This window comes from Eschrichtius robustus, chromosome 5 (genome assembly GCF_028021215.1).
Source record: "Eschrichtius robustus isolate mEscRob2 chromosome 5, mEscRob2.pri, whole genome shotgun sequence".
NCBI classification, from domain to species: Eukaryota; Metazoa; Chordata; class Mammalia; order Artiodactyla; family Eschrichtiidae; genus Eschrichtius; species Eschrichtius robustus.
In genome coordinates this window covers 72,822,570-73,110,927 of record NC_090828.1, presented here as the reverse complement: position 1 = coordinate 73,110,927, position 288,358 = coordinate 72,822,570, and the positions used below count along the sequence as shown (strand labels likewise).

At 43.1% G+C, this 288,358-nt stretch overlaps 1 protein-coding gene, 1 non-coding gene and 1 pseudogene across 5 annotated transcripts; 1 reads left to right on the top strand and 2 right to left on the bottom strand.

Annotated features, from left to right (window-relative positions):
* Window positions 1-20,484: 20,484 nt before the first annotated feature.
* Window positions 20,485-20,670, bottom strand: LOC137765540 (U2 spliceosomal RNA). The gene has a single exon (XR_011074190.1). It is a non-coding gene; the product is annotated as a U2 spliceosomal RNA (small nuclear RNA).
* A 27,500-nt stretch (window positions 20,671-48,170) lies between these two features.
* Window positions 48,171-287,216, top strand: TANC1 (tetratricopeptide repeat, ankyrin repeat and coiled-coil containing 1). Of its 4 annotated transcripts, none has more exons than XM_068545060.1 (27): window positions 48,171-48,303; window positions 102,917-103,017; window positions 122,074-122,153; window positions 154,156-154,356; window positions 196,551-196,655; window positions 207,859-207,986; window positions 209,023-209,209; window positions 222,486-222,749; window positions 230,030-230,152; window positions 230,967-231,248; window positions 232,019-232,176; window positions 234,484-234,715; window positions 235,862-236,028; window positions 237,422-238,029; window positions 242,739-242,847; window positions 244,105-244,227; window positions 253,016-253,252; window positions 255,092-255,277; window positions 257,727-257,805; window positions 273,397-273,530; window positions 275,111-275,234; window positions 275,565-275,740; window positions 278,504-278,636; window positions 280,029-280,120; window positions 281,778-281,924; window positions 283,181-283,281; window positions 283,952-287,216. In XM_068545060.1, the coding sequence occupies exons 3-27, from the start codon at window positions 122,093-122,095 to the stop codon at window positions 285,387-285,389; spliced, it is 5,595 nt and encodes a 1,864-aa protein (XP_068401161.1). In that variant the 5' UTR covers window positions 48,171-48,303; window positions 102,917-103,017; window positions 122,074-122,092; the 3' UTR covers window positions 285,390-287,216. The 4 variants fall into 4 exon arrangements, with proteins under 4 accessions (XP_068401161.1, XP_068401159.1, XP_068401160.1 ...); XM_068545058.1 differs by having other exon boundaries at window positions 207,856-207,986; XM_068545059.1 differs by lacking the exon at window positions 102,917-103,017 and having other exon boundaries at window positions 207,856-207,986.
* Window positions 82,161-83,942, bottom strand: LOC137765357 (heterogeneous nuclear ribonucleoprotein R pseudogene; annotated as a pseudogene).
* Window positions 287,217-288,358: the final 1,142 nt, after the last annotated feature.

The following is a 288,358-nucleotide window of genomic DNA, read 5'->3' as shown; positions in this document are numbered from 1 at the left end:
AAATTAGAACACTCCCTAACACCATACACAAAAATAAACTCAAAATGGATTAAAGACCTAAATGTAAGGCCAGACATTATAAAACTCTTAGAGGAAAACATAGGCAGAACACTCCATGACATAAATCATAACAAGATCCTTTTTGACCCACCTCCTAGAGAAATGGAAATAAAAACACAAACAAATGGGACCTAATGAAACTTCAAAGCTTTTGCACAGCAAAGGAAACCATAAACAAGACCAAAAGACAACCCTCAGAATGGGAGAAAATATTTGCAAATGAAGCAATGGACAAAGGATTAATCTCCAAGATTTACAAGCAGCTCATGCAGCTCAATAACAAAAAAACCAACAACCCAATCCAAAAATGGGCAGAAGACCTAAATAGACATTTCTCCAAAGAAGATATACAGATGGCCAACAAACACATGAAAGAATGCTCAACGTCATTAATCATTAGAGAAATGCAAATCAGAACTACAATGAGATATCATCTCACACTGGTCAGAATGGCCACCATCAAAAAAATCTACAAACAATAAATGCTGGAGAGGGTGTGGAGAAAAGAGAACCCTCTTTCCCTCTTGCTGGGAATGTAAATTGATACAGCCCCTATGGAGAACAGTATGGAGGTTCCTTACAAAACTAAAATAGAACTACCTTATGACCCAGCAATCCCACTACTGGGCATATACCCTGAGAAAACCATAATTCCAAAAGAGTCATGTACCACAATGTTCACTGCAGCTCTATTTACAATAGCCAGGACATGAAAGCAACCTAAGTGTCCATCGACAGATGAATGGATAAAGAAGATGTGGCACATATATACAATGGAATATTACTCAGCCATAAAAAGAAACAAAATTGAGTTATTTGTAGTGAGGTGGATGGACCTAGAGTCTGTCATACAGAGTGAAGTAAGTCAGAAAGAGAAAAACAAATACCGTATGCTAACACATATACATGGAATCTAAGAGAAAAAAAAAGGTCATGAAGAACCTAGGGGCAAGATGGGAATAAAGATGCAGACCTACTAGAGAATGGACTTGAGGATATGGGGAGGGGGAAGGGTAAGCTGGGACAAAGTGAGAGAGTGGCATGGACATATATACACTACCAAATGTAAAATAGATAGCTAGTGGGAAGCAGCCGCATAGCACAGGGAGATCAGCTCGGTGCTTTGTGACCACCTAGAGGGCTGGGATAGGGAGGGTGGGAGGGAGGGAGATGCAAGAGGGAAGAGATATGGGGATATATGTATATGTATAACTGATTCACTTTGTTATAAAGCAGAAACTAACACACCATTGTAAAACAATTATACTCCAATAAAGATGTTAGAAAATAAAAAATAAAAAAATAAAGATGCACCATAATTAAGCTAAAGCATTCTTGAAGCTATGCAAGCCCATAGACATAAAGCTATGTTAATCAATAACTATATGGGGGACTTCCTCGGAGGCACAGTGGTTAAGAATCCGCCTGCCAATGCAGGGGACGCAGGTTCAAGCACTGGTCCGGGAAGATCTCACATGCCGCGGAGCAACTAAGCCCGTGCACCACAACTACGGAGCCCGTGTGCTCCGCAACAAGAGAAGCCACCGCAATAAGAAGCCCGCGCACCGCAACTAAGGGTAGCCGCCGCTCGCCGCAACTAGAGAAAGCCTGCGTGCAGCAACGAAGACCCAGTGCAGCCAAAAAGAAATACAGTTATTTTAAAAAATAATAATAACTTTATGGTTCAATTTACGATTTATCTTTTTGCAAAATATGTGATGTATTCTCCACTAATCAGAACCACGTTGTGTCAATCAGAGTCCTGACAGGAAACAGACGGCACTTTCAAGTGGGGAACTGAGGCAAATTTAATGAAGGGACCATTTTCAGTGGTGTGAGGTTAAGAGAAAACAGAAAGGGATGGTGAGCATTCTGAGGCCTGCAACACAGAGAACCATGACCCCCTTTAGGCCCCAGGATCAGGGAAGAGAGCAGTTACTGGGCCCAGAGTGTATCTCTAGTTGTCAGAGAGGGCACCTGCAGGAGCCGTGGCTTGACAGAGAGACACAGCCAACCTTCCGCAACCAGAAAGGGAGGAGCTGGAGGAAAACACCTGACCTCACTCTTCATCTTGTATTTTTGTTTGCTGAATCTGGCACCCCCAGGTGAGGAGAAGAGTAGAGTCAATCTGGAGGGACAAATGGAAAATACTTCTCTTATATGAAGAAGGTACATCAGTGTCCTACTTTGCTCATTATTAGCCATGTCTGTGGACCTCAGGGCAAAGCCATTCACCAAGAACCACAGACGATGTATTTATCCAATCATAGTAATGAATTAATTAAGTCTGCTCTGAAAATTGCCCACACATTGGCTTATAATTCCAATTACGTAGAAAAGAGACTACATATAGGAGAGTAAATAAAAATGAAAAAGTAAACTTTGGAGGGAAAACCATCCCCTACCTGCCCCCTCCCATTAGTGTTTAGTTTCTTTATTATTCCAGCCTAGAGGCCTGCAAATAACATATGCCATAAGTACTGAATGGAATGTCTCTGTCCAGGCTCTAGGAGAAGAATTCCATCACGGCTAGAGGTTAAGCTCACCAGAGAATGCAAGAGGGATAACTTGAGCAAAGGATGGAAAACATCCTTACATTTATAATAAATATTAACCCATGACAGAAACAAGATACAAAAAAGAATATGGATGGGGTCCATGAAAAAGCAGGGTCTCCCACAAATCAATATGGTTAAATAGTATTCTGGTAATTCCAAATCAGTGATCTTCTTTAAGAATAAAGTTTATTTTAATTTATAAGCAAATAGAAAAAAATTGGAGATGGAGTGTTTGCAGTTCTTCTTACCTTAAATAACTGATTAGTTGGGAAAACAGAGCCCAGAGGAAACACTGAGATTTCATAGGTCTGAAAATTACTTTTCCCCTAAAACAGTTTTTTAACTTAAAAGTGAGTTTGCACTGTGGAACCATTTCCATAGTTCATCTATTTGCTACCAAAACATGACATTTTTTTAGCGGTTCAACATGTCATACTCTTTATTATAAAATTTGTATTTCTAAAAAGTACTGAAGAGGAAAAATGATTAAGGTTCTGCCTTTGGCTCAACAGCTGTAAAAGAGTTTGAACTCATTTAAATGATGGGCTACCTTTTTTCAGCTTGATGCCTGGGCAAGTCCAAGATTCTGGTTTCCAAATAGTGACCTTCACAGCACAAACAATACCTGGGATGGAACACTTTTTAACATACTCTCTATGGGACAACATTTTTTTTCAGTAATAATTATGAAATGAAAAGAAGAAAAACAGTTTTTAAAAAAAGTGAAAAAAAAAAGAAAAAGAAAAAAAAAGTGAAATTTTTTGAACTTTCTAAAAATAATCATGTCAGTAAAAAACAAATATTGCAGTACAAAAGAAGGATTGAATTAATTGTTTAATTACCTTAAAGTGGGTTTTTTTTTTAAAGGAGGGGGAACACATAAAGAAAGACTTCCAAAAAATGTAACTCCACAAGATGTGACTATAAGGGGATGACACAAGCGTTTTTGCAGTAATGGAATAATTCCATATCTTGATTGTGGTGATAGTTACACAAAACTACATATGTGATAACATTGTATGGAACTGTGCAGGCACCCACAAATGAGTGCATGTAAAACTGATGGATGTGGAATGGTTGTGGACTGGACCAAGGTCAATCTCCTGGTTTTGATATTGCACTGTAGTTATGTAAGATGTCAGCATTGGGGTAACTGGGTGAAGGGTACCAGGATCTCTCTGTACTATTTTTGCAACTTTCTATGAATCTATAATTATCACCCCCCCAAAAAAAATATTTTAAAGGTTACGTACCGTGTGATTCCATTTATTTGATATATTTTTAAAAATAATTTATTTGATTTTTTAAAAATAAATTTATTCATTTTAGGCTGTGTTGGGTCTTTGTTGCTGCTGTGCTTTCTCTAGTTGCAGTGAGCAGGGGCTACTCTTTGTTGTGGTGTGTGGTCTTCTCATTGTGGTGGCTTCTCCTCTTGCGGAGCACGGGCTCTAAGTGCACGGGCTTCAGTAGTTGCAGCACGTGAGCTCACTAGTTGTGGTGCATGGGCTTAGTTGCTCCACGGCATATGGGATCTTCCCAGACCAGGGCTCGAACCCGTGTCCCCTGCGTTGGCAGGCGGATTCTCAACCACTGCACCTCCAGGGAAGCCCCTATTTGATATTCTTGAAAAGACAAAAGTATAGCAACAGAGAACAGATCATTGGTTGCCAGGGGCAGGGGAAGGATGTGACTACAAAGGAGTAGCTCAGAGAGATTTGGGGGGTGATGGGACACTTCCGTATCCTGATTGTGGTTGTGGTTAAGTGAATCTATACATGTGTTAAAACTCATAGAACTGTATACCAAGAAAATGTCAATTTTACTGTATACTAATTATTTTTAAAACTTGTCATTATCTTTTTAAAAATATATTTATTTATTTATTTTGGCTGTGTTGGGTCTTTGTTGCTGCACACGGGCTTTCTCTAGTTGTGGCAAGCGGGGGCTACTCTTCGTTACAGTCTGTGGGCTTCTCATTGCGGTGGCTTCTCTTGTTGCGGAGCACAGGCTCTAGGCGCACGGGCTTCAGTAGTTGTGGCGCACGGGCTCTAGAGCGCAGGCCCAGTAGTTGTGGCGCACAGGCTTAGTTGCTCCGCGGCATGTGGGATCTTCCCAGACCAGGGCTCAAACCCGTGTCCCCTGCATTGGCAGGCGGATTCTTAACCACTGCACCACCAGGGAAGCCCAAACTTGTCATTATCTTAAATATTCTTTGAAAACTGTTGAAAGCTTTGGAATCAGTTAGACTTTCATTTAAATTTTGGGCTAGGGAACTCCCTGGCAGTCCAGTGGTTAGCACTCTACTCTCTTACTGCCAAGGGCCTGGGTTCCCTCCCTGGTCAGGGAACTAAGATCCCGCAAGCCATGAGACAGGGCCAAAAAAAAAAGTTAGGTCTCAGTTATCCTATCTATAAAATAGTAATAACAATATCCATCTAATGATAAAGTATGTAAAGGGCTTAGCACGTTGCCTAGCACTGAGTAAATAGCATCACTTATTTTAATTATTATAATTATTTTTTTATTTTGAGAATTCAGTCTGTAAGGAAATTCAGAATAAGGAAAAGGGCTTCCTGGATGTCTCTAATGGAAAACTGCATTGTCTAGAGCATACCCTTTGCTTTGTCGGAGTCTAGCCTTTTGCTGACTTTGAGCTATTTCATAACTCTGAATTTGTAGATATTTGATAGCAGTGCAAAATAATTTTTATCGAGTGTCATACAAATAAATTCTGTGGTGGAATTATGGCATGGTGGTTTAAACTGACTACCCCACATCCCTCAACTGCACTGCTCCACATCCTAGTGAAAATTCCAGTTTTGTGTCCCTTTGTAAATCCATTTCAACATTTCTTTATTCCATAGAAAATTGTGGTTCTTTTGACTTCTCCTTTGAACCAGTTATAAAGTAATTCCAGTTTCTTCATTGAATAATGAGTAAGTAAAATCTTTAACATGTGTTCATTTTACATCTGCAAGAGAGTCATGATTTTACCTTTTGGGGGAAATCTACCCTTTAACAATTTTATAGCTGGAAAATGCTCAGAGGCAATGGGAAATTGTAATAAAAGCACTAAGCACAGCATCTTAGATGCTAAGTCGTTTTGGCTATTTTGAATTATCTGGAATTTTAGTGTCTTTTAAATAAATAATCCTGATAATCAAATAAAGTTTTTGTTACCCTTGTTAATAGTGCTTTGAACAGAGTAAGTCCTTAATTAAGATTTGCTAAATGAATCAATTGAATTGTTATTTTATCTGAGATTGCTCAATCAGTTGGAAAAACAGACTTTAACTTTTGTCTTCAGGGGCTGAGGCAAAGATTCCCAATGCTCTTCATTACTTATTTATAGTTGTTTCAAATTTTATCAGTCTAGAGGGGCTAGATTGTAACGAATAGCTCCCAAACCTCAGTGGCTTAACATAAAAAAAGTTAATTTCTCACTGTTCATTGCAGTGAGGGAGGGTCTTTTAATCATTGTCACGCAAGGACCCAGGCCGCGGAGGATCTATGTTAACATTTACTACTACAACCACTGCAGCAGCGGGATGGGAATCCGAGGCATCACATGCGGGTTTTTAAAGTTTTCCCTGAGAAATGATACACATCACCCCTCAAGTTCCTTTGGCCAAAGCAAATCGCACGGTCTCACCTTACTTCTAAAGGGACAGGGAAGTACAGCCCCTACCATGTGCCAGGAGGAAAAAAAGACCAAAAAAGCAGTAATGAATCCCACATCAATACACTCAGAGACAAAATGAACACAGAAGGATGGGGTGCCCAGCAAGAGACTTCTAATAATTGTTAATATAAACTGCGGGGATGTTAGAAATTTACTCGACACCTTCCCCCTGCACGAAAACGTTCCCCTGCCAGTGCCCCACAAGAAATCATTCTTTGCAATATTTTTTGTTGTTGTTAGAGTTTACAGAAAAGGAAGAAAACTTTCCTTTTTATTATCACCACCAGAAAATCACTGAAGTCCCTGGTAGAGGTGAAGAGAGCCTGGGGGCACTAATCTAAGAAAAGGAATAGTCTGAAAGTCTAAGGGAAAACTGAATGCTTAGAGAGAATCAAAATGAAATTTCAAGTGAAGAAACAAAGGAGTGAAAAAAAAGGGTTCTTATTGGATAAAAGTAGATTTTTTTAAAATAGATCTTTATTGGAGTATAATTGCTTCACAATACTGTGTTAGTTTCTGTTGCACAAATCAGCCATATGCATACACATGTCCGCATATTCCCTCCCTCTTGAGCCTCCCTCCCATCCTCCCTATCCCACCCCTCTAGGTCATCACAAAGCACCAAGCCAATCTCCCTGTGCCATGCTGCTGCTTCCCACCAGCCAGATCGATGGGTCTGATAAAGTGTTTACCTGATAATCCACCATGGGGGTGGCTGCAGAGCTCTGGTTGATTTTTGTGTACTCTTTGGTGAAGACAGAATGATTATGCCCTGGCACAATTTTAAAACAGGAAGAATGAAGGTTTTAAATCACTGTTTTATTGAAGGAAAAACGTAGCCTGCACCAGAGGACTCAAAAAACCCAGGAAGCGAAGTGTAGCCAACGACTGGCCGGAGGCAAGGAGGGGGTTGGTTCTGTACCTGGATCCAGACCAAGTCTGTTTCAAGTTTATTTGACTGAGAATTTCACTTTGAAAAGAGTACTTCACTGGAACCTTTGGGAGCTGTCAAACTCTGCCCCAGGGGAGAAGATTAACAGCTCTGTGGACCAGCAGGGAGAAGCCTAGTAAATCAGAGGCCCCTTGTCTGTGGGTCTGTGGTTTACAGGTGGCAACATAACAGGCTGTGCCTCTCCACGGGCGCCTCAGGGACTTCACAGTTTGTGGGTCAGAACTTACCATGTGGATGGAAGGGAGCATCTGAATCTGTTCTCCCAACTGCTGATTGAAAAATGGGCTTGAATGAGCCTACAAAAGAAAAGTTTCCTTGAATTATCTATCTTCTGGAAGGATTCCCCAGGAAGCTGGTAACAGTGGTAGCCTCTGAGGAGGGAACCAGCCCTTTTGTGGCTCACGAGGGGGCGGTCAAGCGTAGCGGTTAAGAGCGTGACCCTGGAAGCTTTGGTCTGTCCTTTAGTGGCTGTGTGGGTTTTCAACCTTAAATGGTCTTGGCTGTAAAATGGGGATTATAATAAGGATTAAATGAGTTAATTATTCGGAAAGTGGAACAATGAACATAGTGCTATACAACTATTGGCTTTTCTTATCCCATGTATTTGCATATATTTACCTATTGAAAAAAATTTTTTTTAATTTTATGTTTTTATTGAAGTATAGTTGATTTACAGTGTTGTGCCATGAAAAAAATTTATTTTATGTTTTTATAAAGCATTAGAAATATTTCTATAGCGCAAATAATTGTCTCCTAATCTGCTTTCTGGGATTTTATTTTTATAAATGAAATTTTCTTACAATTACACACAACTATAGTGCCCCTTCCTCCCTCTATCTCCCTTCTTTGCATTTCTTTTCCATGATTCTGTCCTGCACACAGCTGTGCGGTGACCTGGAAGTGTGAGGGGTCATTTCCATCAGTGGTCCCCAGAGCCCAATTCTCTGGTGATCACCTGATTGCTCCCCAGAGAGCTTATCAATAGCAGAGGAAATTAAATAATATTTACTACCCCTCATGCAGTCCCCAAAGAGTGGATGATGCTCTCTTCCTCCGTTTTATTTTGCAATTAGGAAAGGCAAGGGAATGCCTTCTCAGATCAATGCTTAAGGGCATGGATTTTCAGCGAGAATTACCACCCTCCAGTTTTTATTCTTTAAAAATTTCAAATATACAAAAAGGTAGAGAGAATAGTATAATGAACCCTTGTAATATCCAGCACCCAGATTTAACAATGTTAACTCTGCCATATTTGCTCCTTTCTTCTCTTAGTTGTTTTAAACAAAATTATAGAGCATGACTTTTTTCCCTCTTTTGTAGATACAGCTTTCTTGAGACGTAAGTCACATGCCATACAATTCACCCAAAGTGCACAATTCAATGTTTTTTACTATATTCACAGATATGTGCAACCCATCACCACTATCAATTTAAGAACATTTTCATCATCCCAAAAGGAAATCTTGAATCCTTAAGCCGTTAATCCCACTTCCTTCCACATGCCCAGCCCTAGGCAACCACTAATCTACCTTCCATCTTTTTAAATACATTTGCCTATTCTAGACATTATATGTAAGAGGAATCATACAATATGTAGCCTTTTGTGACTGGCTTCTTTCATTTAGCATAATATTTTCAAGGTTCATCCATGTTGTGGCACAAGTCAATACTTTGAATAATATCCCATCATGTAGATATTCCATATTTTATTTATCCATTCATTAGTTGATAGACATTTAAGTTGTTCCCATTTTTTGACTACTATGAGTAAGGCTGCTATGAACATCGGTCTACAAGTAACCTGATATTTTACCCCTAATTTTTTTATATTCATATCTAAAAGATAAACACATTTTCCCACATAGCCACAATGTCATCCAAATTAGCAATCCTCTAATAACCCAATCAAGGTACAAATTTCTTGGGACTTCCCTGGCGGTCCAGTGGTTAAGACTCCATGCTTCCAATACAGGGGGCACAATTCAGGTTGGGGTTTCATCTTTCCCCAGGTGGTATCCAAGTTCCTGGGGGTTTACAGAGTGTGGATGTGTATAGAGGGGTGGGTCTTGGGTGCCTGGACAGCCAACTCTCCATGGCATCCACTGAAGCATTCCCATGGCCCTCTGTCCACTCAGTCCATGCAGATCAGCACTAGATCAGATTCCCCTCAGCCTGAATCTGTTTCCACATCAGGTCCGACTGCTCGCCGCTCAAAAATCAATACCCGAGAGGAAAATGTTGGTAGAGAGGAAAGATGCTTCTAATCAGAACACTGGCAATCTGGGGAGATGGTGGACTCAGTGTCCCCCAAAAACCACCTCTGAAGATTCTGCTCAGCCATGAAAGTTTTTCAGGGGAAGAAAGGAAGTAATCTCAGTTAATCATTGAGATAGGGGGTCAGAGTCATCACCATCTTCCACTGTGTGCAGGCTTGTCCACTTCTTGTGAGTTTTCTTTAGATGCTATCTTGTTCACACAATTTGTTCTTGAGATTACTGAAGGGGAATCTAGGGATGAGATCTGGTCATCTGTTAATTATTTATTCTTCATTTCTACTTCTTTGATCTGCAGAAAGAACCAACAGGTTAGGCAAGGTATTGTGTGATCAAAAGATCTGAAAAGTGTGCTAGGGCCAGAGATGAGTAGATCATGGGGGTGCCTGGTTTAAGGTTAGTGACAAGACAAAAGGGGCCTCCCGCAGAGAACTTTTTCCTGCAAAGAGCTCTTTCCTGCCAAAAGCTGCTTACCAAACAAGATCTCCTTAGGTCACCTGGCTCTTTGGTCCTTGTCTATGATATTCTTGAGCACACAGGAAACATTTTATGTCTCCAGTTCTCAGCTGTGGGATTAGGCAGTCCATGGGGCCATTTTCGGTCTGGTTGTCCAGACCCGCCCATGCTGTCTAGCATGGTCTCCAGCCACAGGTGGCTGCTGAACTTTTTCTTTTTTTTAATTGGAATCACACATTTCTATTCATAGATTATTTTAAAGCAGAGCAATATCACAAGATGCATTTGAGCCTGATGGTTCTTCTCTGAAAATCATTATTATACATTTGCATTTCCTTAAGTACTGATTCCTTTTCTTTTTTTTAATTAATTTTTTTATTGGAGTATAGTTGATTTACAATGTTGTGTTAGTTTCTGCTGTACAGCAAAGTGAGTCAGTTATACATATACATATATCCACTCTTTTTTAGATTCTTTTCCCATATAGGTCATTACAGAGTATTGAATAGAGTTCCCTGTGCTATTCAGTAGGTTCTTATTAGTTATGTATTCTATATATAGTAGTGTGTATATGTCAATCCCAATCTCCCAATTTATCCCTCCTCCCCCGCCCCCCCCCCCCCACTTATCCCCTGGTAACAAGTTTGTTTTTACATCTGTGACTCAACTTCTGTTTTGTAAATAGGTTCATTTGTACCATTTCTTTAGATTCCACATATAAGTGATATCATACGATATTTGTCTTTCTCTGTCTGACACTTAATTGAAATATGGCTAATCCAAACTGGGGTGTGTTGTGACTATAAAATACACACTAGATTTCAAAAACTTAGTACAGAAAAATGCAAAACATCTCATTAATAATTTCTCTATTACATGTTGAAATGATAATATTTGGATACGCTGGGTTAAATAAAATATTTAAAATTAATTTCTTCTTACTCTCTTTAATGTGGCTAATTATCAGAACACTCAAAATTACATACGTAGCTCAAATTATATTTCTGTCGGACAGTGTGCTGGTCTAGTTTTTCCATGTGGCCATTTCTCCCCTACTATGCCACTTCCTCTTCTCTGCCACGAGGCAGGGGGATTCTGGTGTTCTACCTACTCCACAAACTTTATTCTGGAATGGGGTTCAGCAGGGTGGGAGACAGCGCCCAGGCCCCTTTCTCAGGAGCACTCGCCGGTATCTTACTTGTTTCCTTTTCCTCAACTTTCCTTTCTCCTCCCAATTAGACTATATTTAGTCAGGGAGGAGGTAGTACAGCTTATCAGCCTGTCTTCCAAAACTGTTGTTTATACCCCACCTGAGTATTTGAAAGTCAAAAGCCAAGAATTCGACTCTGGTTCTACTGTGTTATTCTTACCTGGAGGCAATCTGGGCATGAAACACTCTCACTACTGCTGGAGTGGGGGAGTCATTACAGAGAAGCAGGAAATACTGGAAATTAAAACTGCATTAGTTACTCTACCAAAGCATTACCCATCATTTCTAGAAACATGTGTTGCGCAGTGATTCTGTCAAATGCCATGCTAGGATTTGGGAATACTGGGATGAAGGAGACCTAGGCCCTACTGTCAAAGAGGACAGGCCTAGTGGGTGATTTAAGTATATAATCCTTAGTTGCAGTGAAATTGTAGAGGCGCTGACGCTGAAGTATCCGTTCAGGACACAGTGGGGCACAAGAAAAGGGCTGACTGGCCAATTCTGCTGCAGGGTGGGGGTAGAGCACCCAGTAAATGCAAGCCAAAGCACTATGGGAATCAAACAGTTTGTTATGGACTCTTCAGGCCTCAGGAAAGTCACTTTCTGAGCCTTGGTTTCCTCATCTGAGAATAATATGGATGATTTTGACCATTTCCTCTCTCTTAACGCACTGTTGTGAAGGAGAAATATTCATTAAATAAATATACCAAAATCTTAGCATGGCTTGGCATTGGGTGGGGGGATTATGGGTGACTATTATTTTGTACTTAATATTCTGTATTACCCAACTTTATATAATAAACAACTATTACTTTTATAATCCGTTTAAAAAAGAACAATTTTATTTTAAATTTTGCCTTTGCTGCCAAACTTTTTGAACTAATGGTCTATACTGGCTCCCTGCACTTCCTCCCCATCCTCTGAATCCAACCATTGTAATCTGGCTCCCACCCCCTCATCAAAACGTCTCCAGTGGCCTCCCACTTGCCAAGGCCAATGACCTCTTTTCAACCCTTGTCCAACTTGACTTCTCTACAGCATTAACACAGCTCCTTAACCTTTCTGAAAATCATTGTTTAAATTATAGAAAGAATGGACCTGTACTACAAAAAACAAAGCAAACTATCATCTACAGTGTCACCACCATAATATAACCAAGGTCACTTTGGTATATTTCCTACTAGTCTTTTTACTTACTTTTTTACATCATTATGGCATGAATGTAAATCCATTTTTGAATTTACCACCTCTTGCTTGAAACTCTCCTTATTTCCACAAAACAACTGTTTCCTGGGTTTTCAATAATTTACTCATCTCTTAAACTTGTACGCTAATGCACTACTTTGCATAAAATTTTCTAAAGTGCTTGTTAAAGTGCAGGTCCCTGGACCCCACTCTACCCCCTCACATATATTTTATTTCATTAGGATTGGTTTGGACCCAAGAGCCTATGTTTCTATTTTTAGTTTTTTAAGGAACCTCCATACTGTTCTCCATAGTGGCTGTATCAATCTACATTCTCACCAACAGTACAAAAGGGTTCCCTTTTCTCCACACCCTCGCCAGCATTTATTGTTTGTCGATCTTTTGATGATGGCCATTCTGACCGGTGTGAGGTGATACCTCATTGTAGTTTTGATTTGCATTTCTCTAATAGTTAGTGATGTTGAGCATCTTCTCATGTGCCTCTTGGCCATCTGTATGTCTTCTTTGGTGAAATGTCTATTTAGGTCTTCTGCCAATTTTTTAATTGAGTTGTTTGTTTTTTTGATATTCAGCTCCCTGAGCTGTTTGTATATTTTGGAAGTTAATCCTTTGTCCGCTGCTTCATTTGCAAATATTTTCTCCCCTTCTGAGGGTTGTCTTCTCGTCTTGTTTATGGTTTTCTTTGCTGTGCAAAAGATTTTAAGTTTCATTAAGTCCCATTTGTTTATTTTTGGTTTTATTTTCATTACTCTAGGAGGTAGGTCAAAAAAGATCTTGCTGTGGTTTGTGTCAAAGTGTTTTTCCTATGTTTTCCTCTAAGAGTTTTATAGTGTCCGGTCTTACATTTAGGTCTTTAATCCGTTTGGAGTTTATTTTTGTGTATGGTGTTAGGGAGTGTTCTAATTTCATTCTTTTACATGTAGCTGTCCAGTTTTCCCAGCACCACTTATTGAAGAGGCTGTCTTTTCTCCCTTGTATGTTCTTGCCTCCTTTGTCATAAATTAGGTGACCATATGTGTCTGGGTTTATCTCTGGGCTTTCTATCCTGTACCGTTTATCTATACTTCTGTTTTTGTGCCAGTACCATACTGTCTTGATTACTGTAGCTTTGTAGTATAGTCTGAAATCAGGGACCCTGATTCCTCCAGCTCTGTTTTTCTTTTTCAAGATTGCTTTGGCTATTCAGGGTACTTTGTGTTTCCACACAAATTGTAAAATTTTTATTCTAATTCTGTGAAGAATGCCATGATAGTTAAGACCCAGCAATCCCACTACTGGGCATATACCCTGAGAAAACCATAATTCAAAAGGACACATGTTCCCCAATGTTCATTGCAGCACTACTTACAATAGCCAGGACATGGAAACAACCTAAATGTCCAATGATAGATGAATGGATAAAGAAGATGTGGTACATATATACAAAGGAATATTACTCAGCCATAAAAAGGAATGAAATTGGGTCATTTGTAAAGATGTGGATGGACCTAGAGTCTGTCATACAGAGTGAAGTTAGCCAGAAAGAGAAAAATGGTACAGATGAACCTGTTTGTAGGAAAGGAATAGAGACACAGATGTAGAGAATGGACATGTGGACACAGCGGGGGAAGGGGAGGGTGGGACAAATTGAGAGATTAGGTTTGACATAAATACACTACCATGTGTAAAATAGCTAGTGGGAACCTGCTGTATAGCACAGCTTGGTGCTTTGTGACTACCTAGGTGGATGGGATGGGGGGTGGGGGAGGGAGGGAGGTCCAAGAGGGAAGGGATATATGTATATATATAGCTGATTCACTTCATTGTACAGCAGAAACTAACACAACATTGTAAAGCAATTATACTCCAATTAAAAAAAAACAAAAACCAAGAGCCTGTGTTTCCTGCTTTCTATAGCAAGTGGTCCAGTGATCCTACTGAGAAACACTGCTGCAGACTCACCCCTCCACAGCAACCAGCTAACCAACCAACTGAAGACCAAAAGCAACTTTGGAAATGCAAACCAGTGCTTCCTAATCATCAGATTCTCTAGGGGTTGGGTTTGAGTATCTGTCTATTTTTTAAGCCCTTCTTGTGATTCTAATGAGCCACGGCCTTAACTACAACTATGTTATTCTATTTGCATTTCCCACTCTCAAGTCTCATATCCTTTGCCTGCATTGTTCCCTTGGCCTGGATTTCCATTCCTCCTCACATTCATCCTTGAAACCCAGCTCAAATGTGGCCTCCTCTGAAAACTTCACAGAGGCTTCTCTTCTATCTCCTCTGTCTTTCTTTGCCACTCACAAATTAGAGTTAGTCCTTTAAATGTCTATGACTTTAGGCTGGGCAACGAGCTACTTGAGAGCAAGTATAGTGGATGTATTAGTTATCTATTCCTGAGTAACAAATTTCCTCAGAACTTAATGGTTTAAAACAACAGTAAACATTTATTATCTCACAGATCTCATAACATCTGCAGTTCAGGAATTCAGAAGCAGCTTAGCTGGGTAGTTCAGGCTTGATTCTCTCATGAAGTTGCAGTCAAGGTGTAGGCCAGGGCTGTAGTCGTCTGAAGGTTTGACTAGGGCTGGAAAATCCACTTTCCAGATGGCACACTTAAGTGGCTAGCAAGTTGGTACCAGCTATTGACAGAGGGCCTCTGTTACTCTTCATGTGGATCTCCTCATAGGGCTGCTTGGGCATCCTCACAACATGGTGGCTGGCTTCCTTCAGAGCAGGTATTCTAAGAGAGAACAAGATAAAGTCTACAATGTCTTTTATGACCTAGCCGTGAAGGTCACACACCATCACTTCTGTAGGATTCTGTTGGTCACACAGGTCAACCATGATACAATGTAGAAGATTATGCAAGGATATCAAAATACCAGGAAGTGAGGATCATTTGGGGTCATCTTTGAGGCTGGCTACCACAGAGAATATCTATTATTTTTGTCTACCAGTCACCCTTTGCTCTGTGTGGGAAACACATTTCATGTTATACAACCAGGTTGAAGCTTCCTCATCTGAGGGGGAAGCATATAACCTAAGCCTGGCCAATTTGAATATTCCATTCCTCTGGTCAGAGTGGTCAGTTAAACAGGCACGTGATCAACTAGAGATAATCAGAATCTTTCTGAATTTTGATATATGGATTCTGAGGGAGAGAGGGTCTCGATTCTGCTATTTTGAGCTCTAAGAATGATCTTAGCAGATCATTCTTAAGAAGCTGGAGCTTTTTTTTTTTTTTTTTTAATTAATTAATTAATTAATTTTTTTTGGCTGTGTTGGGTCTTCGTTTCTGTGCGAGGGCTTCCTCTAGTTGCGGCGAGCGGGGGCCACTCTTCATCACGGTGCGCGGGCCTCTCACTGTTGCGGCCTCTCTTGTTGTGGAGCACAGGCTCCAGACGCGCAGGCTCAGTAGGTGTGGCTCACGGGCCTAGTTGCTCCGCGGCATGTGGGATCTTCCCAGACCAGGGCTCGAATCCGTGTCCCCTGCATTGGCAGGCGGATTCTCAACCACTGCGCCACCAGGGAAGCCTCGAAGCTGGAGCTTCTTAAGGCCATTTGTTCAGGTCATATTGGAGGAAGCTGTCTTTAGTAAGAGAAAATGAGGTCAGCACACAAAGAGAGGCAAAGATGAGTAGAGATGAATAGAGAAAAAGGAGTCCTGATGAAATCATTTGAGCTCCCTTGATCCAGCCATGCCTGAATTTACACACAGACTTTTCAGTTACATGAGTCAATAAATTTCCTTTTTTGTTTAAGCTAGTTTAAGTTGGATTCCTATCACCTGCAATCAAAACAACTCCAACGGATCAGCAGGGTCCCTATCTTATTCCTCTTGAGTTTTCAGCATTGGGTTCCAAGTACTCAACTCAAGTTGGATGAATACATTAATTAATTATTATATTTTTACATAAAAGTAATCTGATACATGCAAACGTTGGGATTTTTTTTAAAAAGAATTGGCAACTTACCAAGTAAGTAACAGTTATGAGAACACTAAAAATTCTAGAACCTTTAAAAATTTGGTGATCTGGCAGCCCACAGAGCCATTATGTTAGTCTGGTGCTCAGTTTCCTAGAGTTCTGTGTGATGTGGTTGAATGAGTGACTGACCAGCATCCTGAGAACATGCAGAGCAAGGCTGAGGAAAGGAGGACTGTGGGAGATGCACACCAGGTTGCCTCGGTGACAGGGAAATGGAAGAAGGCCCTAAATGTACCTCGCAACACTCGGGTAACACTTGGTAAAATTACAGAGTGGGAATTAGAATGAGTAAATCAGCCAAGGACATCCACAGGATGCTGGCTATGGGTGGTGGGTTTCTGGTCTCTCTAAGAACCATGCCCAGAGAGGAACTTGCAAAAGCAAGATGCAAGATCAGATTTATACCTGCAGGTAAAGAGTTCACCAAATGACTGTGCTAGTAATCAGATTATCCCAACTCTTGCCCTGGTTGAGGGACTACAAGGAACAGAGAAAAATATGGCTTCATGAAGGAATGTTTTGCTGTGACTTAGATGTGTGAGCAGTTGTTCTGGTATAGGATGATATAGGGAGACATAAAAGGAAGGAAGCCAAATATGGGAAAGAGAAGCAAATTGTCGCCTGCCTGCCTTTCTCGTCAAAGTCTTCTAATACTCAGCAGCTTTGTTGCATCTAGAAAAACTGTTATACACATCATCAACCAAGTGACAGGTCTTTATTTTTAATTCATCACCGAAGCCCTGCTGCCCAAATGATGCCTGACAGAAAAATCTCTTGTTGGTGAGGGCCTTTTCTCAAGCCAAGGAAAACCTCAGAATTCCTTAGTTTTCCCCCGGGGCTCTTAAAGCAAGTCCAGTTTTCTTTAATTCTATAAACTCCTGTGGCTCCTGGTCACTTACTGACTGCTATTTTTCAGAAAGCAAACTAGTGTCTATAACAGTAAGAGCCTGGATTCAGACTGCCTGGGTTCAAATCACAGCTTCCCCACTCACTTTGTCTGTATCATCTAGGACAAGTCATACTTAGTGCCCCAGTTTCCTTGCCAGTAAAATGGGGTTAATAATGTGATAATAGTATCTCTTTATAGAGTTATGACAAGTATTAAATGAATATATATATGGAGAGAGAGAGTTTAGAACAGTGCCTGACACATAGTAAGCCATTTTTAATTTTTTGATATTATTATTATTATATTGACAAAACCACATTTCTATGAAACTTCCTCAAATCTTTGTCATTGTACATAGACTTTTTTTCCCTATTGGTCCTCTTTTTTTTTTCATTAAATACATCTCATGAGAACTATTTGTGGATCAAATGTTGTCAACTGGCTTAAGCCAGTTTGGTGGCACACAATCGTCAGTGTCCTGGTGGAACCTCTGACAATTTGTCCCCTTAGAGCCTGGAGTTCCATGAACTCGTAGCTCCTGACCAGAACCCGTCAGGAAAACTTGAACTGGACACCACAGTGTTGTAGAGCAGGATCCAGCCACGCGTCTCATTGGATCAGGTGACAGAATCCTGCACTAAGTGGCAAGCACAGGACTAAACAAACACCCGGACCTAGAGCACTGTTCTGGGCTCACCCAAAACTTATGCCCCATTCATTTAAGGGTAAGATGCCTGTGCAGTGCACATACCTCAATAACCATCCATGTCACCAATAAATTATTAAGTTATTTCCAGCATCTCTTATTGCTAAAGAATAAATTCTCTAGCGTAGGTTCAGAAACAGATGGTCAAAGGAGGTGCAGTAGCCACTGTTCCAAGTCCAAGGTCCTGATTATGGCCCTTCAGTGCTGACAGACCACCCCCTAGAGTGTATATTCCCCATTAGAGCACTTTAAAGTGTTCATTAATAGCTCCTAGGGTTTAATAGACTATTAAAACTATTTCTTTAAAGCACACACATAGGGACTTCCCTGGTGGCACAGTGGTTAAGAATTCACCTGCCAATGTAGGGGACACAGGTTCAAGCCCTGGTCCGGGAAGATCCCACATGCCGCGGAGCAACTAAGCCCGGCCACCACAACTACTGAGCCTGCGTAGAGCCTGCGAGCCACAAGTACTGAGCCCATGTGCCACAACTACTGAGCCTGCACTCTAGAGCCCGTGAGCTGCAACTACTGAGCCCGCACGCCACAACTTCTGAAGCCCACGCACTCTAGAGGCCATGTGCCACAACTACTGAGCCCGCACAGTGCAACTACTGAAGCCCTTGCACTCTATGGCCCATGGGCTACACCTTGTGAGCCTGCATGCTGCAACTACTGAAGCCCGGGTGCCCAGAGCCCACGCACCGCAATGAAGAGGAGCCCCCACTCGCCACAATTAGAGAAAGCCTGTGTGCAGCAACGAAGACCCAGCACAGCCAAAAGTAAATAAATAAATAAAATTTTTAAAAAATGACATCAGCTGGCAAAATGCTCTCTTTGCAAGGTACCTTCACAGCTCTTGACTTTATAATCTCCGAAAAATGTGTTTTCAGCTGTGTGGGTGGGTTGTAAGTGATTCTACATGTGACTCAGGCACCAACTAGACCTCCTTAATTCCAAGATTATCAGTGGGAAACAGTTTTCAAAGAAACAGATTTTTGATGAAGCAAGTGGAATTTCAGAACTTAAATATCAGTGTATTGACATGGAAGATCTTTGCAACTTTTGCTGTCTATAGAAAACAACTTTGGTTTACAGTACAAAAGCCATGCAGCCAAAATGGTAGGACAGAGTTCACTGACATGTTTATTTAGGGCACACCTCACCCCTTTGCTTTTGACATTGAACCAAAAGTAGGTCACAGTAGGCAAAATGTTAAAAGAAAATACAGATATTTATTTTTAGTGTCCTTGATGGTACATACGTTTGGCACTAGTTAACTGTACAGAGGGCAGCAGGAGGGCACAGATCCTTTCTGCAGGTTAAGGGAAAGAAGGAAGAAGGAAGGAAAGATTAAGAAGGGCAATTGCCAAAGACAAGCTTTGTCTAGTTTGAAGTGGATGGTGTATCACTAAAAACCTGAACCAAAGCTTTTTGGTTTGGTTTCGTTTTTTGTTGTTATGTTGTTAGGGGAAATGAAGGAACCCTGTGATTTTTTATTTTTATTTTTTGCCCACATTGGGTCCTTGTTGCTGCGCGCGGGCTTTCTCTAGCTGCAGTGAGCGGGGGCTACTCTTCGTTGCAGTGCTCGGGTTCTAGATGTGCGGGCTTCAGTAGTTGTGGCATGCAGGCTCAGTAGTTGTGGCTCTCGGACTTGGTTGCTCCACGGCATGTGGGATCTTCCCGGACCAGGGCTCGAACCCGTATGCCCTGCATCAGCAGGCGGATTCCCAACCACTGTGCCACCAGGGAAGTCCAGAACCCTATGATTATTAAGGCATAGCAATTCATTGGGGTGTAAACATGAAGCTGTTTAACTGCTCCCTGCCTCCTCTGGTAAAATCCCCCCTTTACTCTGGGCAGTGAACTCCCTTATCTTTATGATAAACTCCATCTAATTCCATAACTTCCCAGTCTTATCTCTAATGCTCAGCCCTATTCATATTCAAACTTCAATCTCACAAACAAAGCAATACAAAACTTCAATGTCAATCTAGTGGGAGAGGGGATGGGAGATATGTCTGCTCTCACACCCCCGTCTTCTCCCCCTTTCCCAGACAGAAGCACCCTCGGTTTGGAGGGTGAAATGAAAATCTCCTCCCTTGGCTCCTTTGGACAGGGGGCAGTAGGTGCTACCCCTGAGGTTGCTGCTGCTTCTCTAACGCCAGCAGATTTTCTTCTCCCTCTAGAGCTGCCTGTGTTGGCTCTCCCTAAGTCACATGTCCCAGCCCACAGTCTCCTGACGGAGGGTCTGGCTCAGGCTCAGCCTCTTCTCTCCCTCAGCCCAAGTGGTCCTCTTGTCTAACATTCTCTTGGATGTGAAACTGGCAAGATGGCTCAAGCTCAGCTACTTTGTCTACTCCACTTACAGGAAATCCTATCCTTGCAGTACAAATGGTGGAAATGTAGTCTGGAGCCTCTTTAAGAGTGAATTAGAAAAAAAAAAAAAGGGGGGGGGGGGAATTAGAGCACTTTGTAGGAGGCAAGGGGAACAATAGAAAACAATCTGTCACTAACTCAAAAGACAGGCACCGTTCCTGGAAGTAATGCAATTCCAAGCTGAGGCGTGGAGCCGATTAATTAAGCTACCAATCCATCTCCTAACTCCAAACATTAATGCCCAGTACACAGATAAAGAATACATCAGGTGCTTTAATTGGTAAGACAGATACTATGTTTGATTTTAGCTAATAGACAGAGAAGAGATAACAGTTCTACTTAAGCCACACCCATTCCCTTTCACACTTGTGGTGGAAGCTGATACCTTCAGAGCCCCCCACCCCTCTCCAGTGCACCAAATCTTACGTTGATATTGCTCTAGCCTGATATAATGGTCCTGAAGAAACATCTTCCTCACTGAAAATCAGTTTTGATGTCTTGTTCCTGAGACCTTCTCCAAACACCTCCCTTATTTACTTACTCACTAAACTTAATTGATCAACTCCATCTTCTCAGCTCCCATATTTTCTGTACACCTTGGGGAGTCAAGGGACAACTCTGGGACTCAAGTTGATAGACTGTTTTTTTTTTTTTTATTATGAGAATTTCTAAGCATTAACAAAAGTAGAAAGAATAGTATGACAAACAGGCATGTTCTCAACACCCAGCTCAACAATTATCAACTCATGACTAAGCTATACCCCAACCTACCTTCCCTTCCCCCTGGACCACGTGTCTAAAATAAAAGAACTCTTTTTGTTGTTTTAAACATAACTGCAGGGGTTTCCCTGGTGGTCCAGTGGTTAAGAATCCACCTTCCAATGCAGGGGACGAGGGTTCGATCCCCGGTCAGGGAATTAAGATCCCACATGCCACGGGGCAACTAAGCCCACATGCTGCAACTACTGAGCCCGGGCGCTCTGGAGCCCATGCGCTCTAACTAGAGAGAAGCCCGTGCGCCACAACTAGAGAGAAGCCCGCGCACCACAACAAAGAGCCTGCAGCCCGCAACAAAAGATCCCGTGTGCCACAACTGAGACCCGACACAGCCAAAAATAAATAAATAAATAAATAAAGGTCTAAATCTTAAAACTTAAAAAACTGTAGTACTGTCAACACACCTAAGAAATAAATAGCAATTCTTAATTATCATTAAATATCTAGTCCATTTTCAAATTTCTACAGTGGTCTCATAAATTGGAATCCTAACCAGGTTTATCTTTTGTATTTGATTAAAACATTTATTGCATGAATCAGATTATACTAGGTTATGCTGTGGTAGCAAATAACTCCAAAATCGCAGTGGCTTATGACAACTTGGGTTTCTTTCCTGCTCACGTGAATTTCCACTGTGAGTCAGCTCTGCATCCTCTTCACTCTTGGCCATGGGCTGAAGAAACAGTCCCTATTTGGGATACACCCACTTCCTGGCAGATGGAAATGATGAATGGTTGAAACACAATGACTTTTAAAACTTCTGCTCAGAAGTAGCAACCATCACATCTGCTCACATTTCATTGGTCAAAGAGTGTCACATGGCCAAAGCCAATGTCAGAGGGGAGAAGGGAAGACTAAGTCTCCCACAGGAGAGGACAGCAAATACTGGGAGTAATACAATCTATCATACCTTGTAAGTCCCTTTTGATTTATGGCTTCCCTTTCTCATCTTTTTTTTTTTTTTTTTCCCAATTTACTAGCTGAAGGAGTTGGGTCATTTATGCTGTAGAATTTCCTATATTCTGGATTTTGCTAATTGCATCCCTGTGCACATTTATTCAACATGTTGCTTTGTCACCTCTACTTCTTCTAAACCTGTGTTTAAATATAGAGGCATTATCAGATGCAGGTTCAAATTTTGGCCAAGTATATTTTCTAGGTGATCATGTGTGTTATGTTAATTATCTCTTGCATAACAAATCATCCCAAAATTTGGTGGCTTAAAACAACTATAATCATGTATTATCTCATGGTTTCTGTAGATCAGGGATTCAGAGAGGGCACAGGGGGATAGCTTGTCTCTACTTTATGATTTCTGGGGTCTAGCTGGAAAATTCAAAGGCTGGAGGACTAAAATCCTCTGAAAGCTTGACTGAGGCAGAAGTTTGTTCAAGGTGGCTCACTCACTTGGTTAGCAAGTTGGCGTTGGTAAATTGGTCTTTTCTCTGGGGGCCTGTCCACAGGGCTGCTTGAACATCCTCACAACGTGGTGGCTGACTTCCCCCAGAGTGATTGATCCAAAAGACCAAACACTGAAGCAGCATTGCCTTCTATGACCTAGCTTATGAATTGATACACTGACACTCCCATTGGTCACAAAATCGGCCCTTATTCATTGTGGAATGTCTACACAAAGGCATGAATACCAAGAGAGAAGGTTCACTGGGGGCCATCTTGGAGGCTGGCTACTATACGTATCAAGTAGTTTTTGATGTGAAAATAATAATTAGGAACAATCTATATCATGTTATGTGAGACAATGGTTTCTAGCATCTGGGATGTCATGATCCAGTAGGATTTCAGGTGGGAAATAGGGCCTAAATGGAACTATTAGATCTTTACTTTACCATGTAAAGCCACTTAGAAAATAATCTGTTAATTCTACCGTTATCATTTTATCTTTTTTTTTTTTTAAAAAGGCCTTTTTCATACAGAAGTAGATTATCTCAGAATGAAGAATGATCATTTTAGATGTGAAACATAGAGAACTCTCCTAAACTGCTGATGGGAATGTACATTGGGAATCCACTTGGAAAACATTCTATAGTCCAGTTGAGAATTCACATACTCTATCACCCAACAATTCCACTCCTAGCTATACACCATAAAGAAATGTATACATACACACCCATAATCATGTATAAGAATGTTTACAGCAGCATGTGGAACCTAGAAAAATGGTACAGATGAACCAGTTTGCAGGGCAGAAATAGAGACACAGATGTAGAGAACAAACGTATGGACACCAAGGGGGGAAAGTGGTGGGGGGGTGGGTGGTGGTGGTGTGATGAATTGGGAGATTGGGATTGACATATATACACTAATATGTATAAAATGGGTAACTAATAAGAACCTGCTGTATAAAAAAATAAATAAACTAAAATTCAAAAATTAAAAAAAAAGAATGTTTACAGCAGCATGTTAATAATAGTCCTGAATTGGAAACAAACCAAATGCCCATCAACAGTAGCATAGATATACAAATTGATGTATATTCACACTGTGTGATTCCATTTATATAAATTCCCCAAACAAGCCATACTGAAGTATAACGCTTTGGGATGCAAGCTTAAATTTTTTTTCAAAAAAAAAAGACCAAGAGTATGATTATTATAAAGGTCAAGTCATGGTTACCTTTTGGGGGAGGGAGGGTTTTCTGATTTTGAAGAGACACAGGTGGAGAGGGCTGGGGTGTTGGCAATGTTTTATTTATTGACCTGAGTGATAGTTACACAGATATTGCTTTGATAACTCATTAAGTGGCACATTTAATGTTTTTTTCTGTCTGTGTCTATATTTTACCACAAAAAGGGAGTTTTAAGAAGGAAAATAATAGTCTTTTTAATTAAAAATTTTAACTTTAGGGGAAACCTAAAAAAAAAAAAAAGACCATCTGTTCTTTCTTGGCTCCATCATCCCCCTCCCACCCCTTTTTCCATACGGGGTGTCGGCGGGATCTCTGCTAGTTTCAGCACTGACAGCTTCACACTAGACACTTTCACGTGTCCCTGACTCGGTGGAGCAGGAATGGATGTGGTTACACACACACACACACACACACACACACACACACACTTACACGTGAAGCTTCCCTCCCGGTGCTTCAGGAAGAGGAAGTACCTTCTCTTCCCTGGTTGGTGAGAAGAGGGAATAGCCTCTCCTCAAGGACTCTGCAGCCCCCCACACCTCCTGCCAAAAGTCCCCCACTTGTTCCCAGGCGGTCTGGGCAGGAATGACAGCAGACTTGACGGCTCTTCTGACGGGCACCATCAGCTCGCCCTGCCAGCAGCCCCAGTGCCTGGCAGTGCCCCAGACTAAGACTGAGTGGTGCTTCATGCTATGGTTCTCAGCAGTGGGCCTGAATAGATCATTTTAGTACTGGGCACTTTACAGCATCTTGTTACACCACTGTTGATGGAGCGTCTAGTATATGCCAGGGATTTTGCTAGTTGTTTCACTTCATGCAGTGCTTTACAATTTACAGTATTTTATTTCATGCTCATAACAATCCTATGTAACAGGTGGAAGATATCTAATTATTTCTGCTTTTCACATGGGTCATTGAGTCTCTAAGGTTTGAGTGGCTTAGGTAAAACCACTCTAAAGAGCTAGTCATACCTCTGAATACTTGCCATACCCAGCCTCATGGTATAAAAGTAGCCCTGGGTGGTTCCTCAGACAGGGTTTGTTTAATGCTATCTCCTGACCCATCTCCCACCCCCAGTCCACAGCCGATTTTGCCAGAAGTGGTTGCTTGATTCAAGGACAGCCAAGCTATAGGGCCGAGATATATGGGATGGCCTGGAGAAACAGATCTGCCCAAACAGGAATAATGGTGATTAGGTAGATAATTAGATTATCTCAGAAACATTTCATGAGAAATACAAATTAGGTGTTGGAAAAGGTAAAAGACACCAGAGATGAGAAAATTCTGCACAGATACCACAGGCAGTAGGAATAATCAGTAAACAGAGAGTATGAGTAAGAGTAATATAACTGTGCATAGAAAGGACACTTTTGAAGGGCAGTTTGATAGTACCTATCAAAATAGTAAAAGCAGAAATGTTTTGATACAGCAATTCCATTTATAAGAATATATCATGCAGAAAAACTTAAATAAGCAGGCAAGGTTTTATGTACCAGGATGTGTACTGCAATATTATTCATAGTAACAAAAAACTGTAGACAACCCAAATGTACATCTTTGGGGAAATGATTAAATAAATTATGTTATTAGTATCTAATGAAATGCTATGCAGCTATTAAAAAGAATGAGCTATGTGTTACAAGGAGAAATGATATCCTTAACATATTATGTAATGAATAAAAATTTGTAAAATAATATTCATAGCATTTTCTAAGAATTTTATAAACAACTATAAATATATGTAAAACATGTATATGTAATAGATATACATTCACATGTACCTCATATATATATTTGTATGTGCATAGAAAAATGTCTAAAGCGTTATATAACAATATATTAACAGTGATTATCCTTTAAAGAATAGGAGCACTATGGTAGTTCTAAAGTATGTCTACAAGTACTTCAGTACTCCTGTCTCCAAAAGATGAGGACCAATTTCCCTCCCGTTGAGTGTGGCCTGGATTTGGTGTGTGTCTGTGTGTGATTCCTGAGATTAGGTCATACAAGACTTTCAGCCTCCTCCTTGCCATCTTTTGGATCACTCACCCTGGGCATAACTAACTTCCACCTTGTGAAAACACCCAGCAGCCCTGTGGTAAGGTCCACGTGGTAAAGAACTGAGGCCTCCTGCCAACAACCAGCACTAACTTGCCAGGTGTGTGGGTGGATCCTACCTTGTTAGCGGATCTTGCAGCCCCAGTCAAGCCTTCAGATGACTGCAATCCCTGCTGGCGCCATGACTGCAATTTGTGAAAGACTCTGAGCTGAGAACCACCCAGCTAAGCCACTTTAGATTACTGACCCACAGAAGCTGTGTGAGATAATAAATATTTATTGTTTTAGGCCATTACATTTTGGGGATAATTTTTTATGAAGCAACAGACAACTAAAATGAGTATGAAGAGAAGAAGGGTAACGGAGAACAATTTACTTTAAAAATTTTACTCTAAATTTTTTTAATATTCCTCTTCATTGTTTACATTTTTATAACTAGCATTTATGATTTTTAAATTAAAAAACTTTAAGTTGAAAAGGGTAACCTTTATGGAAAAGTACTAGCTTACATTGGCTAGACCTAGAAAGAATAATATGTATTTCAAAAAGCATGTAAGAAACTTAATGACTAGTACTGGTGACTGCACATATAAACAGGCCAAAAATATAAAAATATCTCCTCTCAGTGATATAAAACATAAAACTTTGCCAGTCTTCGATCATTATGTTTTTCTAACTAAATATTATCCAGTCATCCCTGACTTGCAAAGGAGAAAACCACAGAAGGGCATTTCTCTCTGTTGTACAAATATTTATGTTTGTGTTAACAAAGGACAAAGGACCCCTTTCTGATTTTTTTTCTTAGAGAACCAGTACTTAAATTGGCAGCTTTGATTAATGGTAATGCCACTAGTTAAGACACCAGTTAAAGAAGTTAAGTAAGTATTTAACATCTGCTTCTTTCTCATCAACTCCACAGCCTTCCTCTGGGTTGTACCCATTAGAACTTCAGTTTTTGTCTTCTGTTCACATCATTTTTTATCTCTGCAGTCCTTGGACAAACCCAGAAAGTCAGTCTAGCCAGGTTGCAAAGTAAGAAGTTCCTAAAAAAATACCATTGACTTAACAACGTCCTCTGTTCATAGTTACATTTAATTCCCTTTGAGCTAATGGCACCAGGGAACTGATGTCTGAATCCTGGAGCAAACATTCTCATCATTTCTTCCTCTCCATTTAAAAACATTCCTGGGACTTCCCTGGCGGTCCAGTGGTTGGGACTTTGCCTTCCAATGCAGGGGGTGCGGGTTCGATCCCTGGTCGGGGAGCTAGGATCCCACATGCCTCACAGCCAAAAGCCAAAACATAAAACAGAAGCAATATTGTAACAATTTCAATAAAGACTTTAAAAATGGTCCACATCAAAAAAAAAAAAAAATCTTAAAAAAATAAAATAAAATAAAATAAAAACACTCCTTAGCCCTTACAAAAGTTAAGGGCCCCAGAGTTTTTTATGTGAGTATTGTATGTGCTGTTATATGGATTTTATCCATGTACCAGATTTTTTAAAAGTAAATATTAATCTTGCCTGTTATATAAACTAAACATCTGTAATTTTCCATATGTAATGATACCATCAAGGGAGGAAGGAGTGTAAGAGAAGAAGGGGAAAAGTCATCAAAAAGAGAATGTTAGGCTAAGACAAAGGAATCTAGCTAGACCTAGACCGTCTGCCTCTGGAAAGTTAAACTGTTCAACTTGAATTACATCATCAAAGTTGGGGTGTTCAGGGCCATTCCAGTCACGGCCATTTCGGTTAACCACCCACGTAGTATAAAAACTGCTCTCAACCTGTTCTTATTCATTTTTAGTATCCAGGCTTAATTAGTGTTCAGACAGGAACTTGACAACTATTTGAGTCATTTAAAATATGTTAGTAAAATAATTGTCCCAACATCCTCCCCTAGTCCCCTTTGCTAACACAACCAAAGCATCCACTGTAACATTCCCCAAAGAGAGTCCAGATCTATACTGTTATGACTATGAAAAGCAGGTCTTTCGTATACTGACTGTTTTATGGTCTCATTTGGATTGTGGCGGGCAAATGAGAGTGAGATAAAGTCCAAATAAACTGGCTTTCAAATTCCCATGTTTGTGTGGATTTATTTGGTCCTTTGATGTCTTTTCTGTTTCTCTGTTGGAATGTTTCAAATATGCACTTAAGTCACCCATAGAAAAGGCTGCTAATGTAAATGGACGTGTGTTTAGAATGGGCTGTCATCTTAACCTTCCCAGAGATGCAAAACCCATAAAACACAAGGGGTCAATTGGAATTACCTCTTCTGTTTCTTCTTTTAAATATGAGAGTTTGCAGAATTCAGGTTGCCCTTTCCTTCTTGTCTCTCTGTTTATTCAGGTGACTTAAATTTTGGCTGTTATAAGGCGGGGTTGACCCTCAACTGTAGGACATTCTTCTTAAAATTGAGTTTTGACTTCCATGCCTTACTGATTATTTTAAGAGTATGATTCTGAGTCTTTGATACTCTATCTTCATAGTGATTTCCATTAAAAAAAAAATAGTAATATAGGAGTGTGTAATCTGCAGCATTTGATCTCTTACTGTAAATGCTCTTTTCAAATTAAAAAAAAACATTTTGTCATAAAAGTGTTATAAAAGTAATACTAAAGAAAAATTGAGAGGCGGGGGGGGAGGGGTGTGGGGATCATCTGTAATCTATAACACACACACAAGTGTTGCCAAAATAGACCTAATCAGAGGTGAGGTGGGGCACTGACCCATGCAAGCACTCCAGGTTGGTATATTGAAGCTGGCGAGAACTGGCAACCCAGCAGCTCTAGAACCAATGGCGTTGTAAAAGCGTAAGGACTGTCTTTTACATGTAATATAACATCACAAGCATTTTTAGGTACAGTCTTCACAAGAGGAGGAATTATATGGCTTCAAGTTTAGAATTTTTTTTTTTAGTGTGTACTTAGAGAAATCAAAATCTGGCTATATCATATCCACATCTTCAACTTTGGTTGAATACTTATGGTCTTACCATTAGCAATGGAGTAGAAGTGAGTCACAGTGAAAAAACCATTTTAGAAGCTTAAAGGATCATTCTCTCCTTACTGAAAATGACATCCCTCATAGAAGCTGTTCTATGGTACACAACCGTGCTTTGCTTGAGACTTCTAGATAGAATCCGTATCGCAGGCATGCTTTAGTACCTACTTCAAGTCAAAATGTGAATCTCTGTCAGCATTCGTATATTCAGAGCAATAATATTGATATATACATAATGCTTTTAATGAACTTCCCAAAATTGTAAATAATCTTATGGATTAAGGGTGAGAATTATGGAACAGCCAAGAGAGCTCTTTAAAAAAATGGGGCTTCACCCTGGGTAATACGAGGCATTCTGAAGGGATCACTTGAAGGTTTTTGAGGAAAAGAAATAGCATGATGCTGCCTCTCAATTTGATGGCACTGATTCACTTGGCCTCCTTAGTATCTCCTTTTCCACAATCTCGTTTTAGTCATTTTTTTGTTTCTGTTCTGGTGGGTTCAATTTCAGATCCTTGGTTAGGTTAGTTTGTTTGGTCCCCTCGTGATACTAATGAGGCCACAGAAATATGGACCATTTGGCTTTATGGAGAAAAGTATTTCTTAACAATACACCCTTCTCTCCATTCCCTACCCCCCTATTCCACTCGAACCCTCAAGGTTGTGAGGTTGTGAGGTTGTGAGCAGCTGAACATGTTATACTAGGAGGCTTGGGGAAATAATAGAAAAAGCACAAATTCTGGAATCAGATGAAACTGAAATCAAATCTACATATTAGATGGGACTCTTGGACAAATTACTTGACCTGTGTAAGCCTCAGATTTCTCATCTGAAAATTAAAGTTAATATCAAAATTTGTTATGAGAATTAGATAATACAAGTGCTGTGACACACAGCTGGTATATAACAGGCATTCAGTGATGCTATTTCTCTAATGTCAGTGCAATTTGCCAACTCTTTCTGGTGCTCCCCTTCTGAGTACATGGTAGGATTGCCCTTCAAGGTCCACTTTTGGTTGCCTGGGGCCATGGGACTGGTTCTAGCTATTGAGTTGTGAGCAAAAGCGATACATATTTGAAACTGCCAGTACAAGGTTTTTTCCTTTGATGTGATGACTGGCAACATGCAAGGTGGTGGTTTCTCTCAGCTTGGGTTCAATGACTGTAATGAGAAGAGTGTCCTGCTGACCCATAAAGGCTGAAGAGAATGAACAAGGAACAAATTTTGATATCTTCAGCCACTGAGATTTTAATATTGTGACTGTAGCATAACCCAACCTATCCTGTTGCTTTCCTCTACTTGAACAAGAAAGTATAAAAATGGAGAAAAAGAGGACTGCAATTTAATTAGTGGATTGAGGAGACATCTGATAGGTTCTTTGATTTCACCCTGGTCAATATGATGAAGTTATATTTCCAGACAGAAGCTAGAAATAGCTTTTCTGATGTTGGGAGTGAATCCATATTTCAGTCCAAGTAGAGGAGCTTGAAGAAGCAGAGATATGAGGGCAAGCTATTTATGGTGTCATATACTAACCCTTCGGAAAGTCTTGACAAATCTCCTAGGGCTTTTAAGTAAATTTCAGATTTACTCTTGGATGAATCAACAACATTCTCTTCTCCCTACCCCCACCACCAGTCTTACTTAGAAAGCATTAAAATGTTCTTGAGTCGCAAAGAAACTAATCTACTATATTCATAAATGAAAATAAAGCAAGCATCTCTTGGAAATGAACATTTCTTTCCACCAAACAAAATAAACGTTCATCAAAATATTGCAATGTCCTGGAAAAGAAGAAGTAAAACTGTCACTGTTTGCAGATGACATGATACTATACATAGATAATCCTAAAGATGTCACCAGAAAACTACTCAAGCTAATCAATGAATTTGGTAAAGTTGCAGGATATAAAATTAATGCACAGAAATCTCTTGCATTCCTATACACTAATGATGAAAAATCTGAAAGAGAAATTAAGGAAAAACTCCCATTTACCATTGCAACAAACAGAATAAAATACCTAGGAATAAACCTACCTAGGGAGACAAAAGACCTGTATGTAGAAAACTATAAAACACTGATGAAAGAAATTAAAGATGATACCAACAGATAGAGAGATATACCATGTTCTTGGATTGGAAGAATCAATATTGTGAAAATGACTATACTACCCAAAGCAATCTACAGATTCAATGCAATCCCTATCAAATTACCAATGGCTTTTTTTTTTTTTTTTTTTACAGAACTAGAACAAAAAATCTTAAAATTTGTATGGAGACACAAAAGACCCCAAATAGCCAAAGCCGTCTTGAGGGAAAAAAACGGAGCTGGAGGAATCAGACTCCCTGACTTCAGACTATACTAGAAAGCTACAGTAATCAAGACAACATGGTACTGGCACAAAAACAGAAATATAGATCAATGGAACAGGATAGAAAGCCCAGAGATACACCCACGCACCTATGGTCAACTAATCTATGATGAAGGAGGCAAGGATATACAATGGAGAAAAGACAGTCTCTTCAATAAGTGGTGCTGGGAAAACTGGACAGCTACATGTAAAAGAATGAAATTAGAACACTCCCTAATACCATACACAAAAATAAACTCAAAATGGATTAGAGACCTAAATGTAAGACCGGACACTATAAAGGAAAACATAGGAAGAACACTCTTTGACATAAATCACAGCAAGATCTTTTTTGATCCACCTCCTAGCATAATGGAAATAAAAACAAAAATAAACAAATGGGACCTAATGAAACTTCAAAGCTTTTGCAAAGCAAAGGAAACTACAAACAAGACAAAAAGACAACCCACAGAATGGGAGAAAATAGTTGCAAACGAATCAACAGACAAAGGATTAATCTCCAAAATATATAAACAGCTCATGCAGCTCAATATTAAAGAAACAAACAACCCAATCCAAAAATGGGCAGAAGACCTAAATAGACATTTCTCCAAAGAAGACATACAGATGGCCAAAAAGCACATGAAAAGATGCTCAACATCACTAATTATTAGAGAAATGCAAATCAAAACTACAATGAGGTATCACCTCACACCAGTTAGAATGGGCATCATCAGAAAATCTGCAAACAACAAATACTAGAGAGGGTGTGGAGGAAAGGGAACCCTCTTGCACTGTTGGTGGGAATGTAAATTGATACAGTCACTATGGAGAACAGTATGGAGGTTCCTTAAAAAACTAAAAATAGAATTACCATATGATCCAGCAATCCCACTACTGGGCATATACCCAGAGAAAACCGTAATTCAAAAAGACACATGCACCCCAGTGTTCATTTCAGCACTATTTACAACAGCCAGGTCATGGAAGCGACCTAAATGCCCATCGACAGATGAATGGATAAAGAAGATGTGGTACATATATACAATGGAATATTACTCAGCCATAAAAAGGAATGAAATTGGGTCATTTGTAGAGACGTGGATGAATCTAGAGACTGTCATACAGAGTGAAGTAAGTCAGAAAGAGTAAAACAGATATTGTATATTAACGCATATGTGTGGAACCTAGAAAAATGGTACAGATGAACTGGTTTGCAGGGCAGAAATTGAGACACAGATGTAGAGAACAAACATATAGACACCGAGGGGGGAAAGTGGCAGGAGCGTGGTGGTGGTGGTGGGATGAAGTGGGAGATTGGAATTGATATATATACACTAATATGTATAAAATGGATAACTAATAAGAACCTGCTATATAAAAAAGTAAATAAAATAAAATTTAAAAATTAAAAAAAGGACTTCCCTAGGGGCTTCCCTGGTGGCGCAGTGGTTGAGAATATGCCTGCTAATGCAGGGGACACGGGTTCGAGCCCTGGTCTGGGAAGATCCCACATGCCGCAGAGCAACTGGGCCCGTGAGCCACAGCTACTGAGCCTGCGCGTCTGGAGCCTGTGCTCCGCAACGAGAGAGGCCGCGATAGTGAAGAGGCCCGCGCACCGCGATGATGAGTGGCCCCCGCTTGCCACAACTGGAGGAAGCCCTCGCACAGAAACGAAGACCCAACACAGCCAAAAATAAATATAAAAATAAATAAATAAATAAGACCCGGTGCAACCAAATAAGTAAATAAATATTAAAAAAAAAAAAAAAAAGGACTTCCCTGGTGGCACAGTGGTTAAGAATCCGCCTGCCAATGCAGGGGGACACAGGTTCGAGCCCTGGTCCGGGAAGATCCCACATGCCACGGAGCAGCTAAGCCTGTGTGCCACAGCTACTGAGCCTGCACTCTAGACCTCGCGAGCCAAAACTACTGAGCCCGTGTGCTGCAACTACTGAAGCCCGCACGCCTAGAGCCCTTGCTCCGCAACAAGAGAAGCCACCGCAGTGAGAAGCCTGTGCACCGCAACGAACAGTAGCTCCCGCTCGCCGCAACTAGAGAAAGCCCACGCACAGCAACAAAGACCCAACTCAGCCAAAAATAAATAAATAAATAAATTTATTTTTTTAAAAAAAGAGATTAACCAAGAGGGAAAAAAAAAAATTTCAATGTCCTATTCCCTTCCCCCTCATAAGTCTTCTAGATTTATCAGTAAAATCATCTCCAAGGAGGACTAGCTGAATATAACCTAGCAGCAATTTAAAAAACAACAGTACAATGTCAAATTCTATTTTAACAAATGTTATTATAGCCAGTGTCTCTGAATAATGAGAATGTTTTCCTAGCCGTAGTTGACAAGGGATAACTTTATGCACTATTTACCATAACTAAATTCCAGAGCAATAATTGTGAAACTCTCTTAGTGCTCATCGCCATGACAGGTGACTTATAATCATGACGCTTTACAGAAAAATGAAAAGTAACCTTTATTAAGGTATTACTATTGGCAGGCAGTATGCTGAGTGCTTAGGTCAGGATAGCACTCAGCTGCATATAACAGAAACCCGACCCCAATGGCTTAGCCAAATGAAGTTCATTTTTCTCATCTAACAAGAAGTTAGGAAGTAGGTAGCCCACTCCTGGTACAGCAGCTTGAGAAAGTCATGAAGAACTCAGGTTCCTCCTAGCTTCCTGATCTACCATTCTTAGCACGTAGTTTTTGTTCTCTTAGTTCCAAGATGGCAGCTTTTCTTCCAGGTGTCCCCATTCTATACAGAAAGAAAAAGGAAGGGCAAAGAGCAAAATACACATGCCAACTAGCACTGTCCCTTTTTTTTTTTTTAAATCAGAAACTGTCTCTTTCTTGGAAGCCCCTCCCTGTAGAACAGAATCAGATGGTCACCATAGCTGTAGGAGAGCCTGTGGACAGAGTATTTTTAGCTGGGCACATTGCCACCTCAAACAAAATTGTGTTTCTGTTAATAAAAAAGAAAAGTAGAATGGATCTTGGGTAGAAAACTAGCAATATCCTCCATTAGGCCCTAAGGGCATTATCCCTGATCTTTGCAGCAAAACTATGAAGCAGCTACTGCTATTTCCTGTTATTTTCCCCATTTTATACATTAGGAAACTGAGGCATGGAGGCTGAGATAACTTACCTAGGGTCACACAGATGGTAGGTGGAGAAACTGGAACAGGAATCTAGACACCGTTTGGAAGATGATTCTCAAGTCATCACAAAAGGCAAAAATGACAAGCTGATCGAGTTGGGCGCTTGGTTCTCCTGGAAGGCCTCTAACTGCTTAATCAACCACACAGAGCGCCAACCCAGGGGATGGCCAAGGTCTCTTGGGCAATCTGCCAGCAGGTCCCTGCAGGAGGCAGTTATGCTGTCATACTTTCCCTGCTGTAACCACATACTCTCAGACTCCCAGTTGTCGCGAGGCAGCTGTGACAAGCATCTGTATGAGCCTGTTAATGAGGCAGAGTTCATGAGTGCAAAGTACTTGGCATATCAAGGTTCTGAGAAGCAACATGGGCTGGGGGAGGGGTGAATCAAAGGTGTGGCCTTTCTGCCCTCTGGGTTTAGGGAGTTTTGTTTCAGGCAGGGTATAAGGCACTTCAGGCTGTGCAGGGGATCCGGCAGCGGCAGGGGAGAACAGGCCATTTTGAAGCAATAAATATTTACAAAAATCCGAATAGTCATTAACAGGCTAATGGGTTTTTTGTTTGTTTGTTTTGGTTTTTGTTGTTTTGTTTTTTACCCACCCTGTTATCTTTATTCATTGCTTTAGTTAACTTTAGCAGTTCCTGGCCTGTAGTAAAATACATAAAGTATAGCAACAAGAAGAAAGGCTCAGCTCAGGGCAGGAGACCAGAGGCACTGGGAGAGAGCCAGTCTTCTCAGGTTGTAAAATAAAATCTCTAGACCAATTGGACACTGGCCTCGGGCCATGGCAGTGACTAATGCCAGAGTTGTAAAAAGTGCTATGGTGGGAATGGTTAGCCAGGTTGTATTGTGTGTGTGTGTGTGTGTGTGTGTGTGTGTGTGTGTTGTTGGTTTTTTTCTTCAAAGCAGCTTAACATGAAACACATAATTTTCATTTGGTTTGGAATCTAAATATACAATTAAAGACTTGCTTACTTTTCTTTTATAATTAAGAATTTAAGCAACTTTACAGAAGAAAATAAGCCTAAGAAACATTAAGCTCTAAACTAGTTCCATTACTTCGTCTCCCCTGATCTTTGTTTATGTGCTTTTGTACGTTTTTACACAATTGTAATTATTATAGTACACATACAGTTCTAAGTTCTACTTTTTTCCCTTAAATTTATTTCATGTGAACATTTTCACACTTATTTGAAATACATGGGGTTTTTTTTTTAAGCTTTAGAGTATTTTATTAAATCCATTTACCACAGTTTGCTTAATCATCTCCCTACTGTTGAGTATATGGGCTGTTTTCATGGTTTTGCTGTTATAAATGATGCCACTTTCAACATCTTGGTACAAATTTTTAATTTCTTTTTTGCCTTTAAGTTATTTCTTTCAGTTATGTTCCCCTAAGTGGCACTGTTTAGTCAATGAGTATGAAGAATTTCTTATCTCTAGCTGTGCTCTGACTCACAGTGTTATCAGCAATGTAGAAATACACTTGCTTTTCCAAATCACTGGATCTGCTGACTATTTACCTGCTGTCTCTGAGCTCTACATCAGCCCTCCTATAATCTGCTTTGAAATGTTGGGGTTAAGAGCCTGGAAACTGCATTTCCCAGGCTTCATTTCTAGCTGGCTTCCTGTTAAGTTCTGCCAATAGAAGGTGCCAGCAGAGAATTAGAAGGCATTAGAGGAAAAGAGGGGAGAAGTCATAAGTCTCTTTCTTTCTGTTTCTGGCAGTATCTCTAGAAGTGACTTCATCTCTGGCTGCCCTATCCCTGGTGTTCCCAGCATCCCATTTAGCGCTCCCAGTGACGCAGTAAGAAGTGCAGTCCTGTGCTATTATAGTGCTGCCCCCTCCTCTTCGTTTTCCCACTTGCTTTCTGTCTTCCTGTCCTTCTAATCTCAGGGTTACCTACCTCTCCCTTTTTGACATTTCAGCTATCCCAGCAATATTGTTTCCTAGATGAAATGCCTTCTCTTTGAAATACCTAGCTTGGTTTCTATTTTCCTGACTAGACCCTGACTTATAAGCTGAGTTTTATAATTCAAATATATATGTTATTAAGGTAGTGTGTGTATGATGGCTCCCCAAAGCCTTAAAAAATATTTATTTATTTATTTGGCTGCTCTAGGTCTTAGTTGTGGCACGCAGCATCTTTGTTGCAACATGTGGGATGTCTAGTTGCGGCATGTGGGATCTTTAGCTGCAGCATGCAGGATCTAGTTCCCTGACCAGGGATTGAACCCGGGGCCCCCGCATTGGGAGTGCGGAGTCTTAACTGCTGGACCACCAGGGAAGTCCCCTTTTTTTGCATTTTAAAAAATTACTAATGGAAATGGATTTCACCCATTTGTCATTAACCTAATTGCTCTGCATGTCTTTAACTACAATGATACAAATTTCTAGATGACTACATATATGTGCATTCATTTAATACAATAAATTACGTGTATTAAACAGAAAAAATAAAAATAAGCATTTCATTAGCAAATATAATTGATTTGAAAATTTAAGTCTAGTCTTAGGATCTTTATACAATTTGGTTAGCTTATTTTTCTGTTTTAACAAATATTGTAGTAGGTTGAGGGGCAGCCCTCCAAAAAGATATGTCCAGGTCCAAATGCTTGGAACTTGTGAATGTCACCTTATTGGGAAAAAGGGTCTCTGTGGATATGATTAAATTAAGGATATTGGGATTAGATCATCCTGGATTATCTAGGTCGGGGCCCTAAATCCAGTGACAAGAGTTTCTATGAAAGAAAGGCTGAGAGAGATTTGAGACAGAAGAGGAGAAGACCCAGACACAGAGGAGAAGGCCATGCAGAGGTGAGGGCAGAGGCTGAAGTTATGCAGCCACAGCCAAGAAATGCTTGGGGCCATCAAAAGCTGGAAGAGGTAAGTAAGCATTCTTTCCCAGAGCGTTTGGAGGGAGCAGAGAGCAATGTCCTGCTGACACCTTGACTTTAAACTTCTGGCCTCCAGAACTGTGAGAAAATAAATTTCTGTTGTTTGAAGCCCCCAGGTTTGTGGTAATTCGTGGCAGCAGCCACAGGACACTAATGCAAATATTATACAATTTCAGTATTTATTGTTAACTATCTTTATTCCATTTGTAGTATTCAAAGAATTTATACATTAAAAGGGAAAAAGTTTGCATAAATATTGCCATTAGATAATTGGGTTTCAGATGCTTCTTTACTTGTATGCATCCCTTATTTAGTATTTGTTCCCACCTTTTTTAGGTGAGACTTATTTCAAGTTGTTCTTGTTCTTTTCTTTTCTGTTCCATTTTGCTGATGACTCTAATAAACCTTATAATTAGGCCTCTGTGTCATTTGTGTTCAAGGAAAAAAGAAACCTATTAGCTTCTTCTCGAGCTAAGACTCTTACTATTAAGTTATCTTTGCCTATGTTTTTTCTTTCCAATACTTCTGTTTTCATTTTCAATCCATCTATTATCCTTTTCTCTTCCCTTTGTTTTTTTTTTTCTTGTTATATCTGTGATTCCCAAATTGTGGTAAAAAAAAGCATATAACTTGTTTTTTAATCACCAAAGCTCCCCTTGATTATTTCCCCCCATATAGTTCATAATCTGGAGGATTTTTGCCTGTAATCCATATTTGCCAATTGTGGTAGATATTTGTTTGTTTGCTTCTCCCTAATCTGATATTCTTTGGGGAACTTACCTTTTCCTGGCGTTGCCCACATGCTTCGAGGCAAACTAACCACCTCCTCTTCTAACACCAGAGATATCACACCAGAGATAGGCCACGACTGACTCAGGCCAGTCAGTACATCCCTGCCCTTGTCCACTGTCACTGATTTAGAAGTGGACACTGGACCTCAGACGGTCCAATAAAGGTGACTTTCAGGACTCTTGCTTATAATGTTGGGACAAGAATGTGCGTTCTCTCCTCCTAGATGCAAACAGGGAAACACAGTCCAGTTGCAGTTGGCAGCCACGTTCCACTGCCAAGGGGGAATTGGCTTTAAGGTGAAGGATGGAGGTCACATGGTACATAGCTGAGCAGAGGGTGGAAAGAAAATCAACCTCTGATGACCTTGTTGAGTTGCCGGATCATCCAGTTCTGAAGCTTACTCTACCTGTGGCCTTGCCACTTAAGTGAGCCAGTACCACACTATTATTGGTTAAGCCCTTTTAAGCTTAGTTTTCTCTGATGGCCTTAACTGGTATATCAAGAATAATCAGTGGACTTCCCTGGTGGCGCAGTGGTTAAGAATCCGCCTGCCAATGCAGGGGACATGGGTTCGAGCCCTGGTCCGGGAAGATCCTACATGCCGCGGAGCAACTAAGCCCGTGTGCCACAACTACTGAGCCCGCGAGCCACAACTACTGAAGCCCACGCGCCTAGAGCCCATGCTCCGCAACAAGAGAAGCCACCGCAATGAGAAGCCCGCGCACTGCAACGGAGAGTAGCCCCTGCTTACCGCAACTAGAGAAAGCCCACATGCATCAATGAAGACCCGATGCAGCCAAAAATAAATAAATAAATAAATAAAATTTAAATAAATAAGTAAATAACAAATCTTTAAAAAAAAAAGAATAATCAGTCACTTTTATTAAGACATGTAAAATTTGAATTTTTGATCAATAACTATAATACCTGTGCCATTACATTGAAAAGTGAATACAATCATTGTCATTAAAGTATAATTCGTATGTCAGCTGCAGAGGGAGGGAGAATGGCACAGAAGGACACACAGAAGCAACACATGACTGTAAACAACCTTCAGTTTAGTAATAGGCATTCTATCATTATTATAATGTCCTTTAGCCTCTCCGTTGAAGGGAACTTCTCAGGGTAGTGGGGAGGGGTGGTTAGTCATACACATTGCTTTGCACCTTTTGCTATCTTGCAGTTTCCTCTTACCTCCTCTCCTCAGAAGCAAAAACAGGTTCCTCTTCTTGTCACACTCAGAGCTGTCTAGCCCTTGTCTGTAATGCCTTGCCTCTCAACTTACACTGAGGTCCAAAGTTCTTACCTCCTGACCCAATAAATGTTTTCCCAGTAAATACCTTTTAAAGGTGAATTCTGATGCCAGTTATTAAGAAAACAGTTTCACCTTGGGTTACAAAGAGGTTAAATCACTTTGTCAAGAAGGGGGAACTGGGCTGTGAATGCAGGTCTGCCTGTCTCTGAAGCCCAAGGCCTTTTTATTACACCATGGCCACTCTCAACAAGAGCAATAAAGGTTGCTGTGTGACTTCTGAGTTTGGGTTAGAAAAGGCCACGCACCTTCCACAGATGCTCTTGGGAACTTGTGCTGCGAGCCCTCAGCTACCATGTAAGAGGTCTGGCTATGCTGGGGCCACCATGTGGAGAAACCACGTGGAGACAGATAGAGAGATGTCTCAGGAGCCCCAGCTCTTCTGGGTCTTCTTAGTCCAGGCTCCAGACCCCACCAGGGCCACATTCTGACTGCAACCTGAGTGAGAACTGCCTAGCTGAGCCCAGGCAAACCCTAGATCGCTATTATACAAAGACACTGAGTTTGGGATGGTTTAGTACACAGCAACAGATAACTGGGAAAAAATGCACAACTTATATTCATTCAATCATGCAACATATTCCTTGTCCTTATGGAGCTCGCATTCTAGTTGGGAAAAGCTGTCAGATTCACTATGACCAGACTTTAAACAGCTCTGCCATTTGGTCATCAACATTATTTATCGTACAGATCACTCCTCTCAAGGGCCTCTGGATGGTATGTTTTAATCAACATGTTGAGAATGTCTTTGCTTTTTTTTTTTTTTTTTAAATTTTATTTATTTATTTATTTATGGCTGTGTTGGGTCTTCGTTTCTGCGCGAGGGCTTTCTCTAGCTGCGGCAAGCAGGGGCCACTCTTCATCGCGGTGCACGGGCCTCTCACTATCGCGGCCTCTCTTGCTGCGGAGCACAGGCTCCAGACGTGCAGGCTCAGCAATTGTGGCTCATGGGCCCAGTTGCACCGCGGCATGTGGGATCTTCCCAGACCAGGGCTCAAACCCGTGTCCCCTGCATTGGCAGGCAGATTCTCAACCACTGCGCCACCAGGGAAGCCCTGTCTTTGCTTTTGATACGTTTGTCATTCTGAGTGATGATACACAGGACCTTTTGTTTAATGACACTTTTTTTTCTATTATTATTTTGGTTTTCATCTTCCTGAGTATTTTTTTTTTTTTTTGCCACCTGATTTTTTTAAATTAAACTTTTTGTCTTGGGATCACTTTTTACAACACATGCAATTGTAAGAACTAATATAGAACTTTCCTGTCCCCTTTACCCAGTTTATCCCAAATAGTAATATCTGACATAATAGTAATATTGACATTGACATGGTCAAGAAACAGCAACATTTTCATCACTCCAAGGATCTCTTCTGTTGTCCTTTTATAGCCACTCTGCCCTCCCTCCACCTGGCACCAGCACTGACTCCTCGCAACCAATAATCTGTCCCCCATTTCTATAATTTTATCATTTCAAGAATGTTATATAAATGGATCACACAGTATGTAACCTTTTAGAATTGGCTTTTTTTCATTCAGCATAATCCCCTGGAGATACATCCAAGTTGTGTGCACCAATAGTTCATTCCATTTTATTGCTGAGTAAGTATTCCATGGCATGGATGAACCAGTTTGTTTGACCATCTGTCTGTTGCCAGATGTCTGGGTTGTTTCTACTTTTTGGCTATTACAAATAAAGTTGCTATGAACATTTGTGTATAGGTTTTCGTGTGAACACAAGTCTTCATTTCACTGGGATAAATGTCCAGGAGTGTAATTGCTGGGTCATATAGTAGTTGCATATTTAGGGTTTTTTCTTGTTTGCTTTTTTTTTTTTTTTTTTAAAGTAACTGCTCAATCGTTTCCCAGAGTGGCTGTATTATTTTATATTTCCACCAGCGATGTATGAGTGATCCAGTTTCTCCAAATGCCACCTGATTTTGAATAAGTTAAATATAGCTTCCCAGGTAAATATTAGGACAGTTTTTTTTTTTTTTTTTTTTTTTTAATTGCAAGTACCAATTCTTTGTTAACAAAATTTAGGCCTCTAGCATTCTGGTTGGCTCTTGGGGACAGAGTGAGGGTGTGGAGAATTAGAAAGAAGATGAAGAGCCTAAGAGGACGTCATCTAGTTTTAACCCCCAGTGATTGCTGTCTTCTTTTGGGTTCCTGATGTCTTGTTTTAACCTGTTTCTATTGTAATTGTATCAGTAATCTCTTTCCCTTCAGGTGGTCTTTTAAAAGGCACAGAAAACCTTGAAGAGTGAGAGGCAATAGATTAGCTGTGAAAGCTAGAAGAGCTTTGAATTCACCGAAAGGTAACAGGGCTTTAGCTACAGCTCACTAGGTAGTCAAATCAATCTTTACTAAGTAGCTGATTTTTAGAACAAATGCTCTAGGTAAGGGGTGACTTCTCTAATGAAGCCCAGTGATAATTACATCATGACCTATTTTCTCTTAGGCAGACATGATTCCTGTTAAAGCTATTGAAACATTTAGACATGACACACCCAAAAGATCTAGAGTGCAAAAGTGTAGATTTAAACATTTCTGCCCCAACTTTAAAGATTTTTAATAGACTGTTTTAGATAGAACTTCTAATTATTGTATTAAATCGCAAGACTAGTTTAAAAAATCGTTTTCTAAATGGAGGAATCTTGCTGTATGAACATTTTGGCTTGGAAGTTGTCTCTGTCTATTCTACATTGCCCTTTAGTAGAGAAACCTCTCTCTGTTCTAGGAAATTGATTATCATCATCATCAATAGAATCAATGTTCCTCATCCATTTCTGGGTTAGGATTTTTGATCATCAAAGGGGAAACAGCAAGCTGATTTTTAAACAAAACCGAACTTTCCGGTTAGGCTAGACTCTCCATATTTATGCCTCCTGTTCACTGCCCTTTAAACCAAATCTTGTGGTAGGTGCTAGTGTCTGATTTATATTTCTTCAAATAAATATGCAACTGCAAAGGAGTTTTGACTAGTGCTTGGTGTTACAAAAAATGTTTATACGGGTTGAAGCTCATAATCTCCTTAGTGTATCAGTACTATTTCACAGAATTGAAAGGATGATTATTAGTTATTAATAATGTAAATAAGATGGTAGTGGCACTTGGAAAGAATCTCAGCAAGAATTTTTAAAGAAGAAACATTTCCTTTTAATCAGTATATTGTGTAATTAAGAATTTCCAGGGGCTTCCCTGGTGGCGCAGTGGTTGAGAATCTGCCTGTCAATGCAGGGGACATAGGTTCGAGCCCTGGTCTGGGAAGATCCCACATGCCGCAGAGCAACTGGGCCCGTGAGCCACAATTACTGAGCCTGCGCGTCTGGAGCCTGTGCTCCGCAACAAGAGAGGCCGCGATAGTGAGAGGTCCGCGCACCGCGATGAGGAGTGGCCCCCACTTGCTGCAACTAGGGAAAGCCCTCACACAGAAATGAAGATCCAACACAGCCATAAAAATAAAATAAAAAATAAATAAATTAAAAAAAAAAAAGAATTTCCATATGTTGATTTGCATAAAGTGAGGTCCACCTGTATTGTATACATACTACAATTTTTCTTCCTTGTCACTAACACAGAAGAATAATGAAAATGGCCCCTGACTACTACTGTTTGAGACAAGAACTGCCAATTTACCCCCAGATGAGTCTCCGAGGGCTTGATTGGAGTTATTATCTACTTCTGAATCAACGTTAAGGCACTCTTCCTCTCACATTTGGCAAACGAGGGCCCTCTGGGCTGCCCTGATCAAGTCTCTAGGTTGTTATTCCAATCAAAGTGGTCCCAGATAATGGGGAGGGAAAACATAGCTTATTGTTTATTAAATAAAAATTAGCTTTTGTAGAGCATTTTCTAATTTATTAAGTGCTTTTCACCTTATTTCATTTAATCTTCCCAACAAATCTGTGAGGCAGAGATTCCATGCTACCCTCCTTATTTCATAGTTGAGGGATCGGAGGCTCAAAAAAACTAAGTGAATTGCCAGGAATCACAAACAATAACTGCCAAAGTCAGAACTGGAGTCTAGATATTATGACTGTAATGTCCGGAATTTTATATAACTTGCAGAGAAGAAGGAAGGCACCCCTCACAAGGTGGGGAATAGTAAAATGCATTTGTTATACTCAAACTTAACAACACATTTCTCCTTTCTTTTTAAGCCATCTTAACCAGACTCAACAACGTTTATTGGAGGGATTATTAGCTGATTGCATTACCTTACTCTTCCTGAACACGGGAAATTTCTATTTCCCCCAACAGACCATTTCACCATCAGAATATTGGACTAAATCTATATTTAAAATGTTAGAGGCATGCCATCTTAAACCAGATTCTCCCAGGATTTTAGTTACTCCTATAGTCCAATAAGGAAACGTGAACCCCTGAATCTATCTCCCTACTTTCTTCCCTCAGTGGATTCCTTATCAGTTTAAATAATTCACGGCCTAGCCCCTATTGGATGAGCTTCTACAATATTGGCAGGCCATGTGCTAGACCTGCAGAGGGGTTTGTATGTCCAGTTAGACAATTCTTTTAATTTAACTGCCTGAATAACTGTGCACAAGTATGGCTTTTGATATCCCTGGATGGATGTCTGCCATTAGCCCACATCTGACCATGCGTTGCTATATGTGTGTGACCCTGGATTGTCACACGCACAGGAACTGTGTAAGGGTATGTAATTTCTTTGTTTTTCCCAACTGACTTCTAAATATAACCCAACTTATTTCATTATTCCCCAGGTTTTAAAAAATTTGTTTCCTCCCCAAAACGTTAAAAGGGAAAGGAGGAATGAATGGATCAAAGCAGAATGAATTCTGTAAACATTAAAAAACACTCCAAAGTAGGCAAAAAGTTTTTGTGGGCTGAATTATTTTGAGTCTGGATTGCCTACCTTGCCTTAATTTTTTTGAAGTCCTGTCTCAGTTTTTGCATTTAATTACTATACTGTTTTATTTTTTATTTTTTTAACATCTTTACTGGAGTATAATTGCTTTACAATGGTGTGTTAGTTTCTGCTTTATAACAAAGTGAATCAGCTATACATATATATATCTCCCCATATCTCGTCCCTCTTGCATCTCCCTCCCACCCTCCCTATCCCACCCCTCTGAGTGGTCACAAAGCACTGAGCTGATCTCCCTGTGCTATGCGGCTGCTTCCCACTAGCTATCTATTTTACATTTGGTAGTGTATATAAGTCCATGCCACTCTCTCACTTCGTCCCAACTTACCCTTCCTCCTCCCCGTGTCCTCAAGTCCATTCTCTACATCTGCATCTTTATTCCTGTCCTGCTCCTAGGATCTTCAGAACCATTTTTTTTTTCTTTAGATTCCTTATATATGTGTTAGCATACGGTATTTGTTTTTCTCTTTCTGACTTACTTCACTCTGTATGACAGACTCTAGGTCCATCCACCTCACTACAAATAACTCAATTTCATTTCTTTTTATGGCTGAGTAGTATTCCATTGTATATATGTGCCACATCTTCTTTATCCATTCATGGACACTTAGGTTGCTTCCATGTCCTGGCTATTGTAAATACAGCTGCAGTGAATATTGTGGCACATGACTCTTTTTGAATTATGGTTTTCTCAGGGTATATGCCCAGTAGTGGGATTGCTGTGTTGTATGGTAGTTCTATTTTTAGTTTTTTAAGGAACCTCCATCCTGTTCTCCATAGTGGCTGTATCAGTTTACATTCCCACCAACAGTGCAAGAGGGTTCCCTTTCCTCCACACCCTCTCCAGCATTTGTTGTTTGTAGATTTTCTGATGATGCCCATTCTAACTGGTGTGAGGTGATACCTCATTGTAGTTTTGATTTGCATTTCTCCAATGACTAGTGATGTTGAGCATTCTTTCATGTGTTTGTTGGCAGTCTGTACTATACTGTTTTAAACATTTCGCTTCTCACTATGTCTTCTATACTACACATACCATAATAAACACTGGCTATGATCCTAACTTAGTCTTGCTTTAAAATAGAAGTACTTAAGAATCTGAGCAAGGGAAAATAGCGTACTAACACTCACAAGGCACATTCTTTTCTCACGCCTTCCTCAGCCTATTGCCCTGGGTAATAAATTGTAGGGTAAAATAGCCAGTTTATTTGCTGTGTTCTTTCACTCTGCTGAGAAAAGCTACACTGCTGGCAAACTGACAGAAAATTTAAAAATAGAATCCAGTATATTGTATGTATGCTTGGTGAACGTGTTCAACGTATAACATTCATGTGATCTATATTTCTTTTAATTTTTTTTGACAGGAATTAACAGAAATGTAATGAGTGAGCTTTTTAAACTGGATAGGGTGAGCAGAAATACTATAAGAAAAGCAAGAGGTGATTCTTGCCCTCCCCTCCCCCTAAAACTCAAACAAGCCCTCACCTAACAACTAACCAAAAACATCTTTTATTTTTTTAAGGGAAAAGCAGATTTTTAAAAAGCATTAAAATTAATTTTTTGAACCTGTGTTCCACTAATACTACACTTATTTAGTTGCTTACAAAATGTTCATAAATTTTTCTTGCAGACTTGCTCTTAATGGATCTCCCTTTTTTTTCCTCACCCATGAATTTTTATTACTCTGTGTTTTTGGCCTTGTTTTCTATAAAATGTACCATTTTCACTCACAGCTTAAGACAGCTTTGATGTTCTTAGTATGACATACTGTATGTAATGTTAGCTGTTTAAAGGTGGAGATCAGATTGTGCATAATAACATAGGTAGTTTGGATTATATAAACACTACAGGAAGAAGGGGAGACAGGGCCCTTCTGTGTACAAATTTCAGATTGCTAGCTGTATGCCTGTTTAGAATGTTAAACACTCCTAACTAGGCAGTGATGAAGTTACTTCTTTAATGACTGTGACTTCTGAAGCTATAAAGACAAAAAATTTTCAACTAGAAATAATTTAAAGATGATGCCGGTAATTAGCATATTTACTTTATGTGATTTTCTACTTGCTACTTAGGGAGCTTTGAGGATAGAGGGGAAATAATGAATTTCTTTGTCTTCAAAGCCCAATTTAACAGAGCAATTTCATCAAAAACTTGGAGAATATAGCTTAGAAGAGCCAAAGGCAGAAGAACGTGATACAAATTGTAAATTTCATCCATTTATACATTTCACCTATTATAACGAAGTCGAAGTCGGAGGCAGGGAACTGTACCAGTCTATTTCCCTAGGATTGTTTCTTTTATATCTTAATATTTAAGATTAGTTAGACTAGCGTAGTTTTTTTTTTTTTCTGTAATTTGTGTCATCCTTTTATTACTGAGGTTGCTGTCCTGCTTTTTCATCTGTTGTTGAAAGATTGGTAACTTTTGTGCATTTCAAGAGAAATTAAAACATATTACCATAGTTTTCAGCAATGGGACATTTCAGAGTGAAGAAATAAGTCAACAGCTCTTCTGATTTAGTCAGTTTATATTTTATTTTAAATATTCATATCCTGCTTTGTTTCAGGAAGACTTCAAGCCTGCTGATATGTTTACTGCTCAAATATCAGCACAGTAATAATCAGGCCTTTGAAACTGTGGGTGAAAAATCCAGCAAATTTCAGTCATCTTTTATTTATGTAAAGAGATTGTGTGGCATTTTACTTCCTCTCCCTTTTCACGGGAACTTTACATATGGACGCTCCTCTCACCGGGTATCTTTATGTTGGGAAGCTCTGCGTGAGGTTGAAGTTTTTATGTGGGGACTTGTTTAGAACACAGTTGTCTTTAAAGGCGGATTTGCCACAGCAAGGTTAGGGGTTGCCAATAAATCCATTTATAGCAACTTCTGTATTCCCTTCTCTAGACACACCATTGGGGTGACCCCTGCATGATTCCCGCAGGCCACACAAGGCAGTAACATCCTAGTTGATCCCTCCGTGAACAAGGCTGGTCTAAAAGGCTTCGGGTGTGGAGTAGGCTGCGCCCCCCAGCCTGAATTGCCTGCCTGGGAACCCAGGATTCCCGAATCCATAGGCCCTACCCCGGCTTTTGCTCTGCTGGGGGATAACAAAACATTTTGGGAACTCGGGAACTTAATTTACTGCTACCGACCGAAACAATAATAGAATCTTTGTGTTTCTCTTACCTCCATACCTCCCTCCTCCCGCCGATACAAGCATGACGTTGGCCCTCCAAGGATGTAGCACAGACAACACAGGGCCAGCCCCGAGCGGCTGGAGGAGGCTGTTGGGACCCGGCCCCGGGGACGCTCGAGGCAATCACCGGTCCCCAGACCTCCCTAATTCGCGTTCAGGAAAGAAAAAGACACAGCAGGCGAGGTGCCCTTTACACCTTACATCTGCCTTAGCTCATTCTTGCCCCAGAAAGTGAGTGAGTGTGTGTGTAGTTAAGTGAGGCAGAGAAAATTCAAGAAAGCCACACAAGTCACCCTAAAGCATCCACCAAAACTTCATCTTGGTTAATTGCTCCCATATGTCCTCCTCGGCTGTTTTCAAAATGCAGCAAGGAGGGGAGGCCAGGCCACTTCACTGATTTTTTTAGAGGTTGAAAAAAAGATGGACTATCGCCCATCTTGGGTCCAATCCTGCAGGGACCCAAGCGCAGCCTCGAGGGACTAGCCCCCAAGGGGGAAGCTGGGAACCCCGCAGAAAGTTCGCGCGCCGGGCCCCAGTAGGTCCCGGGAGCCGCCGCAAGCCTGGGCTGGGAGGGGCACGGGAGGCGCGGCCCGGGCGGGCGCGCGAGAGGAAGGTGCCTTCGGGAACACGCGCAGGGGCGGGGATTCGCGCTGCCAATGAGGCCCCGGTGTGGGTCGTGCGAGGCGGGGGGACGGGCCGGAGCGCAGCCTTAGCTGTGGCAGCTGCGGGAGCAGCGGTCGCCTTGGGAGCTGGCGGAGAGGCAGCCGCGGAGCGCAGAGCTGGCCGCGCCCCGAGGCCCGGCCCTAGCGGTGGGGAACCGCACCGAGGAGCTGGAAACTTTCCCGGTAGGTAACTCCCGCCGCCCTGGCGCCGCCGCCGGCCTCCGCGCGTCCCGGGCAGCGCCAGCTGCTGCGGTGCAGAGCGGAGCAGGGGTCTCGGGAGGAGGAGAGGGTGATGGGAGAGTGGAAAGGCATGTGGGAAAGTTTCTGGAGCCTCCCTGCCCCCCCCTTCGCTGGGCACACCCGGGAGCTTTCCGGGGATAGGCACGAACATGTTGGGCGCCTCGGGCCTCGGTCCTGGCGGCTCTGGAGAATCGGTGACTTCCCTTCGCCTCAGCTCCGCGCCGGACCGAGCCGGCCACGGGCGGAGCTGGGGTTCGGGGTTGCCGGGAACGCGCGGCGGCACGCTGGAGTTTCTGGACCACCTCCGCCCGGCGCGTCTCCGCGCCCCCTTTCCCGCCTGCTCTGTTGCCTTCGGGCTTGGCAAGGGCCTGGGCTGTGCCTGGTACCTGGGATTGGGGGAGGCGAGGAAGAAGCGCGCCTGGCACCGCGGGGTCCAGGGCGACCCCGGAGGGTAGGTGAGCGTGGGTCGCGAAGTTGACGGGTGAACTTAGGCCTCGGAGGGAGTCATATTGCCCCACTCTGGGCTGAAAGTATTGCTTCGCTTCCAAGAACACTGCGATGAGTATATCCACGTTATTTTTTGGGGGTTGGGGGGGTGAGCTAGGATTAGACTTTGAGGGAGAGTGAGAATTGTTTCAAGATTGTGTATCACCCCCCGTTCTTGGAGACTGAAGAGTGCTCACTTCTTTGGGGGGACTTATGTCAGGGCGCACGTTCTTCCTGCCGGACTTTGGGGTGCGGGCGCGCAGCGCTGTGGGTGTGACGGGCTCCCCGCTTTGGCGCGGCAGCTTTCCGGAACGGCTGGCGAGGAAGGAAGCCCCAAGGCATTGTGTGCCGAGTTTGCAGACAGAAATGTCTCTGGACCGGCGTTCTCAAAACTTATTTCACTTATTGTGTAAGGCTCCGGGAGGAAATGCGGCGGTGGCCAGGTAGAAATACGGCGCCGCGGCCGGGGCTTCGGAGGACGCCGGGCTCGGCGACAGTCTACCCCTCCCAACCCCCTCCAGCCCACTGTTGGCAGCCCCAGATCCCTGTGTCTCGAGGGATGGGACTCGTCTCGGTAGCGCTGTTCCCTGCTTGAGTCAACTCCGGGAGGTTAGGAGGGCACCTTCATCTTGAACTTGACCCTAGGAGCATCGCCGTCTGGGCGGTTTACAAGGTAAAAGGAAGCTGAATCTTCCCGTGGGATGGGCCTCGAACTCTGGCATGGAAAGGAAGTGACTGGTTAAAAATCTTTGAGGAATGGCCTTAGGACTGCTGAGGTCGTTAACTCCAAATGCCAGACCATCAGACTGCAGAAGTTAATGTGTTTGGAGGGGGATGGGGATAGGAGAGGAAAGGAGAAACCTGGTGAGTTGGTACAGAGAGTTGGTATTTCTGCGTAGTGGAAATGAAGGGAGTCTGCATCTCTGCTTTCACCAGATCCGCTACTCTCTCTCTCTCTCTCCCTTTTTTTTTTTTCTTTCCTTCCTGGGTCATCGTTATTCCTGCCAGCCTGGCACTCCTGGGATGGGGGAGGGGAAGGAGAAGAAAGCAGTTGGGAAGCTTCCCTGGCCAGCTTGGAGGTATTTAAGATCTGCTACTAGGAAGATTCCAGGATTTTAACAGCTGCTTTTTGATTGCTGGGAATGAAAGAATTTATGAGCCACCGAGAGATGTTCATTATAGTGGTAGTCTGAATGTTTTACTCATCTAAGCTACTGAAGATCTCACAAGGGACGTCTCCTGGAGTATGCCAGTTTTTGCAAAATTTGTGTCAGCCAGAATGCTTGGTGGGTGTCAGTCAGAACTCATCGTAAATATATCCTGGCGGTATTAAGATGAAAAGTATGTGGGAGTGAAGGAAATATGGTATCTGACATCCTTCAGGACTTCCTCTTAGGGTTGCTCCTGTTACCTGCCAAGTGAATTCGGTCCAGGCTTCCGGATTGTTGTGATTTGACAATTAGAGATGGGAAATAGTGTCATCGATTTTAGTGGAGGCAGGAAAGTCCAGAAATAAATTTAAGGTCAGTTTTCATGACCCTGTCTTTCAGCTGTGATACCACAAACTTAACTTTTACTGGGACTTGGGAGCCATGGTTTTCCTGCTTTTTTGGTTTAACCACCAGAATGTCTAAATTATCATAATTTATGTCCATCGTGGAACTAAAACATAACTGATTCATAGTCAGCCTTTTTCTGCTTCCCATAACAGCCTGTAGAAAAGAACATTTCGTCTCTTTAACCACACACAATTTATTTGGTGCCATAGTGGGTTTTTGATAGTGGGTGACTGAGGGCACAAATCTAAAGACAATGGAATTTTCTCCATTAAATTGTTCATTTTTAGGCAACACCCCCCTCTGAGTTGCTGATTAATTCTTTATCTCCCAGGAACATTAAAATCAGTATCCCTGGGCTGCTAGAACTGTAATCCATATTATAATGATGCCTGCCAGCATTGCTGGAGGTTCATGTTATGTCGATGTTTCCATTAGACATTTCTAACCCAATTGTAAAGGTTTTTGTCTGGGTTGGGTTACAAGTAGGCTGTGAGTCTCGTAGTCAGAGAGATGGCTTTATTTTTTATCCTTCTGATGAAAAGTTTCTTTAACTTGTAAGTTACAGGAGTAAAGTTTACAAAAGCAAAATAAAGCAGAAGAAATATATGTATTGCTGGGGAGAGATTTGTTTTAGTTCCTAGGATAGCTTTGTTTTGAACCATCCTTTAAAATGCATATTTCAATGGTGGAAAAACTAGAACCTTTTCCCAACCTCCCACCAGTTTACAAATGTTGTCTGTTTACTAGGCTCTTAAACCTTTCTGGGCCTTAGTTTTCTCATTGTTATCCTCCCTGTAATGGGATTACCTTTCAAGCGTAAAGTTCTGTGACTATCCAATAGTTTGAGAAATGTAGGCATTCTGGAGCCAGTGCTGTAATATTAGAATAGTACTTTGGGGTTTGTAAAGGGCTTTACTTACATATTTTATCCTTAAATCCTCAGTTAAGTAAACTGAGGTGGGACAAGTTAGATCAGTTTGCTTGATATCATCTATAAACGGTGGAGGTGAACTTGAACCTAGGTCTTCTGATTCTCCCTATTCCCACCCCCATATCTCTCTTTATTCATGGAGTCACAAGTGAATTGGCTAAAACTTGACAAACAGACTAATGTTAATATGTGGCATTTCATTTATGAGTTATTCGGGTTTCAGAACCCCAGGGTTAACATCTATGCTTTGATGTCAGAGATTAAGAACAGTTCAGTAATAATGGTAATAAAACTTTCTTCCCAAGAGAGTTTCAGAAATTCACATACCTCAAACTAATCATTTGTTTATTTTCAACTTCTTTTTTATTAAGTAGGCTTCAGGGTCTAGTGCGATTTATAATCCGGACTAGTAACCCAGACAGCATTCTTAAGGAAATCACTTCTCAAATCCGTACATCTTTTTTAAAATAAGTAATGAACATATCATTTGCCTTTCTTCTTGGTATCTCTCAGCTGAATTACAAAGCCTGGATAAATGTCCCATTTTTGGTGACATCCTTCTTGGGCTCTTTCTACTGATGTCTGGGTAAGTCTGATTTTGCAGCACTTTCTGTGCTAAATAAATTCTTCCCTTATGCTATTGGCTTAACGGTAAAGAAGTAGTAGGCTGCAGGTGACCCATTTTCACTGTGACTCTAAATGTTTGTACTGTGTCCTGCTTGCCTATTTAAGAGCGCTGAGTGCAACTTGACACTCATCTGGAAGCTGGTATGAATTTTCTTTAAAAGGTTCTAAAATAAAATTATGTGCTAAGCTATAGGCTCTTTTATGTCTGAGCAACCTGTTCATCTTCAGCTCTTTAAACTTATTCTCAGAAGACCATCTTTTTAAAATATTAAGCAATGGGGTTTAAGCCTCAGGAAGAGGATGCATCAATGAGTTCTGATTGTTTGACTATAAAATAAAAAGGCTGCCATTTTCAGGTGTGCGTGGAGAGACAGTGTTATGAAGCAGTATTTGCTAATGAAGTTGGGAGACTTGGTTATCAGTGTAACAGAAGGGGACAAGAGCAGCAAAGCAGAAGAATGGCTTCTGGTTTTTTATTATGAGGAGAATGGATTTTGTAGGTTCGTGGAGGACTTTTGATAATGTAGGCTATCGGGAGACGTTATCTTGTGCAGTGTCGAAGGGGTTCTGGTTTGGGTTGGCTGTGTTACTGATGAGGGATGCCTTTCTAGGGTAGATGTTGTCTTTAGGGGCTCCTGCAGGTGTGTGTGATCAAGGAGAATATTCTGGAAAGAAGAGTCATATAGGTAGGAATGTCAAGGACAAGAAAGGTGTTGCAGAGGGATGGCATAGTCCCTGAATTTTAGCACAGATTTTGCCACTACCATGTGGGAATTTATTAGTAAAAATCTTCCAGTTGCAACTATATAGATGTGAACCCAGGATGTTCAGCCGTACAGCCCGGAACCACGGTGACTCACCACTCACCACCCTCCCTGCCACACCCAGAACAGAGGCTTATTACCTCTGTGAGTTGGGGTCGGAGTTGGGGAAGTCTCTAAGAAACACTTGGCTGTGACCTTTCCATGCATATATGCTCATGCAAAAATGGGATCTTCTATTACGTGTGCTTTTGAAGAGATATGTAAAAGATTCGACACACAAGGGTGCATGTAATGTATCTGCACAGTTTAGAGTACAGTATATACTTAAGTGATGTGTTTTTTCTCCTGTCATATCAGTACATTCTTCTTTGGCACTGTTTTAATGGCTGTTTAGTAAATCCATTACATACATTACTATAATTTATTTTAACCAGCCCATTTTGACATTTAGGTGTTTTGGAAAGAAATATCTCTCAGGCTATCAGAGCCCTTTGGTTCAGATGTGATTTACTCATCATTAAATCACAGGGCCCAATAAAAAATAAATTAAAAAATCATAGGGCCCAGCACACAGGGGTACCTGGCTGCTGGTACCTTGAAAACCTCTCATCATCAAGAAACTGACTCTTTGTTCTTAGTTCCAATTTGAGAAAACCCTGGAGAGAACCCAGATTGGCCTGATGCCAGCCAAAGGAGAGTTACGGTTGGCAGTCCCCATTAGACCCACAAGATGGGACTGTGGGGAGACAAAGTATCCCACAAAGAAGGGGGTTATTATTAATGGAAGAGAGAGGGAGCTGGATAAACAAAAAGAGCTCGCTGTCTAATGCAGGGTATGTTTCCAAAAGTGGTATTGATGGTCATAACAACATACCAATATGCCAAAGAATGTGAACATTTTTAATGCTCCTGTGATATATACCCTATAGTCTTGAGAGTAGTAGACTTTTCCACACTCTGTGGGGATTTGAATTGCTGTGTGCACAGGCACTTGTGTAACAGGATATTGAATTACTGCAAAAAACTCAGAAGTTGGTCATTATTCCCATGTAACCCATTATACTCCCCTCTGTCTGCCATGCTTTATACTAAATTACTTGGGATTAGTAACATCAATTCTTAATGTTTATTGAGTGCTTGCTGACTCTGAACTAGATGATTGAATTTTAAAAATTCTGTGGAAATGAAACAGCATTGTTCTTTCTTCACCCACTGTCCTACATACGTAGAGTGCTGTGGCAGGGATAGTTTCTTGCCCATACCTCAGCATTCCCCATCCTGGTCCTCCCTTCCTTCTTGTGGCTTAAACCAACAACCCTTTATTTGCTTGGGATTCAGAAATTGGAGCTGGGTTCAGCAGGTTGGCTTTTCTGCCTGGGTCTAGGCTCACTCATGCTCTGGTGGTTACATGATTCATAGCAGGGGCCCATTGCTGTAAGAATTTACCACATTGCTTGATAACATAATCCTGCTTTTGATTAGTTTTCCATTGCCCATGTGTTGCAGGGTAAGTTGGGTGTACCTCCGGTCCCAGGGAGTGCATCTTGATTAAGCCAAGTCAACTTTAGTAATACCATACCTGTTGCTAGTGACTGGTTAATGAGTAAGTGTGTGACCAACTATTGGGTCCCACCATATTGAGAACCTAAGATTGTCAGCACAATAAAACAGGTTGACACTCTGAAAATCACAGAGTACAAAGACGGAAGGGGCCTAAGACCACAGGGACTTTTTTTAGCTGCTGAATTAACCAACCCTAAAACCACTGTGACTCAGAACTTCTTATGTGGGAAAATTTTTTTAATTATTGTTCGAGGCAGTGATCTCCAAAGTGGAGTGTGCCAGACCATCCAATATGGGAAGAAAGAAAATACTAAAAGTTTATCTAGAAAAAAAATTAGCTTTATTAATATTTAATAGATGAGTTGACACTGGTTGGTATATCTGAAAGTCTTCTTGTCACTTAGGTTATAGAAGGTCGCCTGAGGGAAGAGGAGGCATTTTACAACCTAGTGGAATTGACAGTGGTACCCTCATTCTTATTCTTTTTTTAAAATTTTATTTATTTATTTATTTATTTATGGCTGTGTTGGGTCTTTGTTTCTGTGCGAGGGCTTTCTCTAGTTGCGGCAAGTGGGGGCCACTCTTCATCGCGGTGCGCGGGCCTCTCACTATTGCGGCCTCTCTTGTTGCGGAGCACAGGCTCCAGACGCGCAGGCTCAGCAATTGTGGCTCACGGGCCTAGTTGCTCCGCGGCATGTGGGATCTTCCCAGACCAGGGCTCGAACCTGTATCCCCTGCATTGGCAGGCAGATTCTCAACCACTGCGCCACCAGGGAAGCCTCTCATTCTTATTCTTGTCTTTGGTGAACTCTATCCATGTAAATGGATTTATGGGTTATATTATCTAGTTTTAAGTAAACTGACTCCAACAAAATAGGCAAGTGGTTTAAAAAGATTCTTGCAAAGAAAGTTGAATGGTAATGATGTAAATCTACAGGAATAAGCACATGTCTTATTTGAGATTAGAAAATGCCTTTTAAATCAAATTTAATGAGTTGGCACCAAAATTGTGTATGGATGTGTATTAATAAATGCAAATAAACCTAAGAATACTGTTTGGATCATTCTCATCCTTTAAAGAGTTTTTGATGGATGTTTTATAATGTACACACTGTATTAGTATACACATGTAATTCATAACTAGTGTTTTAATTATGTATAAATTATTGGGGTACATGTTTAATATTTTTACTGTTAGGGCTGCATGATCAAAAGGTTTTGAGACCCCAGTTTAAGTCACTTATTTTCCCTTATTGTCACGTAGTTTTGGTTACTTGCAGCTGAAAGCACCGTAGCTAATGCAAGGACAGATAAGAGCCCTGGCTGTTCCCCTTTTATTCATAGGTTTCAAGATTCTCTATGGTCTGATTTGTAACTTTCTTTACCACACCCACTTGTCCTCCATGTGTCTCTGCCACTGAGACTGTAACTGTCCTACTTCGTTTCAGTTTTTCCTCTGAGGAGGCTGTCCTTCCCTCCCCCCCGCCACTGAAATTTTCATTGTCCTTCAAGGCCTAGCTTAAGTAAATATTGCTTTCTCATTCACATTTTTCTGATTTCCCCCTTCTGCCTGTAGATGGTTCCTTCTATTTAATCCCCCCAGCACATTGCTTGTACATTGATTGTAATGTTTTTCTCTTTTTGTCTTTTATTAAAAAGTCGTTTGCCTGCTTGCTTTGCCTATGGGTTGTAGGTCCTGGCTTGCCTTAGTCATTTTTTAAAATTGCTTGTTTCCCCTTCTGGGAGAAAGTGAGGCAGGCAGACAACCCGCAGTTGTTAAACACTGCTCTATGCTATTTACCATGGGGAGGGTCTCTCTCCCCCAGCCCTTGACAACCTTAGGAGGTAGAGAGCGCCATGTACGTGTGAGGGATCTGAGAGCAAGGAGCGCACATGGCCAAGACAGGAAGATCCAGGATCCAAACCACGGTCACTTTATTCCAAAGCAGTTTTGTCTGCCCTCATATGTGTTGCCTGCAGTTACACATTGTCCTTCTTTTATGTGGGAACACTGGCATGGGTGAAAATGGAAAGCTCCATGGGATGATGCTACAAAAAATACTACTGGACCCTTCTAGGCAGGTGTAGTGAGTTCAAAGGAGAGTCTACCCTCCTTGTGGAATAATAGGAAAGGCCTGGAGGATGATATATATGAAGATCTAAATGCCTGTGGACAGTTAGCTGTCTGCAAGTACCCCCAAGCAAAATCATGTGTGATAGTCCCTGTGGTAGGGTCTGGCCTGAGCATCCCCACTGAGAGCCGGGAGGTGAGGGACATTACACTGCTCAGCTGAATCAAATTATTTATGCCGACATTCTCTCCATGGTAAGGATAATTGAGGGTTGACAGGTTGTCAGCTTTCAAGTTGAGCCATGTTAGATATATGTTATGATGGAAAACAGGCGTCTCTCCAGGGTTTTGAGGGTCAGATGACGGAATGTATATGAAAGGGTTTTGAATGTTGTAAATTACCTCCTAGATGCCAGGGAGACATCAAATTTGATTCTTTCCTTGTAGTAGTGACTTCTAGCTTAGATTTCTTTGTTAGCCATTTTTGTGTTCTTTTAAGTGAATTTCCAAAGGATTTTTTAAAAGTATTGGGAAGAGGACACAGTTTTTCTCAAATGAACTACAGATAATTCAAAGCTTGCTGTAAAGCTTTTAGCCGTGGAGTAAGTAGAATTTGTGGTAAGGTGAATTCGTCTTGGGATTTAGTTGTTCAAGTACCCATAGGATCCGTTTATAAGAATGGGACCACTTCTGGTGCATAAGGATGGAAATCTGGGGGTCTTTGAGGTAAGTTATTAGGAACCCTAAGTACCACCTGAAGGACTGTGAAAGAGTTTTGATTTGAGGTTATGTTTTGTTCTGTTTTGTGTTTTTTTTCTGTGAAGCCAGTTAACTTATTTTGAGGAGTCTCTGGAGAGGGTTTGGGGAGGGACCCTTTGAAATATCTCAAGATACTTTTGGAAGTGAAAACTAGGTGTGGTTTGAAACTTAAGGATTTGAAATCTATTCCATTGTAGATTTCCAAGAAAGTGGATGTGAATAAGTAAAATTTAAGTCCATTTGAGGGAAATTTTCCAGTGGCAATTTCATATTACAGAAGGAGTATGACATAAATTAAAGCATGTTAACTTAAAGAGTAAATATAATAATTTATAGACTCAAAAGACAGAAAAGGTGAGCGGCTCCTAAGTTGCAAATAGATGCAGTTGTGAATATTTGATTATTCAGGATTCTTGAAGCTTGCACGTGACTTAAGAGAACCTTACCTCAGGGTGGTTTATCTAGATAAGGCAGCAGTTCCCAAAGTGGGTTCCACAGAAGTGGACTCTCAGGAAATTAATAGACATTATGCAGGGAAGCAAGGTTTTATGTTCAAATAAGCAGGAAGATCTGGGTTAACAAAAGTAAAACAGGTGTTTTTGTTTTTAACTGCAGGACTTTTGAGCATCCTTATTTCTAATGTTCATTCTCAATCTCCTTGAAGGGAAACAGAGGAGTTAGTATTTCCCAAGTGCATTGAATTGTATAAGCTGTTTTTGCAAAGCATCTTTTAGCGAAAAGACAACGTTGGATTAATTTGCCGAAATATTTTAAAGCAAATCCCAGGCATCATATAATATCACCTGACAAATTTTAGTATGCATTTCTAACTAAGGACTTAAGGACAAAAATCACCACCTCATTATCACTTTTAATAAAATTAACAGTAATTTCTTACTGTTATCTAATTGTCCTCCAAATGTCATTTGTCACCATTTCTGGTTTTTGGAACCAGGATTCAGTCAACGGTTACATATTGCACTGTGGGTTGTTGCTTTTGTCCCTGTAGTTTTTTTAAATATAGAAAAATGCTATCTTACGACCTCCTCCCTCCCTCTGCTGGCTTTCAGCAGAGAACTTGTAGGATGTACCATATCTGAATTTGTTTCCTTGTGTTGGTGTTTACCTTGTTCGTTTGTGCTCTGTATTTTCTGTAAACTAGAGGCTTTCCTTTAATCTAAAGGTACGTTTAGATTCAGGTTAAATATTTTCGCAAGAATAGGTCCTAGACTGTGCTTTTTTCTCCTTATGATTTGGGAGCAGGCAATTTAATTTAGCAATTCATAAGTCGCTTTCTTTAAAATATAAAGAAGTAATGGGGGCTTCCCTGGTGACGCGGTGGATAAGAATCCGCCTGCCAATGCAGGGAACACGGGTTCACGCCCTGGTCTGGGAAGATCCCACATGCTGCGGAGCAACTAAGCCTGTGCGCCACAACTACTGAGCCTGCGCTCTAGAGCGCACGAGCCACAACTACTGAGCCCACGTGCCACAACTACTGAAGCCCGTGCGCCTAGAGCCCCTGCTCCGCAACAAGAGAAGCCACAGCAATGAGAGGCCCGTGCAACGCAACGAAGAGTAGCCCCCGCTCGCGGCAACTAGAGAAAGCCCACGCGCAGCAACAAAGGCCCAAAGCAGCCAAAAATAAATAAAATAAAATAAATAAATTTATATAAAAAAAAGAAGTAATGGCTTAGAGTTTGTTTGGAAATTTATTAGTATATCGTGGGGGAGGGGTGCAAGTTCAATTTATTCCAGTTGTTGTTGGAAACACCATGGTATTCGGAATAGTTGGCCTGGTTAAATTGGGTATAAGTTCTCAGTATATCTTAAGACTATGAACCATGTGACTCTTGGGTAAAATGGCTTGAGTGTTAAACATTTCTGGTGGTAGAATTTTATTCAGAATGACAAGTTACCTGAGTTATAATGGTAAAACACTGTTCTATAAAGATTTATTTCTAAATACATTAATTTAGGAATATGCATTAATTCTACCTCTATTCGATAAATTTTAACAGACTATTTTTCTGATAAATGCTTATGCTGATTTGAAGTACAGCCATAAATCTAAATACACCCTCAGGGTGATAATTTTATATGTACATTGTCTTGGAAACCCAGACATGTAAATAAAAGTTCGTATCATAACTGACTTTGCTAACTTAATTTGATATTTAAGTTTTTTCCCTTGATATCTTTCCAAGTGCCTGTTGTATGTCTGGGAAAAATCAAACTTAAAGGCGTTTTGTATGTCTTAATGAAGAATAGCATGGTATATATAGAGAAGCTTTGATGGACGGAAGCTATCATTGGCAGTTCCCAGCATATTATTATGTTTACTGCTTAGTGGGCAGGGATACTATTTTATACATTACAACTTGCCTGTAGTGAATAATAAGGTGCCTTGGACAGAGTAGTGCTTTGTACCTATAGTAGTACACTAAAAATATACACATATACACTGCTTTTTTCTCCTCCTTTTTTAAAGATACAAATATATAGGAGATAGTGAAAAAAGCATGATCTTTGAAGCCAGATGAACCATGGGTAGTTTACTGGACCTCTGTCGCTTTGTCTGTAAAATGGGGTAGTAATTCCTGTTTCATAGGGTTCGTGCCAAGACTAAAGGTGAGAACCTACACAAAATATTTTAGCTGGCCAAAAAGTTCGTTCGGGTTTTGTGTAACATCTGACTTACATAGCTATACATAGCAGTGTGCTTGGCTCATAGGTGCCCAAAACAGGTCCTTTACTCCCTTCTCCTCTTAACCCTATTTTTATTTTTTAAAATTTTATTCATTTATTTATTTATGGCTGCATTGGGTCTTCGTTGCTGTGCGCGGGCTTTCTCTAGTTGTGGCGAGCGGGGGCTACTATTCGTTGCGGTGCGCGGCCTTCTCATTGCGGTGGCTTCTCTCCTTGCGGAGCAGGGGCTCTAGGCGTGCCGGCTTAAGTAGCTGTGGCTCGCGGGCTTTAGAGCACAGGCTCAGTAGTTGTGGCGCACGGGCTTAGTTGGTCCGCGGCATGTGGGATCTTCCCGGACCCAGGGCTTGAATCTGTGTCCCCTGCATTGGCAGGCGAATTCTTAACCACTGCGCCACCAGGGAAGCTCCTTAACCCTATTTTTAAATTCAGCTTTCCGGATCAGTGATTGAATGGAAGTTTCGGTTTGTTCTGAGGGTTTTAAAAATTGCTAACTTTAAGGTACTTGTTACAGAAGTCCAGATAAGAGCTTGATTTCAAGATAACCTTTATGCATAATTTCTCAGTTGCTTCTATTAAAACAATTAGACGTTTATATGAAATGTTTTGAACAAACAAGTGGGACATTTTTAGATGGTAATACATAGAGGAGAAGGAACCAGAGAATAAAATGGGTATTTTATTATTGCCATGAGGATACTGCTAACAAACCTTCTGGTTTTAATGAAAAGTCAGTATTTAAAAAGGCCATTTATTTACTAAGCCTGTGAGAACATGAGATGCTCCGCAGACTTATGTAGAGTTTTGCTGGAGTGCGTTTTACAATAAGAAACTTTATTTTATTCAGATGGAGTAATTCTGTAGTGCCACACTCAAGTCCTACGTGTGGTTTATTTATGAACAGGGCCACCGCCCACGTGGAGCGCAGTCTTTCCTGCAGAGGAGAGACATTGGTGCTTCCCTGAAGGGCCCCGGATCCTCACGAGGTGGGAGGACTCTCTTTACTGGCTTGTGCACTATTAAAGACTCATGGAAAGGGAGAATGAATACATCCTACGTTTTGAACAGCAGAAGTCAAGGAACAGCTTGGAGGTTGCTTAAATAGGCATTTATGGGTGAAGCAAGATACGTTTTCTTCTATCAGGTGTTTCTAAATCTTGGGGCATTTGGCTTTGTGAATGGCTTGTGGAAGAAGAGGTCTCACGAAGACAAGGGCGCACGCTGCTCCCTGCCCTGGTAGTACCTGTTCTCTGAGAATGACCTTGATTCCCTAAGGCCACTCAAGTTCAGCTGCACTGGAGCTTTTTTACACTTTTTTTTTTTCCTGCCGTGAAGTAACAGTTTGTTGATCCCTTCCTTTCTGAAATGTTTTGTTTAAGCAAGAAGGACTCCTTAAATTGTCCAGCTCCACATACCAAAAGTCAAGCCAGGAGGAATCAAAGAGCGTGATTGCCCCTCCCATCATGGAAACAGTGATGAGATACCATTTTTAGAGGGACAGTGATTGAGTTCTAAGCTGATGGGATTTATAGGCATTTGACCTTGACAGGGCTTTTTTTTTGCTTTCTTCATTAAGAGCAGTCTTAGCTAGCTCAGAGAATATAATATCCTTAGGAGTTTTAGAAGTAAAAAGTTACCATGAAGGTGTTAACTGTTTGACAAATTAGAAACTGTTTTCACTTGTCAAAGGGTGGCGGAAGTCTTGCATTAATTTTTCCAACAAATACTTCTTGAGGGCTGTCATTGTGCCCTTCTGAGTTTGAAGCCCAGCTCTGTGTCAGTCTGAGGAGACAAGTGCACGCAGAGGACAAATGTTAGAGAGACACGTGCGCAGCGGGAGCCAAGAGGAGCAAGGGGAGGAGGAGTTGGGGCTGGGGAAGGCTTCAGGGAGGAGGTGAAGGATGCCTAGCACTTTGCCAGGTGGGGAAGAGAGTGAGGGGCTTTCTATGAAGGGAGCCTGCTGAGCAGAGGTTGGGAGGCATGAAAATACAAGTCATGTTTGGGGTGTTGTTACCAGAACAGATGGTGCCTGGCATTTGGGTACAGTGGCAGGGAGGGGAGAGCCAGATTGCAAAAGCCCTTGCTTGCCAGGCAAAGAAGTATGGACTTGATCCTGTAAAGCCAGTGATAGCTGTCAAAGGTTTTAAAGCAGGGAGATGATGAAATCAGAGCCGCGTGTTGAAGAAAAGCTTGGGTGGCAGCAGCGTGGAGGAGAGGCTGGCGTGGGGACAGATGGGTGGCAGGGCTCTCTGTTATGAGGCTTTAGAAGTAGGTCAGGTGAAACATGATGTTCGAGGCCTGAGTTAGCGGGAGGAAGAGTATGAAGGTCAGTTGAATACCTTTTAACGTGGATTTAGGGTGCATTAGCTCATATAACATTCGCAAAAACTTCTCAGAGTGCTGTTGTCGTCATCCTCGTTTTGCAGACAAGGAAACGGGCTAAGCCAAGATTTTGAACTCAGGTTGCCAGTCCTCTGTCACCATGCTTTTAGAACAGGGATGAGAACACAGAACGTGTGCATGGGGAGATGATTTTTGCAGTGGAGTGGAAGCTGCTTCCAGAACAGAAAAGGAATACTTGGCAGCTGACTGAAGGTAGAGAGCAAGGCTGCTTCCAGGCTGAGCAGCAAGCTGGGGACGATGAATGATACCGGAAACTGAGAACTCTCTCAGGACCGGAGGGGCAGGTTCAGGGCCCCTCTGGGATACCCAGCTGGAAACGCCCAGTGGGCAGTAGGAAATGTGGTTCTGGAAGCAGCATCCCCGCCTCCCTGTGGAAACTCCTTCACGTCCTCTGGGTGGGCTTGGAGTAGAACTTCTGTGGGTGGAGATGGGTAACAGCTCCTACTCCTGTAGCCCCTAGTTCCAAGCAGTATTGTGCTGCTTCCAAGCAGTATTGTGCTGCACATAGGAATCACCTGGGGCACTTACTCTGAATGCGCATTTCCAGGCCTGCCCGCAGGTGGTATTTCAGTAGGTCTGGAGTGGGGTTTGACAACTACATTTGTATCAAGACCTTGGGGTGAGTGAGGAAGGGTGCAACAGGATCATACTTTTGAGAATGTTTGGCTGTGAATGGTCTAGGCTGTCTTTTTTTTTTAAATAGATGATTCTGTTTTTTTTTTAACTTTTTTTTTTGGGGGGGTTTATTTATTTATTTAATTTATTTATTTATGGCTGTGTTGGGTCTTCGTTTCTGTGCAAGGGCTTTCTCTAGTTGCGGCAAGTGGGGGCCACTCTTCATCGTGGTGCGCAGGCCTCTCACTATCGCGGCCTCTCTTGTTGCGGAGCACAGGCTCCAGATGCGCAGGCTCAGTAATTGTGGCTCACAGGCCTAGTTGCTCCCGCGGCATGTGGGATCTTCCCAGACCAGGGCTCGAACCCGTGTCCCCTGCATTGGCAGGCAGATTCTCAACCACTGCGCCACCGGGGAAGCCCCGGTCTTTTAATTTTAATGTCTTTTAATTTTACTTCTGTCACAGAGCTTTTGAGAGCTCCTTAAACAGCATGGTGCTGATCTCTGGTGAAAAGCAACACCTAGGAAAATTGCTTGTTTTTAGGAACTTATGTACATTCATATTTAATTCTGCTAAGGATGCTTTTTAGTTATTTGGATTAATACTCAAAAGTAGCAAGCCCTCAAAATTAGGTTTGTTTTTGCCTTTTAAGTGGACCTTTGGCAAGAAATTTCTAGTGAAATTAGTTTCTGAGTATTTTTCTTGCTCTTGAAAAATAGGTTGGAGGAGGGAACCTGGGATGTAGAGAGTGAGGAATAATACCATGGGGTTCTTGGTTTGCCTGGGTGTGGCCTAGGTTGTCACAGACGAAAAAGTCACTGAATGGGGATCTGATGTACAGCATGGCGACTATAATTAACAGTACTATATTATAGATTTGAAAGTTGTCAAGAAAGTAGATTTTAAATGTTATCACCACACACAGACGCAAGTGGTAATTATGTGAGGGGATGGAGGTATGAACTAACCTTCATGTGGTAGTCATTTTGCAATACTATATATGTGTGTCAAATCATCATGTTGTATGCCTTAAACTTACATACATATCAATGATATCTCAATAAAGCTGGGAAAGAAAAGTCACTGAAAGGGACTCAACTCGTTGAAATCTGGGTTTTAAACCCAATCAACCCGCTGGTTATTACATTATTTGCTTGTTATTAGTCCTGACCCCAGCCTGGATCCCTCTCCCCTTCTTCTCTGTCAGTTGGGTCTTTTTTTTTTTTTTTTCCTATTGAGATAGAATTGACATGTAACATTATATTAGTTTGAGGTGTGCAACACAATGATCCAGCATTTGTAGACGCTGTGAAATGATCACCACAGTAAGTCTAGTTAACATGCATCACCACACATAGCTACAGTTTTTTTTCCCTTGTAAGGAGAACTTTAAAGATCTATTCTCTTGACAACTTTCAAATATATAATACAGTATCATTAACGATAGTCACCATGCTGTACATTATATCCCCAGGACTTATTTCATAACTACAAGTTTTACCTTTTGGCCACCTTCACTGACTTCTCCCCTTTCCCTCCCCCCAGAGCCCCTCCACCCCCTAGCCCTGTCTTATCATTTTTTTGGTATACGAGACTTTGAAGCCAGACAGACTGGGTTCAAGTCCCAGCTCAGCCCCTTAACATCAGTGTGACCCTGGGCGGATTACCTAGCCTCCCTGAGCTTGTTTTCTGTGACTTTGGAATGCTGGTACTTTTGAAGGTTGTTTTGGGAATTGAGTGACATGGGTCCAACCTGGACCTAAACCCAGCCATACTCCCTAACCGTGGGAGGGAGGGTGGGGAGTGGAGATGTGCTTCAGTCAGCACACTGCAAGTGCCTACTCACTACACTGGGCAGTATATTCAGGGCTGACTGCACAGTGCGTTACTTTACAGCCCTTACCTACCTTATTCCACCTTTCCTCCAGAGTCAGGAGGCATTCTTGTTTGGGTGTAGCTGATGATAGGCGAGAAAGGGTTTTTGGTTTTTGTTTTCAGCCTGTGTGTCTTTTTTGCTGGTGTCTGGTTACCCTTGGGATAAGTTTTGCTTCTTTGTCTCCCCTAGTGAACAAGGTTTGGGTTCATTGACTGCTGCTGATTGGTTCATATTTCTCCTGTGTGGGAGGGGAGGAGCTGCCTCCTCCGGTTTTCCCACCTTTGCTAAATGCCATTTACTACTTCCTGTGTTAATTAGGGGGCTTCTCAGTTGCCTTTCCTTAGTCCCCATCCTGGTGGAGGGAACGGGAGGGGGTCCACTTGCACTCTGGTTGATTTCTTCAGTCACTGGATAGATGCCAGTGAGCCCTTAACTTTGTGCCAGTTCTGTGGTAAGTGCTTATTCTTAAATTACCTACTTTCATTTTCTTAAAGACCTTAAGAGGAAGTAGGTATTCTTACGCTGCCCAGTTTGGAGGGTCCGCATCTGGCCCCAGGTCTCATAGCAGGTTAACAGGACCCTGGTACCTACTCCTGCAGTGCTGCCCTTCTGTCCCACCTCTTGCCCATGATAGGTGTAGCTATCTGTCAGTGCAGAACCAGTCAACTTTTAAATCCTTTAGGAGTGCTTGTGCAAAGGTCAGTTTTAGTAAGTGGTCTGGAGACTTAGGTGGTGCAGTGTTGGGGAGTGGGGAGAAATTTGGGACAAACTAGCAGTGCTCACAGGGAGAGCAAGCTGGTGGAATTAAGTGGGGATATTGCAGTTGCTTAAGTCTGCTTGTTCTCATTTTGAATGGCTCCTGAAAGACTCAGCCTGGGTGTGCTTAGTGCATATTTGTGGATTCTGTAGACAAGATTTACTTGTTCGTAACCCTTTTGTTGTTTTGCCATTTTAGTCCTACATTATAGATTGCTTTTGGCTGACTTCTTTTGGAGGGGGGAACCACAGTGCCCTTAGATTATCCACAATGTTAATTAACATTTCCTACCCTTAGGGACTGCTCATTTGACCTCTTAACTTCCAGCGTCCAAACATGTAGAAGAAGAGCATAATGGAGAGATCAGTGATTCTGGAGTAAAGTAGACTTTGTTTCAAATTTCAGTTCTCCATTAATGCCCTTGGACAAATTTCTTAACTTCAGGGCCCTCAGTTTCTTCATCTGTAAAATGGGGATCATTGTACCCAGTGAGAAATAATGTTCGTACAGTACATCTTGGTAGGGCTTGGTACCTACCAAGCCCTCTTACCAAGGTAAGAGGTGTTCAGAAGTTTCCTTATTCATTTCAGCTTGATTCAATGGGTATTAAATACAGTTAGTGTGCTAGACTTTGTACTAAATTCCAGCAGTTACAGAGATCAGTAAGAGGTGGTTTCTGTCCTGGGGAGCTTAAATTCTAGTGGTCAGGGCTGATGCATATACATTCATCGTGAGGCGGTTAGGTGCCAAGACCCAGGCTAAGGCAGGAACCGAGCACAGGAGCATTTCCTCTGCCTTGAGGGCTGGGAAATCCTTTCCTTCCTGAAGGAGGTTATGCCCAAGCCCTGACTTAAAGGACTGAGTAAGAATTAACCAAGCAAAGGAATGTGGGATGGGTTGCAGCCAAAGCAACAGCATAAGCAATGGATGGACGGAGTATCTGGGAGAAGTGTATGCAGCCTGGGTTTGGCTGGAAGCAGGAAGTACAGGGAAAGGAGCCCCGAGAGCCTGGTGTCTGTGAAGGTGCTGGTGGGCCTGGTATGCTGGCTGAAGGGCTTAGAAGACATAAAATTTGCTAGGATGGAGAATCCAATGTAAGGGAAAAGAATTATGTAAATAGTGGTTGCTAGTTTTGTCAGACATTTTCATAGTGTAGAGTCTGATAAATTCTGGTGTGCCCATACAGTAAAGTGATCTGCAGATGTTAAAAGAATGAGGTAGGTTTATTTGTGCTCTTAAGGAAAAACTTACAAGAATATTACTAAATGAAAAAAAAAATGCATTGGGCATCTTTGGAAGTGTATATGTATTAATAAGCGACTACTTATTGCCTGTGGGAGGGAGCTGGGGGGCTGGGATAGACGACAGTCTTGCATTTTACTGCAGACCCTCTTGTACTGTTTGGCCATTTTCCCACATGCACGCATTTCTTTAAAATAAAGAAAATACTTTAAAGAAATGACTGATGCTGTACATTATCAGGTGAGCTGGAAACCAAGTGGCAGAGTGTAAAAATAACTTGTGTTAGTGCACTGTAATGCCATTATGTGGAATGTTAGATTATTTCATGCTCTGACAGTAATACCGTTCATGGGGGTTTTTAGAGCGTCCCACTTTCACATACATTATTTCAGTCAGAATTAATCACTTCCATCTGTGCTCTCCTAGCAATTAAAATATTTTAAGATTATAAATGTTAAATGGCGCTCTGTAAAGTTTGGGAAAGGGGAGAAAAGAATATTATTTGTTTAATGCAACATCCATGACCTTATTCCCTTGCTTTCTTTGCATATGCCTTTGTAAAAAATATAATTGTAACTAAAATATACATTTACTTAGAGGCTTTTCTGTTCAATGTTGACTTCATGCGTTTTTCCAGGTGTTGTGTCGTTGTTCTCCTTGCCTTTTTGGATGGCTGCTATTTTGTGGTACACCGTGACTCATTTACCCGTGGCCCCTTGAATCACTCACGCTCCTGTGTGCTCTCCTAGCTATGCTGGTTTTCTGGGTTGATGTTCATCTTTCCTAGACCCTTGGAGCTGGGGTGGCCTCTTGTCACCAGTGCAGGGCATAGGGAAAGTGCTATTTTTGAAGGAATGGAGGTTCCTTTTGGGCTTTGCAGCAGCATTTTGAGATAGAGATGGTAGATACGGGTAGTTTACAGCCAAGGAAAGAGACTCGGTAAGCAGTCTTCCCAGAGTCACACAGCAGCTACCTGTAAGTGGCTGAATTCAACCTTGAATTCAGTTCTCCTAACCCCAGCCCAGCAGTCTTTCTACTGATCATGAAATCAGAATTTTCAGCAGGTTTTGCTGGGGGAAGAGATGGTTGGGTTCCATTGAGAGTAAGTGAGTGAACAGGTTTTTGACCTTTGCAAGAAATTTAATTGTTCTACTGTGTGTTCTGGTGATGGGTGAACTGGGTTCAAACCCCAGTAGCATCTTTGACACAGTGTATGGCCTTGGGCAAGTTACTTAACATATCTGGGCATTAGTTTCCCATCAGTTAGACTGCTGGATGGGGGACCTACCTCCACAGGGTTATCCTAATACACATAAACCTTTTAAGATGGCACCTGGCACAGGGTAGGAGCTCACTAAATGCTAATAGAACTTTTTTTCCTGATGGTTTGATGAAAAAGAATAATACCAGTGTTGGTAAGGGTGATGGGGAAATGAGTATTGTCATACAGTGTTGGTAGAATAAATGGGGACATCTCTTCTGGAGGGTAACCTGTCAGTGTGCTAATTTAAAGCATGACAACTCTTTGACCCAGAAATTCCAGCACCGGAAATTTATACTAAGGAAATAATTGTACAAACACGTAAAGTTATATAGATTTTCATTGCAGTACTGCTTAATAGCAAAAAATAAGTGGGAAAACCAAATGTTTACCTCAAAAGGAGCTTGGTGAAAACTTGGTCACCCATACAATGGAATAACGAGCCCTTTTGTACATGGTGAGGGGGGGAGCTGAGTGGAGTGGTGTGGAAAGATGTCTTCTGTCTACTGTTAAGTTGAAAAATAGACCACAGAATAGTATGTATGCTGTAATCACATTTATGCTTTTTTTTTTCCCTTCAAAGTATGTATTATGTAACTGTTTGACACATTTAAGGGTCTACTATGTACAGGTTCTAAGCTGGGCCCCTTTAAATGTGTTTGTGTACATAGAAAACAACTGTGGAAGATCTTTGGATGGTAGGGTTGACAGTTTTCCTTGGTTAAAAAATTACTTTATACCATATTTTTCATTATTTGTTACTTTTACAATCTGTATTTAAAAAAAAAAAATCTTCAAAAAAATAAGAACATCAGCATTTCCTTTCTCTCCACTTCCAAATTTCAACCCTTAAGCTTTCTTGTTAATTAAAAAAATTAATTACTAAAGTTTTATTCTGGTTTGCCTAAAGAGAAGACATTGTCTTTTGTCCTGAATTGCTTTTACTCTGTAACAAATAGCATTTGAGTGCTTCCTGTGTGAATGAATATGCTAAGGTTTGGCAGTGATACTCCAAACATCTACAGTGTGTATTTGACAGTGTCACTCCAAAGCATTTAAAGAGAGCTTAAGAAATTAAATCATTTTAATATGGAAAACTTTTCAGGTGGTTTGGGCAAAGTAACTCTCGTATACCTGACATACTTGGTTTTAACCTTCCAGGGGGGTTTCTATCTCAGGACAACAGAGATTAAACTATCAATGGGTCCTAACCTTTTATATTTCATATTTCATGGTTTATAGATCACAGTATAGAACTTTTGTTTTGCATTAATGGTAGAAGGAGAACCTCTTTTTGTGGGGAGGGGAGAGTAAGTGGAAGGGGAGGAGAAGTGATATAGAGAGGAAGAGGATAATATATTTTAGAATACAAACTAGATTAGTCCTCATTGAGAATAAAAAAGATCAATCTTGATGTTCATGTCTCAATTTGAGATCTTCATATTGCAAAAAAGTTCAGTTTTTAATATTTTAGACATGCCATCATTTAAAAAAAATTTACAACTTGTAATCAAGTTGATTTCTTTGTGGGCTTTGTAATATTGATATTATTTTGCTAAATCATAAGTGGTTAACTTTATTGCATTGGGGCTTGAAAATATGCTTTAGATTTTTAAATTGAATTCTTGGCATCATATATGAATTATATTGTAAAATAACTATTTTGAGAAAGAACCGATCAGATATCTCTTTTTTGTAAACGAGTGATACTAAAGGTATGTTTAAGTCTGCTTTTGAGGTTTGTTGAAACACATGACACCACTCCAAGTGAAAGATGACAGGTTTGGAGCTGGATGGAGCTGAGTGTGAATTGAAGTTTTGCCATTTCCAAACTGAGTGGCCATTTATAAGACTAATCCTTGCCTTGCTGGTTGTGAAGACTAAGAGATAACTTGTGTAAAACATCTGCTGCCTTGTCTAGTTAAATGTTAACCAAATACATGTTCCTCCTGAGCTCTTAGAATTGAGATGCGGATTCTCTGGGTGTGTGGCCCTGCGTTTGTAGAAGGTTGTCCTATAGCTCTTTCTGTGTTTACACCTGTGTGTGATCTGGTCCTGGAGGTGGCTGGCAGGTGGGCACAGTGCCTTGGAAAGTTATAACAAGCTGAAAGTTAGTCATTGTCGCCATTGAACTTTTCAGTGTAATGGATGGTTACCATGTGTTTATTTGTGTTGTTCTATTTTAAAAAGCAATTTTGGGCTTCCTGGTGGTGCAGTGGTTAAGAATCTGCCTGCCAATGCAGGGGACACGGGTTTGAGCCTTGGTCTGGGAAGATCCCACATGCCGTGGAGCAACTAAGCCCGTGCGCCACAACTACTGAGCCTGCGAGCCACAACTACTGAGCCCATGTGCCACAACTAGAGAAAGCCCACGTGCAGCAATGAAGACCCAACGCAGCCAAAAATAAATAAATAAAAGCACTTTTTATAGGGATAGAGTGTAAATTCCACTGTAAAAATGTTAATCTTTGAAAACCCAGAGCTAGGCCCCTGTTATCAGCCACTTGAGTGTTATCCAATCTGCTATAGGCTAACCAGATCCTGTTAGGTAATCCTGCCTCACTCCCTGCAAGCCCTTTGCCAAGAGGGCGGGAAACTTTAAACGGAAGCTCCCGCTGTGGCTGTCATTTCTTAAGGTCTTCCTTGGGTTTTTATGGAATGGGATGAGAAAACTTCCAGGTGGGTGGGTAGGCTTATTAATACCTGTCCCCATTCACACTGCCTCCTTCCTTCCCCCATTTAGATCTTTCCTGTCCTTGAAGGCTCTGTCCAAGCCCCACATTTCTCAGGATGCTTCCCAGACAGCTCTCCATTCCACTATTGTACTTCTGTCTGTAGTGGACGTATTAGCACAGGCACCACTGTCCTCACCTTCTTTATGTTAGTCTCAGATTATAGGTGACCTGAGGGCATCCACCAACTGTGCTTTTTGCTCCCTTTTCTTTGGTCCTTACCCGATATGGAGCTCCAGTAGATAACTCCTGATTTTGTTTCTTCTTCTTTGTCTGGTCCAACGCCTTATGTCTTGGAAGAATCCTCTGTAAAGTTTCCCATGTAGCAAACAATCTTCTCTCCTTTAATTTTAATTAAAAAAGAAGACAGAAAGGAACTTAAAAAAATAATTTTTTGGTATGTTCTTCCTTCAGTGTTTTTTCTTTGCACAGACGTACATGTATATGATAGATGTGTTAAACGATATGCTGTCCTTTTTATTGCATGGTTTGCCGTTTTTAGATACACATAAGGTACATATTATCTCATATTAGTATGTATTTAACAAGTGATTTCTAATGATTGCATGTAATTCATATTCCAGCCTATAGGTATAATATAATTTTATATTTTATAATATAGTATAATTTAAAACTATTTACTTATTATTGAATTTTAAATAACACTGCAATGAACATTCTTCCTCTAAAGTTTTATTCTCTAGCAGTTAAACTGTTACAGTCAATTTAGCATAGTAGTTTTAAAAAATATATTCGTAGAATCTGTTCATTTTATTAGTATTTGAGTAATCACTGTGGTTCAGGATTATTATAGGTGTTGTGGGATACACTCAGATATAAGTACTAAAGTACTAAGGATAAAATAAAACATGTATACCAATAGAAAGTGATGTCCAGTATTTAAATAGACTATTTATTTAGATTGGCACTAAGGAACTTATGCAGACAACCTGTGTCCGTCAGTGGATGATGGATATTAAAAATGTGATATATATACACAATAGAATAATATTCAGCCTTAAAAAACGAAGGAAATTCTGTTATTTGCGAGAACACGGGCAAACCTGGAGGGCATTATGCTAAGTGAAATAAGCTAGATAGAGAAAAACACTGCATGGTATCATTGATATGTGGAATCATTAAAAAAAAGAAAAGAAAAAAGGTTGAGCTTGTAGAATGAGACTAGAAAAGTGGTTGGTGGAGACGAGGGAAATAGAGTTTGGTAGAAGGGTACAGACTTTCAGTTATAAGATGAATAAGGTCTGAGGATCCAGTGGCGACTATAGTTGACAACACTGTATTGTATAATTGAAATTTGCTAAGAGAGCAGAACTTACATGTTCTCACCAAAAAAAAAAAGTAAATATGTGAGATGATAGGTGTGTTAATTAACTTGGGTGGGGGAGACTCCTTTCACAATGTATATGTACATCAAAACATGACCTTGTGTGCTGTAACTATCTTACATAATTTTGTCAATTATACCTCAATAAAGCAGGAAAAGAAAAAGAACTTTAGGTAAGAAATGTATACAAATTAAAAACAAAAAACTGGAGGGTGTGTGGGTGTGTGTCCCAGGGTGAATGCAGACTTTGGCAAAAGAATCTCCCTGTATTACAATTGTATGGCATAACCTCACTGAAGGGGGTGAGGACAAAAAGGCATAAACCTAAGTAACTTTGGAAAATGGTGTTTTGACTAGACACTGTAAGGCTAAAGACAAAACAAACTGTATATCAACAATGTACTCTAGTTGGTAAGGTGGTTTCTCATGGGAGTACATGTTAACAATTCTGAAATGTATTCAGGGGTCAAACAAATAAATAAATGGATAGTGGAAGGTGGAGCCAGATTTCCCACCGTTGGAGAGAGAATTTACAGATAAGCAAGGGCAGAAGGCTGCCAGGTACCATGCAGTACTGGATTAGAGTTGGAGACATCACTGTGAACTCAGTATGAACCTATGTTTAGCTTCATGTAGATAGGTGAGTGTGCATACGTGGGTCAGTATACATACATGTATTTTCTAGATCTGTTCACTGAGAGGGCTTGGAAACAATGACACCCCAGTAGCCACAGTATACCCAGGTCTTGGTTTCTAAATACCATTCTTCAATAAAAGTAATCAGGACTTCTTGGAGAAATGGATAATTATAGGTCTAGAGCATCTTGTATTACCAGAAAATAAGGAAATGCTCAAAAAACAAAGGCTGGGGCATGCCAAAGGACATAGGAGCCAACCTCAAAGAGCTCCTAATAGCCAAAGGTGGCACAACTTGAGCAACAAAATAAATAGAGTGGTACTGCATTGTAACCCAAAGATTAAAGTAAATATACATAAGCTATGTAGGGAAAAGAGGTGTCCTCATTATAGAAGAATTCCAAATGGTTTATTTAGATACTTACCCCTTCAGGAGCGGGGGCTTCATTTCCCCCCGCTCTTGAGTGTGGGCTGAATTTAGTGACTTGCTTTTAAGAAATAGATATTATAGAAAGAATGAAAAAGGAAATTTACAGTCGAGAAAACTCATAAACACTACCTTAACCAAATAATCAAGGTTGATATCACCAGTGGTCATGCTGAGAGCATGCACCCTTAATATGATGTGATGAGAAAGACAACTTACCTCCATGGTTCCCACTTCAGAACCCATCACCCCAGTCTAACTGTGAGAAAAAACATCAGACAAATCCGAATTGAGGGATATAATACACAGTACCTGCCCAGTATTCTTCAAAACCATCAAGGTTATGAAAAACAAGGGAAGACTGAGAAAGTGTGACAGACCAGAGGAGACTAGGGAGATAGGATGAGTAATTTGCAAAGTGGGATCCTGGATATGGATCCTGGAATGGAAAGAGGACATTAGTGGGAAAGCTGGTGAAACACAAACGAAGTCTGGAATTCAGTTAATTTTTTAGAAAGGCACTAAAAACATTTCCCTCCAACATTTAATTAAGAAAATACTCAAACGCCAAAGAGAAGTTGAAAGAAATGTATAGTGAACGTACCCACCACCTAGATTCTACAATTAGGATTTTGTGGTCTTTGCTTTATTACATACCTACCTATCGACCCACCTTATTCTTACAAGTATTTCAGAGTAAGCTGTAACGATCAGTACGTGTAACCCCCCTCTTCCACAACAACAACAAAAACCCAAAACCTGTTTAAAATGTAATTTTTGCCAAGGTTGTGGTCTGTCGCCTACCAGGCACTCACAGTTAACATTATGTCTGTGGTTGTGCTCTGTGGAGAACAGAGGCGGATGAAAAGTTGGGAGGTTATAGGTTACGTATGCACTTTCAGAGGAGATCACGGATGTGTGTGATTCGGGGACCATGCTTGACTGAAGTAGACCTGTGCTAGCGGGCACTGGGGTGTTGGGGGGCGGTCTGTGAGCATCCAGGAATAGCAGCTGGTTTCCTGCCACGTGTTTTCAATACCTCAAGTGGCGTTAACCAATGGGGGAAGCTTTCAGGGGCTGGAAGGAATGGCACGTCTGGACTGGGACAGTTGTATAACTCCTGAGCATTTATGTGGGGATAGCCCAAGGCCGCCCTCCCCATGCCATTCTCCCCTCCCCTCTGGTCCCTGGGAAAATAAATTGAGCGGGAAGAGAGAGGCTTTCGCTCTGGATGGGGGTAGGAGGACTGATCATCTCATCAATCAGGAGAGTGTGTAATTATGCGGAAAGGACAGAAATCACTCCCTGAAAACCACAGACTTGGGGATTTGCCCAGAAGAGAACCTTACAGCTGCTAACAGTAACCCTATTCAGCTCGGGTGCATAATGATTTTAAAACTAATCAGGAACCAAGGCCAGAGCTGGGGACAAACACAAATATCTTGTTGACAGAGCAAACGTCTAGATTTTGTCGGATAGGAAGTTGCTGAGGAAGGTCAGAGTGATGTAATGGTGTGCGCCAAGCTTTCATCCTGAAACAGATGGGCCCCTGAGGTACCATCTGCAGTGCCCCAGGGCCGTTTGAAATCACTTCCTATAAATTAAATCGTCGTAAGTTAGTATCAAGAAATTAGTATGGAAGCCATACCTGAAGTGAAACTAGACAAAGGAAGGAAATTTCCACTGGAGTTACTTGCTTCCTCTTCCTTCCTTGCCCTACAATAGACCCAAGACTTATCATTTTGGTCAACTCTCTTGTTTAGTACTTGAATCTCATTGCCTCTCCCAAATAGCCGTCCAAAGTAAACTTCCCTTTCCCTTCTTAAGCACGGACAACCGTACTTATCCCTACCTAAGCCAGTGTCAGCTGGATATTTTTCATAAACTGTCTTGCTATTTTAGGTTTTCTCTTTTGGTTGAGGAGGAAGTAGTGTTTTGTTTCTGGTTCTTTCCTTCATCAAAGGAATATTTGTTCTGGGCAGGCAGGGGGAAGGGACGCTTCTCAGTCTAGATCAGAGGAAGAAAATATATGGCATCATATGTAAGTGACTGATCACAAATCTTAATTGGTGATGTTTCTAATAAAATATTTAATAAAACACTTCAGAGCAGAAAGCAGGATCTGTTGCCCTTATCCTTTGATTTATTCAGCAGTTACTGCTACCCCTATGTGCCAGGCACTGAGAATGTGCAATGGACCATGTACCTCTGTCTCAGGGAGAGACAGAGTCAGAAGAAATGGCAATGTGAAGTTTGTTGAGGTGTGTGTGAAATATTACAGGAGTCGGAGGAGTGTGGGGAGACTTCTTGGAGGAGGTGATTTTTGAGCAGCATCTTAAGGGAGTAGCGAGGTGAGGTGGCGGTTGGGTGGAGGGGACACAAGCTGAGGTGTGGAAGGTAAACAGTGGGGAACAAAGTAGGTAAGTGTGAGGTAGGTGGAGCGCAGGAGGGTGTTTGTAGCCGAGGCCGGTGGAAAGGTTGATTGGGAATAGGAGTGAAGAGGAAAGGCCAGGGGAGGTGCATGTGGATACATTGGTGGGTAAAGAACAGGGGCAGGAAATTGGGGTGTTAGCATAGCAAGCCTGCTTTTCTGGGTTTCTGGGTGAAGTGGGAGGAAAACTAGAGCAGGGTTGAGGAGAATGGTGATCAAAGTTTGAGATAGTTATTTGGGGAATGGGAGGGACTTTTTTAGGATACCGGGAGCCTTTTTGGGTAGAGATATTCAAGTGTAGTGGCGTGTCTCCATGCGAGGTGCCACTTCTCTTTGGGGACTTCTGGGCCTAGGGCATAGGTGTGGAGAAGCTGAGTAGTGGTGTGGATTCCCATTGATGTGGCCAGAGAAGAGGGGTGCAGAGCATCGAGGGTGCTGGTGAGGGGGTTGGGTCAGAAGGTCACCCTCAATGAAGAAAGAGGCACACCCAGGGACATTGGAGAACAAGTACCCTGGGGATGAGGGGGTGTGAGAGCTGGAGGGACAGAAGGTTGTGGTCACCAGCAAGAACAATGAATTGTGCCCTCTGACTCTAAGTGTGGCCCTGGGAATGGCGTGGACTCTAGTCCACTAGAGTCCAAGGATCAGAGGCTCAAGTGCAGTGACGGTGATAGTAACTGTGTCACGTCCTAATGCTGTGTGCTAGGCACTGCTCTCAGTGCTGTGAACTGTTAATTCAACAACTTCATGATGAAGTATTATTATTCCCATTAATAGGTGAGGCAACTAAGCCCAGAGAGGTTAAGGTGTGACTCAATGTCACACAGTTAATAATTGATGGATTCCAATCCAGGTTGTAAAAGTACCTCCTCCACCCCCCAACCCATCTGCTCTCATTCATTCCTTTGGGAGCTGACTGTTGGCTGAAGAGATGATTGTGAACTGAGCCCCTTCCCTTTTGCCTGGTGAATGAGGAGAAGTTACCAAAAATAGGTAGGTGACAGCTGAGAATTGGGGTGGAGGGTGGTATGACTGTGAGTCGTGAGCGCCTCAAAGGAGGATGAATTTTTTACATGGGATTGAAAGAGAAGCCCTCCACCAGCACCTCCCAGTAGAGAGAGGCTCTGTCCAAGGCGGGGAAGGGGGGATGGGGAGTGACTGTTTAATGGATACAGAGTTTTAGTTTGGGAAGCTGAGAAAGTTCTGGAGATGGATGGTGGTGAAGGTTGCACAACAGTGTGAATGTACTTAGTGCCACTGAAGTGTACACTTAAAAATGGCTAAAATGGTAAAGTTCATGTTGTGTTTATTTTACCACCATGAAAAATAAAAAGGTGCGGGGGTGGGGAGAAAATGATTTATGATTTATTTATGGTTTATGATTTGCCTGGTACAAAACGGGCACTTATTTCATATTTGAAAGTGTGCGGGGATTTTGCTAAATGCTTTATGTGTATGTTTCATTTAATCCTCACTTTCCGAGATAGGTAAACCCTGCTGTACTGATGATGAATCTCAGGTTTGAAGACGTTAAACATCTCCCATCCGGAAAATGGCAGAGGCTGGGCACTGCCAGATCCCCTGACTCTAAAACCCTTGCCAGTAATCCCTAGGGAATTTAACAATGGAAAGAAGGTTCCAGAGACTGGGTGGAGAGGGAGAGGGAAGGGGTTGTAGGTAGAGGGAGGACTGGAATAGGGAAAATGCTGGATGAGGAAAGGAGGGTGGGGGATGGGAGAGAGGACCATGGGGATGAGAGGTCGGATGCAGGAATGCAAGGACTTGCATGTCCAGATCAGGCATGAGCTGTGATGGAACTGATGGGAAGTCCAGGTAACCCTGACCTGGTCTCAGGAGGGGGTTGGGGGCTACAGAGAAGCATAAGGGCCCAGTGTCGGGGGAGGTACCTGCCCTCTATAGACAGTCTTGTAGGCAGCAGGCTCTTCCCAGATTGGGACCTGCGGTGGGAGGAGCTGGAGATACGGGCAGTACAGAGTTGGGGCTCAGCCCATACCCCCGTTCTCATCCCCTACCTCCCTCCATTCCTCCCTTCCTCCCTCCATTCCTCCCTTCCTCCCTCCCTCCCTCCCTTCCTCCCTTCCTTCCTTCCTTCCTTCCTTCCTTCCTTCCTTCCTTCCTTCCTTCCTTCCTTCCTTCCTTCCTTCCTTCCTTCCTTCCTTCCTTCCTATTGCCTGTTGAGTCTAAGTCTGCAACCTGATGTTGAATTTCAGTGCATGAATTTGGGGAGGAGGAGGCTGCGGGGGTGAGGAAGATTGGCTGTGTTTCTGATGCTGACAGAGCAAATACCAAGGGTGAGGTCAAATCATGGCCAACTACCTGGCCGACCAGCAAACTGCAAAGATTGTGCTGCAGATTTTTTTTCTTTTTAACAGAATAGGGTGAAACATATATATTAAGAAATAGATTTTACCTGGCTCCTCAGGAAGTGTTTGAGGTTGTAACCTAAACACCTAAGGCGCATCCTGTCTTCAGTGGTGGCCGGTGGCATTTGTGACCTTCACCCCGACCCCGCCCCGGGTGGAGATTCGGGGCCTGACTCAGATATTTGGATTTAGCCAGGTGTTTGCGAAGTGATCTAAGCTGTTTATAAGGGAAGTGCTCTCCTGAGAGTTCCTGTTATCGTTTTACTTCACGTGTTTACTTTGGATTCAGCAGAATTCATTTATTCTCCTGCTGGTGGTTTTAGATTCTGTGCTGAAAGACAGGCTGTTTTCTGTGCATGGTGACCATGGCAAGCATGGCCTGTGATTATATAATAATTTTGAATAAGTAAAAGAGATGTTCTCATGGCAGGTCTTGTAAGGGCAGCCTGGAAGCTGACATCATGAGGGATTAAGTTGCACTGCAGTGAAAATTTGCAGCTGTCAGAGGTGCAGCAGCACATCAGCTATAACCTCCAGGTGTAAATAGACCTTCATCAGCATCATTGAAAAGTCCTGGGAGGACCCAAAGCACAGCGGGATGCTGTCCATCAAAAGTCATTTGCAGAATCCTGTTCCTGGCAGTGATATGTTTTATCCCCAGTAGTTGCCTGGATCTGTAGCACTTTACAACAATTCTTTTCAAGGAAAGGTAGAGTTTATATGCTTGCTGGTACCAAATTCTGATGAATTATTTTACTTTTCTGCCCTTTTTCTCTTGCTAAGAAACATTTGGGGGCTAGGTAAAATAAGGCAAATGGGAATTTATTTTAACATGAAAGTAGGACTAAGATAATGATAACTAAGGTGATCCTTAGTTTTGAGAAATAATGATGACTGACATGATGTGCTGTTATCTTCTGGGCCAGGTGCCATCCGGATATTACCTAATCGGCTTCTTGAGAACATGATCTTGTCTTTTGTTCACAGACGTATCCCCCAGCCCAGAACGGTGTCTGGCACAGAGGAGGCACTGCAATGAATGAATTCAATGCAGATAAGGATTCTGCATCACAGGGTAGTTAAGTTGCCTGCCCAAGGCCACACCATTAATAACTGGGATTCCTTGACAATAGGTAGATGAAGAAAGTGAAAGGCACAGAGAATAATGATTGGTCTTCAGAACTCTTTCACTGAAAATATTATTTACTATGGTTTTAGAGGTGTCTTGAGTTTTCCAAAAGAAAATTTCTCCATCTATTAAAATATACTAATTTTTATAATTAATTTTATTAAAAATAAATATGACATAATTTTATAATTATAATATTATGAGGATTAAATGAGAAAGAATTTAGAACAGTGCCTGTACTTTGTAAAGCACCATATGTGTGAAAATTTGCCTTGGGTGTCATCTATCTTTTAAAGGATGTTTGATCATTTACTTGGTTTTAATTTTGAAGTAAAGATAAAATTTTTTTTAACTATGGAGACTGTCTTTAAGAGTACACCTGAATGAGAAAATATAATTCAGAGATATAATAGGAAAGCCAAGAGTGAGGTCTGATTTTAGTAATGAGAATATTGTTACCATCTAAATACTACATGAGGGGCTTCCCTGGTGGCACAGTGGTTAAGAATCGCCTGCCAATGCAGGGGACACGGGTTCTAGCCCTGGTCAGGGAAGATCCCACATGCCGCAGAGCAACTAAGTCCGTACGCCACAACTACTGAAGCCCATGCACCTAGAGCCCATGCTCTGCAACAAGAGAAGCCACCATAGTGAGAAGCCCGCGCACCACAATGAGGAGTAGCCCCCTCTTGCCGCAACTAGAGAAAGACTGAGTGCAGCAACAAAGACCCAATGCAGCCAAAAATAAATAAATAAACTAAATAAATTTTTAAAAATAAATAAATAAATACTACATGAATACACAATATTTTCTTAGCCAAACAACTAGAATACAGCATTTTAGTAGGACTTGTCCTTAGAGCACCAAGAAGTGTATTATAAGAAAGTGTTACTCTTTAGTGCAATAGCCTAAACATTTTTTTTTTTTTTTTTGGCTGCGTTGGGTCTTTGTTGCTGCATGCGGGCTTTCTCTAGTTGCAGTGAGCAGGGGCTACTTTTTGTTATGGTGCGCGGGCTTCTCATTGTGGTGGCCTCTCTTGTTGCGGAGCATGGGCTCTAGGCTCACGGGCTTCAGTAGTTGTGGCACACGGTCTTGGTAGTTGTGGCTTGCGGGCTCTAGAGCACAGGCCACAGTAGTTGTGGCGCACGGGCTTAGTTGCTCCGCGGCATGTGGGATATTCCTGGACCAGAGCTCGAACCCGTGTCCCCTGCATTGGCAGGCGGATTCTTAACCACTGCGCCACCAGGGAAGCCCAGCCTAAACATTTTTGACATAGCAGTTCTATCAGTAAAATACTTTCTGCTCATATCTGCAACATCTGTATATTTATGAATTATAATATTATTAAATCCACAAAAATAGAAATAAAAGAATGAGACAAGTAAACATGATTAGGCATTCTAATACCTTTTTTCTATATCCAAGAGATCATCTTGCACCTTCTACTTTTGGTCTGGTTTAGAAAGACTGAAAGTCATCTAGACGAGAAAGCACATAGCTTTTTTTGAAAGAGGGCTTGGTAGATTTTTGGAGTGGTAGGTGGATGAGATATTGACAGAGAGGTACACTGTCAGGCAGATTGCGTGTAGGATGTTTTGGGGGGTAAACCAGAAAGCTGTCCCTGGCCATCTGCTAGAAATGTTGGTGAGGTGGTCACAAACCAAACTCCTAAGGATTAAAGTATCCCCATTAGATTGGTCACATCACTTCCCCATAATGGATTATGCTGGGCACGCTGGACTAGAGGAAAAAATATAGTTCATACACAAGGTTTGCAAAATTGCTTTTAAATTTGAAAGGTATTTCAGCTCTTTGAAGGGAACAGACTTGAATGGAGCGGTAAGGAAGGCAAGTTAATCATTTAGAAGTGAGAAAGTGGAAATAACATGTTACTGAACACAAGTTCCTGTGCCCGAGGCACAGTGAGGCCAAACAAACCAAAACATCAGAGTTTGGAGCAGAGAAGGGTTTACTGTAGGGCTGAGCAAGGCGCACAGATGGCTCACACTCAAAACCCCAGAACCCCTAGATGGTTTTTGAGGAAAAGTTTTTATAGGCAAAATTTGGGGTGAGGGTTGCACTGTTGTTTCTTGACTCCTCCGCCTTTGTTTCTGCATCCCCTCCCGTCCCTGATCAGCAGCTGTTTAAATCTGCCCCTTGGAACTCAGGGAGAGTCAAGGAGGCTGAATGAAGCCTATTTCCTGCAAACAAGAAACTGGGGACGTGGAAAGGATTTGTACCAGGGAGGGCCCCGCAGGGTCCTGCTCCATTTCAGTAAGATGAAGTCATTGGATTTGACCTTGGCAGGAGGGATGGGTGGATAGAGAGGCAGTGAGGAGGGGACTGATCACCACGCAGTCCCCAGGAGAGACCTGTGTGGAGGCTGCCTTAGTCTTTGGAAGGGCAGGAGCAGAGCATAGAGTTGGGGCCCTTTTTGTCATTATTGTGGAATATTTCAGGTAAATTAGTCTTAGTTTCCTCACACATTAACACTTTCTAAGATTGTCAAATACTTTACCTGTTTCTGGACTTAAAAGATTGTGTGAAGGGAGAGTATCAAGTTAACAAACTGTTGCTTGCTTACCTGGGGGAGGGTGCTGTAATATGGCTCCAAGGTAGAGCTCATCAGCCTGGCACCTCAGACCAACAGGTGGTGATGAATATGAATTTAATACGATGGTGGTTGGGGTGGACTGGTCATCTGTGATTTTCTGTTGATCTCTGGGACTGGGTTTAACTACTGGGATAAACTGGGAATTTCATACAGATTTAGAATTCAAAATTACTGTTTTTTTTTGTTTTTGTTTTTGTTTTGAATAAATTTTTGAGTTTTATTGAAATCTTACATGAACAAGAAATTGGAAGTACAATCACATCAAAGAACAAATTGTCATGGCTTTGACGTTTAAGCCAAACAAATTTTGTAGGGCAGATTTCAAAAAGGTGTGAAGTTATAACAATTTAAAAACACAGTTGACCTACTTCTAGGAATGCAAAACATACAATCATAGGTTATTTTCAATGCAAGAAAACTTAAATTTGTTTGCTTTAATTTCTTAAAACTACTAAGACAAAGCACTAGCTTGTATTTTTTTATTTACAGCATACTCCATACTGCTAGGTAATCTATCCCAAATCCAAAAAATGAAGCTGTCCAAAACCAAAGGTTCTGCAAAATCATGATTTAACAGTGTGCTCAGCTTGTTTTGAAGCTAAAATGAAGCCTGAAAGGATAAAAGCATTGTAACTCCCAGAATAAGGGAACTCTGCAAGCCCAATAATGTCCAAGAGCATTTATGAAAAGAGGAAAAAATAAAAAGACTTGAGTATATACACAATAGTGATTTCTTCAGCCCAATACAAATGGCAGCAAATTGCTACTTAAAGATGAAACAGATAAGCCAGTTTTTTTTTTTGAAGGATGTAGATCTAGAGCCAATCGTGTCTTGCCAGTATCATTTTCAAGCCCTCACTTGTCTATTTCCACTGTTGCCCATAAGTATCCTGATAAAATTCCTGGTTGTCATTATTGTAACCATAGTTACCAGAATAGTCACCACCTTGCTGAAGCGGCTGTTGAGCGATGGGCTGGGAACCCCAGTTCTGTTGGTTGTTGGTCTGACGGCACTTGGAATCAGGTTGGTTGTACCCATCTGCCTTTCTCTTGCCTCCTACATTGCCCCCACGGTTGCCCCGAGATCCACGGGCACCACGGCCTCTCTGCTGTTGTGCAGGACCCCCTCTGCCACCCCTAGAGCCTCTTGGTGGTCCCAAAGGTGCCCCCCTTTGTGAATAGCCAGCTCTACCTCTTGGAGGTGGTGCTCCGCGCCCCCTTGGTGGTGGTGGAGCACCTCGCCCTCCCCTTCCTCCTCCTCCTCCTCTTACTGCATAGCCATCATCATAGCCGTAGTAGGGATCTTCATAGCCTCCACGATAGTCGTGATAATCATAACCATAGCAATCATCATAGTGATCTTCATAGCCATAGTAATCTGGAGGGTAGCCATATCCACCTCTCCCCCCACCACGACCCCGACCTCTAATTGGAGGTGGCATACGAGGAGGAGGGTGATAGTAATAATCTTCATACGCAGTGCTTCTGGAGGCCTGTCTAGCAGCTTGGCGCTCTTTCCTTTTCTTGTCTGGTGGCTTGGCTAAGACTATTTCAATTTCTTCCCCTTCTATTTCTTTGCCATTCATTTCATCCGTGGCCTTAACAGCTGCTCCTCTGTCTTCGAAATGAACAAATGCATAATCTTTCAACTTCTTCACTCTTTCAAGTTTTCCGAATTCAGAAAACGACTTTTCCAATATTTCTTCTGTCACTGTAGTAGCCAAGTTTCTCACAAATAAAACTTTCACCTTAGCCACGACTTCTGGATCTGGTTCTTCCACAGGGTCAGCCCATTCAACTGTAACTGCATTTCCCCATACTTTTACTTTTCCACTCATCAGCCGGCGTCTGGCTTGTGCTGCTGACTTGTGATCCTCATACTCAAGGAAGCAGAACCCCCGATTCTTCTTTTTGTCATCGGGTTGATGATAGAGAATAACGTCCACCAAACCCTCTGTGACTTTACTGAATTCTTCCAGAGTGTTTTCTTTAGTCTTATTCTTCGGAATTGATCCAACAAAAAGCCTGTTGTTTGCCACAGAAATGCACACTCCAAGGTGTTTACCAGGGTGAATTTCATAGCTGTCACACAGTTTAACAGCTTCCTGTGCAAGCTTCCTTTTCACAGAAGGTGATAAATGCATCCCCTCTGTTCTGACCAGACAGTGGATGCATTATAAGACGTAGATCCCAAATGGGACCAGCCTTTTCAAAAAGGGGCACCAACTCATCCTCATATTAATCTCTTGGTATTTTACCTACAAAGACTTCTGTTCCAATTCCAGGTTGCATGTCAGAGTACACATCGTCTGGTGGAGGACCACCATACTTCCTCTGTCCTGTGGTTACATCCAGGGTATAACCAGTCCTCTCAAGCAAGGCCTTGATCTTTGCTTCATCGGGTCCCTTTGTAGACTCTTGCACCTTGCTCCCCTGTTTTTCCCTTTGCCTGTAGGTCTTCATAACTCCACATAAAAATGCACTTTTGTTCTGAACATGTGATAAGTCACTTTCCTTGAACTGCTGTAGTACAGACAGAGCTCCTTCTTCATTAAATTCCCTGAGAGCATCAATGGCTCTTTCATCAAGATCGACATAAGCTACCAATCCGGGGCAGAGCTGGGGCCGGCGGCCGGGCGCGTGAGAATCAGCGCGAGGCGCTTTGAAAACGACTAGAAATGGCGCGCGCGCCACCCCATCCCCCCCCCAAAACTACTGTTTTTTGAAGAACTAAAAGCAGACTGGAGAAGTACCTGATGGGTTGCCCAAAGCTTCATTTTCATTTGAGAATGTGCAAAACTGTGTACTTAGTACTGAATGGAAAGTGGAATTTGATAGCCTTTCAACAGTGATGCAATTTATTGATTACCCACAAGTAAAATACTTGAGTGCTATTCGCGTATTTTCAGCATTTCACAAGAGAGAGAAAAAGGCCTCTTTTGGAAATAGGTGGGCCAGATGTTAAAGAACCAGAGGAAAAAGCAAATATGGTCCCTTGGTGGGTACCTTCCATTCATTCCCTTAGGAACTTCCTTGAAAGATGGGATAGATAGAGGGACCTAGTCTTTGGCAGCATTCAGCTCTGGAGAAGTTTTCTTAAATGGTAGTTATAATATCATTCAGAAAACACGGTAAATATTCCTGTCCTTAATTTTATATAAAAAAAGGCTTAGTCACTCGCATAAATTATTGGTTGATGTGTTTGTGGCTTAGATGGAGAATTTGAGGAACTGTGATAATAGGCAAATACTTAGAAATGACAGAAATAGATTCAGAAACTGATAAAATAAGGATTTTGGGTTGCTGGGAGCCATTGAGAAAAGTGACCTCACTCAAAGAGGGAATGAAGGAAGAGTTAGGCTGATTCCAGAAACATGACTCATTAGGGGAATGCAGCCGTGCCCTTCCCTGCTCTTTCAATGAAAAGGCGTGGGAGCGTCCGGTGGTGGGCCTGGCCTAAGGGCAGGCATGCCCATAAACCCTGTGAGTCTTCCTCTCCGTCCTTTGTACAGTAAAGGAAGATCCAGTACTAACACGTGGCTCTGGTGTACAGGTTGTAATCCACCAAATCCTATTTCAAGAGTGTGGGAAGGGAATAACATTCAGAAATAAGTGTTTAGAGAAATGAATGAAAAGCTTTAGATTTTTTTTCTCTGAGTGACCTTTGGGTCGCAATTTCCTCATCTAAAAGTAAAAGAAAGGTTTATTGGAATAATCTCCTAAAGCCCCTTCTGATTCTCAATGAGTGTGTCCGTTTTGAAGAGATGAGCCTGGGAGATGACATTTATTTAACACTACCTACTATGTACATTCCAGGTGCTTTATGTACAAGTTCCTTTAATCCTCATTATTTCGGTCACTCTATAAATTATACCCACAAGGTAGGGATATCACTATTCCCGTTTTATAAATGAGTGTGAGTAATATGGGTAAGTTCACTCAGCTACCTCTAATCACTGGCTGAGCTGGAATACAGCGAGAATTGGTCATAATAATAGTAACAGTGATTCGTTGTCAGTTTTGAAGGAAATGGAAAAAAGTCAGTGTTTTGGGTTTTAGAGTTGTTCTATTGTCTCACAGGTTACTAGAAGTAAAATAAACTTTTTAAAGAGAGTAAGATCTCAAAGTCTATCCCTTAAACAGGAAAACTCATTCTTTGTATTGTTGGGATTTGAGGGAGGGGCGCTAAATGACACCCCACTTTTTCCTGTCAGTCTGAGTTCTGAACGAGCTCTCATAGAGACAGGAGAAAGACAACATCAGGAATTCAATTGTACCTTTTTTTTTTTTTTTTTTTTTACTGATGGAACTAATATTGGAGAGTGTGTCTTAAATGTATGTCAACAGTAGGCTTCCTAACCTGAGCCCCACAGTAGTCAGGCTTGTCTGGCTGTTCACGTGGTGCTGGACCATCAGGGTTTCCCCACGCGGAGGCCTGTCCCCATAGAGCCAGGATGTTTAAGAAGACTTAGATGTGTGCCTCCAGAGAGTAGCTTGGCATCCAGGAAGCAGAAGATGGGAGGGGCTGCGTCCCCATCCCCAGTTTCTGTTCCCAGACTTCAAGGATGAGATATTTCACTAGGCCTTCTAGGAAGAGGTGAGTGTAGGGCCAGGATGGTAAGCTAGAAAGAAGCCTGCTCTCCACCTAAAAGGAGCCAGGAACCAGGCACACACCCCCCTTCCCTGAGCCCCACCCCCCAGTAATGAACGCTGTTCTGTTTCCCAAGGCCAACAACATTCTGGATAAGTTTTTTTCTACTTGAGATACTGGCTTTTGTGAAAGTGAAATTGGATTTAAAAACAAAACAAAAACCCCCAGACCATATTGTTGCTGAGGCCAATGCTGCTGCTGTTTGCATTTTAGTAGATGTCAAAGTAAAACATTCTGGCTTATATTATTCACTCGATGTTCTAAGAAAGTCACTGTAACTGATTGTGCTAATAGTAATGTCTTTGAGAAGCTGAATTCAAACACGTGCCTTTGGAACTTTAAAATACCTTGGTACTTCTTGGCTTTTTTTTTTTTTTTTTTTTTGGAGATGGTGAATAGCTCGAAAACTTCAGGTAAACAAAAACTGCCTCTTTCCATATGGCTGTTGAAGCCCCTGCCGTGCCAGAGACCCAGTGTTAAAGTTGCTCTCTCCCCTCCCATGCTATTTTTTCCTAAGAGGAATGGAAGATGTTCAGACTGAAAATTATTGTAGGCAAAACTGGCTTGTCATTTTCTAAAGTAACATTTTTATTCAACAAGTAAAGCAAATTTGCCCAACTAAATTATTCATAGGAATTACAAAACTTGTCATTTAGAGTGGATGTTGGGATATTCAGGTCATTTAGAAGACTGTGGTTAAAAATAAAATGACCTAAATATATAGCTCTACTTTTTTTTTTTTTTTTTAAGGGAAGTTTAAGCTTTTAATTTTTTTTGACATTGGTCCTAATTCTGTTTCTGTTGGGAATGTAACTAGCTACTCATTCAGTGTTCTAAATAAAGACAATTCCTTCTTCTCTTCTTGTTGGTTGTTTCTCATAGTATAATATATGGCTGTTTTTTAGTCAAGTTGTGTAAGTTCTGGATCCTTTTTGATGCATGAGGATGTACATGTGAGTGACGGAGAAACTGGAGAAATGGCAAGCAAATGACTCCTCCAAGGAAAATTGAAGAGAGTTCGTTAACTGTTCTGATCACTCCTTTTGCACTTGAAAAGAAGGAGCATTTGCAATGTGAACTTGTCCCAATCTGCTTTGGGGCAGTAACTGGAGCATAAAATGTTGAAAATCAATTATGTATTTAGGGAGGTAAAACAGGCTGACATATTGAAGGCATATTATGTTCTGTTTGGTGGACAAAAGCAGGGCAGTGACGTAATATTCCTGCAGTAAAATTGTGTCCCAAGGGGGTGAGACACAGAGGATAACACATCTTTATGTATCCAGACTTCACAGAATATGAGAGTATTTATGCTGTATTTGCCATTTGTCCTGGGAAAAAAATCCTGTCTTAAAACTGACTCTGCTTTTTTTGGTGGTGAGCTGATAAGTATAGAATTTGCTTTTTAAAAAATACATTCTTGGCCCTGATTTATAGTGGTGTGGTCAATTTGCAATGCACTGTACATTCCTATGCCAATTAGGAGAGGGTAGAAAGAGTTTTAGATTTCTTCTGTAACCCACTGTGCCTTAGAGTGCTGACTGCTACATAGCCATTTGTAGATTTGCAAGATATTTGCATGGGTGTTGTCTTATGTTCACTTGATAGGAAAGGTCCCTGAGGACTGGGTTGTGTTGAATCAGAGGCCGTATGTGTTGGTAAATAGTTGTATTAGTTGGCTAAGGCTGCCGTAACAAAGTCCCACAAACTAGGTGGCTTAAACAACAGAAATTTATTGTCTCAGAGTTCTGGAGGTTGGAAGTCCAAGATCAAGGTGTTGGCTCGGTGCATGTGACCACCTAGAGGGGTGGTATAGGGAGGGTGAGAGGGAGACGCAAGAGGGAGGAGATATGGGGATATATGTATATGTATAGCTGATTCACTTTGTTATAAAGCAGAAACTAACACACCATTGTAAAGCAATGATACTCCAATAAAGATGTTTAAAAAAAAAAAAAAAAAGATCAAGGTGTTGGCAGGGTTGGTTCCTTCTGAAACCTGAGAGGGAAGGATGTGTATTAGGCTCCCCTCCTTGGCTTATAACTGTCTTCACATCATCTTCTCTCTATACATTGTCTGTCTCTGTTTCCAAATTTCCCCTTTTTATAAGGACACTAGTCATATTGGATTAGGGCCCCCCAAGGGTCTCCTTTAACTTGATTATTTCTGTATAAAGACCCTGTCTTCAAATACAGTCACATTCACTTAACTGGGAGTTAAATCTTCAACAAGAATTTCAGGGGGACACAACTCAGCGCATAACAGCAGCAGATCTGGGGTCATACTCTCTTTTTGTCTTCTAATTCAACAACTCTCCCAGCCCTGTTTAATACAGATTTGTTATTTGGCGTATATGCAGCTTGGACAGAGAAGGCCACGTTTTCTACTCACAAAAATACCAACTCCTCTGCTCACAGTTTCCTGCTATGCTGGCTAGTAAATTGAAGCCATTTCTTATATGGAGACAGTTTTGTTTGAGGCTGTTTTTTAGTGAGTTTTTAAAACATTTATCTTCTCCGCCTTTGATCCCTGGAGTATAAAAATACTTGTCATTTGATGCACACATTGGCTTTAAAGAGATATAAAATGTGCACTTTGCCTATGATCTGTTCCCTTTTTGTCTTTCTGGAATACTTTTTTTTGGTCTTAGCAGGGGAAAATGATCATCAGTGTTTGAGGGTTTATATATAGGACATATAGTCACCTGGGTTGGTCTCTTAACTCTCAGGCGGCAGTGGAAATCATGGTACCAGGTAGTTCTCCCATCCCAAGTTTGGGTTGGTACTCAAAGTGTAATATTTAAAAGATAAAATATATTCTATCACTTTGATTATTCAGTAGTATTTAGAGGGATCTTTCCTGCCAAACAACATTGCTGCCAAAAAGGCATCAGTTTAGTTAAGAAATTTCGAAGTACCGTGCAGTTTCTTCTTAGAAGGAGCTAAGTGCAGTTTGTCTGACTCAAGATTGTAAACTCATGGGGGGTGGCCCTGTAAATGTTAGGAAATAAATATTTGCAGTGGTTCTGAGTTGGAAGACTGCAAATATATACTGGATATAATGTGTGTGTGTGTTTCTCAGGTTAAATGCAGTTTTCAGAGTTTTAAATTTGCTTATATTTTACGTACTTTTTTTAAAAAATGAAGGACCGATGCCACAGAAAGCAGCCACATATAGAAATTAAAAAATAAGACCCTGATTGAAATAGTTTGGGGCATTCTCTTGTGCTTGTTGATTTACAGCCTGGCAAGGCTCTTGTTGTGTGTGAGCGTTTTGAATGCTATTGTAGAATAGGCATGGAGATTAAAACGTCTTGTCACTGTTACCCGGCATCCCACAGTTCAAAGGCAGCCAGTTCCGTAGTACTTGGCAGGAAGCTGCCCATTTTGTATATTTTTGACAGAAAAGAGAGAATGAGGTGTCTGTGTGCAGCATTTTATAATGAAGGAAGAACAGCCCGACTGCTGTAGACAGGTATTAAAAGGCTATCCCACTGGCCTCATAACTGTATCTGCTACAGATGCATCCCCATGAGGCCTCCAGATTGAGAAGAAAGCCCACGGTTGTGCTGCACAGCTGTTAAAAATAGTTAATACAGTTCTTCCTAAACCATTATGGGAAATGCAGTACTTGGCTTTTGAGAACATGAACTTGTAGTGTATTGGGGGTCTTTGGGATCATTAACAACTTGATTCTAGCAAACAGCAGCAAAAGAAATTATGTCAGCTCTGTCATTCATTGTTTAAAAATTGTTTTAAAGTATACATAACAAAAGTTACATTTTAACCATTTTTAAGTGTATAGTTCAGTGGCATTAAGTACATTCCAACTGTTGCACAGACATCACCCATCTGTCCCCGGTACTTTTTCATCTTCCCCAGGAGAAACTCTATACCCATAAGATACTAACTGCCCGTCCTCCCCTCCCTCCTGCCCCTCCAACCTCTATTTTACTGTCTGTCTCTGTGCCTTTGCCTCTTCTAAGTATCTCATGTGCGTGAAATCATAATATTTGTCCTTTGTGAGCAGTGGGTCTCATAATGCTTAAGCTGTATCTGAACAGCTTTCACCATATGCCATTTTCTTTTTGATCATAAAATAATTTACTAGGTAACCTTGGACTATTAAAGCTCTAGGACAGAAGTTTGAAACTGACATGCCTTCAGGGGCCAGAGAGTAGTAACATCTAATATTTATAGAGCAGTTGCTGTGTATGAGGCGCTTTGCAGGTAATGACACATTTCCCCTCACACCAGCCTTATGAGGTAAATACTGTTAATACCCAGGTTTGCAGATGGGAAGCTAAGAGATGAATTACTTGCCTAAGATAATGACATGGCTGGTATGTGGCAGAGTGGAGGTGCCAGCTCAGTCGTCTCTGCTCCAGAGCTCTCGAGCTCTCCTTGATTATACGCAGGTGGAGGGAGCAAAGGAAAATGGGATCCTGAGCCAGCGAGGGAGTGAGCTGAGGGGGAAGGCTGAGCCTCAGCCCCAGTGGTGGGGTTAATTAAGGGAGTAGTGGAGGTCGAGGGGCTGCACTGCTGCCGTGGGGTGTCGCAGAGTAGGAATGCGGGCTCAATACTGCTGGCACTCCCAAACTTCCAAGAGAAGCTAGACCATTATTTAGGGATGACCTCTGGATTTCTGAGTGTTTTGCAACCTAACTCAAGTAGAAACTCCAACAAAGCGTGTGGGCCAGACAGAATATCTGTGGCACACTAGTGTGAGACCTTTTTTTCTGGAAGCCTTGTACTTATCCAGACCCTTCAACAGTTTGTACCCCTAGGACACTCATCACTTGCCATTGTTTGGACCCAGAGGCAGGGTCTCGCTGATCTTTGCTTCCCCAGCTGCAACGTTGATACAGCAGTTTTGAGTTAATGTGTGCTGAGCCAGTGAGTCTTGACCGCGCTCATGATTTCCTCCTGCGTGCTGCCAAGAGTTCACCGAAAGTCTAATTCAAAACAAAACAAAGCCAGTTGATTTTGAGAGGCTCATATCCTCTCATGTAGAGCTTCATAATTTATTGTTTCATTGGGGGCTCCTTTGATTTAACAATGCTGATTAAAATAGGACTTTAAAGTGTGTGGTTTTTTTTCCTTTAGAAAATCCCACCAAAGATACTCAAATATATGCTGTGTACAACACATACAAACCTGAACCGCCTTATTTTATTCACAGCCGCCAGCATTTGAGACATGGGTACGGCGTGCTCGCCACTGTGTTAAGGATTTTACATGCCTTATTTTGTTAAATTCGGAGTTAATTAATCAAGAGTTTGTGGACTTAGATTGAATTTTAGTATCGGAAGGGCTTGAACACATCTAATTCAATTTGCTGACTTTGCATACGAAGCTGGTCAGGGCGAGCAAATTAAGAGACTGGTTCAAGGTCATCCATCTGTTGTATGGTATAGCCAGAACCCTTTGGACATACACATCTGTTGAGTGGTACAGACATAACCCTCTCGGATATACATATCTGTTGTGTGGTGTAGCCAGTGTCGCCCCCCTGCCCGAAATACTGTCCAATAGTCTTTTTTCTAGACACCATAGTGCTTCTACTTTTATCTCTCTACCAACTGTGGGAAACACAGGGCTTATTAAGTTAAAGTGTAATAATTTGTTACCACTCATATAAACAGCTTCTGAACTATGGATCATTACCAGGGGATTTGAAGTTGTTTGCTAGTACAGGTGTGGTTTTAGATCATCTGTTGTGCCTTTGTGAAATGCCTGTAGTCTGGAGTTACATGAAGCTAAGAAAAGAGACTCAAGTCCTTACCTCATTAGCCCAGGACCCCAAACTAAAAGAGCTGATCATCTTACAGATAATACCGTAATTGACAATGTGCGGCGAATGGTTAACTTAAAACAGGTTATTTACAAATGAATGATGCAGTAATCATCATATTCATCTAATATTTGACCCTTTGCCCACACTTTGGTAGTTGCCAGTGGTTTTTGAATCCATGTTCTCAGCCAGAGGGCAGGGTTTGGGCCCTTCTCGCGTTCAATTGAAACTAATTAAGGCTTTTCTTTTTAAAAGTTGTTTTCCCATTGACAGAAGCAATCTATATTCTGGTACAAATTTCTTTAAAAGTACAGAAAAGTAATTTTACCATTCAGAAATTTACTTCAGACATTAAAATAAAATAGTTTTATTTAAATTGAACAGAATATAACTGAAATTAAAACTGAAGGACTTGCCGAACTTAAGATGAATTTTTTTCAAATTTAATGTCCCCCCACACACACCTGAAGAAGATTGCTCTAAAGTTAAAAAAAAATATGAAAAATACTGGCAAGCTAGCACAAGAATCCAGATTACTGTGACTTCAGATTTCCTGTCTTTTCTACTTTACCATATTGTCCACATATTAGAAAAGGATAAACAACACAGAGTGGCATATAATTAAGGGCTAGAGTGTGAGATATAGGCCATAAGTCAAGTTAAGGGCTGGAGAGGGGACTTGGAAACTCCTATTTAAAAATTAGGGACTTCCCTGGCAGTCCAGTGGTTAAGACTTCACCTTCCAATGGAGGGGATGCAGGTTCGGTCCCTGGTCAGGGAGCTAAGATCCCACATGCCTCAGGGCCAAAAAACCAAAACATAAAACAGAAACAATATTATAACAAACTCAATAAAGACTTAAAAAAAAAAAATGGTCCACATCAAAAAAATCTTAAAAAAAATTAAGAAAACTAAAGACAGCTGAAAATTTTTCCTAGAGAGATCAATATCTTTTTCATCATTTCAAAATTGTACAAGAAAAATGTTCTGCTACTTAAAAATAGGTTGGAGGGAGTTCCCTGGTGGTCTAGTGGTTAGGATTTGGAGCTTTCACTGCCCTGACCTTGGCTCAATCCCTGGTCGGGGAACCGAGATGATTTGAAAGCCCTGGATATACGTTATTTGGTTGCTCAGACAGCCTTTTGAGGTGTTTGTACTTTGATCACTGAAGTCTGATCATTTTAACTCAGACTGACCCTGATAGAGGGCTGTGCCTTATAACTTTTTATATTGTACTTATTTGTCAATAGCAAGGCCTTTTCCAGGATGCAAAAAACACTCAACTTTGGAAGGCTAGATTATAAATGGCTTAGGGTACTCTGACCAGTTCCTTTGGTTTTGCTTTGATTTTTAGCCCTCTGTGTTTAGTTCACGAGCTGGAAGCATGGAGTTTGTTCTACATAATGCTACCTTTGCAGCCTTTGAAAGCGATATCCTAGCATGCCTTCTTAGCTTGGACCAGCCCAGTGTTTGCACCCAGATGCCAGGCTTGTTGCAGTCTCCATGGGTTCAGCTTGACCTTCAGGGGTCGGCCTAAGTTGCCCTCTACTTTGAGGCTTTCCCCAACTACTTCAGCCTTCTTTGGTTCCCTATCCCCTCTCCTTTCCTGTTACCCTGCAGTTTAGCCCATAATTATATGCTAATCTATGTTGTTTATGCTTCTCTTGCAAGTAGGCCATATGAAGCAGTAGAAGGGATGGGAGCTTTGAAGCCAGCATAATCTGAATTCCTGAGCCTGTTTCCTCACTTGCAAAAAGTTGTGGTTTAAAAAAAAAAAACAACACTTAAAACTTAAATTTGCAGTGTATGATCCAGTATTGTTAACTATAAGCACAGTGTTGTATAGCAGATTGGTATAACTTTTTCATCTTACATCACTGAAACTTTATATTCATGGAATAGCAACACCCCATTTCCCCCCCACTCCCCACTCCAGCCTCTAGCAACCACCATTCTACCTTCTGCTTCTATGAGTCTGACTGCTTTAGATCCCTCATATGAACTGGAATCTTTGCAGTATTTGTACTCCTGAGATTGGCTTATTTCATCGAGCAAGCATAATGTCCCCAAGTTGCATCCATGTTGTAGCATATGACAGGATTTTCTTTTTTTGAAGCTAAATAATATTCCATTGTACAGATGTGCCACATTTTCTTTGTCCATTCATCTGTTGATGGACATTTAGGGTGCTTCCAGTCTTAGCTATTGTGAATAAAGCCGCAGGGAACGTGGGAGTGCAGAGAACTCTTCGAGATGCTGATTTCAGTTCTTTTGGATAAATACCCAGAAGTCGGATTGCTGGATCATATGCCTCATTTTTTTTTTTTTTTTTTTTTTTTAGGGTTTGTAATACAGAATTTGTGCACCATGTAATGCCTGGCACACAGAGTGGGTCCTCTCCTGTCTGGAGTCCTTGAGCAACCTCTTTTGTTCATGTGTTTTCACTGTGCTTTATTATAGTACTTTATCATAGTACTTCTTGATTTACTAATGCCTTACTGTTTTTGACCATGTGTTCGATAACTTTGAGAATTATTTTGGAGAGAAGTCATTATCCACAGCTACCCCCTCAGCCCCTGCCAGAAACGAAACAAAACAAAACAAAAACCCAACAACAAAAAAACCCAAACTTTTATTCACTGGTCACTCACAGCAGCTGTGTCATTGAGGAAACATTGATACTGCTTTTGGTTTTTAAATGACTGTGTGTTATTCCTTCCCAGGACTGAAAAAATTGCAAGGTTGGAATTTTCAGGATTGTTAACAAGATCAAAAAGCAAAGATATAATGCCAAGGGGGAAAAGTCTTTCTACAAAATAGTGGTAGGAAGCAGAAAATGCTAGAATTCTGTAGAAAATGATAGGTGTTGCAAAAATAAGCTTTGACCAGAAAATGAAGGTTGCTGTTTTTATGTTATTTTGAAATGGAAGACAGTTTAGCCATCTAGAGTTTTTAATGTCTGATTTTTTTTTTTAAGGCTGTGGATAAAAATGTCCATATAAATTTAGCTTTGTTAATAGCGTTTTAGAAGATGACTTGATTTCTTGCAGAGAATTATCTAGTTATTTTTCATATTCCGTATTTCATATTCAGTAGCCATAGATGTTAGCTTTGAAGTGGTTTATAAGTCCTATGATTCCTCTCCACCCAGGGAAGACACAGCTGCCGCCATTTCTCTGATTTTCCTCGGGTTTCATCTTAGAACTAGTGAACAAGGGTGCCGTGGCTTGAGTACCCACAGGCAGCATGGGGGTGCTGAATTCTCAGCGAACAGATATATCCTATTTGCTTTTGCTTTGTGGATGTCTCATTGCTGAGGTTTTAATTTCTGATAGGTTAAGATTCAGATCCCGTGACTTATTTGTGTTCTGGGCAGAGGACCCTCGGCTTTTTGTGATATGAGTCATTTCCTTGTGAGGCCCACTTTGGGCCAGGAACCCTCCACCCGGAGGTGGGGACAGCAGCGCTGGCACCTGCAGCTGGAAGTCCTGTGCGCCAGGAGGAAAGAACGGGAGTCTGCAGTGCTGGTGGCCTGGCAGGGAGCGGCGCAGGGCAGCAGAGTAGCCTGACAGAGCACCTGTGTCCCCTGACCAGCTGCAGCCCAGTGGGTTCCGGGTGCACCTCTGGTCCCCTGGAGGATTTTCAATAGCCAGGCAGCACCTCAGAGCCCAAGGACTTACAGGTTATCCAGCGAGGGGCCCGGGCTCAGTTATCAGAACTGAGCGAGAGGGTCACTTAGGCCTGTGGATTGCAGGAGAGAGAAGCCCAGTTATTAGACACAACAAGGCCAGGGCTCGTTAAGCAGCAAGAACAACTTGGCTTGAGCTGTTTAAATCTCTTATTCTAGAAATTCCCGCTGGCTCACGCCAGGGAGGGGAGGGTGCGGGCAAGGGTCAAGAGGCTTCAGCTGTGGGGAAGGAAGGATGGGCTGTGGAAGCTGGAAACAGCAGGCCAGGCCTAGAAGACCTGGACAGCCCAGACCTGATGAGATAAGCTTTCGGTGCTGGGTGAGTCGTTGTAGCTTGTTCGTAAACGGACGGGTCTTAGAGTGTAATTAGCGTATTCAACAGTGAGCTTGAAACAAAACTGAGAGTTACTTTTGTGAATCTGGACATAGATTGAGGTTTTAACTCAGTTTAGATAAAAAAAATTCGTTGAACCAAGTATAAATCATAACCTTATGATTATAGAACTACCAGTTAAGTTCATTACTCTCTTTACTAAACCTAAAGCAAATCGGTACTTGAATGCTATTACGTATCAAGACATAAATACGAAGTTACCCAATAATCAGTTCTGAGTAGGTGAATGATTGAAGCCATTTGAGGTTAGGTTTCCTTTAGATCAAGGATAAACTCACCCTAACCTTTGCGGTTCAGATAGGCACATGCAGTTTGGTGCAGAATTTATGCCTGGGCTCTCTCTGTCCTGTACAGATTAGATTGCAAAGTAAATCGAGGCTTGCCCCATTGATCACAGAATTCTAACATTTAAATGTGTATTTTTAAAAACTCTGTCAGAAAGCAGGAAAACCAATACCTTTAAAGACTATAGAAATGCCTGGGCTGTTTTAAAACAGCTCATTTAGATAGCTCCTTCCTTAAGATCATCTGGCTGTAGGGCTTGCAGACAGTGTCAGTAGGCATCCGCTGTGAGATGCAGAGACGGGGGGCATGGTGTCCATGCAAAGGTGCAATCCCTCTGCTCAAGGAAGTTTATGATCTGGTGAGCAGCTTCACCCACAAGTACCACAAGGAAAGGTAGATGGGAAGTGGTGAGCATATGGCAAGTGTAAGAGTAGCCAGAAGGAAGGTTCCCAATCAGAATGGCAACACCGAGGGGTGTGTGTGCCTTTGAAAGTCTGTCCTGATGGTCACTGGTATTGGAGACCACATAGGGACAGTGCATTGCAGTTGGATACAGTGCCCATTCCTTTGTTGTTTTTTGGCCTCATCGCGCGGCTTGTGGGATCTTAGCTCCCCGACCAGGGATCAAGCCCTGGCCACGGCAGTGAAAGCGCTGAGTCCTAACCACTGGACCACCAGGAATTCCCAGTGCCCATTCCTATTTTTGAGAACACTTGGTTCTTAGGGACTGAGGTTGCCTATGTGGGCATCTTCTCTCCTGAATGTAGTTACTGGAGATCCACTGAAAAGAAAATAACCTTCTCTTAGTGCCTGGGGTGATCTCTCAGAGCCACTGATGGTGCTATTTTGAAATGCTTTGTTTAGGTGTTCTTGGACAGTTTTGGGGATTGAAAGGCTATTTAAACTATAATTGCCTGTAATCTGCTGTTTGGGATTTTATACATTGTCTCCTGTCAGTCATAATTTCTCAGGATTTTCATTGTGCCTTGATCTAGCAATCGCCCTCCACCTTCTTAATTTATGGTGACCGGGAAAAACATATATTCCCCTCCTGTTAGAGTTGTATCTAGAAGAGGAGTAAACTAGCTCTCAGAGAGGGCCTGGGAAGGAGGTGTTGGATAAAAATGGGAAGAAGCTGGGAAGTTCTCTTCTGAATTGTGTGTGAATTTAGTTACTGATTTTGGCAGCTTCAGAGACTAAATAGATCTTCTTGGTTTCTAGGTGTTTGCTGGAGAGTTGAGGTTGCTGGCTTATGACTTTCACCCCCTCCCCCACTCTTTCCCCACTAGTATGTAAATCTTTTCTCCCACCTTTGCCTGAATCAGTTTTGTTATGGAAAGGAGAGAATGAAAGTTTTCTCAGGGAGAATGAGAAGAAGGTGAATGAAGGAAAACCCAGGGCTGAAGCAAGAGCTTGGTCTGTTAGTCAACCACTGCTCTTGAAACCTAAGATGTACTGGGCCCTGTGGAAGATACAGAGGGATGATGTGGGCCCTGCCTTCAAGAAGCTTGAGGTTTAGTTGGGAGAGAGGACGAGCAGACCTGAAACCCTCAACTGAAATTGGTAGAGAAGTTTTGCATCAGGTGTGCGTTCAGAGAAGCGTGACTTGAGTCGGGAGCTTTGAGCCAGCAGTGGTATTGAGTAAATGGCCATGCAGTGTACCTTGGAGAGACCAGATACCCTGGGAGACCACGGAGGAGGGTGAGTTAATGAAAGCCCAGTTAGGAAGTGGCAGAGGTTATGGAGAGATTTAGCAGCACCTCTGATAAACCTATTTCAAAGGAGGAATTGTTGAGGGTTTATGATGGGTTCACAGACTGTTGTGTCTGTGTGGTTGATTAAAATGCAGACTCTTGGGCTGTACTCCAGATATTATGAGTCCCTCCGTATGCAGCCTGGGGTGTCCAGGAATGGCCCAGGTCCTTCTGGTACAGATGGCCTGCAGGATATACTTTGGGCAACACTGGTAATGGATGGATAATGTAAAACTGATTAATTCCTCCATGAGAGACTGAAATTGGGAAGGAGGCATCCCAGCTGGACAGCCTGATTTTTGTCCCTCTGTTACAGGACAGGTAGAGAGCAGGTAGCCCTACGAACTAAGGAACAAGGAGGTGAGAATAGAATTAGCTCTCCTCAGCTGGAGACGGTGTCCCTGCAGTCCTCACCCTTCCCCCAGGTACCCAGCATCTCTTATCCACGCACTGTCACATGTGAGAGAACGTCATGATGCTAATTGAGATCAAGTTTCGATTCAGCTCTCATCTGAGCCTAGGAAAGCTTTGTTCTTTGGGCATTGTAACTCCAGGCAGTTACCCTGTAATGAGGGTGTGCTTTGTCAGATTTAGTGAGCAAGAAAATGTGGGTTATCAGTTAAAAGAAAAAAACCAAACCTGTTAATACTGTTACTGGAAGAACCAGGAGAAATCAGTGGTAAATCCAGGTCTTCACATCTGAAAACCATCCTATTGTAATCACTTCTCACATAGCAAACCCTTGACATAGGGATGGTCTTTACCAGTGAGCTGTGAATTGCTACCTCTCACCAACTCCATGACAGTGCCTATCCAGGGCTTACTTAGGGAATGACCCGGTCTGTCCCCCTCCCCATCCTCTCTCTGGGGAGTGTGCACCCCCAGGCCCTACCTTGCACCCACTCCAGTGATCATCCCCTGCAAGGTGTTATTCACTGCAGCCCTCTCCCTGTCCATTTGTGTTTCTTCTCCCACCCCCCCCCCCTTTTTTTTCTTTCCTAGAAGTGAACATTGTAGAAGTTCTTTTTTTTTAAACTTTTGAGTTTATTTATTTATTTATGGCTGTGTTGGGTCTTCGTTTCTGTGCGAGGGCTTTCTCTAGTTGCGGCGAGCGGGGGCCACTCTTCATCGCTGTGCGCGGGCCTCTCACTATCGCGGCCTCTCTTGTTGCGGAGCACAGGCTCCAGACGCGCAGGCTCAGTAATTGTGGCTCACGGGCCTAGTTGCTCCGCGGCATGTGGGATCTTCCCAGACCAGGGCTCGGACCCGTGTCCCCTGCGTTGGCAGGCAGATTCTCAACCACTGCGCCACCAGGGAAGCCCCCACTCCCTTTTTTTAGGCATAAATATTTCCTGCTCCCCACCTGCCACGACAGAAGAAAACACCCTGAGGATAGGTCAGGAGCAGTGGTTCCAAGTCCTGGCTATGCATTAGAATCAGCTAGTTAGCTTTAAAAAGTAACATTTGGGTCCCCAGAGATTCTGTTTTAATTCTGGGCATCAGAATTTTTAAAGCTCCCCAGGAGATTCTGGTGGGTGGTGGGGATCAAAACCACCTCAGTGTACTTGATAGGTTTAATGGTACTAGCACTACACCTGTATTAAGGAAAATGGAAGCCACAAGATTTGAAATGGAAATTAAGTATTTTTATATAATGCCTGTTGCTGCTCGAGTCCCAGATGGATGCCGAGTCCCCAGAGTTTTCCTCCTTCCTATTTTTTGCCTTTATTTAAGCTTGCTTTCTATTAAGCACCGGCATTCAAAATGAAACAAAACAAAAACAAGAGCTTTCTTTTACTGGCTTAGGGATTTCTGTGGTATTGTTTTCCACTGTGTTGCATGAGCTCTCAGAGCGGGGTGTGACCCAATGAAAGTTGTGGGCTTCCCCACGCTGGTCACCCTCTCTGGGCCTCACCCTCTGTGGAGTAGCATTCAGTGCAGCAAGACCCTGTACCCCTGGAGGACTTGGACTGTCACACGAAATCGCTGGACACATACTTTGGACGATAAACACAAACCCTAGTCTTTGTGGTCCGAGGATGCCCAATGCTAGGTTTCTGGAAGGATACTTAAGAGAAAAGAGCTTATTTCTGTTGGATAAACAACTTTAAAGTCTCTCTGTTCATCTTTGAAACAGAGTGATGACCAGGAGGTAAACCCTAATAATTCTCCTCAAAAGCCTTTTAAGGTTTTATTTTTAGGAACTAATTGGAAATTAGATCCATGAAAATGAAAAGGTAGTGATTGGCAATTGAAGGTCGTCATTCACCTGGTCTCTGAACTTCTGTGTTTTAGGTTCCATAAAAATTCCTCCTGTAAGTGTATGTTGTCTTCTTTTGCAGTTTACATGAGAATATTTTGTGGCATAATGCTTGTTTTTCAAAACTGTCTTGGGCCCAAATTTTGGGCTGTGCATTGAAAATGAATGGAACCCTTTGGGTGGAGGAGTGGTGAAATGAGAAAATGTAAAAAAGTAAAAAGTTCCATTTTTTTCTCATCTAACATTGATTTTAAAGGACAGTTGAAAACTCGAGGCCTAGTTTCTCTTCCGAGTCTGGTGGATGTGTGATCTAACTGTAGTTATAAGTAACTTCTCAAACACCACTCAGAGTTCCTCTGGTCTCGTTGACCTCCCTTTTTCCTTTCTGCAATTACTGAATATGGCCCTTAAAACCCATGTAGGACTGAATACAGAATCTAGACTCTGTGATCTCATCACCACAAAAACAGACTCTAGGGACAGTCCTTCTTGCAGGAAGTCACCTCCCCTTGGGACTTCTGTGACTCTAATTTACAGAGCTGTCTTTGTCATCTTAAACTCAGAAAGGACTGCCCCCCCCCCCCCCCCGCCCTTACAGAGGTAGTAACAAATGGGTTGCTGTAGGTGGAGAAGGGGCCAGAGAGAAAGCACGTGTGTGCATCACCTGTTAGAGATGTAGTCATAAGAGTGCACGCAGGTCCTTGGGTGCTCTGGGCAGAGGGTCTGCATGATAGCGGGCATGTTGTGGGCTGTGATGGCTGCTCTTTTATATTTGTCTGTTGGCTGTGGTTGGGACAGTAGAGGCGACTGCCTTTTCTGCTGAGGTGTGTTTTGTGGAAGGAGGTTGGCTGAAGTCCTTGTGGCAGCTGCGAGATGGATTCCTTCCCTGGCTGCCAGAGTCTCGGTGAAGAGGCAGGTGATCCCTTTTATGAGTGAATAATAGGAGGATGCCTCAGATATTTGAGCTGCTGTGCACCAGGTGGTGCTGTCCTGCAGTGAATGCTTAAATACTACCAGTGAGGTCAGCAACCCGGGGAAGGAAAGACCTGGAGCGCTCAGAAGCCTTGGCAGAGTTTACGGGCTGTCGCTGAACATGAGGTGAGATTTGACAGGGTGACCACCTGGACCGTGTAGGTTTCTCCTCTGCGTTCTCCTTGAATGAGACCTCAGCTGTCCTGAAGTGGGGGGGTGGGGGGGGCAGACTGGACCTGTGCCCTGCCTCGGTCCCTGGTTTCCTCCCAGAGAAAAGCTCCCGTGCTCCGTTCTTATCTTTGAAGTCGCAGTGGGTAAGGGGGGCATGTCTTGTAGAGCTCATCAAACAGACTTAAAAGGGAGAAAAGGCCTCCACCCTTACTTTGCATGCACAAACCTATTACACTCCCGGTGCCCTGCCAAGGTGGTTTTGTTGGCCCCAACGTGACTACACACAATCCGTCCTCTTTGGCAGTGAAGCCCGGCAGCATTGCTGCAAGGGGATTGACTTGAGCCAGAGCCCGGTTGTCGGTGTGTTTGAGCATGGATAGCTCCCTTGAAAAAGAACATCTTCCAGAACCAGAGTAGCAGTAAAAAAGAATATTTCCCAAGGAAATGGACTCCGAGTCAGTCATGGAGAACCTCTTGTTGGAATCCTTCAGTGAACAAACATGCGTTGACATCTGCCTCTACTTGTGATTACAGCAGGAGGGTGATGTAGGCGACGGCAGGGAAGACCAGCCCTTGAGAAACGGGGAGGAGGGGAGGTCAAGGCAGCAGGAAGCAAATGCTAGAACGCAGGTACCCTCAAGGTGCTTTGAGTGCGGAGGAAGGACTGGCGAGTTTCCTTGGGGGTGGGGTGGGCAGGCAGGTGATACTTGAGCTGTGCCTGGAGGATGACTCATCCCCAGAGTGGGGGAGGGGTTTCAGGATGAGGGACTGGGGAGAGCAGAGGTGTGAGATTGGACGGTGTGTTCGGAAATGATGAGTCGTGTAGAGAGCTGGGACCTGTGAAGAGTGAGGTAGGAAATATGGGAAGAAAATGTTCTGGAGAACTTGAGCGCCCTGAGTGTTTTGGAGGGGTTCTTGGCTCGATATCTCAAACCTTTGAAACATTTGTGCGTTGGGCTGCAAACCCATTAGCGTCACTTAAAGAGAAAACCCCACATAGAGAAGGTACACTGCAGTACCTTGCTCAAGACAAGGGGCTTTCAGTCAATGTCCCTGGTCACTTGGACAGAGGGTATCGGGAGAAGGAATGAGTTTTCTTGCATTTGCCAGCCCATCACCCTGTTTTTTCCCCTGTTAAGAGTATGTAGATGCTGGCGGCTCTTTCCTCTCCATCACTGCTTTGTCTGGAGTCCTGGTTGTAGCTGGTTTTATAAGCTCTGTGCTTCTTGGGTCGGAGGACGAGTATGCTGACCGGTTTTCTTTTTTGCAGTTCTCTTCCCAGCTTTCTGTGGTCACAGGAACTTTCTGGGTGCCCCCGGAGTAAGACAGCGTCTCTCTGTTGCCAGCAAGTAGAGTCTGGGGTGAAGCGAGGTGAGTGAGACCCAGGGAGAATTCGTGCTCTGACAGACCAAGTTTCCCAAGATATGTTACTTTCTGAACAATTTTGAGGTCTTTGAAAGTGAACTGGGATTTTATTCAAAGAAATTTAAGAATAATTTTTTAAAAATTCGTGACTTAATTACGATGTTAAAGCACTCATTATTAATAATAGGGATGCATTGATTCATTCTTTTAAAACTTTGCTGACTTTTTTTGGTGCCCGTTTCAGGGTTTTTTGGTCTCTATGGTGCCTAGCACAGTGCTTTTCCACTAAAAACATTTAATATATGTTGTGTGACTGGCTTAATATCTTACAGTTTGCAAACAAAGAAGTAGAACTGATAAACATTTTCAGACTTTTAATACTGTCAGACTGGCTGTCAATTTTTTGGCTATTTTTTAAATCGAGATGTAGTTGGCGTGTAACACTATTAGTTTCAGGTGTACAGCATAACGATTCAATAGATGAATATATTGTGATGTCTCTTCTTTATCATGTCATTTTCCTGTTCCCCAATCCCCATGAAAAGCTTTTCAAGTTTAATTACAAACCTCCCTTTAGTTACCGAGACAAATAAGGAAATGTTTTCACCTGCCTTACCCAGCTGCTCTTCCCAGGTTGGTTTTTTAGGGCCACACCAGTTACAATGGCTTGGGTTCCATCTCCCATCTGCTCTACATACTGCCTTTTTTTTTTTTTTTTTTAATATATTTATTTATGGCTGCGTTGGGTCTTCGTTGCTGCACGCGGGCTTTCTCTAGTTGCGGCGAGCAGGGGCTACTCTTCATTGCAGTGAGCGGGCTTCTTATTGCGGAGGCTTCTCGTTGCGGAACACATACTCTAGGCGCATGGGCTTCGGTAGTTGTGGCACGTGGGCCCAGTAGTTGTGGCTCATGGGCTCTAGAGCGCAGGCTCAGTAGTTGTGGCACGCGGGCTTAGTTGCTCAGCGGCATGTGGGATCTTCCCGGACCAGGGCTCGAACCCGTGTCCCCTGAATTGGCAGGCAGATTCTTAACCCCTGCACCACCAGGGAAGTCCCTCTACATACTGTCTTGTTAACCTCTTCTGAGTGTGTCCTTCCCCTCCTGGGCCTTAGGAACTTTAAGCAAGTTGCTAAACTTCTCCTGTACTATGGTTTTCCTGTACTGCAGTCTTACATGTAAATTGTGAAACAAAAATACCTACTACAAGGGGTTTGGTGAGGCTGGAGGCTCCTGATGGTTAAGATTTTTGTTCTGTTTCTCCTTTTTTGTTTGTATTCCCTGTCTGCAGTGTGGAGCATATAGTAGGACTCAAATATTCCCTCTTTCCTTTAAGGAGAGAGAGAATTGGCTGAGAACTGAGTCTGTAATCCCATCCTAAGTGTGCACAGCTTGGAGGACTGTTGCTATCCATGCTCAGGTGCTTACAGTCGAGGCTGTGGCGCAGGAATCCCCAGGAGGTCCAGGACGGAATGGTTGACTAGGGACATTGAAGGCTCTGCCCTGGATCTCTTTTCTGTGGGTGCTGGAAATGCTCCTCCCTAGGAGATGGGGTCAAGGTTAAAGCTGCTTCCAAACCTCTGAGTATTCTTGAGACATCCATGTGACGCGCAGGTGCACTCTGCCATCTGTCCAGCATGGCTTGCTCGCAGGATTTCATATTCTGCGCTCACCCCTCCTGCCATGCCTTGCTCATCCATGAAGAACACAGTGGCCAATTGCCCCCCACCTCAACTTTGTGGGAATCCTGCCAAAAGGTAAAAGCTTCTCAACAGGAGCATGGCAGGGGAGTACACATCATAATCTCCTGTGAGGTTTTAAAGATTAGGGCACCAGGACTCACCCTAGGTCTGCTGAACTGGAATTTGGGGGATGGGGAGGGCTTCCCTGCTATCTGTGTGTGTGTTTTAAGAAGCTCCTCAAGAGGTGATGGTGTGTAACTTCTTGAAAGATATTTGTATGTGGAGTAGACTTAAAAAAACAAAAACCTCTTTCTGAGCCTGAGCAGATGTTTGGGGGCATTATTTTTGAACTCTGCTAACTAGTTTAACCGGTTTATACTGCCAAGCTGAACAGTCCCTTGTAGTGCCATAATTTGCATCGTAGAACCATTTTATAACTTTTATTTAAAATTGCATAGGACAACACTTTCTACGGCTGTAAGTATACGAGGAATGAGGAAAATGACATTGAAGAACAATTTACTAAATTTAACGAGAGCTTAGGCTTATTTAGAAATCCAGGTGGGAATCTGCTTAAATGGAATTTTTACCACTGTATGCAGGGATTTGCATATTGAAACCAAAGCCTTTCCGACTCGTGGTAACACATTTCTCAAAATAATGTTGAAATAGCAGTTTATATGCATTGCCCTAAGAGAGTTATTGGACAGGAAATTTATCTAGTAAGTTAGACATTTTTTCCTCCTCCAGTTTTTGGGTGGTAGAGAATTTAAGCTAATTTTTCTTTTTTCTTTCCCTGGGGACCAGCTTCAAGGAAATAGGAGCTTAATAGCAAAGATCATGTTAAATGGCTTTTGTGGTTTTTAACTATGTCTCTTTTGCAAATTTCCCTTTCTCTGGGGAAAAAAAAACTCTGCAATCTGTTGTTGTTTGAGGTTTTAATAACTTGATGGGTTTGGAGAACGGTGAGTGTCTATTTTGAAATCAAAGGATCTTACCGTTTAAGGAGAGACCTTACAGATGATCTGCTATCTGGTTTCCAACACCTCAACTTTATAGAAACTGCTCCTAAGGTCACAAATGGCCTCTAATCGGACTCGTGACATGACTTTTCTGTAGCACTTGATATATTGATCACTCCTCATTTGAAACTTTCTCCTTTGGGTTCCTTTGCATTTTTCCTACTTTTCTCCTTTCGTTTCTTCCTAGGTCCTGCTCTTCCTGCTGTTAAATGTTCATGTTCCCTGGGCTTGCATCCTTGGTGGTTTGCTTTTAGTCTGCTCAGCCTCTTCGGGGAGCTTCAATATTCCTGTGGCTTTAGCCACCACCCACATGTTAATGACCCCCAAGTCTTTCTCTGAGTTCACCCTTGTCTTAAACAATCTTTTGGACATTTTCTACTTGGATGACTCATATGTACTTATAACTTGAGTTATCCAAACTGAACTCATTTTCCTCCTAATTATTGCCTGCTTTCCACTCTCCACCTCCCAAAGTTCCCTCACCCCCGTGCTTCTGTCTGTTTTTCCCACTTTGGTCATTGGCACTATTCAAGCCAGAAATGTGTGACTCATCCTTCACCCTCCCTCACTCAGTCAGCTCCATATCGTAATTGGCGATTAAGTTCTATCATTTTAATATCCCAAATAAGAAAGGAAAAGGCCATTCCAGTGACATTTAATTGGGCCTTAAAAGTTGTAGTTGGGCTGTATAAGCAGATGTAATAACATGAGACGGTCATGACCATTTATGTCATATACATTTCTTGCTAGGCAGAGTCCTAGGTACTTATCATGTTGTTTCTAATTCTTACAGTTATTTTGTAGTATGTCATCTCTGTTACAAAGGAGGATTCTAAGGTTTAGAGAGTTTAAGTTACGGGCCCAGGATCACAGGGTAGGTAAAGCATGGTGGGTTAGGATTGGGGGATTTTAACCCTATGGATTGGTCTGCCTGCCTCCAGAGCCTTTACCATCATGTCATTCTGTCTTGTTCTGTTCCCATGATGCCACAGATTTAGATTTCTAGTGAGTAGGTTGACTGTGTTGAAGGCAGGAGCTGGGTCTTACTCAAATTTCTGTGTGACCGTGTGTTTGTATGTGTGTGACCGTGTGTGTGTGTGACCGTGTGTGTGTGTGTGCATTTTTTTTTTTTTTTTTTACATAGTAGGTGATAAAGACAAGACTCTTATATGGCAAAACCATGGTCTATGTCTTCTGTGGCTTCATCTGGGTTCAATCCCTTGTTTTCCTATTAGCTGTGCACTAGCTGGGTAGCCTGAGATAAGGACGGTAGCGTCAAGCTGCTTATCCTTGCAGGGTTTTTATGGGAAAGTGCTTTAAAATTCAGGGACATTTTTGAGAAATTCTGTTTAGTTGTGGAAGTTGATAGTTGGCCAGCCCAGATGAGCCTCATTTTTTGGTTTTAAATGACAGCATGTGAAAATATAAACTCTTCTGGACCTCTGGTCATGCTGATCAAATCATTCGTGTGCTTGCAGTAATAAAGGCAGAAAAGTCCCTTCCAAGTAAAAACCTTGTTAATGAGAATAGTATATATAGATCTGATTTTTTGCTCTTAGTTCTGAATATAACTTTTGGAACAGATGAGGCTATGATCTGTGAAACCAGATAGTACATATTTAGGTCTAGGCAAGTGAATTAAAGCAGAGTCTACTGAAGTTTTTTCTTCTGTTTGATTGATCTTAGGAGGATGGACTTCAAGATGTGCTGTACCGAAACCATCCCTAAATCCTGGCACAGACGGTTCTGCATTTTGTTTCCTCATAGCTCTCTCCTTTCGCCCTGTCCTGAGAAGGAAATGCTGTTTGTTTTCCGTCGTAGTTCTCCCTTTTCCATCATATTTTGGTAACAAGGTCCTCTGAGGAGAGGGTCCCCTTTAGTGAAGGTTTAATGGTTTCTAAATTCCACAGTGACAAATTGGTTTTATATATTCTGTCTTTAGGCCCCATGCTGTGCAGTAGAGGCTGGTCTTGTACATCATTTAATTTCAGGATCCAAGGCTTAGGGTGCCAAAAGTGAGGGTCTAGTGTTCTTCAAGAGAAGAAATGGAGTGCCGTGTTAAGAGGGAAGGTGTGGCCTGGGCAGGCTACGAAGTTTCTCTGACTCTCAATTTCTTTATCCCCTCCTTTCATCAAAGAGGACAATTACAGTCCCTACCTCCTCCTTGCTGTGAGGACTAAACCAGACACTTCACAGTGAAAAACGTAACGGTGCCTGCTACTGGGTGCATTTGTGTCCCCACCTCTGCTGTTATTTTTATGGTGGTTTGTTGGATTCGTGGAGTAAAGGTCTTCTGTTTGTTACAGATTTACAGTATTGATAAGAAGAGATAATCGTAAAAAGTCATAACATAAGTCTGAGTTGGAGATGAATGGCTTTGTGGTTTTCAGTGAGTTATCAGTACATTGAAATATGGGCCTTATTAGGTTTGTGAGAAGGAATAAGGGAATTGGCTTGGGAAGTTGGACTACATAAAGACAAGGGCCAGGTATTTATTATTTTATATCCAGCCCTGTTGCAGACTTGCATATTTTTCTGTACCAGAAAGATGTTTCAGTGAGACCGTGACAACTTAGTACATCTGTGCAACATCTTCATTTTATCTAGAACAGCTTCACATCTACTGTCTCTAATTCAAAGTCATTCAAGAAACATGTGTTCTACTGGGTTCTAATTGGGCTGTTTTTCCTTTAAGAAGGCATTGGGCCCGCACACACATTTAGGAAATAACTTTGTAACTGTGTTCATGTACTGTGTATAAGGAACCTTTCCAGTTTGAAGACTGTAGTTTCTGCAACTCATGCCCTCACCCCCCAACTTGAAAGGAGAGTGATCTCTGTGTATATGTATGTGCATGTGTGGTTTCCATGCCACTTCACAATACGAATTTTGTTCCTTAGGTCTGAGGTATGTTTCATACTTGTCTGTATGTGTTGAGAGGTGGTGACGGAATCCATGATCAAAGGTTTCACTTGCAGAGTTAAAGGGCCTTAATTGAACCTTTCACTGTGTTTTAGAGAAAAAAAAAAAAATCTGATGTTCATACCTGGCATGTCACATAACTTCAAGTGTAAAGCTCGAACTTCATAGGTTTGATTAAAGTTTTATCTGACTTCTAAAAATAACGTTTGTAGTCTCCATGCATAGGAATTCTGTAATTCAGAACTTAGTCGATGTGTTTTTTGCTGTTGGGTTGGGGTTGAATGCCTCCAGTTTAGCTCAGAGCTACCATCCCAGCTCTTCTGGAAACTGCACAAGGCTTTCATCTTTCTGGGAAGTGTGGCTGGTGCCACAGCTGTAACAGTGAGCCAGATTTAGGTAATTTTATTAGTCTAGAAAAAGTATTACACTTTTGCAGCTGTTGTTGTATGTCCCTTATCATGGAAACAAAAACCGTCTCGGTTACCCAGGATCCATGAGAAATTGGCAATGGCCCAGTGTAAGTCCATGTATTTTGGACTCTGAATTATATTTATCTTCATAGGGCATCCCCTGTGAAGGCATGCAGCTGGGGAATGGCCTGACTGTATGAAGCAGAGAGGGCAGAAGAGGCCAAGCCTTGGGTACCAGTCTCACTAGGAAGCCTGATCCAGTTAACTGGAAGACTATACTTGCTAGACCTTAAATACCTTTTAAAAGGGTAAGAAGAGCATCCATGAAAACAATAAAACCAACGTAAAACACACTTGTCCCCAGTATTCACCCTGGCTTTCCCGGTTTTGAAATATTGTCTCACGCTGTAAATTTCTACAGCTCTCTCTCTTGCAACGCCAGGCTGGCTATTGTGAGTGAGTTAGTAATTTGGTGGTGATGGACTTCCTTTTTAAATAGAACTTTTACAGACTACTCTGAAAACTAATCCTGGAACTTGGCATTTAAATGTTAAGAGTGGTGCATATGTGGAATACCCAATCTTGCTATGTGTACCCATCAGTAAGTTACCATTTAATTTCCTGAATTTCAGTTGTTCCATGAGTGGTATAAAACTGAGCTACTGTTTCTCTAGAAACTCCTGGGCTATTAGCAGAGCTTTTGGCAAGTCTGAGTAATTGTTCTGTTGGGACTGACTCTGATTCTCTGGGTCAGGGTCCCCAACTCTTAGGGTCATTGGATGCACTTCAGAGGGTCTGTGAATGTGGGTTGGGTGAGTGGGTGAAGAAAAAAAAGTACATTTTTATTTTCACTGTCCTCTAGCCAAAATGTGTTTTTTTTCCTCCAATCATGAAAGGGGCCCATAAACCATGTACCATCAGCACCTGTGGCCTTGCCACTTACAAATTACAAACTTTTGTATCACACTGTGAGAGATAGTTTAAGCTATCAGTTATGCCTACCACTGCTCAGAAAACTACAGTAGCTCTTAGACCTGCTCTTGGGTCATGTTATTTATGCATTAAGAAGCACACATTATTATTATCACAGGTTGCTTTCTAAATATTTTGATGTCTGTTTCAATATAATTGATTTTCTTTGTAATCGCATTTTCTATGTCAAAATCACTCAGGAACATTCTGATTGGAGGGTCTAGATTGCTGAAGCAGCCCATGGCACTGAAAAGGTCACATGCTCCTGCCTTGGATGGCACCCTTGTATTATCTTGCCTGTCTTCCTTTGAGACTGGATTTGTTAACATTTAAAAAGAAAAAACAAACCTCTACATGTTTGGCTTTTATTTCCTAGCATCGGTTGTCTTTGACTTTTATCATCTAGAGCTCTGGTATTCCCCCCATTTTGGGGCTGTTGGAATGGATTAAAAAATAAAGCCACCACCCGTTCCCATGTGATCTTTCTCATGGGCCCCCGTGGCAGTCGCACTTGGAGATTGCTTACTGCAGCCAAATGTTTATGGCCCAGAATGGTTTCCCTTACAAATTTCAGCTAAGAACATAGTGATCCATGTGTTGAGATATTTGCTTTAGCTGTGGGAAGAGGTGATCCTGTGGGGCTCGTATGAATTTGATTCAGCTCTCCACTGCATTATCACTGCAGGCATTCCCTAATTTATTTTAGAACTTGATGTCCAAGGTTAAGACCATATTACATTTATTGGACTGTGTAAAACAGCCCAGAGAAGGAAAGCTTGGGCACCAGGCCATTCCCTGCCCCAGCCCATCACCTTTTAATAAGCTTCATACAATTCATTCTAGTGAGAAATGGGCAGCTTTTTTGTTGTTGTTGTTGTTTTTGAGCTCCTCTTGAATAACGTAGTTCCGAATTTCCGGGTAAGTGTTAGGAACAGGGGAAGCATTGCCCATGTGGCACAGAGGTCTCTGCCCCCAGATAATCTTCCTCGTTGGCAGTACGGCCCATCTCCGTGTTCTCCCCCTGTGAGCTCATGAGTTGAAGAGTGCTCTTTTTGTTGCATGTATTTTGTTGGTGTGATGCCTCCAGATCATACACATTGACAACACTGTAGTTTGAAGTAACTCTGATAAGGTTCTGATGAACTCAGAACTTGAGGGAGTGGACAGGAGGTGTCTTTCAATAGAGGTAGATTCTCTTTTTCAAGATAGATTGAGGCATGGGATGCCTCTCTGGGGGTGGCGGGGGGGTTGTGTTTGTGTGTGTGTGTGTGCACGCGTGTATGTGTGGCCAAAGATGATTTTTTTTCCCCCCTATTTGACAGTTTTGTCTGTTTTACCACCTCACCAGGCCCCTGGGAGCTCATCTCTCATTTTTATCCAAAAAAGTAGGCATAGGATAGGGACTTCATGGTCAGGCTCTGGAGCAAAACTGCTTGGATGGGCCCCCATGAGCTATGTGACCCTGGGCAAGTCCCAGCCTCTCTGTGCCTTCGCACAATGGAGATATTAGTAGTACCTTCCCTAGAGGGCGGTGGTGAGGATTAAATGACTGTGTGTGTGTGTGTGTGTGTGTGTGTGTGTGTGTATATATATATATATACATACATACATGTGTGTGTATATATATAAAAGTAAAGTGCTTAGAGCAGGGCCTGGAATATAATTAGTGTTAAATACATGTTGCTGGCTGCACATCAGAATCACCTGGGGGAGTTTAAAAAAAAAAAACTACATGGGTATTGAAAACTCCCAACTTAATGAAATCAGGGCCTGGGGAGGTTAAAATCTTGTTCAGAGCATCATAGCAAGTCACTGACAGAAGTGGAGGAGGGATTTTGACGTCTCATATTCTGGGGCTTTAAGAGAAAGATCCATCTGTCAGCTCCGTAAGCAAGAAATCTTTGTGTAATGAATAGCTGCCTTTCACGGGGCATCTTTGAAGTTGTCTGACCTTTTTCACTTTGAGGCCAGATGCAGTGCAGTTTAAAAAATTTAATTTCTTTAGATTTATAAAACTGGGCTTCATTCAGCTGGCACTGATTGATTGAGTACCTTTACACTTTTTGAAAAATGGACTTTCTGACATGTCTTCAAGGTCTCTCCTCCTTTCATACTAAAGGCTTATCATCAACCCATGCCATAGACTCCTCAGGAGTTCCTTTTTCATCTGTGGTGATGGTTTATCAGCTACTGTGATTACAGTGGCCCTATGAACAAGAAATAAATCTTCCCCCTTACAGTGATAGCACCTACAGGTGGAAGAGACTTGATATTGTCCTGTCAAACGGGAAAGGGAGCAGTGTTCCTGTTAGACAGATGAGCCCGGGAAGGGTGAAATAACTTGCCCAAGGTCATTTTGTTAATGTAATGCCTCCTACCTTTACTCCGGGACCTGTAATTGTCACACATCAAGAAGGTGGTCAGGTTCATAGCTCTGTTGTGTGATACAAGTGGAAAACTTAACGGGAAGGAGAAGGGAAAAGAAAGGAGGATGTAATCAGAGGGTGGTTGTTAGGGAGCTAACTGCTGTATGAGGGTTGGGACTGGGGTCTCCAGTCGCCATAAACCTTCCACAGGGGAGCATCCTGTGATCCTGGTCACATCCTGCACGGAGCTGTGTGAGAAAGGATGGGACCACATGCAAAGTCTGTGGTTCATATTCAAACCCTAGGTGGTTCTCTACGGGCTTTTGGCCTCATGGCCGCTGTGGCTCAGCGTTGGCTTTCTCCCAGCTCTCCTCAGCTGGATCCATAACAACGGTACTTTTCACCCTCATACAAAAGCCACTTTGTCCTTTAGACTTGTATTCTGTGCTCTCCTGGTCACCTCCCTGTCCCACCTTCCCTCAGTTCATTGAGGACTTTGGAGGCAGCAAGTGAGAGCCTGAGCTTTCAAGTCAGACCTGGGTTCAAGTCCCAGCTTGACCTTTACAAATTGTGTAACCTTGGGAAAGTTGTTAATCCCTCTAAGCCTTTGTTTCCTTATTAATAAAAAGGAATCAGTAAAACTGGTTGATAGATTATTTTTTTTTTAAGGATAAAATGAGATTACATATGAATGTAAAGCTCTTCCACTTACCTGATACACAGTAAACACTTAGTAAATAATAGCTGTTAGGGTGGTGGTTGATATCCCTAATCCTGCCTCTGTTACCGTAGGAAGCATCTGAATGGCCCTTCCCCAGACCGAGAATCAAGTGCCTTGACTTGTTTGCTTCCAACCTTCACTTGAGGACGTTCCACTTCAGCAAACCATGCTGTTGACCATCATGTGGGCTTTAACATTGTCTGGAATTGTTCCACATCCAAAGATTTAAAATTAAGAAGCCCAGACAGCCTTTTTCAGCTTCCTCATTCACTTAGTGTGACTGTATTTGCTCTTTGATCTCTTGGAGACACCATCCCTGCTCGCTCTGGCGGTCCTTCCTCTCAGGCCTCCACTTGCCTCCTGTCCAGCCTTGTTTCCATAGCACATCGCTCTGAGTACTCTTGTACAAGCACCCTTACCAATCTTGTTGCACCTGTGCTGCAAACACCCGATTACTGATCAAGCCTCTTGTCCTCCGGATGGTTCTTTCTTGGGGCTGAGCATCAGCGGATGGGGTTGCCCACTTTCATCATTTGGTGCTGTGTCTTGCTCTGCAGCCTTTTTGGGCAGTCAAAACTGTCCAGCTGTCCTTCTCATCTTGTGCTTGCCTTTCTCTCCTCTACAAGGACTATTCTGAACCTTCTCTGCTCCTCTCATACCGTAGTTTTACTTTATAGAGAAAATGGAGGCATGGACTTGTAGCTTCCTGCCCATGTTTGTTGACGGTGTTGTCTTCCTCCTCCATCATATTATACTTTGTGCTCCTCTTTGGTTGGCACAGAGTTGATACTCAGTAATGTGTGTAGAATGAAAAACCTGCAATTGCTAGCCCAATGCTTATTCCTTAATTGGGAAATTGGGTTGTAACCCTGTCTCTGCCATTTGCTGGCTCAGGAGAGTTGAGACAAGTTCCTCCAATGCTCAGGGCCTTGCATTTTATTTTATTTTTATTTTAAATTGATTGATTGATTGATTGCTGCGTTGGGTCTTTGTTGCTGCATGCAGGCTTTAGTTGCGGCGAGCGGGGCTACTTTGTTGTGGTGCACGGGCTTCTCATTGCAGTGGCTTCTCGTTGTGGAGCATAGGCTCTAGGTGCGTGGGCTTCAGTAGTTGTGGCTCACGGGCTCGGTAGTTGTGGCTCGCGGGCTCTAGAGCGCAGGCTCAGTAGTTGTGGCGCACGGGCTTCGTTGCTCTGCGGCATGTGAGATCTTCCCGGACCGGGGCTCGAACCCATGTCCCCTGCATTGGCAGGCGGATTCTTAACCACTGTGCCACCAGGGAAGTCCCATGGGCCTTGCATTTTAAATGAGGATGTTACATTTACTTAAATTTATTAGGCTGGCAGTGTGTTTTGAGGTACAGTTATTTCCTTTGAGAATTATAGGTGGAAAAATTATGTTCCTCCCCGATGTATCCATTGACATTGAAGTGAGAAAGCATACTGTGCTTGCTGGTGAAGCAGAGCAAGGTCTGGCCATCCAGAGTCCCACAGACTAGTGGAGGAAGCAGGTGGGTGAGCAATTAAAATAAGACCCAGAAGGCTTCTAAGAGGAAGCTTTTGAGGTGGGTTTTGAAGTGTGCTTGTGAAGTGTCTTTGCTTTCTCTAATAGATTAAGTATCTATGACTGTCTAGATGGTGGTGGTGATGGTAATAATGTCACAGTTATTTTGTCCTCTAGTTAGGTAGTGTCTTGCTGTTAGGTTGGGAGGTGGGTGCTTGGCTGAGGAATGTCCAGGTGAAGACAGCTTCTGGATGAGCAGGGGCTTTCTGCAAGACTGGTGCTCAATCTTGCTCCAGAGCCATCGGCCTGGGAGGCATGATTATTGCCAGGAACGCTGCCCTTGGTTATTTCCCTGTCTGAGCCCTTCCTGGTTTGAGGCAGAATGTATTGCTTTCAGGTTTTGGCTTTTCTGTTATTATACTTATCCCTTCTGTATGCATATTCGAAACGCCAAAATATAACCTGCCTGCAGCTGGTGCTTCTGAAGGCCTGATAACAGAACAGGTCCTGCTCTGGAGATGTACTATTCATCGTGTATAAGTCAGATAACTTTGGCCATAAACTTGGAAATTAGTACTTGGTATCAGAAGAATTCTTACATTATTATTCCAAATCCCTTGTGGGAGAGAATTGCTATTGATTTTGATTTCCCCTCCATAACAACCCTGCTATTCTTTCATTTAAGGAGATTTATTTAGTGTTTGTTGCAAGTAAGGTACTTTTTTAGGTGCCATTGGGGATTTGTAGAGTTCAACATTTTTTTACTGTGATTTTGATTGATAACCATCTGTAAGTACAAAGTGGGATGTGGAATTAAAGATACCTTTTGACTGTCATGGCCTGGGAAGGCTTTATGGATGAGATAGTGTTCAAAGTTGAATGGAACAAATCCCTTCACAATCTAGAAAAATGTCTCTTGTAGCCAGAAACAGGTAGCTTCTTCATATTTTCTTCCACAAGTGAAATTTCTTTTTTGTCAAGTGTTATCAAAGTGAAAACTTCTTTAAACAAACTTGTATATAGTAATTTTTTAGCAACTTGAAATACTGGCTTAGGAGAGTCAGATTTTTTTTTTTTTTAATAATGAGAGCCTCTGGGAACTACAGTTTTGTCTTTTATTTTATTTATTTATTTATTTATTTATTTACTATTTATGGCTGTGTTGGGTCTTCGTTCCTGTGTGAGGGCCCTCTCTAGCCGCGGCAAGCGGGGGCCACTCTTCATCGCGTTGCGCGGGCCTCTCATTATCGTGGCCTCTCTTGTTGCGGAGCACAGGCTCCAGACGCGCAGGCTCAGCAATTGTGGCTCACGGGCCCAGTCGCTCCGCGGCATATGGGATCTTCCCAGACCAGGGCTCGAACCCGTGCCCCTGCATTGGCAGGCAGATTCTCAACCACTGCGCCACCAGGGAAGCCCAGGAGAGTCAGATTTTTAAGGACACTTTTCTCAAAACAACTTGTATATCTTTCTACAGAGTATTTTAAATATGGGTTGAAAATGATTTCAATCTAATAGGGAATTTCCACTTAATTTTGTGCATCCGAACTTAAACATTTGAGTTCAAACTTCATGCCCAGAACTCTTTTACATTCATATTACTCGTGACTGTAAATTTACTTTGCTTTTAATAACTTAGGCAAAAAGACGTCAGGTTTGAGTATAAGACAAACCTAACTCTAAAGAAAAGAACAGCAGAATTAGAGATACAATTTGTAGAATGGCTTTGAATAAAGAGGACCAAATGGTTGGGTCTGTGTGTCTTAGGGGATAAATCACAGCCGAATGGTGTCCTGTTTCCCAGCTCTGCATGTTAAGCAATACCAAGGGCCGCTTTTTTACTTACCATCACCATTGCTTTCTGGTTTCTTGATCAATAACCCCTTCTCCTCTCCCCCAGCTTTCCTGGACGAGGCGTCTGAATCCTAGAGAAGTTTGGTAACTTGTTCCCAGTCACAATGCCAGGACCAGGTCTCCTAATTCCTAGGCTCCTTCTACTACGGGGGGGGCGGGGGGTGGGCGGGAGGGGGTGCGGAATGGGAGAGAGACCTCCTGGAATTTCAAGTATTCTCAAGAGTTGGTTTTTCCCCAGCCTCCTGGGATCTTTAAAAGAATGTCAAGATATGGCTCTTGCTTTCAGGAAGCTTCTAGAAGACAGTTTCCCGTGAATTTCCAGCAGCAGCCATTGCCCTCTCTAGCAGGGCTTTGTTTCCTTTTGTGGTCTCTGTCCTGCTTTGTTTTCTCTTACTTCCTCTCTACTGTATTATTTATTCTGTAGGCTGCTTTAGACAGCACCTCCCCACCCATCACCGCCACCCATTTCCTTTCTTTTGATAAACACTAAAGGTCGCCAATGCAAAGGTAAGTTCTAAAGGCAGTACTACAGAAGACATGGCTATCGTGTAGGTGAGTCTTAATCTTATTAGGTGGAGGCGTTTTTGAGCCCCTAAAATTGAAGATGTTTTTGATGTATCTCTTCTCTTAAATAAAAAAAAAAAAAATTTCTTAATGATCATGTGCATCTTACTTTCCAGTGTTTCACTTGTAGATATTGCTACTCTGGCTTTATTTATTTTGGCAAAAGAAAGGAGGCACCTTCTGAGACTGCTTTGCTTTGAGGTCAGATGGATGGTTTGATGCAAGAAGCTCCTTTCAGTGGAGTGAGCACAGAGCGTGTGTTTAGGTGTCCAGGATAACTGGATAATAAGGGTTTATTATCTTGAGATTTTAAGGCTGACTCAGGTGTGGACATGAAGGGACATTATGAAATGCAGCATTTTCCTCCCAAGTATTTCTTGGATTTAACTGTTTTCTTGCATTCCTTACAAATGAGAATATATAGGAATATTCTTTGTAATTTATAAACTGCTATAAATGTTGGTTAATTGCTTGATTTGGAGGAAATGGCTCATCTGTGTTCATTGCAGCCTAGTTAAATCTGTCAACAAATATTGAGAACAGAGTGTGTGGGAAGGCTGTGTTCCGGCTTCTGTTTGTATCTATTAAAGAATAAACATAGTCCCTGCCCTCAGCTCACGGAGTCGATTTGAAATTTCATAAATAGGTGGTATGGCACTCCAGAAGAGGAAAGTTTTAAGGCTGGTGTTATTCTATGATTTCAGACAAGGTGGTCATGGTTATGATACTGCCATTGGGATTGCAAACTGAAATAGATTTTGCTCTTATTTTTAAATCATCTCACTGTTTAATCTAGGATAACTTTTTGTTATATTTTATATACCCTTGTAATCACTGCAGAATGCTTATTTAACATATAACGTAGAGACATTGTGCCTATCTCCAAAGAGTTTATGTGTTAAAGGAGAAATCTAAGAAGTAAAAGTAAGCTCAATAGTTGGTTTAACTTCTGTGGGTTTTGAAAAGAAGAATCTATGGCATTTGGGAAACTTAGATGTCGAATGATAGTAGAAAAATAAGGAAATTTAGGTGACTTCAGATCATTGACCTAAAGGTAATGTCATATACTCATATTTTATTTTCTTTTAAATGAACATTATAGGAAATTTTCTCCCATTAGATCATTTCAGTTGTTGTAATCTAGAGGCTGGTCTTTTCTCTCTTCCTCAAAAATATATAAAGAAATGAGAGCTGAAGTTCTCTACTTTTTCAAAGATTTATTTTTATTTATTTTTTATTTTTAAATAGGACTTCTTCATTCTTTTTTTAAAAAAATTAATTAGTTTTGGCTCCATTGGGTCTTCCTTGCTGCATGCAGTCTTTCTCTAGTAGCGGTGAGCAGGGGCTACTCTTCGTTGCGTTGCGCGGGCTTCTCATTGTGGTGGCTTCTCTTATTGCGGAGCACGGGCTCTAGGCGCGGGCTTCAGTAGTTTCAGCATGCGGGCTCAGTAGTTGTGGCTCGCGGGCTCTAGAGCGCAGGCTCAGTAGTTGTGGCGCACGGGCTTAGTTGCTCCATGGCAAGTGGGATCTCCCTGGACCAGGGCTCGAACCCGGGTCCCCTGCATTGGCAGGCGGATTCCTAACCACTGTGCCACCAGGGAAGTGCCATCAAAGATTTATTTTGAAATACTTAAATCCAGCCATGTATTTATACTACTTGTGTGATAGAAGCTAAAGTTTTATGGGGCAGAAATTGAGGGATTCTATTTGGCCAGTATTTATTTGAGTTACACCTGTGCCTTTTGATCTATAGTATTTAAAGTGAAAAAGGACAGCATTTCTTGTTTTATCCTATTATGCTTGTCCATAAGAACTTCCTTACATGTATGGTCCTCTAGTAGGAACTTGATAGCTTCTGGCAGTTTCTTTTTTTGTGTCTGGAAGGCTGGTTTGCATCATTTCTATGTGGTTCACTTCTGTAGCAGGGCAGCGTTCACCCTTTTTAGGGGAAAATTGTCAGTAGTTGAAGTTGCTACAGGAAGGGAAGTGATGTAGGAGGTGTCATTCAGGGAGAGCCCGCTGGCTGCCCGCGTAAGACTGCTTCACGGTGGCATTTGCATTCAAGAATTTACCACTGTCTTCCTTTTGGTACTCAAACTGGAATCAGAAACTTAATATTCTTTATGTCTTAAATAGATGATACTTGGCAAAGTGCCTCCCTTGGACAAAGCTCATGAGAGCTTTTGTTTAAAGCCAGAACACTGGTTTATTAATTTATTCCCAGAATCATGTCTGTCAACAAGCTAGACAATTGTGTTGGGTGGACTAGACCAGCACACTCTCCCCCACTGTTGTTAGGTGAAAAAGCCAAATTAAGAGGCACTGCTCCTTGAGAACAGGATGAGAAGAAGGGGAAGTAGTTACGATGCCAGCGTTTTAATAGCACTGGGTCCCATAGCCTGATGGGCCTATTTTCAGAACTGGATGTGGGAGTATGTATTTATAAGTTCACAGGTACTGTCAGGTGTGCAGATAATCTTCTCTGGACTATACTGCCAGTGTTGGCCCCTCCAGCCTACTACTATAGTTGCTTTTTCTGACCACCTCGCTTCAGATGGGCATAGTCTTTAAAGGGTCTATTGATGAATGTCAAGTTCCAGTTACATCTTTCAGGCTATGACTGATTGGGACTTTGCACAGCTCTACTCTGATCTGTATTAATTTCACAATTTAACCCACGGGGAGCAGTCTTCTTTTTTTCCTTTCCAGCTTGTGTGTGTATGGGGGTTTCTTAATTTTTGCACCCAGATATAATCAGTTAAAGTTTCTCCATGTGCAGTTTGAATATCTTTTAGAGAATAAATTTAAGCTCTTTCCCTTGAGTTACTACTATTTAGGGAGGAAAACAAGAACTGGGAGAAGAACTTAGAGCGAATATCTGATAGCCTCTTCACTTGAGACCACTGATGGGGAAGATTTCACTATCCTGAAAAGAGCTGAGCTCCCAAAAATAGGCATCTAAGGTGTCTGGGATGAGATGCCCAAGTCCATGTCTGCCACTCCTTGCCCTGTGGGCTGTGTCTTCCAAGTGGCATTGTAGATCTGTGGTGGGTTGGTGGTGACAAGGGTGATAAATCAGGGGCAGTTTCACCGCCGTGGTGGGGCCTGAGCTGGTCAGTGATCCAGGGAAACACGGGGGGAAAGTTCCCTAAGGACCTTGGCCAAGCTTTGCTGGCCTGGCTCCATTGATATTTTTCTCTTATTTCTTTAGTATGTAGTCTTTGCTAAATGACAAACCCTGAAGGGGTTGATTGATTTTTTTTTTTTTTTTTAATTTGGAGAAGAAAATGTCTGTGCTTACCAGGCATCTATTTATTTTTTATCTTTTCCTACCATTTTTTATGCCACAACATTTTGCATTGTTTCCTTCAAGCATGACTGTCAGGAGAAATTTGTGTTTCCACAGCTCCCCTATGGAAGCACACTGTGGCCCACTTCCAGATTCAGTGTTTGCCCTTTAGTGAAACCCAAGTCTTTTCACAGGGGTCCATTCAAGTAGCATTTTTAAAAAGAATTAGGCTCTAAGCCATGCTCCTTTTGTGTGTGAAGACTTGTTTGTAAGGCGAGTTAACCCTAATAAGCTTCACTATGGCTTTCTCCAAATTCTGCTTAAGATATTTACTTCCTAGTATCTTTCAGGTTGGTTGGTTTGTTGTTAATTTTTTTGATTGTTTGATTGCTGTTTCCCAAAGCTTTCATTGCTCTAAGCAGAGAGGCCAGCACTGGGGAAGAAGGAGGACCCTTGCTGGGAGTCTGCAGATTTGGATTCTGGCCCTGCTGTTAATTAGCTGCGTGACCCTGGGGCAAGTCAGCCTCCCAGGGTCTCTGTTTCTTCTTCATCAGGAAAACAAAGGGCTTGGAAAAATAAATACAGGCCTGGACCCAATGATAAGAAAGGTCACCCTGTGTGCTTATGTTGTGCATGGCAGCACTTTGGGACCCTTCCTCCCTCTCAGTGGGCTCCACAAAACCTCGGCTCAACTCTGGGGTCGAGCACTTGTGCGGGGCGTTATACGGAGACCACTGGAAGCGTTGATGCTAACAAGGCAGGTTTTCTACAGAGGAGTCATCCCCTCTTTGTTTTTTTTTCAGCAGTAAGCTACTTGCCTCCTTCTACCTGCTTCTCCTTAGTGCGTTAACAAGGGTGTGATGGTAACACAACCCGCTCAGATTTGTTACTGTTTTGGCCGTTGTCTAGCCATCTCATCTGAGTTAGTGGAGGGAAGAGAGAGCTGGAGGAGACTGACTAACTGATGAAATAATGGTCCTTTTGTCTGTCTCTTTGCTGGAGGGGTGGTTTTATGTTTCATCTTAGGCCTGGGCCATTGTGTTGTTTTTACGTGCTCAGTACAACCCTGCTTAAAAATACAGCTCATTATTTAAAGGATTCAGCCGCAGGCCTGTTCTTCTTACCTCCCCCCACCCCCGCCCAAAAGTCATAACAATATGTGGTAAAAACCCATTGCAGTGTGTGCTGTTTGATCAGACACCCCGACATCAGTGTTGAAATGTGTTCCCACTGTATTTATTTTGTAAATGTTTTTAAGGTATGTTTCATTCTGATTAACCTTCCAAAATGTTTTCCTTATGGTTATATAATCAGTAGCATCTGTAAAACATGCCTTTAACCATGTAGCTTTCCTTCTTAACCACTATCTTTTTGATTGTCTTAATGTTTTCTTTTGATGAATGGGGGTTGGGAGACCCACATTCCTATGCCAGATATCTTACAGTAACGTGTCCAGATTTAGCCTCATAACCTTAATTAGATGTGGAATGCTGAGAATGCGCTGTTGTTTTTTTTTTAACTTTTATAACAAGATGGTGAACTTCTGATCACTTCATTAAACATTATAAAACTCTCCTTGTGTCTTTAGCATTTAGTTCCCCGTGTTAGTTTATTCATAGAAAATTGATGTAAAACTCAAGGTACCTTTATATTATCCTAAGTGATCTGTTTGTTTGAAGACAAGTTACCGTTTGTGTCAATATGCAAGTTATGTTCCAATTTATAATACTTAATTCCTCTCCCCTCTCCTCCTTTTCTCTTTAGAAGCTAAAGAGTGTTGAAAATGTTAAAGGCTGTGCTGAAGAAGAGCCGAGAGGGAGGAAAGGGAAGCAAGAAGGAAACAGGTATGTGTCCAGGATTGAGTTGAGCTGAGCAAACATGGTGGGTGTGAGCCAGCAAGGCCCCACTTAATCCAGACGGGGCAGATGTTATTGCCTTGGGAATGGGTCAGAGAAGTGATATGGGTTAGAAGAAACAGCAACCTGGAGGCCATGAGAAACTAAATATATTTGTGAGCTTTCTCCTGGGAAGTGACTTTGAAGATTGAGTTTGGGTTCTGAACCAAATCCTTTCCCAGAAGACTTGTAAGGGTCATAATTTTAACAGGTCATTCAGATCCAGAGGCAGAGTTATAGGCATTGAGGGAGAGCAGGTGTGTCCAGGAATTTGATTTCTAGAAAGCGCTTTCTCTTTTCCCATGTGTGCTTGCATTTTATATGTTTGACCAACTGCTGGCTGACTGGTCCTCATCTTTTGAGTATCAAATTTTCCCCCTAACAGGTGTAGCCACACTCAGTGCCAGGCTGCTAGTTTTCATTATGATGAGAGCTACTTAATTTGGCTTGGATTTCATTCCTGTTTGTAGAGTTCTGGTGCATATGTGGTCATTGTGACTCTACACTGCATTCCGTGTGATGAGCTACTCTAAGGTTATTTTGGTGACCATTCACCAGAAAAACTACATGTTATCTACCTGTATTGCACAATAAAAATCTGTTAGCATGGATCGATTTCCCTGAAATGTGCCATTTCACTCTGTAAACTCATGTTAATCCAGAGTCAGAGAATGGCTGGTTTCTGAGTTATTGTATATTGAATAACACTTCAGTTTTAATTTCTATTAAGGTATAAATAAGTAGGCTGAATTATGGTTAACTCTTTAATTCAAAAGGTTTTGTAATGCCTTGTGGTAATATTGTTATATATGTTGTTTCTGTAAAAGAATAAGTGGACTTGTAAACTTTTTGATTATGTGGAACCTTGACAAATTTTCTATTATTAATTTCCCTTTAACCAAACCTGCAAAAGGCAAACTTAACCTTAAAAGTAGAGACTTTGTTGTAAAGTTGCTGATAAGATTCCATTAAAAGCCTTTCATTAATGCCTGGCTAAGCAGATGCAAAGAAAAGAAGAAACCAGTTTTTGATGATAGAAACAGGAGACCATAGTTAGCTCTTAACCTTAGAAAATCAACTCCTAGCTTTGAATAATTAATTAGAATTGTTAACTACGGAGAATTTTCAGTTCATATAATTTCTATCCAGGGGGCCCTTCACCCTGTGCTGGGTTAAGGCCAAAACATCCTTCCCTTTAGTTCTCGAAAAGCTGTCTTAAAAACAAAAAATTTTTCCCCAGTTTTGGCTCAACTGACACTCATCCTAGGAACTATGTTATTTGCTTCTTTACATGCCTTTGTAATTTCCAGGATAAAGTTAGATCCTAAAGCTGTCTGTTGGACTGGAGCTGCCAACCAGTGGGTTATTTTTCTCAGGGCCAGGGTCTCCAAGCCAAAACTCTCTGCTTAGTAATGGAGTCTTTCACAACAGGCTTACCATCCTCTTTGATCCGTGCCAGACTCATGTGAAATTACAGTATGTTAATGATTTTCGGCACCCTGCCTTTCAGATGGGCCAGACAGTGAACATTGTTTGCGTTTGAAACTTTTCCAGTTGTAGAGCATATTATTTGGGGTTTATTTCCCCCTTTGGTCTTTAAGAGCAACTATTGTGTTTTCTGAATCATTTCTTCATAATAATTCCCACCCTTTGGCTTTTCACTAATGCAAACCAACTTGAAAGAGCAATGGGAACATTTCTCATAAAACATCTGTATGGTGTATGCCTTTTTTCTCTTAACTAGAACTTGGTTGTATTCCACTGGGGGAACAAAGCAGATGGAATTTTAAATCTTGACGAAGTTATGTCACAAGATGATTGGGGAAAATACTTGGAATCTGACCATTCATGTGTTGAGCTCTGTGCCAGCTCTCATTATATAAGTAAATCACAGCTAAGTTTCTCTGTAAATTAAAACTGGCTAATCTACTGAGACCGCTGTGAAACTTGGGGTAATAATATCTGCTGCAATATGGAAAAATTTTGCTCTACTGTTTCCAATTAAACGAATCTTTGTTGTCAAGACAAAGGAAAATTCATTTTTATGTACTTGAACTCACAGTCACAGAAATTTAGAAAATATTTGTCTAAAATTTTGAGTTCAGCTTTTCATACCCTTTGTAGATTGTTTTTACAATCTTTTTTTTTTTTAAACTATTCCCTTCTTAGAGATTCTTTTTTTTTTTTTTATTATGTTGAGGTAGGTTCCCTCTATGCCCACTTTCTGGAGAGTTTTTATCATAAATGGGTGTTGAATTTTGTAAAAAGCTTTTTCTGCATCTGTTGAGATGATCATATGGTTTTTATTCTTCAATTTGTTAATATGGTGTATCACATTGATTGATTTGCGTATATTGAAGAATCCTTGCATCCCTGGGATAAATCCCACTTGATCGTGGTGTATGATCCTTTTAATGTGTTGTTGGATTCTGTTTGCTAGTATTTTGTTGAGGATTTTTGCATCTCTATTCATCAGTGATATTGGTCTGTAATTTTCTTTTTTTGTAGTGTCTTTGTCTGGTTTTGGTATCAGGGTGATGGTGGCCTCATAGAATGAGTTTGGGAGTGTTCCTTCCTCTGCAATTTTTTGGAAGAGTTTGAGAAGGATGGGTGTTAGCTCTTCTCTAAATGTTTGATAGAATTCACCTGTGAAGCCATCTGGTCCTGGACTTTTGTTTGTTGGAAGATTTTTAATCACAGTTTCAATTTCATTCCTTGTGATTGGTCTGTTCATATTTTCTATTTCTTCCTGGTTCAGTCTTGGAAGGTTATACCTTTCTAAGAATTTGTCCATTTCTTCCAGGTTGTCCATTTTATTGGCATAGAGTTGCTTATAGTAGTCTCTTAGGATGCTTTGTATTTCTGCGGTGTCTGTTGTAACTTCTTTTTCATTTCTAATTTTATTGATTTGAGTCCTCTCCCTCTTTTTCTTTATGAGTCTGGCTAATGGCTCATCAATTTTGTTTATCTTCTCTAAGAACCAGCTTTTAGTTTTATTGATCTTTGCTATTGTTTTCTTTGTTTCTATTTCATTTATTTCTGCTCTGATCTTTATGATTTCTTTCCTTCTGCTAACTTTGGGTTTTGTTTGTTCTTCTTTCTCTAGTTTCTTTAGGTGTAAGGTTAGGTTGTTTACTTGAGATTGTTCTTGTTTCTTGAGGTAGGCTTGTATAGCTATAAACTTCCCTCCTAGAACTGCTTTTGCTGCATCCCATAGGTTTTGGATTGTCGTGTTTTCATTGTCATTTGTCTGTAGGTATTTTTTGATTTCCTCTTTGATTTCTTCAGTGATCTCTTGGTTATTTAGTAACGTATTGTTCAGTCTCCATGTGTTTGTGCTTTTCACGTTTTTTTCCCTGTAATTCATTTCTAATCTCATAGCGCTGTGGTCAGAAAAGATGCTTGATATGATTTCAGTTTTCTTAAATTTACTGAGGCTTGATTTGTGACCCAAGATGTGATCTATCCTGGAGAATGTTCCATGCGCACTTGAGAAGAAAGTGTAATCTGCTGTTTTTGGATGGAATGTCCTATAAATATCAATTAAATCTATCTGGTCTATTGTGTCATTTAAAGCTTCTGTTTCCTTATTTATTTTCATTTTGGATGATCTGTCCATTGGTGTAAGTGAGGTGTTAAAGTCCCCCACTATGATTGTGTTACTGTCGATTTCCTCTTTTATAGCTGTTAGCAGTTGCCTTATGTATTGAGGTGCTCCTATGTTGGGTGCATATATATTTATAATTGTTATATCTTCTTCTTGGATTGATCCCTGGATCATTATGTAGTGTCCTTCCTTGTCTCTTGTAACATTCTTTATTTTAAAGTCTATTTTATCTGATACGAGTATAGCTACTCCAGCTTTCTTTTGATTTCCATTTGCATAGAATATCTTTTTCCATCCCCTCAGTTTCAGTCTGTATGTGTCCCTAGGTCTGAAGTGGGTCTCTTGTAGACAGCATATATATGGGTCTTGTTTTTGTATCCATTCAGCCAGTCTATGTCTTTTGGTTGGAACATTTAATCCATTCACGTTTAAGGTAATTATCAATATGTATGTTCCTATGACCATTTTCTTAATTGTTTTGGGTTTGTTTTTGTAGGTCCTTTTCTTCTCTTGTGTTTCCCACTTAGAGAAGTTCCTTTAGCATTTGTTGTAGAGCTGGTTTGGTGGTGCTGAATTCTCTTAGCTTTTGCTTGTCTGTAAAGTTTTTGATTTCTCCATCAAATCTAAATGAGATCCTTGCTGGGTAGAGTAATCTTGGTTGTAGATTCTTCCCTTTCATCACTTTAAGTATATCATGCCACTCCCTTCTGGCTTGTAGAGTTTCTGCTGAGAAATCAGCTGGTAACCTTATGGGAGTTCCCTTGTATGTTATTTGTCATTTTTCTCTTGCTGCTTTCAATAATTTGTCTTTAATTTTTGCCACTTTGATTACTATGTGTCTCGGCGTGTTTCTCCTTGGGTTTTTCTGTATGGGACTCTCTGCGCTTCCTGGGCTTGGGTGGCTATTTCCTTTCCCATGTTAAGGAAGTTTTTGACTATAATCTCTTCAAATATTTTCTCTGGTCTTTCTCTCTCTCTTCTCCTCCTGGGACCCCTATAATGCGAATGTTGTTGAGTTTAATGTTGTCCCAGAGGTCTCTTAGGCTGTCTTCATTTCTTTTCATTCTTTTTTCTTTAGTCTGTTCCGCAGCAGTGAATTCCACCATTCTGTCTTCCAGGTCACTTATCCGTTCTTCTGCCTCAGTTATTCTGCTATTGATTCCTTCTAGTGTAGTTTTCATTTCAGTTATTGTATTGTTCATCTCTGTTTGTTTGTTCTTTAATTCTTCTAGGTCTTTGTTAAACATTTCTTGTATCTTCTTGATCTTTGCCGCCATTCTTATTCCGAGGTCCTGGATCATCTTCACTATCATTATTCTGAATTCTTTTTCTGGAAGGTTGCCTATCTCCACTTCATTTAGTTGTTTTTCTGGGGTTTCGTCTTGTTCCTTCATCTGGTACATAGCGCTCTGCCTTTTCATCTTGCCTGTCTTTCTGTGAACGTGGTTTTTGTTCCACAGGCTCCAGGATTGTAGTTCTTCTTGCTTCTGCTGTCTGCCTTCTGGTGTTTGAGGCTATCTAAGAGTCTTGATGGGAGGCTCTGGTGGTGGGTAGAGCTGACTGTTGCTGTTCAGACCATCTTGAGCTACACTTTTATGTTGAACCTAATTTGAGAATTTGGAAAATCACTGAGTTAAACTTACTATTCTTCAAAAGAAAACAAATATTTTTCATAAGTATTGAAAAGTTTTTATACTCTGAGCGCCTGTCCCTAAAAGAAAATGTCACTTTATTGGTAAAATTCTAGCAGGTATTGAAATTTAAGTTATATGTATATAAGGATATTTCAAGTATTATGTACAGTGAGATATTAAATTATTGAAAGTTATTGAAAGTCATTGAGTCAGCTCTAAAAATAGCAAAATTATTTTTTTATTTTTTTATTATTATTATTTTTTTACCTAGGAAATGCTTATAGCTGAGCAAAAAGTATTTTCTGGAGGCTGTAGAATCACACTGGAGAATGCAATATTAAAAACTTTAAAATTTTTTGGGAAACTACATTTATCTGTTTCCACTAGTCCATCAGTGCAAATGAGTTCTCTTGACCTTGAGTCAGGCCTGAGGGAGCAAAAATCAATATTAAACCATAATGTGGGGAAGGCCAGATGAGGGCATCTATTTTTTCTTTCCCTGCTGTTAGGGCCTTGATCTAAAACAAGCGGATGAGGTGTTATCTTTATTTTGAAGCTCTCTAGAGAGGTCTACAACCTTCTACCACGTGTGTAAATGACCTTTACTATCAGCAAACTTTCATGTCACTATCATTAAAGTTCCTTAATTTAAAAGTAATTACTGAACTCTTAAACTTTCAGAGTATTGATATCAAACCTGGACCTAGTAAGAGTTTAGAGTGGATATAAGAGCAGCATAGGAAATTCATATCTTTTCTGTATAGCAGCACTGTTTAGAAAATGAAAAGGAAAACAGTCCCATTTTATAATAGAAACAGAAACTTTAAATATCAACCTAAGAAGAAAGGTACAAGCCTTATATTGAAGAAAATAATAAAACTTTGTTGAAGGACTTAAGGGAAGACCTGAATAAATGGAAAGAAATACTGTATTCCTGAATAGGCAAATGTATTATTTTAAACTGACTAGCTCTTACAAAATTATCTATACATGCCATTTAATCTCCAATGAAATCCCAACTATTTTCTTTTTAAAGACGTAATTTTTTTAGAGCCAGTTTTAGATTTACAGCAAAATTGAGAGGCAGGTGCAGAGATTTTCTGTATTCCCCATGCCTCCACTCATTCCTAGCATCCCTATTATCAATGTTCTCCCATCAAGGAGGTACGTTTGTTACAACTGATGAACCTACATTGACGCATCATCACCCGCAGACCATAGTTTACATTAGGGGTCACTCTTGGTGTGGGACATCCTGTGGGTTTGCCCAAGTACATAATGACATGTATTCATCATTATAGTATCATACCAAGTACTTTCACTGCCCTAAAAATCCTGTTTTGTTTTGCTTTTGACATAGTTGATTTTAAAATTCATCTGGAAGTGAAAATGCTTAAGAATAACCAAGGAGAAATTGAAAGTGTGGGGCATGTACATCAAAAGGGCTGAACCTGGTTCCCATGCCTGGGTTCTGGCTGTAGGAGAGGCTGAGCAAGTGTGTATTTGGACTTCTTAGCTTCTCTAGGGCAAGGTGGACTTCGTCTCCCACCAAGATGTGTGTTAGGGGGACTTCCCTGGTGGCGCAGTGGTTGAGAGTCTGCCTGCCAATGCAGGGGACACGGGTTCAAGCCCTGGTCCAGGAGGATCCCACATGCCACGGAGCAGCTGAGCCTGTGGGCCACAACTGCTGAGCCTGAGCTCTGGAGCCCGTGAGCCACAACTGTTGAGCCTGCGAGCCACAGCTGCTGGGGCCTGCATGCCTAGAGCCCGTGCTCCGCAAGAGAGGCCACCGCAGTGAGAAGCCTGCACACCACATCGAAGAGTGGCCCCTGCTCGCCGCAACTGGAGAAAGCCCACGCGCAGCAAGGAAGACCCAACACAGCCAAAAATGGATGAATAAATAAATAATTAAAAAAAAAAAAAGATGTGCGTTCGGGAGGATTCTCGGTTGTAGACATTTGCAGGTCCTCTCCACATCAAAAGGTAACCAACACAGATATCTAGTATAGCTCATTATAATAGTTACTGCTTCCACAGAGCAAGTACATGGCTTGGCTAGTTTTCTGGACTTTTTTTCCTACTGGTCTCCAAGAAATGAAACCTAATTTTATCTAACATCTACGATGTAATCAAATCTCACTGTCGATAATGGTTTTGTTTTTTTCCTTTTAACCTTGGAAATAGTGACACCAATCTGGAAGCATTAGATGGGCAAAGCCTCTTGCCCTCCTAGAAAGGGCTAATCCCTCTCCCTCTCTGTGTGTCCCTTTTGCCCTCTGCTAATCTTGGAACCGTAGTCTCTTGCCCTGTCCAACTCTCCTACTTGCCCTGTATTGGTGTGGAAGTATTGGGTTGGCCAAAAAGTACATTTGGTTTTTAAGTAAAAATAAGACATATTTTTCATTTTCACCGAGAACTTTATTGAACACCGTATTCACCCTTTTGTTCCACTACCTTCGGCCATTTTTCAGGCAACTTCATAATTCCATCTTCCCCAAATTTTTTATCTTTTTGATCAAAGAACTGTTCCAGGTGCCTTTTACAGTCTTCCAGGGAATTGAAATTTTTTCTATTAAGAGAATTTTGTAAAGACCTAAACAAATGGAAATCCGAAGGTGTAATGTTTGATGAATACAGCGGGTGAATCAAAACTTCCCAGCCAAGCTGTAACGGTTTCTGGCTGGTCATCAAAGAAACATGCGGTCTTGCGGTATCCTGATGGAAGATTATGATTTTTCTGTTTACTAATTCTGGACTCTTTTCGTCGAGTGCTGCTTCCAGTTGGTCTAACTGGGAGCAGTACTTGTTGGAATTAGTTGTTTGGTTTTCTGGAAGGAGTTCATAATAGAGGACTCCCTTTCAATCCGACCATATACACATCACCTTCTTTAGCCTTTGGTGGTGGTTCATTTCGCTTGCCCCAGTCCACCTTATTGTATAGTATCCACTTTTCATCGCCTGTCACAACTTGTAACGGAATGTTTTCATTACGTTTAAGTAGAGAATCCCATGCGGAAATATGGTCAAGAAGGTTTCTTACGCTTAACTTATGTGGAACCCAAACATCAAAGTGATGAACATAACCAAGCTGGTGCAAATGATTTTCAACGCTTGATTTGGATATTTTGAGTATGTCGGCTGTTTCCTGCGTGGCACATAACATTGATTGTTCTCAGTGTCTCGATTTGATCAACTGGTCTACCTGCCTTTGGAGCATCGTCCAGCGAGAGATCTCCAGCACAAAACTTCGCAAACCACTTTTGACATGTTCGATCAGTCACAGAACCTTCTCCATACACTGCACAAATCTTTTTTTGCGTTTCAGTTGTGTTTTTACCTTTCTTGAAATAATAAAGCATAATATGCCGAAAATGTTGCTTTTTTCTTCCATCTTCAATATTAAAATGGCTACACAAAAATTCACCAATTATGATGTCTTTTTTTTTTAAATGCATGCTGATATGACAGCTGTCACATACAATCTAACAAAATTGTTTCGAATGAAGTTAAAGACAACTAAGTGCTACTAGAGTCATCTTACAGAAAAAACAAACAAACCTTTTGGCCAACCCAGTAGCTCCAAGTTGAGGCAGAAGAGCAAAGTTTGGTGAACTCTTAATTGTGATATTGTCTCAATTAAAATATAGGCTGATTAAGGTTGCTAAATATGCCAAAATAATTGTTTATTAGACTTTTCCTTTCAGTTTAATTATTGGTGTTCTTTTTTCAGCAGGGGGGCTTAGTTTGAGGCAATTTATTTAAAAATTTTGACCTTCACCGTTTCATCATTAAAAACCAGCTAGTTGGCTCAATACACTTGTAATTAATGGTGTTAATTAAGGCATTGGATAGTCCCTGAGCTTGAATGTGTCCTGAATCTGTTAGCTTTGCATCTAATCCTTCACTTTGAATTTGTAGTAAAAGGAAGCTGTTTGCCTCTAAAGTTTAAAAGCCATTGATGTGATTGTTAAATGTGGTATTTTAAGCCATTCCAGGCTGCAGTCTGGTTTTCAGTGGTACCTTCTAAAAATGCCTCAATACAAACAATGCTTTGTTTTATCCGGAAAATATGAAGCTGCTTTTGATTATTCTCTGCTGCATTGCCCATTTTTTGTGGTTGTGGACTATTATTTAGGAATTTAGTGCAGTGACTGTCTTGCTGAGCTATGGATATTTGGTATCTTGTTGTTAACTGACTCAAAAAATGTTTCCCAAGGAACAAAATAAGCAGAAATAGTTCAGTCTAAAGGTATTGTATTTCTATTTACCAGCGCATTTAAATAAATTCTGCAAAATCCTGTAGGACAGGATTTGAACATAGAATGGAACAGGCTGTTTATTAGTAGGAGTGGGAATGCTGTTCCCTCTGCTTCAATTGGTCCCTTCATCAGTTTTTCTCTTTGTCACCCCTCACACGTCAGAGTCTCGAAAAAGCACAGACTTTGGAATCTGAAGATGCAAATTCAAATCCTAGCTTGTTCACTTCCCTGTGTACTTGGACAAATTTCTTAACCTAGTTAAGCTACCTTACAGGGATGTTGTCAGGGTTAAATAAGATAACCTGTCTACAGAAGTGCCTTGCTTGACATATGGCTTCTGCTAGATGTTCAGTACATCTTTTCTTTCTCGAGAAAACTGTTTGGTACTTTAAAGAACAAACAAAACCCTTCTAAAAATCTTGTTCCTTCCCTGTTGATCTCAGGCAAGAGAATGATGTTCTAGAAGCTTCTATCCATGATGTCCTCTCTCCAAATACCGATTCTGCCATTGACTTTGGATACTAAAGGCTCTTCTGCCATCTTTAGCCTTTCCCTCATGATAAAACCAAAGAAGCTCTGAGTCATTTGTCTGTTGTATGGTGATTTATACTTTGATTTATAACTTGTTTTACCTTTTAACCTATATCATGTCACTTGCATTTTATCCTTTTTTCTTTGTGAAGTTAAACTGAGAGGCTTTTCCCCTTACTAAAGAAATTTCGGGAGTTAGCAAGCAGCTTTAAGAATAGATTTCTAAGTATAGTTTATAAAGTTGCTGAGATGTTTCATTTCAACATATCCTTATTAGTAAAGGTCTTTATATGTGGAAGGCTCCATTGCCCATCCTCTTTATAGCTTCCCCATACATTTTAGGGATATATAAAGGATGAAAGAGAAGGATGGGCACAAATACTGGGCATTTATCTTGTGTGTCGGGCGCTATACATAATGGACCACGGCTGGTCCATCTGAGCTGTTTCCTGTGAGAGGCGTAATTAGAGAAAAGTCTGGACTGAGAAGGTGAAATCAAGACTTATCCTGGATCTTCCACTTTTTATGGCCAATACAACTTCTAGCAAGTCACAACCTATCCGAATCATCATAAAGGATGTAGCAAAATTCTCAGACAACAACATTTATTTACTTGGGTCCCTTTTTGTATGTATATGTGTAAATGCAACAAGAAAGCTAATACAGAAATATAATAATTCAGAGTCCATTTTTATGTCAAACCTAATTTCATTTCACAGATTTTTGTTCATGCAAGCTGCTTTACTGTTAAAAAACAAAAACAACCAATGGTCTTAGTTTCTATAGACCAAGTCTTCAGAGAGTTTTGTCATGTATAGCTTCTTAATTCTCATAAAAAGCTCCATATTTGAATTTTCATGTGACCTATTTGCATAAGTTTTATACATATTCTACGGAAATGTAGAAAACTGGATTTGATGTAATCTATTGGCAAACATAGTTCCTGAGAGGGCAGATAGGCTACCAAAAATTTTGACCTAGGTTGACTTCTTTTCTCCATGCAGGATGATCTAAACTTAAATGGTTCTTCTTTTAGGGGTTGAGGGCTTTGACCTTACACTTGTCCTGCAGTCGACAGATGGCCATCAGGGGTAACCAGTTGGGTAGCCCTAGCCTTGGTATATAGCATCAAATTGAGAAACCCTTATTCATATTGGAAATCATGGAGTTGGAATGTAGGATCTGTGTCTGTCTCTCACGCCCCCTCTCCCTTTGGTGGCAGGCTGGTTATAACACATCAGCCATCAGTGGTGCCAATATAGAATCAGAGATTCTTGTCCTGTGTTCTGGTGACCACAGCACTGTCATGGGGGGTCAGGATGAAATAAGACTTTAGAGCTGATTTTTTTTTTTTTTTAAATGTATGTCTGTATTATTTTAAATTTTTATTTATTTATTTATTTATTTTTGGCTGTGTTGGGTCTTCGTTTCTGTGCGAGGGCTTTCTCTAGTTGCGGCAAGTGGGGGCCACTCTTCAGCGCGGTGCGCGGGCCTCTCACTATCGCAGCCTCTCTTATTGCGGAGCACAGGCTCCAGTTGCGCAGGCTCAGTAGTTGTGGCTCACGGGCCTAGTTGATCCGCGGCATGTGGGATCCTCCCAGACCAGGGCTCGAACCCGTGTCCCCTGCATTGGCAGGCAGATTCTCAACCACTGCGCCACCAGGGAAGCCCCTAGAGCTGATTTTTAATTCTTCATTCTCAAAAGTTTGTGTGAGAGTTGTCCATTTTTAAGGGACTTTGGGAGCATCATACTGCTACATTGGGTACATGATGACATTCTTTGTGCCCTGAGACTGTCCCAGAGCACAGAGTACTCAGTAATAATGATGTCTCTGGTATAAGACATACACATAGGGGCCTATAATGGTTTGGGCACATGTCTGGAGTTTATATAGAGCATGGAACTGGCTGGTGGTAGAGGTGAAGAGGATGCAAACTCTGGGTTGAGGATGGAAGAGAGCCACCTGTGCACTGCTGCCTTCCTGATGATCTTACATTTGGTTCTCAAAATCAAACAATTTGTATGTTAATGCCTCGTATCTTTGTGAGGATTTGTTTGCCCCCCACCTCACCAACCCACCCCTAGAAAGTTTTCTACATAACTTTAGAGGTATGTAGAAAACTTCCTTCCAAGTACCAGATGTTAAAAATATTTTGACTTCTGATGGCACATTTTCTTCTTGTCTTAGTTTGGGCGGCCATAACACAATGCCATAGATTGAGTGGCTTAAATAACAGAAGTTTATTTTCTCACAGTTCTGGAGGCTAGAATTCTGAGCTCAAGGCACCAGCATGATCAGGTTCTGGTTGAAGGTTCTCTTTCTGGCTTGCAGATGGCTGGCTGCCTTATACTTGAATCCTCACATGGCAAGAGAGACAGCAAGCACTCCAGTGCCCCTTGTTGCAAATCCCATCATGAAGGCCCCATCCTCCTGCCCTCATTTAAACCTAATTATCTCTAAAAGGCCTCTTCTCCAAATACCATCATGTTGGGGGTTAGTGCTTCAACATATGAATTTGAGGGAACACAGTTCAGCCCATAGCACTTGTCTTCATTGTTCTGATTATAAATGTTACACAGTACTTCATTGGTTATAAAACACACCATTATTTTGCGTACTGCTAAGGAAGAAAGAACTGCTGTCAATTAAATTGACATACTTTATTACTTAAAATGTTATACTTTACTGAAGATTTCCTTTCTTTAGAAAGTTATTTTTACATATCTCAATCTTTTTCATAAAATGGGAGGAAAATGAAATAAGTTGGTTAAGGTATTTCAAATTTATATTCAGAACCTGATTCTTCTCAATAATTTCTTTCACCTCGTTGTCAATACTCATTTTTTTTCATATGACATCATCATCTCTACCATTAAGAGCACTGATGTTGCAGCATTTTTTTGAGCCCTTCACTGTTTTCTCCAGGACTTTTCTTCCAAGCTGCAGACATGCATTCTGCAAGTTTGATGCCATTCTTTCATGATCTCAGAAGGAGGTTTTAATGGAAGGCTTTCAGATAAAATTCAGGGCTCTTATTCCTTCCACAATGGACTTTAAGTGATCTGTTGACTGAAACCTGGAGGAGGTTATAATTGTCTAGTCACTCTACCAGATGTAATAACATAGTTTTGCATGGTTAGTGCCTGCCACGTTACAACCATTCCCTGGCTGGTAGCAATTTTAAGGTGCCATTAACTGTTACATCCATTTTGGTTTTGGAAAAGTTCAAGTCAGAATAAATATCGGCCTTTGATCAATGCCCGGTATAATAGGTGCTCATTGTAGAAAATTTGTAAAATGCTGATAAAGAATATCCTGGGGTTTTTTCTTACTTCTTATCTTTTGCTTTATCCTTTTTAATGTCATTACTCTTTGAAAAATGCCTAAGAGTCTGTTGTACCAATATACTGTGATTTTATTTGGGTGGATTTTGTTTACATATTTTTCTCATTCATTAAAGAAAAAACCCTCTGGAAAATATGTATCTTTGTATAAATCTCTGATTATTTTAGTGGAATGTTTCTAGATAAGGAATTAATAGTGAAAGGAAAGGAACTTTTCAGAAGCTTGTGGTACTTCTTGACAAATTGTTTTCCAGAAGGATTGTGTTGGTCGCCACCTGTGTAGGCAGTGTGTGAGTGTGCCTGCTTGCATGGCTCTTTCTAGTATTGGGTATTTGTGGATTTTAATCATCTTTGTCGAGTTTATAGGTTAAAACATGTATTTGTTTTTAATTAGCATTTCTTTGAGATCGGAAGACCTCTTTAAATATTTAGTGCCCATTTATAGTTCCTCTTCAATAATTGTCTTTTTATGTCCTTGTACATTTTTTCTGTTGGGAATGTGAGAGACTCTTTAGTTTGATTCTTCCCTTTTCCAGGTGTTGCCCTGGTGTGTAGTAGTGGGGTTTCCTTATAAAGTTACTCGTAGGGGAATTTTCCTTGAAGTTGCTGAAAGTCACATTGCCTGTCTTCAATGGGTAGCAGTGTCTCCTGCATTATTAAAAATTTCATGTTTGTGCTGAGGCTAGAGATCTGCTAGTCTGATTGACTTATATTTAAGAAACTTATTTTATAGAGAAACCAAAATAAAGACATAAAACCGACACAAATGAGTCATTAGGTTTTCCACGGTACCTAATAACATTCTACCTCTGTACACAGTCAAAAAAGTCTAAGCGCTTCCCGCTCCCTGGATGTGCCGGGAGCCCTCATCCTGTGAGTTTCTGATAGTGGGCAGGGATAGTTCCAGACAGGGAAGCATCTCCTTAATAAATTGCTGTAGTCTTAAGTGTAAAAAACATTGTCCATGGCTTATATTCTTAGATTATTAGGTACATGGATTTTTTTTTTTTCAAACTAAGCTAAAGTAATGAAATAAAGGGTTTTAGATCTAGAAGGACCTTAAGAAATTGAGTTCAGTGTCTTCAGTTTTTGAGAAGTATTTGGAAAACATTGAGCAACTGCCCAAGGCCTTATAGCTCGTTAAAACAAAGATGGGCTCAAGGTATAGCTTTTGACTCCAGACTAGTTCAGTTTCTACTATGTCTCTGGCTAGTTCTCTTATTTTTATCTCTAACACTGAGTAAATATAAAGGAAAACACATCCCTGAGATAGAAGACAGTTAATTACTTTATAATTTCTCTCTCCAGGGATACTTGTTTTGATTTTTTTCCTTCTCTAGAAGTGTTTTCCCCCCTCCCTAGAAAGTTTATTTCAGAAATTCTTACATGGCCTTAATCTGGATTCAGTAGTACTGTAATATCTCTTTCTTTTTCTGTATCTTAAAGCCCATTTCTGCTTGATGTCCTTGAGACTGTTATAAATCCATCCTTTTTTTTGTAAAGTCACTCAAATACCGTAAATGTAATAGTTAAATATACAATCATTAAAAAAAAGCTATACAATGGTATTAAAAGTAAAGATACCCCCCATTTCTTCTCTGCTTCCATTTTTGCTCCCCAAAGGAAATTAATGTTAATGGTTTATTTGATCTTTCTAGATATTTTCAATGCATATATGTATGTATGCATCATATTTCATCTTTTCCAGTATAATAGGCAAAAGTGATATCTCATTGTTTTTATTTATTTATTTATTTATTTATTTATTTATTTATTTATTTATTTATTTATGGCTGTGTTGGGTCTTCGTTTCTGTGCGAGGGCTTTCTCTAGTTGCGGCAAGCAGGGGCCACTCTTCATCGCGGTGCGCGGGCCTCTCACTGTCGTGGCCTCTCTTATTGCGGAGCACAGGCTCCAGACGCACAGGCTCAGTATATATCTCATTGTTTTAATTTTGCAATTCTTTAGAATGAATCCAAAGGTATTTTTATATGTTTATGGGCCATTTGAAGCCACACTGCCTGGATTTGGATCCTGGCTCCTTAGTTTAGTAACTATGTGAACTTGAGCAAATTACTTAACCTTTCTGTGCCTCATGGGTCACTTATGATGATTATATGAGTTAATATTTATAAAGTACTTAAATCCATGCTTGGCAAATAGTATATAAGTATTTGACAGAAATAAAATTTACATTTCTTTCTTTGTCCTGCCTGTTCATTTACCTAATTTTCTGTTGGTTTCAATAGGTGTTTTAATATTTTGTTAAGTGGTTGACCATTGATCGTTTACTAGCTAGAGTTCTAAGCAAGTGAAACATGTCATGTTTAGTTTTGAATTATAAAACCTAAAAAAATTCATCTAACTCAGACTTCATTTTTTATAGGATTAAGGGAAGGATTTTGTTTTAATTCTGTAAGTTCAGTGTTGAAAAGTGACTGAGGTTATAAGTCATTATTTCAGGGAGGTTGGCTTTCTTTCCCTGCTTTGTGTGAGAGTTTTGATGCTGCTAATCTGATTAAACCTCCTTACATCCTTAGCTCTAATATTCTGAAGATTAAGAGATTCTGGGGTTTTCCCCCCTCTATCCATTAAATTATTACCATGGTTATTGGGCTCCCCAAACAGTACCTCAAATTCCTTCTGATTTATGGAAACGGCATCTTAAAGATGAATAAGCACTCTGCTGGTTTGGCTTCAGGAAACTTAGGTAAGAGTTCCAGTTTGAATGTACCTACTAGTTCTCTTTGAAAAAGTTGTTTCATTTTTCTGAACCTCAGTTTTCTTGCCTATAAAATGAAGGTAACAGGTACTTCCCTGGTGGTGCAGTGGTTAAGAATCCACCTGTCGGCTTCCTTGGTGGCGCAGTGGTTGAGAATCTGCCTGCCAATGCAGGGGACATGGGTTTGAGCCCTGGTCTGGGAAGATCCCACATGCCACGGAGCAACTGGGCCCGTGAACCACAACTACTGAGCCTGCATGTCTGGAGCCTGTGCTCCGCAACAAGAGAGGCCACGACAGTGAGAGGCCCGCACACCGCAATGAAGAGTGGCCCCCGTTCGCCACAACTGGAGAAAGCCCTCGCACAGAAACGAAGACCCAACACAGCCAAAAATAAAAAATAAAAAAAAATAAAAAAATAAAAAAAAAAGAATCCACCTGTCAATGCAGGGGACACAGGTTTGAGCCCTGGTCCAGGAAGATCCCACATGCCGTGGAGCAACTAAGCCTGTGCGCCACAACTACTGAGCCTGTGCTCTAGAGCCCGTGCTCTGCAACAAGAGGAGCCACCACAATGAGAAGCCTGCGCACCACAACGAAAAGTAGCCCCTGCTCGCCACAACTAGAGAAAGCCCGCGTGCAGCAACGAAGACCCAATGCAGCCAAAAAATAAATAAATAAATAATTAATTTAAAAAATGAAAGTAACAATCTCTATGTGTCATAGAGTAATTACGAGGGTCAAATGAAAGGAAGATTTGTTTTTTAAAACTTAAGGCATAATGATGATGAAGGGAATTTGTTTTGTTTTGCGTTCACATAGTATCTGTTTTGGGGAAATAAAATATACAGATATTTGAATTTACATGGAGAGTTTTTGATACTCAAATGTTGTGAGGGGCAGGTGAGATATTTTTCTTCTTCAAGGTATTGAAGAAACTGGGAAGTGAACTGCAGTTCACCAGGAAGTGAATCTCCTGGGGTGAAATGTGGCAGTACTAATAAAAGTTGCTCTTTGAGTGTTTACTGTGTATCAGATAGTGTGCTACATGCTTATAAACAGTAGCTTATTAGTGGAGGTTAAGGAACTAGCTTAAGACTGCACAGCTGCTAAGTGGCAGAGCCAGGATTTGAATCCAGTTTGTCTTTCTGTCTCCAAAACCTTATGATCAGGACAGTATAGCAGCCAGGTTGCATGGGTTCAATTCCTAGGTCAAGTTGCTTAACCTCACTGTTTCCATTTTTATATCTGTAGAATGGGGATGATAACAGCATCTCCCTCTGAGGGTTGTTGGTTGTCCTGAGGATTCAGTGAGTTAAAGTGCTTGGAACAGTGCCTGGACCAGTGTAAGCATTTCATAAATGTTTGCTCTTATTATAATTGATGGTAATTTCTATACCCTTCTGGCTTCTTTGTTTCTGCCCCTTGACCCTCTCCTTTTGGCTTTAGGCCAAAATGGTGGCATCTCAGATATTTTTGTCTCCTTGGTTCCCTTGTCTGTGTAGCATACACAGCCCTGGCCATTCCATCTGGTGCAGGAGGAGAGAGTGTGGTAGGCCTGCCCCTAGTGGAGTGCTGTGGGGCAGTTGCTGCAACCGTCTGGGGTGGCATGTGTTTGCTGGGAGGGAGGAATGTGAGGCCAGCATACAAGGATCCACCACCAGCATTCTATGAAGAGAAGCTGTGTGCACTCAAAGGGGGTGTACCTGTGAGACTCAGTATTCACCTCGGCTTTACAAGAGCAGGCTCTAGTGCAGCAATTACTAAACCTGGCAGGTTCATCAAAGCCACTTGTGACTCAAATTCCTACCAGACCTACTGCATTACTCACCGTGGTGGGACTCAGGCTTCTGTAATTTTTTTTTTTTTTTTTACGATTTTTGAGTGGTTAGCCAGGTTCGGGAGCCGCTGGCATGCCATTTGTTCCTGTGTCTGTGCAGGACCAGCTCCAGCCAACCGTGGCAGGGGTATGTGTATGTGACTTGGAAAACTCGTAGGAAAAGGAGCTCCCCCACTATCTAGTAGACTCTGTTCGTGGCAGCCCTATAAAGATGAATTTGAAATACAGGTATACAACCAGATGAGTGAAAGGATTCCATTACAGAAATAACAAGGGGCAGGGTTTGATCAAAGTAATTTGTCAGTATATTTTATTTGGTTCTTGTGTTTATGCAGATTCCTCATCAACACTTGCTTATTCTCACATGTGCAAGTTAGATACACAAAAACGAATAGCCATTGAATATAATTTTGATGTTTAATTTTTTAATTGAAGTATAGTTGATTTACAATGTGGTGTTAATTTCTGCTGTACAGCAAAGTGACTCAGTTATACATATATATATTTTTTAAGATTTATCATTTATTTATTTTTGGCTGTGTCAGGTCTTAGTTGAGGCATGTGGGATCTTCGTCGAGGCATGCAGGATCTTTTGTTGCGGCGCATGGGCTTCTCTCCTCTAGTTACGGCGTGTGGGTTTTCTCTTCTCTCGTTGTGGTGCGTGGGCTCTGTAGTTGTGGCGCATGGGCTCCAGGGTGTGTGGGCTCTGTAGTTTGCAGTACGTGGGCTCTAGTTGAAGCATGCGAGCTCAGTAGTTGTGGTGTGCGGGTTTAGTTGCTCCGCGGCATGTGGGATCTTAGTTCCCTGACCAGGGATCGAACCCGCGTCCCCTGCATTGTGAGGCGGATTTTTTACCACTGGACCACCAGGGAAGTCCCTATACATTCTTTTTTATATTCTTTTCCATTATGGTTTATCCCAGGACAGATATATATATGCTATTTATTTATTTGTTTATTTATTTATCTAGTTATTTATTTATTTACAGTTTTAATTTTTCATGCAGCTTTATAGAAATTGTTAGAGGGCTGTTTTCCCAGTGATACTCAGAGAATGAATTAAGTGAGTAGTGCACATTCCATTTTATATTTGAGAAATCATGATTAGAGTGGAATGTTAATATGGTTAGCTGGAGTGAGACAATATTGACATTGTTGCCAAGATATTTTACCAGACATGTCATTGAGGCTCCTGCTTCAAAAACTGAGCAATGCTTTTTTCTTTTTTTCCCCTCCCTCCCTCCCTCCCTTTCTCCCTTCCTTCCTTCCTTCTTTCTTTTGTGATGGTGGTGATGGTGGTGGTAATGATGGAGCAGGAATATAACAAATAAAATGACAGAGTCAAAGAGTGAAAAGTCATCTCATTCTCTCCCCTACTCCCTGCCCCCCAGTACAGGCCTGAAAGGGATCTTGATAAAAAGCCACATGTACACAATTGATTTATTCTGCTGCTTTCTAGAATGTATACTGAGTTGGCTGTATCGTATTTTTAATCTGTTTGTGGGGGAGAAACTTTAAATGCTGCTTAGAAACTTTGAGGCATTTTCCCAAAAATGTTTATAGATCCCATTTTCCTTGTAAGGAGTTGAAGCAGGATAAATGGTACTGTTCCCTGTACTCTCCCTTTCTCTTGTAACGAGGCCTGTTGGCAGACAGTTTTGCTGATGGGACTGCCAGAGTTTGGGTTTGAGTAGTTAGTGAGGGGTGGTGTACTGGTTATGGTATTGTTCTAAAAGTCTTTTTCTCTCCGCTTATTTTTCCACCCCCAAAATGTCAGCATGTCCAATATGACAGAATGTTCCTGATGATTATCATTCAGAGAAACATGACTTGCTAAATTATCTGTAGATGATAGTCAGAATTTCTTAAGCACCAACAGCACTCCATGTTCGTTATGCATCTTGGTCAGGGGATCCACATGGTGTGTGAAGGCAGACCAGGGTAATGCCGTGATGGAGAATTCTGACTGTGGTCTCAAGTCTGCCTGGGTTCAAATCTGGATCTACCGCTTACAGGCAACTTACTTAGGTTCCCTTAGCCTTAGTTTCCTCGTCTGTAACTAGGGGGCAATGACAGCATTTACTTGCAATGGAATAGGTTGAAAAAATTAGCTAATGGATATAAAGTGCTTAGCAGGGGGTCTGTTACACCAAGTAAGGTCTTAATAATGGCTAGCTTAATCACCCTCATTATTAGGGCAGATATATTCAGTGAGCATACACATATAGTTAAAACAGAAAACTCATAATAAATCCTGATGTGTTACCTGGGTACTTACTTAATGTGAAGTAAGGGTAAGAGAGCTCTAATAGTTATGGTGGCGCTAGGTGTGTAATTGAGGTGGAGGATGGCTTTAGGAGTTGGATATCCAGTATGTCATTACAGTCCCCAGGGCTGCCTTATGGCACAGTTCTGGGGCACTGTCACATAGATGGGCGATGTGGGGACGGTGGTCCTTCCCTCATCATTCCTCAGTCACACCCACCCCCTCCCAAGGAAGTTCTGTGTAAAAAGTGGAGTTTTCTATTTTGTTATAAATAAGAGGGTATATTCAGGTTGCCGGTTTTTAGTTTAATGCTGAGAGAAGGATTAATTTTTTGGAGATTGGAAGTTAAAAGCAGAGAAAAGTGTAGACAGAGCTAGGGCAGTGAGGTTCCTTTTGACTACTTTGAAGTATACAGTTGAACCTTGAACAACATGGCAGGGAGGTGTGGTGACCCTCCTTGCAGTTGAAAATCTGCATATAACTTATAGTCAGCCCTCTGTATACATGGTTCCTCCATCTCTGCAGTTCCACATCCGTGCATTCAACCAACCACAGATTGTGTAGCACGGTAGTTTTTACTATTAAAAAAAAAAAATCTGTGTATAAGTGGACCCACGCAGTTCCAACCCATGTTGTTCAAGGGTCAACTGTACAGGGCTGGGAACTGGATCTTGGACCACACAGTGGCTGTTACAGGAAGCCAGTCCATAGCTTCACTGTGGGAATAATCAACAAGGAAGAACATCCCCGATCAGTAAGACCTTGGAGAAAGATGACTATGGACAGTTTGGGCTAGATGGATGAGGGCAAATCAGCCAGGTGGATTAAGTAAAACCAGTGGGCATAGTTAGAAGAGCCTGGATAAAGGAAAAGTGAGCCCTCCTTCCTGAAGAAGGGAACTCATGAGAGCAGGAACTTGACAGGTATCCAGTGGAGGGGCTTGCTGGGAAACCTCTGGAAGTAAAAGGAGATAGATATAAATTTATGTTTCACATAGATGTTTAATGGAAAAGTGTGTTTTGTCTTATAAAACATTCTCGTTATGAAAATGTCAGAACATACGTCAACCTTAAAATGTAAAAGGAAGGGAAACAACCATTGATACTTCCCACTCTCTTACGAATAACCATATCAACGTTTTATTGAATTTCCTTCTGGTTTTTGGTGGTGCATATTATTTTCCCATTGTCATCATATGGCATATACAAAATTGTGCACACTAGCTTAAATGTTTATCCCGCATGTTTGAAAAATGATCCTGTGGTAAACTTAAATGCCTCTTTTTTTGTTAATTTCAGTTCCTTGGCAATGAAAATGGTCATTGTGGTGTTCTGTGCTACTCTCCTTCTTTGGGGTGCGTTATTGGTGAGGAGCAGTAAAGAGAGCTTTCTCTGCCCAGTGTCACAAACATGTAGAAAATGTTAGCCATTGTTAGCAAGTTCTGGCACAGGGCACTATTGTTTTAAGAGGTCACCAGATAAAGAGGTTCTTTCTGGGGACTTCCCTGGTGGTGCAGTGGTTAGGAATCCTCCTGCCAATGCAGCGGACACGGGTTTGAGCCCTGGTCCAGGAAGGTCCCACATGCCGCAGAGCAGCTAAGCCCGTGTGCCACAACTGCTGAGCCTGCACTCTGGAGCCCACGAGCCACAACTACTGAGCCCACGTGCCACAACTACTGAAGCCCGCGCGCCTAGAGCCCGTGCTCTGCAACAAGAGAAACCACCGCAATGAGAAGCCCGCGCATTGCAACAAAGAGCAGACCCCGCTCGCTGCAACTAGAGAAAGCCCGTGCCCAGCAACAAAGACCCAACACAGCCAAAAATAAATAAATTTATAAAAAAAGGAAAAAAAAGAAAGAGGTTCTTTCTGCACCATGGGGTGAAGGATATGGTTTGAAAAACTCATTTCCTGAGTGAGAAGGGAGTGGAAGCGGAAGAGGGACAGTTGAGTGAAGTGTTGAAGGCTGGGCATGAGTTATAGTTTATTGCTTCCCCCCCCCCCCCCCCCACTCATAATGTCCCCACTGTTGGGTAGTTAATTTTGATTCCTAAGTAACTTTTTCCTCAAAAAGGATAAATGGGCTGGGTGTTTTCTGAGCCTTTGAGTACCTGAGAATGTTTTTTGGTTGGTATTGCACTTGATAGAAAACTTGGTTTGGCTTTATAAGGTTTGGTCATGCTATTTGCTCCCTCAGGTTTCAAAGATACTGCTTTTTGGCTTTTGGCTCTTGATGTTGGAGAAGAGAAGTGTTGTGAGTGGAATTGTGTCCCTCCAAAAAGAAAACGTTGAAGTCCTAACCCTTGATACCTGTGAAAGTGACCTTATTTGGAAGTAGGGTCTTTGTAGACATAATCAAATGAAAATAAGGTCATAATAGATTAGGGTGGGCCCTGCTCTAATGACTGGTGTCCTTAGAAGAGACCCAGACACAGGGAAGTATGACATGTGATTGTGGAGGTAGAGTTTGGAGTGATGTGTCTACAAGCCAAGGAACGTTGAGGATTGTAGGCAACCCCAGGAACTAAGAGAAAGGCATGGACCATATTCTTCCCTAGAATTTTCAAAGAGAGCATGACCCACCTGACACCTGGATTTTGGACCTACAGCCTCCAGAAATGTGAGAATAAATTTCTGATGTTTAAATAACCCAGTTTGTGGTACTTTGTTACAGCAGCCCTAAGAACTAATTGAAGAAGTCTGAGGGCAGTTGGGTTCTAGGTTCTGGTTCCTTTGAAAGTCTCTGCAGTTTTGTTTCCCCTTAATTATTTTTATAAAACTATATACTTACCTGGATGCTTGTGATACTTTGTTTTTTTTAAACTATCAAAGTTTTGCCAGGATATGTCTAGGTATGGGTCTCCCTCTAGGGAAACAGCCTAGAGCACTGTGAGTTCTATTTTTTTTTTTTTGCCATTGGCCTTAGCAATATTTTTTTTTGAAGTATAGTTGATTTACAGTGTTGTGCTAATTTCTCCTGTATGGCAAAGTGACTCATTTATACACATATATACATTCTTTTTTTATATTCTTTTCCATTATGGTTTATCCCAGGAGATGGGATATAGTTCCCTGTGCTCTACAGTAGGACCCTGTTGTTTATCCATCCTAAATGTATAGTTTTCATCTACTAACCCCAAACTCCCAGTCCATCCCTCTCCCTCCCTCCGCCCCCTTGGCAACCACAAGTCTGTTCTCTATGTGAGTCTGGCTCTGTTTTGTAGATAGGTTCCTTTGTGCCATATTTTAGATTCCACATGTAAGTCATATCATATGGTATTTGTCTTTTTCTGACTTCACTTAGTATGATCATTTCTAGTTGCATCCATGTTGCTACAAATGGCATTATTTCTTTCTTTTTTACGGCTGAGTGGTATTCCATTGTATGTATTCTTTATCCATTCATCTGTCGATGGACATTTAGGTTGTTTCCATGTCTTGGCTATTGTGAATAGTGCTGCTGTGAACATTGGGGTGCATGTATCTTTTTGAATTATGGTTTTCTCTGTGTATATGCCCAGAAGTGGGATTGCTGGATCATATGGTAGTTCTGTTTTTAGTTTTCTGAGGAACCTCCATAGTGTTTTCCATAGTGGCTGCACCAACTTGCATTCCCATCAACAGTGAAGGAGGGTTCCCTTTTCTCCACACCCTCTTTAGCACTTGTTATTTGTAGACTTTTTAATGATGGCCATTCTGAGGTGGGTCTTTTTTAATTTGCAAACCTCAATTCAAAAAAGATTGGTTTTTTTTCTTTGAGTTTTAAAAGTTATTTTGTCCTTGTTTCTCCTCAGAAATACCTTTGTTTTCCATATCTGTCATCTTCTCTTGCATCATGAAAATGTTTGCCCCTTCCCCCTACATCCTGGGGGACACCTCCTCAAGCTTGTTCTTTATCACTGAGTGGACTTTCTGTAGTGTTAGTTCTACTCTTTATACCTGAAATGTGGATAATAATCGGCTATTGCTTTTGGAATGTCCTTGCTTTTCTTCCTCTTTAATATTAGTCTATACTAATCAAAAAAGAAATGCCATATGAAGGGTATAGAGGCCATATCCCCCTATATTCTATTGAGGGGGACAAGCAGTTCACTGAATTTTTATCTCAGCCTTCTTTGTTTGAATCTTCAAAAAGATAGCCCCTTTCCTTTTGCTAATAAGCTACATTCTCCTCAGTCTCCCACCATTTATTATTTTGAGGGGGGTTTTTGGGGAGTTGGCTCTTCATGGAAAGAGAAAAGATCTCATCAGCTCTGTTTTATCTACTGGAGTCTGTTGGTTCCTGCTGGTGGCTATAGGGGGAGATACTGGAGCCAACACCGGGGCAGGGGTTGGGTGTCTCCCCATCCTGTGGGCTGAAGCCTGGTTAGGCCACCAATTGTTGCAATGAAAACAAAGGATGCTCCATTGTCATCCTTAAAATTACTAGGAATTCTTTCCTTTTCTGGCACTCTCGTATCCTTTGGAGTAGATTTTGCACTTGTGAGTTGTTGTCTTTTACTTTGTAGTTACAGGTATTTTATCAGGGTGTTGGGAGGGCTGTTAGCCAGATACAACAGTTTAAAACAGAAACGGGAATTCGTGCTTTTACCGCCCGCACCCTACCTCTACCCTGCCCCGCTCCACCACTGGCTGCTCCCCTCTTCCTCCTACCTCTGTATTCCTAGGTCCCGTCCTGCCTTACTCCTTTCCCTTTTAGCCTCTCCTTACTCCCCTACCCTCCATCTAACGGGTCCCCATGCCTACCCCTCCGTCATCTTGCCCTCTCCCTGGCAGACCTGGTGTTTCCCTAGGGCTCTGGATTATCCTGTGTGAGCTGCTTCCACGAGTGCGCCCACACTCCACCCACAGCAGCAGAGATGACCAGGACATGGAAGAGCCAGGGGTGGAGGGTGAGGAGAGAGGAAGGTTGTGCTACACAGTGGGAGCGAGAGTGCTTGGGGCTGCCGAGAATCCCACCTCTTTCAGAGCACAGCCCTGGGGCTCTTCTTACTCCCCTGTCCTGTGTCCACCTCCGTCAACCGGAAACAAGCTCACCTCCGACCAGTCAGCACACACACCGTCACTCTGAACAGTCTTTGTGGAAGGGAGCTTCATCTCACCCACTTGCCAAGTTAGGCCATAGTGTGTGGCCCAGTTAGACTTAAGATCTTCATATCCACGCCTGGCTCAATCCTAGGAAACGTAGATTTAAAATATTTATAGGAAACATGCGCACATAGCAAAAAATGTAAACCATTTAAAAGTGTATGTACCTCCCAGCCGTGTTCCCAGTTGGTCAGTTCCTGTTCCCAGAGGCAACCACTGCTCCTGGATCCTGTGTGTCCTTCTTAGAGACCTTCCATGCATGTACGAGTGTGTATATTTACATTATTTATATATACATAAAAAAACATACAGTGTGTGCACACATGTGTATATAAACACAGGTGTGTATATATACATACACTCAAGGAATGCACATTGTGCATAATGGGAACCTTTACTTAATCATCTACATGATTATTCCCTCAAGTTTCTTTTCCTTTTCATCTCCCTCCCACCACTCCCTCCCTACCCCTTATCTTGTAATAGGAACAAAAAACGTTTCAGATCTTTTTGACCGCTTTCTTGTGGTCTCACAATCTTTGGTGGTTCTCCGTCCTGGCTGTACGTGAGAATCACCTAGTGAGCTTTCACTCACTGCTGGTGCCCAGGCTGCACCCCAGAGCACTCAGGACAGCCTTCCCGGGAAGGTCTCGGGCTCCCTTCTGTGGCAGGGCTGGGAACTCCAGCTCCAGTCATGTGCAGTGGGCCTGGCAGATCTCAAGAGTCCAAGTATGGAGTGTTTGACAGGACCCATGGACTTGGGGAATGAGTTTATCCCAACAAGGAGATGTAGAATAATGAATTCCACGCAGATTTAAGATGAACCCTGAACCCAGGTTGCTTTTGGCCACAGCTGCCCCACGGCTTCCTTCATCACCTGGCCATGTAGAGTGTCAGGATTCTGTGTCCTGTGTGGTGGGAATGGCATTCAGCACATCCACCCCGGGCAGAGAGAGCAGGCCCGGAGGCTGCAAGAGTTAATGAGTTGACAGTGTAAAGTGAAAGAAGAAGAAACTATTTAGGGTGCTTGATGACTGAACATCTGTCTCGGATCTACTTTGCTTGTGTGGCGACAGCATAAGGTGTGACTGAAAGAAAATTAATGAACACTGGGCCTGGGTGCCTCCCAGATGGAGCGCTGTGGAGCTAATTAAACAGCCAGCACGAAAAGTGAAAATAGGTGAGGGAGCAGGTTTCTTCTCACAGTGGCCCGGTGCTGTGTGCGTGTAGACCTACCTAGACTATTTTTGGTCTTCCCTGTTAGGTATACAAAACGATATAATGTGGAAAGGCATCTCTCAGTAGCCTTTCCTTAGGGGAGCAGTACCGAGAGAATGGACTCTGGATCGCACTGCCTGGGTTCAGACCTGACTCTGCCGTTTGCCGGAGTCCTTGGGCAAGATACTTGATGCTTTCCGTGCCTCAGTTTCCTCATTGAAGGAGGGACATAATACTAGCACCTACCTTCATGAGTTGGCTGCAGTGATATAAAGTGCCTGAAACCCTGTCCTAACACATAGTATATCTAAAAAAGCATTTATTATGTTAAAATGCACCCTCCGGGGCTTGGGAGTGGGAGTGTTTCTGAGGTCATATACATATTCTTAAAGCTCAGAATCTCTTGCGTGGCAACATGCCTTAAAGGGAAAACTTTGACAGAGAGGAAATGCCAGTCTGTTTACTCATCTGTTTTGGAATAAAGTACATTTGGTTCTGTAACCCTTGAGTATTAAGAATAAAACTGTGAGGATAGTCTTTACTGAGCTCTGTTTAGAACCCACTTGGAGTTTTGAAGACAAAAGGGTAAACTTGTCCTATTGACCAGATTTTTCTGTACTCTGGAGTTAGCTGCTTTGTTGCCTCTCAGCAGTATTGTTTGAGAATTAGTCATGACTGTGTGAATAATGTTTTGGAAAATTGCTTTCTCGGATACATTAATCTTTCTTTTTGAAAATGCACATTAACAATCAGCTCTGGCTGGGTAGTTGGGGAGATCCTATAAGATGTACAGCGGTTTAAAGTGCTTTCAGTTGCAGAGAGAAACTTCTGAGGGTTTCAAAAATGATACTGGATCTTGCGGGAGGAAATTTTTTCCAATATTCTAGGTTTCTGTAAATATATATGAGTTATATGGTCATAAAGCCTTATGATGGAAAATATGTTTAAGAAACGTGAGAGCACTCCCAGGCAGGGACTGCACAAAAGATGCCCTAACACATTTAATGCCCTAGTTAAATGTATTGCACAAGTCCCGTTTTCTGGAACTGGATAAACAGAACATCTTTTCTCTTTCTATTCTAAGCTTCCATTCCCCCCTCCTCCATCTAGCCACTTCAATGGCACAATAAATGGAAATCTTATTTCCTGCATCTGCAGACCTATTTACCTGAATGTCTAAGCTCACCCTTGCCTTTCTCAGATCTACTCTTTTTGAAATGCAGTTTTACTTTCATCTCCCTGGCTTCGTTGCCCTCATTTTTTTTTTTAAGCCTTCCCTAATCCTGCACTCCATGCACTTTAATCTGTAATGTTGGACATTGCCATTCTGCGTAGCCGCCTTTAAACATTCGTCATCTCCCAGGTTCGCATTTTCTGCCATTATGAGTTTAAATCCCTTTTCACAGCCTGTAATAGTGGAAAAAATTAAAAAAGAACTGTTATCAAAAGCCATTTCTGCCAATTTAAAAAGCCTTATTGGATGACTTTATCCCCTTTGATAATTCTGTTATCTTTGCAAACTATGACTTGGATTTAGTTTTTGTGCATGTGAGTAAGTATATATGTATGTGTATTTACTTATATTTATCACAAACAGGAAGAACCTTATACCCGCATGCCCTTTCTGGTCTTTTATTTTTGAAACTCAGAGTTGGTGATTTTAAAATAAGAAAAGGTATGTGTGTGTGTGTATATTATGTATATGAATGACAGAGACTGTATGTGACCTACAAAGCCTAAACTTTTATAGCAGAAATGTGCTGACTCCTTTATAGAATTAACTCATTCAATAACATGTCTATTTTGGGACTTCCCTGGTGGTCCAGTAGCTAAGACTCCGTGCTCCCAACGCCTGGGGCCTGGGTTCGATCCCAGGTCAGGGAACTCTATCCCACATGCCGCAACTAAGAGTTCACATGCCACAACTAAAGATCCCGTGTGCTGCAACTAAAGATCGCAGGCAGCAATGAAGATCCCACGTGCTGCAACACTAAGACCCGGCACAGCCAAATAAATAAATGTTTTTAAAAAAATAAAAACATGTCTATTTTGAGTAGCTCCTTTTTTTTTTTTTTTTTTTTTTTTCAAAGTTAAGTTCTTAAATATGTAGAGTAGTGAGTATGTGAGAGCATGAGCCAGCCACTTGGGGGGATTTTGGAAGTTGTAGCTGTGGCCCTGCTCCTCACGGATAACCCCCATGCCCTGGCTTCTTGTCTGAGAACCTGCGTGATTGGACTAGGTGCTCTCTGAGAGTGAAAGCACGTTGGGGTGGATGTGAGTGTCCATGGTGAATCAATGGGAAATACTGCCAGGGGAACTGGAGGAGGTGGTTGATAATATCGTTTTCCTACCCTGGAAAGGATGCGTCGTTCTACCTGGCCTGGGCATTTCTGCTGCAGCAACAGGAAGGGGGACTGAGGTGTATTTCCCATCACTTAATTGAGGTGGGGAATAAAATAGGTCACAGTCAACAGAAAAACATGTATTCAAAGCTAAAAGAAATGTGCAGGCCATGCTGGTTATTGCAGTGAGATGTTTTTAATTCCTCTTAAACCTCTTGAAGCATCTGTTGAGGAATGTTCAATCAACTGGAGAATTTCTGGTGTCATGTTGCCTAGAACCAATATTGTTTAGTCCTATGGATGCCCCAGGAGACTTTCACTTTCTGGCACTGGCGTCGGCATCCTTGTGATGCTCTTGGACTGACTTTGACCTGAACCCCTTGCCTGATGCAGTTAAAGCACCAGACTCCGGAGTGCTGTCTCCAGCTTCTAAGCCACTGGATCACCCACTTCTTTGCGTCGCCTGCTCATACATAAAACTTCTTTCCCTGCTTTGTGCCTTTCTGATAAAAGGAAGTTGGAAGTTAGGGGTCTTTAATTGTGTCTGAAAAATAAACCAACAGAACAGCGTGTTTGGGACTAATATTATGGTGAGATGTCAAAGTAAACTTGAAATAGAAACCCTGCCTCCCCAAACCCCATCTCTAAGTCCCGTTTTATTGCAGACCACGTAAAATCAAAGTGCTGGAGCACAGCTGCTCCGAAGGCTGAAGGTCCTCATGGTTATGGCTTTCTTTGGAAACTCATCCCCACCAGATTTGCAGTTAATGAAAATATTTGCTTTGCTTGATATAAACAAAGTTTAGGGGCAGAATTTGTAATTAGGAAACTCTTTAATTCTCTTTTATCCCTCAGTCCCCAATTTCTCTTGTATCACTGAAGAATTCCAAGTATTTAAGAAAATAAACCCTCTCTCAGTAATGGGCTCATTGTTTTATTTCTAATGTTGTCATAAAAGATGCATTTCTCCCTCATTTTGTGTCCTCGTCCAGATTAAGTGACCTGAAATCTGGGGTTTGTTTGTTGACAGTCAGAGATACGCGTGTGTGAGTAGGAAAAGACAGTGCCTTGTCCCAGCGCCTGCTCCCATCAGGCCATCCCATACATAGCTCTTTGGGTACCCAGGTTGGTGATTTAGGCAGTGTAAGGGCAGCCACAGTAGCTTTCTTCAAGCCACGTGGAAAACCAGTGTCACCTCTTCAAGGCCCCCCACATTCTGTGTGTGTAACTCCCTGGGGCTCTGGGCTGTGGCCTCAGTGCTTTCCAAGTTCTTGTCTGTCTCCTAGGGTTTCTTGGGACACATCCAGGGATCAGATGACCAGGCACCATTCTTGTAGGTACAGCACCTGCTTGCATTCCTAAGATGCGACGGAGGTGGTGGTGAGGACTGGTCATGAGAACCTGATATTGGACCAGAGAAAACAACCGTCCCTTCAACTGTCCCAAGTCTCAGCATGGTGGACCTTCAGCCCCAGTGGGAGTTGGCATTGTGGTGCATCCCCCGTTCTGCCTTAAGATCTGTTTCCTCGCCAGACTGTTGAAGGGGAAGCAGCTAGGAAGCTTCACACCCTGGCTTAAGACGCCAAGGGGGGGAGGTTTTTGAAAGATTTCAGGCTTGTCCACGGTGGTGTTAAGATTAGCTCCTGGGTCCTGGGAATTGGTGGTGATAGTATCTTACAGTGCAGGCTCGAGAAGCAGGGTGGGCAGGGGTTGTAAGAGGACCAGGGTGGGAGACACTGCAGTTCACTTGGACTTAGGAAGTAAGGATCTCCATTAACTCCTTCCTTCCTGCTTCCCTCCCTCATGGGCAGAAAGTCGTTTGTCTTGGGTGTTTGCATAATGTCCTTGTTTTTGAAAATTCTAGTGAGAGTTTCCTGGTAATTCTCGTTGTTTCTTCAAATGTCAGTCATTTGGATATTTAGTTTCCCAAGTTTATTAAAACCCCTTCAAGCATAGCTGGCCCAGCTGAGACTGAAATTACCTTTCTGATGGTGCCAACTTATGCCTTGCGGAACCTGTGGCTTTTCTGTTCACAGCTCTGCTTGTTTTGAGTTGCCTTTGAAAGCCATGCCAGAGCCCGTTTGCCTGTTTTAAATGCCCCCTGGTCTGTGGAGGGGCTAACTCTCTACTTCACCGTGCCTCCTAACATGAAAAACAAGTACAGTGATGCCATTGGGAACTTGACAGTTGGGGTTGCATCCTTTTTGAGTATTGTATGCAAAGATCTGCAAAAATTGAGTTCCCACGTGGCTAGAAAAACGGTTTAAGTTCAAATCCAGGCCTCGGTTTTTCGGAGTCAGGAAGGCGTGGTAAACTTTCATCAGTTGGATAACTTTCATCAGAGAGAAAAGTTTGCTCGTGGAAAACGTTCTATATCTTTCCAGTTCTGCTGTATATAATTCAGAGCTTAAAGATGCTTTTTTAGTCATCAGGAAAATGATTTACCTCTTCTTCTTGCACCATCTCAGTTGCTTCTTTGTATATACCTGGGGGTGAGGAGGAAAGCATGTCATCTGAGTACTTGAGGACTGGCTGTGTTTTTTCAGAGGTGCTGGTCCTAGCCGACATAGTCCCTTCCTTGTGTCCTCTCTACACTGCAATTGCCTCCTCTGTATTTTTTTTTAAATACGTCTACCACCCTAGAATGTTTAATTTCCCTTTTTTTTTTTTTTGCTGCACCACGTGGCTCGCAGGATCTTAGTTCCCCAACCAGGGATTGAACTGTTGCCCTCGGCAGTGAGAGAGCAGAGTCCTAACCACTGGACTGCCAGGGAGTTCCCTAGAATGTTTAATTTCGTAATAGTAAGCTTGTTTGTCCTTAAGTTCATTTAGGGGTTGAATACCGAGGAGAACCTGCTTCATCAGTGAGCCATGGTTCCAGTCTCATGACTAAGGGTTTGGGCTGGTTGAGTTGTAGGACGGTGGACTCTGTGCCACGCGGAGTATGAAGTGAATGGGATGCGAGAAGAATCTTAAAAAAAAAAAAAAAAATTCCACACACACATATGGCATATGGGAATTCTAAGAATGTAGTTCTTAGGAATTAAATTCGCATCTAGCTATCACGGACGGCCTAACGTAAGGTTTTCTCTCTCCACTCCAGGAGGTGACTTTGGTCTGGAGACTTCCCCTTCAGTCCTGCCCCCTGGCCATGGTGGCGAGTTTTCTGTGAGCAGCCTTCCAGTGGCAGAGGACGCCTACAGGGTGAGCTTGGCCAAAGGTGTCTCCATGTCTCTGCCTTCGTCACCTCTGCTGCCTCGACAGTCTCACTCTGTGCCATCAAGATCAACCAAAAAGTCCCCAGGTAAGCGAGCAACAAAACAGCCCCCAAACTACATGTATTGGAATTAGGCAGAACTAGTGCTTATAAGAAATCTTCTGGGAGAAGGTTTTTTCTTTGTTACAGTAACTTCTCGAAGAAGGGAATCTTTAAAAAAAAAAAAAAAAAAAAGATGATTTGAATAGGTTGATTTCTTTAGTTCAACCTATATATAAACTATTTTGATTGCCCAGGCTATACTTTTACAAAGATTCATGTTATCAATATTAACCATCAGTTTTGTTTTCTTGTTCACAAATTAGGGAAACGCTATAATCTAAATTCACTGTGGTATGTTTAAAGGTTATGGATTTTGGCAAGTGTAATCTGACCACAGTCTGTTTATTACCACCCAGCGCTATATACTGATGTGTTTCCTTGATTACATCATCCAGCATTTGAACAGCTATAAAATTTAATTGTTGGTGAAAATTCAGACTTGTAAAGGGGTGGAACAAGGGACTTATGGATTACTTGCACGAAGTATTTTGACTTCCCTTATTATTACCAACTTTTTGCACTTAACTTTACCAATAAAAACCCAAACATTATTTAACTTCAATCAGATGTGAGGAAGGCCTCTCCAAAATAATGATACCTGGAATCATAAAAGTTCTTTGATCTTCTTTTAGGTTTTCTGAGTATTTGTTTACTGAGGGCAAGATAAATTGGGGCCTTATTGATCATATGCCACTGTAAGAATTGTTCACATTTACACATAAACATGTTTGGAATTGATCTAAGATATGCTCTGGGACTGTGAAATTGGTATCTGTTTTTGTAATCTCCTGAATGAGTGTATTACTTGAGATGTTATATGCATTATTTCTGAATCATTTAGTGGATATTTGCAGTTTATGTGGGGTAAAATTAAGAGCACAAACCTTAAGCTCTGAATGTTAGAAATGGTACTGTGAATTGGTGAGTGTCCAAAATCTTTTATTGTTCTAGAACTTTCTTACTTCGGACAGCATTGTTTACAATCCAGTCATTAGCTGGAACTTGGAAACCTCTTTGGTATGAAGTGATTTCCTGTGCCAAGGAATCTGACCTGTTTATCAGTATTTGGGGAAATTCCTGGAATGTCCTTTCTTCCTTCTCTTTGCCCTCCCCCTCCTGCTATATCTCTTTGTCAGATTGCTTCTCTTCTTTCAAATTCCAGTTCCCACACTGCCTCTTTTGCCGGTTACCCCACTGGAATTACTCCTTTTTACAAATTGTGCACAGCATTTTACTTTTATTCTTATTAGCTTCATCATTTGTCCTTTTTTCTTGAATTAGTGTGTATGTGCTTCCTATGTCTGATGGTTGAGGATGGGCATGATGTCTTCTCCAAGTATACCTCATCTATATAAAACAGATAATAGAGGTTTCCCTCCTATAGTCTGTGCTACTGCAGATGAATTGATGCTGCTTGGGCCCTAGGATTGGAGAACACCTGAGAGACTCTGGGGAATACTGCATTTCAGATATAGTTTTATTAATAAAAAAATCAGTGTTAGTTTTAGTGGGACTTCACTCTTTAAAAACTTTTTTCCAGCTCTATTGAAATATAATCGACCCATGACATTGTAAGTTTAAGGTATACAACGTAGTGATTTGATATATATATATATATATATATATATATATATATATATATATATATATATATAAATTACAGACTGATTACCACAATAAGGTTAGCTAACATATTAATCACTTCACACTTACTGTTTACTTATTTATTTTGTGGCATTTTAGAGGGACATCAGGTAGCAATGAATGGCATGGCAAGCTTGGGCAGAGTGGCAAGCCAGAAGGGTCTCATTTAGGCTGCAGGCACACCTGCAGAGAAATCCCTGACAGGGCCTCGTCTCCTCTGTCCTGACCAAATTAGATATCTTTGGTTTTTGAGAAAATATCCCAAGGTTTGTTTTTCTCCATAGGAATAAATTTATTTCTACTAAGGTCTTTGCAAGGCCTTATGAATAGAAGAGAGTTAGTTAGTTCTGCAACATTCAACGTTTTAATGGGTTGAAGGAAATATTCTCCATATTAGATGCTTTTGGTCCAAATGATAATTAAATACACTAAGCAGATTCCTCTTTGGTGGGGCAGTGTTTGTGGATTGCCCAAATTTGTACATCAAATTAGTGTCTCACAGTGGTAATTTGGTTTCATTATCTTGGTAATTTTAATTCGAAAAGGAAAGTTAAAGGCAGAGATGCTTGCTTAAAAATGGCAGTGACTCAGGATGCATCAGACAGTAAACAATGTTTTTTCCACAGTGTCGAACACACATAGATTTCTGTTTAAACCGTATTGTTGGAAAAGTATCTAGAGTCCTAATGTTCTACCTGCCTATACAAATAGTTGACTTACGGTTGTGAACACGCACTGGATTTTAAAATAGCCATCTATTTAAAAAGCTAGCACTGTTGTTGCTAATGATACAGTAAATACGGTGTGTGCACAGAGCCCGTGGGTAGAGACCCGCCCCCGCCTACCCCACCCCCTCTGTTTTCCCTCCCCGTCTGGCTTTGCTTCAAGAGCACATCATCTTTCAGCCCCAGCTCTGAAAGATGCTGACTTCTGTTCTCATTTGTAAGATTAGACGCCTTTTTCTTTTGTTTAAGGCAAAAACAAAATGAAAAAACTGCACCAAGAACCAAACCTGTTTTACTTGTTTGGATAGAACGTCTTCACTAATTGATGCTAATCGAGAAACTGTTGGCCCGAAACTTATTATTCTAGCAAAGGTCAAATACTGTAAACTCCTGTCACAGGCACTCGGCACAGCCTGCATTAATAATGAAAGTTTGTATACTAGTATACTTGGTGATTAGCTCCTGGGCCATGGGAACTCAGGACCAGAGAAAATGTCATTAATGTCGCAGTAATGTGACCCTGCATTTCACATGACTGAGTTTCTTACGTTCCACTTACATGGCTAGTTATTATTTTTATTTACTTTCCTTCCACCTTGCTGCACCTTATTTATATGTTTTTCACTGCTAGTCGGAAGATTCAGTTTCCTGAGTACTGTTTCACATTTTTTGTTTTTTTCTAAATGAAACATAAATTTTCTGATAATGAACACAAGGATCAGTATCCATTAAGTAGTTCTGTGGCTGGTGCAAGCCTTTTTGGATTAAGAATTCATTAATATTTGTAATGCATTCTTTCATCTCCCAGAGAAGAGCAAGCCCATTTCCTGTGGATTGTTTATTAGTAATATAATTTGTTACTTTATATTTGGATTACATTTCCCAGATCACTTTGGGCCCATTATGAAACAATCAAAAGGAGGCACAGAGCAACCATTTAAAACACTGTGAATGGGATAAAACAGCAGATGGTGACAAGTGGGTGACACTGCTTTTCTCATCCTCGCTTATATGGGGAGACTGGGTAGTGCTGGTTATAGTCATCCCCCCTTATTTGTGGTTTCTCTTTCTGTGGTTTCAGTTACTCGTGGTCAGTGTCCAAAAATATTAATGGAAAATTCCAGAAGTAAACAATTCATAAGTTTTTTTTTTTTTTTTTGTTTTTTTTTTTTGGCTGCGTTGGGTCTTAGTTGGGGCATGTGGGATCTTCGTTGAGGCACACGGGATCTCTCGTTGCAGCATGCAGGCTCTTCATTGTGGTGCGCGGGCTTGTCTCTAGTTGTGGCCTGCCTAACCTGGCGGGCTCCAGGGCGCGTTGGGCTCTGTAGTTGGCGGCACGCGGGTTCTCTAGTTGAGGTGCACAAGCTCAGTAGTTGTGGCGCACAGGCTTAGTTGCCCCGTGGCATGTGGGATCTTAATTCCCCGACCAGGGATCAAACCCGCATCCCCTGCGTGTGAAGGCGGATTCTTTACCACCGGACCACCAGGGAAGTCCCAACAATTCATAAGTTTTAAATTGTGTGCCGTTCTGAGTAGCTCACGTGATGAAGTCTCGCTCTGTCCTGCCCAGAATGTGAATCGTCCCTCTGTCCAGTGTGCCCTGCCCATTAGTCTCTGCATAGCCCCCTCAGTCATCAGATCCACTGTTGTGATATCGAGGTGCTTGGGTTCAAGTAACCCTTATTTTACTTAATAAAGGACCTGAAGTGCAAGAGTAGTGATGCTGGCAGTTCAGATATGCAAAGAGAAACCGTCAAGTGCTTCCTTTAAGTGAAAAGGTTCTTGACTTAATAAGGAAAAAAAAAAATCATATGCTGAGGTAGCTAAGATCTACAGTAAGAACGAATTTTCTATTCGTGAAATTGTGAAGAAGGAAAAAAATGTGTGCTAGTTTTGCTCTCGCACCTCAGACTGTAAAAGTTATGGCCACGGTATGTGATAAGTGCTTTAGTTAAGATGGAAAATGTGTTAAATTTGTACAGTAAGGTACTTTGAGAGAGAGACCCCATTCTATTTTATTGTTAGTCACTGTCGTTAATCTCTTACTTTGCCTAACTTATAAATTAAACTTTATCATAGGTATGTATGCATAGGAAAAAACACTATAGTATATACGGGGTTCAGTACTATCGGCAGTTTCAGGCATCCACTGGGGGTCTTGGAACGTATGAGGGGAGCTGCTGTACTTGCATCTCTGCCATCTCCAGTCCCAGTTCTGTCTCAGTTGACAGAGCTGATGCAGCAGTTTTGAAAACTCCTCTGGCTGTCTGTTTCTTTAAGGGAAAAAACCTCAAAGCTGACAGGCTGTAAAGTGGAAATCATTCTGCCCTTTGATTCTTGGACCATGAATTAATGTCCACCAAGGCCCTCCTTCCCTCACCCCGCTGGAGTGTTTCTTGTAGAAAATTTGGAAATCCCAGTGTAGAGACAGAACTATGCTTAGTGTTTTGATTTTCTAGTTTTGTTTTTTTTTTCCAATCGATTCTTCCTAAACCCAGGACCACACGTGCTTTGCCATTTTTCACTGAATATTATATCATGAGCACATTCCAGTTTGCTTGAAGAACTTGACATTCGATGTCCATTGTTTCAATATTCCATAATTGATTTTTAACTAATTTCTGACTGTTAGATATTTACATTATTTTTCAGTTTTAAAAAATTGTAGTGTGAGCCAAGATATTTTGTTTTTGCTATTAAATGCCTATGAATTTTTAATTTTATAAATGTATTTTATTTATTTTATTTTTGGCTGTGTTGGGTCTTTGTTGCGGTGCGCGGGCTTCTCATTGCGGTGGCTTCTCTTTGTTGCAGAGCACGGGCTCTAGGCATGTGGGCTGCAGTAGCTGTGGCACGCGGGCTCAGTAGTTGTGCCTCATAGGCTCTAGAGCACAGGCTCAGCAGTTGTGGCACACGGGCCTAGCTGCTCCGTGGCATGTGGGGTCCTCCCAGAGCAGGGCTTGAACCCTTGTCCCCTGCACTGGCAGGCGGACTCTTAACCACTGCGCCACCAGGGAAGTCCGGTTGAATTTCTTTCCTGCCTTGTTTCTGTAGTGAATAAACGATAGTATTTGCCCACTCCCCCTAGCATTGTACATGTAAGACGATCCCAGTTTCCCACTAAATAAAGAACATTCTTATATATTAATATTTAAAAGCCTCTTTATATTTTCATTGGATAGGCTTTAACTCTAGGATTACTAGTTGAAAAGTTTTTTGATTAATGTTGTGAATGGATTATTATATACTTGTTGGTCATTTGTACTTTTTTCTTTGGGGAATTCTTGTGGTATTTGTCTTCTGTTCTACTGGGGCAATATAGTTCTTACTGAATTACCACAGCTTTCTTATTGTTTGTTTTAAGGCCATCAGTCATGTATGTTATTCAAAAATTTTCCCAGTTCATGATTTTCCATTAGGTTTATAGTGTTTTATGACTCACAAAAGTTTTTTGTTCTTTCAGTTCAAATTTACATATTTTTCCATTATCATTTATCCCTTTGCATTTTTTTTTTAACTTCAAAATCAATTTATTTTTTTAAATTTACATATAAATTGTTCCACAAATATGGCTGCTGCTAGATAAGTCATGGATGGACTGTTAACGCTGCTTTAAATTTTTTGATGAAGTGATTTATCACACTGGCGTCCTCTAGTGAAACTTATATGTTCACATGATTACTTTAATACTCCTTCTTTAAAAGGAAAGCATGCATTAAACAATTAATTTCCATTCTTACCACCTGAAACCCATTTGAAAAAGTAGACGGTCAGTGAATTTGAAGATGACAATGAATAATTAAATTTTAGCTTGCTATTCTTTTTTTTTTTTTTTTTTCACACACACACACTGTATTTTATTTTTACAAGAGATAAATAGACTGACACCAAGCATTGTACATGGATGACCACAACAAAAGCAACAATGATTGCAATTACCAAACATGAAACACACTCATACTATGTCATAATATTGACATTCAGTCCAGTAATCCTCTACTGTAACAGCTCCTTTACTTTGCAGTGAAAATTGATTTGTATATTCTTTGCCTCTGAGTCCTTGTGGGATTTTTTTTTTTTTTAAATTCAGACAGAAAGTCACAAAAATTATACTCATCCTCATCAGTTCACTCAGTCCCATGTAATTAATTTTTTTTTTCATCTTGATCTTTTGTTAGCACTTTTATGAGTTCATCAGTTTTTCATTAGAGTTCTGAAAATGCTTATTCATTCAGTTCAGCAGTACAGTCAGTTACCAGAAACCTGTACTTGTCAGAGTCTTTTCCGTGAATTTTTTGAAGATGAAACCCTTTTATAGGAACATATTTGCTAAATCATCAGAGTACACCCAGAACTGTCTGTAAATGACAAAAGACTTAAAAATGACCACGGTTAAAGATTTGATGAAAGTTCATAATAATGCAGTTGACAAGAAAATTAGTTATTTCTGAGATATACATTTTAAAGTAATAACTAGGATTATTACATATAACATTATACCAGAACATATAAGATTTTTAGAAATTTCATGTAATGTCTGAAACATTTATATTAACATATTTCCATACATATTTCCATACAAATACAAATATAAGATTTTTAGAAATTTCATGTAATGTCTGAAACATTTATATTAACATATTTCCATACATATTTCCATACAAATACAAATATAAGATTTTTAGAAATTTCATGTAGTGTCTGAAACATTTATATTAACATATTTCCATACAAATAACCCAATAAAAGTTTAGTATTAGTTGTTTTGTTTGTTTTTTTATACTGCAGGTTCTTATTAGGCATCAATTTTATACACATCAGTGTATACATGTCAATCCCAATCGCCCAATTCAGCACACCACCATCCCCACCTCACCGCAGTTTTCCCCCCTTGGTGTCCATATGTCCATTCTCTACATCTGTGTCTCAACTTCTGCCCTGCAAACTGGCTCATCTGTACCATTTTTCTAGGTTCCACATACATGCATTAATATACGATATTTGTTTTTCTCTTTCTGACTTACTTCACTCTGTATGACTGTCTCTAGATCCATCCACGTCTCAACAAATGACTCAGTTTCGTTCCTTTTTATGGCTGAGTAATATTCCATTGTATATATGTACCACATCTTCTTTATCCATTCGTCTGCTGATGGGCATTTAGGTTGCTTCCATGACCTGGCTATTGTAAATAGTGCTGCAATGAACATTCGGGTGCATGTGTCTTTTTGAATTACGGTTTTCTCTGGGTATATGCCCAGTAGTGGGATTGCTGGGTCATATGGTAGTTCTATTTTTAGATTTTTAAGGAACCTCCATATTGTTCTCCATAGTGGCTGTATCAATTGACATTCCCACCAACAGTGCAAGAGGGTTCCCTTTTCTCCACACCCTCTCCAGCATTTGTTGTTTGTAGATTTTCTGATGATGCCCATTCTAACAGGAGTGAGGTGATACCTCATTGTAGTTTTGATTTGCATTTCTCTAATAATTAGTGATGTTGAGCATCTTTTCATGTGCTTCGTGGCCATCTGTATGTCTTCTTTGGAGAAATGTCTATTTAGGTCTCCTGCCCATTTTTGGATTGGGGTGTTTGTTTCTTTGATATTGAGCTGAATGAGCTGTTTATATATTTTGGAGATTAATCCTTTGTCCGTTGATTCGTTTGCAAATATTTTCTCCCATTCTGAGGGTTGTCTTTTCGTCTTGTTTATGGTTTCCTTTGCTGTGCAAAAGCTTTGAAGTTTCATTAGGTCCCACTTGTTTATTTTTGTTTTTATTTCCATTACTCTAGGAGGTGGATCAAAAAAGATCTTGCTGTGATTTATGTCAAAGAGTGTTCTTCCTGTGTTTTCCTCTAAGAGTTTTATAGTGTCCAGTCTTATATTTAGGTCTCTAATCCATTTTGAGTTTATTTTTGTGTATGGTGTTAGGGAGTATTCTAATTTCATTCTTTTACATGTAGCTGTCCAGTTTTCCCAGCACCACTTATTGAAGAGACTGTCTTTTCTCCATTGTATATCTTTGCCTCCTTTGTCATAGATTAGTTGACCATAGGTGCGTGGGTTAATCTCTGGGCTTTCTATCTTGTTCCATTGATCTATGTTTCTGTTTTTGTGCCAGTACCATATTGTCTTGATTACTGTAGCTTTGTAGTAGAGTCTGAAGTCAGGGAGTCTGATTCCTCCAGCTCCATTTTTTTGCCTCAAGACTGCTTTGGCTATTCGGGGTCTTTTGTGTCTCCATACAAATTTTAAGATGATTTGTTCTAGCTCCGTAAAAAATGCCATTGGTAATTTGATAGGGATTGCATTGAATCTGTAGATTGCTTTGGGTAGTATACTCATTTTCACAATGTTCATTCTTCCAATCCAAGAACATGGTATATCTCTCCATCTGTTGGTATCATCTTTAATTTCTTTCATCAGTGTCTTATAGTTTTCTGCATACAGGTCTTTTGTCTCCCTAGGTAGGTTTATTCCTAAGTATTTTATTCTTTTTGTTGCAATGGTAAATGGGAGTGTTTCCATAATTTCTCTTTCAGATTTTTCATCATTAGTGTATAGGAATGCAAGAGACTTCTGTGCATTAATTTTGTATCCTGCAACTTTACCATATTCATTAATTAGCTCTAGCAGTTTTCTGGTGGCAGTTTTAGGATTCTCTATGTATAGTATCATGTCATCTGCAAACAGTGACAGTTTTACTTCTTCTTTTCCAATTTGTATTCCTTTTATTTCTTTTTCTTCTCTGATTGCCGTGGCTAGGACTTCCAGAACTATGTTGAATAATAGTGGTGAGAGTGGACATCCTTGTCTCGTTCCTGATCTTAGAGGAAATGCTTTCAGTTTTTCACCATTGAGAATGATGTTTGCTGTGGGTTTGTCATATATGGCCTTTATTATGTTGAGGTAGGTTCCCTCTATGCCCACTTTCTGGAGAGTTTTTATCAGAAATGGGTGTTGAATTTTGTCAAAAGCTTTTTCTGCATCTATTGAGATGATCATATGGTTTTTATTCTTCAATTTGTTAATATGGTGTATCACATTGATTGATTTGCGTATATTGAAGAATCCTTGCATCCCTGGGATAAATCCCACTTGATCGTGGTGTATGATCCTTTTAATGTGTTGTTGGATTCTGTTTGCTAGTATTTTGTTGAGGATTTTTGCATCTATATTCATCAGTGATATTGGTCTGTAATTTTCTTTTTTTGTAGTGTCTTTGTCTGGTTTTGGTATCAGGGTGATGGTGGCCTCATAGAATGAGTTTGGGAGTGTTCCTTCCTCTGCAATTTTTTGGAAGAGTTTGAGAAGGATGGGTGTTAGCTCTTCTCTAAATGTTTGATAGAATTCACCTGTGAAGCCATCTGGTCCTGGACTTTTGTTTGCTGGAAGATTTTTAATCACAGTTTCAATTTCATTACTTGTGATTGGTCTGTTCATATTTTCTGTTTCTTCCTGATTCAGTCTTGGAAGGTTATACCTTTCTAAAAATGTGTCCATTTCTTCCAGGTTGTCCATTTTATGGCATAAAGTTGCTTGTAGTAGTCTCTTAGGATGCTTTGTATTTCTGCAGTGTCTGTTGTAACTTCTCCTTTTTCATTTCTGATATTATTGATTTGAGTCCTCTCCCTCTTTTTCTTGATGAGTCTGGCTAATGGCTTATCAATTTTGTTTATCTTCTCAAAGAACCAACTTTTAGTTTTATTGATCTTTGCTATTGTTTTCTTTGTTTCTATTTCATTTATTTCTGCTCTGATCTTTATGATTTCTTTCCTTCTGCTAACTTTGGGTTTTGTTTGTTCTTCTTTCTCTAGTTTCTTTAGGTGTAAGGTTAGATTGTTTACTTGAGATTTTTCTTGTTTCTTTAGGTAGGCTTGTATAGCTATAAACTTCCCTCTTAGAACCGCTTTTGCTGCATCCCATAGGTTTTGGGTCGTCGTGTTTTCATTGTCATTTGTCTCTAGGTATTTTTTGATTTCCTCTTTGATTTCTTCAGTGATCTCTTGGTTATTTAGTAACGTATTGTTTAGCCTCCATGTGTTTGTATTTTTTACGTTTTTTTCCCTGTAATTCATTTCTAATCTCATCGCGTTGTGGTCAGAAAAGATGCTTGATATGATTTCAATTCTCTTAAATTTACTGAGGCTTGATTTGTGACCCAAGATGTGATCTATCCTGGAGAATGTTCCGTGCGCACTTGAGAAGAACGTGTAATCTGCTGTTTTTGGATGGAATGTCCTATATATATCAATTAAATCTATCTGGTCTATTGTGTCATTTAAAGCTTCTGTTTCCTTATTTATTTTCATTTTGGATGATCTGTCCATTGGTGTAAGTGAGGTGTTAAAGTCCCCCACTATGATTGTGTTACTGTCGATTTCCTCTTTTATAGCTGTTAGCAGTTGCCTTATGTATTGAGGTGCTCCTATGTTGGGTGCATATATATTTATAATTGTTATATCTTCTTCTTGGATTGATCCCTGGATCATTATGTAGTGTCCTTCCTTGTCTCTTGTAACATTCTTTATTTTAAAGTCTATTTTATCTGATATGAGTATAGCTACTCCAGCTTTCTTTTGATTTCCATTTGCATGGCATATCTTTTTCCATCCCCTCACTTTCAGTCTGTATGTGTCCCTAGGTCTAAAGTGGGTCTCTTGTAGACAGCATATATACGGGTCTTGTTTTTGTATCCATTCAGCCAGTCTATGTCTTTTGGTTGGGGCATTTAATCCATTCACGTTTAAGGTAATTATCGATACGTATGTTCCTATGACCATTTTCTTAATTGTTTTGGGTTTGTTTTTGTAGGTCCTTTTCTTCTCTTGTGTTTCCCACTTAGAGAAGTTCCTTTAGCATTTGTTGTAGAGCTGGTTTGGTGGTGCTGAATTCTCGTAGCTTTTGCTTGTCTGTAAAGCTTTTGATTTCTCCATCAAATCTAAATGAGATCCTTGCCGGGTAGAGTGATCTTGGTTGTAGGTTCTTCCCTTTCATCACTTTAAGTATATCATGCCACTCCCTTCTGGCTTGTAGAGTTTCTGCTGAGAAATCAGCTGTTAACCTTATGGGAGTTCCCTTGTATGTTATTTGTCGTTTTTCCCTTGCTGCTTTCAATAATTTTTCTTTGTCTTTAATTTTTGCCACTTTGATTACTATGTGTCTCGGCGTGTTTCTCCTTGGGTTTATTCTGTATGGGACTCTCTGCGCTTCCTGGACTTGGGTGGCTATTTCCTTTCCCATGTTAGGGAAGTTTTCGACTATAATCTCTTCAAATATTTTCTCTGGTCCTTTCTCTCTCTCTTCTCCTTCTGGGACCCCTATAATGCGAATGTTGTTGCGTTTAATGTTGTCCCAGAGGTCTCTTAAGCTGTCTTCATTTCTTTTCATTCTTTTCTCTTTAGTCTGTTCCGCAGCAGTGAATTCCACCATTCTGTCTTCCAGGTCACTTATCCGTTCTTCTGCCTCAGTTATTCTGCTATTGATTCCTTCTAGTGTAGTTTTCATTTCAGTTATTGTATTGGTCATCCCTGTTTGTTTGTTCTTTAATTCTTCTAGGTCTTTGTTAATCATTTCTTGCATCTTCTCAATCTTTGCCTCCATTCCTATTCCGAGGTCCTGGATCATCTTCACTATCATTATTCTGAATCCTTTTTCTGGAAGGTTGCCTATCTCCACTTCATTTAGTTGTTTTTCTGGGGTTTTTTCTTGTTCCTTCATCTGGTACATAGCCCTCTGCCTTTTCATCTTCTCTATCTTTCTGTAACTGTGGTTTTTGGTCCACAGGCTGCAGGATTGTAGTTTTTCTTGCTTCTGTTGTCTGCCCTCTGGTGGTTGAGGCTCTCTAAGAGGCTTGATGGGAGGCTCTGGTGGTGGATAGAGCTGACTGTTGCTGTGGCAGTCAGAGCTCAGTAAAACCTTAATCCACTTGACTGTTGATGGGTGGGGCTGGGTTCCCTCCCTGTTGGTTGTTTTGCCTGAGGCAACCCAACACTGGAGCCTACCCGTGCTCTTTGGTGGGGTTAATGGCAGACTCTGGGAGGGCTCACGCCAAGGAGAACTTCCCAGAACCTCTGCTGCCAGTGTCCTTATCCCCACGGTGAAACAGAGCCACCACTCGCCTCTGCAGGAGACCCCCCAACACCAGCAGGTAGGTCTGGTTCAGTCTCCCCCAGGGTCACTGCTCCTTCCCCTGGGTCCCGATGCACACATTACTTTGTGTGTGCCCTCCAAGAGTGGGGTCTCTGTTTCCCCCAGTCCTGTCAAAGTCCTGCAATCAATTCCCACTAGGCTTCAAAGTCTGATTCTCTACGAATTCCTCCTCCCGTAGCTGGACCCCCAGGTTGGGAAGCCTGACGTGGGGCTCAGAACCTTCTCTCCAGTGGGTGGACTTCCGTGGTATAAGTGTTCGCCAGTCCGTGAGCCACCCACCCAGCAGTTATGGGATTTGATTTTACTCTGATTGCGCCCCTCCTACCGTCTCACTGTGGCTTCTCCTCTGTCCTTGGACGTGGGGTATCCTCCTTGGTGAAGTCCAGCAGCCAGTTGTGAATCTGGTGCTCTCGCAAGAGGGAGTGAGAGCACGTCCTTCTACTCCGCCATCTTGGTTAATCCTCCTGCATTTTTTAAAAAACAGCTTTATTGGGATATTTTGCATATCATATAATTCATCCATTTAAAGTTTACAGTTCAGTGTTCTTAGCATTTTCACGGGGTTGTGCATGCATTGCCACAATCTAATTTTAGAACATTTTTATGTCCCTTTAAAAAAAAATCCATTTGCGTTAGCAGTTACTCCACATTCCTCCCTCCCTCCAGCCCCCCACCCCACAGCCCTAAGCAAACCCTAATCTATTTTTTTTTTTCCTTTATGGATTTGCCTGTTTGGGGCATTTCATATAAATAGAATCATATGATATGTGGTCTTTTGTGACTGGCTTCTTTCATGTATGTATTATATATGCCACGTTTTTTAATCCATTCTTCAGTTTATGGACGTTTGAGTTGTTTCCACTTTTTGGCTATTATGAATAATGCTGCTATGAACATTTGTGTATGCATTTTTGTGTGATTGTAGCTTTTCATTTTTTTCTGGGGTACATACCAAGGAGTGGAATTGCTGGATTAATATGATAACTCTATGTTTAACCTTTTGAAGTACTGCCAAATTATTTTGCAACATGACTGCACTATTTTGGATTCCCAGCTGTGGAGTATGAGGTTTCCAGTTTCTCCACATCCTCGTCAACTCTTGTTATTATCAATCTTTTTGATTATAGACATTGTAGTACATGTGAACTGGTATCTCATTGTAATTGTAAGAATTCTTTGTATGTTCTAGATACAAGTTATGCCATATGCAAATATTTTCTTCCATTCTGTGCTCTTGATACTATTGTCATAAGTGCAGAAGTTTCAAATTTTGATGTCCAGTTTATTAATATTTTGCCGCTGTCTTTTTGATGTCGTATCCAAGAAACTATTGCCTAGTCCAAGGTCACAAAGATTTATGCCTATGTGTCCTCCTAAGAGTTTTATAGTTTTAACTCTTACATTTAGGTCTGGATCCTTTTTAACTCCATTTTTTGTGAACGGTGTGTGGTAGGGGTCATCTTCATTCTTTCACACCATTTATTGACAAGTCGATTCTTTTCCCGCTGAATGGACTTTGAGTGATCAAGTCACTGTTTGCCCAGACCAGCCCTTCTATTCCACTTCCCCTTTGCTTATTCTCCTCCTTCTGTCTTAGGTCAAAACTTTCGCTTTCAGAGTTGACCTCAGGTGTGGCTTGCATCTGTTGCTTCATCCAGCCTTCCTTTATGTCTCTCCTTTTCCCTGTATGAGAAGAAACTTCTTGTTCCAAACACCTGTAGCACTGTGCCTCCTCCTCCCTCTGCACTGCCTTTCATGGCGTTTCTCTGCCTTGGCATTCCATGAGCTCCTTGTCTTTGGATCTTGCCTTTGTTTCCCCTTGGATACTTGGAAACAGGATCTAATCATTTCCTTCAGACAGTTACCCTGGTGATGGGGCACTGGTATGCACCTATTAAAATGAGTAGGATTTTAGTAGTCCACCTTCACCAGTTGCATGTGATTGGTTGAAAATCAGGAAAGCAATTTAAATTGCAGTACCTTGCATTTGTAAAGCTGGGAGCATACCTTTCCCCACATCTAGAGAGAACTGATGCTTAATTAAGGTCCTACCTCTCTCAGGACTTTGCTGTGATCAGGGATGGGCAGAGAGTAGTATGTTTGAAACTGGTTCAGCAGCCTTCTCATGCCTCCTTTTCTATGTTCCTGTCACTCTTCTACTTTCTCGGGCTTCTGGCATTTTCTTGCTGCATGTTTCCCGCCACCTGCAGTTAATGATGACTGGAGGTTTTACCCAGTCATACTTTACAGCAGTGTCAGCCGCACCCTTTGGTGGTGTCAGATGGCGGCTAGAACAAACCAAGTGCCGTGCTCAGAAATGAGGGTTTTTCCCTTAATAGATGGGAGCAGAGGCAGTGGCGGTGGGAACCTCTTCTTTTTGATCATTTCTGATTCACAGGGAAACACAGAAGTCACAGAAGCCCATGGAAGCTATCGCACCCGTATCTAACATTAATGAAAGTTAGTGAGAGGTCAAAACCGACAGGAAGGGAAGGATTGATGTTCCAGCCTGAATCCTCAAATTTGTAGTGAAGCAAGTCTGTGGGTGGGTCAGCAGGAACAGCTAGCTGGCTTTGTTCCAGGCAGAGTGGCAAAGCTGTGCAAAGCTGGGAGTTGGGAAGCGAAAGTGGACATAGAATGGTGATCTCTAGAAGAGAGGTCAGTAAGAGCTGGAGTGTCCTGCAAAAGGAAAACCAGGACCATCAAGAAAATCTTCATTATTCAGGCCTGGAGTGTTGAAACCAGTGAGCTTTGCCTCTGGGGGTTTATCGAGAGTCACCAGCTAACAGTTACAGATGGAACCCCTTTTCTGTGCAAGGGTTCTGAGAAATAAAATTTAGGAAACTCTTCCAAGGAGATGTGACTTTCTTTTTGCTTCTCCACCAACAAAATGCTCCTTTATTGGCCAAAGGTCCTAAGTGGCAGTTAATGAGCTCACCTTTTTTAAAAAATAGAATTTATTTAAGAACAGTTTTAGGTTCACTGCAGAACTGAATGGAAGGTACAGAGATTTCCTGTTGACTCCTGTCCCCACACATGCATGGCCTCCCTCATTGTCAATATCCCCACCAGAGGGGACATTTGTTACAGCTAATGAATCTGTATTGACACATCTTTATCACCCGAAGTCCACAGTGTACATTATGGTGTTAGACATTCTCTGAGTTTGGACAAATGTATAATGACATGTATCCATAATTGTGGTGTTGTACAGAATTTTTACTGCCCCCAAAATCCTCTGTGCTTCACCTAATCGTCCCTCTCTCCCTACCCCAACTCAAGCCCCTGGCAACTACTGATCTTTTTACTGTCTCCATGGTTTTGCCTTTTCCAGAATGTCATATAGTTGAAATTATACAGTATGTAGCCTTTTCAGATTGGTTTTTTCATTTAGTAATAGGCATTTAAGATTCCTCCATGTCTTTTCATGGCTTGAGAGCTCATCTTTTTTTTTTTTTTAAGTGCTGAATAATATTCCATTGCCTGGATGTACCACGGTTATTTATCCATTCATCTACTAAAGGACATCTTGGTTGCTTTGAGGTTTTGGCAGTTATGAATAAAACTGCTGCAAACATCTGTGAACAGGTTTTTGTGTGGACATAAGTTTTCAACTCGTTTAGGTAGATAAATACCAAGGAACATGATTGCTGGATCATATGGTAAGAGTGCTTAGTTTCATAAGGAACCAACAAACTGTCTTCTGAAGTTGCTGTACCCATTTTACATTCTCACAAGCAATGAATGAGAGTTCCTGTGGCTCTGCATCCTCGCTAGCATTTGGTGGTGTTAGTGTTTTGGATTTTGGCCTTTCTAATCGGTGTATGGTGGTGTCTTGTTGTTTTAATTGGCATTTGCCTGATGACACATGTTGTGGTGCATCTTTTTGTATGCTTATTTGCCATCTGTATATCTTCTTCGGTGAGGTGTCTGCTAAGATTTGGTCCTTTTTAAAAATCAGGTTGTTTTCTTAATGTTGAGTTTTAAGAGTTCTTTGTATATTTTGGATAACAGTCCTTTCTCCGATATATCTTTTACACATATTTTCTCCTTGTCTGTGGCTCGTCTCCTTAGTCTGTTGACATTGTCTTTCTCAGAGCAGAAGCTTTTAGTTTTAATGAGGTCCAGCTTATCAGTGATTTCTCCCATGAATAATACCTTTGGTATTATATCTAAAAAGCCCTTGCCATACCCAAGGTCATATAGCTTTTCTCCTATTTTACCTTCTAGAAGTTTTATAGTTTTGTTTTAAGTCTGTGAGCCATTTTGAGTTAAATTTTGTGAAGGGTGTGGAGTTTGTGTCCAAATTCATTTTTTTGTATGTGGATATCCAGTTATTCCAGCACCATTTGTTGAAAAGACTTTGCTCCATTGTATTGCCTTTGCTCCTTTGTGAAAGATCAGTTGACTGTATTTTATATGGGTCTATTTCTAGGCTTTCTGTTATGTTCCATTGATCTGTTTGTCTATTCTGTGCCAATACCACACTGTCTTGATTACTTTAGCTTTATAGTAAATCTTGAAGTCTGCTAGAAGAACTGTGTTCTTCTTCTTCAGTGTTATGTTGGCTATTATGGGTCTTTTGCCTCTCTGTATAAACTTTAGAATCAGTTTGTCAGTATCCACAAATAACTTGTTGGGGCTTTGATTGAGATTATATTGAATCTGTTGATCAACTTGGGAAGAACTGATACCTTGACAGTATGGAGTCTTCCCATCCTTGAATGTGGACCATCTCTCATTTTGTTAGTTCTTTGATTTCTTTCTTCTGTGTTTTGTAGCTTTCCTCACATAGATCTTGTATCTATTTTGCTTTTTATACCTAAGTATTTCATTTTGAGGGATGCTAATGCAAATGGTATCCTATTTTTAATTTCATATTCCACTTGTTCTTTGCTGGCATATAGAAAATTGATTGACTTTTGTATATTAACCTTGTATCTTAGAACCTTGCTATAATCCCTTGTTACAGGAGTTTTTGGTCAGTTCTTTCAGATTTTCTACATTGATGGTCATGTCATCTGTGAACAAAGACAGTTTTATTTCTTCCTTCCCAAGCTGTATACCTTTTATTTCCTTTTCTTACCTTATTGCATTAGCTAGAACTTCTAGTACAATGTTGAAAAGGAGTGGAGAGAGGGGACATCCTTGCCTTGTTCCTGATCTCAGTGAGAAAGCTTTTTGTTTCCACCAGTAAGTATATTAGCTGTAGAGTTTTTATAGATATCTTTGTCAAGGTGAGGAAGTTCCCCTCTATTCCTAGTTTACTGAGAGTTTTTATCAAGAATTCGTGTTAGATTTTGTCAAATACATATTCTGCATCTATTGATATGACCATGTGATTTTGCTTTTTAGCCTATTAATGTGATGGATTACATTAATTGATTTCCTAGTGATGAACCAGCCTTGCATACCTGGGATAAATCCCACTTGGTTGTGATGTGTAATTCTTTTTATACGTTCTTAGATTCAATTTGATAGTATTTTGTTGAGGATTTTTTCATTTATGCTCATGAGAGATATTGTTCTGTAGGTTTCTTATAATGTCTTTGTCTGGTTTTGGTATTAGAGCAATGTTGGCCTCATAGAATGAGTTAGGAAGTATTCCTTCTGCTTCCATCCTCTGAGAGAGATTGTAGAGAATTGGTACCTATCTGGGCTTGGTGCTTTCTGTTTTGGAAAGTTATTAATTATTGATTCAATTTCTTTAATAGATATAGGCCTACTCAGAATCAATTTCACTTTTGGAAAAGCCTAGGAGAATAAGTTAGCCACCATAAGTTAGGGACTTGTGAGTCTCTGGTTTTAGCTGAGTTGTTAATGATCCTGATAGGTGCCTGTCTCCACCCCAGTCTTGGGCAGGTTGGAACTGTATTCACCTCCCACTTGGTGTGCTTGGTTAAGTTATAGGTGTTTCTTCATCTGGGCGATGGGGGTAATAATGGTGCTTCTCTTATAAGGTAAGTGAAATTGCGATGTATACCGTAAAGCGTAGGGTATGGTACACAAGCTCTCCTTTGGTGCTTGCTATTTCACTGCAACCGTCTGCCTTGGAGCCCATCTTCAACTTCCTTCATCTGACTCAGTGGCTGATTCTCACAGTATCGGTCCTCTTGATTCCCTATCCGCAGCCAGATGCTTCCCAGTGGAATTTCACCCTCAGATCTGTATGCTTTCTGGCATACATATGTCTTCTTGATGTGCAGCAGGCTTTGTTCCCTGTGAATAGGACATGAAAGCAGCATAACGCAGTGACTGACCGACTGTCTGGATTCCAGTTCCAGCTCTGCCATCAGCTACTTGTGTTATTCATCTTCTTTTGGTTTGCACATGATTCGTGTGAAGTAATTAAAATTATGTCGTAAAATTGCCCTGTAAAGGAAGCCAGCTCTTGGAACTAGGGATGCAAATGCAAAGGTTTAAGAAAGCAGTAGTTCTTAGCAGAAAAGAGACAATTAGGTAAAGAAAAAAGGTCGGATTCCGGGAGGTGCCCTGCCTCAATAATCTGTGAAGCTCCCGTGAGCTCTTCGTTGAAATGAGAAATAGTGATTCATGAAGCTGATAGAGAGTAAGTGCTCCAAAATGGTTCAAATGTGTTCAGTGGGCAGTGAGAGCAAAACTCCAGTGAAAGTTGAGCAGACAACTTATTGTCTGAAGCTAGGCACGAGAACAGGGTTACAAAGTTGCTCCTTACACAGGTAAATGAAAAAGAATGTAAGGCAGAAACATTTGCATCAAGTTACCCTTGAGCATCCCTTAAATTGCTCATAAATGCTACATGTAGACACAGCGTCTTTGGATGGTACCACCATTTTTCTTCTGCCATTGGGAGATTGTTGTGTTTTGTTTTGTTTTTTGCACCAGGTGAAGTAGATAGTTTGTACTTAGGATGGCATTGTACCAGAAATTACGTACTTTATACACCAGAATTCCACTATGTGAGAAGCACGTAGGGGCTGAGAGTGGCTGAGGGAGAAGCAGATGTGTGTGTCTCATCCTCCAGAACCATCCCCCATCTTGTAGAACACATGTAGTTGAATGCAAGTGAGGTAACTCTGCTCCACTGTAACGCAGGAGGGGAGTGGCATCTGAGAATGCAGAAAGTGTTATGGACACTTCTGTCTCAGGCATTTTGACGTTTCACAGGGACTCTGGATGTTGACGGTCTTCAGTAATCAAAAGAAAATATACGCCTGTTGTATACATCCTGGAGTCTAGTGTTAATATTTGACATGGAAGCTAGAGGTCTTGGCGGTGAGGCTGCCAGGCTAGGAATCTCCTGTTGTGTCAATCAAAGAATGATTGTCGACTTTGAGCTCTTTAGCAAAAATTCAATAACTTTATTAGAAATAATTTACTTCTACAAAATAATTTACAACCTTTTTTTCCACTTCTACAGTTCCTGTTAGAGCCAGATGTATTCTCTAAGATTTGAATGAGTGTATACATGTTCTCATGTACACATTAAAATATGAGTACATGCATGCAAAAGATTTGCAGAGTCCATGATTTGTTTGTTTGGGGGTGTTTTTGGAAGTTGTGAGGTTTAAGCAGATCTTGTTTGCATTAGATAAGCTTGAACTTTTGTACACTCTGCCTTTTCCCTCGCTGCCTTCTAGGTGGAGAAATTCTACCCAAGTTATGTGGTGTTGTGGGAAGCTTCTGGCCCTAAAAGACAGACAGACCTGGGTTCAAATCCTGTTCTCAGTAGCTCTGTGTCCTTGGAAATTACTTTGCCACTTCTCTGATTCTCGGTTTCCTCATCTGGGAATGAGAATGAACTACCTACTGTATTGGCCTTGGAGAGGATAGAGGGAATATGTGACGAGTGCCTGGCTCCTAAAACCCCTCAAAGAAATGCTTCTGCTGCCCCTGATTCCCGAGAGCGGGTAATTCGCCCCTCTCTTCCTTTGTTGGCCTCTTTCATACTTCTTGTTTTGGCTTCAGTCTGGTTTTCTGACATGGACAGCAGGGAAAGCTCCACTGCCTCAGTGCAGGAACCTGTAAAGTCTAATTGTTGACATTTGGATATGGGTTTGTTAGCTCTGGTCATGGTTTTCATCTCCTTTGTCTGTGCTGCTCCCAACCAAATGCCTTGTTTATTCTTGGTCCTATTGTAGCTCTTATTGAAAGTGATAAAGGTCAACCTGTGAGAATGCAAGTAACCATGTTTTGGAGGAGTGTGGAAAGCAGTTCCCAAGGAAGCAAACTGGTGCTAAAGATGTCGTGGGTGAGAGTAGGGAAACCACCCAGCATCTGTGTGTTGTCTTGAGGTGACGTTTGCTTCCGCCCGGCTGTACAGGATGCCTTGGAACGGCCACCTGAGCCCTACAAGACTCTCAGTCAGGAAGAAGTGGTGTCACAGTCCAGACCAAGGACTTGATATTAACTTGATGTTAAGTTTTACTGCATATTTTTCTTAAGTTTGTGGTGTTTTAATAAGCAATTGAGGAATAACAGGTCCTTTTAAGGCAGGAAAAATATGACTGTAGCTTGATACCTGCCAGTCACGTGACTGACTCACACTGTTGCTTGTAGATTTCTTCATGATACACAGAAAGGAAAAAATAAAGATGTGTTGAGTCCCTTGTGTTTTCCCTGAAACGAGAAAGGAACGTCCTAGCAGACTGCTTAAGAGAATCACATTTTTAATTTGCATTTGGACACCTTTTCATTATTTTTGTGGTTCATGTTCCACATTTCTTCCTTTCATACTGGCAAGTCTTAGTTTGTGGGCCCTTTCGCCTTTAAAAACAGCCCTGTTTTATGCACTAGCACTCTTCTGAGCTCCTTCTCCCCCGGCTCTCCTGGACTTGCTGGCAGCTAAGCTGGCAAGAGATTTTTCAAGGCTTCCTTCTTAAGAGGACACTGTGGGTGGATGGGACTTGGGACTTTTTTTGGTGGTAAACTTTATTTTTCCAAATGGTTTCAGAGGCACTCTGAGTTACTTCCATCTTTCCTTCACTCAGTGATTTCATGAGGTTCCATAAACATTTGTTTTAAGGGGTTTACTGAGCATCAGCTACGTGTTGGGCTCTGCTCTAGAGATGAGGTAGATATAAAGGTAAATACATGCTCTGGCCTTAAGCTTTGGGGGCCTCCCAGTTTAGTGAGAGAGGCAATAACTTTTAAGACACTGTGGTGTCTACAAAGTGCTGTGACCACACAGAGAAGAGCAAGCATCTCTTGGGGGGAGTTGGCAACGTTCCAAGCACAGGTGACATTGGAGGGTGCTCTTGAAGCATGAGTTACGGGTTACATGGCAGACAGGGATTGGGTTGGGTGGGAAGACTGCCCCGTAGGGGAAGAAGAACCCTGCATGAAGTCTGGACTGGCCTGCAGTGGCTGGATCTCACACAGCATTATGGGACAGGTCGCATTTGAGGACCAAGGATGGAAATACAGTGGGGCCGGGGAGGATTTGATTCTTCTGGCAGTGTTGTCTTATTCTTTTGACTGTTTTTAAAATAGAGGGATGAAATAAGTAGATTTGGGTTGGGATAGTAAGTATTTATTTTGTACAGGCCATCTTGGAGTAGAGGAGACTGGTTGGGACTCTTTTGTAATGATTCAAAGGATGTATAGTAGCTGAAACCTTGGCAGTGACAGAGGAGGAGGATGGAGGGAGGTGGAGGTCCATTTGAGAAAATTTTAGGAAAAGGAGGTGGGTCCCTGTAGGTTGTGGTGACCCATTTGTACATGAGAATTAGAGAAGGAAGAAAAGTGCAAAATGGGCCAGGGCTTGTGAGCCCTTTTCATATCATGGCACATATAGGAAATATTTGTCCAGCAGTGGGGTAAATGGACTGTCCCTTGTAGCACTGCCCCAGACTGCCCTGCAATCCACAGAGCTGGGGGATCTACATCCCAGCACATCCTGTAACAAATTCTTTGCACAGCAACTGGGAAGCTTGCTAAGGTCTCTAGCTTGGGTTTCTAGATAGATCTAGATTCAAAAACTTTTTGCTGCACTAGTGGCTTTATTCACATTTTCCCCCGATTGTTATGGGGTCTCCAAGGGGAGTCATTATTTTCGTGTTTTAGGTAAGGCTCTGACAGGTGGAATTTCAACCCCGGTGCTGGGATTCCAAGTCATGCTGTCTCTGAACAGCCACAGGCATAGGTGCTGGTGTAATTAATGACAATGTGGAACACAGAAACAGGTTGGCCAGGTGGGGTGGCGACTTTGAATATCTCTAAGCTTGGTATTCTGCAGAGATCCTTGCTTGTGAAGAGCACCAGGGAATTGGAGATGCAGAGCCTGAGCTCAGGTCACTGGCCTCCAGGGAGGAGGAAGGATCTCAAGACATGGCATCTGTGGCAGATGCTGGGAAGTTCAAGTATGATAAGGAATGACACGCATCTGTCAGCTTTTGGAAATAGGAAAACAGCAGAATCAACAAACTCTTTCTGTCAAGGGTAGATAGTAAATATTTTAGGCCTTGAGGGCCATACGGTCTGTGTTGTGACCACTCACCTTTCACTGTAGCGCAGCTCAGCCATAGACAGTTCATTCACGAATGGTCATGGCCATGTTCCAGTAACATTTTATTGATAAAAACATGCAGTGGGTCAGACTTGGCCCCTAGACCATAGTTTGCCAACCTGACTTTTGCCTTAGAGGAAAGGAAGGGGAGAATGGAAACTTAGTATTTATTCAGTGCTTACCATGTACTAGACCCTTTGTAAACATTTTTAACCCTGAGATGTAGGCACGAATCCCACTTACAGTTGCTGGAAAAGCCCAAGCGTTTAGATAACTTGCCTGAAGGTTATACAGCTACTTAGGGACTGACTGCGATTTGGACTTCAGTCTGCCTGAGTCCAAAGCCTGGGTCATCTCCACGTCACTTAGTTGCCACCCAGAACAGCAGCCTTAGGTCAGATCCCTCTCAAAAGGTACACGTGGCACAGAAGCCATCAAGCTCTGCATTCCCACTGCTGTCCTTCACATAACATTCAGTGAAGCACTGTTTTTCTGCTTCACCTTTGTATTAGTTTGCTAGGGCTGCCATGACAAAGTACCACAAGATGGGTAGCTTAAACAACAGAAATTAATTTTGTCATATAGGTCTGGAGGCTGGAAGTCCAAGATCAAAGTACTGGCATGTTTGGTTTCTCCTGCAGCCTCTATCCTTGGCTTCCAGATGGCCACCTTCTCCCTATGTCCTCACATGGTCTTTCCTCTGTGTCTGTGCATTCCTGGTGTCTCTTTGTCCACATTTCCTCTTGTAAGGGCAGCACTCAGATTGGATTAGGGCCCACCTCAATGGCCTCATTTTAACTCAATCACCTCTTAAAGGCCTAGTCTGCAAATATAGTCACATGCTGAGGTACTAGGACGTAGGACTTCAGCATATGATATTTGGGGGCACGCCCTTCAGCCTGTAACAACCTTCCTCCTCTATGGCGGATGTCAAGGGATTGTTGGGAACACAGCCTAAGTTCCTTAATACAGAAGCTGAAGGAATTCTCCTGTATGTAAAGGCTTCTCTTAGTTACCATTTGAGCCTTAGATAAAAAGTTTATTTTGGAATAGTTCAAAGATAGTTTGGAGTTCCCATATATTACCACATAGCCACTTTCTTTTATCATTAACATAGGATATTAGTATGATACATTGTCACAACTAATGATCTCATACTGATACATTACTATTAACCGGAGTCTGTACTTCCTATTTCTTTAGTTGATACCTAATATCCAGGATCTTAGTCAAGGATACCCTGTGACATTTATTTGTCATGTTTCCTTAGGCTCCATTTGGCTCTGACAGTTTCTCAGACTTTCCTTGGTTTTGATGACCTTGGCAGTTCTGAGGCTGCTGTTCCCATGGTTTGTAGGATGCCCCTCTTTGGGGGGTTTGTCTGATGCCTCTCAGGATTAGACTGAAGTTTTGAGGAGGCGGACCACAGACGTACAGTGCCCTTCTCATCACATCATGTGGACACTTCAACAGGACTTATCACGGCTTTCGTTCACTTTGTTCACCCGGCCCAGGTAGAGGTTGCCGGGTTTCTCCAGGGTGAAGTTACTCTTTTTCTTACATCCCTCTCCATCCTCTACTCTCTGGAGGGAAGTTGCTATGCACAGCCCCCCATGCAGGGTGGGACTTGGGCTCCCCACCTTGCGAGTGGAGTATGTACATAAATTATTTGGAATTTTTCTGCCTGAGCGATTCGCGTCTTCTTCCTCACTTACCTATTTATATCAGTATAGATTCACAGGTAGGTGACATGTCAGTGTTGCGCTGTGAGACATCTCACTCAGGCACTCGGCCCTTCTGCCCAACACATTGCATTGTTGGCTCTCAGGCTGATCAGCCTTCCCCTGGCAAATATGTCAGAATTCTGTTAAGTCCAGCCTAAAATGAGGGCAGAGTTGCTGCCTGAGCAGTTTTAATTTATCCATATAGACTGTTAACCATATGTAAATTGCCTAAAACCTTAAAAAAAAAACCAAAAAATTTTCTGGACGTCACGCTCCTAACTCCTAACGGGTTGCAAGCGTTATTGTCTTGGTGGTGGTGAAACACACTTCTGGATTCTGTCTGGAATTAGTATTGAAGCAGCGCCACCGTGTGGTAAATGCAGAAGGATTGCCGTGTTCTAGAGACCCATGTCTCTTTCCTGACCCTCGTGGATGTCTAGTAGCTAAAGTACTTGAAGAAAAAAATGTTTTGAGTTCTTAAAAGAGAGGCTGATTTCTGACTTTGCCTTTATACATGATTGGGTTTACATAAAAAGTGAACGCTTTAAAGTTAAAATTCCCAGTAGTTATTATTATTATTTTTGGCACATTAACTTTAAAAAATTTTTTTACTTTATTTATTTATTTATTTATGGCTGCTTTGGGTCTTAGTTGCGTCACGAGGGGTCTTCGTTGCGGCGCACGGGCTTCTCTCTAGTTGTGGCCTGTGGGTTTTCCCTCTCTAGTTGTGGTGCGTGGGCTCCAGAGCACATAGGCTCTGTAGTTTGCAGCATGCGGGCTCTCTCATTGAGGTGCGCGGGCTCAGTAGTTGTGGTGCATGGACTTAGTTGGCCCAGGGTGTGTGGGATCTTTGTTCCCCCAGCAGGGATCGAACCCGCGTCCCCTGCATTGGAAGGCAGGTTCTTTACCGCTGGACCACCAGGGAAGTCCCCATTAACTTGTAATGCATATCTTAAGGTAAGCTTTTTTTCTGATTATTCAAAATTGTTTAATAGCTGAGGTATAAAAGTGCAACAGGTTGAAACTCTGAACTTCTGGAGCTTTTATCTTTGGGTGTAGGCAGGTTGGGGACTTATTTTGTTTCATTCTTCTTTGGCCAGATGTTTTAAGAAGTTTAAGGATGTGTGGAAGTTGGCCAGGGAGCCTGCAAGTGCCCACCATGATGTGTGGAAACGGGGGGGCAGGTGGGGATTAGCAGCCCTCTGCCTCCTGCAATGCTTACATCCATAGGAGGAGTCTTCAGAACGGGAGAGGTGGGGATGTTGGTGGGATAGTTTAATATGTCCTGCAGTTGACCTGGGTGGTGGTTAGGGAGTGCTAAGCTGGAGACTAGTGTGACAGCCTGTTAGAGTTGGTTCTAAAGAAAATCAAGAAGCAGTCACTCTTTTTGTTGTAATAAATCAGTGTGTCATCAGGAATTCCAAATTTTTTTTTTTAATTTTTATTTATTTTCTTTCATTTATTTTTGGCTGAGTTGTGTCTCCATTACTGTGCGTGGGCTTTCTCTAGTTGCAGCAAGCGGGGGCTACTCTTCGTTGTGGTGCGTGGGCTTCTCATTGCCGTGGCCTCTCTTGCTGCGGAGCCCGGGCTGTAGGCGCGCAGGCTTCATTAGTTGTGGCTCACGGGCTCTAGAGTGCAGGCTCAGCAGTTGTGGCACACGGGCTCAGTTGCTCTGCAGCATATGGGATCTTCCCAGACCAGGGCTCGAACCCGGTCCCTTGCATTGGCAGGTGGATTCTTAACCACTGCGCCACCAGGGAAGCCCAGGAATTCCAAATTTAATGTTAATCTTGATCAGCTTTTGAGAGTGAGGTAAAATTGTTGCTTTTGAGGAGAGGGATGGCTATTCACTGGAAAGACCATGAGAGAACTTTCTTTTAAAAAAATTGTAATATTTTAAAACTTGATCTAGATTGTTTTACATAGATATATACATATGTAAACATTTATCGAGCTGGACACTTACGATCCGTGTGTTTTAATAAAGTGTATTAACATCTATTATTTAACTAAAAAAAAAATTGTTTTTGCTTTGATGGATAAGAAAAGTTCATAAAGAACTTGAACTGTAACTCAGTTAATGTGGCAGCCCTTCCCTCTGCTGTGTCCTAAACCCAAGACACTAGTAGAAAGTTGAACGTTGGAGCTGAGAGGGCTGTCAGCTGTGACTGTCTCAGTCATTACAGGGGGTGGCAGCTGTGTCGGGAGGAGATGAGCTCTGCCTGTGGCTCGTCATCTGGCTCCTTGTCAGTGATGTCATGGGTTACCTATGTCATCTGTGAGTGCAATTTGTCCTGTTCAACCTCGAAAGAGATAACAGCTAAGCCCCCAGATATCACTTAGCTGCTGCCCTCTTAGGTTCCCGATGTTTTCAAGAGGTATTTCAGATAATGGAAACCACGTGCGTTCAAGTGTGAGCTCCTCACCACAGAGGTCAGAGAAGGACGTTTGCCTCAAGCTCACACACCCGGCCTGTCATGGCTCTCTGGGACTATTAGAGGCCACTTGTGTGTGGCCCGACACACCAGCCTCTGACCGTGCATAGCGAGATTGCAGACTGCTCCTGACCTGAGAGAGAGCGTTTCAGAGCAGAGTGCCTCCTCTGTATAGATGCCAGGAACGTGGGAGGAGTTCGTTGGGGATGCTGACAAGTACACAGCGATGACAGTGAGGACTGCAGTAGCACATGGAAGGTTCTAGAATTTGGCTGGGGGACCAGAAATGAATGATGGCTAGCTTTGTTGGCCAGCTGGGGGCTGTAGGTGGATTGTGGTGGACTTGGAGTTAAGGGATTTTTTTTCTCCTTTCTCCCTCCCTCCCTCCTTCTTTCCTTCCATCTTGAATTCCTTCCAGTGAGCATTTTGAAAGTGAGAGACTGACTTCAACAACGGTCTCTCCAATGTATAAAATGAGGCTTTTGATGTCTGAGAGCAGCATTTTGTGTACAGATGATGATATAAGTTTCAAATTACTGTTCATTGTATCGTAGGTAATTTTACACGTGGCTTTCCATGGCCTTTAAATTCAACTTACAAATCTTATGTTTATAATCTAATTTAAAACCATACATTTAAAACAGCTCATATAACTCAATATCAAAAAAACAGTCAACCCAAGAAAATGGCACAAGACCTGAATAGATATTTTTCCAAAGAAGACACACCGATGGCCAACAGGCACATGAAAAGATGCTCAACGTCGCTAATTATTAGAGAAATGCCAATCAAAACCACAGTGAGGTATCATCTCACACCTGTCGGAATGGCTATCGTCAAAAAGTCTACAAATAATAAATTCTGGAGGGGGTGTGGAGAAAAGAGAACCCTCGTACACTGTTGGTGGGAATGTAAATTGGTGCAGCCAGTATGGAAAACAGCACGAAGTTTCCTTTAAAAACTAAGAATAGAACCATATGATCCGGCAGTTCCACTCCTGGGCATATATATCTGGAAGAAGCAAAAACTCCAATTTGAAAAGATGCATACACCCTAACGTTCATAGCAGAACTATTTACAATAGCCAAGACATGGAAACAACCGAGGTGTCCGTTAAGAGACGATTGGCTTAAGAAGATGTGAGATACGTAGATAAGCAACAAGGATTTACTGTATAGCACAGGGAACTATATTCAATATCTTGTAATAACCTATAATGGAATATAATCTGCAAAAAACCTGAATTACTGTGCTGTACACCTGAAACTAGCACAATATTATAGATGGAAGTATAAATACTTCAATTTAAAAATAATAAAAATAATAAATATATTGAAGTAAATTTTACTTAAAGCTGAAAATTACCCATTTCAAATAGGAATCACAAAGTTAATCAGTTAGATACTCTGATATGCCACATTTTAAAAACGTTAAAAATTCTTTACTACACATACTCCCTGATTATGTCCAGTGGTGCAAACTTAATCTTAACCATAACACAGTTGTTTTGATACTTTGGGTTTGACTTCTTTTTTCTTCAACTCATTTAATTCTCAACCTTGCCTCAGATTGCAGGACAACCAATATGATTGATCACCGGAGGCAAGGTGAGGTTGGGGCCAGGAACTCATGATCTCAGTATGCCACAGTATTAGGATTAAGTTTGGCTTCAAGAAAAAAAAATCAAATACGTAATTGCTTAAACAAGATAAAAATGTGTTTCTCTCTCTAGTTAATGGTCCAGAGGTACGTGGCTCGGAGCCTTGGTGAGTTCAAGGTGTCGTCAGGGAACCTAGCTTGGTGCTCATCATTGGTGTTAGTTTCCTGGGGCTACCACAAACTTGGTGACTTAAAACAACAGAAATTTATTCTCTCACACTTCTGGAGGCTGGAAGTCAGAAATCAAGGTATCAGCAGAATTGCATCCCCTGTGAAGAACTCTAGGGAGAATCGGTTCCTTGCCTCTTCTAGCTTCTGATGGCTCTAAGTATTCCTTGGTTTGTGGCTGCATCATTCCATTCTCTGTCTCACATGGCCTTCTCTGTGTGTGATGGTCTGATCCCCCTCTGCCTTTCTTTTATAAGGATACTTGTGATGATTATTGTGGTGGCATTTGGGGCCTACCTGGATACTCCGGAATGATGCTTTCATCTCAAAAATCCTTAACCACAGCCACATGGACCACTTTTCCAAATGAAGTAACATGTACAGGTTCTAGGGATTGGGTCCTGGACATACCTTTGGGAGCTGTTATCAGCCTACATTCCCTCTCACCACAAGGTCACCTCAGTGTCCAGTAAGATTGTTGAGTACCGCCTGGTATGTCAGCATTTCTGCCAGAAAGGGGCCTCTCCCAGCTGGGTTGGCTCCCTTTAAACAGTCCTTCTTGAAATCCCACCCAACACTCACTTTCCTCTCAGTGGCTGCCAAGAAGGCTAGAAAATGCAGCCTTTTATTCATTTAATGTGCTGTGCTACTAAAGTATAATTTTTCAAAAAAGCAGAAGCATGACACGTAAATATAAAAAGGTCCTATGTCAACAGTTTTATTTAGCTCATTCATTAAGGCAGGAACAAGCAAGACATTAAGACCAGTTTAAATGAGAATTTGTATTACAGGGATTTATAGTCTCTGCCAGACAAAATTCATATGCATTGTTATCAGTTTTTTTGCAATTCGCAGAGCAGTAAAATAGTCCAGTTGATAGGAAGTCAATCAAGAGTACACACCTATGGAATGAGATAGTCTGGAGAATCTGCTTTACATAAACAACCCCCAGCATCCCACTGAAGGGATATCCTGTGATCTCTCGTTTCTTTCCAGGTATTGGGTACTTTTAAAACAGTGACCAGTTAAAAACCAGGGCTCTCTTATCAAGGTGCAAGGGGATGACAGATGCTGGGGCTGGCCTCTGGCTGGTTCTGCCTCTCAGTGGGTCAGAGATGTTTACCCAGGATAGAAGTTTCGTGCAGTTAGAGTCACTCCCCAGCACTGAATGACACCCTCAGTCAGGCCCCCTCTTTTTTAATTAAACATTTTTTTCACTTATTTTTTGATTTACATAGAATAAAATTATTTTTGCCCTGTGAGCTTTGGCAAATACGTGGAGTTGTGTAAGCACCACCACAGTCAAGCACAGAACAGTCCCTCACCCCAAAATATTCCCTCATCCTGCCCCTTTGTAGTCAGCCCCTACTCCCTGGCAACCCCTGATATGTTCTCCAAGCCTGTAGTTTGCCTCTTCCAGAATGTCATCTAAATAGAAGCATACATTATACAGCCTTTTGAACCTGGCTTCTTTCACTAAGCATAATACACTTGAAATTCATCCATGTTGTAGTGGGTGTCAATACCTCTTTTTTTTTCCCCAATATATTTTTCCTATTGAAGTATAGTTGATTTACAACGTTGTGTCTTACCACTTTACTTTTTATTTCTGAGTAGTATTAATTTATTGCATGGATATACCATCGTTTATCCATTCACTAGTTGAAGGACATTTGAATAGCTTTTAGGGTTTTTTCGGTGATTATGAGTAAATGTGTATGCACGTATTACTATAAATACATTCGTACAGGTTTTTGAGTAAATTTATATTTTCATTTCTCTTGAGTCAATACGTAGTTGTGGAGTTGCTTGGTGATATGTTAAATGTATTAATTTAATTTTATATGAAGATGCCAACTGTTTTCCAAAGTGGCTGTACCATTTTGCATTCCCACCAGCAGTGTAGGAGAGTTCCTATTGATCTGTGTCCTCACGAGCAGTTTTTAATCATCAAAAATTTTTTTAAATTTTAGCCATTCTACTAGGTGTGTAGTGGTAGCTCATTGTCCTAACTGGATCTTAATGGTCTCAGTGCAAGCTAGTCAGGTTGTAACTAACATCCAAGGATAATCTTTTAACCTAATCTAATTAAACTCATAAAGGCTCCTCCTATCCAGGGTAACCATTAGAGATATTTCTCTGTATAAACTGTTGGATGACCTTTCCTTGCCCTTGATCTTGGCACCCTGAGCATAGGTAGAAGGATTGACTTTACACAGATATGACAGGATGAGTGCCATTGCAAGTGTGTGTGAGGATGGAGCTGAGGAGAGTTTCAGGTGTTTCCTTCTGATGCCATTATCTTTGTGACATAGGACCCGAGGGTTCCTGCAGAGGGGGGGAAGGTGGGGTGTGTGTGCGCCAGAGCTTTGTTTGAGGAGGATGGGCAAGTCTGGACCTGGGCCCTGAGGAGGATGGATTGCTGCTGAGTGAGACAGGACTGCTCTTCTCCTGCCCTCTCCAGGATGGTTTAGGAGGGTCATGGAGCACCTGCCAACAGGTGGGACCTCTGGATACACTGGAACCCATGCTCTTTCCTCCCACCCCATGCCTTCCCTCACTGATCTCCTGCCCTTGGCAAAAAGAATGAATGAGGGTTAGAACAGGATTCCACAGTAGCCACTGTACTAAATGAATATTTGAAAAAAATAACCCCGAATCATAAAAGTTATTAGTTTATAGCAAATACGTATAATTTATTCAAAAAGCAGAAAGGAACTTTTTCTTGTCAAAATTAACATTTGTGTACCTACTGAGTACATGGCACTTTGTGGAAGCCAACAGAAGAGGCACTGCTTTCTTCCTTCCGCTGCTTTTATTCTGCGTGGGAATGGAAAAAGTAGATCACTCTGTCTCCCACCTCTGTGCAGGCCCTCTGGGAGGAAGTGATGCCACCCCCTCTTCATCCTCAGGCCGGGTTCAGGTCCCGCCTCTTCCCTCTGCTGTTTTCCCCAGTCACTTAACACTGTCCGCTGGGCAGCTCTTTCTGTCTCATCTTCTTATTTGATTGGAAGCTGCCTCAGGGCATGGACAAGGTCCTGTATTGCTAACCCCTGTGGTGGTTTTCAAACATGAGTATCAGAATCACCCCGGTGCGCTGGGGTTGGGCTGAGCATTTGCATTTCTAACAAGATCCCAGGTGATGCTGTGGCGGCCGTCCAGGGACCACACGTTGAACCCTCAGGGAAAGAAAGTTCTCGAGGGCCCTGCCTCCCTGTTTCTGGGCTCTTTACTTCATCACGCAGCACAGGGCTCCTCTCCTGCTAAATATCAGGAGAACTCCTTCTCCCTTATGGGCTCCTTCCCTAGTTCCTTAGAGGAACTGAAATGATTCCAGGAAGGACTCTGATCTTTCTTCTAGAGACATCTTAGAACCAAAGTTTGTGGTTATTCATTTATTTGTGATGGTTTGGTTAGTGATTCTTACTAGCAAAACAAAACCAACTTCAGGTATTAGATTCTTTATGGTAAATTATAACTACTACCAGTAGTTACAAGAGATGAGGGCTAGAGTTTTCCTCCCTATAAACTCACTCAAGTATGAATGAAAATAAGGGTCAGATGGCATTCTGCCCATATAGAGGTTTATTAGCAGGCTGGCACAATGCAGTCATATCACCTGTTTTATATGCCTAGTAAAGTTCCAGCTCTGTCCTTTTAGAAGGGTCACTGCCCTGATGGCACCTCGCATTCAGTGTTTACCTGTAGCAAGTATGGCAACATTTCATGGACAACACGTTACTTTTCTACTGTTGCCCTAAGAAATTACTACAAATATATCAGCTTAAAACAAATTGATTATATTACAGTTTCATGGGTTAGAAGTCCAGGCACAGCCTGGCACAGCGGGTTCTCTGCTCTGGGTTTCACAAGGCCCAGCTGGTGATGTTGCTGGGACTGCATTCCTTTCTGGGGCTCAGGGGCTGAAATATTCCCGAACTCATTCAGGATGGCTGATTTCAGTGCCACATGGCTGTAGGACTGAGGTCCTCATTTCCTTGCTGGCTCTTGGCTAGGTGTCGTTCTCAACTTCTAGAGGCTGGCTGCATTCCTTTGCATGTGGCCCCCTTCCTCCCATCTTCAAAACTAGCAACATGCCAAGTCCAGAAGGGCTGAGTCCTTCTCAGGCTTTGAGTCTCTCTGACCATCTCCACTGCCTTCTGCCTCATTTCACTTCATACTCTTAACTCAGATTGCACTGACTTGCTACCCTTCTCTCCTTACACAAGGCCCCAGGCCCTTGTAAAAAGGTTTCTGGAAGTTCTGAAAGCCCCCCAGGGGACACATCACATGTATTCATGAGATGAAGACTGACTTCAGTCTTCCTCTTCTGCTTTTAAGGGTCCATGTGATTACATGGGGCCCACTCTGTAATCCAGAATGATCTCTCTAGTTGAAGGTCAGCTGGTTAGTAACCTTAATTCTTAATCCCACCTGCAGATCCCCTTCACAGTAGTACCTGGATTGTGTTTGATTCAGTAATCAGGGCCTGGGAATCTTGGAGTGACATCTTTGGACTTCTGCCTACCACAGACAGAACTTCAGTTATCCTGACATTTTTGAATCAGAGGCCAAATAATTCCCTGGAATCAGCAGCTGGACCTCCAGCCACTTACTTATCAAGCCTAGGGCACATCTGTGAGGGCCGGCTAGATTTTTATCTGCCTGGGTCATACACGGGCCAGGGTGCTTCTGTGATATGTCTAGTCTATCCTCTTTCCTCAAATACCATGAATTCACCACTGAAAAGAGATTTCCAGCAACCATAATACTAAATAACAAAGTCAGTAATTTAACCTGTGTGAAATTCCATTTCTAACCTCCAGGGTGCTAATTAGCGTAACCGTGGTGCTGGTCGCTGATAAGGATGGCTAGCTGACCAACCTGGGCTTGTGGTGGCCTTAGCTGTTGTGTGTGGCCTTCTGATTAAAAGCTAGTTAACTATTCCAGGAGCCTGTATTCCAGATTAAGACAAGTAATTGCCTTCAGGCAGGAGATTAAAGGCAACGGACAGACACACATTTATATCGCACTGTTTATGTTGAAGTGTTTTGAAATAAAATTCAGACGATGTGATAAAGACTCTTGTCGCCTCAACTGAGAGCTTCGGGGGAGTGCCGTCACATCTTGTTGTCACCCTGTGCCTGGCACGCAGTGGATGTGCAACAGATACTTGTTGAGTAAATAAATAAGGTGAATGAATGCATTTCCATGCTGTAATACATGAAAACTTAGATACAGTATAGGAACAGCATGGCAGACAAAGTGCATTGGGAGAAAGTGGAAACATTGCTCAGGGTACTTTGAGCTGGAAATTTATTGTATTCATGGTGCTGTAAACATGCACACTGCAAGCTGAGACTTGCAAATCTTTGCCAACATTTATTTTAACAATGCTTTATTGAAAGGGGGATGGCTCCGTCTTGATAGACTATTTTCCTACTAGATTTAAGTGCCTTAATGGCAGTACACGTTTACATCGCACGGTGCCTGTGCATCGCATGAGTAAATAAAGGCTGTCCACCCTTCCCAATGCACTCTTACAAAAAATAAGGTATTCAAAATAAGAAAAAGGAGGCTTAATGAGAGTAATGTCAGGTAACTTTCGTATTTCGTTACCCAATTTTTCCCTCTTCTGTTTTTTTTTCTTCCCTAGAATTAACAGTCTGAATTTCCCCAGACCTCACCTGTCTTTGGGTAATGAGGTTACAGGAGTAATAACTCAGATTACACTGACTTGTTGCCCACCTCTCTTCACACAAGGCCCCAGGCCCTTGTAAAAGTGTTTCTGGAAGTTTTGGGAAGCTCCCCAGGGGCACGTCATGTGTTCACGACCAGGGATGCTCTGGCTGCTGGGGCAGCTGGTACTTCTCTCCCGGAGCCCTGCCCCGCATCAGCTCCCGGTACCCAGGTGTCATTCCCTGGAGCTGAGTCCGCTCAAGTAGCATTTCGGGGTTTTATTTACAGCCTCTCCGCTTCTTGTAGGAGAAATCCAAGTGATGGATGTCGCACTGTGCTTGAAATTGCCCTCCCCTTGGGCTGAGGCTTTCTGACTGCGTCAGTTCATCATTTGGCTCCTTCTTCCTCAAAGTGAATCTTCCCAAGAGGCTCTCACCCCCCATAGATAGGCTTGTGGGCAGTCCTGCCAGTTGACCTGCCCAGCCTCACCACGGCATGGGACAAAGTGGTCAGAGGCAAGGCCAGGTTCCCTCCATCCCATAAACTTTGGCTAAGTCTTCCCCTTTCTCAGTCCCAAAGTGCATGTCTCTCCCTCCCCCGACAATGCTTGCTTTTGGGTGTAGGGGAGGGAGAAGAGTCAGACTTTGGAAGCTCTGTGTAGGTATTGTGCTCTTTAAAAATCCAAGACTGTGATCTGATAGTTTACCACAGTTTACCATTTCTTATTGACTAATGATGTTTGCCCTAGTGATAAAGGTACCCCCGCCCTCCCCACCCCCCCCCCAAAGGAATCCTCTTCCTCATCCCTTTTATTTTTCTCATCTTGTGAACATTTCCCAGTGTGAGATGAAAACTCAGACCAGATAAAATCGACAGGATCCTTTACTGTAACAGTTCAAGATGGTAAAAAAAAAAAAAATCTCTAAAATGATTGATAACACAGGAGGGTCACTTTTCATAGTCTCCAGATGTGAAAAATGTAAGATCTGCTTTAAATGCAGTAAGTAGCCTCAGGTGTTCTGTGTCCCAAATATTGCTTTCATATATATATATATATATATATATATATATATATATATATATATATATATATATATATAATTATTTTTAACTGAAACACTCAGAAATGAAAAGTAACCCCTGCCCTTCTCTCTCTCTCACTGCCTAGAGATAAAGCCCAGTTTGGTTTATTTCTGCCATTCCTTTTAAAAAAATATTCCTTATATGGTCGTTTCTAAGCGGCAAAATAGTCAGCTGTGTGATTAAAATGTCAAAAGGAGTAGGAAAGCTGGCCACTGGGAAAAGTGTATTTCGAGATTTACATAAAGGCAGGAAAGGCACCAGGGAGAAGGCTGTGCTCCAGGTTGTGGACCGATTTGATTGATGGAGATTGCCCCTCCCCTGCCTCCAGCTGACACAAGTGCTTCTGTACAGTGCAGGGAGCTGGCAGGAACTCTTCTGTGCCGGCTGCCTACTGGGTACCTCTGTAACCTCTTTGGGGGCACACTTTATGTTTCTCTTCATCTTGAGAGCCCTTTATCTTTAAATTTGAGAGCCCCCTTCCCCTGTATCACAGAGTAGAGAATGGGGGGCAGAGGAGATGGGGAATCGGGATGAGGAAAGGGATCCAGAGTATGAACTGGGTGTGATTTATGGTCAAGAACAATCCCCGTTTATCTTAAACCTTGTAAACTGGGCAAGTTGGTGCCCCATCCACGGCCCTAGACCCTGCTCAGACCCTGCCAGAAGGGTGGTCTTCCTTAGAGGTCCCGCCTGTGGTGGCCTGTGCTTTGCATACTTGATACCTTTGCTACCAAAGTATGGCCCATGGTCCTGACCATACCTGATAAGTGCATCAAAATCTGCATCTTGACAAGACCCCCACGGCATCCTTATGCCCAGTTAAGCTTGAAAAGTGCCTTATACCAGTGTCTTGGGTGCCCAGGAGTGACTGGGTGGCAAGGCTGGTGAGACAAGGAAGCACACTGGCTTCTGGATGAGCCCATTTTCAAGCTAATACCTGACAGTCTTGTTTTTAAGAACCTCTTGCCTTAAACAGGAGCCAGCATACCATGCTTTCTGGGTAATTATTATTGTAGTATTGGATTCTGGTTAATTTGGGGGGATTAACCTGAGGGCGCTTGGTTTACATAAAGAGGGGAAGTTATTTTAGGTAGTTTATGCTTGGGAATACTGAGCATTTCATTGTAAACAAAAAGCTGTGTGTAGAAAGGTGCTGGGCAGTAGTTTCTCCTGAGTAAGGGGGGTGTTAGGGGGATGGATTTTTCAGTTTTGATCTCTGTTGATAAAGAATTTGGCCACTTAATTTAGAAGGAGCTTTTCATTGCAGTGGCATAGAACTCAGTGTCATTGTGGTTTAATAGACAGTTTAGTGTAAGATCAGTGATTACAATGGGTCTTAACTGGTGTGGCCTCGGTTGTCCTGTCCTGCGGTCAGTCTGGTCAGCTGACCACCTCACAGACCCTGAATGCCCTTGTTATAGGGCCCCCTATGTAGTGGAAACAGTAGCTCTTCTCTTTCTGGAAGATGTACCTCCTATTAACCCTGATTCCTCAGGGTTCCTCTTTTAACCTGTTATTGTTAACCTGTTTTCTTTTAGGGTAGGGTCTTTCCTTGAGTGTCTGATGATTTTAGTTTGTAAGTAAGTACAACGTACTAAAAAGCTGATTGAAAGGTAGGGGTGGGGTGTGTGTGTGTGTGTGTGTGTTTAGGGCAGGCGTTTCGGTAGCGTGATTGGTCAGGGATCCACCATTTCTTTGAGGGCTTGTCCCCAACTGTTTCTCGTCCCAGGGAGGAATCCTCTAATCTCTTCCTGCTTGGTGTGCAAGCTTGCTGTCAGCATTTTCACAGCTGGGGCGGGGGGTGTGGAGAGATGCATCTGGGGCCCACCAATCCACATGGAGAATTTTTCTTAAGCCCAGTGTTTTAGTGTAGCACTCAAGAGTTTAGCTGTTGAATCTCCACGGTCTTGGAATTCAGCCTTTCCAGGGGAAAAGCTCTGCTTCCAGGACGAAGGAGGGACTGCTTCCTGGTTTGGGAAGGGGTTCTATGGCTCTTACTCTCCCTTCAATAGATTTCCAACCCATGGTCCTGCGTTCAGCCCTGCCGCGCCCCTGCCTTCAGAGGTGTCTGCTGTCTGGAGGCTGAGCCCTTCCTCCCCCGACCCCCAGCCCTAACCTTTTCTGCTGTGTTTCATCCATGCTCCTCGGCAGTCTGTTTCCACTTTCAGAAGTTTGGTTTCTTGCCTGTGGTTGTCTTCTTTTCCCACTGGTCTCTCTTAAATCCCTTTACTGCAGCTTTAATGGTGTTTTGAAAGCGAGTGAGGGCAAACGAGTGTTCATCTGCTGTGTTTAATGGAAAGTGCCCAAAGAGTCTCTAACAAGCGATTGAGGGGGAAAGAAGAAAACCTCTGTAGTTATAAATTTATCTGGTTTTATAGCATTTGAGGTTCAGCTGTTTATGAAAAGCAATTTAAATAAAAGGATCATGTTGGAGAGCAGTGGTTTATATTCACTTCATAATATTTCAACTCTTAGTGAAAGGGGAGATCAGAGACAAGTGAGTATGAATAAAAGATTTGCTGAATGTATAGCCAAGACCTGTGGATTTGGTGGTGGAAGGTTCCACTGCCCTGGCCTTTTCTAGGATTGCCTAGTTAATCTAGATTTCCTAGTTTCATAAGTGCTGAATGGTGGTGATTCAGTACATGGGCTTCAAACCTGCACAGACCACAAAACCATTTGAATTCCTGCTTTGCCATGTGTGGGCCATGAGCAGATTGTTTCACTGATTTGAGCCTCAGCTTCCTGACCTAAAAATGGGGGAAATAGTGCTTTTCTCCCAAAGTTATTAGGATTGAATGAATTAAAGTATGTAAGTGCTTAGCCTTGTGTGGTCACTGAATACAGTTGTATTTACTTTGTTACATTCTAGGTATTCTTTTGTCTCCAGCCTCACCAGTTCGCTATGCCAGGCACTGTGCCAAGTGTGGGAACTAGAGAGACCTGCCCTCTGCTTTCAGGATTTTCCCCTTAGAGCTGAACTCTCCCTCATTCATCGTTTAGCTCTGGGATGTACTGAGGTCCGAACTGGAGAGGGAGGGAGACCGTATTTGAACCTAGGTCTGCCCAGGTCTAGAGGCTCTGCTCTTTTTTTTTAATTAATTTTTATTGGAGTATAGTTGTATACAACATTGTATAGTTACAATGTTGTGTTAGTTTCTGCTGTACAGCAAAGTGAATCAGTTATACATACACATATATCCACTCTTTTTTAGATTCTTTTCCCATATAGGTCATTACAGAGTATTGAGTAGAGTTCCCTGTGCTATACTGTAGGTTCTTATTAGTTGTCTATTTTATGTATAGTAGTGTGTATATGTCAATCCCAATCTCCCAATTTATCCCTCCCCCCCTTACCTCTTGGTAACCATAAGTTTGTTTTCTACATCTGTGACTCTATTTCTGTTTTGTAAATAAGTTCATGTGTACCATTTTTTAGATTCCACATATAAGCAATATCATGATATTTGTCTTTTTCTGTCTGACTTACTTCACTCACTATGACAATCTCTAGGTCCATCCATGTGGACCATGTAAAGCATGGCATCCATGTAATACAAGTGGCATTAGTTCATTCTTTTTTATGGCTGAGTAATATTCCATTGTGTATATGTACCACATCTTCTTTATCCATTCTAGAGGCTCTGCTCTTAACACCGTCTCCTTAGTGTTGAGTATTTCTTACAGTGAGGGGTTGGCCTCTGAGTAGAACACAGTTACAAACAAACAGATGGGCATAGATGCTTTCTGAAGGCTCTGGGTGACGTTGAGGTTCACATTCTAACCATTCCTAACAACAGCTGTACATCCATGTGAAATAGCCCACATTTGAAGAGAGTGCTTATTATTAGAGAACATCTTTGAAGGATCTGTGGCATAGGTAGATTGCCTGGAAGTACATCTATTTAGATTGGTTATTACTATACCGTGAGGAGTTAAGGTGAACAGAAACTTACAGGTACTTCATGAGCGGTGCGTGGTTGCTGGTTGGGGCGATGTGAATCATTGGATGATAATAATAAAAGGCTTTAGCTCCCTTGAGTTCTTTAAATGGAGGAACATAGATGATGAGAAAAAGGTGCCCTTGATCTCTTACCGTAGAGAGTAGGTTGGGAACCAAGAGTGTGGAACTGTTCTCCTATTCGTCCATTTCTGCCTGCCCTGTTCAGGCTCTTCTTCCAAGTTGCTGTCTCCTTCACAGCAAATATCTTTGTTTCCCCTCGCCCCCCCAGTCTTTCCCTTCATGCATATTTATATATGGATAAGTATGTATTTTTGATGAAATCTGAATTGTATTTTGTGTACTGTTGTATAGCTTACATTTTCCACTTAATTTTCCTTCTCTCCAACCACCCCCCCCAAACCATTCCACTTTAACCTTTAAAAACATTCCCTTTCTGACAGGGTTCAATCAATTATGAAGACAGCCATATGGTTAAATACTACATTAACCATTTAGAAAACCATGATTTCTAAAGTCTGAAGTAATACCCCTATCTGTCAAGCTCTATAAGCTTCTTTGATAATGCAGCCTATTTTCAGATGTGGTACATTATAACTGGCTGGGAATTAGAGTGTTTTTATAGTAGTGTAGATGCTTTTGCAGTAAACCTTTAGGTGGCAGCACTTTCACCGTAAACCACATTCTGAATAGAATTTCTCAGATGCATAAGATGTTTGACGCAGAAGGATGCTCAGAATCCAGCTGACTTACCCCTTCAGTGTGCAGTGATGGAGCTGAGGACCTGGGAGGGGCAGGGCTGTGGCTCAGGGTTGAGCAGGAGGGAGAGCTGTGGACCACTGTCTGGCACTCTTCCTCCACCCTTTCTCTTACTGATGTGAAATGTTTCCTGTCTCTGTGGCATTGTTAAAAGCACACTTTAAGTGTAAGGCAACCAAGGAAAATAAGAGTCAAGTGGATGATTCTGGACCAAAATGTAATGGGATGTTTGAAAGGACCAGACAGAATAGGCAGTCTTTTTTTTTTTTTTTTTTAAAGCAGCTTTATTTGGATATGATTCACATACCATACAGTTCAGTCATTTGAAGTGTACACTACAGCAGTTTTTAGTATATTCACAAGTTTTTGCAGCCATCACCACAACCTAATTTTAGACCATTTTTATCACCACAGACCCCTTAGCCATCATCACCCCACAAGCCTGCACATCCCCCAGTCCCTGGCAACCATTCATACTTTGTTTCTATAAATTTGCCTATTCTGGACATTCCATATGAATGTAGTCATAGAACATGTGGTCTTTGGGGACTGGCTTCTTTTACTTAATTTTTTACTTAATTTTTTTTTTTTTGGCCGCAACGTGTGGCATGTGGGATCTCAGTTCCCTCCTGACCAGGGATCAAACCTGCGTCCCCTGCATTGGAAGCACGGAGTCTTAGCTACTGGTCCGCCAGGGAAGTCCCTGGCTTCTTTTACTTACCAAAATATTTTCAGGGTTTGTCCATGTTGTAGCATGAATAAGTACTTCATTCCTTTTTATTGCCCAATAATGTTACATTGTATGAATATATCACATTTTGTTGTCAGTTGATGGACGTTTGGCTATTATGAATAATGCTGCTACAAGCATTCATGTACAGATTTTTGTCTGAACATACATTTACATAGAAGTAAATTTGTTGGGCCGTATGATAACTCTATATGTGTAACCTTCTGGGGAACCACCCAGCTGTTTTCCAAAGTGGCTGCATGTGTGCCTTGCCACCAGCAACGTGTGAGGGTTCCATTCGTTGTAATTCAGAATTCCAGATTTTCTGATAATAAGCTGGGGATGAAGGGGAGGTGAGAGAGATGATTCTCAGGCTCTCTTGTGTCCCCGAGTCGCATGCCGGACTGCCTGTTCTGCCTTTCCGAAGGTAGCTGTGTCAGCTACCAAGAAACCAGCCGGCTTCCCTGCCCCACACAATTGCTGTGTGTCACCAGGCTGATAAAATGCCTGCGGTCTGTGGCCACGCAGAGCATATTGATGTTATAGTCTGGCTGTTTGTAATCCTTGCCTCCTGACTTTGGAGATACCAGGCAACCTGATCGTCTTGGTCCCAGTTAGAGAAAAATTCCAAATAAAAAACCCTTCGCCATGAGCCGTCCAGGTCTGGACATGTCAAAATCACTTATGTGACACACACCAAAGACAGCTGTAGAGACTGCACAGCGAAAGAGCAGCTTTTGTTTTTGTCAGAGTTTATATTCTCCAAGCTGAGCTTATAGCCGTTTCTTTGGCAGCCCAGACTGGACGTTCTTACATCTGTACTGTAATGACTGTGTGTGTGTTCAAGGGAGGGGAAGGGGCCGGCTCTTCCTTTAGGCCTATCTGGGTCCTGGTGAGGACACACACTGTACATTCTGAAGCTTTGTTTGCAGCTGGAAGAAATTAGCCACACTCAGATCTTTCCCGCTGCAGGTCCCGTCAGGAAGCCCAAGTATGTGGAAAGCCCCAGAGTGCCTGGAGATACAGTCATAATCCCGTTCCGAGACGTGCCCAAGCCAACAGAGCCCAGTGAAAATGGTAAGAATATGTTTTCAATGATTTTCCCCCCTAAAGATTTTACACCATGACACTCCACTTCTGAGTGAAACTTGAGTGCCTCTTGCAGGAATGCTTTGCTAAACTGAATGTATCTGGGAGGTGGTTTTCCTTGGGCAGTTACAGAGATCTGTTTAGTTAATGTAAATTCTTGGGATTATGTACATAGTGTAGGAATAGTTGAGTGGGTGCATATGCATTGTTTACAGGTTGAGACTTAACTTCCTGTCAATTTTGACCTTCCTGGTTCGGGGGGGACATGAAAAGCCAGCCAGTAGACTGCTTCCAAGATTTTGTTTTGTTTTGTTTTTTAGTGCTCCATTGTTTTAGAATATTCAACAGCAGGCTTTGGCTGAAAAGCTGAAACTGTAGCTAGACAAAGCTTATAATAACTAGCTTTCTTAAAAATTAAAAGCATTTGGTAGCTTTTGAAAGCTGCTTATTTTTTTTTTAGACATCAAAAGTTTTTCTTTAGAGAATGTTGAAGTAGAGGCAAAAAATATCCAAATTGATTGAAACTTTTCATGAAGACACTTTATATTTTGCTTTTTTTCCCCTATTCTGGAAATAACATGGAACAGACGTTACATACTCTAGCATTTCGTAGATGTATTAATAGTTCTTTATTTTTTTAAATCGATTCCAGAATGTACCTGTTTGTTTCTTTCTCTGGGGTGTGGGGGGTTGTGTCCCCAACTCACAACTCTAAGGTCTTTAATTTATGTGTTTTGAACTTACATCCTGTTTTCCTGCAGAAACACATGGTTAAGAATCCTGGCATATGTAGAGAAGCCTGTTGTACTCCCAATATGGACACAAGTTTATGTAGTAATGCTGAAAGAGAAAACTCACCCATATTTCCACCTTGGAAGACCTGGCATCCTCCTCTCCCTGATTGTGGGTGGAGAGGGGTATAGCTTCTTTATGTTCTACCACTGTATGTGCATTTCATGTTTCTGCTGAGGCATAGGAGGGAGTGGGTACGAAGTGTAGGACATGGTAGGAACATGGAGTGGGGTGGCAGTGGTGGTGGTGAAAATAAAGCTAAAAATGAGCTGAGTGTGAGGGGTTGGCAGAAGATGAAAATCAAGAAGAGGAGTTTGGGGTGGGCGGGGGTCGAGATGGGACCAGGAGCTGAGCATTCTAGGCAGGGAAGAAATGCTGTTGCCTGCATCTTGGCATGAGAAATGCCACCCTTTTTCCTTCTGTCCAGGCACCCAGCCGTTTGGTTTAGGTAAGAGGTTCACACTAGGATTTGTGCTGAGGAGGAGCAGGGCACCAGGTGTGTGGTGGTGCAGAGGGGAGGGTCCACAGTGCTGTCTGGTCAGGATAGCCGGAAACCCTGCAGACCCTCCTGGTTGTGAATTCACGCGTGCAAGGTGTCTGTGGGTCGATCTTCTCGCTCCTTTCTATTCTGGGTGTCAAAAAGAAAGTGAAAACCTGTTCCTCTGAAGTGTGAATATCAATAATCTGAATTTACTGAGCTGTCTGCCCATTTCAGAATAAGCCTGCCCCCCTTACCCTCATCCCCACCTGCCTTTGGAGTCCTGGTCGGTTATGCCCCTGGCATTTGGCTGGTGTGGACTCCATTATGTGACGCCTTCCTCGGTGGCCAGGAGTCTTGTTGACATCCTGTCTAGAGTTTAGGGCTCCCCCCTGGGGTAAGAATGAGGACAAATTTGGGATTTTTATTGGGCAAAGAAAAGAGGTTACAAAATAGTTCCCACTGTCAACTTTTCTCCCCTTGCCCAAGGCAGAATTGGCCTTCTTAGGGGAGGAGGTATTCTTATGCTTGGCTGCCAGCTGAGCTAAATTCAAGCACAGTGATTGATATTGTTGGTGTAGCCTGCAGTCTGCAGATGTGCTTACTCTCGAGACCCTAACTCCTGGATTCAGCATCATCAGTCTCCATGGGGACTGAAATTACGACATACCCGGGCTGCGAATACACACCAGGAGTTTCCAGAAGTTCCACCTAGAATTAAGAAGCAAGGTACATTTCCCCTTTTTTGGGCGTCGGGGAAAGGGGCGTAGTTCATGCTTGCGGGCACATGGTCTTTCGTGGCTAGCCACGAAGCCGGTGGAAGCCCCAGGAGAGTTATCTGTTGGTTGATGAAGAGGTGGTTGCCTAACAAAATTTAACTTGATGATTAGTAAACGATGGTGTGTTTTGTAATCCCCGTGGAATCCTTTACATTTCAATGGGGTTAATTAAGTTTGCCATATTAAAGTACAAATTTTATGTCCAGGTCACTGAATCTAAAGGCGAGGCTGGAGCAAACTAAAACTAATTGAGTTTGAGTATTAACCCAAGCATGTGCAGATGCATGCATGATAGGCTAAGTCCTAATTTCTAGGATTTCATAGTAGCAGCGTCACTTAAGTTTTAATTTAAAATTTGGGCTTATACTTTTCCATATTTCCTTTGGGCATTTTTAAAAAGTCTCTAAGACACTTTTCTGGGTGCTGTCAATAATAGCATTTCAGTAATCCCCAGACCAACAAACTATTGAAAACAGCCCCTCGTGAAATGCTTTTGAAATTTCCCATAGACTCGTGAAATATCAAGTTATTCCTAGATGTTTGAAATACCCTTTCCAGACTAAGCTGCCTCCCTTTATGGTTGTGTTGCTCCGTAAATTCTTGACTCTTAGCTCTCTGAAATTTAAATCAAAGTAAAACAAAACCAATGAGCACTTTGAATTTATCCATTAACTTATAAGCAGTTGTATTTATGTGTAATCTGCTTATTTTAGCCATGTGGGAAGTGGGATATATGATATGGGCAGATGAACATTTTTATTATAAGCAAAGAACGGGTTTATTAAAGTTTACATTAACCTGGAAACATCTTTGTGGAAAGAGATTCTACTTTATTCAGTATTTTAAAATATTTTGGAAAAACAGCACTTTCTGCTCTGACAAAAAGAGTGACTTAATGAGGGCCTCAAACAAAATACAATCCCCTTTTTCCTGTCAAATGATCCTAATAAGCTATGTGTCATACAGAGTAAGTTCTTCACAAATAAGCTTCCTATTGCTAAACCAACATATCGTTTAAGGGGAAAATGTCACCCACAAAACAATACCTCTGCCTTAAGGGAAAATAAAAAACTAGATAAATTAGGGAGGGTTATTAGATTATAATAGGATTCACAGCTATGTTTCTTGGAATTAGGGGCAACCATAATCCATTTAGGTTTGCTTCAATCTGTCATTAGCTACTTGAGCAAGCTTTGATGGGGAGGGGTGAGAAAGTTTTAGTCTTACGAGTCATTGCTTGGTGAAGTCTCAAAATACGACGAAGCGTTTTGTTTCTAGCGGTGTGGTTAGCGAGTAAAACTAACACTTATGAAACAGCAGAATAATTAAATGCAGAACTGTCTTACTGGGAGGAGTGAATCTTTTCCAGATATATGTTTAAGTAAATATTGGTGCCTTATGGTTTTGATTACTATTTTAAACATTCAAAAAGACGTAGAGAATGAAACAGGTGTAAAGAATATGGTACGTGTCTACCCACTACTCAGTTTAAGAAATAAAACATGACTGTGTTTCCTCCTGATCACATTTCTCTTCCTTTCCCAAGAGGTAACCTTGCTCCTGCTAATTTAATTTTCAGCTTCTTAGGATGACCGATGGTTGAATAAGGTTTTAGTTAGGTGGAAGTACAGAAGGGGGACATCCCTGGTATGTGTGTAGTGGAGGAGAGACTAGAGGTAGAGTAGCCATTCGTTCTGCATTCCCTTGAATAAATATTAAATTCTTATGCTGTGAAAAGTACTATGTTGGATGCTATTTAAGATGGGTTATCAAGCATAGGTCCTTTTTTCTTGGAGCCTTAGCGTCTGGTCGGGGATTAAAGACCTATATATACAGAGTAACTATAGTACGGGGGTGGGGGAGTAGTGTTGACTAATCCAAGCTGTGTGACCAATTGGGTGCAGATAGAGGTGCTGTGCCGGGAAAGACTTGCTTGGAGTACTACGCCTTGATTCACTTGTCAGCAAAGTATAGGATGGAGTGGGGCAGGAAAGGGACTAGAGTCAGGGAGAATGGTTAGAAAATGATTTCAGTAGTTAAGTGAGAGAATAAGATCTCAAATTAGAACAGGATCAGGAAAAAAGTGATACAGGAAGATTCCTGAGGAATTGCAAGGACCTGGAAGCCATAAGAGACAAAGATGATGACATCACGGTTTTGAGACTACATTAACCAGACACTAGGAGAGAGGGACCTGTCCATTTTGGTTTGAGTTCAGTTTCAGGCATGTTGAGTTTGAGGTCTGGGAACATCTAGGCAAAAGTGTCCAATGAACAGTTGGAAAAATCAAACTTAAGAAAGAGCTCAGGAGGTAAACTGGGCAGCCTTTTACTTAGAGGGAACGTGATGAGGTTAGGTGCATTACACTAGGGAAAAGGTCATTGAGAGCAGAGACCTGAAAACCTTTGGTATTTTATTCTTGAGCTGTGAATAAGGTGGAAGAAGCACCAGCAAAAGGGTAGAAGAACCCACAAGACCACACAGTATCCATGGGTTTCCCCTCTGAGTGTCTGATGTGACAGTTGCCACTTTCTTCCTTGGAGAGCAGAGTATCTGCCAAGGTCAAAAATTCACAGGAAAATCAAAAGAGGAGATGGGCCATGAAAAGAAAGTTACTGTGCCTAATAGGGCTGTTTTAGCAGGCTTGTGAAGGTGAATGAGTTTAAGTTGTAGGTATGTGATAAGGAAATGGAATTGGTGAGGATAAACCACCTCTCTTTTACCCCTAAGAAGCTGAACAAGTAAGGGAAGATGAGAGATCAGTTAGTAGGGTGAAGGGAGTCTGCAACTATGGTTTTATTTATTATTTTTATGAAAAGGGAGAATTTAGTACAATTGAAGACTTAAAGGTTCTACAGGAGTGGGACATGGACTTCTAGGCATCCCTAAGACCCTTGCAGAGGGTCTGTGAAGTCACAGCTCTTTGCATAATAACACTAAGATATTTCCATTTCTTTTGCTTTGACAATTGCAGTGATGGTGCAAGGGCAGTTGTTGGTAAGACTTCTGATGCCTTAATACACGTCAAAGTAGGGGCTCCTGCTATTCTAGGGCTACATGTGGTATTTTTTTTTTTTTTTTTTACCAGCACCCACTTGCATCAGAAATAATAATTCACTGAAAAATGTCCTTGATGAAGCCCTAAAAATAATGAATTTGGGCTTCCCTGGTGGCGCAGTGGTTGAGAATCTGCCTGCTAATGCAGGAGACACGGGTTCGAGCCCTGGTCTGGGAAGATCCCACATGCCGCGGAGCAACTGGGCCCGTGAGCCACAATTACTGAGCCTGCGCGTCTGGAGCCTGTGCTCCGCAACAAGAGAGGCCGCGACAGTGAGAGGCCCGCGCACCGCGATGAAGAGTGGCCCCCGCTCGCCACAACTAGAGAAAGCCCTCGCACAGAAAAAACGAAGACCCAACACAGCCAAAAATAAAATAAATAAATAAATAAATTAATTAAAGAAAAAAAAAAAAAAAAAAAATAATGAATTTTAAGTCTTGACCCTTGAATACCCATCTTTTTAATATTCTGTGTGATGAAATGGGAAGTCCGCAGAAAGCACGTCCACTGTGTGCTGAAGTATGATGGTTGTCTCAAGGAAAAGCACCTGTGTGATTGTTTGAATTGCAAGCTGAACTAGCCTTTCTTTAAAAAAAAAAAAAAAAAGAACATCATTTTTACTTGAAAGTACAACTGAACAAATCAGGGTTATTCAGAATTGGGTATTTGACATATATTTTCTTGAAAGGGAACAAAATGAGCACGTCACTTCAATTAAAAAAACAAACAAACAAACAAAAAATCCTGACAGGGATTAGTTGCCAATGATACAATTTGACCTTTCGAATGAAAATTAGGTTTTGGGGAATTTGCATCTGTCACAAAGAGCTTGATGGCTTCCCAAGACTTTTCTATTGAGATCTGTGGTGATATTAATGACTGTGACATTTTGGTGTTGTATAATAAAATGTGTCAACACTTGCAAGATCTGCAAAACCAGTATTTTCCAAATGACCCAGTGCATGATGTTACAAAATCTTGCATGGGTAAAATCCATTTGAAGCATAAAACAGACCATTGGATTTTACTGTAACAGAGTACAGAAAGTTCACTGATTCAGATTCAGAGTCAACATTGGGACTAACCTTTAAGAAATTGCTACTTGTCAAGTTTCGGGGAGGTGTCAAAGAAGAATATATGTAATTAACTGGAAAGGTTCCTCCCTTTCCCAACTATTCAATACATTGCTCTCTAAAGCCACAATTCTTCACATGCTTCAACCCATAGAACCTATCACAACAGATTGAATGCAGAAGTAGACATTAGAATCCAACTGTCTTCTATTAAATCAGACATTAAAAAGAATTTGCAAAAATTGTAAAACAATGCCATTCTTAACTTTTTAAAGTTAAAATACAGTTATTATTTAAAATGTTATTTGTTAGTGTAATTTTTATTAACTTAAAATGGATTAACATAGATTTTAACATTCTTAGTTTTAATTTCTAACGTGCTAAATATCAATAGACATAACCCATATAAGCCCAAGCTCTTTGGAGTTCTTAATTTTTAACGGTGAGCTCTGATACTAAAAAATTTGAGAACCACTGGCTTAGAGGAAGGAAAAGAGAGGGAGAAAATAAAAATAGGTGAGAAAATTGATTCACAGACTAATAGTTATCTAGACTGGAGAGGATGAAGACTTAGAGTAAAGTGGCAGTGTGACTGAAGAGAAAAAGGCGAATTCAGGAAACATTTTGAAACAGGAAATGGTAAGATTTGGTGACAATTTCAGTCTGGGATGCGTGAGATGAAAAGCCTAAAGATAACTTATATGATAACTATGTTTTGGTATTCCAGACTAGAAACCAGTTATTGACAGAACCAGATCAGGTTCATGGATAGATATTCCTCCGTAAATAATACTTTTGGAAATTGAAGGAGGAGGGAATGGTGATGCCTTAGGAGAAGGAGTAAGCAGAAAGAAACAGGAAAATGTTTGTGGAATACAAGGCAAGGAAGGCAAGAGGTTTAGCAAGAAGCAGGTCCTAGACAGGTAGAGGCAGAGGAAGGGATTTAACATCAATCAAGGCTGTGTCTCACTTAACAGACTTGATTCAGAAGTACTGTCTTGGAAGCTGTTGTTAAGTCAGTGGTTCACGGTTACATGCTAGTGAATAGCCAAGCGTCATCAGCAATGCCCAGCGCTCTGTTGAGTTTGAGGAGGATGAGAGTGGAGAAAAGGCTTCTCTTGATGGCATTATCATTGGTAATCCCCAGGCACTTCCAAGGTTCTAATAGCGTCTGGCTTTAAGAAGGCAGAATGATTCTATGGGAAATGAAAGCAGTTAAGTGTGGGCCAAGTTGGAACAGTTTGATAGCAGGAGGGGATTTGTTGTCTTGAAGGAATAGTGAGTTCAGAAAAAGTTAAATTAAGGCAGAAAAATTCCAAACAGAAAACTATTTTTTTTTTTTTTTTTTTAGGTAAGAGAAATATATGCACATTAAATATAGAAAGGAAGCCATGAAAACAGAAAATGAAGTAAAAGTGAGAAAGTGGGCTCTTGGTGTTAAAATAGGTAGAAATAATGACCAACTTTGATACAGTGTTTTATCTCAAAGATATTTGGCTTATTAAGATGTTTCTCACATCTGTTTTGAGCTTCACAATCTATAAGAAGTAGGTAATGACCACTTCCCTGATGAGGAAATTGAGGTTTAGGAGAGGCTCACACTGTAAGGGGTCCAGAATAGCTTTAGTGTGGGGAAGTCTTTTCCTCTGAGCCTGTAGGGGGGAGGCTGAGGGGATGGTTATTAAGGGGACAAATAGGTTTGAAGTTAGGATGGCGGTAACTGGGGAGCCAGTCACCTTGTGGACCGTCCCTGGATGTTGGCACCCCAGATGTGATCTTACAGGTGTGAATAGGTAAAAAGAGCCAGGCAGGGAGTGATCAAAGAAATTCCCTTTGCCTTTCTCCATGTGATTATTCCACAGTGGTGTAATAGCGAGGATTTCATGAGAACATTATTGGGAGGAATATCGCTCTCCACTTACCTAACGGATTCCTAGGGAGTATGAGGCCAGTAACTCTCTCAACTCCAGCTACAGTCCTCATAAGTTCTTTGGATATTTGAATCTATGAGATGTTAAAGCATTGCTAAGAGATGAGGTCTTTCTCTCCAGCCCTTATCCCACTGCTATGGGATAAGGTACACCCATTATTGATGAGTGATTTAATATTAACTACACAAATGAAAATAGACTATCTAGAGTATCCCACTGAATTTTGGTTTGGGAGTCATTCTGGAATCATTAGCTCAAAGAGAATCCTATCTGACTGTTCAAATCTCAGTATTTGATAATTGACTATGGAAGGAGAAATACATTTCCATTTCACAGTCGAGTGTATCAGTGTGTGTCCCCAGGCAACTCATCTCCCCCGAAATGGCACTGTCACACTTCACCCAGGGGTCCTTCTGCCAGAATGAAAAGTTCAGCGAGAGACACTCTGTGCGTTAGGGAAGGAAAGATGCGGACAGCTTGACGTGGATTAAGGAATTCAGACCAAAGGGGACTTCTGAGGGGAAGGTCACTAGGATGACATTTTAGTAGAAGGAGTAATATGAAAAGACAGTTGGGAAGCTTCTGGAAGAAAGAAAATTGTAGTGGCTTAATGGATGCCAAAACTGCAATAAAGAACATCTGTTCATTCCTCCCAAACCTGGGTAGATTTTTGGAACGTTGGTAGCAACAGAGACCAGATTGAACAGTTAAGAGAACGAGTTAATGATGAATTTGGGCATCTCTTGTCTCTTCAGGAGACTGGAATGGCCACTGCTCTCCAACTTGTCTGAAGGGGGGAGGTTTAGATGACTAGTTGTCTTTGAATTTATACACACACACACACACACACACACACACATATGTGTGTGTGTGTGTGTATATATACAATGATATACGTATATAAAATTATTATTTTTTTAATGAAAACCTTGACAGTCTGGGGTGAATCTGCTGCCTCCGGCCCCCCTTCCCACCCAGGACCTACACAGGATGCGGGTCTCAGAGTGAGCCATTGGCCGTGGCCCTTTTTGTAGTCAGGGTAAATTCTGTGACAGCAGCTGCCAACTGGGAGTAGTTTTTGGCTCTTTCCCCAGAGTGTTTCAGGTTGAACCAGAAGCTAGACATTCTGGGGCAAGTCACAATTGGGTAGCAGTGTAGAGATTGTTTTGAAAAGAAAAGGGGGTGTGGAGTAGGGATAGTGCTGAGTTCTGGCCCCTCACCCACTTCTTCCCCTTCCCAGCTGCATCCTGTTCTCTCCCTCCCGTCCAGCTGCCACACCTAAGATAAAGTAGCTGCCCTGCCTGAGCCTTGGGGCAAGGGAGGGCGGCACTGATCCTGTTCTGAAGTAGTCCAGCCCTTGGGTGTGCCTGGGTCACGCTGATTTGGTTTGGTTCCTGCTTTCCTTTCCCCAGTGCCCATGTACCTTAAGAGTCAAAATGTGGTTGGAGATTTCTGGTGGGAAGGGACCTTCTGTACAGTGGCTCTGAGGGTGTGGTTGACCTGCCCTGGGGTGGCTCCCTTACCCCTGTCATTGGCTTGGGGCCACTGCTCCTTCATGTTATGGGTTTATCTCAAATGATCCAGAAACATCAAGGCTCTTTTAACCCACAAAAATCAAGCCTTGGTTGTTTTATCTCTGCAGTATTCTAGAGCAACTGAAAAATATCCAAGCTGGGAAATAGCTCTTCTTCTCACCCTAAACATTGGGAGCTTTTGAGAGCAAGCAAGGGGTGGGGTACTTTTCCTTCCTTGAGGATACAGTCAGCCTAGTTCCCCTTGTAGCTGCCATCCTGGGAGCATGACATAGCAAAACTGATAATGTGGATGAGGATAATACAGATGGTTTTCTCAGCTCTGCTTATGTTGATTTTTGTAGTTCCTTACAAAAGGCAAAGTTAGCACTGAACTTTGGTGCTGCTGTTGTAGCTCAAAAGTAATACCTCAGATTTGTTCTTTCCTCATTTTATTTTTCTGTGACCTGTTACGTATTATCTGCAGATTTCCACATCCAGGGAAAATTGTTCATGAATATATGGATCTAGGTACCTAGACAATTAACAAAAAACAACAAAACATTAAGATGAATGACTCTATTACGGGTTGTATGTTGTTCTTAAGTTCTAACTTTTGTAGGCACAGTTAACTTTATACGTTATTTCATTTCCTGATGGATGCTGACTTAAAACTGTAAGACAGCTGTTAGAATGATGTGAATATCATTTTGTCCACCATAATTAAGTTCCCTTAGGCTTTGGATACAAGGTTAATCTACAGTTCAACATTTAACTCAAATCCAACAATAAAATTCTCTTGAGTGCACAAAGCAAGATGACCAGCCTTAGGGCATCCAAACATGCCCTGTGACCTTCAGGTGGAAGGTGCTTCCAGCCTTACTGTGGAGTGTGCTGAGAATACAACCGATTTTTCTGCATCTCCCCATGGACAGCAGGGTGTACTACTGGGTCCTGTCTCTTGGGACACAGTTCACTGGGACTTAAGATCTTTGTTTCAGCATGCATCCCTGATGATTGACCCTTGGGTTGGAATCCTGGTTTTGACTTTCACTCCTAGAGGGTGTGCCCAGGAAGTTTCCACTGAAGTGGTCACGCCTCTGTCTTGTTTAGTGAGAGCTTGCGTTTCAGTTTTCTCCCCCGCATCTAATAGCTCCGGCAGCATGCCACTTGGATTTTACTTTATTTCAGCCTCCTGTTGGCATTGGACACACTGTGCTCTTCAAGAGTAAGATGAGGAGTAGGCCTTTTTCTGCCTTTGGTGTCTGAAGTACCCATTTTTCATGACATGGAAATAGGAATTGCCATCAGAAAATGACACCGTGTCTTCTGATTCAGGTCAACAATTTCACCCTTTGCACTTGGAGTTTCTCTTTTACTGTTTTCTTAACCTGTCACAGTCTCTTAATTGGAATGTACTGCTGGCAGACAGCATTGTCAAACTTTTGCGCGTTTTATAAAAATACGCGGAAGCACCAGACAAGCAGCTGTAATGCCAACTCCTCCAGATGCGATACTGAAATTCCCGAGAGGGGCGTCTTTCATTGTTTTCTTTCTTTGTTCCAGAAGCAAAGGCCGATAATGAACCGAGCTGTTCGCCAGCAGCTCAAGAACTGTTGACAAGGCTGGGATTTTTACTGGGAGAAGGGATCCCAAGTTCCACACACATCACCATTGAAGAAAAAAACGAAACCATGGTAATGCCTGAGGAAGACACTGCATGTCATACCTGCTCAGAGGATGAATGAAGGCATGACCGTCTTCCCCCCTCCCCGAGTGGGGAGGTCATGGTTCGGGCCAAATGAGTCTGGGCTGCTGTGTACTGAAATTCATTTCAGCAGCGTGTTTGTGAATCTTTGTAGTTGAGGTTGGGGCGGTGAGGAGAAGCAGAAGGGTGTAGAACTTACGAAAATGTCTACATTAACCTTCTCATCAGCACCCGGAGAAGAGTAGCGGAATGAATTAAAGTGGCTGAGAGAATTCCTTAGTAATGACACTACTTTTATCTTTATAGCACCATTCTTCTCATCTGGCTGCTTTGGTATACGCTTTCCTGTGCATTTTTATCCGTTGAAATTTTGGAGGGTCAGTGGGGTGAGGAAAAGATTTATGGGAGATGAATAGAGACAAAATAAAATGAGATCAAATGGTCCATCTACGGAAGAGCACTCCCCTTCCTAGGGAACAGCAGCCTGCCACATCCGAGATGAGAAGTGTACGTCTGAATAGCAACGAGGGGCCGGAGCCTCTGCCCCCTGCGAGGGTCTCAGTGAGGGTGTCACGCATTGATTGAGATCGCAGTGGCCACCCGTCTCCTTCCCCTGATCGCAGAGCCCATAAATCTTCAGGAATTGAATCAGGTTGCAGTGCTTGTGAAACATTACAAAAACAGAGTTCCCAGATTTTCCGCACAGAGGTCAAAGAACCCATTTGTCTTCTGCAGACGTTAAATGAAAGGAAGTCTGCCTGTTTGCTATTTCTGCTTTACTTAAATGCACATTCCCACTAAATTATTTCTAAGACTGCCCTTTTAAGAAAAAAGAAGGTGGCAAGGTGGGGGGGAACAGAACTAGGAGATTTCTCTCTTAAATTTTGGAAGACCGTATATATTAAGATCCCTAGATTTAAAGAACAAAACTGTTTTCCATTTTCCGGTTTGTAGTTTCATTGTTTTAGCATCAGAAACAAAGGGATGTGTAGCTGCGCTAACTCCTCCTTCCCTTCATCTTACAGTGCACAGCTCTGAGCCAAGGCATCAGCCCTTGCTCCACACTTACAAGCAGTACCGCGTCTCCTAGCACCGATAGCCCCTGCTCAACCTTGAATAGCTGTGTCAGCAAGACGGCAGCCAACAAAAGTCCCTGTGAGACCATTAGCAGCCCTAGTTCCACCCTGGAAAGCAAGGACAGTGGAATTATAGGTAAGAAGCTCACTCCTCGGTCATGTGCTGGCTCCATGCATTTCAGCCAGAGCGTTCACCAGGCACTTCTTAAAGAGGGTTTTAGCATGCATGGTTTGTGAAGGTCGGCCCTCCGGGGCCTGCCCTGTCCTTTGCAGATAGCACCGGCTCCATGGACAGCTGAGAGGGTGAAGCATTGGCTTTTACATTCCTTGGTGTTTATTTTATAACCCTGGGCTCATTTGGTAAAAAATTTTCCAGATCAGGTGTGGCCTGCGAAGTTACAAAAATCTTCCCTCCTCACTGAGTAATTCTACTTGATGGGGATCGGGTCTGGATAGGACACACCATAGGGCAAGGAAATCCCTGCATATTGAGAAGTCTTCCCAGCTCAGTCTCAAGGTCACTGATCTCCCCACTTATTTCTGGGTGTTTGTTCTTTAGTTTCTTATAATGGCATCTGACCACTGTTTGGAGGCCAGGCGTTTCTAAGGAAACCTAACTGCCCGCACACACCCATGCCCATACCCACGAAGTAGGTGTGCGTGTGCTGAGCTGAGAGTCTGGAGACACAAGAGTGTAGTCCTGACTCTTAGGCTGCTTGACTAGGTGACTTGAGCAACATTTAGTTGAATTCTTTGCACACTTCTTTCCTTCTCAAAGGAAATCAAAAGTAAGGCTTCTGATTAGGTCAGTAGTTTCTAGTCCTACGTTCATCAACCAGGGAATTTAAGAGCCCTTGTTTTTACATCCCATCCCAGACAGAGTGCGTTCGCATTTCTGCAGGCGGGCCTGGGCGCCTGTGTGTCCCAGGCTGCAGCCTGGTGTCTTTTGGGTGAGCTATTCAGGTCTCTTGTGCGCTGAGGCCATGCTGCTATCTAACACCAGTGCTCTCCTGCACAGCTCAGCCCCTCCCTGTTGCCCGAGTGATGCACATGTCTCTGAGGGATATTTTATGTTTTATGTATGTAACCAAATGCAGTGACATTTGAGCTTTGTTTTCTCCAGTCACCTGCAATTTCTTTCAAGTGTAATTTGAAAAACCAAGCTCTGCAGTTTCATCCAGTTTTATTTTGGCGATTGCCCCAGAAGATCTGTGAGATGCCTAGGACTGGGTTGTGGGCTCTGTGAGGGGCCCGTCAGCGTGAGGAAGGCAGTCTCTTCCCTCGGTTTTCACTTGGATCAGGATCTTCTGTGGGTTTTTGTTTCATTTTTGTTTGAATTGTCTCATTGAGATATAATTTGCGTACCATAATATTCACCCATTTAAACCATTGAGTGGTCTGTGTTTATTCAGTACTGTGCAACCATCACCACAATCTGATTTCAGAATATTTTTACCACTTCAAAAAGAAACCCTGTACCCTTAGAGGTCACACCTCATTTCCCCACATACCCCAGCCCTGCTCAACTGGTAATTGACTTTCTGTCTCTACAGACTGGCTAGCTCATTCTGGACATTTCATGTGAATGGTGGGTTGTGGTTTTTGTAGCAGGTTTGAATTCTTTTCACTCAGCTTCAAGCCCTTCCAGTGAGCTTATTCTGCTAATTCCCCTTTCTCATCTCACTCTGCTTCCCCACCTGCTGTTTTGTCTAACAAATTTTTCCCAGGGTTACCTCTGTTTTCATACCTCGTCTCTCTCTCTGAGCTGCCCACCACCGAAGGATCTCTGGTATTAATTTTGTGATAGCCAGATGACTTTCTTTACAGCATTCTTAGCTCTTCTGCAATGTCCTCTCCTCCTCAGAGTTTGTCTTCCTTCAAGAAATTGGTTAGTGCTACAGATTTTTTTTTTTTTTTTTGACAGCCTTTTACTTCTTACTCTGTGTTCTGGCATTGACGTCTCATGCCTCTGATTATGGCCAAGCCAGTTTCTTGTTTTGACAGAAACCTTTTCAATGACAGAAAACTACCCTCATTCATTCATTCATTCATTCATTCATTCTCACTGTCTCTTTCTCTCATTGAGAGATTGCTGCTATTTTAAAGGTGTTCTAAAGAGGGAAAAGAAAAGTTGCTGGTTGGTTTTCTGCATTGTCAATGAACGACTGAACGGCAGGAGTATCGAGGCTCTTAATTAGTACTTGATTTAATACAGTCCCTGCTGAGCCCAGACTGGTTAGTCCCCCTATTACATGCTCTCCACAGCACCTCAATATTTTCAATTTACTTATTTTTTGTTTGTTTGTTTATTTTATTTTATTTTTGGCTGTGTTGGGTCTTCGTTTCTGTGTGAGGGCTTTCTCTAGTTGGCGGCAAGCGGGGGCCACTCTTCATCGCGGTGCGCGGGCCTCTCACTGTCGCGGTCTCTCTTGTTGCGGAGCACAGGCTCCAGACGCGCAGGCTCAGTAGTTGTGGCTCACGGGCCTAGTTGCTCCGCGGCATGTGGGATCTTCCCAGACCAGGGCTCGAACCCGCGTCCCCTGCATTGGCAGGCAGATTCTCAACCACTGCGCCACCAGGGAAGCCCCTCAATTTACTTATTTTTGTTTTGTTATTTACTTTTGTCTCCACATAGTTAGGGGGTCTCATTTATCTTATTCTGGCTATCTACTGGGCTCCTAGCATGGTGTTGGGTATGAGAAATTAAGGAAAGAGAATTGTGGCTACTTTTCAAGTTGCATTGCAGGAGGCAATGGTTTAGTTGGTTTCTAAAGAAGCTATGTGGGATTCCCATTCCAAGTTGGCATTGTCCAGTCTTTTCATGTCGTCTGTATTTTAAGTTGTGTCTTGTCGTTAAAGTTAAATGACCCATTTCATGTCATTGAGGCTGTCCTTCCTTCCTTGGCTCAGTCAACATGTTCCCTTAACTCGGCTGAACAGGAAAAATGGCGACGATTGAGATGAAAGTGGGAGGAACCGGGAAGAGGTTCCTAAGTCCCTCTTTCAGCGAAGACCCCCCCTGCTTCATGAGACTGTGCTTTGTGCCCGGTCACCTGATCTCCTGCAGGGAGCGAGGACCATAGGTGGCCGAGAGGGAAACCCTGTGCTGGTGACAGTGTTTCTCTGTTCTCTCTCCTTCAGTGACCTGCAGAATTAGAACCTGTTGCCAAGGGACACATTGGAGGTGTGGTAGGGAGGAGAAGGAAAAACAAGCATTTCCTCTGCAGGCAGACTTACCCACAGCTCTCTGAAGAGGTGGGCGTGGCAGGGCCAGAGGAGGGACAAGCTTCCTCCTGAATCAGTACAGGGTACGCAGGTTCCGTTGCCTCTTCAGGGAGCAGGGATCTGTGACTCAGTTGTGGTTCTGTGATTGCTGGGGGTGGGCAGTGACGAACATGTCTGTTTTTATAAGGTGTAGCCTGGGAATGGCAACCTTTGGGCATCTTAACTGTTCAACAGAGTAAAATATTCAAGAACACAGTGATCCCAGTGGGCACTGATGAAGGCGAGATATCTTGGCTTCTTGCTTTGGGAGGCCCTGCAGCTGCTTGTAAAACAGGCTGGTTAAGATTCATGTTCCAGATTACACAGGGCCTGGAAAAGGGAGGAAGAGGCTTTCCATTTAATTTTCCATTTTAAGTTGTTTGAGATTTATCAACCCATGGAGCTCAGGTTGGAGCAGCAAAGGTTTGGGGGTGGGCTGACGTAAAGAGCACACAGCTGCCATGACATGGCAAGTTTTGGGGAAGCTGTAGACTCCCATCCAGGCCTCAGACCAGAGCTCCATGTACAGTATTAGCACAGTTTATTTAGGGGAAATTTCTAACAATGCTAACCCATCCTTAAAAATTCCTGGGCCTCCCCCTTACTATTCAAGGTGACTTCCTTCATGATGATTCTATTCAGTCTAAATATTTTTGCCCAACAGATGCCGTGAAGGGAAGCTTGTGTTCCCACGTGCCCCGACAGCCTTCTCAGGCTGCCACAGGGTGCCCTGCCTGGGTTCTGTTTCTACTGGTTTTGATACATTTGCAGGTGAAGAGAATTTCCTTTTGGAATTGCTTAGTAGGAGAAAGGGCAGGCTAATGACCATGAGAGGAATTTATTGGGCCCCTTCCAGTCTCTCTCTGTGGAAGCCAAGGCCTACCTAGCAGGCCCCTCTCCACCCCCTGCTCCACATTCACGGTGTAATGCAGAGGGGAGTGCCACTGCATCCTATTTCAGGAGCTCCAAGTTCTTCCAACATAAATGTCTTTAGAAGTTTAATAATTCTGTCATGTAGAAATACTGTCTGAGCTGGATGGGATTAACTAAATTCCCTACAAATATCTTTTTTTTTTTTTTTTAAAGTAAAATTCCTTACTCTTTACATAATAAAATCATTGGCATTACCTAGAAGTTAGTGTCTGATTTTCAAATCTGCAATGTGAAAACCTTCCAAATGTGACACCAGCTGTACTCAGTCACCATGAAGCAGCTTTTTAATTATTTGCTTTGAAAAGGAAGACTTTATAAAGAAGTAGCATTTAAAGGTATTTCCTCCATGATGGAAAGAACATTTTTTCTTAGTGACACTCCCTTGAATATAACTTGCTTCCAGCTGTTACAAATGGAAATTGTAGACTATTAATCCCGGCTTAGAAAAAAATTAAGTACAGGCAGATCTCAGGGATATTGCAGGCTTGATTCCAGACCGCCATAACAGAACAAATATCGCAATAAAGCAAGTCATACAAATTTTTTTGTTTCTTAATGTGTATAAAAGTTGTACTGTAGTCTGTTAAATGTGCAACAGCATTATGTCTAAAGAAAAAAGCAATGTACTTACCTTAATTAAAAAATACTTCATTGCTAAAAAATGCTGACCATCATCTGTGCCTTCAGCGAGTTGTAATCTTTTTGCTGGTAGAGGGTTTGAAATATTTCGAGAATGACCAAAATGTGACACAGAAACATGAAGTGAGCAAATGCTGTTGGAAAAATGGCGCCCTTAGACTTGCTCGATGCCGAGTTGCCACAAACCTTCAATTTGAAAAAAACCCAATTTCTGTGAAGTGCAGTAAAACATAGTATGCCTGTATGTGTATTCATTGGAATCTGTGTGAAAACCAATCTGATTTAAAAAAAGAAAACATCACTGAAAATAGCGGGCTTTAAAGCACTTTTTGATTTAAAGATACTGCTTAATTTTTGTTTATGTCCGTATCATGTTCAATATTTTATGTGTGTGTGTATTTATTTCAAAGAAATGGGCTATTTATCTAGGAAGAAAGAGGATGGATGTTGGATGAGGAGAAACAAATAAACCTCAGCTTTCCTATCAAGATTTAAAACAATAATAAATCCTTCCTATCCATTAATGATAGAGGTGCTCAGGAGAAGGATTTCCAGGTAGCAATTTGAACAATTCTGGCAGAGAGAGAGGCCATTAAAAGTCAGCCATCCCTTCCATTTCCTTTCTCTGCCACTTGCTCGTACCTGCTGACATTTATAATCTCCCAGTGGCTTTCATAGCGTGTTGGATGGGTTTCCTTTTGAGAGTTGGTGTTAGGACAGCCCCATGAAGGGAGGGGAGGGGGTTCTGAGTGTCAGACGGCCACATCTCACCTCTCACCCCACCATCTCCCACATTGGGTGTGTCTTCTGAGCAGAGCAGGTGTGTCTCCACCTGCCCTGCTGCCCCACACCTGAGCCACTGCATTCCACCAGGCCAGGTAGCTTTCAGGATGATTAAGTGCTCAGAATTTTAAAAGGGTAAAGCAAGAACTCAGGCTTTTCCTGCTGACTTTCCCCTTTCTCTGGGGGGCGGGGGAGGGAGCTTACATTTGCTCTCCCCCTGCTCACTTTGAAGCTGGGAGGCAGGTATACATTTTTTTAAAAAATTTATTTATTTATTTGTTTTTATTTTTGGCTGTGTTGGTATACATTTAGGCAGGGGAATTACCGTCACAGGAATGTTGCTCCTGCAAAAGTGGCTTGCAGTGAAATACCGGCCACTTGATTAGGATCCTTGCTGGAGTTTGATAATATTTGTTCTTCTGCCCAGTTGCTTAGGACATAAAGAAAAGTTACCCTGGGCTGACTTTTGTCTTCCTGCATCTCTCTTCTCTGCCTTTCCTAGGCTTGCAAAATGAAAGTGATTCCAGAGGTAGCTTTAGACCTTTTATTTCCTGGACTTTGTGTCCCAAGGGAGATGATCAGATGCAGAGAGGCACACAAAGAGGAATTAATTGTACTTTATTTTCATTTTTAACTTGTTGTAACTCCTGTCCTTTTGATTTTATGGTAATACTGCTTTGTTGCCACCTGTCTTGCCTTGCTTGCTACTAAATTGAAATGCTTTGAAATTGATTTGGTAATAACTATTTAGAGTGTTTCAAATCTGTGTTACTATTCATTTTGCTACACTGCCTGCAATTTAAAAAATCATCCTTAATTATAGAAGCTTTTTAATCTCTTGGGTGAAGGAGGAAAATTTGCTTTTACATATATAATTTGGTAACATACTTAACATGGGAAAGAAGTCCTTGGCGGTGATGCGAGTTAGCAAAGCGCTTGCTATACTTGTATTCAGACTGTGGTTGGATTCTCCGGGCTGTTTTGTTGGAAGCATTCATTGGCACCGACTGCACACCAGGAGCACATTTTTTCAATACTGGGGCAACAGAGAGGCACAGTATCTACTTTAAAACTTGTTTACCTGTGGAACCAAAGAATGGTCTCCTGCCCTTTGAAACTTGGGCAAGTTCTCACTAGCTGAAAAGGGTTTAAAACATGGCAGTGCCCTCTGAAGGAAGGTGTATGCCGTAGGTGCATAATAATACCAACCACTAATAGTGCCTTATGCTTTTTTCTGGAAGAGTCCAGAATTCTGTGGAGTCATTGGACTAAGTCAGAAGTGCCAGCGTCTAGGCCTTTGGTGTTCGGGTTATGCGAAGACTTACCAGGACACCGCGTCACGTGCTATTGCTAGAAAACTTGCTGTTGTTCAGGTCCGCGGGCTGTTCTCGGGAGGCCGCTGCCTGCCCTGTCCCACTGAGGCTGGGCCATGCGGGGTGGGGCTGAGGTTGGATGGTGTGGCCGAGTGAGGAGGCCTGTCCTCCCCTCCCCCACTGCCCTGCCCCAGCTGCCCCTTCGGGCGTCTCCACGTGAGAGGCCCGCCGAGCGCTGCTGTGACCGCGTGGCTGTGGCTCGGGCCCCTGGCCTCGCTGCCTGTCACAGCAGAGAGCGCCTTGTGCACAGCCGTGAGAGCGCTGAGCCAGGGATTTGGGACAGAGATCTGTCTGTCACAAGCCAAAGCGCAGGGCCCTCGGTGGTTCCACAGGGCTGGCCAGAGGAACCACGCGCTGCTGTCCATGCAGAGTGGCGGGAGGAGGGGCCAGAGGTGACTCAGGCCACCGCCCCCCCCCCCCCCCCCCCGCCCCACATCCTGCCAGGCAACGACGCGCGAGTGCCTTCGCCGGCCCCTCGCCTTGCTGGGCTGCCGGAGGTGAGAGCAGTACCCCCGGGGCGGCGGCAAGCCTCAGACTTCGTTCCCTGCGGTTTGTTAGTATGTGGGTGGGGCGGAGGGAGAAGCACAGTCTGGCATTTCTGGTCAGAAGGTTTCCTGCAGGCTGGTTTCATCCTTGCAGTCTTCCCCCTTTGTCACTCGGGGAAGTCCAGAGTGTGGCATGGCAGCCTGCACTGTGTGAGGCGGGAGTGCACAGCAGAGGAGTGCACCGAGTGCTGTCGGGTCCCGAGGACCAGGTAGTGGGCCCGTGGCTTCCTGGACCTGTCACTTTGATCTGGCCCCAGCCTCGGTGGGACGTTCTTCGCTTTCTAGAGTTGTTGGTGAACTTTATGCAGTCGGGTCAAAGCGACAGTGTCTGCACTAGTTGGATTTTCCTTTTTTACTCACTTCTTCCCTTCCTCCACTTTCATAAGCAACCAGTCTATTTCTTTCTTGTTTGGTCTCTAATTCTTTGGTCCCGTGTTTTAACTTTTAGACTCTTCCCGTCAACCATTAAACTGGATATAGAAGCTGAAAGATGTTTGTTTGGGTTTTCTTAGTGCTACTTTAGTTTTCTTCAGTTGTATGGGGGAGGAAAGCATTCTTGGGTCCTTATGATATACGAGACACTTTACATATGCCCTTCTATCTGATTTTCTCTCCCGGGGAGAGAGTTTAGAACAGGGCCCGGGCATGATTAACACTATTATAATATTCATGTTAGCCACTATTGTTGTTCTTATTTCCTAGGGATACTTATTTATTTATATTTCATCCCTCCCTAGTGGATTTGAAATGCTCATAGGCATTTACTGAAACAAGATTTTTCTTTTTCAGGGAAGGTACGAGTTGGGAAAGAGTGAGAGAAAAGATGAAGTCAGCAGTCAGGTTCATAAGATTTTATTAATTTTGCTTATAAGTGGGCAGAAAGTTTTAAGATTCCTAGTAGCCTGTGTAAAGAGAGAAACACAATCAAACACACAAGATGATGTTAGTAAGGTGAGACAAAAATGTGCCCATTCCTAGCAGTGGGCCCAGAGAGACATAACCCCCTTGTAGGTCCTCAAAAGAGGAAAAGCCAAAGTTTGAACCAAGCCCCTTGCACTTTTCACCTCTTGTCTTTTCCAGAGCTCAGAGAGAGAAGAATTTGGCTCGGTGTATATGTTTGATATCAATGGCCCTTAGTTTCTAAACAATTCTGGACTAATGCCTTAGTCAATTTAATGTATTTCTATCTATCTATCTATTTATTATTTTTGGCTGCGTTTTGTCTTTGTTGCTGTACGCGGGCTTTCTCTAGTTGCGGTGAGCAGAGGCTACTCTTCGTTGTGGTGCGCGGGCTTCTCATTGTGGTGGCTTCTCTTGTTGTGGAGCACAGGCTCTAGGTGTGCGGGCTTCAGTACTTGTGGCGCGTGGGCTCAGTAGTTGTGGCTTGCAGCTCTAGAGCACAGGCTCAGTAGTTGTGGCGCACAGGCTTAGTTGCTTCATGGCATGTGAGATCTTCCCGGACCAGGGATTGAACCCATGTCCCCTGCACTGGCAGGCGGATTCTTAACCACTGTGCCACCAGGGAAGTCCCTTAATTTATTTCTTGATGTTCTTTTAAACCTACAACTTGATTTAGATCCCACCAAACTACTTACTAGGCCCTGGACTTTACTGTTTTTTTGGTTTTTTTAATTCTATTTCAAGTGAATGTTCAACATATGAAAGAACCTTCAATAGGCAAAGAGGGGATGAGGGAAAGTTGGGAAGGAGAAGGAATCATTTTTTTGCAGTGCCATATATAGCAAAACGTTTAATGACTGAGTGGGTCTCTATCTCTGCGTCCCCCTCTCCCAGTCAGACTCTCTCCTGGCTGCTGTGAGCCCACGACTGGCCTCTCGCCACTAGCCCCTGCCCAGGGGCTGCTGTTTTTAACAAGGCAGATGTCATGAACTGCAAAATACTTTTTAGCCACAGATACTTTACAGAACTCCTTTTACATGTTGAGAATTGTACAAGGCAAAGGGAGTTTTAATACACACTGCATGTGCAGTCAAAAGGACTGGTATTGGACATACCACCAACTGTGTGTATGTGTGTGTGTGTGTGTGAGAGAGAGAGAGAGATCAGTTTCTCCCCAGTGTGTTTCCATATCTATAAAGTGGGATTGATGGTTCTCAGCCTTTCCACCTCTTCTCTCGTGTTGTGGTGATCATGTATATGTCTTAACATAATTAGAAAGTGCTTTGGAGGTGGTGTAGCCTTGTGCACTAGTAGGTCTGGTTGAATGTGCTGTTTCTACAGAGGAAGATAGCCCCCTGTCCTTGGCTAAAAGGAATTTTCAAGTTACATGGAGAGTCAGAAGTAGTAGCACATGAGAATCAATGAGCAGTACCAAACCTAATTTCATACTGACTTGTAAGGCACAGCCTAACCTCGTAGCTTGGTACAACTTAAGGCCTGATAAGTTGCTCATTTTACAGAATCCTGTGTGTTTGCAGAGTGGCTGAGACCCAGCCTGAGTGATGATGGCAAGTCTTAATTGATGAACACTGGCATCTATAGTAGTTGAAGGAATAAGATGTTAGAATTTTTGAGTTGAATTGTTAGGAAACTTTTCAAGATTATCCAGTCTCTGGAAAATGTCAAATGGCACTGATTTTTTAGAGCTTTTTTTTTTTTTTTTTTTTTTTTTTAAGGAAACATCATAGTTAGGATGTTGCCCTGTGTGTGTTAAAACTTGAAGGCGACTGGGTTAACTTAATTAGGAGTTTATTTCTGTTAGCTTGGAAGAAGAATAGGTATTTTTTCAGTAGCTTGTCATTTGTTATAAGAAATACTTTCCCTTTCTTGGAGATTGTGGAGCTTCCCTCTTTGGTGTGCTTCCTAGGTCGTGTGGGAGAACTGTGGTCTTTATCTGCCCCACTGGATCTGCTTCAGAGCTGCATTGTGCCTGAACCGAGATGAAAGTTCACTGCCTGGGCTTCCAGCCGTCAGCCTGGGTCTGGTACTGGATCCCAGGGAGGAATGTTGTGAGGTGGGGCAATCTTAGTGGAGCGTCTTTGGGGGAGGGCCCTGGCTTCAGAGCTCCTCACCTGCCTGCCTCTGAGAGGGCCATGGTGAGTGTGGACTCTGGAACGCATCCCTTAGTTGAACTTCATTAGGGCAGTGGGAGAGTCTCCTACTTACAAACATACTGTAAACTCGTTAATATCCTCCTTTTGAAATCGTGGCCCCATCTGGGACTTCTCTTCCCAGCTGCTGTTCCCCGCAGCTGGGGGCCTTCTTCCTCCACCTCCTTCCCTTCCGCTCACTGCCACGACCTGAATGGTGCCACTCATCAGGGCCTGGGCACCTGTGGCTGTGCTGACAGAACTGGGCTTTCAGCCTGTCCCTGCAGCCCATGAGCCCTGACCAGAATGTCCCTGCCTAGCTGCTGCTTGGGTCCCGGAAGCCCTGCTTCTGGTGCTGTCACTGGTAACAGGGAGTAGGGAAGTCCCGGTTCCTGTTCCCACTGCTTGAGGTCTGAGTTAGGATCAGATCCTTAGGGGTTTGATTCTGAAGTGCATGGCACTTAGGGAGAGCCAATGAGAAAGAACATCACTCCGACAATGTTTGTTTTTCACCTTAAGAATATGTGCCCCCAGATAGAACAGCCACAACATAAAAACCAGACCAGTCACCCCACCCGCTTTCTGTAACTTAGGTGTTGGGGTAGCCTGGGAACCTAATTACAACATGCCTGCAGGAAAAGCGTTCTGAGTCCTGAGCACTGGACTTTTTTTTTTTTTAGAAAGTTAAACAGGTCTACAAACCTTCTTCTTCTTCTTCTTTTTTTTTTTTTTAATTAATTAATTTATGGCTGTGTTGGGTCTTCGTTTCTGTGCAAGGGCTTTCTCTAGTTGCGGCAAGCGGGGGCCACTCTTCATCGCGATGCGCGGGCCTCTCACTATCACGGCCTCTCTTGTTGCGGAGCACAAGCTCCAGACGCACAGGCTCAGTAGTTGTGGCTCACGGGCTTAGTTGCTCCGTGGCATGTGGGATCTTCCCAGACCAGGGCTCGAACCCGTGTCCCCTGCATTGGCAGGCAGACTCTCAACCACTGCGCCACCAGGGAAGCCCTGAGCACTGGACTTTTAAATGAAAGTATGGAACACAGTCACAGCTTATTAATAGGGTTATCATTAGTAACTAATTACCATTGAGGCAATAATCTCATTAATAAATTAGAGTATTCCTGTGATGCCCTTAGCACAATCCGTGATATATACAGTAACCTTCAATAAATATCAACTGCTGCTATTACTACCACCACCTGCATTTTTAGGGTGGAAAGAGTCATACTTAATATACGTATGCTCATATGAATGATCCATTTAAAAAACACACAATGAAGACTGTGATCGATTCCAAATAGATGGAGAGATTAGTATTAAAACGTCTGCTAGAAAACTTGGAAATGCTGGGAGTAATGACAGGTACCCTAAAGATGTGACAGGCCTATCTCAAATCAGCTTACACTTTGGTTAGAGACATAATGTCAACAATCCTGAACCAATAACAGTGAGATTGAACGTAGTTTGTTCATTTGCTCATTCGTTGGATAAGCAAACATTTACTGAGCACTGAGTATGTGCTCAGAAAAGGGAAGGGATCAGCTCGTGGTGAATCCTCTAAGGAGGCTTCAGCATGTAGAAGGGATTTTTAAACAGGGAGATAAGCAGTGGGTGATAAGTCCAGGCTGGGGCAGCAGGAGCAAAGATAGTTTTAGAATTGTGACAGGATACCCTGCGGTTGCATCACAGGAGGAAATGGTTTTGTCCTTACTTCTAAACCATAAAGAGCATTGTAAAAATAAACAAAACAAAACCCCTTCAGACCCTTTGATCCTAGGTAACAGACTCTGTTGGAGCTAATTCACCAGCCTGCTGATAAAGTGTGTATCATCGGGGTATGTTGAAGAAGCAGCTTAATCCAGGCAGCTGGGTCCTGAATGTCCTCTGACCTTGTGCACTCCCATTTAAGTCTTGCAGTTAAGGGCCTGAGCTGCTGGGATCCAAATAAAGATCAGAGGACCTGGCCTCTGTTCTCAAGGACTCAAGCCAGTGTTGCTTGCAAGCGGATCACACATGGCTCAGCGTCTTTAAATCAGAAGTGGCTGTTTGTAGATTTGTGGAGTGAATGCTGCTGCTTTCCTTCATCATATTCGTCCACTTTTGCCAAGATGTTTTTCCATCCTGCTTTTCTTAGGAGAGGTTAAATTTTAATTCTGCCGTCAAGTGTCCCTTCCCATGCTTGCGTATTCCCAGCGCTGGTTACGTAGAGGTTTCCATTCTAAGCTGCTAAAGGAATAAAGTCAAGTCAGCTTCTCTGGATCGTCTTGAACAGATGTTATAAAGCTTAATTCTAAGGATCAGATTTCTGTTTGACTTTATAATCGTATTTTTGTTTTATAGATTTTTCTCCTGCATCTTTTCTGTATTAACTATTGTGCTGCCCTGCCCCCTCTCTTTATACACAAATGTTATTAATTTGGGAAAAATACTTAAAGGTTCAAGGGAATTTAATGAGATTTGAATTCTTTTGTGAGCAATTCATCTTTGTTAAAAGACAAGGCTATATCATTTCCAAATTACATAGATTTACTGTTAGCTGTCAGATACTTTTAGACAGCTTTTTCATTATCTTCTTATCAGAGTTTTCTTTTTCCTGCCCTGTAGAATGATTTAGCAGTTTATTTCCCCTGATAAGCAACATTCTTCTGATTTACTAAAATACACTGTATGAAACATACTTGGATAAAAATCTGTGCGGGCCAGAAAACTTTCCATTGATCATGGGGAAGGGTGTGTGCGTGTGCGTGTGTGTGTGTGTGTGAACTCTCAACAGCCCCAGCAATTCCTGGCTTCCTTCAAAGTATTTTGGTCTCTCATTTCAGCCACAATTACAAGTTCATCCGAAAATGATGACCGGAGTGGCTCCAGTTTGGAATGGAATAAGGACGGAAGCCTAAGGTTAGGGGTACAGAAGGGAGTGCTTCATGACCGCAGGGCAGATAATTGCTCCCCAGTGGCAGAAGAGGAGCCCCCTGGGCCAGCGGAGAGTGTGCTGCCCAAAGCCGAAGCCTCAGTTGGAGATGGTCCGGTCCCTTATTCTCAGAGCTCCAGCTCGCTAATAATGCCACGGCCCAACTCAGTTGCAGGTAAGGCCACCTTCTCCCTGGAAGGGTGATCTCACTGGGTCTGAGGTGCCCCCTGCTCACTCTCTTCACTTGGGAATCTAATCCAGACACAGGCCAACCTTGTGATCATGGGTCAGGCCCTTACCTTTTGTAGGCCTTAGTTTTACCCATCTGTAAACATGAGGGTAAACCCATATGTAAACATAAGGCTGCACTTAATGGTCTTTAAGTGACCCTTCCCCTCTGGAATTCTTTAAATCTAATATTTAGACTATATGGCTCTTTGTGTTTGAGGGAAGAAAGCACCAAGAACACTGTCCTTGTTTTTTGTTATTTTGAGCCGGAGTTAATTCAGGATTTACAGCTTGGTCAGTGGGAATTGTTGTTTAGAATGAGTTTGTTAATATTAGCTCAAAGAATTTCTAATCCAACTTTCAAACTAATTTTTTGTAATTGAGGCCCATCACATAGATACGAGGTCCAATTTTTGTATAATTCAGTTTTAAGGGAGCTCATAGTTTAAAACATAAGCAGCAGGAAAGAGAGCTCTCCATCAAGGAAATGAAAATAGGTGAGACAGACCTGCCTTCAGCAAGATGTGGCAGCCAGAGCTGAGAAGAGAATGCAGAAGTGGTGACTGGTGCTGGCTGACTGGTCAGTGAGTGGTTTTGAGGCAGGGAGACTAGTTCTCGGTGGGTGGGGAAGGGAACTCGGCATCTGAGCTGTCGTGCCTGCTTTAAGGTCCCAAGTTTCTAAAGTCAGTGCTCTTCTGTTGAATTTAGAAGAGGAACTTGTTTTGATCATTCTTTGTTGCCAGTGAGGCGCTTTAAATTTCTCCTCTGCCAAGGCCTGGACCCAGGATCTTTCTTCCTACATCAAAGGATTTCTCTGTGATTTTATATTGCTCCTTTGGGATGTGCCAGGCTGCTCTGGTTGTTATTGGGTGTGTTTCACAATGGAACTCTGAAGCAGCTGATAAATAAATGGCCCTAATGGAAAAGTTCAGAGACACAACTCTTAATTCAGTTTCAAAGGGATTTGGCGTGCCTGCCAGAGGGAAGTACTGAGAGCTTTATGCGTATTGAGTGATGATTCTTCCAGAAGCTTTTGTGTCCTCCCACCACCCTCCCACTATCTACGGCATAACATGTTGCACCCAAGGCATTTTAGACCATTTTTACTTGGATATGATGAATGGTTCATTTGTATTATCCCATTACTTCATAGCTTTATTGACTTCAACAAAATAGCAAACTCATATTCAATTTAATGAAGCTATTTCAAAATTAGGAAACACATTAATAAATTACTTTAACAGTGGTAAAAGGACCCCCTTTCGGGTTATGTTTTCTGCTTGATGTTCTTTTATGTGGTTTCCTGCCACGTGAAGTGACAGTGGGTATGAGCTGAGTGTTTCCAGGAGACTGCAGTGATTATAGAGCAGGCCTTTCTGATTTCTGCTGTGCTCATTCATTAGCATCTATGGATGCACTTGAACTGGACCTCCTGTGGAATTGGGAGGGTTTTACCTCTGGTGTTGAGCAGTGACTGCCTAGCCTGATGGGTTTGCTCATTTCTCCGTGTTGCATATTTTATAAACTAAAAACATATTTTGGAAGGAAGTAGTATCGATTCTGCTAACAAGCTGGGAGTCTGGTAGATTCTTCATTGCCTACCCTCTTACCCCTAAAGCTGAACCTCAGTTAAGAGGGAATGCCAAGAGTTTTCAAGTATCATTGAAAAGAATAAAAGACTCAGGTTATAGGCTATATGCAGTGCTGTTTATCTAGGGATTAGAAGGCAGGCTGCTACAAACAGGGCAGTAGGCAACGCTCAGTGTTCGAAGGATTGAAGTAAAATGGGAAGGACCGTATACTGAAATCTCTCGGAAGTGTTTGCATGTCAAGATCCACGTAAACACAGAGAAATTGCCGTTTGATAGGAAAGCTCTTTTGGTACGTGAGGGCAGAGTAAGGATTAGCAGGTTAAGGAAGGGTGATGCCAGCTTCCCCAAGGGACATGGTTCCCCTGGGGGGTGAGGATATGGAAACAAGTTCCTAAGGCTGCCTGCCTGTACTGTCACTGAGCCTGTTACAGAGAACTGGAGTTGTCGCTTCAGTGTTAACTGTCTCGTACAGTGAAATTTTTTGGTCAAAGATTATGAAAGTAAGTTGGCCAGCTATGGTGATTGTTTTGCTCTACAGAGATTTTTCTTTGTAAAAGCATTTGTTGAAGTGGAATTGATTTAGAAAGCTGCAGTCAGGTTATTACTGTATATGCCACATCAAAATGTATGACACGGACACCTTATTCCTTCATTAAAAAGCAGAATGAGAAGCCTTTAAAATGATATCTTGGATAATCCAGAAGTTGGGTAATTGGGTTCTACCTGTTTTAAAAAATATTTATTTATTTATTTATTTTGGCTGCGCTGGGTCTTAGTTGTGGCACGTGAGATCTTCGTTGTCGCGTCTTTTGTTGTGGCATGGGGACTCTTTTCTTTTTTTAATATTTGAGTATTATTTTATTTTTTTATACAGCAGGTTCTTATTAATTATCCATTTTATATATATTAGTGTATACATGTCAATCCCAGTCTCCCAATTCATCCCACCACCACCATCCCTGACCCGCCCTGCTTTCCCCCCTTGGTGTTCATACGTTTGTTCTCTACATCTGTGTCTCAATTTCTGCCCTGCAAACCAGTTCATCTGTACCATTTTTCTAGGTTCCACATATATGCGTTAATATACGATACTTGTTTTTCTTTTTCTGGCTTACTTCACTCTGTATGACAGTCTCTAGATTCATCCACATCTCTACAAATGACCCAATTTCATTCCTTTTTATGGCTGAGTAATATTCCATTGTATATATGTACCACATCTTCTTTATCCATTCGCCTGTCGATGGGCATTTAGGTTGCTTCCATCACCTGGCTATTGTAAATAGTGCTGCAATGAGCATTGGGGTGCATGTGTCTTTTTGAATTACGGTTTTCTCTGGGTATATGCCCAGTAGTGGAATTGCTGGGTCATATGGTAGTTCTATTTTTAGTTTTTTAAGGAACCTCCATACCGTTCTCCATAGTGACTGTATCAATTTACATTCCCACCAACAGTGCTAGAGGGTTCCCTTTTCTCCACACCCTCTCCAGCATTTGTTGTTAGTAGATTTTCTCATGATGCCCATTCTAACTGGTGTGAGGTGATAACCTCATTGTAGTTTTGGTTTGCATTTCTCTAATAATTAGAGATTCTTTTTTTTTTAATTGGAGTATAATTGCTTTACAATGTTGTGTTAGTTTCTGCTATACAGTGAAGTGAATCAGCTATATGTATACATATGTCCCTTCCCTCTTGGACTTCCCTCCCCCCCCATCCCCCATCCCATCCACCTAGGTCGTCACAAAGCACCAAGCTGAGCTCCCTGTGCTATACAGCAGGTTCCCACTAGCTATCTGTTTTACACATGGTAGTGTATTTATGTCAAACCTAATCTCCCAATTTTTCCAACCCTCCCCTTCCCCCTCTGTGTCCACATGTCCGTTCTCTATATCTACGTCTCTATTCCTGCCCTACAGATCGGTTCATCTGTAGCATTTTTCTAGATTCCACATATATGCATTAATATACGATATTTGTTTTTCTCTTTTTGGCTTACTTCACTCTGTATGACAGTCTCTAGATTCATCCACATCTCTACAAATGACCCAATTTCATTCCTTTTTATGGCTGAGTAATATTCCATTGTATATATGTCCCACATCTTCTTTATGTATTCATCTGTCTTCAGACATATAGGTTGTTTCCATGTCCTGGCTATTGTAAATACTGCTGCAGTGAACATTTGGGGTGCATGTGTCTTTTTAAATTATGGTTTTCTCAGGGTATATGCCCAGTAGTGGGATTGCTGGGTCGTATGGTAGTTCTATTTTTAGTTTTTTAAGGAACCTCCATCCTGTTCTCCACAGTGGCTCTATCAATTTACATTCCCACCAACAGTGCAAGAGGGTTCCCTTTTCTTCACACCCTCTTTAGCATTTATTGTTTGTAGATTTTTTGATGATGGCCATTCTGACCGGTGTGAGGTGATACCTCATTGTAGTTTTGATTTGCATTTCTCTAATAATTAGTGATGTTGAGCATCCTTTTGTGTGCCCCTTGGCCATCTGTATGTCCTCCTTGGAGAGATGTCTATTTAGGTCTTCCGCCCAGTTTTTGATTGGGCTGTTTTTGTTTTTTTTTTTTTTGATATTGAGCTCCATGAGCTGTTTGTATATTTTGGAGTTTAATCCTTTGTCTGTTGCTTCATTTGCAAATATTTTCTCCCATTCTTAGTTGCGGTATGTGGACTTCTTAGTTGCGGCATGCAGGATCTAGTTCCCCCACCAGGGATCCAACCTGGGCCCCCTGCATTGGGAGCGTGGAGTCTTACCCATTGGACCACCAGTGAAGTCCCTGGGTTCTACCTTTTGGACTACCTGTTTTTGTCTTTTGAAATTCTAAGTGAATCACAGAACACTGTGTTTAGTGTAGGAAACCAACAAGCAAAATTACCAGCCAATTTTCTTGAAACTCTAACTGGTAGTTGCCCTGGACTTAATGGTATTTACCTTTGATAGGTTAATCCGTGGTGTTTCAACAGATGTTTCCCTTTGCTCAGCTTAGAGAAGTCTCCCTCTGCTTCTCCCTCCACCTACTCCACCCCCACCCCCTTTTCCCCCCAAAAAACCCTCCTTCCTGCAGCATCTTAAAATGTACCTCTCACCCAGATGTTAGACACAATGTATGTATGCAGTGAGTATAAATTAATTATCATTAATTTAACTGTAGAGATACTAGCAGTAGGTTTATTGCAGCATGAAATTATTGCTTCCTCTCTGATTTTTCTGGGCCCTGTATAGTGTTCAGGCTTTTGAAAGCACTGATTGTTAAATACCAGAAGCGAACTAGTTTTTGTAGTGTCCGAGCATCCGTAGGCACGTGTGAGAGGACAGCACGTCAGCCTGGTCACCTGATCAGCTGGGTGGGCGTCTCCTGGGCGCGGTGCTAAGCAGCTGCAGTGTCACTGCTGTTCCTATTCCATCCATCTCAGTGGCTGTGATGATACCTTAGAAAGCAGAGGGAGCTGGCAGCTGGTGGCTTGCAGCCCTGCTGAGCAGTGGTCCATTTCAAAGCAGCATATTCATGTTTTAAATAGAGCTCTGGAGTTGCTGGGGCCGCTCTGTTGCTTGCTTCAGAGCTGAAGCTGTGGTGACTGGATATCTGAAAAGAGGCATTCGAAACTCCACTGTCTTCTGCCTCTGTGTCAAACTAGGGCTTTTTTGCAACCCTTTCTTTGGCATGCCCTTCCTAGTCTCTTCTTCTTAAACCTTTCGGTTGCTACAAGATTATGAACTGGATGTCATGTTTTGACGGGTCAGGGTGGAAAGGCAAATGGGAAACCTTTGGAGGCTGCAGGCGTCTTTGTGCTCTCTGGGGCTGAAGCAGCAGCAGGTCAGGCAGTCGTGGCTCTTCCAGCTCTGAACTGAACGGGCTTGTGGATTGTTCTACCTCAGCCTTCAACATGTGCGTTTATTCACAGTGAGGTGTGCTGAGGAGGGGGGCATTTGCAGAGGCCCGAGTCAGAGTCCCAGGTCCCAGGTGGGAGCCTGGAAATACGTTCCAAGCTCTGTCATCAGAGGGAGCCAGGGTGATGGTTGAGGTCCTTGTGGCCCTCCGAGAAGTTTCACGTGCCCTGGTTGTGAAGGACCTGGAGAGAAGCTAGAGGTTGCCATTGGATTCCCATAATTTAGGCCCATGTGGAAGTCCTGCATAAGGAGTTAGCTGAATCTTTCTAACAGGAAAGATTTGGGTGGCATATTGACGTAATGTGTACAGGGTGTGTGAACAGGCTGTGGATATGCACTGAAGAAGCATCAGTGTGTGCTTTTTTAGAGTCAGGGTGTCTGATCTTTCTCCATGGCCTGGGAAGGTGAGTAGGGCACATGGTTGATTGCCCTTTGGAGACTGCAGCAAGAGGGGACACACCATCACAGAGCCAGGCCATGGAGCCACGCAGGTGCCTGTTGAATGAAAGAGTGAGAGGAGGTGGTGCTACCAGTGAGGAAGAAAAGGACCGAGGCCTTAGGAGGGGAAGTAGGAAGGGCCTAGGTCGGGCAGGTGGTCCTGGTTGGTGGTCGGCAGCTGTGTCAGAGCCCGTGGGGTAGCCAGAGGGTTTTCAGCAGGCAGACGGCCCAACTTGACTTCTGTCCCTCCAAAGTTTGTTGCACTAATGATTTCACCAGTCCTTAGAAGTCTTAGCCCTGGGAATATGAGTCCCTCTCCCCCATCATTTACCCTCAAATGATATCTGTATTTTATCATCCTGTAAGATAATCATATGTCTAGGATTGTCAGTACTTTATAATTGGACTACTTAACCCACAAACCAAATTAGGTTTAATTTTATTTAGATTTTTCTCATTGTGAGCTAGGATGTGTATGTAAATAAGAGGAGGTTCCTTTTTTTTTTTTTTAAGGCAAAAACATGTACTGTATATTTGCTTGAAAGATTTGCTAAGAATTAACAAAATTAGTTTGTACTGATTATTTTTATAATTGAACTGATGTATGCTTCAGTTAACGATCCTTAATGCTTTTTAACAGGTAGCTATGTGCTATGAGTCTTATTGATTTGATCAGAGGTAAATGTGATTACTTATTTTTAGAATTAAAAAAATGCATACATAGATGTAATATAGTATAATATGTAGTCTATAATGTATACATAAAAATTTGAAGCTTTCTGATAAAGTCCACTCGGCTACTTTTACCGCCAAAAGCTGACTTTTAGGGTTCTGAGCACTGTGGAATTGTCCGTGCAGAATCTGCTCACTTAGTTAACAAGGTTGGAATTCCAGCAACAGCAGAAGGCTCCCTGGAGCTGCAGAGAAGACAAGTCACCGTGCTGTGTGTTTGCAGTCAGTACTGAAGCTTTACTGAGTGACCCTCGATTGTCAGTTTTCTTCATAAAAATTTTTGGTGAGGTCTGTCTCTTTCCGGGAGTAATGGAGACTTCTGGCAACCATATCAACGTGACTTTGACTCAAGAATGAGGAGCACTTAGTTTTGTCCACTTTTCAGTTAACGACATTGCTGGAAAAATTAACTGGGGTGGGCAAACAAAACCAAAATCACCCTGAAGTAAATTTTGTTGAAAGCCTGAAATGAATCGCTTAGTAATTTATAATTTATAGTAGTTTGGATATGATGTTAAACTCAACTTTGAAGAGACTAAACTTCAGTTTACTATTACAGCGACGAGCTCAACCAAATTGGAAGATCTGAGTTATTTAGACGGACAGAGAAATGCTCCCCTTCGGACATCAATTAGGTTACCATGGCACAATACGGCCAGAGGCAGGGCACAGGAAGTTAAAGGTATTTATCTTTTCATCCGCTGTGATCATGGCTATGATGAGCTCATTCACTAAACACGGAAAGTCTGTGGTAACCAGCATTCAAGCCAGCTGTATGCTATGAAGTGTGTGTGCGAAAAGTTTATCTGTAAGGTGTGCTAGGAGGCCATCCTTAACAGTTTTGGGGCTTCTTCCTTATACTATGTGATTAATTTGCTTCTGGAGTTGAAAAACTATTCTGCAATACGTTGTTTTGAAGTGAGGAGTCCTTTAACACTCACTAGATTTTTTGGTCACCAACACAGAATCGGCTTTGTTACTGTTCCTTGGGCTGTATGGGCCACCTCCCGCTTCTACCCGTAGTGCACGGTTGGGTGGCCAATAATCTCACCATAAGGGGCACAGCACCACCACACCCAGATAAGAGCTGGGACTCTGTCTCCAGGGAAAATGCATTTCCATTTTATTCCTATAGGAGTGGAAGAAGCATGTCTTAAGTACTGTTTCAGATAAACTGATGAGACATGGTTTGGTCCCTTCACCACTTTCTCTAATCCTCTGTGTGTCTCTCTTGAGTCATGAGAATAACTTAGAAGCATGAAAGGACTAGAAAGTCATTTTAATAGGACCCTTTGTAAGGCCAATAGGGTACGATAAATGAGGTATTAGGAAGTATTACTAGAACCAAACTGGTAATATTAATAGTTCCAGATCCCTTGTGTTGTAAAACCAAAGTCTATGCTCACAGTAACATACAAGCAATGATAAACTGAGTTTTTTAGTGTATAAAATTATGTCATTCTTCTAAAATAATGATCTTTTTTTTTTTTTCTAAGCACGATTTGCTCCCTACAAGCCTCAAGACATTTTGTTGAAACCCCTGTTGTTCGAAGTACCGAGCATAACTACAGACTCTGTGTTTGTGGGAAGGGATTGGCTCTTTCACCAGATAGAAGAAAACTTGAGGAACACAGAACTGACAGAAAACAGAGGAGCAGTGGTTGTTGGAAACGTGGGCTTTGGGAAGACGGCGATCATTTCTAAGTTGGTGGCACTGAGCTGCCACGGAAGCCGCATGAGGCAGATTGCTTCCAACAGCCCCAGTTCATCACCGAAAAGTATGTCCATGTTTAACTGCTTGTCTAGTTTATTATATTACTGTAAGATAGATGGAGGAAATTGCTGTTTGGATAGACATAAATTCCCCATTTTCCTCAAGTTGTCCCAGCTGCTGTATCAGGTTTGCGATTGTATGCTGGAGAACTATCAATATTTATCTCTCATGGTCCTCTGCAGCTCTAACCTGGCGTGAGGCCAGCCCTCCCTGGTGTTCTCCCAACTGTCAGGCCTGTCCCCCTCTTGATGTGGGCAGTGAGGCCTGATCAGATGCTCTGGGGAATTCAGGGTCCTAAAACTGAGTGGGTTAGACTTCTGGCACAGCAAGCCAGAAGGAGTCTGTGCAGAATTCGTTTGCACCCTGTTTTCCACAGCCTTTGTCTTCTATGCCAGATTTACCAAAAGTATAAAAACTAACCTAAAATCAGAAGGAGTAGCCAAACAGTTGACTATTCTTAGCTTACTTTATGTGTAAAAAAAGAAAGTGTCTCTAACATGGTAAACAGGGACAAGTGAGCCAGGAAAGATTTTTTTTTTTTAACCAAAAGGAATGTAATAAAGGCAACCAGAAACAGCAGTTCTCCCGGGAGGGCACCTGGATGGTGGAAGACAGGGCTGAGAGAGGGAGCCTTGTATCCCCATTTGGGCCTTTGCGTTTGTTACCATGTTCACTCATTACCTGTTAAAATACTCTCTGAGTCCGACCAAGAAATATGTTCAATATTCCACCCTATCCTTGTTGTAAATAATGAAACTAGTCTCTTCGCTGCAGCTTCAGATTCCTCCCAGGATCTTCCTTTCACTCCATTGCTTTCACCAAGTTCTTCTACGAGTGGTATCAATGCAGCTAAATCCCCCCCTGGGTCTGGGTCTGATACTCCTGAGAACCAGAGACCAAGAGAGGATGCAGTGAAATACCTCGCTTCTAAGGTAATCTGCTCCTGCTCTACGGGAGCCTTCCAAAGAGAGAGGTTTGCTGGTTTGCCTTTTGAGAAATGAACTTTAAAAAGGGATCTTAAAACAGAGACAAGAGTTGCTTAATGCGAAAGTGTAGCTTTTGATAAAATTGTGGTAGAGTACGCCAAATAAAAGGTATTAATGAAAATTAGTATCTTAGGACAAACAATGGATTGAAAGAGTTCCTCAAAGCAGCCAGAGGTATCATTGCACTTGCCACAAATCCATCCTTATAAGCATGTGTCCTCCTTCATTTCATATGAGAGCAGGAGATTGGGAGCCTTTAACCCAGTGACCCAGGCCTCCACCCCACCTGCACTCTGTTGCCTAGAGCCCTTGGTTACAAGTGTCTTTCTGTCAGAGGTTTCTTGTGATGTTGTAAGAGGCTTGGCCAATTTTCCCTTCCTAGATTCATGGTCAGTCATGATCCTTCTGAAATTTTCTATCTGCTTGACATCTGGCACAGGTTCATAAGCTGCCCTCCTGCGTTGAAGCGGTTACACCTCTCATTCCTGGTGAGCCACTTGGGTCTCCTGGGGCAGCAGTGGCGTGAGTTGGTGGAGCTGGAGAACCACCAGGGGTGGACAGCAGTGAGAAGCATCTAGTGAGGAAACCCCTGGGGTGAGGTTGGTGCAGGGGAACTGAAAGGAATGCTTCTCTGCCCCAGATCCCTTCTCCTCGCTTCTGCTTCCCAGATGAGGGCCGTTCCTCACCCGGCATGGGCAGCCCTGATGCCCTGACCACTGATTCGGTGCAGTCCTCTGGTCATGAATGGGTGATCTGAGATGAGGGATGTAGTGCAGACTTCAAAGCCACCCCGTGACAGTGATTTTTCAAACCACTTTGTGACCCACAATATGAAATACATGTTACACTAAACACCTGATACACACACACAGCATCACACACCCAACTGAAGAAAAAGCATTATAAGACTACACTTATTCTTACATCCTATAAAATTCACTGTATTAAATTAAAAAAGAAAAACTTTTATGGCTCCAAATTGGTTTCGTCACCCACTGTTGGATTGCCAGACACCATGCTAGGTGGGCTGTGGTGCTAGCTCATTGGTGGTTCGTACAAGCTCACAGGTCCTCTTGCGTTGCAGCTGACCTCTGTCCAGGTGAGAGGTGAAGAGCAGTCAGCTTTCCTCTGAGTGTCGATGATAAATTTAATCAAAAACGGAAGTCACATGGCAGTTCCAAATTGGCCACATCTACTCTTGCCACTTGCTTTTTAAGAGTCTACAGACCAGGAATCGAATCCCAGATATTCCATTGACTGTCTGTCACCCTGGCGAGGCATTCAACCTGTGTGTCTGCTGCCCTCACCTCTGAACCGTAGCTAGTGGTTCTCGTCCTACTTACGTAGGGCTGAGTGGGACAGCAGTGTCGCAGACCCTTCTGAAAAACATAAAGCACTTTACATGAATGTGTTTTGACCTTTTTCACCCCCCTTCCCTGGTACGTATATCCCTCCATTCATCCTCGTTTGGGAAGGTCTCAGATTTTTCATTTATCGGCAGTGTGCCTCTCCTCTCAAGACAGTGCCGCATTTGGCACTTTCCTGGGGGTCTCTCTCATGAATAGCCTGTTGCCACTTCAAATCCAAATCCATCCCAACAAAAAGGATCCTCTCAGTGCTTGGGCAGGACCCTCCCTCCTCCTGTGTGTCCCTTCACAAGATAGGCAGGAATCTGGTAGTGTCTGATGTTGATCCTTCAAACAGCGTTGCTGTTGAACTTCTCCATGGTGTCGCTGGAGACGGCCCTCCTGCCAGGGAGAGGAAGCAGCTGTGACTTGAGAGCCTGGCTTTCATTGCCACCAATTTTATCTGCTTTTTGGGAGCCGCAAATGAGCTCCTCAAGGAGATGCTGCTGTTTTTGAAAACAGAAATGTAGTGAATATGGTACTTGTGGATGTCGAGAACGTCGGGATTGCTTGGAATTGTTTCAAGCCAGGGTAGGCTTTAAGTCTTATGAATGACTTTTATTAGTTTATATTCAATACAGAGTAACTTGTGCCGATCTTAGTGCCAGTCAAGACGGACTTGTGGCTGCAAGTAAAAGTCGGCCTAAGATTTGCCAAACTTCAGAATTCCTTCCAAAGTCAAGGGGTAACTGAATCAATTAAGCTAAATAACGACTCAGTCTTGGGGAATAGAAGCAACGTTTTCTTGTTATCTCGGAGAACGGAAAAATTGCATCCCTGATGGAGAGCCTGCAAGGTGCCGTGTGAGGAGGATGGGGCGTTGCTGACGACTCCGCTTCTTCTGCAGGTCGTGGCCTACCACTACTGCCAGGCCGACAACACCTACACGTGCCTGGTGCCCGAGTTCGTGCATAGCATCGCCGCTCTGCTCTGCCGGTCCCATCAGCTGGCCGCCTACCGAGACCTGCTGATAAGGGAGCCCCAGCTCCAGAGCATGCTGAGCCTCAGGTCCTGTGTGCAGGACCCGGTGGCCGCTTTCAAGAGGGGTGTGCTGGAGCCACTCGCAAGCCTGCGAAACGGTACCTCCCAGCAGCCACCCGTGTCCTCCCTCTCCCCAGGACAGTCCTGAGAAGCGGGGTGGGCGTCCACTTGACTCTGGGGTACGAGTGAAGTGGGCCCAGGGAGGATGTGAGTACATCTCTCCTCCCCTTCCTCAGAGCCGTCTCCCCAGGGCTCCTCCTTGCTCCACTCCAGATGGTCTTGTTTTAAATTTTATATCTCTAGTGAGAATTAACTCCACAGTTGAACATTTCCAAAGTAGCTAATTTGTAACCATAGGTTATTTAGATGACTTGCTCTCTAGAAACCGCTGCCTGCATATTTTGCACTCCTAAGGCGGAGGGGTGTAAGTTGATTGTTTGGGGAACTTGCCAGCATGTTTTTCCAGGGGCCTCTGCTCAGTTGAACCTAAAGCTGTTTCTAGAAGTGTCCGTTTGATTTTTTTGCCCCTGAATCTTCTCCACAGTAGGGGCGTTAGTGATATTATGGGCCTTTGACTTTCCATCTTCCCTGCCCCCTTGCTCTTCACCTTTTGAGCTAGTTTACCTGCGTACATAGCACTTCTGCCAGATGGTGCCAGAGAGAGGGAATTGAAACAGATATGTCTTCATTGCTCCTCATCCCTGGGCAGAAAGTTGGCACTAATGGACAGAAAACTAGATTCGGGCTTGGAGGAGTCTGTAAAGCAGAGTTCTCGCCTCCATTGGCTGTGTGCCTCGGACAGGATGCTTTGCCCTTTGCGGGTCAGATTTCCTCGCCAGAATCCATCCAGGGAGCTCTAGTGGGGGTGGGGTGGGGGAAACCTAGAGTCTTTGGCAGGTTTCATCTCGGTCCGTGTTGGTTATCTTTGCTGTAGCTCACCGCAGTGACAGGAGTTTTTGAAGAGCTAAGTGTATCATATACATGGGTGAGATTCTGCTAATGTGTGTAATACAGTATGTTTCTGAAAACTGTGTGGTGAGAATTGGTTTTCTTTTGGCTCTGCGCTCTGGTTTTCATTACAAATTTAATAGAAAATATGCTTCTGTGAAAACCATTTCTTCTGCCACATGTAAACCTTTTTAGTTTTCCCTAACACTTTAAATTGTGCATTAAAATACACTGGGTGGTGCTATCTTATAGAAATGTATAATTTCCTAATTAAAAAAAATTATTTTCTCCTTTAGAGCAGAAAATTCCTGAAGAAGAATACATTATTTTGATAGATGGTTTAAATGAAGCTGAGTTTCATAAACCTGATTATGGAGATACACTTTCTTCATTTATTGTCAAGATTATTTCTAAATTCCCTGCCTGGTTGAAGTTGATTGTGACTGTAAGAGCAAATTTTCAGGTAAAAAATAGTTCTCAAATGTCTTTTCAAGACCCCAAACCCCAATTTTACAGTTTTTACAATTACAATTTTAGATTAATACTAACAGCTTAAACTGTTGTAAACCATTTAGCTGCTGAATTGAAAACTGTATTAGAGCTTTGAAATATTAGTGCACAGAGCTCTAAACAGGCAAAACTCTGACCTTTTTACCCCCAAGGCACATTTATCAAGATGTCAAGTGAGTTCCTTATTATCACCAAGCTGTACTTGTGCTTCTAAAATAGAAGTGTCTCGTCCTGGTTCACCATAACTCAGTTTGGGGGGCTCTTTGAGGTGCCTGGCTAACAGGTCTACCAGAGTTTAAAGTTATTCCTGCTTGTAGTTATTTTTATGGGTTTGCAGTGGGACTTTGTTTTTTGGGTTTGTTTGTTTGTTTGTTTGTTTTAATGAAGGGAAAAGGGAGGGGTGAAGGAGAAATATTTTTAAGGCCTATTCCAAATAAAAGTCTAGTTTTTCATAAAACTTAGGTATGAGGTAACGCTTGCAGCGAGATGAAGAGTGTGTGTGTTTTTTTAAAATTCTATTCCTCATTTGTCCCCTCATTTAAACCCTAAAATTATATCGTAACAGCCATTGACTCCTTCCCTCCTATCCATTTTTAGTAAAGACACGAGACATTAGATTCTGATTTTTTTCCCTTTTAGGATGATATTTATTTTAAAATAGCATTTGGGTTCTTTCCTTCCTCATTAAAAGTAGAATTAGACCTCATTCGAACTTGGTGTTTGTTTTCACGGACATGTGATTCATACACTTTTCAGTCATTTTTCACCCAGTGAGCAGGATCTGGCAGTCAGCAGCACAGCAGCAGGAGTCCTGTGTTTTACATGTGAGCTGTGTAAGTTTTCAGAGGCTCCGTTAGCATCTGGGGGCAGTTGCAGATGTCGGGTTGGGTTATGCAGCCCCAGTATCTAATGCACAGCGAAGGATGCCTCTTGTCTGACCATGGTCTTAGATGTATAGTGTTGGTTCGTGTCTGTCCTTGTTATTATAATCAGTTGCACAGTGTAAAGATGATGGGTATCAGGTCACCTGGGGGTCTCACTGCCCCTTGGCTGGTGCAGCCAGACCGCCGCTGTCTGCTCGAGGCTCTTCCATCTCACTTGGCTCTGCGTCCCCGGATAAGGACCTCAGGAAAGCCTTTTCTGATTTGATCTCGCATCAGGAATTTCTTTCACATAAGCTTTTTATCTTCAATTTATCCTATTACATGTTTTAATACAAAACAAAGAGTCTCTGTAATCCGTGAAAATCCTCCTTGAAAGGAAACCAGTGGGTCTGGTTTGAAATGCAGCTGACGTGAAAAAGGAACTCTCTGTGGAGTGGCACTGCGCGTCTCATTCTTTTGCAGGAAATCGTCAGCAAGCTGCCGTTCATCAAGCTGTCCTTAGACGACTTCCCAGACAACAAGGACATCCACAGCGACCTGCACGCCTACGTCCAGCACAGGGTCCACAGCAGCCAGGACATCCTCGGCAACATCTCTCTGAACGGCAAGGCCGACGCCACCCTCATCGGGAAAGTGAGCAGCCACCTGGTGCTGCGGAGCCTCGGCTCCTACCTGTACCTCAAACTCACCTTGGACCTCTTCCAGAGGGGACACCTGGTCATCAAGAGCGCCAGCTACAAGGTGGTGCCCGTGTCGCTGTCCGAGCTCTACCTGCTGCAGTGCAACATGAAGTTCATGACCCAGTCCGCCTTCGAGAGAGCGCTGCCCATTTTAAACGTGGCCCTCGCATCCCTCCACCCCATGACAGACGAGCAGATCTTCCAGGCGATTAACGCCGGCCACATCCAAGGGGAGCAGGGCTGGGAGGACTTTCAGCAGAGGATGGATGCCCTCTCCTGCTTCCTCATTAAGAGGCGAGACAAAACCCGCATGTTCTGCCACCCGTCCTTCAGGGAGTGGCTTGTGTGGAGGGCAGATGGCGAGAACACGGCCTTCCTGTGTGAACCCAGGTACGACGGGCAGCTCTGTGCAGGGAGTCTGATGTGTGACTGGGGAAGGGATTCCAAACACTAGTTGTGCTCTTTTTTTTTTTTTTTTTAAATTTATTTATTTTATATTTGGCTGTGTTGGGTCTTTGTTGCTGCAGGCGGGCTTTCTCTAGTTGCGGAGAGCGGGGGCTACTCTTCATTGCAGTGGCTTCTCTTGTTGCGGAGCACGGGCTCCAGAGCGCAGGCTCAGTAGTTGTGGCTCACGGGCTTAGTTGCTCCGTGGCATGTGGGACCTTCCTGGACCAGGGCTCAAACCTGTGTCCCCTGCACTGGCAGGCGGATTCTTAACCACTGCGCCACCAGGGAAGCCCTAGTTGTGCTCTTTAACAGAAAGACAGTACAGCATGAATAATTCAGGAAGGGTGATGGAAAATTCTCTCTGCTGCTAAACAAAAGCTTCCTTCCTTTAATTGCTAGGATTTTAGGACTCCTCAGTACATGTGGACGAAAGAGAAGCTCGGCAGTGCCCGGGCCATATTTCTCTGGTGATTCTCTTCTAGATCCCTGCCCCCTCGCACAGGGGTCACCCGTGGGAGAGTGTGGCATTAGCTGCAGGGAACAGCCGGCTTCCTTCGACCCTGTTCACGGCTCAGTTTCTTCACCAGAGGGTCTGTGGACTGTCTCGCATCCTCGATGCTGCCACTTCCCACCACCTCTTGAGCCTGTGGCATCTTGTCCCAGAGATCTGATGTGTCTGCGGGCCCAGAAGGGAGCACAGCCATCACATCTGGCCTCCTCGTTTTGTATTTGTGTTCTGCACTGTGTAACAGACTGGGATCTGGGGTGGGGAGGATTCAGGTTCGGAGCTCAGATGCCCCACTTACAAGATGGCGATGGGGCACCTGCATCTGGGGAGTCAGAGGTTCCACTGAGGCTTTGCAGCAAGGCTGGGCCGGGATGCAGGTCTCCTCACCGCCCAGGGGAGGAGACGGGTGGGAAGCCTGCCTGCCCTGTGGCGTATGGTGCCAGTCAGGGTGAGAGACTGGGGACTTCGAGGTGCGAACGCTCTCAGTAAGGGTGTGTTCATGTCCACCACCTCTGCCTGGCCCTGGCCTTGGCCGGCATCATTGCTGTCTTTCTTTTTTTTTTTTTTTTTGCCTGCGTTGGGTCTTCATTGCTGAGCGCGGGCTATTCTTCGTTGCGGTGTGTGGGCTTCTCATTGCGGTGGCTTCTCTTGTTGGGGAGCACGGGCTCTAGGTGCGTGGGCTTCAGTAGTTGTGGCTCGCAGACTCTAGAGCGTGGGCTCAGTAGCTGTGGCACACGGACTTAGTTGCTCCACGGCATGTGGGATCTTCCCAGGCCAGGGCTCGAACCCATGTCCCCTGCATTGGCAGGTGTCAGGTGGGAACCACTGTGTCACCGGGGAAGTCCATCATTGCTGTCTTGAATGGCTTCTGCCCTCTGTGAGTCAGAATTGCTCCCGGCCCTGGGTAAGAGGTCTGACAAGCTGCTAAACCATCTGCTTTGGGCTGGACTGGACCTTGGATCAGATGCCGGGGCCAGAGATGAAATGAATACGCACTTGTGAGCTGCACACTCCCTTCCTTCCATGACTGTTGACTTAACATTGACACACTAGGTCTAGCTGCTCTTTTCATGTTGTGGATAAGGTGTTTTCTTAGGCAACATTGGGCTAAGAGTTTCTTATCTTTTGAACCTGCTTTGGGGCTATAAACTGTAACTCCCAGGTTATTTAGCCAGACCTTAATGACCAGGTGAAATGTGTGCTGTGACATGTTTAGCCAAATCAGATCATTTTCTAGGAAGATAGTGAGGTGGAGGCCAGCCTTGCTGACATGAGATAGATGGGCCTGGCTTGGCCTGTGGGCAGAGTCGAGAAGAAGGAGGTGCTGTATGTAGGTCACGCTGAGGTGTTAAGTTTCAGAAACTAGGAATGGCGTTGCTCTTAGAGTGGGTAAGAAAGGCAGGGGCGGCCTTGGATTTTAGCAGGTTGGTGGTGAGGTTCTGAGACAGGTGGGGTCTAAACGGTTGGAGGAGAGGTTGGAGTTGAAGATCTGACATCATTGACGGAGAGGCAACGGTGGGATGTAGTGAGGACGTGCAGTGAGAGGAAAGGGAGCTCTGGACTTCTGGGACAAGGAGAAGGATTTCAGGGAAGGAGGTGAGGGGAGTATGTGCTGTCAAGAAGTGAAGGAAGGTGAGGATGAAGGGGAAGCCATTGGCTTTTCATTGTGGGAGGAGGGCCCTAGATCCTTCGGAGATTCCTTCCATTGGGTTGTGAGGCGTGAAAGAGGAGAGAGCCAACATCCTGGCATGGGAAGTGGAAGGGTCGAGAGGTTTCAGGTAGCTTGAGGGTGGGGAGGGGTATTGGTTTATGTTTTTAACAACGCAGGGGATTGGGACGTTGTTGGAAGCATCATTGAGACAGCATGGGGAAACACAATCAGTGAAGAGGGAGAAATTGGCAGCACAAGGGAGCGGGGTCAGCTAGCCTCCTCTGGCTGCCGTTGAGTCCGTTCACAGTGCCGTTCCAGCTGGATTTCGTCTTGTTTACGTGTGTCTCCAGTCCAGTTGCTGAGAGCTCCTCAGGGCAAGGACCTCGCGTTGTTCCTCATGGGATCCCCATTATTAAGCCATGATGCTGGCTATAGGGGGATGTTAACGCACAAATGAATGAATGAGAAACTGGGTTACGCTGATGAAGGCATCACAGGCACTCACGTTGCACAGCCTGTGGTCAAATTCTGCTCAGTCGTTACCACCTGTTTGATCTCGGGCACATCATTTACCTGTCCAGGCTTCTGTTTCCCCATGCAAACAAATTGGGGGTCATAAGACGTAGTGATTCACAGGGTCGAACAAGTTAATGAAATAATTTAGTTAACTTTCTGCATCTGGCATGTAGTAAAAGCTTGATATGTATAAGCTTCAGAAAATGAACAGACTCGTAAGTGCAGGTAGACTTAGAAGGGGGCACATGACCCCAGGGCCAGGAAAGAAGGACGTCAAGGTAGATGGGATGTAGAGGAGTGCAGGTGCCCCGTGACTGCCTGGTGAATTGTCTCCTCAGGGAGGTGGGAAGCCACGTGCTTAGCTGAGAGCACTGGACGCCTTTGGCCCAGCCACTGAGGGCTGCGTGGTGGTCACCCACAAGGGCCAGCCAGCCACAGTGCTTGGCGTGTCCTTGTGGTGGACGCAGATGGCATGGCCACAGAGCCGGCAGACTGGGAGACTGAGGATGGCTGAGCCTGTGGGTGGGAGAGTGGCCCTGACGAGAGTGATGTGGAACTAGCCCATGGATAGGGACCACGGAGGGCATGGAGCAGTGGAAGGTGGCAGAGAGTGTTTTCCACGGGAGCAAGGGAGGCTCTCCTCTGAGAGGGGAAATCAAAGCTTGAGGTCTGGGAGGTAGTGTGTGGGAGGGAGCACAGGGCACGTGCTCTAGACCCTGACAGGACGCGAGGCAGGACACTCAGTGGCAGTGTGGTCTTAAATGTCATGCCTTCCCCTGCAGGATAAAAAGCAATCTCGTGGTTTCCACCTGCCCTGATTTCCTCGTCTGTAACATGATTTATACTTGATTTGAGAAACAGGCAAGCATCTGGATAGATAAATATGATTTAAATGATGAATGCTTTTAATCCTCTAGATCAGCGACTACTAGAAAACACATTTAGAAGAATGCTTTTCTTTTTCACAGTTTATCTTTTCCTCCACAACTAGCTGCTTTTCCTCAGCAAAACAGCACTTCAACGTTTGTCAGGTTAATAGAAATAAAAATAATTCACCCTGCACAGAGGTCACTGCTGTGACCTTGGAGTAAGCAGCCCTTAGCATCTTTTCCAAACAGATTGGCTCGGACAAAGGCATGGAGTCCACAGGAGACAGAATGACTCCTACAGATGTAGAGGGGAAAATGGGTAGGATGGCTCCTTCACGAGAGGGTTAGTTGGGGGATTAATTGGTGGGGTCAGTTGAATGTCTACCCTGTGCCCAGATGCAGCAAACCTACTCATACAGCTTAGCATTTTTACCCCTACAAGGAAGGATCTGTGTTCCATTCAAGCCTAGAATTCTAGGTGTTTCTGATCATGAGCTCTGGCTGTACATGGCCTGGTTTTTCTTTCCCTTCCATTGTGAGGCCTTGGCCTTTGGCCCAGGTCTGTCCCCAGTGGTGACTGTACTGAGGGGAGGCCTGAATGTCAGGTCCAGTGGTGGTTCTGCTCCATTTGTCCACTTGCACATCTGTCCGTCCGTCCGTCCATCCAAGAAATGCGTATTTGCGTTCTTACTGAGTCTTGGGCATTTGCTAGGTTTGGTGGCTATAGCTGTGACTTAGACGAGACCCTTAGTCACATGGAGTTTACATTTTTGTGACAGACGTAAATCAACAAATAAACTGATGAGAGAGTGATGGAGGATGAACAGGGGGCGGGTGGTTGCATCGACGAAGACCTGCCCTGTCCAGAGGCTTCTCTCTGAGTCACTCCACAGAGAGAGAGGAATCCTGAGAAAGCCCGTAAAATGACTCGAGGAATAAACAGCAGTGACCATCTTCTGTGAAGAAGCAGCTTTCCACCCGTTTTGTGTGGTGATGCTGCAGCACCAGGGGAACAGTTCAGGGGTCGAGGGGGCGACGTTCGCCCCGAGGGCCTGCAGAGAGACGGACTCGGGTCTTTGGTTACCAACCTGTGTGTTTCTCGTCCTAGGAACGGGCATGCTCTCCTGGCATTCATGTTCTCGAGACAGGAGGGCAAGCTGAACCGCCAGCAGACCATGGAGCTCGGCCATCACATCCTGAAGGCACACATTTTCAAGGTGAGACCCCCACCACTGCAGGCAGCAGCCCTCCGTGAGCCTCATTCCCAGCCCAGCCGCTTCCCTAAAAGTAATCGTTGCTCTCACTCAAGTGTGTATCTACTGCTGTGATTAAATTTTGCTTTTTCCCTCTCTAAATCTTTTCTTTTCACTTGAAGTTTCCACTTCATTCATTCCCTTTGCTTCCTTGTTATTTAGTTGTTGAAGAACCAGATTTCGTGACCTGTGTCATTTCATACCACCTGGATTTTCTGATTGTGTCCTACGTTAACATGTTCCTCTTTCCTCTGGATATTTTATCGTTTGGTATTTATAGCGAGCGGCTTAATCAGGTTCAGGTTTGATCCCCACCCCCTCTGCCCCACCGGGTGTCACAATTACTTTATACAGGTAAACCTTGTTTTATTGCACTTTGCTTTATTGTGCTTTGCAATTTTTTTTTTTTTTTTTAACAAATTGAAGGTCTGTGGCAACCCTGCATTGAGCTAGACTTTCGGGACCATTTTTCCAACAGCATTTGCTTACTTCGTGTCTCTGTGTCACATTTTGGAAATTCTTGCAATATTTCAAACTTTTTCATTATTACTTGTGGTGGTGATATGTGATCAGTGATCTTTGATGTTACTGCTATGACTTACTGAAGTCTCAGATGATTAGCGTTTTTTAGCAATAAAGTATTTTTAAATTAAGGTATGCACATTTTTTTGGACAATGCTATTGCACACTGGATAGACTACAGTATAGCATAAACATAACTTTCACGTGCACCAGGAAATCAAAAAAATTGCATGACTCGGTTTATTGCTGTGGTCTGGAACCAGACCCACAGTATCTTCGAGGTCTGCCTGTGAGAGTCAAAACGCTCTGTAGGTCTGTATAAGGTTTCTAGTGTCAGGATGCATAGCATGTGTGCTTGGTGTGATGCCATTGGCCACGACTGGTCTCTTCCTTCATTAGGGGTTCCAGATGGTGATATTCTAACATTTATTCTTCCTTTAACTGATTGGAGAACCTCTGTAAAGAGAAACTTTCTCCTCATCTGCCCCCCCTTTCCCCAGGCGTACAGTTGATGTAGGCTAGTTCCTCAACCCTTGGCTTTAGGGCGGGAAGGCTCACAGGTTCAGGCCTTTTCTGTGTGCACAGCCTTTGCCCCCGCGTTCAGCAGGGACCCGTGCCCTCCCGGGCACACCCGCTTTCAGACCCACACTGCAGGTGGGAAGGGAGACCTTGAAGCTGATTTGTCGCTGTTGCTTCCAGGGCCTCAGCAAGAAGACTGGAATCTCTTCAAGCCATCTGCAAGCCCTGTGGATTGGGTACAGCACCGAGGGGCTGTCTGCCGCCCTGGCCTCGCTCAGGAATCTCTACACTCCCAATGTGAAGGTAAGCGACCCTCTGCCAGGAGGGCCAGAGCCCCCTGCCCCCCGGCCGCTGTTGCTCCAACAGTCCCGCTCTCCCCAACGCTGGCTGGTGGCCAGAGAAGGCTGGGACGCTACTACTAAATATGCTGTTTCCCGATGGGAAGCACACAGACTTGAAGGCTCTACTGCCGGTTCTCCTCTACAAGTTTAGCTTTCACTGGGGCAGGAAGATGTGGGTGGTCAGGGGCTGCTATGTGAGCATGTGGTGACTGTTTCAGGGTGGATGAGATAAGGGAAGCAATTCACAAAGGAAACCAAAGGTCAGAGGAAACCCTGGTCAGATATCCAGGGAAAATGGACTTTTAAGGCGTCCTGGTTTCGAATCTGGACTATCTCTTTATGGTTCGTAGGAAATGAAGCACTAATGAGTAACACAAAGTGGTGGGCACACAGAGGGAGACTGTTACTAAAGGTTTTGTGCACATGTGTATTCATGACCACGGAAAGCGTATCAGGGTCTGCCCGCCGCTGAGCCAAGAGTTTCCTCGCTCTTGGTCAGAGGCTATCATGTCACAATATTCTGCTGAGCTTTTTAGGATAGATCTTCCCTCCTCATTTAGTGCAGTCTAAGAATCTGTAGCACACAGAGGCCGAGTATCTGTTAAGGCGACAAAGAGGAGTTAACTCCCACAAAGAGTGTGGAAATTACTGTCTTATATCAGTTTACAACCGTCTTTCCCAGAGCAAAGTAAGATGAGATCCTAAGTGTCTTCACATGTTAGATTTCTCACCTGTTTGACGCATCTGCTAGACTCCAGGCCTTTCAGCCCCAGGCCCTGACCTGCCCGGCTGCCTTCAAAAGCTCTGACATCGTTTCCCAGGGAGTCACGTTCTCCCCTTCAATCACCTCCATGAGAAGTCATACCTGTTCTCTCCTTAGTAGCACAAAGGTGCCCTGACATGGTCGCAGTGTGGTCAAGGGAAGCCCTGGAAGTTTCCAGGAATCTGTCTTCTACTTCTCCTCACTTTGGTTCATCAAATCCACCTGGGAAGGGGGGCCACATGCCCCAGAGATGGTGCCGTGGAGGACACTTGGGGGCCACTCCCGGGGGACTTCTGTGCCTCTCCTCCCCTGCTGTCAGTACGTCCCACCCTCAGCACCTGCACCGTGGGTGTGTGTCTGGGGATCAGGGCCTTACAGAGCATTTCCTGTGTCTGGTGATGTGAACTCTCCTCCCTCTTCTCCCTTCCTTGCCTTCCTGGTGTATAGTGGTCCCTTGGATCAGTTCCAGGACCTCCCACAGATACCAAAATCCAAGGATGCTCAAGTCCCATATATAAAATGGCGCAGTATTTGAATATAACCTGCGCACGTCCTCCCATATACTTTATTTTTTTTGGCCACGCCTTGCGACATGTGGGATCTTAGTTACTTGACCAGAGATCGAACCCGCACCCCCTGCGGTGGAAGTGCAGTGTTAACCACTGGACTGCTGGGAAAGTCCCATTTTCCGCCCCCTCCAGTATACTTTAAATCATCTGTAGAGTACTTATAATACCTAACACAATGTAAAGGCTATGTCAATAGTTGCTGGCACACAGAAAATTCAAGTTTTGCTTTTTGGAGCTTTGTGGAAATTTTTGTTTTCGAATATTTTCAGTCTGCTGTTGGTTGAATCCACAGATGCAGAACCTACTGATACAGAGGGCAGGCTGTATTTATTTTCTTTCGCTTTTTTTTTTTTTTCAACTGAAGTATAATTGACAGATAACATTACATCTCAGATGTACAACCTAACGATGTGTTATTCGTTTGGATTGTGAAATGATTACCACAAAAGGTCTAGTTAACAGCTATCACCACATATGGTTATAAATTTTTTCTTGCGATGAAAACTTAAGATCTGCTCTCTTAGCAACTTTGAAATATATAATACAGTATTATTAACTGTAGTCCCTGTGGTGTACATTACATCTCTGCCTGCTGGTGTATAGAAAGGAGGAGCCTGGGTGTCAGGAAGGACCTAGCGGTGCTCTGACCCTGGGGCAGCTCACCCACAGCCCTGCTGCCCAGTGCAGAGCTTGGGTGTTGGTTAGAGAAAGGCCACCACCCCCTGGTGGGTTCAGACAAGGTCTTTTGCAAATAGAAAAGTGCAGGTGGGCTCAACACTGTTGGGGTTCCAGGCTTGATGGGCAGAGGGCCCATTGGATTTCAGCCTGGCTCACCCCTGGGTGGGGTGCCTGGGAGTTGAGCAGCCCCAGGGAGCCGCTCCCGGGAACCTTGTGCTCAGCCCTGCTCCTTTGGACATTTCTACTCACTCTGCAGACGGCTAGGCTTGAGGGCTTGTGTCCCGACTGAAGCTACGTGCAAGTTTCATGGGGTGAGGACAGGGAAGCCGCTTTTATAGTGAAGGAGCACTAGCTCTAAGCTGCTGCTCGGGGTCAAAGTGAGCACTTCCTTTTTTTTTTTTTTAATTAATTAATTTATTTATTTATGGCTGTGTTGGGTCTTCGTTTCTGTGCGAGGGCTTTCTCTAGTTGTGGCAAGTGGGGGCCACTCTTCATCACGGTGCGCGGGCCTCTCACTATCGCGGCCTCTCTTGTTGCGGAGCACAGGCTCCAGACGCGCAGGCTCAGTAGCTGTGGCTCACGGGCTTAGTTGCTCCGCGGCATGTGGGATCTTCCCAGACCAGGACTCGAACCCGTGTCCCCTGCATTGGCAGTCAGATTCTCAACCACTGCGCCACCAGGGAAGCTCGCACTTCCTTTCTAGATAGCGTTACTCTGCAAAAGGTAGAGAACACGCCGAGCGTAGACTTCACGTGATGAAGGAATTGTATTTAGAATGTTTGTTTTACTTTTTATAGAAATTGGAATTGAGTTTACTGTAATAACACTGTTTCATCTTTCACTTCAGTTAAAAGTATATCTTTTGGCTTCTCCATAATTAATAAAATTCTGTAATGATGGCAAGGAAGAAAGAAAGAAAAATTAAAATGGCAGTATCTGCTTTCACCATTTGAATGAATTATGGGCCCAAAAGTTACTTTAATGTGGAGAAAAGTAAATGGGAAACGTCATAACTCTGTTGAATACGAGTTTTTAAGACAGTAAATTAAGAGGTACAGTGTAATAATGTAATGAGCTTGACCCTCCTGGGATTATAAACTTTCCTCTTTAACATATTTGCAAGTTTAAGAATTATTCGTCTTTACTTTGTTTTATATAGAACTCCAGTGTCACCTACCTCTACGCTATCCCCCAAATTGTATAACTTGGTTACCGAATTTTAAGGCATTCCATTATCCTTCTGTTTTCTTTTATCTTTCAAGAAAAAAAAAGGGGGGGGGGTTTCACAGAATCGTGAACAAATTACAGTAATTTAAAATTATGCATGCAATTAAGGAATTTTTTTAGAGAGTATTAAATGTTGTCATTACAGGAAGGGATGTCATTTTGAGCAATAATTGCAGTTTGCTACTTTGGTCCATTACAGCGACTTGCTCCCGAATGATTACTTGGTAGATGAATTTTAATTTTGGTGGCATGCCTGTGATTTCTAACAATGTGACCTCCCATTGCCAGGCCAGGCTCATGCCAGCCCAGGCCCTGGCTGGCCCACTGGGGTGCTTGCCGCCAGTGCCTGCAGGCTCCCGTCCAGCTGGTTGTTTTGCTCACATAGTCCCATGGGACCGGGTGCCAGCCACAGGCTCCCGAAGGCTGTGCGCTCAAGAGAATTAAGGTTGTGGTTCTTCTCTCAGCTGGAGCTGGGGCTGCGGGGGAGGAGACAGGAGCTAGGTGTGGACTTTGGCCTAACTTCCCTGGCTCAGAGGATCCAGTCGTACTCTGCATAACTACTAGGCAGCACACATTTACACCGGTTGTATTGATGAGAACCTCCAACATACTTAATGAGAAAACTGAGCTTCCCACTTTACGACCCTGCTGGACAGTGCCCCTTCTGTTCCTCAGGATCACATCATTTTTGCCTACCCCCCCCAGCCCCTTTTTTATTTTCTTGTAATTCATCAAATCCAGAAGTATGTAGGTAATATTGCCATTTCCAGGTGTTATCCAGGGAGAGCTTCATGGTGCTGATGACCAGACCATTTCCATGTGATTGGGAGAAAATGTACAGGAAGAACCATTTAAAACCCCTTCCTCGAAGGCGGAGTAAATCTTAGCCAGAGCTGCTGCTTCGGCTGCTGGACTGCTCTGTGATACTAATTAGCATTGTGCCCAGGGCTAATTGGCGGCTTATCTGCTCTGAGCCTCAGTTTTCTCACCTGTAAAATGAAGGTAACAAAAGAACCTGCATCACAGAGTGATGGGAAACCTCATTGAGATGTTAAAGCTCTTGGGAAAATACTTGGCATTTATTATATGGTCAAGTGAGTCATTTTTATTTGTATTTCACCTTCTTTCTGGAAACTGAGATTCTAGTGTAAGCACCTGAGAACTTGTGAGTGTGCAGGTTGGTGGTGGTGAAGGGGAGCTGCCCGTCATGAGGCATTAATGGGTCCACCTCTGCCCTCAAATAAGCATGAGGTCTCCCTGCTGCTCTGTGCTGGTGAGCAGCCCAGGGGGGCCAGACCCTCCGGGTCGCCAGGTTCCTGGGGCAGAGCGCCCTCCTGTGCCTTCCAGGGGTCAGGGGACTAGGGCCCTTGTCTCTTCTAAAGATTCCATCAAAGGTGATTGTAACAAGAGCAAGTAATATTTATTTAGCACTTACAGGATGCTGAGGGCTGGGCTAAGTGCTTTGTGTGTGTGGCACGTTCCTTTTTAATCTTCACAACAACCCAAGGAGGTGAAACTGTTTTTATCTCCACCTTTCAGGTGAGGAAACTGAGGGTGAGGGCAGTGATAGGGTGACGCAGATCCCACAGGGGGGAAGGATGCCTGCCGCCAAGCCCACGCTCCTTCCGCAGGTGCGCTCTGCACCTGACACGTTTACAGCCATGGCTGCCAGCTGGAACCACTCGGGAGCCCCGGGCCCTAGCCAAGTCAGAATCTCCAAGGGTGGGGCTGAGGCTTTGGAAACTTGCAAGCTCCCAGGTGATTTCACTGTGCAGCGAGGTTAAGAAACATGGGTTCGGGGTAGATCCACAGACTGATTGGGGGGTAAGTGGTAAAAATACCCGCAGTGTTGCACCAACAAACTAAATGTCTTTCCGAAGAAGCAGATAGAGAACTGATAACAAATACCTTTAGGAAAGCTCTGCCCCTAAGCACATACCTTCCATAAGACTTTTCTTATAAAGTATTCAGGAAGACAGCACTGAAACAACACCTTCCAGCATTCTTAGGAAAGAGTTTCTGTCCAGTAGAAACATGGGGTGGTGTGCTGTCATTTTCTTAGGAGGCGCTTGAATCACGGAGAGGTTGAGTAATTTTCTGAAAATCACACAGCAAGTTAGTTAAGGGGCTGATTGGGAACTCAGACTATTTAATTCATCATCTTTTTCTCTTAGGCTCATGAATCTGAAGAGGGAATGGGATTGGCGGGAGAGGGGAGAGAGAGGGTAACTGGCTGTCAAAGTCACCCTGGGAATTTAGAAACAATTCCTGCCTGTCCTTCCGTGACCAGAGTCCGATGTGCCCCTCAGTGATGCTATGTGTGCTTTGAAAAAGCTGCTAGGGTTCTTCTGTAATTCCTCTTGCCTAAGAACTGATTTCCTAGGCCTTGATAAAATCCCCACCTGCGTCAGCAACACTGTCTTATTCCTGCTATACTGTTGGCGGTTACTCAAAGGAAAATAATTTTCTCAAAAGCCCTTACTTTTGTTGAGCACTTACACTTTTAAAATGCTTTCACATCCTATTTGAGTCTGTGCTGTTTTTAAGAGCAAACCTACGTAGGGTGGTAGAGCAAGCTTGGCAGGGATGAGTTTGCCCGAGGTTGAGCGTCGCATGGCACTGTTGGGGCAGGGACAGCGCTCCTGGTTTCTCCTCCCTGTTTTTTCTGCCCTTCCATCCTCACGTGCTGGTTTGTTGCAGGAGGCTGGGTTGGTGCTGACCCAGGTGGGGTTGAAAGATGGTCCCCCTGATGGGGTGAATGACGAGGCAGGTGCTGGTCACTTGGGTACAAGCCGTCCTTCCTTCCTTTTTTTTTTAACTGAAGTATGGTTGATTTACAATGTTGTGTTAGTTTCAGGTGTACAGCAAAGTGATTCAGTTATATATATATATATATATAAATAATTTTTTAGATTCTTCTCCCTTATAGGTTATTACAAAATACTGAGTGTTGTTCCCTGTGCTATACAGTAGGACCTTGTTGATTATTTTATATATGGTAGTGCATATGTGTTAATCCCAAACTCCTAATTTATCCCTCCCCCTAACTTCAAGCGGTCCTTCCTTAAATGTAAGTGATGGTCCTAATGGCAGGAAGGAACTGACTCGTGGGCCATCCTCACCCATAAAGGGGCTTTGTTTACCTCTCTTTTCTGTGAACTTCTGTGTCTTAGAACCAGTATCTTATGCCATGGGCTGAGCCGGGAAATGGTATGTGCAGAGTAGATGGCCATGCATGGGGTCGGCCTGTGTGTGTGTGTTGGGGGGGGGGGGGGCGTGTGCATGGGGAGGGCTGGGAGCATTCTGTATAGGATGGGGGGACTTCTCCCTGGTGTCCTGGCATTGAAGCAGGGACCCATAGGAAGTGATCCTTTGTCATCTGTAGCTATAGAAAGGGTATTTATTCCTGGCAGAGGGAACTATACAAGAAAGAGGAAAAGACCAGGAGGCCAGGGCCTGCTTGCCATTGTTATAGGACAAGCATTAGACCCAGCATGGTCACGGTGCAGGGAAGTGAGGGTAAGGGTGCTAGGAGAGGAGGTCAGAGAAGGAGCTGAAGGGCTGGGTCACCCGGGGTTCAAGCTTCAGTGGCGACCCAGACCGCTTCAGGTTTTACACTTTGGGTTCTAACCTGTCTGTATGCTGTCTCACTCTTCTGAGGTGTGGTGTCGCCACCAGAATAATAATTTCTATCACTCTGTAAATATTCTGTCAGCTACTCTTGTGGACACCATGTCATTGAAATACCTTGAATTTTGTGTGTTTTGTCATCTTTCTGTATCTTTTAATGATCCCATGTGTCTCCGGTCAAATAAGAGACCCAGTCTGTGTGGTTTTTACACCTAATGGGCAGCCCGGAAGTGGCCAGGGTCTGTCGGGAGTGATTGATGTCGATCCGGGACCATTGAAGGGAACTGTTAGAAGAAACGCAGTGGGCATCTTAATAGGTGTTTAAAGGAGTGTCATTTTTCCAATGACCTGGAGATTTGAAGAAGATATTAGTATAGCTAAAATTTGCATAAGGTATCCTGTGATTTTATTTTAAAACCTACAGATAACAGACTTCCCTTGATATCTGGATCCAAGGAGTTAAGTGGGTGGTGGATGTAGTAAGTAGTAGAAAAAGCCGATGACTTTCTATGAGTCTTGTTCTGCTGACAACCCCAAGCATGTGAACATTTTCACGTGTTCTGCTTTTTCTTGAAGGTACAATTCCTTGTAAAGAAAAGAGAGTATTTGCGTTCACTTTTGGCTTTATTATCTCACTGTTAATTATTTAATCCTGTGATGATTATTTCATTGCCCCCCAAAATGAATTTTCTGTTTTTATTTGGATCAAACAGTGGTTTTCAAAGTGTGGTCCCCAGGGACTTTGCTGGTGGTGCAGTGGTTAGGAATCTGCCTGCCAACGCAGGGGACACGGGTTTGAGCCCTGGTCCGGGAAGATCCCACATGCCGCGGAGCAACTAAGCCCGTGAGCCACAACTACTGAGCCTGTGCTCCGCAACAAGAGAAGCTACCGTAATGAGAAACACGCGCACCGCAACGAAGAGTAGCCCCTGCTCGCCGCAACTAGAGAAAGCCCCTTCCCAGCAATGACGACCCAATGCAGCCAAAAATAAATAAATTAAATTAATTAAAAAAAAAAAAAAAGTGTGGTCCCCAGACCAACAGCATCAGTATCACCTGGGGGGAATTCATTAAAAAGGCACATTCTCAGGCCCTACCCCAGGCCTACTGAATACAGAGGTCTGATGCCAGAGAATGTGAATTTCTAAATTTTTAACTGTGATTAAAAAAAACATAAAATAAAATGTACCATCTTAACTATTTTTAAGGACAGAATTCAGTAGCGTTAAATATTTTCACATTATTGTACAGTAGGTCTCCAGGATAAAACTAAATCTCCATACCTATTAAACAATTCTCGTTTCCCCCCTTTCCCAGCCCCTGGCAGCCACCATTTTACTTTCTGTCTCTATGAATTTGACTACTTTATGTCCCTCGTATAAGTGGAATCATATAGTATTTGTCTCTTTGTGGCTGGCTTAGTTCACTTAGCCTCATGTTCTCAAGGTTCATCTGTGCTGTGGCATGTAACAGGATTTCCTTCCTTTTAAAGGCTGAGTGATTTTCCACTGTATGTATTTACATACCACTTTTTTCCATTCATCTGTTGACCTTTTAGTTCACCTGCATCTCTTGGCTATTGTGAATAGTGCTTCTGTAACACAGCAGTGCAGATACCAACATCCTGATTTCATTTCCTTTGGATATGTACCCAGAGCGGGATTGCTGGATCTTAAGAAACCTCCACACTGTTTTCTGTGGCAGCTGTGCCATTTTACATTCCCACCGGCAAGAATGTCCATTTTCAGTGCATGTGCAGGTCATACTGGTGCACACTCAGGTTTGAGAACCACTGGATCAAGAATACCACCCTTCTCCACAGATGTCGTTGTGACTGACATCTATGTGAGAAATTAATCTTGTTGGGGGACATTCTCCAACAGGTGAGCCGTCTCCTAATTTTGGGAGGGGCCAACGTGAACTACAGGACCGAAGTGTTAAATAACGCCCCGATCCTGTGCGTCCAGTCTCACCTCGGCCACGAGGAGGTGGTCACTCTGCTCCTGGAATTTGGCGCCTGCCTGGACGGCACGTCGGAGAACGGCATGACTGCCCTCTGCTACGCGGCCGCTGCCGGCCACACGAAGCTGGTGTGTCTGCTGGCCAAGAAGGGGGCGAGGGTAAGCAGCAGCCTTCTCCAGCGGGGGAGGCAGGGGCGAAGGTGGGAGGGGTCTTCCATTGCTTGTAGAATTCTCATTTTCTGGGCCAAGCTCCCTTTGGTCTCTGCTTTGTCAAGTTGCAGTGAACAGAAATCACCACATAAACAGAAAAGGTGGAGCTACAGGCTCCAGACACTGTGTGATGTAGCCTGACGTGGGTGTGTGTGTCACCTCCGAGAAAGAGAGGGGCCGTGTGTTTTGTTCGAAGCCCTTACTCTGCTTAATCCTGCCCACGGGGAGGCTCCTGACCACCAGCAGCCTGAGTAAGGCCATCCTTTCAAAAGCCTGCGGGTGTTGCCCTGGAACTTATCACAGAATTTAACACAGCACTGGATTGGTTGAAAAGATATAAATGTTTGATTTTTTTTCTCCTTTCTTCTTATTCCGTTTCATGTCTTTTTTAAAATAAATAAATAAATAAATAAAATGAGTTCTGTGGGTCTTGGAAGGCATGTGCTTAAGCATATGGTTGCAGGAACACTAGAAGGCCCCAAATCCTTATTTCTCCAGCTGCCAGCTGGGACGTTGGGCAAGTTGTTGAGCCTGTGTGCCTCAGGCTTCTCATCTGTAAAATGGGTATAACAACAGGACCTACCACAGGGCTGTTGTGTGAGCATAAGTAAATCAATATATTAACAATGCGAAGTAACTATGTTTTTAACGGGTTACTCGAGGACTATCAATGTTAAGAGATTAAGTGAGAACAGTGCCAAGTTCACAGTAAACTCTGTTTAGGTTTATTATAAGCACTTCATTGGGGAAGGGAGAAGGTACTTTTGAACAACAGTAGAAGTAAATCACTGATATTTGTCTTTCTTCTTTATAGTTAGGATCCTTAAAGTTCAACGAGAAGACATTAGGCTTATAGTAACTATGGGAGTCTTCTTGGTTTTTTCTCTCAAAAATAAAGCATTTGGGACAGGTCACCCTTAGCTCGTGGAAGAAGGAAAATGTTGCTGTTAAGCCTTCCCAGTGGGTTCATTACTGCTCATCACCACACCTCCATTTCCACTTCCGAATCGTGGCTGGGCCTTATCCGGAGGCTAGCTGAAGGCTCTGTAGGAGGGGATGGCTTGTGTAGTGGCTCTTGGAAAGCCTCTGGGTCGAGGTGTAGAGCATCCTCAGAATTTTGCAAGCAGGGCTGGACCCTGAATCCTCTTCCAGCCCAATGTTTCCAGGCTTAGACAGGGAATGATGTGTTGTCTGCTGCCTCTTGCCCCACTAGGGGGTATGCAGCACTTGGGTACTCCCCAGTTGTGGCTAGCCGGCCTTCCTGGCTTTGCGACCACACTTGGCATGCTGACGCGTCCTGGGTCACCTGCCTTCCCCAATAAAATGCCGCTTGGGGTCCCTTCCTGCTCTTCCTCATTCAGAGCTGGGTTTTCCAGATCCCTTCCTTTCGCTGGCTTTCCTGTCTCAGTAAGCAAAGAACTGCTCTACTTCCCAAGTCATAGCTTGTCACAGCAGATTTAGAATACTCCGCCCAAGTTACCAAGGTTGGGGAGTATAGGTTTGGGTCTGTCCTCTTATCTGCTTCCCAGAGAACTTGGAGCTCTGAGTCATTTGCGAGGAGGATGTCTTGTGATCACTAGTTGTACAGAGGGAACTCGAGGCCTGGAACAGTGCATTAATTACAACAGAGTAATTCAGATGGAGACTCTGCGGAGAGACATACTGGGACATTATCCCCTTACATCTGCAGTGGGATGGGGTTTGTGCAGAGCATGTGTGGGGCACTGTGACAAAGTGATGCTAAACCGTGACCTTCCTCTGCTCCTCCCCTCCCCACCCCCCGCCCAGGTGGACCACTTGGATAAGAAAGGCCAGTGCGCGCTGGTCCACAGCGCACTGAGGGGCCACGGCGACATTCTCCGCTACCTGCTGACCTGTGAGTGGTCCGTGGGCCCACCCCAGCCAGGCGTGCTGAGGAAGAGCCAGGCCCTGCAGCAGGCACTGACAGCGGCCGCCAGCATGGGCCACAGCTCGGTGAGTGGGGCTGCCATGGCCCTTCCTGGGAAACTGGGAGCCCCGTGTAGCCCAGTGGGTCGGGCGTTCTGCATCCGCCTTCTTCTGAGTTGCTAGCTTGTGATGCACCAAAGGAATGAAAGAAAATGAGGGTTTCACCACGTGTAAAGATCTTCTGTTGTTATCAAGCCTATCGTGTGAGTGAAAACGCAGGGGAGTGCCCACCGTCTCAGGTGCTGGCCCTGTGGGGGCCGGCGGCTCGCACGTGGAGCCCCTCTGCGGTGTGCATTCTCTGCTCTTCCTTGTTTCTTCCCCTCTTCCTTCCTTGTTCTATTTTTACCCTCTAGCTCTGCTGTCTACCTTTTTCCCCTCTGATTCATTCTTTTGTCCTTGTGATCTTTTAACAGTAATCACATGGAATCCTAATTATAAACTAGTTCTTGAGTATTTGAAGGCTTTTTAAAAATAGAACTTCAGTGCTCTGGTAGCGTGAAAGAGTGCTTATCATTCGCGGTTCCTGCACTGAAGGAAAACTTCATGCCGTAGTTACACTGAGCACTTAACTTCTGGTAGGTGTCAGTATTCCTCGATTTGAAGATTTCATTGGCATCTCCTGACCCGTGTGTCTGTGAATTTAATAATATTTTACCCTCTCTCTCCGTGTATTTCTCACGCTGTATTACGTATCTTCAAGCAGTTATAGAGTTGCCAATGTTTGGTAAGATTCTTCCCCACAATGACTAAAACGTGAATTTGGTTGCAAAGCCAGCTGGCTGACTTTTAGCATTTAAAACACTAGAGCAGATACACGCACACACTGCTAGCTTATTGTTGGCATTTAAAACATCAAAAATATACATACACACTACTTCAGCCAACACAATATATTGCAATAAGTTGAATGCAGAAGCATATAAGAAAACGCAGCTGTCTTTTCTTAATACAGACATAAAAGAGATTTACAAAAATGTGAAACGATGCCAGTCAAGTCAACTTATCTATATGTTTTGGCTTGGGAGAAAATACTCATTTCATAAAAATGAAAAAATACACATTTCATAAAAATGTGTTAAATGTTACCATGTGGTGGGTTTATTATAATTCCTTTAAAATAAAAATGTAAATAAATACTTTTAAATACCCATATACATAGATTCAGAGAGAGCGCGTTAAGTACACTTATTTCAATGTAGATGTTTTTCCTCTTTAAACTGTTCCCTAAATCTGTGTGGGTTCAGAATGTGCAAAATCATCTCAGGGAGCACAGGGAAGCCACAATGGACGTGACCTTGGCCTCAGCTCGTTTTAAAGCCGGCTGCAAGGAGCTGCGGAAAAGCAACTGCAGTACATCCAGTAACTGTTTCATGGAAAAGGACAGGATTTGTTCACCAAAAGACTTTGAAGGGTGTATTAGTTTCCTCATGCTGTTGTAACAAGTGTCCACAGACTTTAGTGTCTTAAAACAACCTGTTCTGGAGGTCAGAGGCTGAAATTAAGTTGGGTCAGGAAGCCAGTGTTCCTTCTGGCGGCGGCTCCAGAGGAGAGTCTCTCTATTTTCTCCAGCTTCTAGAAGCCACCTTCATTCCTTGGCGTGTGACCCTGCCTCTGTCTTCAGAGTGTGCCACTCTAACTGAGGCTCCTGTCTCCTGACCTCTCCTTCCTCTGACCTCGGTTGCTCCTGTCCCTCTTATAAACAGCTGTGTTCTTATCAAGTGTAGATCAAATATACACCCGGATAATTCAGGATAATCGTCCCATTTCAAGATTCGTAGTCACATCCGCACATTCCCCTCCTGCCATGTAAGGTAACATTCACGGGTTTTCAGGACTAGGATGTAGGGCCCTTTACTGGGAGTGGATTGAGAGACTGGAAAATGGCTTCGGCAAGCTCTCTGGTCACTGCCCACGAACGGGGTGGATGTGGGCTCTGGTTCGGGGCTCAGATACTTCTGTTTCCCCACGGGCCAGCACCCCTGCCTCCACACCTGTGACCCAGCCTGCTCTTTGACAGAGGGAAAGGAATAATGTTGTCAGTAGAGAAATTTGGAACAGCACTGTTTTATTTTACTGAAAAGGTATGTACATCACCTTGTTTTCCTTCCTTGTGAAAAAAGAGATTCACCATCTTCTGGCGATTTATGCAGCAACTGCACTGTGTATGATCTCCCCTGTCCCTTGTTGATTAGGCTGGCATATTTGGGTCATGTTGGAATTCATTAGAATTCTGAGTACCTAGTAATCCTGAACAATGTTGCCGAAATTCACTGTCTTTTGTTCTTTTCCTTCTCAAAGCGAAAATGTGAATAGCATATGAATTATGCTGGAAAACCGTTTTCATTATGTTTTCTCTCCTTGTGCAGCATAAGATAATCATGGTTAAAAAACAACACACTCTCTCCTTGGATACATAGGATACAATAAGCACGTATGGCTTTGAGAACTCATTAAATCACCTTGCCACTTCTGACAGGTGGTCCAGTGCTTGCTGGGACTGGAAAAGGAACATGAAATAGACATCAATGGCACCGACACACTGTGGGGAGAAACAGGTAATTATGGTTCCACTGCTTGTAGTTGGAGCCAAGTAGCTTCCTGACGTTTTAGCCCGCATTTTGGCCTAGTTGTCTTAAGAATGACTTGGGATGCATCTAGTCCTATTGTTATTTTATCACAAGGCATTTGAAGTTAAGAGCTTTTAAAACTTCCCAAATGGCTAGTAAAACTTTTCTGGAAGCAAGTGCAATTTGAATCATTTTGGATTTACCAGCAGTTTCTGTGCATGTGATGAATGTCAGCTAGAAATACCCAAATAAGGTAGTGGTTTCTGCTTTGCTGAGTTTTCTCATGTCCTAACCAATCTGGTCTTCCTGTGACCCGTGCAGAGTGAGCAGAGCGGGAACTTCCAGCCCCATGTTCAGGTGAATCAAAGGTGCTCAGCAAGGAAGGCTCTGGCCTGCCTTCTGGAAGGAGAGTAGGACTCAGTCCCCATGGAGCCTGCTTAAAATACTGAATACCAGCTAACAAGTCACAGTTTCCGAGGGTGTGCGGGTGTGTGTTGAGCTGTAGTGGAGGAAGGAAGCCTGGGGCGAGTACATCTGAGTTGGATACTTGTCAGATTAATATAAATAACACTGCTTTGAAATTTTCCATTCGACTGAATTGGTATTAGAAATGTAAGACTTTGTTAGCAGTTGTTGTTTAATAGATGTAACCAGAGAGGTGTTTAATATGCATTTCCAGGCTGTGTCCTGTGTGTATACATAGTATATATGACTTCAGTGTCTCCTGCAGAGATTTATTTCCAAATGCTTCTCACTTATTTCCTAACAAGCCAAATGGTAGTGTGTAGAGTGCATCAGCTAACTCATACTTATTTAGGAAAAGCCTCAGAGTTTCCTGGTGGGTATCACAGGTGCTCACCCCCCAACCCATGGTTGCCATCATGCACACGCGTGGGGCTTACAGTTGCTAGTTGTGGTGATGTGGGCCATGGGGGTCCCGGCGGGAGAAGAGGTGGCATGACCCGGGGTTCAGCGAGAGCGCAGGACCCCTAGACGGGATTGGATTATGCTTGGGGTACACATGTGTGGATGTAAATACTGGCCTTAATTCCTTCTGGAGTCTTTCCCCCACCCATTTCTCTGTACCACAGTACGGGCTGCTCTGTAATTTGATAAAAGGAAAGCTTCTACCACTTCCTATTGTGTTGCAGGCAGCAGGACAGCTGGGCAGGTTAGCACGTGACTTTCTTTGTGCTTAGCCAGAAGGTCCGAATCCCTGCCTTCCGTTGCCTGGTTATCAACTTTGGGCAGGTAACTTTGCCTCCTTGTCAAAGGAGGTAAAAAAGTTTTTCTAGGATTGCAGTGAAGACTAAATGAGATGAGATAATCTTGGCCAAATGTTCCCAATGATCAGAACCCCTGGGGCAGTTGAGCCTAGAAATTCTGATTCATTAGGTCTAGGGTGAGTCCAAGACTCTCCTTTCCTAACAGGGCACCCAGGTGGTTTCGTGGCTTCAGGACAAATAGAGCAGCTCTGTGAGAAGCTGTCTAAAGTGCCGACCTTGCAGTGGCAGTAATGAGAGGAGCTGGTGGTGATGATGAGGGCCAGTGCTAGTAGCAGTACAGTGACAGCCCTCACGTAGCTCAAATAAGAATCTCCAATCTTTAATATTAGAGTTGAGTTTTCTTTCTGGAAGAGAAAGTCCAGAGAAGCAGAGAAGGGCTCCATCGGAGGGCTCTGTGTGAGCAGTTTGTTTTGTCTCGAGATGACGAGTCCTGAGTTTCAGTAACCACCTCCCTCCCTTCCCCCTTGAGAATCTGCTAGGTTGCAGGCTAAAGAAGCATGTAAGAGAAACTACAGACGCCCATCAGCCTCGATGAAAGGATGAGTAATAGTTCAGCCTCTCCCTTCCAAAGCCTCATGCATAACCTTCAGACCACTTTGCAGCCTGAGAAGCAGGTCACATCTTCCCTCAGCAGGCATTAAGCGTGAATTAACTCAGGCAGGCGTTTGAGAGACTTTTGAAAAAATTTAAACCAAGAGAAAGCTAAGCACTATTTCTCAGGCTTAGAGGCCCCAGCAGCGCTCTGTGGCTGCATGTCAGTGAAACCAATCTTGCCTGCTCCGCGTTTTTCTATCTGATACCTTTCTCCTGTGTTCTTTCAAAAATGTCCACCAGTGTCTGCTACCACAAACCCTCCTGATTTCCAGGTCTGTGGTTGTCAGAGGAATACTTTGAAATCTTGAGGAGGAGGTTTTATTTATTTATTTTTAATTAATTAATTTATTTAGGCTGCACTGGGTCTTCGTTGCTGCACACGGGCTTTCTCTAGTTGCGGCGAGCGGGGGCTATTCTTCGTTGCGGTGCGCGGGCTTCTCATTGTGGTGGCTTCTCTTGTTGCGGAGCACGGGCTCTAGGCACGCGGGCTTCAGTAGTTGTGGCACGCGGGCTCTAGAGCGCAGGCTCAGTAGTTGTGGCTCGTGGGCTCTAGAGCGCAGGCTCAGTAGCTGTGGCTCACGGGCTTAGTTGCTCCGCGGCATGTGGGATCTTCCTGGACCAGGGCTCGAACCCGTGTCCCCTGCATTGGCAGGCGGATTCTTAACCACTGCGCCACCAGGGAAGCCCGAGGAGGAGGTTTTAGATGAGAAAACATCTGCAAATATGGGGCTTTGCACGAGTGTCTCCTGCACTGCCCAGATTGTGAGGTCTGTGTTTGGGATTTGGCCACACAGGGTCCACATTACCTGACCCCACGTGCCGTCTGGAAGAGAAGGCCCCGGTGCGGATGACAGCCTGAGTGGATGGGTCAGCTCATCGTCCTTGTTCTCACCAAGCCGCCGGCTGGTGGGTCCCCAGCAGCTGCTCTGTGCGCTCTTTCTAATTGCTAGGGACCCTCAGAGTGAAAGCGATAGTTTTGCTTCCTGGTTTGTTTGATCCTCTTTCCTGGGTGTGGTCAATGGTGCTTGGTGTCTAAAACACTCTAGGATGGAGCTTGTCTGTCTCCAACCACAGTGAGGGGGTAGGATCCCAAGAGTGATCGTGTCTGGGGTGTGGGCAGGTGACGGGACAACCAGACGCTGTGTGTCAATAATGCAGTTCCTTATTTCTGTTTGACCCTTGTGTGAGTTCCTACAAGTCTGTTCAGTGTAGGTTAGCTATGAACAGCTTGGCTTTAAAATGCCAGTGGATGGGGCTCCAAGAGAGGGTCTCCGGGGTGTGTTCTTGGCTCACCTGCCCATCTTTGAAGGGCCCGTTGGTTTCTGTGCCGTGCCACGCCACCCTGTTTGGAGCGCAGCTACCCGCCCATCTGTCCTCTCCCCGCCCCGTCCAGGAGGTGGGAGCGCTAAATCGGTGCACAAAGTCCTCCTCCACTTTTCTGCCGGGAGGGACCCTTGCCATCCTGGGGGAGCTTTCGTGCCTGTTGCCGACTGGAAGCAGCAGGTCATCGGTGAGAGATAATGACGGCGGACAGCCGGGGAGGAGGGAGCACAGGGGGCGCAGCCCCACGGGAGGCCCCCTGTCACCCAGGCCCATCCGCGTGGAGGTGATGGCAGTAGGCTCAGTTGTGTGCCTTCAGTGCCCTGAGCGTCTCCCTGCTGGTGACCTGGAGTCACCAAACAGTGTCCCGAAAGGGGGTGGCTCCTGCCTTAGGTATAAAGAGACAAGACAGTGTATAGAGTAGATTTTTAAGACGTTCATCTAAAATGGGAACAATGTTTACTTTGGGGTTTATTGCAGTAAACTCAGAGTTTTAAGAAAAGTTGCAGAATACAGACGTGCCTTGGCGATATATGGTGACTTTGGTTTCCAGACCGCCATAATAAAGTGAATGGCACAGTAAAAGTGAGTCACACAAATTTTTTGGTTTCCCAGCGCATGTAAGTTATGTTTACACTGTACTGTAGTCTGTTAAGTGTGTAATAGCTTTACGTCTTTAAAAAACATATATACCTTAATTTAAAAATACTTTACTGCTAAAGAATGCTCACCATCATCTGAGCCTTCGGTGTGTTGTAATCTTTTTGCAATAATAACATCAAAGATCACTGATCACAGATCACCATAACGAGCATATAAAAATAATGAAAAAATTTTAAATACTGCAAGAATTACCAAAACATGACACCGAGGCAAAGTGAGCAAAGGCAATGTCTGCAAAGTGCAATTAAATGAGTTATGCCTGTATCTCTACTGGTTTTGGAGAGCAGAGGGCCTAATTTATGTAAGTTTCCTTTTCCACCAGCATTTGGAGCCATTTGCTTTTTACGTCTGTTTGATGTCTAGATCCAGCCCTTCAAAAATCAGTCCTGTAGCTCTTCAGCGCTTCTCCTCGGGCTCACGCAGTTGAAGGAGTGTGACACTCAGGTGGAGGGGGTGGCGTAAGGAGAAAGCTCGGAGCTACTGCGCAGTGGGCTTGGGGTGCATCTCCGCCAAGCAGCTCCGCCCGCGAGGCAGCCGAGACCCTTTGCTTGTGACGTTCACACTCTTGGTCGGACAGCCTTGATCCCATGGTCTCCGGGCAGACTGAACCATGACAAGAATGCATCAGATGCTCTGTGTTATCTCTGTTTCAGGCATTCCACAGCCATGACAAGCAAGTACTGGCTCCCACGAAGTCTTGACCTAACCGAGTTACTGTTTCCTTGTCAGTGTGTGATGGGAATCTGCCCAAACTGAAATGATCAGAAATGCTTAACTGGTGACCTCATGGTGTTGTGAATTGTCAGAGGAACTGTGCTTCCAAACTCTAGGCCACTCTCAAGTCTGTGAGCCTGTTGTCTGTCTCTGGGCAGAACTTCACGCTCTTTACAGGGGCATAAAGGCCCTTCTGTTTCAGCAAGTTTGCCTGTCTTGTAAGCAAAGCCTTCCCAGCCCCGGTCCCTTGGGGTCACCTTGCAGTTCCCTTCGCAGTACTTACGACTGATAAATTTGATTGTTGGTGTTGCTTATTTGATGAAAGCTTGTCGTCCCCAAATTGTGGGCTTCAGGAGGGCAGAACTTTCCAGGTCTCTTGTGCTCATCTCTGTGTGTGGTCACTGTGTCTGGTCTCGTGTTGTCCAGTAGAACTTTCTGTGGTGATGGAAATGCTTGCTTTCTGTGCTGTCCAGCCAGGTAGCCACTAGCCACTGATCTTGCCTGGTGCTTGTCACATAACTGTTGAATGAGCGGACCAGCGGGTTTAGAGAAAACACAGCTAGGTAACTTTTAGGGTAGGTGACACTCACTTTGCAGAATAATTTGGGAGAAATTTTGTTGTTGGAGGGGAGAGGTAAGGAGCCCAGTTGCTCGTCGGGACCCAGTCCTCTGGTGTCTTCGTGTCTGTCGTTGCGCAGGTCATGTCCTGCTGGATTCCAGGCTGGCTGAGATGCCTTCGTCCCAGTCAGCAGTGTGGCTGGGTGCTGGGTTACATCTTTTGGGACACCCAGCTATTAGCAGCCATACGTGGTGTGGGCACGGCTGACAGGCTAGGATGGACCGTGCCAGCCCCATCTGTGTGTCCATAACGTCTCCCTCCCTGCGTCACCCGCCCGACTGCCCACTGCCCCGATGTGCCGCGCCCTCACACTGTTGTTCCTTGGAAATTCTTCTCGCTGCTTCACAGCTGGTCTGCGGCAGGCCTGGAGCCGTGGGCTCCACAAACGGACAGGACGCTGTCCCGCCTGTCATACGACTGCTCCCAAGGGCTGCCCTTCCCTAATTTCTGACCTGAGAGGCCCCGTCAGAGGGAGGTAGACGTCTGGCGGAAATGTTTCATGCCAAGTGTTCTTTTATGTTGTCCGTGCTCTTTTAGTTGGTAAATACTTTCCAAAGAAGTTGAATCACTGGAAACACTACGTTTTTATTGCCAAAGCTGTTAACAACACCGTATTTTCCTCTCTTTCTAAGAAAGGCTGAAGTTTTCTCCCCAGTATTTAGCTGCGTGGCCCTCCATTATCATAGTTCGCACAGGCAGTTTAGGCCAGCATGTATGCTGATCACAGGTCACTGTTCTCTAATTCTGCACGGAATGCTGGATGGGACTTGAGTCTCAGGCCCAGCCTGTCAGCTGGGGTGTGGACATTTCCAGGCCAGTCTTGGGGGAGGGGTCCTCACATCTGTTTCCTTACGGGGCCAGGAAGCCAGGTAATGAGTTGTACTTTGTCCTTGATGTCTTAAAAGTTTCCCTCTCGTCTCCGTACAGCTGCTTCAGTTTCCACTCTGGGGGCTCTGCCTGTCCTTCTGGGAGATGTCTTTCTGCTCTCATTGCAGGGACCACGGACAGCAGAGCTCATCACACCCAAAGCCACCCCAAAACTCGGTGCATGCATGCCAGGTGGCAGGATGCCTTGTTGCTGATTTAAAAATAACCCTTTGTTTATTCAGATTTTACCTTAGGTTTTTTGGAGAGAGGAGGGCTATTGTTTGGTGAGAATTTAAAGAACGCTTGAGACTTACTGGATTGAGTTTGGCCTTCGCACAGGTTAGGTACATCTCAGGGCAGAATTCAGGTGAGAGACTGGAAAGAAAAGAATTGGTCTCTTGCTTGTTGGGGCATGTGGAGAATTTGTGTGAAGGAATTTACTTAATGTATCTTGTAGAGAAAAGCAAGTGACTTCTCTTGTACACTGAAGACACCCGATTTTTTTTTTTTTTTTTTTAATTTATTTTTGGCTGTGTTGGGTCTTCGTTTCTGCGCGAGGGCTTTCTCTAGTTGCGGCAAGCGGGGGCCACTCTTCATCGCGGTGCGCGGGCCTCTCACTGTCGCGGCCTCTCTTGTTGCGGAGCACAGGCTCCAGACGCGCAGGCTCAGTAGTTGTGGCTCACGGGCCCAGTTGCTCCGCAGCATGTGGGATCTTCCCAGACCAGGGCTGGAACCCGTGTCCCCTGCATTGGCAGGCAGACTCTCAACCGCTGCACCACCAGGGAAGCCCAAGACACCCGGTTTTTCTGGAGCTCCCGAGCCCCTCACCAGCACTGCTGTTGGGAAATCCTTGTCCAGGCCTTCCTTCCTCTGCTAGTGTTTGCTTTAGGAAAGTGCAGTAAGATTGTTGGAAATCCAGGTTTCTGTCAGTCCTAAACAAGGTAGAAGTTCTTGGTTGTCTTTTGAAAGCATGAAAGAGGGGTAACCCAGGACCTTAGAGGGTATGAGGGAGGGGATAACCCAGAATGGGGGCAGGGGAGAGGTGATCCAGGATCCTGGATGGAGGGGGCAGCCCAGGACCTAGGAAGGGAGGGGAAGGGTGGATAACCCACAACCCTGGAGAGGATGGGAGGGGGGAGCTCTGGACCCTGAATGGAGGGGAACTGGGGAATAACCCAGGACGGTGCAAAGGGAGGGACAAAGTTGAGTAATGTAGGCACTGGGGAAGGGGGTGATGTAGGTACTGGGGGAGGGGGTAGCGCAGGCTCTGGAAGGAGGGAGATGGGCGTGGGGTCACCCTAACAATAGAGAGGATGTGGGGGGTAAGAACCAAAGGGACTGGGTTTGTCCACACCCTGCCCCCTTCCTGCTCTAGCAGACCCCTGGGGTTTGCCCCCGACGTGGGTGTGTTCTGGAGACCTTTCCTCTGCTGAGAGGCCAGCAGGAATCAGCGGACCTGTGCGTCCCTGTCCTACGGGGCAGGTGAGGGGCAAGGAGCGGGGGCCCGTAGAAACCCGCAGGGGCATTTCAGGTGTAGATGCACTGGTAGCTTGACTGCTTACCAGGACCCTGTGCTCCGCCTTCATCCTAAGGCTTTCGCTGTACACAGAGGCCTTTGTTCTAGTGAGTTCCTTCCTATTCATTAAAAAAACAAAAACAAAACTTGGGCTTTCACCATAAAGGCACATGCTCGTCTACATTTTGGTACCTTAGAGCATCTTTACCCACAAACACGTCTGCTTGTTCTTTTGGTCACTCCCTCCTAACAGGACTGCACATGGTTCACCTGCTCTCCCACGGAAAAATCATCCTTGATTCTTTCCAATTCTTCCCGCAATGATATTTGGATTCTCTTTTTTTGAGCCTGGATCTCAACTTGTGTAGGATGGTTTTGTCAAAACTGCCCCCCTTTTTACACTGACCCCTCACATGGGGTCCTGCCCATAACTCTGTTCTCCTCAGCCCACGCCCAGCCCTTTGAGGAGAGAAGAAGGAAGGAGCAGCACGTTGTACATGCTTTAAATAATTTGGTGTGTAAGAGGATCTGTCCAAAATGTGAGCATTCTCAGCACACTTTAGAAGTGACAGCTGGTCAAAGCTGTGATCTTCTGATGGATTTTTGGCACAAAGTCTGTATGAAACATGATTTATGTCATCCACATTTTAGGAAATTGTTTTTAAATTGAATTATGTTATTTATAGCACACATTATTCCTCAAAGGATTTGAAGAGGCTTACTTGCTTACTTGAATTAATACATATAAGAAAAGGGAAAAAAGTCAGGAATAGGACATGAGGAAGAGCAGGGATATTCCTGCCATAATGTCCTGAATGTTTACTAGGTCGAGCTACTGTTTTGGCCTTAGGATGCTGTGTGACCAGAGTTAGAAGGAAACATAGTCATTACAGATTATTCTTACTGTCTGTGGGAGAAAGCGTAACAGTTCTTCAGGAGAAGAAAAGTGTTTTCTAGTACGCTTGTTCTGAAACAACATTCATAGTCTGTTTGATTAGTTGGATATTTTTTTAAAGGAGACTTTTTAGGGGCAGAAGTGTGAGAATTAAGAACTCAGATTCCAGCCAGACTCCCTGACTTCAAATCCTATCCTCCCTCCCACTAGCTGTGTGACCTTAGGTGACTTGTTCAACTTCTCTGGACCATATTTTCCTCATCTGCAAAACCAGGATGAGTGGTACTTGCCCCGTAAAAGTTAGTTGTTTTTTTTTTTTTTTTTTTTTTTAAGATTTTTGATGTGGACCATTTTTAAAGTCTTTATTGAATTTGTTACAATATTGCTTCTGTTTTATGTTTTGGTTTTTTGGCCCCAAGGCATGTGATGTGGGATCTTAGCTCCCCAACCAGGGATCGAACCTGCACCCCCCTCATTGGAAGGCGAAGTCTTAACCACTGGACCGCCAGGGAAATCCCAGAAGTTAGTTGTATATTAAATTAATTTATGAATTTGAAGGGCCATGAAGCATCATGTAGGAAGCAGTTTACAAGTATCAGAGTATATTATTAAAATATGTCAGGATCTTCCTGTTTTGCTTGTGAGAAGAGGTAAGCTCAAGGTCCTTCTGTTCTGCCATCTTGTCCAGTCATCTCACATTGCACTGTTTTCTTATCCTTCTTTAAAAGTTCTAAAGACCTAGGATCCTTAGAATCACAAAGCATATCACTGAAAGAGACTAATAAGCTTATGGTATAGGTGCAGATAGTTGAGGTCCAAAGACATTTAATTGTTTCATCAAGGTTTCACAGTGAATGGGTGGCAGAACCAGGACCAAAACTCTCCGATAATCAGGATCTTCCTATTCTGATTGAGAGCATGCCTCCAGGTTCTTTCGGCTGCTTGGGTTTAATTTCTAACTGACACTGAATCAGCTTTTATGATTCAGGGCAAATGATGTAACTGTTGTGACTCAGTTCCTTCACCTCAATAAAATGGACATCATAATCTTCTAATTCGAAGGATTCTTGTCAAGCTTAAATAAGAATTCACCCATAGTCTTTTGCCCAGAGCTCGGCAGCTCTAAGTGTTCAACAGATACAATATGCTGTGAAGGTTGTGATGAGCTGATTGTTGATATTAATTATTGTAATATATTTATGCTATACCTTTCGTCTTGATAGAGCATTGAAATGAATGCTTAAGTGGCAGAATCTTAGTTACTTTGCAATTCCTTTCTGGATTTGAAGGATGGAAAAGAATTTTGGTCACGTGTGAAGTCCCATTTAGTGGCAATTACGTATTTTATTTCTATTAAAAAATTCCTTGGTAATTTGAGGTTCATATTTAACCTGTGTACAGAGACTGACAGCATGTTTTTACTCTAGAACTGGTCACGTGTCAGGGGTGTCTTGGTTCCTCAGATTTGGTTTCTGCCTTGCTTTGTAGGTAGTTCATTGGGAAATGGGCTGATTTGGTGGGGGCATCTTTATGTGTGGTTTGGCTGCTGCCTGTTGCCTTGTCACAGAGATTCCCTCTCCTTGACCCCAGCCCGGCCTGCAGCTGCAGGCCCTCCTGGGAGACTTAATGCCAAGTGCAGAATGACGAGGCAGGGTCAGAACAATAAGGAAGGTGTTCCAAACAGCCACTGGTGAGCTTCAGAGAGCTTTTGGGCAGAGCCGGCTTCCTGTTCGTAAGGTCACCCTCCCAGCACGGGCATCTGTCAAGGCTGGGGGTGTTGGAGGCTCCTGGGGGTTCGTCTCCCGGTGCAATGGCATTTTTCAGTGAGAGCAATCTTTGTTGTGTTTTATTTTATCCTTTGCATTGTTGAGGATTCAGATCTTTGCAGAGATGAAGAATTTATAGCTGTTGGAGAGTTTGTTCTTCTAATAGCAGCCCTCCGCTCCATCAGCCAGGAAGGAAATACCTAACAAAGCAAGGCTATGATACTGGACTTTTATAAATCTCAGCCCTGTCCGTAGAAGGGGGAGGGGGAGGGGGTGTTGCCTGACTTCCCGGGGCGGGGACAGGGCGGGGCGGGAACAGGGCGCTGCTTTCATTCAGAGGCCTTTGGGACCAGCCTCTCTGAGTGGCAGCCCTGCCCAGACCCAAAGGGCAGCAAAGCAAAACACAGGCCGACTAGCCTCTGGGGTGACAACTCCTCGAGAGGTTATTTGTTAAGTGCCATTCCCAAAGAGGTTTAAAAAATTATAGAATCCCAAATTACATTTCAGCATTTAGATACAATAGCTGAGAATTCCCCAGCATTCCACGTGCACTTTTTACCTTTGTTCTTCTCCGGCCCAGGTTCTGTCTTCACTGCCTTTGTCGCATCTAATGGTTTCCATCTTGGTCGCAACTAGATGACATTTATGAGAACCCTGCTGCTTATTACTATTCATTTTCCACCCATTTCTGTAAAAGATGGGAAAAGGCAGCATGACAGGAAATAAATCACACCAGTGAACACACGTATGGAAGCAAAGCCGAGCCACACTGCCCACGACCCGGGCAGCCACCTCAGCCGGCAGGAAGCGCGCTTCTGCGGGTGCGCACTGTTCTGGCTCACGTGCTCGGCTGGGGCCTGGGAGGCTGGGCTGGCTCATCACCGTGTGGTGTATGCAAAGGTCCCTGTCCAGAAGCAGGGACCGCCTGCGTGTGCTCTGACCTGTCACCCTTTCCTGTAAGTCGGGAGAGAAGCATGTGGGCAGAGGGGTCGACAATCCATTGTTGAAGCCCCCGGGCCTGCTGGCCTGGCCCAGGAACACATCCCTGTGTGTTTGAGGGACAGACCTGCCATAAAATATCACAAACAGCCCTGCTTATGGAATGACTGTGTTCCAGGCTAGTTGCCGTTGAGCTTTCGTAAATCACATCTTTGCCCAGAGAACTTTAGTTCGTAAAAGATTCCTGCAAATGATCCATTTTACCAGGAACCATCTCTCACTGATGTTTTCAGTGAGGATGTCATATTGTTGAGGGTCAGTTGGGTTTTCTTAAAATGAACACCTGCCACGACAAACATACTCATGCTCTGAAGACAGAAGACAGTATTGCCGAGGTAAAATTAATCAGAAAATGACACATGCCTTCGTGGGAATTTAATTACAAAAATGCCACCTTGTTGAGGATTTTGCAGTAGAAGAAGTTATGTTCAGTTTGAGTCCTAAGAAGCGCCATGAACTCAGGTTGATTTTTAGAGCCCCTGTTTCATACCAAGTCTTTTTTCTCCTTCCTCTCTGAACTCTGTTGGCCAGAAGCCAGGGCTTTGCCCTACTGCCAGGCGCTCTCTCCTCCTGTCTCCCCCCCACCCCCCGCCCCCCGCCTTCTCCTCCGGCCAGGCGGAGTGCGCTGACCCTTGTTAGGGGCTGGTGCTCTGCTCGGAGGACAGCCTTTTCAGCAGAATAGCTGAAATTCCTGAGCAGAGTTCTGTGGTTTTGTTTGTTTAAGCATCTGGTTGACTATTCTTCAGCCTCGCTTGTTTCCGAATATGGTATCCTTAAATCCTCGTGGCTGCTAGAACTTGAGATACACCCTTAGCCTCAGGGGTCCTGAGTGATGGCGCCAAAAAGATTCCCTCTGAGTAGAAAAAGGAAAACACAGGTCCTGTTGTTTGGGGCATCGGGTGAAAGCGAGAGCCTCATTAGGGAAGTGTGATCCCTTTTAGGCCAGCTGTGTGAGACTCCCAGCCTGTGCTGATAGGTGCTTTACCATCTCAAAAGAAAGCTGATCACCAAAAGTGCAGCCAGTCTGGCTGGAAGGGAGAAGGGAATCCAGCCCCGTCTCCAGGCCTGGGCGGCGCTCCCCTTTGACTGTCAGCTGTTCTAACTTCTGGCTCCTCTGGCACCTCCTTCAAACACAGGGCCCTATTTTTAGTGCCGGGCTGTCATTTTTGATGTGCTGTTGCAAAAAAAAATCAGTGGCAGCTGCAACAGAAATCCTGACTTAAAGGCCCCACTTATAATGCGGATGAAACCTGTTTACCAAATAAAAGAGACTGGAATGTCATGGTGATCAGCTGCTTCGGGCCTCCTCAGACGGAAGAGCCTTGAGCTTATTATGTCCACGGTGTCCTGCCTGCGCCTGGCCACGTCCCCGCCTGCAGCGCCTGTGCCCGCTCCGTGCCACAGTCCGCTCCCGTGCCACAGTCCGCTCCCGGCAGAGGAGGGGCTCCCTAATTGCAGGAAGGATGCAAAGGAACCGCAGGCCCAGGGCGTGGCTCAGCGTCCAGATCTTCCATCTCACAAACCCCCCGCTTGCAGGGACGTGGTGTTAGACCCATCCAGACAGTGTATAGAAAAGCGCCCCACGGCCCACGTGACGTCAGAATCATCAACATTCACGCCGTGGCAGGAACAGACCGTGATGGGCATGCCCGGCAGCAGGACCAGGACCCGCTAGTGTAGAAGCTCACAGGACAGACAGGATCACTTGGCCACTGATGTTCAGACGTTTGGGGTATGGGAGCTCCCACCTCCAGCCCAGCGCATCAGTATATAAACCGATATCTAGTCTGTTTATGGTATTTATTTGTAACTTATTTACAAGTGTAGATGTGCAATGGGTGACAACGCGCCTGTCTGTGTAACACGGATAGGAATGGCACCTGTGGTCGAGACCCGAGATAGCTTCCACTCCTTCTGTGGTTTGTACTGGTTGCCCTGTCTTGAGAAAATCAGTAAAGCGCATGGCGACTTCTTTGTCCCTGAGAGGGAGATGAGGTCCAAGGTGTCACGTTTACATCCTTTTGGCATGTGCGGTCCTGGGAGTTAAACCATGGCTGGGCTGACGGAGCTGGAGTAGGCATGATGTCTGTCCTGAGAGGGGGGTCTGGAGAGGACACAGGGCATCTGCATTGCTGAGCCCCTGGCTCCCCGTCTCAGCGACGCCGGGAGGCCCAGGGTTCCCAGCGGAGCCGGCCCTGCCCTCTCGGAAAGGGGACCACTGTGGGCCTGTCCTGAGACCGCCCAGCAGTGCTCAGTTCTGAGCTATCGCCCTGCGTGTTCTTCTGTGCTTTGCTTCTTGGAATCTCTGTTAAATTTGGGAGACGGACCCGTTGCGCTGCATTTAGCCATGTGGTGTTTATTTGGTGGCCGTGCAGTGTTTGCACCATGACCTGTGGTCGGCTGTCCACAGCCAGCTGGGCTGCTCCAGCTCAGGCTGTCACAAGCACACCTCCCCGTGTGCTCCAGGGGCACGTCCGGGCACCCACCTACACCTGGGTTGCTGCGTGGAAGGATGTGTACGTCCTCAACCAGCAGTGGGTCCCGTTTCTCAATTACTTGGACTGCTAGTGAGGTTGGGCGCTTTTTGTAAGTTCGTTGGCCTTTGGACTTCACCTTTTGTGAAGGATCTATTCCTGTTGTCTTCCTAGTTTTCATACTGAGACGTCTGACTGATTTGGAGGGACGCTTACTTTATTCAGGAAGCCAGAAGTTTGAGGTGTGAGGTTGTATGTAGAGACGGAGTCGCCCTAGGACTCAAGCCGAGCTGCAGCGTCAGGCTCCACCCTCTCCTTCCCCCTCTGCGTCGTAGACACTCCCTCCTGCGGTGTCTCCGTCTCCCACCCTCGCCCCTTCCTGTCCTCTTCTCTGCTGAAGAGCTTTGTCTTGGCCTGGGGCTGTCCCCGCAACCTGCCACTGTCCTTCCCTCTAGACAGTGGTTCATGCCATGGCAGAGCCCCCCTTCTAACTAAACCCCTCTTTCTGCCTCCCCAGCCCCCATTAGGAATCACGCCTTGGGGGGTGGGGGGACGCAGTCACTGCTGTGCGGATGTCGTGAGGACTCTTGGCCTGCGTTCTTTCCCTTCACACCGTTCTCGTTTTGTCCTCGGCTGACCTTCCCGCAGCACCTCTGCTGCCAGCTGCAGCTCCCTGCCTCAGGATCACACTGCGCTGTTCGCCTGGGCACTCAAGGCCCTCCACAGTCTAACTGTCCTTTTGTTCCTTTGTTGACATTCTTAACCCAGGATCTGGACTTGTTACAGAAACTCTAAGCTCCCTGAAGGCAGGAACGATGTGATATGCTCTCACTGCCTCAGTAATCGTTAGTTCTTGTTGATTGAAATGTATGACTTTAGGATAAGAAGCTGGTCTGGACAGTAATACTGATCTCTGCGTTTGTGTGGCCCTATATTCTCGTTGTCTCTTACTGTGAAAAAAGGCAACAATAAAGCAAACGCTTAGTGGCTCCTGAATCTGCATTTGGGTCAGGCTTGTAGGGGTGGCTCATCTCTGCTCTCACAGCTCTAGCTGGTGTGGCTTGACTGGGTCTGGGGATCCCTTTCCAGGATGGCACACACGCACATAGTTGACAGTGTTGCTGGCTGTCCGCTAGGATGTTGGCCACGCACAGCTTCTCCCAGTGGGTCTCACCTCAGGGCTGCTTGGGCTTCCTCACAGCATGGCCGCTGGATCCAAGGAGTGCTCAAGGAAGTGGAAGTTGCCCACCTTAGGGCCTGGGCCCACGCACTGGCACAGCATCATTTCTGCTCTGTTCTGTTGGTCAAAGGGGTCACAGAGGGACTTCCCTGGTGGTCCAGTGGTAAATAATCCACCTTCCAACTCAGGGGACGCAGGTTCAATCCCTGGTCGGGGAGCTAAGATCCCACATGCCGCAGAGCAACTAAGCCCGTGCGCCACAACTACTGTGCCCACGCGCCTCAACTAGAGAGCCTGCGTGCTGCAAACTACAGAGCCCACACACTCTGGAGCCTGCGGGCCACAGCTACAGAGTCCATGCGCTCTGGAGCCCGTGCGCCACAACTAGAGAGAGAAAACCCACGCGCCACAACTAGAGAGAAGCCGGCGTGCCACAACGAACAGCCCGCATGCCATAACGAAAGGTCCTGCGTGCTGCAACTAAGACCCGATGCAGCCAAAAAAAAATTTTTTAAAAAGAAAGAAAGAGAAAGGTGTCACAGAGCCTACCCAGATTCAAGGGGGGCAGGATGCGCGGTCCCCCTGCTCTCAGTGGGAAGGTTGTGGGAGAACCTGCGGCCCCCTTTAGCCACCACCATGTGGCCGTCACGCTAACAGACCCCTCCTCCCCTGTGACCTCCCTCTAGCCCTGACGGCCGCTGCAGGACGAGGCAAGCTGGAGGTCTGCGAGCTGCTGCTGGAGCGTGGAGCCGCCGCGTCTCGGACTAACAGGAGAGGCGTCCCTCCGTTGTTCTGTGCGGCACGCCAGGGGCATTGGCAGGTACCCGGGGGACCCCGAGCGCTTCAGAAACAGTGAATGGGATGGAGTTCGCTACTGCCGTCTCCCCTGCTGGGCCCTGTCTTCTTCACGTTCTTGGCTTCTGCTTGTGCCGTGAGCACTGCTGTATCAAGGCAGACCTTTGACAGGCTAGCACAGTCAGCCACGTTGGCTGGTAACTGGGAGCAAGGCCGGCAACCAGGTCAGAGACCCACAGCTGCTTCCCCGTAACCGGGGAGGGGACATGGAGTGGGAGCACCCCGTCCCGACAGCAGAAGACTTGCTGTAACACAGCGGCTGCTGTGGTTGTGCAACGCACTTGTCCGGCAGGCTTGGGGGAAGAGCGGCCTTGTTGTGCTCCTTGGGAGGGGAAGCCTTTTCCCTCTGGTCCTGCACTGTGATTCAGGCTGGTTTCTTTTACAAGGAGCGACGCATCGTTGCTTTTAGTTTAATTAAGGGAGCAAGGGGTCCTTGATAGCAGTGGTTCAGTCATTTATTCCTTCATTTTGTAAACAGTGACCGTGTATCTACCCCATGCCCGGCACCAGCTTACACACAGCTGCAGACAGACAGATGGATTTCACCATCATGTCCGTTATAGAAGGAATTTTCTAGACCCAAGTTTACAGCGTAGAGTCGCAACCCTTCCGATTCCTGCTGGCTCTGCTGGTAGGAGCTGTGAGGGTGCCCCACCGAGATTCTGGCTTTTCTCCTTCCCGTTTCTAAGAGCTTGGTTTGTACCGGCCACTCCCTGTCACTCTCACAAGTCCTTGCGATGCCCTAGCTGATAGTCCTCTCTCTTGTTCTCCGTGTTCCCTAAGTCATGCGGAAGTCTGGAGACATTTGTTAGTGTGTCAAGAACAAGAGAGCAGTGGGAATATGCCACCTTCTGCTGTGGTGCAATAAAAGAAGCGTGGTGCCAGAGGGAGAGAGGCTGGACCACAACCCCCTGGACAGAGCAGTTCCCTCCAGGATGGTCATTGTAGGAGTCGCCTCTCTGGGTTGTTTTTCCCCTTCTCACCATGTACTGTTTAAAGGCATAACTTGGAGGCTGAAACTCCTCCAGGAAGCTTTGCTAAAAATCACCTGCTATGAAGGTCCCCCCGTCCTGAGCCTCAGGAAGCAGACTGCTGAGGGGAGAGGGTGGGTGAGTGTTGTCGCATCCGTTGCCCGTGCCGTGCCCTCCTGCTGCAGGAACGTGGTGTCAGCACCGCCGCGGGGCCGTGGCTGTCATGCGCCCCCTTTAGTTCTGCTCAGCTCCTCACGTGCCCCTAGTGGCTGTCCTGTCATCACTTGACTGTGCTTGGAATCCTCCCTCCTCCAAACTTCTGCCTGTGTGTGCATGTTTTATAGACATAGTAATGAATTAGGCTTGTTAAAGAGAAGATGTATTTGGGAGAAGAGTCTGTTCAAAGGAATACAGCAGAAAGATTTTCCAGGCCCCGTGGATCACACGGCTTACAGGGGTTTTCAAAAAGAGGAGAGTCCTTTCACTACTCTGAAAGGTGGAAAAACCGTCCCGAGTAGAGAGCACATGATTTAAGGGGCAGCAGGAAGCGTCTAATCCCAAGTGTTTCTTTCAGATCGTTAGGTTGCTGTTGGACCGTGGCTGTGACGTGAACCTAAGTGACAAGCAGGGCCGGACGCCCCTCATGGTGGCTGCTTGTGAAGGGCACTTGAGCACCGTGGAATTTCTCCTTTCGAAAGGTAGCCGCGCTGCCCTCCCCGGCGTGGGGTTCTCTTGGATGGACAAGGGCAAGAGCTTTGGCAGACTCGTTTAGTACTTTCTGATTTAGTTTTTTTTTGTTGTTGTCTTTGTTTTGTTTTTGAAAAAAAATCTTTTTGTTAAGTGTTCTTGTCATGGACATTTTTTAACTTGCACACAAGTAGAGGGAATAGGGATACGTCCCACGTACCCTTTATTCAGCTGCAGCAGGGATGGTCATTTCACCCTTGGCTTCAGATGCGGGTGTGAAAGGGTCTGCCTCTGGCCTTGTCTTTCCACGCTCACGTTCTGTGAATGGGCTTCTCTTTCAGGTGCCGCCCTTTCTTCTCTGGACAAAGAGGGTCTGTCGGCATTAAGCTGGGCTTGTCTGAAAGGGCACAGGGCTGTGGTCCAGTTCCTGGTGGAGGAAGGAGCCAAGATCGACCAGACGGACAAGAACGGCCGCAGCCCCCTGGACCTGGCCGCCTTCTATGGCGATGCGGAGACCGTAGGTACCGCGGCGGCCACGCTCCCCACCTGTGCCAGGCGTCTGGGCCACGTGGAAACTCGGGAGCTGAGCCATCCCCAAGTGTGCATGACGCTGGCCCCGTGTGGCCGGGGCATACGTGTGTGCTGTGGGGTGGCTTTCGTTTTCCTCTAATTCTGTGGCACGCGGTCTATTCCAGAACTGGGGTAAAGATTTTAATAGACTCTAAAGGCTTAAAATTCCATGATTACAAGCTGCATGCACATACGTGAATATGTGTACACACGTGCATATGTCGTTTTATTTTCTTACAATTTCCATGTAAATAGAATTCCTGTATAGATCATTTAAAAATCACTTTTATATATGTGAGAAATTAGTAATCAAATAATCAGTTGGTTTGTTTTTAAATCGATGTGGCTTTGTCTGGAAATAATAGAAAATGCTTTGGGCACTGTCTTTATCTCTTTGCCAAAGGCCTAAGTCTCATTGAGGAACGAAGGGATACAACCTTAATAAACTAAAAACCACAAGATGTCTTTCAGGGTAAAAACCACTCTGTCAGTGTCCATATCCCAGGCACCAAGCAGGTGCTGGAGGAATGTTCATTTCTCCTTGCGAATTACCATTTATGAATCGTTATGTGTGTCTAAGGTGAGGACTAGCTAGACAGACAGGTACTGTATTGCTGGGGGCCGTGGACCTTGGAGCAGAAGCCATCCGCACCCTGCACGTCTGTGCCTGATGGTTTTACAAGGCAGTGATGTTACAGTTAAGTAGTTTCAATTTCCTGGACATTATAAACTGTACTTAAATGTCGATTTTCAGAAACAGCTATTTAACTAAACCTCACATCTCCACACTTTTCTTTTTCAGCTTATGTTACATTACCAGATCCTGTAGTTTATCAACACTAGGGAAGAGTGAAGGATCTTTAGCATTCTAAGTGTCATTTAAAAAAATTTTTGGTAAAAACACATAACATAAAATTTACCATCGTAACCATTCCTAGGTGAAGAGTTCAGTAGTGTTACGTACATTTCACATCGTTGTGCAGCCAAAGTCCAGGCTCTTTTTGTCTTGTAAAACTGAAACTGCACCCGTTAAACAGCAAGCCCTCATTACCCCCTGCTCCCGGCAACCACCTTTCTACTTTCCATCTCTATGAATGACAGCTCTAGGTCCCTGAATACAAGTGGAATCATACAATATTGTCGTTTTGTGACTGACTTATTTCACTTGGCATAATGTCTTCTAAGTTCATCCATGTTATAGCATACGTCAGGATGTCCTTTTTTTTAAGGCTGAATAATATTCCATTTATGTATTTACCACATTTTGTTAATCCATTCATCCATCATTGGGCACTTGGGTTGCTTCCACCTCTTGGCTATTATGAATAGTGCTGTTACGAACATGGGTGTGCAAACATCTCTTCGAGAGCCTGCAAATTTTTCGAGATCTATCCATTCTTTTGGACAGATACCCAGATGTAAGATTGCTCAATCGAGGAGTAATTCTATTTTTAATTTTTTGAGGAAGCTTCATGCTGCATCCGTAGTGGGTGCATCATTTTACATTCCCACCAACAGTGCACATGGCTACCTGTTTCTCCACACCCTCTCCAGCACTTATATTCTGTTTCGTTCTTTTTTTTTGATAGCATCCATCCTAACAGTTAATAGCTTGTGGTTTTGATTTGCAGTTCCCTAGTGATGATGAGCGTCTTCTCACATGCTTATTGGCTATTTGTATATCACCTTTGGAAAAATACCTATTCAGATCCTTTGCCTATTTTTAAAATTTTATTGAAGTATAGTTGATTTACAATGTGTTAATTTCTGCTATACAGCAAAGCAACTCAGTTACACACACACACACATATATATATATATATATATATATATATATTCTTTTTCATATTCTTTTCCATTATGGCTTATCACAGCCTTTGCCTATTTTTAAATTGGGTTTTTGAGGTTTTTGTTGTTGAGTTTTAGGAGTTCTTTATATATTCTGGATATTAATCCCTCTAGTGTCATTTTGAACAGCTGGTGGACTGATAGGATCTATCAGATCCACATGAAAATCTAAGCAGGCTACAGACTTTTCCAGTGAATAGAGCAATTTTAGTGGCCAGCATGGTTTTTCCTGTTGTTCTCTGTTTAGTCCAAGTGACAGCTACTTTACCACATCAAGTCAGTCTTTGTACCGTGGTCTCAAATTTGCCATCTTTACGGTGCCCATATTCAGGTCTATTTCCTGAGCCTTAAAATGAGTTATAATCGGGTCCCGTTGATCCTGATCTTCCCAGCTTCTGTACCCAGGCTGTGTGGAGCTGAGTGTTTCTGAAGTGCCATTGCCGTAACCTGCCAGCACGTTGGAGCTATGGCAGAAGTCTGCCTCCTAAGTAATTGGAGATGAAAAGCTGACAGTATCTCGTCTCTGTGGCCTGGGAAGTGGGGTGAGACAGACAGGTGATAGTGTGCGTGTACTGTCTGTGGTCTGTGGGTGCACAGACACACGTCCCGCCCTGGGAACATCCACCTGCCTGTCTCATTGCCAACATCAAAATCACTTTAGCAGAGCGGGTTTGAGCTGTGGATTGCAGCTCCTCTGCTCTGTTCTATGTCAGCTTCATTTCCCTTCTAGGATCCCGTTAGGCCAGAAGCATCTGCGACCAGAGTGAAGCTAAGACCGCCAGCTCCTAAACCGGCTGCAGCGTTGGGCCAGGTGAGGGCTCCTGCTACCCGCGCCCTCAGCGCCTGTGTCTCCCTTTTGCAGGTGCTGTACCTGGTCGACAAGGGGGCCGTGATCGAGCACGTGGACCACAGCGGCATGCGGCCCTTGGACAGAGCCATCGGTTGTCGAAACACATCTGTAGTGATTACACTGCTGAGAAAAGGAGCCAAGTTAGGTCAGTAAACTCTGCAGCTCACCAGCGAGAGGGAGGGTAGCTTCAGATTTTAGAGTACGCGAGGGACCGTACTCACCTGCTCCCAGGTTAAGAAGTAAGATGTCAGGCGTGTGGAGATTTTTTTTGTCCCTCTCTAAGGCTCAGTTAATCACAGTCATTCAGAGTGTGTAAAAGACTCATATTATTACAGCCCACGTGGGCAGAAAGCAGAGGCCAGTGTTGAAGGCCAGCCCAGCCCTGGGGGTGCTGGGGATGCGTGGGAGCCACAGGGGAGCAGTTCCGGGGGCCTCTGTGGGGAGGGCCCGAGGGCGGGTGGGCGAGAGCTGGAGGGTGGTCGTAATGAGCAGCCGAGTGCGAGGACTGCTGTTCGGGACGTGGCGCTAGTCCGCTGGGAAGGGCAGTGGCAACCCTAGCACAGGTTCTGGGAGGGAGAGTTCTCGGGACTCACTGGAGACGAGACGGGGTGACTTGAGGGTAATGTCAGGGGCCGGAGCTCTGAGGAGGTTGGAACTCGGCACAGGGTTCAGCGTGCGGGGAAGAGCGCCCCATACGGCACTGTCTTTTCTGGTTTCACGTCAGACCTTTGGCTGCCAGCAGTTCTGGGGAGGGGTCTGCGATGAAGGTGGTGAAATGACATTATTAAGCAGCTCATGGTATCAGGAGCTATTCTGAGCAGTTTCATGTTATAACTTATCTCATCCTCACCTACCCTGTAAGTAGGGAGTGATGAAAGCATCATGTTACAGAGGAGGAACCCCAGGCCTGAAGATGGTGAATAGCTCCCCTGAGGTCATAGTGAGCGGCAGGTCACCTTGAACCTGCGTCCGACTCGTGAGGCCGTGCCCCTAAGCGTTGCTCCCTGTGCGTGTTCAGAAGAGGCTTAGACAGAGGTTGTGGCTCTGCCGTCAGCCGGGACAGAAGGAGACACAGGCGGGAGCAGGGAGGCCGGGGGCGGGGATGGTGGGAGGAGGGCAGCAGGGCCAGAGCTGGCGTCTCAGAGTGGATTTGGTGGTGACTCTGCAGCGAGTGTGAGAGACGCTGAGAAGCCTCGCCTCCACCTGCGTGTGGTCCTGACAGCGCTGCAGGGAACTAAAGAGATGATTGGGAAGCAAATCCCCATAGAAAGGAGGGGTGGCTCGTGGCTGCGCTGATGCTTGCGTGTCCCAGTACTCTTGTCCCCCCAAGTGACAGGGTGTGCGGGGTGCAGCTCCCCGCCAAATGCTCCCTTCCCTTCGCTGTATTGTCACGCGGGGCCTGCAGGACACGCCGCAGTGTCCTCTGCAGCTGGGTTCCCTGCTGTTCGTGGGCTTAGCTGTGACGGGGCCACGGAAGCATTGAGCTCCTTTGCTCCAAGCCCACTGGAATGCCTCTGAACGCATGTTTATTTTGCAGGAAATGCTGCTTGGGCGATGGCTACTTCCAAACCTGATATTCTGATTATACTTTTACAGAAATTGATGGAGGAAGGAAACTTGATGTACAAAGTAAGTGGTGTCGCCCTTTTCTTGTGATCCTGTAACAACCTATGAGCAGCCTCTTAGTTTGGGGTATAATGGATGTAGCTGTGCTACTGCACGGAATGCGTATAGCTTAGCTAATAGAAGTTCTGGGAAGCGCTAACCTAGCCTCGTGCCCAAGCTTTGATATCCTCACAGCAGAATCTTCAAGGTGGAAAGCACTGCTCTTTGTGTTTGAGAACCAGTATTTCTGAACGAATCCGTGGGGCTGTGACTGTGACTTACAGCCTGAAGCCTTGATACGAAGGCAGAGGTGCCTCTTGTTTAACAGGCACACCCTACAGGAAATTCCTTGGTGCCTGGAATCATGAGACATGGGAAAGGAACACTCGAGAGACATTTTCAGAAGAAAGGAATCATGAAATCTCCCAAGCCTTTATTATCTTAATTTTAACGTCTGTAAGCTTCTGGAATTTGAAACTGTTTCTGGAGAGGTTTTTACTTAAAATAGTCAAGTAATAGATAATACTCAGTTACTCAGGAGGTGGAATTAATTTCTTTTTCTCATTTTCCCTTAGAAATGGAAAGGCAATTTAAAGATTAGTAAATTTGACTTTAAAGTAAAAATGTTCAAACTAAGACATGCAGTTTAGATCGGAGGGTAGTACAATTCATCTGGAAAGAGTCAGGTAGTAACCATGTCAGGCTTTGCTCTGTGGCCCCTGTCACAGCCCTCTAGCTTTGTTCTTGTGGCACAGATGCAGCCAAGAATAACACACAGACAAATGAGCCAGGCCGTGTCCCAGTCAAACTGTGTTTGTAGAAACAGGTGGCAGGCCGGGTTTGGCCCAGAAACCGTAGTTTGCCAGCCCCGAGTTTAGAGAGATGCTCAGGCCATTTCCATAGATCATTTTTCTTTCCAGGTCTGTGATTAGACAGAATTAAAAGATGATGAAAACAAAAAACTACATCATGACCATTTTAATCCTTTTTGGCATGAAGCTGCTGTACTTTCTATGTTTTAGTTTTTCCTTTTCTTTTTTAATAACAACAAATAAATAGGCATATAGCATGACCCAGCAGGGTTCCTGGCCTGGAATCAGTTTGAAATTGAGGTCAGAGTGTGTATTGTTGTGGCTTTGAAGTGGTTTTAATATGAATTTTGGTAGGCAATTATTAGCCATTTTTGACAGACTTCATACCTGCTGTGCAACAGAACCAACAGAACAAATGGATTTCTTTAGCCTTGAAAATGACGTGCAGTGCTGTGCTGAGTTTTAAAGCCCATGCTTTAGTTCCTCTTAAAAGAAAAATTATCATTCTACAGCAGCTCTAGGTTTATCCACAAGACTACTTGCCTTAGGGACGGTGTGGTTTTTCCATTTGATTTCTGTTACACTCTGCATTAAAGTATCTTTAGATGAGAGATCATTCATGAAATGGTTGTCAAAAATATGTAACAGAGAAGATAATCTGATGTTTTAAGATTGATGGTTATGGGTTTAGCAGTTTACAGATCGCTTCCTGTAAACCCAGCTCTGGTTGCAGACGCCTAGGCAGACAGTGAAGCTGCGTGTCCAGGCCGGTTAGTGGACCGGTTCTGGCCGTGGCCTGTCCTCATTAGGATCTTTATTCATCTTGGAGCCTCTGGAAACGATAAATTTCTTTGATTTTTGAATCCTAGAAAGGGAAGATGAAAGAGGCAGCCCAGAGGTACCAGTATGCCTTAAGGAAGTTTCCTCGAGAAGGATTTGGAGAGGACATGAGACCGTTCAATGAGCTAAGGGTTTCCCTCTATCTCAATTTGTCTCGCTGCCGAAGAAAAACAAATGTAAGCCGGGCCCCTTATTCCAGTCCTTTAGCTGTTCTCACAGTGGTGAAGGCCTGCCCTTCTACAGACCAAATCATGAGACCTCCTGTCTGGTTTGTTTGCACTTTTCTGTGAACGTGGCGCATGGGGAGCTGCTTGTCTGGGGTGACCATCATTAAATCACAGCCCCACCCACCTCCCAAGGTGCTGAGAGAGTGCACATGGACGTAGTTTCTCTGCCTCCGTGATGACAAGCACATGCAAACTGCTCCTCCACCCCTGCCCAACTGCACGCTGCCAGCACTGTCACGAGCGGCTGTCCCCAGATTCAGAAGGAAAGGGCATCATTGTAAAGTCCAACACAAATGTGTTATAATCAGCTTAGTGTTATGTTTGCTCAGAAGGTAAGCCAGGAACTGGTTAATTTGTAATTAATTGTAGTTAACTCACAGTTAACTTGTAACTAGTAACTAGATTTGTTTCAGTACCAATTTCTTTCTTAGTTTTTTTTTTAAATTTTTTTATTTTAAGTAGAAGCCTAGTGCTTTTTTTTTTTTAAATTTAATTAATTAATTAATTTATTTTTTGGCTGTGTTGGGTCTTCGTTTCTGTGAGGGCTTTCTCTAGTTGCGGCAAGTGGGGGCCACTCTTCATCGCGGTGCGCGGGCCTCTCACTATCGTGGCCTCTCTTGTTGCAGAGCACAGGCTCCAGACGCGCAGGCTCAGTAGTTGTGGCTCACGGGCCTAGTTGCTCCGCGGCATGTGGGATCTTCCCAGACCAGGGCTCGAACCCGTGTCCCCTGCATTAGCAGGCAGATTCTCAACCATTGCGCCACCTGGGAAGCCCCCTTTTTTTTTTTTAAAACTTCATCCTTCCTCCACCAAATCTGTGACCTGCCTGCTTCTGTGCCCACATACTCTGCCTGCCTTCCTGCTGCAGGTGCTGCAGTGTCCGGGCCCCTCTGAGGCTCCCCCTCCCCCCGGCGGTGGGCTCCCATCAGCCCTCGCCTCTGCTGCGCTGCTTCCACCACCGTTCTCTCTCTCTTTCCTGAGTCACCGATTTTTGCTTCTCTGTGGGATTCTTCTTGTCAGAACATTAATAAGCTGTAACTGTCTCCTAACTTCACAACAAAAAAACCAACCTACCTTCCCCTTCATCTCGCTCCAATTGTGTCCCAATTCTCTACTAACCTCTAGAGCAAAACTCTTATTAAAAGGTTGCCTGTAATCATGTTTCAGTGCTGCTTCTGACTTGTGTATTTAAATATTGATACCAGGACTTCGGCATGGCAGAAGAATTTGCTTCCAAGGCTCTCGAGTTGAAACCAAAGTCCTATGAAGCCTTTTACGCCAGAGCGAGAGCAAAGAGGAGCAGCAGGTACCGTCTGGGGTTGGACATGTGACCGTGACTAGAGAAGACTGCTTGTCTTTCTCTGACATCAAAGCTGCTGCTTTGACTTCGGGGGCTTCTGATTCATGAGCATCACTCAGTGCCTCTCCTCCCTTTTAACATTGAACAGGTAGCCTCCAGAAGGCGCAGCAGTGGCTATCATTAGCAGTGGCTAAACGTTTATTTTCTCCAGACATCTCAGTAACTATCCCCACAGCTGACATGTACTGCAGCATAAAGTTCCTAGCTTAGTGCATGTTATCAGTGAGACCGCCGACTACAGACACCGGGAGGCGGCGGCGGGGAGGCTGGGTGGAGTCCATCGGTCTTGCGTTGTAGGTGGACGTGGTGAGAGGGATGGGGAAGGTGACCTTAAGAGGATTCTGACCCCCACTGCTTTCTGCCTGCGCTCACCCCAGCCCAGTGGTCTTTATAGAGACAGCAGGGACCCGGAGCCGCTCAGGTCTGCGTTAGAGTTCAGCGCTCCCACTTAGCCGAGGAACTCCAAGCTCGTTCCATGGCTTCCGTCCACGCCGTGAGTGTGCAGAACTCACTCAGCTACCTTCTCTTTTCTTTTAGCAGAGCTGCTTTATGAACAGTTACGTTCAGAGCTTGTTCTTACATGGCCTGTAATTATATCGTCTCTTTTAATACAAAGGCAGTTCACGGCCGCTCTGGCTGACTTGCGGGAAGCCGTGAAGCTCTGTCCCACCAACCAGGAGATCAGGAGGCTCCTGGCGCGTGTAGAAGAGGAATGCAAGCAGCTCCAGAGAAGCCAGCAGCAGAAGCAGCAGTGCCCGCCGCCAGCGCCCCCCGCCGACTCGGACCACGAGGAGGACGCCCCGACCCCCGGCCTGAACGACCACTTTCATCTTGAGGAGGCTGAGGAGGCGGAGACCTCTCCACAGGAAGAATCCGTTCCCCTCGCTCCCAGGCCCCAGCCGCCCTCCTCTGCCCCCTCCCCATACATCCGAAACCTTCAAGAAGGGCTCCAGTCCAAAATGAGGCCGGTATCGCCACAGAATCGGCCGGGGCTGAGCAAGCCCCCGAGGGAGCCGGTCGCTCAGCCGGGGCTGAGGGTGCAGCCCACCAAGCAGGCGCAGATCGTGAAGACCAGCCAGCACCTGGGTTCTGGGCAAGCTGGCGTGAGAAATGCTAGCTCGAAAACGCAGGTCTCTTCGCAGACTCCTCCCCCGAGTCCCATGCCTGGAAGACTCTCTGCCACCCCCGCTGCCGGAAGCAGAAACCAGCATGTGGAGGGAACAGGCACCTTCACTGCGGGAGCAGCTTCTGGCCACTCGGGAGATCGGCTGGGGCCCAGCCCCAGCGTCCAGCTGCAGCCCAGTGACGGTGACGCTGCGTATCCTTTACCGAGTAAGATAAAAACTGCAGAGAGGCTTCTGTCTCATGCCACCGTGGCTGTGGACGTAGCCCCTCTGAACCCAGGCGGGCCTGTGAGCTGCAGCGACGTGCGGCACCCGGCTTCCCTCACCAGCTCAGGCTCTTCCGGTTCCCCGTCGAGCAGCATCAAGATGTCAAGTTCAACCAGTAGTCTGGCTTCAAGCAGCAGTTTTTCAGAGGGCTTCAAGGTCCAAGGACCAGATGCTCGAATAAAAGACAAGGTTGGTAGCCAGGCTCCGAGTGGCCCAGCTGAGCACAGGCCGCGCAGCACTCCGTTCATGGGCATCATGGATAAGACAGCGAGGTTCCAGCAGCAGAGCCACCCTCCCAGCCGCGCCTGGCACTGCGCGGTGCCAGAGGGGCTGCCGACGAACACGCCTTCTGCAGCTGGCCTGCAGGCGTCACACTCTGAGAAGCCCTCTCTCAAACAAGCAGGAGGATACAGTAGCCAAGCCAAAACCCGTTCTGTGTCTACTCTGGGTGGAGGGGTCCACAACAGGGCCCAGGGGAAGGAGCTAGAAGAAAAGAAGTGCCAAATTCCAGTTCACTGTCAAGACAGCCGGATAACTAAGACTGTTTCTCATGCGTATCAGGAAAGTCTCTCTAAACAGCAGCCTCACATCAGCAGTGAAGCCCACAGGAGTCACCTCCCTTCAGCAAAACCAAAGCGATCATTCATAGAATCAAATGTGTGAGCCGTAAGAGAGACCCATTTGTAGTATTTGGAAAACAGTGTGTTGGCTCCTGGTAGTAATTAAATGGTTGTTTGTGAGAAAAATTACTCTTTAGTCATATATTTATTTTTCCCTTGGGGGTGGATCAGATGCCATTGATATATTGAAAATGTGGGATTAAATTTCTTTGATAAATAGATAGAAGTCACCAGAAATAAGAATGCTAACCAGAATTGAAAACTACAACTAGTTATGCCTATTAAGTTAAAAATTTAAGACAGCCAAGAAGACATTAACTCATGCTTCTCTCGTTTGGAATTGTTTGGTTTTTATCACTTTTCTCCTAGCCTTTGCTATGTGGTAAGATCATATTATTTTTTAGATAATGTAAATGTCTAGTGATAAGTTTAACTCATGACATAATATCCAGGTGATGTGTTTTGGAAAAGATGGAATTTTCAAGTTACAGTTCCAATGAGTCAAATCTTAATTTATATATATATGCACGTACACATACAGTTGACCCTTGAACAACATGGGACTTAGGGGTGCCAATCCCCTGTACAGTCAAAAATGTACAGTGTAACTTTTAGTCGGCCCTATGGAGGGAGGGTTCCACATCCTCGTATTCAACCAACCGTGGATCATGTAGTATGTATTGACCGGGGAAAAGAATATCCGTGTATAAGTGGACCTGTACAATTCAAACCTTTGTTGTTCAAGGGTCAGTGCGTATGTGCGTGTGTGTGTGTGTGTATATATATATATAAAAATAATTTCTAGCTGAATGTGACTATACATGTTACATGGCTGACTTTTGTTCTTTAAGTAAAATACAAGAACATCCAAGTATTGTTCCCTTTATAGCAGTTCCCTTAAAAGATTAAACACTTATTTCTGTGTTATGGTTCCTTTTTTTGGAACTATATTCCCGCTTCAAGGTGTTTTTAATATTTGGAAACAGTATAAACCATTTGGAATCATGATTGGTGGTTAAGTTGAATTTGGGCTAAAATACTAAGAATACAGCATTCTCGGTGACATGTAAATTAGCTCTCAGTTGGTTCCCAAACTGCTTTTATCAATGATAGCACTCCTGGAACAAGCCTTCCAAGGTCCTCTAATGACAATATTTAATTTGGATACTTAAGGTGTGGTTGGTTATTGCTTTCGTTTTATTATACAGTCATTACTTTATAGCCACATGTTGTATATATCATATAGCCAAGTTGTATTCAGACTTGTAAATATAACAACTATTTCAAGTAATCTTAAAGTCATATATTTGCATGTTCTTTTTAAGCTTCGTCCATGCTGGTTATTGCACTGAACGATAATATATATGGCATGTTAACAGTATACCAGTAACAGCACTTTATCTCATTTATTATGAACACCTTTGAGGTGCTACTTAAGTCCAAACTGATGTATTATTCATTTGTAAAGATAAGGTACAGGAGTGAACCTTGATTTAAAGGTATTTTTATATGAAAATGGTGTGCTATTGGAGGATGTTAAAATACTAGTTTGAGAGAGGTGGGAGTGTATTTGTTTTGTATGTTGGGATGTGAAATTTATTTTCTAGAATTGGAGAGAAGGAAGTTCTATATTTACAGAATGTTTTAAAAATGAATAGTTGTAATGAAGTCCCTGTGAGCATCATTATGGTTTTGTATGAATAGGACTCTTCTGGTGTCATTCTTCATTTGTTCCTGAGTGTGTACAGTGTACTTTGTACAGCTTTATCAGTCTTTTTTTAGAGGCGTTTCATGAGTTCTGTTATAACTACTATGGCTTATTTATTGTTTATTGTTTTAATATTTGTGGAAGTCTTACTCTTTTGTTATGTAGTTTTGTTTCTGCACAACTACTGTACTTTTCCATATGGAATAAAGACAATTAATAGAATTTGTTTTGCATTAAATGAAACAATGGCTAAGTAGAGAAGATCCTGATGTCAGCTATCTGCCTTGCTTAAATCCTGAGTGATTTTGTTATCCTAAAGAAGTGGAAAGCCTGTTGTTTTTCAGTAATACTACAAATACATATTTAATTTTATTTAATAATTTCAGAACCAAGGGTAAATGGCTTCTAGAAATCCCAAAACATTCCAGGGTCAAAATTAGTCTTTTTGCCTGAAATGAGAAGAACGCACGAAGAGCATTCTATACTTTTCTGTTCGGAAATCCTGGTGTGTGGTTTTAGTGGCAACAGGTTATCTTCAGTATTTAACTCTCACTTTGGCGATACATACACTGAACACTGTGCCAGTGTGCAAGTTTGTTCTTCACATTTCTATTATCTTTGAGTGAGTTAAAAGTGTTTGAAACTGAAATATGTGGTTATAAAGACAAAGTAGTATGAATGAGTGTGAACATTAAACTGTTGTATTGTGATAAAATCCTGACTTGGAATCTTGAGCCTAAGCAACTTCAGGTTATTGTGTGGTTCCTGCTATTACTAGCAAGGCCAAGTAAAGTATTTTCAGTCTCTTTTGAAAGCCATATATTTAAACTAAAGGTAAAAAACAAAAAACTGGGTAAGAGGGGAAAACTCTTATTAATAGATCATTCTTATTGGATGACTTCCTGTGATGCTGCCAGTGTGACTATTAGTAGAATTTATTATACATTACCTTATGATTTTGATTGATTGATAGATTCTTAGTAAAGGTATTTGGTCCAATTACCCCAGGAAGTGCAGTCTCCTTGGGATACTACTGGTCAGTGCTGAGGACCGGGCAGTGGGCAGGCAGGTGAGGGCTGCTCCTGCCTAGTCCTGCACGGATGGTGGCCCCCAAGAGTGCAGAGGGGCCGTGTGGTGTCCTTTCCTATGGGTGAGTTTGGATTTGGTTTATTTAGTTTTTTGTTTGCTTGTGTTTGTGGGAAGTAGCAGCTTAGCTTTGGTTTGTTTGTATATAAAAACAGATGCACTTCACTTTCGTAAATTGGCATCTTAGTTTTCAGCTATCTCACAAGAAACTATCCTAG

What these genes read in the sequence shown, in the direction of transcription:
- TANC1 (XM_068545059.1), top strand. Translation starts at nt 122,093, where the DNA reads ATGTTAAAGGCTGTGCTGAAGAAGAGCCGAGAGGGAGGAAAGGGAAGC. An exon ending in AAGAAAAAAACGAAACCATG is followed by an intron (nt 207,987 to 209,022) that starts GTAATGCCTGAG and finishes TTCATCTTACAG; the next exon opens with TGCACAGCTCTGAGCCAAGG. An exon ending in TGGCCAAGAAGGGGGCGAGG is followed by an intron (nt 253,253 to 255,091) that starts GTAAGCAGCAGC and finishes CCCCCCGCCCAG; the next exon opens with GTGGACCACTTGGATAAGAA.